The sequence below is a fragment of the Vipera berus genome (assembly GCF_964194415.1).
Source record: "Vipera berus genome assembly, chromosome: 13".
NCBI lineage: Eukaryota > Metazoa > Chordata > Lepidosauria > Squamata > Viperidae > Vipera > Vipera berus.
In genome coordinates, this window is record NC_138216.1 from 244,375 (window position 1) to 500,243 (window position 255,869).

General features: G+C 55.9%; 28 protein-coding genes and 1 long non-coding RNA gene across 75 annotated transcripts in view; 16 read left to right on the forward strand and 13 right to left on the reverse strand.

Moving 5' to 3' along the window:
* Positions 1–3,015, reverse strand: part of SRL (sarcalumenin) — a 14,797-nt gene extending 11,782 nt beyond the window's left edge. For all 8 annotated transcript variants that reach the window (XM_081338352.1, XM_081338351.1, XM_081338348.1 and 5 more), the window contains exon 1: positions 2,825–3,015. In XM_081338352.1, coding sequence (XP_081194478.1) covers positions 2,825–2,885 — 61 coding nt within the window. In that variant the 5' untranslated portion in view covers positions 2,886–3,015. The remainder of the gene's footprint in view (positions 1–2,824) is intronic.
* A 917-nt stretch (positions 3,016–3,932) lies between these two features.
* Positions 3,933–9,150, reverse strand: TFAP4 (transcription factor AP-4). Of its 2 annotated transcripts, none has more exons than XM_081337916.1 (7): positions 8,908–9,150; positions 7,248–7,413; positions 6,704–6,802; positions 6,445–6,615; positions 6,180–6,260; positions 5,511–5,672; positions 3,933–4,997 (listed from the first exon to the last, which is right to left on the reverse strand). In XM_081337916.1, exons 1-7 carry the CDS (start codon positions 8,994–8,996, stop codon positions 4,815–4,817), a joined length of 951 nt encoding a protein of 316 aa, XP_081194042.1. In that variant the 5' UTR covers positions 8,997–9,150; the 3' UTR covers positions 3,933–4,814. The 2 variants fall into 2 exon arrangements, with proteins under 2 accessions (XP_081194042.1, XP_081194041.1); XM_081337915.1 differs by having other exon boundaries at positions 6,132–6,260.
* Positions 9,151–14,794: 5,644 nt separating this feature from the next.
* On the forward strand, positions 14,795–24,420 carry GLIS2 (GLIS family zinc finger 2). 2 transcript variants are annotated; one of them, XM_081338214.1, is made up of 7 exons: positions 14,795–14,982; positions 21,077–21,307; positions 21,417–21,595; positions 22,024–22,200; positions 22,291–22,424; positions 22,815–22,933; positions 23,202–24,420. In XM_081338214.1, the coding sequence occupies exons 2-7, from the start codon at positions 21,142–21,144 to the stop codon at positions 23,999–24,001; spliced, it is 1,575 nt and encodes a 524-aa protein (XP_081194340.1). In that variant the 5' UTR covers positions 14,795–14,982; positions 21,077–21,141; the 3' UTR covers positions 24,002–24,420. The 2 variants fall into 2 exon arrangements, with proteins under 2 accessions (XP_081194340.1, XP_081194339.1); XM_081338213.1 differs by lacking the exon at positions 14,795–14,982 and adding an exon at positions 19,771–19,830.
* Positions 24,421–26,243: 1,823 nt separating this feature from the next.
* LOC308674074 (mitochondrial import inner membrane translocase subunit TIM16-like) lies at positions 26,244–55,159 on the reverse strand. 4 transcript variants are annotated; one of them, XM_081338270.1, is made up of 31 exons: positions 54,676–55,151; positions 53,303–53,396; positions 52,676–52,750; positions 50,723–50,793; positions 50,314–50,497; positions 48,906–48,982; positions 48,232–48,282; positions 46,036–46,122; positions 45,782–45,864; positions 34,164–34,218; positions 34,020–34,077; positions 33,794–33,939; positions 33,615–33,710; positions 33,139–33,282; positions 32,843–32,966; positions 32,506–32,681; positions 32,253–32,361; positions 32,043–32,129; positions 31,790–31,932; positions 31,128–31,232; positions 30,922–31,007; positions 30,698–30,839; positions 30,291–30,380; positions 29,721–29,837; positions 29,250–29,385; positions 29,073–29,164; positions 28,889–28,975; positions 27,195–27,279; positions 26,973–27,109; positions 26,751–26,816; positions 26,244–26,396 (listed from the first exon to the last, which is right to left on the reverse strand). In XM_081338270.1, the coding sequence occupies exons 1-31, from the start codon at positions 54,790–54,792 to the stop codon at positions 26,310–26,312; spliced, it is 3,207 nt and encodes a 1,068-aa protein (XP_081194396.1). In that variant the 5' UTR covers positions 54,793–55,151; the 3' UTR covers positions 26,244–26,309. The 4 variants fall into 4 exon arrangements, with proteins under 4 accessions (XP_081194396.1, XP_081194395.1, XP_081194393.1 ...); XM_081338267.1 differs by lacking the exons at positions 26,244–26,396; positions 26,751–26,816; positions 26,973–27,109; positions 27,195–27,279 and adding an exon at positions 28,067–28,598 and having other exon boundaries at positions 54,676–55,159; XM_081338268.1 differs by lacking the exons at positions 26,244–26,396; positions 26,751–26,816; positions 26,973–27,109; positions 27,195–27,279; positions 33,794–33,939 and adding an exon at positions 28,067–28,598 and having other exon boundaries at positions 33,615–33,676; positions 54,676–55,159.
* Positions 35,858–42,008, forward strand: VASN (vasorin). Its single transcript, XM_081338271.1, has 2 exons — positions 35,858–35,921; positions 39,623–42,008. The coding sequence occupies exon 2, from the start codon at positions 39,633–39,635 to the stop codon at positions 41,610–41,612; it is 1,980 nt and encodes a 659-aa protein (XP_081194397.1). The 5' UTR covers positions 35,858–35,921; positions 39,623–39,632; the 3' UTR covers positions 41,613–42,008.
* A 760-nt stretch (positions 55,160–55,919) lies between the features above and the next one.
* DNAJA3 (DnaJ heat shock protein family (Hsp40) member A3) lies at positions 55,920–63,416 on the forward strand. 3 transcript variants are annotated; one of them, XM_081337917.1, is made up of 13 exons: positions 55,920–56,236; positions 56,530–56,666; positions 57,831–57,914; positions 58,012–58,218; positions 59,019–59,171; positions 59,403–59,486; positions 60,028–60,175; positions 60,396–60,460; positions 60,556–60,684; positions 61,105–61,220; positions 61,413–61,510; positions 62,506–62,624; positions 63,147–63,416. In XM_081337917.1, exons 1-12 carry the CDS (start codon positions 56,059–56,061, stop codon positions 62,607–62,609), a joined length of 1,503 nt encoding a protein of 500 aa, XP_081194043.1. In that variant the 5' UTR covers positions 55,920–56,058; the 3' UTR covers positions 62,610–62,624; positions 63,147–63,416. The 3 variants fall into 3 exon arrangements, with proteins under 3 accessions (XP_081194043.1, XP_081194044.1, XP_081194045.1); XM_081337918.1 differs by lacking the exon at positions 62,506–62,624 and having other exon boundaries at positions 55,923–56,236; XM_081337919.1 differs by lacking the exon at positions 59,403–59,486 and having other exon boundaries at positions 55,926–56,236.
* Positions 63,417–64,125: 709 nt separating this feature from the next.
* Positions 64,126–67,285, forward strand: HMOX2 (heme oxygenase 2). 3 transcript variants are annotated; one of them, XM_081338597.1, is made up of 5 exons: positions 64,126–64,194; positions 64,524–64,678; positions 65,069–65,186; positions 65,552–66,043; positions 66,565–67,285. In XM_081338597.1, exons 2-5 carry the CDS (start codon positions 64,569–64,571, stop codon positions 66,940–66,942), a joined length of 1,098 nt encoding a protein of 365 aa, XP_081194723.1. In that variant the 5' UTR covers positions 64,126–64,194; positions 64,524–64,568; the 3' UTR covers positions 66,943–67,285. The 3 variants fall into 3 exon arrangements, with proteins under 3 accessions (XP_081194723.1, XP_081194724.1, XP_081194722.1); XM_081338598.1 differs by having other exon boundaries at positions 64,175–64,678; positions 66,565–66,685; positions 66,759–67,282; XM_081338596.1 differs by having other exon boundaries at positions 64,175–64,678; positions 66,565–67,284.
* Positions 67,286–67,487: 202 nt separating this feature from the next.
* LOC308674263 lies at positions 67,488–69,646 on the forward strand. The gene is made up of 2 exons (XR_014027841.1): positions 67,488–68,527; positions 69,224–69,646. It is a non-coding gene; the product is annotated as an uncharacterized lncRNA (long non-coding RNA).
* Positions 69,647–69,888: 242 nt separating this feature from the next.
* On the reverse strand, positions 69,889–73,780 carry CDIP1 (cell death inducing p53 target 1). Of its 2 annotated transcripts, none has more exons than XM_081338601.1 (5): positions 73,743–73,780; positions 71,517–71,602; positions 71,302–71,436; positions 70,514–70,778; positions 69,889–70,324 (listed from the first exon to the last, which is right to left on the reverse strand). In XM_081338601.1, the coding sequence occupies exons 2-5, from the start codon at positions 71,599–71,601 to the stop codon at positions 70,213–70,215; spliced, it is 597 nt and encodes a 198-aa protein (XP_081194727.1). In that variant the 5' UTR covers position 71,602; positions 73,743–73,780; the 3' UTR covers positions 69,889–70,212. The 2 variants fall into 2 exon arrangements, with proteins under 2 accessions (XP_081194727.1, XP_081194726.1); XM_081338600.1 differs by lacking the exon at positions 73,743–73,780 and adding an exon at positions 73,518–73,732.
* A 53-nt stretch (positions 73,781–73,833) lies between these two features.
* LOC308674260 (uncharacterized protein C16orf96-like) lies at positions 73,834–76,480 on the forward strand. The gene is made up of 4 exons (XM_081338599.1): positions 73,834–74,640; positions 75,266–75,370; positions 75,538–75,618; positions 76,214–76,480. Exons 1-4 carry the CDS (start codon positions 74,212–74,214, stop codon positions 76,415–76,417), a joined length of 819 nt encoding a protein of 272 aa, XP_081194725.1. The 5' UTR covers positions 73,834–74,211; the 3' UTR covers positions 76,418–76,480.
* A 44-nt stretch (positions 76,481–76,524) lies between these two features.
* Positions 76,525–81,596, forward strand: LOC308674258 (uncharacterized protein C16orf96-like). The gene is made up of 13 exons (XM_081338595.1): positions 76,525–76,982; positions 77,224–77,294; positions 77,907–78,017; positions 78,149–78,223; positions 78,787–78,951; positions 79,058–79,176; positions 79,375–79,437; positions 79,521–79,607; positions 79,878–80,037; positions 80,249–80,348; positions 80,633–80,719; positions 80,844–80,988; positions 81,159–81,596. Exons 2-13 carry the CDS (start codon positions 77,232–77,234, stop codon positions 81,175–81,177), a joined length of 1,194 nt encoding a protein of 397 aa, XP_081194721.1. The 5' UTR covers positions 76,525–76,982; positions 77,224–77,231; the 3' UTR covers positions 81,178–81,596.
* A 1,156-nt stretch (positions 81,597–82,752) lies between these two features.
* On the forward strand, positions 82,753–91,347 carry MGRN1 (mahogunin ring finger 1). Of its 5 annotated transcripts, none has more exons than XM_081337866.1 (17): positions 82,753–82,965; positions 83,341–83,459; positions 84,022–84,110; positions 84,776–84,922; positions 85,181–85,298; positions 85,678–85,744; positions 86,210–86,262; positions 86,629–86,676; positions 87,264–87,332; positions 87,613–87,772; positions 87,972–88,081; positions 88,430–88,656; positions 88,772–88,895; positions 89,488–89,533; positions 89,811–89,906; positions 90,338–90,382; positions 90,649–91,347. In XM_081337866.1, exons 1-16 carry the CDS (start codon positions 82,878–82,880, stop codon positions 90,376–90,378), a joined length of 1,602 nt encoding a protein of 533 aa, XP_081193992.1. In that variant the 5' UTR covers positions 82,753–82,877; the 3' UTR covers positions 90,379–90,382; positions 90,649–91,347. The 5 variants fall into 5 exon arrangements, with proteins under 5 accessions (XP_081193992.1, XP_081193993.1, XP_081193991.1 ...); XM_081337867.1 differs by having other exon boundaries at positions 90,371–90,382; XM_081337865.1 differs by having other exon boundaries at positions 90,338–91,347.
* Positions 91,348–92,234: 887 nt separating this feature from the next.
* Positions 92,235–98,415, reverse strand: NAA60 (N-alpha-acetyltransferase 60, NatF catalytic subunit). 3 transcript variants are annotated; one of them, XM_081337869.1, is made up of 7 exons: positions 98,325–98,415; positions 96,893–97,008; positions 96,134–96,263; positions 95,624–95,720; positions 94,977–95,211; positions 94,551–94,714; positions 92,235–94,140 (listed from the first exon to the last, which is right to left on the reverse strand). In XM_081337869.1, the coding sequence occupies exons 2-6, from the start codon at positions 97,000–97,002 to the stop codon at positions 94,558–94,560; spliced, it is 729 nt and encodes a 242-aa protein (XP_081193995.1). In that variant the 5' UTR covers positions 97,003–97,008; positions 98,325–98,415; the 3' UTR covers positions 92,235–94,140; positions 94,551–94,557. The 3 variants fall into 3 exon arrangements, with proteins under 3 accessions (XP_081193995.1, XP_081193997.1, XP_081193996.1); XM_081337871.1 differs by lacking the exon at positions 98,325–98,415 and adding an exon at positions 98,053–98,236; XM_081337870.1 differs by lacking the exon at positions 98,325–98,415 and having other exon boundaries at positions 96,893–97,353.
* Positions 98,416–100,293: 1,878 nt separating this feature from the next.
* On the reverse strand, positions 100,294–103,486 carry INTS15 (integrator complex subunit 15). 2 transcript variants are annotated; one of them, XM_081337999.1, is made up of 6 exons: positions 103,264–103,486; positions 102,959–103,180; positions 102,717–102,882; positions 101,329–101,847; positions 101,052–101,091; positions 100,294–100,961 (listed from the first exon to the last, which is right to left on the reverse strand). In XM_081337999.1, exons 1-6 carry the CDS (start codon positions 103,459–103,461, stop codon positions 100,790–100,792), a joined length of 1,317 nt encoding a protein of 438 aa, XP_081194125.1. In that variant the 5' UTR covers positions 103,462–103,486; the 3' UTR covers positions 100,294–100,789. The 2 variants fall into 2 exon arrangements, with proteins under 2 accessions (XP_081194125.1, XP_081194126.1); XM_081338000.1 differs by lacking the exon at positions 102,959–103,180.
* Positions 103,487–103,682: 196 nt separating this feature from the next.
* On the forward strand, positions 103,683–109,467 carry LOC308674100 (deoxyribonuclease-1-like). The gene is made up of 9 exons (XM_081338303.1): positions 103,683–104,449; positions 105,771–105,919; positions 106,133–106,221; positions 106,402–106,485; positions 106,898–107,013; positions 107,293–107,405; positions 107,537–107,691; positions 108,083–108,179; positions 108,597–109,467. Exons 2-9 carry the CDS (start codon positions 105,779–105,781, stop codon positions 108,648–108,650), a joined length of 849 nt encoding a protein of 282 aa, XP_081194429.1. The 5' UTR covers positions 103,683–104,449; positions 105,771–105,778; the 3' UTR covers positions 108,651–109,467.
* An 847-nt stretch (positions 109,468–110,314) lies between these two features.
* On the forward strand, positions 110,315–115,208 carry LOC308674101 (deoxyribonuclease-1-like 2). Of its 4 annotated transcripts, none has more exons than XM_081338304.1 (9): positions 110,318–110,492; positions 111,530–111,675; positions 111,909–111,997; positions 112,278–112,361; positions 112,516–112,616; positions 112,910–113,019; positions 113,534–113,688; positions 113,845–113,941; positions 114,523–115,208. In XM_081338304.1, the coding sequence occupies exons 2-9, from the start codon at positions 111,538–111,540 to the stop codon at positions 114,574–114,576; spliced, it is 828 nt and encodes a 275-aa protein (XP_081194430.1). In that variant the 5' UTR covers positions 110,318–110,492; positions 111,530–111,537; the 3' UTR covers positions 114,577–115,208. The 4 variants fall into 4 exon arrangements, with proteins under 4 accessions (XP_081194433.1, XP_081194430.1, XP_081194431.1 ...); XM_081338305.1 differs by having other exon boundaries at positions 111,534–111,675; XM_081338307.1 differs by lacking the exon at positions 113,845–113,941 and having other exon boundaries at positions 110,315–110,492.
* A 678-nt stretch (positions 115,209–115,886) lies between these two features.
* ECI1 (enoyl-CoA delta isomerase 1) lies at positions 115,887–117,913 on the reverse strand. Its single transcript, XM_081338315.1, has 6 exons — positions 117,685–117,913; positions 117,478–117,605; positions 117,258–117,404; positions 116,750–116,871; positions 116,435–116,613; positions 115,887–116,315 (listed from the first exon to the last, which is right to left on the reverse strand). Exons 1-6 carry the CDS (start codon positions 117,854–117,856, stop codon positions 116,152–116,154), a joined length of 912 nt encoding a protein of 303 aa, XP_081194441.1. The 5' UTR covers positions 117,857–117,913; the 3' UTR covers positions 115,887–116,151.
* An 18-nt stretch (positions 117,914–117,931) lies between these two features.
* Positions 117,932–130,772, forward strand: PARN (poly(A)-specific ribonuclease). Of its 8 annotated transcripts, XR_014027803.1 has the most exons (25): positions 117,933–118,058; positions 118,138–118,215; positions 118,313–118,392; positions 118,790–118,857; positions 118,938–119,019; positions 119,532–119,592; positions 119,913–120,078; positions 120,786–120,851; positions 120,955–120,993; positions 121,352–121,394; positions 121,821–121,905; positions 122,049–122,101; positions 122,670–122,747; positions 123,262–123,305; positions 123,839–123,881; positions 124,818–124,893; positions 125,304–125,414; positions 125,509–125,578; positions 125,838–125,893; positions 126,253–126,339; positions 127,103–127,177; positions 127,677–127,869; positions 128,865–129,133; positions 129,941–130,098; positions 130,236–130,772. XR_014027803.1 is itself a non-coding variant. In XM_081338309.1 (24 exons), exons 1-24 carry the CDS (start codon positions 118,040–118,042, stop codon positions 129,991–129,993), a joined length of 1,995 nt encoding a protein of 664 aa, XP_081194435.1. In that variant the 5' UTR covers positions 117,933–118,039; the 3' UTR covers positions 129,994–130,772. The 8 variants fall into 8 exon arrangements, 6 of the variants coding, with proteins under 6 accessions (XP_081194440.1, XP_081194435.1, XP_081194437.1 ...); XR_014027802.1 differs by lacking the exon at positions 128,865–129,133 and having other exon boundaries at positions 117,932–118,058; XM_081338309.1 differs by having other exon boundaries at positions 129,941–130,772.
* Positions 130,773–141,244: 10,472 nt separating this feature from the next.
* On the reverse strand, positions 141,245–151,209 carry CLCN7 (chloride voltage-gated channel 7). 4 transcript variants are annotated; one of them, XM_081338125.1, is made up of 25 exons: positions 151,073–151,209; positions 149,732–149,803; positions 149,574–149,645; positions 149,344–149,409; positions 148,705–148,837; positions 148,400–148,509; positions 148,242–148,322; positions 147,910–147,972; positions 147,561–147,644; positions 147,308–147,401; positions 147,082–147,146; positions 146,871–146,987; positions 146,490–146,544; positions 145,940–146,000; positions 145,715–145,766; positions 145,356–145,449; positions 144,914–145,083; positions 144,634–144,685; positions 144,162–144,289; positions 143,749–143,834; positions 143,403–143,535; positions 142,942–143,001; positions 142,536–142,712; positions 142,234–142,314; positions 141,245–142,072 (listed from the first exon to the last, which is right to left on the reverse strand). In XM_081338125.1, the coding sequence occupies exons 1-25, from the start codon at positions 151,169–151,171 to the stop codon at positions 141,986–141,988; spliced, it is 2,292 nt and encodes a 763-aa protein (XP_081194251.1). In that variant the 5' UTR covers positions 151,172–151,209; the 3' UTR covers positions 141,245–141,985. The 4 variants fall into 4 exon arrangements, with proteins under 4 accessions (XP_081194251.1, XP_081194250.1, XP_081194249.1 ...); XM_081338124.1 differs by having other exon boundaries at positions 144,914–145,116; XM_081338123.1 differs by having other exon boundaries at positions 145,715–145,853.
* A 299-nt stretch (positions 151,210–151,508) lies between these two features.
* Positions 151,509–156,181, reverse strand: PTX4 (pentraxin 4). Of its 2 annotated transcripts, XM_081338301.1 has the most exons (3): positions 155,942–156,181; positions 153,206–153,956; positions 151,509–152,761 (listed from the first exon to the last, which is right to left on the reverse strand). In XM_081338301.1, exons 1-3 carry the CDS (start codon positions 156,095–156,097, stop codon positions 152,121–152,123), a joined length of 1,548 nt encoding a protein of 515 aa, XP_081194427.1. In that variant the 5' UTR covers positions 156,098–156,181; the 3' UTR covers positions 151,509–152,120. The 2 variants fall into 2 exon arrangements, with proteins under 2 accessions (XP_081194427.1, XP_081194426.1); XM_081338300.1 differs by lacking the exon at positions 155,942–156,181 and having other exon boundaries at positions 153,206–154,228.
* Positions 156,182–156,617: 436 nt separating this feature from the next.
* Positions 156,618–163,494, forward strand: BFAR (bifunctional apoptosis regulator). 6 transcript variants are annotated; one of them, XR_014027765.1, is made up of 9 exons: positions 156,696–157,129; positions 159,479–159,781; positions 160,282–160,483; positions 160,959–161,128; positions 161,404–161,548; positions 161,771–161,944; positions 162,040–162,242; positions 162,651–163,119; positions 163,341–163,494. XR_014027765.1 is itself a non-coding variant. In XM_081338003.1 (8 exons), the coding sequence occupies exons 2-8, from the start codon at positions 159,534–159,536 to the stop codon at positions 162,841–162,843; spliced, it is 1,335 nt and encodes a 444-aa protein (XP_081194129.1). In that variant the 5' UTR covers positions 156,618–156,685; positions 159,479–159,533; the 3' UTR covers positions 162,844–163,328. The 6 variants fall into 6 exon arrangements, 3 of the variants coding, with proteins under 3 accessions (XP_081194129.1, XP_081194127.1, XP_081194128.1); XR_014027766.1 differs by having other exon boundaries at positions 163,368–163,494; XR_014027767.1 differs by having other exon boundaries at positions 162,651–162,949; positions 163,368–163,494.
* Positions 163,495–163,672: 178 nt separating this feature from the next.
* Positions 163,673–166,952, reverse strand: LOC308673894 (phospholipase A2-like; the record flags this gene model as incomplete). Its single annotated transcript, XM_081337940.1, has 5 exons — positions 163,673–164,238; positions 164,356–164,462; positions 165,548–165,707; positions 165,945–166,019; positions 166,817–166,952. The coding sequence occupies 5 exons, from the start codon at positions 166,950–166,952 to the stop codon at positions 164,090–164,092; spliced, it is 627 nt and encodes a 208-aa protein (XP_081194066.1). The 3' UTR covers positions 163,673–164,089.
* Positions 166,953–170,002: 3,050 nt separating this feature from the next.
* Positions 170,003–174,560, reverse strand: LOC308673841 (alpha-N-acetylgalactosaminidase-like). The gene is made up of 7 exons (XM_081337850.1): positions 173,930–174,560; positions 173,556–173,730; positions 172,996–173,173; positions 172,465–172,559; positions 171,851–172,012; positions 171,385–171,582; positions 170,003–171,167 (listed from the first exon to the last, which is right to left on the reverse strand). The coding sequence occupies exons 1-7, from the start codon at positions 174,118–174,120 to the stop codon at positions 170,907–170,909; spliced, it is 1,260 nt and encodes a 419-aa protein (XP_081193976.1). The 5' UTR covers positions 174,121–174,560; the 3' UTR covers positions 170,003–170,906.
* A 130-nt stretch (positions 174,561–174,690) lies between these two features.
* Positions 174,691–189,336, forward strand: ZC3H7A (zinc finger CCCH-type containing 7A; the record flags this gene model as incomplete). The annotated part of the gene is given in 24 exon segments (XM_081338380.1): positions 174,691–174,924; positions 174,926–175,066; positions 177,203–177,306; positions 177,761–177,800; positions 178,166–178,363; positions 178,736–178,894; positions 179,394–179,474; positions 179,552–179,587; positions 180,118–180,151; positions 180,658–180,938; positions 181,194–181,401; positions 181,676–181,740; positions 182,081–182,279; positions 182,916–183,077; positions 183,287–183,483; positions 184,062–184,159; positions 184,422–184,603; positions 184,974–185,050; positions 185,514–185,647; positions 186,393–186,498; positions 186,912–187,020; positions 187,333–187,466; positions 187,844–188,007; positions 188,391–189,336. Coding segments are annotated over 24 exon segments (3,333 nt in total). The 3' UTR covers positions 188,581–189,336.
* Positions 189,337–189,861: 525 nt separating this feature from the next.
* Positions 189,862–199,748, forward strand: TXNDC11 (thioredoxin domain containing 11). The gene is made up of 12 exons (XM_081338424.1): positions 189,862–190,076; positions 190,868–191,084; positions 191,276–191,373; positions 191,880–192,009; positions 192,955–193,048; positions 193,658–193,770; positions 194,364–194,564; positions 194,886–195,630; positions 195,866–196,017; positions 196,276–196,385; positions 196,990–197,074; positions 198,898–199,748. The coding sequence occupies exons 1-12, from the start codon at positions 189,910–189,912 to the stop codon at positions 199,483–199,485; spliced, it is 2,700 nt and encodes an 899-aa protein (XP_081194550.1). The 5' UTR covers positions 189,862–189,909; the 3' UTR covers positions 199,486–199,748.
* Positions 199,749–199,996: 248 nt separating this feature from the next.
* On the reverse strand, positions 199,997–202,379 carry SNN (stannin). The gene is made up of 2 exons (XM_081338425.1): positions 202,164–202,379; positions 199,997–201,564 (listed from the first exon to the last, which is right to left on the reverse strand). Exon 2 carries the CDS (start codon positions 201,483–201,485, stop codon positions 201,222–201,224), a length of 264 nt encoding a protein of 87 aa, XP_081194551.1. The 5' UTR covers positions 201,486–201,564; positions 202,164–202,379; the 3' UTR covers positions 199,997–201,221.
* Positions 202,380–207,495: 5,116 nt separating this feature from the next.
* LITAF (lipopolysaccharide induced TNF factor) lies at positions 207,496–213,662 on the forward strand. 2 transcript variants are annotated; one of them, XM_081338179.1, is made up of 4 exons: positions 207,496–207,625; positions 211,433–211,635; positions 211,770–211,926; positions 212,033–213,574. In XM_081338179.1, the coding sequence occupies exons 2-4, from the start codon at positions 211,437–211,439 to the stop codon at positions 212,139–212,141; spliced, it is 465 nt and encodes a 154-aa protein (XP_081194305.1). In that variant the 5' UTR covers positions 207,496–207,625; positions 211,433–211,436; the 3' UTR covers positions 212,142–213,574. The 2 variants fall into 2 exon arrangements, with proteins under 2 accessions (XP_081194305.1, XP_081194304.1); XM_081338178.1 differs by lacking the exon at positions 207,496–207,625 and adding an exon at positions 207,659–207,883 and having other exon boundaries at positions 212,033–213,662.
* Positions 213,663–213,685: 23 nt separating this feature from the next.
* LOC308674029 (multidrug resistance-associated protein 1-like) lies at positions 213,686–236,272 on the reverse strand. Of its 3 annotated transcripts, none has more exons than XM_081338176.1 (32): positions 236,130–236,272; positions 231,764–231,940; positions 231,250–231,375; positions 230,880–231,017; positions 230,265–230,390; positions 228,566–228,627; positions 228,098–228,229; positions 227,326–227,553; positions 226,782–226,959; positions 225,775–225,936; positions 225,570–225,662; positions 224,849–225,052; positions 224,610–224,756; positions 223,933–224,020; positions 223,565–223,637; positions 223,246–223,372; positions 222,739–222,915; positions 222,443–222,610; positions 222,087–222,264; positions 221,846–221,927; positions 221,162–221,273; positions 219,909–220,116; positions 218,933–219,243; positions 218,647–218,846; positions 218,435–218,561; positions 217,855–217,956; positions 216,936–217,082; positions 216,378–216,536; positions 215,832–215,998; positions 214,488–214,682; positions 214,286–214,398; positions 213,686–213,888 (listed from the first exon to the last, which is right to left on the reverse strand). In XM_081338176.1, exons 1-31 carry the CDS (start codon positions 236,178–236,180, stop codon positions 214,290–214,292), a joined length of 4,554 nt encoding a protein of 1,517 aa, XP_081194302.1. In that variant the 5' UTR covers positions 236,181–236,272; the 3' UTR covers positions 213,686–213,888; positions 214,286–214,289. The 3 variants fall into 3 exon arrangements, with proteins under 3 accessions (XP_081194302.1, XP_081194301.1, XP_081194303.1); XM_081338175.1 differs by having other exon boundaries at positions 221,162–221,300; XM_081338177.1 differs by lacking the exons at positions 214,286–214,398; positions 214,488–214,682 and having other exon boundaries at positions 221,162–221,300.
* Positions 236,273–236,692: 420 nt separating this feature from the next.
* CEP20 (centrosomal protein 20) lies at positions 236,693–238,993 on the forward strand. Its single transcript, XM_081338182.1, has 5 exons — positions 236,693–236,931; positions 237,114–237,311; positions 237,533–237,617; positions 238,017–238,156; positions 238,894–238,993. Exons 1-4 carry the CDS (start codon positions 236,904–236,906, stop codon positions 238,141–238,143), a joined length of 438 nt encoding a protein of 145 aa, XP_081194308.1. The 5' UTR covers positions 236,693–236,903; the 3' UTR covers positions 238,144–238,156; positions 238,894–238,993.
* Positions 238,994–255,869: the final 16,876 nt, after the last annotated feature.

Genomic DNA, 255,869 nt, shown 5'->3' on the forward strand with positions numbered 1-255,869 from the left:
GGGCTGAAGGGCTTATGCAAGCAACCTCCAAACTGGCCGCCTATATCAAGCACCAAAGTGTGCAGATCTGCAGATGGGAGGGAGGGCCACGGTGTGGCAAAGGAGCTGAAGGTGTGGAGCTTAGCACCAGCAGCTCCCTCACTGGGCTATAAATACCATCAGCCCTTGGAGGGGCAGTGGGGAAAGTCACTCTTGGGAGAAACCCAGAGCCAAGAAATTCACTCCTTCCCTCCCTCCCTCCCACCCCCGCCAGCCAGCTGCAAACAAATTTGCAAGCATGGCAGGCTGCAAGGAGCCCACAAGGCTTATTCTGAGGAGGGGAAAGTGAGGGAGGAGAGCCTGCCACAACAGCCTACAAGCCAGCCACAATCTGGCCTGCCCCGATCTCTCCTGGGCATTGGGCAGAGGGCCAAGGGAGCCAGGGCAGGCTCCCCTTCCTGAAATGAGGGGGGAGTCATTCCCTGAGAACTCGGGGGGGGGGAGAGATACATCTGCCCCAGAAGTCCCCAGTGATGCAGGAGAGGGGGCTGCAGCCCATGACAGCCAGCTGGCTCCTGGTGTAAGGCATCCCTAGTCAGCTCTGTTTTCTGGCCATACCATTTCCATTCAGGCCTGGGAAAGGAGATGCGGCATCTGGCTCCTGCCCCCGGGACCCCAACCTGGTGGGCTCTGCAGGGTCCTTCACTGGGGGGGTCTTGTCAGCAGGCCAAGCGGGCCTTAGGCAAGGTGTGGGTGAGGGCAACCAGCTCTGCCAACACAAAGCCAAGAGCCCATCCCAAGGGGTCCAGGCTGCCTCCCTGCTTAGCTTCAGGGGCACTCTGCCTTCAGAAATGCCTGCTGTGTAGCATGGAATTGGAGCCCCCCTTGACTTGCAGCAAAAGGTCTGCCCACTGCCCTGGGAAGGCTAAGGAAGTCAGCGACTCAGAGCTGTGGAGGGTGAGACAGCGTTATGCTGGCTCAGGCTGAGGGCCACAGCTGCCTTGCATTTGGTCAGCCTTAAGGGTGCCAGTCGCAGGACGTAACGCAGAGGAACAAGGAAGCACCAGCAGGGGCAAAGGAAATTGCATGGTGGCCAAGCAACATGGCCTGGGGGAGGGCCCTCACGCCAAGAGTGATCTTTTGACTTTTCCCCTGAGCAAGCCATTGCCCCCAGGGACCCTCCCCCAGCTGAACCCCCATGGCTGGAGAAGGAGGGGGCGCGAGGCTCCTGCTGGCCAAAGCGGCGCCGGAGCAGGATTCGCTTCAGGGACCAGCCGGGCAGCCAACCTAGCCCGTCTCAAGGGTGCCCTCTGGTGGCCAGATTGAGAAGAGCTTGAGGGCCGCACCAAAGGGCAGAGAAGCGCCCTTCCGGTTTTCCTTTGCAGCTCGGGAGAAAAAAAGAAACGCCTTTGGCCGAGGAGACAAAGGGGCCAATTCCCTGCACCCGCGTGCCTATTTTTGGTGGGTGTGCAATAGGAAGGGGTCGACCGAAGCCCCCAGTGCACTATTGTGGGAAGCGAGAAGCGCTTCCCCATCTCCCCCACCACCACCCGTGGTCCTCCCGGCTGCCCAGTTTGGAGATCTTTCGGACTTTCTTTAGGGTTCCCCGCCAGCTGAGCCCCTGGCAAGTGGCCGGGCTGAGCGAGAGCCTCTATGGAGGAGACCCAGCCTCCTCCCCCCCACCCCAGCAGACGCCAACCAGAGGAAACACAGCTGGCGAAACTGCCAAGAAAAGCAAGTCCCGTCCCCCCCCCGAAAGTGGGTCAGCGCAGCAGGGGGAAGGGAAACACTTCCTACTCCGTCTGGAGCTCCTGAAGAGAGCCAGGCGGGAAGCAACTGGTCAAGTACTTGGCCAGGCCTGGCAGCCTTTCGCCTTCACCTTCTTCTCCTCTGACCTCACTCAGAGACACAACACTTTCCTCCTAGACCTCCCCAGGTGCACCCCTGACCATGGCATTCATTCAGACCTGCTTGTCCCACTACTGGGACAAGGAGAACACAGCTAAAGCCCTGTGAGCAACCACTCAATGCATCCAAAAAATCATTTTCCAGGTCACAGAATGCCCCCCCTGCAGCGTTAGTGCTAGTCCCGCACTGCTCCTATGAGAAAATGAACACATGGGAGTTCTAGATGAAGCTCTGGGCATCAGTTGGAGCCCACCCTCGGTTACTATGTGTCCCCAAGCTCAAAACGGGTGGCAAGCCCTCTTGTTCCCAGACCCTCAGGAATGTCCTGCTGCTGGGAAGGAAGGAAAAGGGAAGGGAAGGAGGGAGAAGGAGGAAAGGAGCCCCCAGCCCTGCTTGTCCATCTGCCTTTTGTCCTGGGAATGATAAAAGATGGCCGTAAAAGGCTACAGCCAGTCCAGAGGGCCTGTGAGAAGGCAGCAGGTGAGCCAATGAGGGCAGCGGGGAAGGCGGGAGGGCTCCAGAAACTTCAGGGCTCCAGTTACACGCCTGTTTCCATACTTAGCTCCAGGAGGCAGCGCCCAGCCAGCATAACCAAATTAACTCAAGGGCACCCAAGGGGAAGGCGTCAGATGCCACCTAGTTCTGCCTGGGGCCCTCGAACAGGCAGCGGAAAACCCAGGTGGGAGGGGCAGCCCGGGGGCCCTTAAGACACAGGGGGTCCCTGGGGAAACAGGTCCCCAAGAGCTGAGGAGAGGAGGAGGGGGCTCCCAGCATGGCACTTACAGATCGCCCAGCCCAGCTGCTCTTCCTCCGGCTCCCCTCAGCCCTGCCACTGCTCTCCCCATGTGCCCCAAGGCTGCTAGCCCCATGTTGCCTGCCATGGGCCTGGCAAGTTGGCCCTCCCCGTGAGCTCTGGCCTTCGGACAGGGGACCCTACCTGCCGCCCCGAGGAGTACAACTGGTGCCAGGCAGAAACAGAAGAGCCTCAGTGCTGCCATGCTGGCTGCCAGGAGCCTTCTCCCCTTCTTCCGCACTATTTATACTGGGGCAGGATCCCGAGAAGCAGATGGCCGCTTGCCCGGAGGGCCCACGCAGGCGAGGGTGCCGGTGCTGGACTGCTGGAGGCCCCTCCCCACCCGGCCTCTTCACCAACCTCCGTCAGTCCCCACTCAGAGGCAGCTGCCGCTAAGGGGAGAGAAGAGGAGGGGCATTGCGGCAGCTGCTGCCCAGGGCTGAGCCTGGAGCCAAGGTCCCAGAGGATGGGGAGGGGGATGGGGGGGAGGGGCAGGGATCAGCTCTTGCTGTCCAGGGCCTCGGCGGCGGCAGCACCTCTCCTGTACTGGCACAGTATTCCCAGGTGACCTGCATGGCCACAGGGGAGCCGGGCAGTCCCCACAGCCTGCAAAATGCACGTGGCCTCAAAAGGGCTGCGTGTATGAAGCTGGTAGCCTTTGGAGCAAGAACAGCAAATTGGAGGGCACAAGACAAAGGGCATGGCCTTGTCACAAGAGACCCCAGCAATATGTGCCTTCAGGGGTCAACATAATGCTGGGTCTGGGTACTAGCAACCCCATGCTAGTACAGGCAGTACTCTCTGGTGGGGCTAGGCGGCGGAGACTGAGCTGCCCTAAAGATTGAAGAGGCCCCATGAAGTAGGCGGCTTCCATGCTTCTCCTTTTGGAAGTGGGGAGGAATTAATTTAGATCCCAGGCCATGTGATGCAACTATGTTCTAGGCCAGGGGGGCAAAACCCATCCTACCCCCATCCCCTTGGTCCACAAAGGGGAGGGGCAAGCACAAGCTCCCTCTGCTGGGCATCACAGAAACTGCAAGCAAGAGAAATTAAGGCAGGCACTGGGATCTAAATTCCAGAACATTGAGAAGGGGGGGTCCATGGCCCCCTCCTCATATAGTTCCACGCCTGGCCTGTGCTGATGGTCTGCAGTGCTTATAATGGACCTTATTCCTTTTCTGTTACACAGAGTTGAATCCACTCCCACAAATTTCTTGTCTGTCCCCCAACATTAGCAAGTCTAATCAAGACATATAAAAAACAAAGTACAAACTTTATTTTGTTTCTTTACAAAGGCACAAGCCTCATTTTTCCACTTTCTTAACAAAATATAATAGCATCTCAATGAACACAAAGACCTGAAACATGTAAAAAAAAAGAACAAAAAACAACCCATATAAAAAATATGAAAGAACAAAGGAACAGCTGTGGCTGGGGGAACCTACTAAAAGCAACCAGCACGAAATAGTCCTGGCCAAGACCTCTGTCCAAATTTGAGGGGGGGGGGGGGAGAGAGAGAGACAGGGAGGCACAGAATGCAACGACAGCAACCGTCACGGAGCAGAACCGCTCTTCGCGGACCCAGTCAACCGATGGAACGGATTTAAGTGCTTCCAAGAACGAGGCTGGGGGTCAATGCTCTCTCCCAGGCTCTGAAAAGGCCCCAAGCCTGAACCAGCTCCCGAGAGGGGGGGGAACCAAGAGGTGTGTGATGAGGGCCAGTGAGGCAGAAACAACCCTGAGGCCTACCAACACCAGCCTTCTCCCTGGAGCTTTTAGAGGGCCTCGGGGGTCCCTTCGCCCCTCTGAGGGCCAGGAGCAAGGCCGAAGAGGGAAAAGACCCCACAGCTGGAGGCGCCAGAGGAAATCCATCCTTTGAGCCAGGAGCCATGGACTACCAAGCCGTGTGCCGGGAGGGCCTGGCTGCTTGCAGCTTGCCAATCCCCCCCCCCGCCTCAGCTGCTTCAAACTGGACAGCCCGATGTCCAGCTCACCCCCATCCTAATGCTCCCACTTACAGTATTGGAAGGTCACAAAATAGACCCAAATGTTGTGGTATTTTGTAAAAATTTCAGCATATTTCCTGAAGTCCCCTCGCCCCCACCCTGCTCACCCTCCCGCTGCCAGGCAGAGGTCAGGGCATCCCGGCCTTGCTGTGTTCCATGGAATCATCGTCTTCCGCCTCCAGGTCAGAGGCCGTGTCCGAGTTCGAGGGGTCCAGGCTGGTCCGGGCAGGGGTCACAATGACTGCACCCCGGCGCTGCTCTTCCTCCTCCAGCAGCTGCTTTTCTTGAGTCCCCTCGATGTGCTGGATCGCCTGGGGGGAAGATGGTAGAGTAAATGCCAGCAGGCTCTTTGCCCCAGGACTGACCGGCAGTCTTCTGCTGGGCCTTTCCTGCCCTGGGATTGGCTGCCTGCTGCTTGGGGCAAGCCTTCTCAGTGGACGTGTACCTGAGTCCTGCAGAGGCCAAGAGGACAGCGTCCGTTTTCCTCCTCAGCATAGAGGGACCAATCAGGAACAAAATAGTGTGCCAAGTCTGGTCCAAACAAGGCTGCAGATTATGAACAGGACGGGCAAGGCTCTGGCCCCCGGCTGCCATCGGTAAGGAGGCCAGCTCCAAAGGGAACGTTCCCAGAGGCCCTCCTCTCCTCCAAGGGGCTCAAGTGTCTTTCTGCAGCCGGGCCAGGAGGGGTGTGTGTGTGCAACCGGAGGCGCTGTTCTTGGGGAGCACCGAAGCAGAGCTCTACAGCGAGGCTGGCAGCTACTCTTGGGTGCACTGCCAGGGCCTGTCCCATGCCCAGCCTCTCTGAAGGAGGCCGAGGCTCTCACCTGAACGATCGTGTCTAGGTTCTGCCTGGATGTAGAGATAGTGTTGATCACTGAGGAGGGGCCCATGGTTACCACAGTGACGTGATGCGAAGGCAGAGGAGGTGCAGGAACAATCACTGTTGGGTGCTGGGTGGGTGCCGGGGGGCCATGCGCAGGCAGGAGCTGGTGAGGAGAAAGACACCTGGCACACATCCTGGGCCTGAGCCAGAGACATGGGAAGGCCCTTGGACAGCTCGGGCCCTGCCGTGCCCCGGTGCATCCGAGAACCCTCCCTGACCCCAGAAGCCCTGAGCCACACCTGGAGCGCCAACGATGAAGCCCCCCCTTTCCAGGGCCAGAGGGAGGGAGGGAAGGGGCAGAAGTCTCTGTAAATGCTTCTGAACCAACAAGATGGGTGCTGTAGCCACCCTCAGCCCTTCGGTGAGACCTGCTTTTGGGCACAGCCATCTTAGCTGGGTACCCCGACTTTCTTTTCCTCACAAAGATATGCCACCCTCCCCTGTGCATCTACCAGGGACATGTGGGGCAGTGCTGCGGCTTCCTGTTGCCTACGGCCTGGAAACGGCGCAACCCTGTTTGCAAAGGGCCAGGAGAGAGACTGACTTGAGGATGCGCGCTCACCCTGACAAAGCTCTGCTGCTCAGGTGCCTCTGGGTGCTGTGGCCTCACCTGTTCCTGCTGCTGGAGCTGCACCTGTTGGGCAATCACCTTCAGTTTCTCCGGGTACAAGTGGGCCTCCAAAGAGCGTACCTATCAGCCGGCCAGAGAAAGACTTGTCACCTTCCACAATGGGCAAGGAGGCTTTGTGTGCAGAAGGGGCCTCTGGCTGTTTGCCCTGGCCCCTGGTCCCCTGCCTGCCCTCAGGGGCATTTGTTTCCTGGTGCACTGTTCAGAAAACGCCCTGTGAGCCAGCCGCCAGACCCGCAGGGCACACCTGCTCTTCCAGCATCATTCGGACCGAGCGTTCCTTGTCCAGCTGCTGCCGGAGCTCGATCATCTCCCGGCGCAGGTCCTCGGCCTTCTCGTCCTCCCAGATGTCTGGCGACCCAATGCCTTCATCCTTGTCCTCTGCTCGCCGCCGCTTTGGGGAGGATCCACTGAACTCCTGCCAAGAAGGCCCAGATTGAAGGGGTGTGTGTGCAGAGGCCATGGGGAAAAGACCCCCCCCCCGTCAAGGCTTCCCTGGCGCCCACCTGGATGAAGCGCTTGAGCTGAGCGTTCTGCTGCAGCAGCCGCGTCTTCTCCTGCTCCAGAGAAAATATGTACTCCGCCGTCTGCTGAAGGATCGCTGCCTGGCCAGAGGAGACAAGCAGAGAACCCCAGAGGGTACAGACCTGCCCCACCAAAAAGGACAAGGCTGTTCCTTGGTCAGCCCCTGCCCAACCAGCTTCCCCTGGGGAAACCCCTTCCCTGCTCTGCTCCCAGAGGCCCCAAGTATCCTCATGGCTTCCAGCAACTGGCTGTACCCCACTGTTTCCCAAGAAGCTGCCTCCTCTCCCTTCCTCCTGCTGGGTCTCCCCTTTTAGCTACAGTATTCAACCTGCGGAGGTTCCTTAGCCCATCACCACCACCCCATCTTCTTTCCTAAGCACGATGCCCCAAGGCCTTTGCTCCCCAATCCTGGTGGGTGGACCCCCACCCATCGGGGCCTGGCAGGGACTTGCTTGACCCCCTGCCAACCGCACTACTGTGGCTTTGCTGGCAGCCTCCAATCAGTGGGGAGATTTAGCTTCTCACCTTGCTGAGCTTCTCCCCGTCCGTGTGTGGGATGAGAGTTTTCAGGGACTGAAACCCCGCATTGATACTCTGCATACGCCGTCGCTCGTTGCTGTTAGCGATCTCCCTGCGTATCCGTCGCTCCTGGTCCCTCTGCGTCTCTGGGGTCAGGGGGATGTTGGCCAGGCTGCAGCAGGCGAGGCCAGGTTAGGGATGGGGCCCTCCAGATTCCCTCAGTCAGTGACCAGCCCTACTGCCCAGCAGCATGTTCCAGCCAGTTGCCCAAGCCGCATGCACTACGGCCTCTCTTGGCCACCCTGGACTAGCTCCCTCCCGGGGGGGGGGGCTCCTTAGGATCCATTGTCGCCCAGAGTCCACCCGCAGCTCCACAGCACACCACTCTATGGTGCCAAAGAAGGTTCTCTCTGAGAGCTGCTTTAGAGATGCCCTGCAATCCAGGGGGGAGCAGACCCTTCCCTCAGGGAGGCAAACAGAGCAGCTTTGCCTTGAAACAACCCAGAGGGTCTGTGAGAGAGGGGTGTGCTGATGCATGCTGTACGTCTGTTGTCACGGTGGGGCTTTCAAAGAACTTCAACAAATTGCACTGCTTAAACATCTTCCAATCCATTTTATGTCCCTGACCATTTCCAGGCTGCACTCGACCCTCCTGTAGAGCTAAAATATCTTTGTGCCAGAGACCAGCTACTTTTACAGGAGCAGCAGCAGCAACAGCATAAGTAAGACAGCATTTCCACACTAAGGAAGCCCAGAACGGGCCCAATTCTCCCTGAACTTCACCCACAATCACCCAGGCGAGAAGATGAGAGTAGGGCCCGCCTGACGCATCAGTGGATTTCTGCACAACGGGAAAGAAGGCTCAGCCACTTGGTCGTGTGATGCGTCGGGCACATCAACCCAGGCGGGCATGCCTGCACTCGGGGCCAGCCACGGACCACGGAGCACCCACCGCGCGCTTCCTCGGCCCGCGCGGAAAAGCCAGCGAGCACCGCGGGGCTCTCACTGGAAAGGGCCGCCGAACAGCAGCGGGGAAAAGCCGCTGCCTGGGACGGCTCGGATCGGGGCCCCCTCGGAGCGGCCCGACGAGGCTCCCCCGGCCTGCCCCGGCCCCGTGCACCGCCCCACACGGAGGCCGCTTTCCAGCCCAGCTGGCGGAGGGCGGACGCGCCGAGGGGGCCGCGGCGCCGAGCCCACTTTTCCCGCACCGCCGGGCGGGCTGCCGCGCACAAAGAGCGGCGCCCGGCCGGCACATGCGGCGGCTGGGGGCAGCCTTTGTGCGAGACGGCGCGGCGTGGCTGGCCGAGCCCGGCACTACATGTCCCGGCAGCCCGCGGCGGCAAGGCCCGCCCCTTCGGAGGCTGCACAGTCACGGCCAGGCCCGGCCGCCGCGCTGCCAGTAAACACGCGGCGGGCTGGGAGAGGCCCGCCGGGGCGCTCGGAGTCGCCGCGCGCGGGGCGAAGCGGGGTCTGCCGCCGCCCCCCCTTCGCCCCTTCGCCCCGCCACCCCGCCCCTGTACCCTCAGGGGCCGTCCGGGCCGGCGCGTCGCTATCCGCCGCGCTCCGGCAAACAGACCCACGTGCTCGGCCGCCGCCATCCCCGTCCCTCCCGCTCTCCGCGGCGGCGCCGGCGCTGCAGCCCGCCCGGCCCAGCCCCCGTGCTCACCTGCACAGCCCGCCGATCACCTCCTTCTCGGTCTTCCTGAAGTGCTGCAGCGGGGGCACCTTCTGCGCGGGCACCACGAAGTACTCCATGCCCGGCCGGGATCGGGGCCGGCGCGGGGCGGCGGCGAGCACGAGGGGCGGGCGGGCGGCGGCGGGCGAGCACGCGTCCGCCGGTCCCGCGGTGCGTCTCCGGCTCTGGCCCTGCGCGTGTCTGCTCAAGGCGGGAAACAGCTGGGCGAGCGCAGCGCTGCCTCCCTCCCGCCCGCCTCCCTGCCTGCCTCCCTCCCTCCCTCCGCCGGCGCCGCCTCCGCCAGCCACCGGCCCATGTAAACAAAGGGCGATTCGCCGCGGCTCCCGCGCCGCCCTCCCGCCTGCCGCACGAAGGAGCGGCGCCGGCCGCCAGTTCCGCTGAAGGACGGCCCGGCCCGGCCCGGCCCGAGCGCTGCGCTGACCGAGCGCTGGAAAATTTGTTCGGCCAAAGCAAGACTTCTTCAGGGGCACCCGGTTTGGCTCTGCAGCCGCCTGCCTCGCTTCGGGGGTCTTGGCGGCGGGGAAGGGGCGGGGAACGGCCCCCAGGTGGGGAATGCCGCCTCCGAGGGGGGCGAAGTGGCCGAGGAAGAGCGCGGCTCCTCCCGGCCAGGCTGGGCTTGCTGCCCTGCTCCCCAAAGCGGCTGCCACAACCCGGCGTCTCCGGGAGGAAGGGGCGAGAAGTGGGGTCTTTGGTGCTCCCTGACTGACTGCCGGGGGCCTGCCTGGTTCAGCCCTAAGGCTGTGGCGGAGGACAGGCAGGGGCTGCAGAGCCAGGCCAGCTGCTCCTGGGGAAGCCTTGCTTTGGCCAAATAGGGATGCTGGGAGTTGTAGTCCCACACAGCTGACTGGACATGGACCTCTGTCTTGACTGGAACTTGCAATAGGGATCAATTTCCATGCAATTTATGCAAACAACCAGCTTAAGGAGTGGGCCAGGCCAAGCACCATCAAATTTATTGTGCCGGGCAAATCAAGCACTGAAGTGGCCTCCAAGCACTGCACAAGGCCAGCCACTCGCTGGAAGGGCTGGAGAAGCTTCACTACACTCTGCCTGCCTGCTGGTGGCTGGCCCTTGATGAACCAGGCAACACCTGCCCTGGGGCCACCCTCTTTGCTGAGGGATTACCTGGGCCCCTTCTCATGGGCTTCTTTAGCCTGGCAGTCTTATGCTCTGGCCACAACATGGTGGATGGAGCAGGCCACAGGGGTGCCTACCTCTTGACTGCAACTGCACCGGAGTGCTCACCGCTCAGCCTTCCACTGCCACCTTCTCCACCCGCCCCCAGGGAAGAAGTGACCAAAGGCACCTTCTGGCCAGGCTCCCACAAAACACTAAGCCAAGGTGAATTAAGCTTCCTTCTAACTTGAATGACCCAGCACTTCGATTACATTTACACGACCAGCTAACCAAGGCAAACTATCTCAGTGCTGTGGGAAGACATAGCCCAGTCACTCCCACCATTCTGGCTGGTTTCATGCCATATGCTTTGTCAAATTAGCCAATGAGAAGCAAAGCCCAATGGTCACTATTATGGCTGCGTGCAGTTTAAGTCTTAGTGCTGGCCTTGGGGAGGGCACCCGGCCCATGCAGGCAGAGGAATGTGGTCTCGGTCACTAGAAAAGCCCATGGGGGAACTGGCTCTGCCAGCACCAACGTTGGTGCCTCTTCCTTCCTAGAGAAGATACAAGGAAGGGAAGGCTGGGCTGTGGGCCTGAAGGGGAGATGAACCTGCAGCTGGAGTACTCTTGAATTCAGTCTGAGCCTGTGTGTGACAGCAACAGCACTGGATCTAACCAGGGTGACAAGTGACCTGGTTAGTCCCTGTGGCAGAATCTGAACCCTTAGTCATAGTCAAGACCATTGCCCCAATGGGATCACACCCTGCTAGCCAAAACCAAAGAAGCCACACTCCACATGGAGAGCATGTTGAGAATCAGCCCTGAACTGCAAAAGAGGTGGGAGGGTCAGGAAGTCAAAGGGCAGCTCCTTCCATTCCTTTGAACTGAACTGACCCAGATTGAGTACAGTTTGCATTTTGCACGTTTACAGTTTCCAAGACTGAAGGTCAACACATACTTTTAATGTGTTTTAACCTATTGTAAGAGCTGTGGGCATTTGTTTAATCTTTTTTAAATTTTTGTATTTTGTCTTTTAACATGTATTGCCCTGTTCACCGCCCTGAGTCCTTCGGGAGAAGGGCGGTATATAAATAAAATTAATTAATAAATAATAAATAAATAAACAAGTCTGGCTTTCCTTTTTACATCTTCTCTTCCTCTTTGCCCCATAGAAAGGGATGCCAAAACAGGACAAACATTCTTGCCCCAATCCTGCCAACGGGCAGCTGGCAGCTGAGCTGAGTGCATCCCTGGCCTGACAGTCATCAACACAAGATGCGGTTCCTGGCTTATTTACCTGCAATCTTCCCCAGGTCTGCAGGTGACCACCGTTTTTTTAATAGCCAATCTCCCTTCTGAAAGCAGGTATGGGTCTTTTTGCCCAGGCCTTGCTTCGCTTCCTTTCTAAACTGGAGTAAAAGCAGTGCTTTTTTTGGTAAAAGAAAAAGGTGCCGGAACTCACACGTGTCATACAACCCGCCTTGCCTACCCTACAAGGTTCCATCCAAAAAAGGTGCCGGAACTCCGTTCTGAGCGTTCTATGGGAAAAAAAGCCCTGAGTAAAAGAACAGACCAAAGATGTTCTCGGTGCAACAAAGGGGGTCAAGCATGTCCACAGCTAAGGGTACCAGGGCCAAGGACTGGCTGAGGTGGCCAGCAGCATAGAACCAAGTGCCTATCATTCAGAGAGGGCAGGAGTCCAACGGGGTAGCCCAGGCACTGGACGACAGATTGCAGTGGGCCACACTGAGGTTAAGATGCCTCTGGGACAAGCGAAGGCTCCCTTACGAAAGGCAGACTGCTCAAGACATCTTGGCCCCAACTTGGTTTCCTGACTCCAGGGGTCCCTCCCAATATGCATTTGGAGGCAGACCCTTTTCTCTGGGGCCCATCCCCCAACCTTTGGCCCAGAGCATTTCAGTTCCCTACAGTAAGGAGCAATAGAAAACTTGTCTTTGTTAGAGGCAGAGTGTCCCAGAAAGAGTTGGAGGAGTAAATCACTTGTGGAAATGCGCGGTGTTCCCTCCCACCCCACCCCAGTGCTGTTGCTGAGGAAGGTCTGTCCCACAGGGGCCAGGGGCCAAAACTCTGGCTAAGAGAATACAGCACAGCCAACTAGTTTCAGAGTTTATTTGCTTTCTCCCATTTTAAACTGAACTGGATCTGAAGTTCTCTGTACGATGCACAAATCACAAACATAAAATACAAGGTGCCGGGAAGGCAGAGCAGAGAAAAAACCCAGAAGGAATCATCACAGGCACATAAGAACAATTTTAGCAACAAGAGGGAAAAGTGCAAAGGGTTCAGCTTTTTCACTTGAGTGAGCAAGCCGTCTTCTTGCAGGTGCTGAAAAAGCTGCAGTCCTGTCCCCACCCTCTTCTGGCACAGCTCAGCTGGGAAACGGGTCTTAAGAGCAATTGTTCCTAAGGCCTTCCGGAAGAGTTGTTTGATGTAGGCTGATGGCAAAGCATTAGCCATTGTTACCAGCACACCCCCAACTACTGTCCTGGTTTTTTTTTTTTTGCTTGGGATTAGCAGCTTGTGCTGGACAAAGACAGACCCATACATAAACAATGAAATAATTTAAACTGGAGGCCACCAAGTCCAACTCAGTTTTCAATGAATCAATTTCAGCTCCCCCCCCCTGCGCACACACACCTTGAAACACGATGACTCAATTGTTAGGGAATGTGCAAGGGGGTCTGGGGTGCTTTCCTCAAGCAGTTGTCTGGGGAAATTAGTTATGTTGACAATTCTTATCCAATGCCTAGCACTGGATCAGGCCCCAAAGATAGCCTGAGCATGACAGTCAGGTGACCCCTGCCAGAAACTACTTCACCAAGTTGTTGTGAAGACCAGCTAGAAGAAATATTGCACCTGATCCTAAATCTCTGTGGCAAAAGGCTGTGCATTGAAACAGAAATGGCAGGTGACAGTTGCATCGTGTGCTACTTATTGGCTTGCAGTACTGAGGGCGAGTGCCAGAGTCTGCAAAGGAAAACCACTGGAGAAGCCCAGTTCCTGGGTCGTACCCAGTCTGCCATGCTGGGGTCAGGCTTAGCAGTCCTCTAGTGGCAGGAAGGATACATGACTCACCGTGAAGCCCCCAGCAGATGCTCCAAAATGGGGAAGGTACCACAATGACGCTTCCAAGGAAGTGCTGGGCCTCCAGTTCTGCACAGGTGCCTAGTCTCTGAAGTTGGGCCGGGGGGAGGGGGCACCAGGGGGAATTGCTGCACTGTGGCATTTGGGGAACTTCTCCATCCGGACTAGAGAGCAGGCTTAGTCCTTGGGATTTCTGCCAGGCCAGGCCTCTCCCTGCCAAAGAAGAGGAAGGGCTCCCCCCCCCCGCCCCCGTGGCCAGCAGAGTCCCAGTGGCACCTGGCTTCGGCCAGGAAAGACGGTGCCCGAGGCATCCCGAGAGGCGCAGATGGGCGGCCCGGGGTGAGGAGCAGGAGGTCTAGACAGGCGGAGATCTGAGCGCTTCCTGCTCGCCAGGCCGGGTTGCCCGGTGCCGCTGAGGAGCCCCGCGGAAGGAAGGAGAGCAAACAGAGAAAGCGGTTTTCGCTGCGCCGCACCTGGACGCCTTTTCCGGAAGGGGCCGCTTGGCGACCGGGGGCCTCCGGATGATCAGTCCGGACGCCAGCCAGCCGCTGCCAGCCTTTCATAAAACGGAGGAAGAAGGGCGCCAAGGTGGCCTGCCACGAAGAACTCGGGGAACTCCCTGCCTGCGTCGCCGCATCCCAAGCCCGGCGCGAAGGGGCCGCCCCAGCTAGTCGGTGGCCCGGCATAGCCGCCACGAAGACCCTCCACCCTGGCCGGCAAGGGCGTCCCCGCTCCGCTCGGGCAGGCACGAGAAGCTCCGCCCGCCGCTCCGGACCCCGCGCTTCCTATCTGGGCAGGTGGTGCCGCCTCCACCTCCGGAAGGAACCGCCGCCGCCCGTGCTGCCGTCTGCGCCAGGGGAGCTACCGTCCGCCGGGGCCTGGCCCTGGGTTGCCGGGCGGAGTGGCCCGAAGTCAGCCGCCCAGAGGCGGCGGGCCGGGCGAGGGCAGCAGGTTCCCTCCGCAGCGGGCGGGCGGGCGGGCGGGCGGGCGAGGGATCGGATATCTGAGCATCTTCTCGACAGCGGCGCACGCAGGGAACGGCCGAGACGGCCGGCCTGCGCCCGAAGGTGAAGGGGGCAAATCCCACAGCGGACTCGGCCGTCGATCTTTTCCTTCAGGGCCTGCCCGCCCGCCCGTTCTGCCAGAAAGGCAGCGGGCCGGGCGCGACCCTTAGGAAACCGGCGAGGAGGGCGCCAAGCGCGACGGCTGCTCGACCCGGCGGCCTCGGCCCTGTGATCCTCGCCTGTCCCGGCTCTTCCCCGCCGGCGGAAGAGGAAGGCTGGCGCGCTGCCCCCCTCCCCCGCTCAGAGAGCGCGGGGGTGCCGGTCCGCCCAGCTTGGCGCGGAAAGCGGAGCGTTCTTCCGTAGATCCGCAGCCGGAGGTCGACGATCAGAACAAGGGGAAGGGGCCGGTCGCCCTCGCCGCCTCCGCCTCCCGTCCCTCCCCTCGAGCAGGCGCCGCCTCCATCCGCGCTGGACTCGCCCCCCCGCTGCCCAAAGCTGGGGGAGGGGAGCCGGAGAGACCCTCCCCTTCGCTTCTCCCGCCGCCGCCCTCGCTCGCGCGGCATCTTCTGCGCCCGCCCTCCCTGCCGAGGCGCAGATGTGGCGTTGCGGCGGTGCGCCCCATCGGTGCCGGTGGGGGTGGCCGAGGCGGAGTGGCGAGACGCCCCCCGGAGGTCGCTCCCACAGGTGAAAGCCTTCCAGGACTCCGCAAAGAGCGCAGCCCCAGCGCCGCTCCCGCGCCCCTCCGCGAAGCCACCGGGAGCGCGCACAAAGCCGCGCCGAGACGCCTCCCTCCCTTCCGACACCCGGCCAGCGCCAAGGTAAGGCGACGGGGGCGCAGGCGAGAAGTCGGTCGGGGAGGGAGGTGGCGCCTTTGGAGCCCGGGGTTGGGTTGGGAAACGATGGATCGGACCGAAATGGGGGAGGCCGTCGTGATGGCAAAACATGCCTGCCCTTTGCTGGAAGCCATTATCCCTCCGGCCGCTGCCCGCCGCCCCTCTCTGGCTCGCTTGCTTGCTTGGGAACCTCAGCTCCCGGCGTTGAGCGCGCGACGCCCCTGCCCCGGGCCTTGCCTTTGCACCCATGGCTATTCGTGGAAAGACCGGGGAGGCTGCCCGGACCGCGATCGGCGGGCTGCGCACCCTCGGCCTGAGCAAAGCCGCCCCCCCCAGCTTGAAATGATCCTTCCAGGCCAGCCTAAGGGGGAAGGAGAAACCGTAGGGCCGGGGCTCCCCCAGCCCCCACGGGAACTCAGGGAGCTCTGGGCTAGCTCTTCCTCAAGGTCCTTGGGACTGGCGATGGGGATCCCCTTTCCAGCAAGCAGGGGTCCCCCCTTCCTGGTCTCCTCCAGCTGTGGGCCGCAGATCTTCCAGCTAGAAGGGGGTTTTCAGGGCTGGCCCAGCAGGAAGGACCAAGGCCTGCAAGTGGGGGGTCTGATCAAGAGGGTGGATCTGCGGTTTGTTGGGGAGCCAGCAGGAATGTCCTGCCCCTCCCTGCTGACAGCCACCCAAGCATGCCATAGCAGCAGAGCAGTAGCCCGCCGGAGAGCAGGAAAACCTGGATGCGGCCCCTGAACTCTGTGCTGCCACCCAAAAACCTTTGGGAATGGTGAGGAGTTGCACCCCAGAAGGGAAGTTGCCAGGGAGAGCCATTGCCTGCGCTGGACACAGGGGCTGCTCTGGCTCCAAGGCCAGGCAACTTTACCAGAGTGGGAGGTGGGCTTGACCTTGCCTCCCCTTCCCCTTCCAGTCAACACCCTTCCCAGCTTTATCTGAGCAGAGGGCTACAGGGTTGACCCCCCAGGAGCCCTCACCCTTCCCAGCCTGATCGGGTGTCTCCCACAGCACTGGCATTTTCTGCACCCCCCCCTTTCTGAGGAAAATTCTGCTCATGAGACCTGTGCCTGTTGAGGGAGGCCTTCTCAGAAACTACCCCACCTGTCTCTCTGGCTCCTCACCAACCCTTCAACCTGTCTACCTTCCCTTTCCTTGGCCAGGGCTGACCTCTTGCCCACTGCCTGTGGCTGAATGGGCACTGCAGCGAGGAGCAGCAGCTTGGAGGGCAGGCGGGGCAGTAGGGATGCCCTTAGGGGGAGCTCGTCTGGCTGAGATGGGGGCAGGGGAACCTAAGGAGCCCAATAACCCTTAGGGGAACCTAAGGAGCCCAATAACCCTTTCTCATCGTGCTGGAGACCTTCAACGATGGAGACTGGTGGGGCTTGATTGTCTCCCATGCCCTTGATAGTTTTCCTGCCATTGGAGGGCCCCCTTACTTTTGACTCTGGGGGCTCTGGGTGATTCTCAGGATCTCACACTGTATGAATGCATTTCCCTAAAGATAGGGGCTGACCGTGAGCACACTTGGGGCACTGGTCAGTGCAGGATTGCCCCTCTCACCTTCTCCGAAGAGGCTGCAGGTCCACGTGTCCAGCTGCCTCCAATTTCCAGAAGGGGTAGGAGAGAGAAAAAGGCTGCCAGCGGCCTTGCCAGACTGCCAGGGCAGGAGCTGCCAAGGGCTGCCCCTCACTCAGAGTCCTCCCAGGGCTCCCCCTCACTCAAAGGCTTGGGGCACGGTGGTCTCCTTCCCCCTTTCCCCCTACCCCCTCCTTTAGGCTGACTTTGCGTCACAAATGTGTCTCCACAGACCTCTTGGGGCCTGGTAGCTGCCCAGGGGAAGTAGTCATCCAGGCTGCCATCTGCTCTTTTGCTTCCAAGGAAGCAGAGCTGCGCTCGGGTGGACAAAGTGGGGGGGGGCGAGGTGAGGGCAGATGTTTTGGCCTGCAGAACATTTGGAAATGAGAGAGGCAGCAAAGGAGCTGCTCTCACTGGAAGGGAGGTGAGCTGGCCGCTGAGCAGAGGGGCTACTGCCAACTGAGTAGATCCCTGCCCCAGGCACCGTCCATAGCGGGTTTTGGGGAGCTTGAATCTCACCTGTGGCTTCCCCAACTGGGACAGCCTTCAGCCAGCTCTGTGGGCCTCCCCACAGCCGAGACGTTGGAGCTGCGCTGCACAGATTGGGAGGGACCTGCTAGGTGCCCGGATCACAGCCAGGAGTGCGCTTTGGCCAGAGCAGGCAGGGCCCCAGTGAAGGAGCACCTGCAGCTGAGTGGGAGGAAAACTCCTAGGTGGGCCAGCTGGACAGAGCCAACTCTGACTTCCTGCTGGTGGGTGGGGGCATGTTTGGGGGACCTCTGGAGACTCCGTCGGAAGGTTCTGCCAGTGTCCTGCTCCCCCACATCCCGACTAGATGGGCTTTGGGTGTTTATTTCAACAGCTGTGGCTTCGTGCTTTTTGCTTATCTCAAGTGCTGATGTTTTAGTCCTGTTTCACGGAGAGGAAGAACAGGTAACTAGATGGAAGTTGCTGGTATTTAATTATAGGTGCCTTGCACTCTGTTTTACTGGAAAAATAAGATAAATATGAATAAATAAAAAGGAATACACCCTGGTGTACATATTTACTCCAAAGGTTTAATGAGCTATAATCCATTGATCTGCTAGGTCATCGGTAGTTCCGTTATTTTCCTGATATATATTCTGAGGGGTTGGAGAGTAGAAAAAGGCAGAACCACCTGAAGTTGAGGAGCACTAGTGACCTGTGATTTGGTTAAAATGTGCAGCTGCTGCTCCGTATAGTCCTGAGCCTGGAGCCCCTCAGCAAAGAGACCACCTGGGGGACTTCCCCACCCTGGCTGGTGCTGAAAGCCAGGCAGAGGCACCAGCTGCTGATTTTAAACTGCCCTCCCCACCAGAGAGGTGGCTGAGTAGGTGGTCTCCTTCAGGCTGGGGTGGTCCGTGTCAGGCAACAGCCCTTCACCCGCCCGTGGGGCAATCCTGAAGAAGGAGAGTCCCAGTCCTGGAGCGGACCTGCCTGCTGTGAATCAGGGGCGGCTGGAAGAAGGGCTGCCTCTGTGTTCTTGGCCGCTTCCTGACCACATCCAGTCCTTGCCTGGCTGGCGTTGATATGAGTCAGTACAGGAGGGAAGTGGTGAGGTGGGTCTGCCAGGGTTGAAGGAGCTGCGCCCAGGCATGGAGTGGGTGGGGGCAGCTCTGCCCCAAATGCCCAGGCATCCAGCCTCCCCTTGAAGCGCCAAAGCCTTAAGAGAACAGCTGGGGATGGTCTTGCCAACAGGACGGCTGTGGTCCGTCTGCCAGGCTTGGCTTGGACGCTCCTTCTCGCCCTCCCCCCAGTGTCCTGTTGGCCAACACTGGAGGGACGTTAGGTGCCTCTGCACATCTGTGGAGGGAGGCCTGCTGGCCCCTCCTGGAAGCGGCTCTCTCCAACGACGACTTCCTCTGGATTCTGGGAAGGCTTGTTCCCAGGAATGTTCTGCTCTGGGGCCAGTTTGGTTTGGCAGCTGTTGCCGCCGAGCAGGGCGGGGGAGCTGCTTCCCATCCAGTGTCCCACCCAGCTCAGCTCCTGGGAGCAGCTCAGGAATCCAGTGAGAGGCCACTGGAATATGGCGGGGCAGCGGGAGGAGGCCAGACTCCATGGAGGCAGTGGGCTGCTCCACACAGCAGGGGCAGCAGCTCCTCCTTCGTCGCTCCAGGCTCTCTGCCTGGGAAACTGTGCTCACATCCTGAGGACACTACACTAGGGCCTCCCCCAGACTGCCCGGCCCCTAGGCTGTTGCCACCGAAGCATCCTGGAGCCCTGATCCAAATGCTTGCTGTGTGGACCTGGCCCTCTGGAGGAGCAGGAGATATAAGGCCCTGGCCATGGGGTTGGTTTCTGATGCCAGCCAGGGTTGAAGCTGGCAAGAGGCTCTTCTGGCAGAAGGCTTCTGGCACTGAAGAGCGAGAGGCCTCTGGGGCAGGCTGGACTCTGCTCGGGCATTCCACCTGGGGGAGGTGCCGGGGCTGGGCAAAGGGGGCTTTCCATGTGGTGCTTGTGCTTGGCATAGGGTGGGGCCCCAAGCAGGGCCCCCGTGTTAGGTGGAGGCAGAGCAGCAGCAGTGGCTTATGTGCTGGGAAGTTGGCAAGGGCTCCCCTGAGCCACGCCTGCCCTGCTGTGGCCTGTATTTGTGTGTGTGTGTGGGGGGGTTTCTGGTCTTTCCCAGTGGCATCTTTATGTACACTGCCTTTGTCTCTCCTCTGTGCACATTCACTTGTGGGCCCTGGTGGCTGTGCAGGTAGCAATCCAGGCCCCTTCGCACCAGGTGTGGGATACGGCTGTGCCAGGGTAGGGGCTGGGTTAAGCCAGGGCTTCCTCCTGGAGAGGCCCACAGTGGGGCCTAACACCTGCATCCTTCCCTCCAGCTGCTCTGCACCCAGCCAGGCTGCACCTCCTTTATCGCTGCCCTCCCCTCTTCACTCAAATCACAGGAAGAGGAATGGGGTGTAGGTCGGTGCCAAAAGCGCCCTCCCTTCCCACTGGGCCTCAGGCTGGCCGAGTGCGGAGGGGGGGGTCTGGGGGTGTGCGTGGGGATTGCAAAGATGTTTGCCCCCCTCTCAAATACGCGGTGTTGTGATTCCCCCCCTTCCCCCGCCTCTGCATTGCAGACTCGGCGCTGGCCTCGCCGCGGTGCCTTCCTCCCTCTGCGGCCTGCCCCCCCCCACTTCCAGGGAGGGGCCTGCGCATTCCAGCATGTCTGAGCCGCAGCCTGGCCGGGCCCAGCGCCAAGGCCGGCGGGGAGGGCGAGCAGGAGCCGGCCTGCGCCATCCGGGTCGGGTGAGTTCGCAGGTGCCGCCCAGAGCCTGGCGGGGAGGGGGGCGGAGGGCGCGCACGCCAGGCCCACGGAGAGCGCCGGCCGGAGGCGCCCTCGCTGCCTGCCCGGAGGCTTTGCGGAGGAGGGAAGCACACGCCGCCCCTTCCTGCGCCAGGCCGGCCCTCGGTTGCGGCTGGGGGCGCGGGGGGCCCGGCCAGAGGAAAACCAGCAGTCGCGGCTCCGGGCGAAACCGCCCCAAGGAGCGCCTGCGAGTCAGGCAGGCGGTAGCCAAGCAGCGCGCTGCGCTCTCTGAGCACGGGCAGAGTGTCAGGAGCGGCGGGGCTCGAGAGCGGAGACCCGCGGCCCTCGGCAGGCTCGGGAAGGCCGGCCTGGGGGGCGGGGAGGAAGGCGGAGGCACGCGGTAGCAGCAGGCCCGCTTGGCTCGCCGGGAGGGCGCGGAGCGCTGCTTCAGGCCGCCGAGCTGCGGGCGGGGGGGCCGTATCGGGAGAGAGGGGCTGGTTGGGCACGGCCCCGCAGCAACGGCCCTCGAGCCCTCTGCGCGTCTGCTCCAACGCCAAAGAGCAACTGTCGCTGGGCTCCAGAGGAGCCCCCGGCAGACACCGGGTGCCCAGGCCCGCCCCTCCCCGTGAAGTGGGCGCTCCGATTTCATACAGCCCCCTTGAAAATGGGATTTAGCAAGGCTTGGGGCTCCTTCCCGAGGGTCGCCCTGTGCCCTCCTTATCGGGCCCCTGGCTGCTTTGTGCCCAGGGAGGCCTTCCTGCTGCCCTTTCCCCAGCCAGGGCCAGGAACCCCCCTCCCTTTGCAGCAAGAACAAGGAGCAGCTGTTTGTAATTGGAAGGCCTTCCTGTGGGGGAGGGGGTACTGGCACCCACGAAGTGAGAGCTTGGTGGGAAGGTAGCATGGTGGCCTTGCTTTTGCAACTGCCCCCCTCTCCTGTTGTGCCCAAAATCTCCTGGGGGCATTGGCTGGTGAGGCGGGAGGAGGGCAGGGAACAAGCAGCTAGGATTTTTCACCTGCTGGCCCCCTCGGACCTTTCCGTGTGGAGAGGAAGAGGCTGCCCAGGCGCCTTGCCCACCCTCCCCCTGCACCCCCGGAAGTAGTCAGGGGGGGCAACCTCCTGGTGGATTCTCCCTATAGCAGCTTTGGGGCAGGCAGAGCCAGAGGATCTGTTGGGGAAACAGCACAGGCTGGAACACCGGGTCCATCAGAAACAAGTGGGACATCTCTGCCTTCCCAATTCCCATGCAGGGCGGCGGGTGCCCGAGTCCAGCCCAGCTGACCAGAGCAGCCTGCTCCCTCGCTGCTGGCCCCCCATGCATTCCTTGGACGAGCCCTTGGACCTCAAGCTGAGTGTCTCCAAACTGCCGGCCGTGCGAGAGAAGCGTGACTGGGCCCCAGGCAGCACCAAGGGCCGAGCACTGTACCCGGTCTCGCAGGACAAGGGCTACCTTGCAGTGGGCCCAGGCTCCCCTCAGGATGGTGAGTGGCAGGCAGGGAAGGGGGGCTGGGCTGTTCCCTTGCTGGAGGGAAAGGGGAGGGGACGGGGTGCCCCACTTGCTGATTCTGATCTATCTTCTGCCCCTTTCAGGCCTCCAGCCACACCCCCATTGCCAAGACAAGAGAGACCATCGGTTCTCCTCGCCTCCCACGGTTGACCTGAGCCTGTCCCCTTCTCCGCCAGGCCGGGACTCCACCCCCAGCGGCAGCACATCCACCTCCCCCGACAGGCAGAGCAATGGGGAGCTGGTGAACTGCACCAGCTTGCGTGTGAGTGTCAGGCTCATGAAGCACATGTGTGTGCCAAAGCTTTTCTGAATCTCCCTGATGTGTTCCCTCTGCCTGTGGAGGTTCCTGCCCCCCCCGAGACTTTCGAGGGGGTGTCACGTGTGCAGCGTGTAATGGCCACTGGCAATGGCTCTTTTTTGTCTGACACTCCTGAGCAAGGGGGGGGGCAAGCAGAGAGACTCACCCTGGCCTGGCCACACCCAGCAGCTTTTCTGAGCAGCTGACTGCTTCCAGCTCTTGAGAACGAGGCTTTCCCAGCTTTGTCCTGGGAAGCCGGGGCAGACCCTCCTGTGTCGCCAAGCCTGGGGAGAGGGCCTCTTCTGCTGCCCTTTGCAGAACAGAAATATTCACTAGCTATGCTCAAAGGGGGGGATGGGCTGCCAGCCAACTGCCCCTCCTGCCCCTTCCAGGATCTGCAGTCCCTGCGCTATCTTGACAGCCTCCGCAGCTCCTTCCAGTTCTTCCTACCTCTGAACTCTGGAGGGTCCCTGCACCTGCCTGCCTCCGCTTTCCTGGCGCCCTCCAAGGAGAAGCGGCTCTCTCTGGATGCAGCTGTGCAGAAGCAGCTGGTGTGCCGCTGGTCGAAGGTGAGCAGGGTCTCCTTTCAAAACCACCTGTGTCAAGCCGGGTATCTGTGCTCTCCTCCAGTGACCCCAGGCCCTGCTCTCCCCCCACAGTGCAACCAGCTGTTTGATCTCCTGCAAGACCTTGTGGACCATGTCAATGACTTTCATGTGAAGCCAGAGAAGGATGCTGGCTATCGCTGCCACTGGGAGGGTTGTGCCCGCCATGGCCGGGGCTTCAATGCCAGGTAATCCTTTCCATGCTGCTGGGAGGGTGTGGGGCTGCCTTAGCCAGCCGCTGTGGGGCACAGATTCCTGGGAGCTCCTCCTGCAGGGAGGCCATGGCCATGGCCCAGCAATGGGCACGAGATGGCTGCGGAGGCTGCTCTGGTCACGCTTCCCCGTGGCCGTTTTGTTGGCCTCCCAGCCATGGCCCAAAGGCACCGAAGGCCACAACATGCCAAGCCATTCTTCTATGAGCCGACTTCGTACGGCCCTGGCAAGAAGCCCACCCTTGGTCTTTGGAGGCTACTTTGGACCAACGGGCGCTCCCAGCTGTTGAAGTGCTACGGCAGTGGAAAGAGCCAGGCCCCCAATCCCCCACCACCACCCTGTTGTGAACGGCTTTTGGTCTGCAGGTACAAAATGCTGATCCACATCCGTACGCACACCAATGAGAAGCCCCATCGCTGCCCCACCTGCAACAAGAGCTTCTCCCGGCTAGAAAACCTGAAGATCCACAACCGCTCCCACACAGGTGAGTCCGATTGAGCCCCCCCCAATAAGCTTCCCTTCAGATAGGCCCGACCCCCAGGATGTGCCCTCCCACAAGGGCCAGGCTCCAATTGCCCTGACTCTTCCTGCAGAGGGTAGTGGTATGGCTGGCCTGGGGGGGGGCGGGGTCCTGCCTTGACCTTCCCAAATCACTCCCCTCCCCGCCCCACTGGGGAGAGGGAGGAAAGTTGTGGTGGGCAGGCCAGCCATGCCCCCCTCCCTGAAGCAGCCTGCTCCCTCCTCCTCTGCAGGGGAAAAGCCCTATCTCTGCCCCTATGAAGGCTGCAGCAAGCGCTACTCCAACTCCAGCGACCGCTTCAAGCACACCCGCACCCACTACGTGGACAAACCCTATCACTGCAAGATGCCTGGGTGCCACAAACGCTACACCGACCCCAGCTCTCTCCGCAAGCATATCAAGGCCCACGGGCACTTCATCACCCGCGAGCAGCAGGAGCTGCTGAAGCTGCAGCCCCCCACTAAGCACCCCTCCCTCATGGCCGACAGGCCGTACCTCAGTGGGGCACAGATCATCGTGCCTACCCCGGCCGCCCTCTTTGGCAGCCACAGCCTGCCTCTCCCGCTCCCCCAAGCCCCCCTGGATCTCAGCACCTTAGCCTGCGGCGGGCTGGGCACGGCTGGCATCGCGGGCCTGCCCAGCCCCACGCTTGCCCCTTTGAACTTGGCCAAGAACCCTCTGCTGGCCTCCCCTTTTCCAGTGGGCAGCCTGGGGCTGCCGGTGGTGTCCTTGCTGGCCGGCACCTCTGCCAAGGCAGGTGTTGAGCGAGGGCAGGAAAGCAGGGCCCGGCCCATCAAAGGTGACTTTGGCGGCAACAGCCAGTCAGCAGGGTTGCAGCGACGCAAGGAGGCCAGTGAGAGAGTGAAACTGGCCAGGCTGCGGACAACCACGGACAGCCTCTCGCTGCTCCCCGGGGGCGTCCTGGACCTGTCCACTGGCATGAACTCCGGGGCAACCGCTGAAGCTCTGCCACCAGGCTGGGTGGTAATCCCAGCTGGCTCCGTTTTGCTGAAGGAAGCTGTGGTGAGCTAAGGAGGGAAGAGCAAGGAGGACGACTGGAAGGGGACACCAGCTTGCCCAGAGACCTTCCAGCATTCAATCCAACCAAGTGATACAAGACTCCTTGTGACGAAGACCTGCTGAGCTGCTCCTGGGAATCAGGAAAGTTCTGTTCTCTCCCCCCCTCAATTTGTTCCTCCCTGCCCACATGGCTACTGGGGCTTTTCACAAGGGGAGGGGGACATGTCTTCTGAGCAAAGCAATAAGAAGCTTCCCAGTGCAGCAGCCAGGCTTTCCGCCCTTCCCTCTCCCTGTCCTGCTTAATGCCAGGCAGGACAGACACAGGACCACCAATGCAGGAAGCAGCGCTGGTTGGTTCATTCCCAGCAAGAACTCCTCAGCCTGGCTCCCCTTTTCTCTGTCCTGCTTTAGCTCAAAAAAAAAAAAAACAACCTGGGGGAGCCCACTTGAAGGAATCTTGCCCAAAGCTGCTGCTTTCTTTTTGTCACCCCTTTGGTGGTGGCAGCCACCCTGCAGGCCTCACTGCGCCCAGTTTGCTCCCATCTGCCTTTGGGGTGCTTCCTTTGTCCCCCATTTTTTCTTTGGACCCTGGCAGCGCCACCCTGTGGCTCAGAGGCCTTTTCCTCCCCCATTTGGCTACTGTTCAGAAGCCAGTCCTGGAAGAGGCGCTATCAGCTGCCTCCCTCCTGGGCCTCTATGACAAGGCACACCATTGTGTGTGCTGCTGACAAGACCGTTCCCTGACGTGGAGGAACTGAACTCTGCAATTCCCCCTATAAGTGGTTTCTTACATTAAAGCTGTGCAGTGAGGACGGGAAGACAGCAAACCATCCCTGGATGAAGATTCAGTCTATGCTGGGTCCTGGACTGCTTCTGCCCTGTAAACCTTGCCGAAGCCTCCTCTTCTCATGGTGGGAGGGATACTCCCTCCCTTGCTTTTAGGAAAGCAGAGCACCAGGCAATCTGGCATCCTTTATGCAGATCTGAGGAAAGATGGTGTGCTATGCTTCCAGTAGGAAGCCGTGAACTTGTCAAAGACTGGCCAAGAGATAGCTGGGGTCCGGGGAGGGTACCGTAAATCAGGCCCTGCCACCAGCTGTAGTAGCTTCAAGAGCCCAGCAGAGAAGCAGCATTCGCTCTGCACTCCTCCCCACCCTCCTCCTGGAACGGCCCAGATCACCTCTTGACTGCCCTCCTTGTATTGGTGGGTCACTCCATGTTTCCATCTGCGTTCTTAGACAAGGGCATCTCGGTATCCCCCCTATATTTTCCCCCAGGGAACTCCCCTTTGAAGGGCCTGCAACAGTGCCATCTTTACACCACCCTTGTGCAGCCAGCCCCTGTAGACGATTCCTGGCACACCTTCAATGGTCTACATAGTGGCAAGGATCGAGAACCACCCGGGCAGGGGAGCTGGCCTCCCAAGCACATGCATGCCTGGTGTGGGCCCCCCCACTCACAAAGCATCCTGCTGGGCAATTTGGCTGAGAGCTGATGCGCGCACGGCACAGGCTATCAGTGTTTTCCTGTTTCAAAGTGCCTTTTGATTGTAGGTTATGTTGGGGGTGATGCCCTCCCCTTGCCTCTGTTATGTTAGTATAGTTTTAAGACAGAAAAAGATAAGCTATAACTTGACCCACCGGTCCTCCAGAAGAGAGGATGATTATGACAATAAAGTACACAAAAAACCTTGCTAAGTGCTGGTGATGTCTCCGGTTGGTCTGTGTCCAGGGACGGGAAGGGAGGTGTTCAAAGAAAAGATGGCTTAACGTACCCTCCCGCCCACTTAAGCCACGATGCCACAGCAAAACCCAAGCTATCCACATTCTGGCTCGGTGTCATGTGTGGCCTGCAGCGGCAGAGCTAGCCTCGAGCAATCGGACCAGGCAAGGTCCCTCAAGCAGTGGTCAGGCGTTCTGGGAGAGCACGGCATGCTTGGACAGCCAACCCTAATGTCCCCCTTTGAGAGGGGAATCTTTCCTGCTCTTCACTGAAATGCCGTCAGGAGGCAGGTTGGCATTATTTCAGGCATGGCCTGCCTAGTTTCTCTCACTGCAAGGAGAGCAAGCTGGGGATGTTTTTCTCTCTGGGCTTGAGGGAGCAGATGCAAATCTGCTTTGACAGCGAAGCTATATTATACAAAGAGGGCAAAGCAACCTTGCTGTCTTGTAACCTCAGCAATTGAACCAGTGTGGGAATCTGGAATCTCCCGCATCCTGGGCCGTCCTTTCTCTGAAGACAATGCGAGACCAGCTACACAAGGGCAATTTATTGGCTAGCTATAATTTAGAGGGGACGCCAGTGCAAGAGGGAGACTATGCTACGTGCCTGGCTTGTGTGGCGGGTCTTGTTTCCTCTGGGACTGGATCCTCAGCTCTTCGTCCAGCCGCTCCTTGGCTCTCACCACCTGCAGGGCAGAGGATTGGCACTCCAGAGGCACGAGTGGCAGAGCGCCCACCCACTTGCAAGCGGCAAGCAGCCACCAGAGGGCAGCAGAACCCAGGAGAAGCCTGGGCAGAGCACGGGAGGCTTTAGCAGCTCCCAGGGGCAGAGGAAACGGCAGCCGCAACCTTCCAAGGTTACCCGGGTGACACACGCAGCCCGTCCACGACAATCTGGAGGATTTAAAAGTGCTTTGCCAGAAAAAGAGGGGGGAGGAGCCGAGAGATGCCTTTGATCAAAGAGCCGAGTGGGATGCTCCAGCAGGCGGCCAGTGGGTTGTTTCCCCCCTCCGCCCAGGCAGCGAGCGGGTTGGACTCACCTTGGACTGCAGGTAAAAGGAGCCTCCCACGGATTTGTCGTTCACCTTAAATAAATGCTCGTAGTTCTAACGAAGAAAAAGAGACAACGCCGGATCAGATCCTGCGATTCGGCCCTTTGCTTCCCAGCCTCGCCGTCGCGCTGGGACCGCTGCACGAGAGCCCTCCCGGGCCGAACCCGCACCGGCTCCGGCCGCGATTCCCGGGCCAGGAAGGCAGCTCACCTTCTGGATCTCCTCCGGACTGAGCGTGGAGACATTGAGGATCTGCTGAGCTTCCTGCAGGCCGATCCCGGAGAGGCTGGAAGCGGCCCAGGACTGGGCGCCCGTCCGCCCGCGCGTCTCGGCGGCCGCTTGGCTGGCTGCTCGGGGAGAAGGCGGCTTAGGGTCTCGCCTAGGGCCCAGAGCCCGGAGAACGCGCGCCCGGCTGCCCCCGGCCCGGTTTACCTGCGAACTCCTGCCGCAGCGCGCGGGCGAAGGCGCGGCCCAGCACCTGGGCGCCCACCAGGACGATCTGCGCCAGGTACTTGGCCTGCGGAAACAGCGGCGGTCACCCACGGCCCTCGGCCGCCCCCCCCGCGCCCCCCCGCCGGCCGCTCACCATGTCCGCCGCGGCAGCGCAGCTCAGAACAGCCCGAGGCGAGCGCGGCCGGAAGGGGCGGCCCTTCGCCCCGGAAGCAGCCACTGAGGAGCGCCGAAAGGGCAGAGCGCCCCGGGAGACGGCGCACGCGAGGGCGACCCCAGCGGCAGCCTCGGATACTGCGCGGAAGGCGCCCCTCGGAGCACGGGGGCGGGGCGGGAGTCGGGCTCAGCGGCTTCTCCGCGCTTAGCGATCGCTCCGAGGCGGCCCGGCAGGCAGCCCGGAAAGCTTCGGTCCCGCTGCGCGCGGAGCATCCGTCCGGCCGCCCTTCCCGCCGAGAGACCCAGGGCGGCGGGGCCCTGAGCTGAGCCTAATTCGCCCGGGGGGGGCGCCCCTCGGCCGCGTCCGCAGGGAACCTGCCTCCAAGCGGCTCGCGAGCCTGGGCGGGGAACCGCCCAAAGAAAGGGCCTCTCTCTCCGAAGGGGGCGACCCAGAGGCTCGGAACCGCTTGCCGGGCGGCGGAACTGGGGAAGTGAAATCCGTGAATTTAGGGAAGATGCCCGCCAAGCTGTCAGAAAGCCCAGGCGTAACCCTGCCCCCCCCCAGCAGCGACAGCAGGCTGTGAGCTGCTGCCTCTTCCTCGCAGAAGGAAGCCGAAGCAGCGAGCTCTCCCGCGGGACCACCTCCTCCTGTCTGGGAAGCCGCACGGGAGAAGGAATAAAGACACGAGGCACTGGAAGAGGAGGAAGGAGGTTTTTGCATTAGGGGTACACCCATAGTCAGCTGGAAAAAAGGAACTTCCTCCCAGGAAGAAAAGGTTGGTGAGCAAAGACCTCCAGTTTCAGGATGCCAGCCTGGAATCACTTGGGCACGTGTGGGCAGTGAATGAGCCCTGAGGAAGCTTGCAGCTTGCCCTAGGTGGAACACTTCTGGGCAGCTGGCCCACCAACTTCAAAGCAGCAAGCCGAGAAGGGGCCTTGCACACTGGCGATGGAATGAAAAGGCTCCTGCCAAGGACAGACCCCAAGGGCCCCTTTTTTGGTGGGAAGCCATGGCTGTCCTCAGGAAGCGAGCGGGGCTTCACCAGGTGACTGTAAACAGGTGGTCCTTGTCCTCATCCCAGCAGGAGGGCAGCCCCTGAGCAGAAGCAGCAAGCAGGGGAGAAGCCAACTGCCCGGAGGAGCCCAGGGGAGCAGCCTGAGTCTGATGCTCCCTTCCATCCCAGGGTCTGAGGAGGCAGCACTGGTCTGTTCCAATGGCTGCAGTTAGTCCTGAGGAGTAGGAAGAGATGGGCAAGGCTGAGCAATGTCGGAACAGCTGCTTGCAGTCACATGCCAAGCTTGGCTCTCTCTCGTGGGCAGTGCAACAAAGTTCCTCCTTCCAAAGTGAAAGACCCTCCACAGTCAGAGAGCTTTGGTGCTAGCCAGCTCTTAGTGGCTCACCGCCCCGAAGTAAGGAGCCAGGTCCTTCCATTGGGTCTCTCTGGGCTTGTGGAAGCTGGCAGTGGCCAGGCTTCCCACCCACCCCGGCAAGAGTGCAACCCTGCCAGCACTGCTCTTACCCACTCCTCTTCGTCCACGCCTTCAAAGGAGTCCTGCGGGAGGGGGTCATCTCGGTTCCCCAGCTTGGCCGCTATGGCACTGAGCAGCTGAAGAGAACGGGTGTTAAGGGGGGCTTCTCCACCCCAAGGCAAAAGAGCCACCCCTTCCCCCAGTGTGAGAAGACCAAGGGGGGTAAAGACTCACCTCCTCTTTCTTCTGCTCGTCAGACTTCTCCTCCAGGTAGACGGAGGAGGGCAGGTATTTCTGGCTGGGAGCTTCCTTGGGCGCTTGGCTCACTGCGTGGGGGAAAGCAGAAGCCCCTTGTTCTCCTGCCCACTGAGCTCCTTCAGCCCTCCTGCTCAACCTCTCCTTCCCCCTTACCTGGGGCCATGTCCTTGGGCTGCAGGCTGACGGTTTGGTGCTGCTTGTTAGCGCCCTTCAGCCAGGCTGTGCCTGGCAGGGCAGGTTCCCACCACACCTGAGTGGTGGGGAAAAGGTCATCCTGGAAGAATTCTTTCTATGGGAAGGAAATGACCAGTGGCTGGTGAGAGGCTGGAGCATCTCAGTGGCAATGCTGAGCCTCTTGGACAGGAAGGGGCCTGAACTGAGTGACCAGGTATTAGATTGGGGACCTCCAATGAAGGCAGCCCTGGGCAGCTGCAGGAGATAAGGGTGAGGCCTTCCATGGACAGGTCTGGCTAAGTAAAAGACCCTGGAGGATGGGCAGTTTGCACCAAGGAAGGTCACATTCCCCATATGGGCCTTTTGGGGGGGGGGGTTGGAGCAAATAAATGGACATATAAATAAAATGGGAAACGGAGAGACATTCTGAGTTTGCAAATGATGTTCTACCTTGACCCTGGGGACCCGAAAGGCCACCGGCTCAATGGAGGTCTGTCGGAGACGCAGTGCCCGGGCAATCTCGACCTCCCGCACGTCACATGCCGTCTTGGGCAGGAAGTGAAAGCCCTGGAGAAGCCAAGGGGAGAAAGAGAGAGTTCCACAGGTTGTCCTGCAAGGAACAGCAGCTCCCCAACCACCACCCCAGAGGCCTTGCAAAAGTATCTTCTCTGCTGCTTGGATACTCTGGCCTTGGACAGCCACAAGAGGGCAGCCCCAAACCACCTAATAGGGATCAAAGGCTGGGCAGAGAAAGAGGCCTCCAGGTGGCTAGGTATGTCAACAGGGCAGCCCCAAAGTTCTTCCCCTCTGGGATGCCACTCCAGCTTCTGGCAGGGACGCCCGCCCCAACTGCCAGCTTCAGCAAAGTGCTGGGGACGGCAGCTTTTCCAAATGTCTCATGCAAGATTTTGGCCCTCGCAACATCAAAAGAAGCCAGGTTCAGTGAAGACTCCAGCCTGACAGGATTTCTCAGCATCCCAACCCTTTTTCTCCAAATCTACGTCCCAGCAGGTGCCTCACCTTGTGGGGGTCACAGGAGAGGAAGCTGTTGCACTCCAGGAAGAAGGGGGCCTCTGGGGCCACCTCATAGACGAAGACCCTTGTGTCACCCTAAGCTCCCGGAAGAGAGAAGAGGTAGAATGAAGCTCCTGCCCAAGCCCTACAAGCCCGCTTGGCCAACCGGTGCCCTGGGAAGACTCAGCCCAGCGAGGAGAAATGCAGGGGGGGGGGGTGGGGTGGAAGCTGGGTCCTTCTGCAGGGGAAATCAGGCTCCACACACCAGACGCCCAGCCTGGCCAAAGACAAAAGTTTGTTTCTGTGCCCCCTACTGCAGAGTTGGTGCAGGATGGCCTGCTGTGCCCTCCTGGACATGCCTCCCAAGGCCTTTGCCCGCTGAGCGACAGGGGCTCCCTTCCCTCTTGGCTCACCTTGCCTGTGAAGAAGGCCACACTGGTATCCATGTCATAGAAAGGGATGAGGATGGAGGGAGAGATGTCCAGGCTGATGGTGGCCAGTGGTCCAGCGGCCAGGGCCTCAGCCTGGTGCAGGGAGAGCTGGCGTTCGCTGCGGCTGAGAGAGGAAGGGTGGGTAAGAGATGAGACGGGCCATGTTCTTGCAGGCAATCGGGAGATGGCAGAGGGGGAAGCCTCACCTGTCAAAGCCGGAGACCAGCAGGTATTTGCCACCACAGACCCAGACAACACGGGCACCTCGACCCCCCTTAGGCCCTGGGCCATCCTGTCGGGGCAAGGGGGAGATGCTTCAGAAAGAGAATGTGCCACAGCTGCCCTCTTGGCCCATCCGTGATGCATGTGGGCGCTGTCCTCCAGAGGAGCCTGCCCGGACCTGGACCCTGACCTGCAAGGGCTGGGCAGCCTGCCGAGGCTCATAAACTCGCACTTTGCCATCCTTGCTGGCGGTGGCCAGGCAGCATCCATCAGGGCTCCAGGCCAGGCTGAAGATCTGAAAGGAACAACAGGTCAACCCTCAAAGTGCAACTTGCGACGTTGCGGGGCAGGCTTAGGGGGGAGGCGTGCAGGCGAATGGCAAGGCTGGCGTGGCTTCTGCAATTGCAGAGGGCATAGGGGGGATGCATAGGTGAACAGCAAGGCCAGTGCAGCTGCTGGCATTGCAGGGGACATGGGGAGGGGCGTGGCAGCTGAACGGACATGGCATGTGGCTCGGGGGCAGCCAAACTGCCTGTTAGGCGTCAGGCCAGAATGGCAATGGCCGGGCTCACCCAAGCTGTGTCCCACTTCCGTTCACCTGCCGCACCCCCCCATGCAGTTGCAGAAGCCGTGCTGGCCTTGCCATTCACCTGTGCACCCTCCAATGCCCCCTGCAATGCCGGCCTTGCTCCTCCTCCCTTTCACTGACACTGACTAAGTTGGAGACAGACTGGAGACTAACTGGAGCTGACGTCCCATTTCACTGCCAGGCTGAGGAACTTCATTGCTGGCTGTTCTGCATATTACTTCCAGAAATAACAAAGAACTTGGAGAGGCCATTGTGCTCCCTACCTGGTCAATGTGGCCGTGAAGCCCAAGTTCCTGCCTCCCCGTGCGCACATCCCAGATCCGGACACTCTTGTCATAGGAGGAGGAGGCCAGGATATCGGAGGCCAGAGGGTGGAACTTGACAGAGTAGATCTTCTCTGTGTGGCCTGGCGTGAGAAGGGGAGAGGCTGCATTCAGAGCAGCGCTAGGCTCCCCAAGCCGATCTTGCCTCGGCCAGCCACAAGGAGAATGGGGCGGAGGGACAGGGGGTCCTGACCTCTCAAAACCACTTCTGGCTCCAGCAGCTGCTTCTGCAGCCCAGTTGGCTCAACCCGCCACAGCCGAATCTTGGTGTCTTCACCAGCTGCACCAGAGAGGGAAGGAAGGAAGAGCTGAAAAGACTATCATGATGGGGTGCAGCCCTGTGGCAGGGCTCAGCCGGCCCAAAAGGCTGGGGTGCACAGCTGCAAGACCCCCTGGTCCCTACCGATGGCCAGGCGTTGCTCATCAAAGGGGTCCCAGCAGAGATCCGAGATGGGTGCCCCATTCTGGATGGTGGGCATGGGGGTGTCAGGGAGTCGCCCTGGCTGCGAGAGCTGCAGGAGACAAGGAAGAAGGCCATTTGTTAACCCTCAGCCAGTCCTCTTTATCCTTCGCAAGACAGAGGAAGACCCCGCCCCAGCAGTCTGTGGCCATCCGTGACCACTGAACCCTGCCTTGGAGTAGGGATGGTGCTTCACCTCCAAAATGGCCACCTGTCCACCTGTGGCAAGCAGTGGGATGGCGATGTGATGCCGGTTGGCACAAAAGCCATCACACTCCCCTGGTGTGGTGAGGCTCAAGCCTCGCAGGTTGGTGATGTGGGTGCTGCGAGGTAAGATGATACCCTCAATGTGCCTGAAGGCAGAACTCGGGCCTGAAGAGAAAAGCACGGGATGAGCGGCGCTGGGGAGCAGCTGCCTCATGGATCTTCCTTGCGCCCCACAGCATCCACACCCCAGCTTAGCACTCTAAGGCAGCCCGGGCATTTTTGGGTGCTGAGGGGGCCACCGGTGTCCCTGGTCCACACAGCCTTACCCAGAATATTCTGCAGGGACCGCTGGCTTGGGCTGGAGGAAAAGCTGCTGGTGGCAGAGAGAGACGGGGCAGCACTGGAGGGAGATGCCAGACAGCTGCCAGGAGAGGACAGGCTGCTGCCCACCTGGCAAAAAGCAACACTGTGCATCAGCCGGTTGCAAGCGGGCTGGAGGCCAGTATACCAAGAGCAGGAATGGGGGCAGGCCCAGACTGTCCCTGCTCAGAGGAAGCTGGGACACGTACACCCTGGAAAGTGGGCAAAGCTACCGGGTGCTCTGTCAGCCACAGCCACTCACACTGATCTCCAGATCCTTGGCTTGATCCCCTGCCTCCATGTGCGTGGAGGGTGGGTGCCGGCTGTCTTCGTCGAGGTGAGGCAGGCAGGCAGAGAGGAAGCCCGGGCTGGGCCTGTGGGCAGGATCAAGGCTCACCGTCTCCACCTGAAGCAAGAAAGAGGCAAGGTTTACCACCTGCCAGAGGAGCCAAGGCCCAGGAGGGTGCTGCTATGGGGCAAGACAACGAGCGTGGGTCAATGCTGGCCAGGACTGGAACGTCATGGACCAGAGCATTCTCTCCCTGGAGAAGGCCTCTGGGCAGGAGAGGCCATCAGTGGCCATGAGTCTTTCTTGGGGCAGGCCGGCCGCTTTGATGGCCCTCAGCTCACGAAGCCACCACCCACCCAAGCCCTTGTCGAGTCCAGGATGGCTGGGGAGGGGGTCTTTGAAAAATCTTGGGGGCCATCAAATGGGGAGAGCTCAGCCCTCCTCCTTACCTGCGTGTTGTCCCCAGCCCACCAGGCCTGAGCAGATGCCGCCGGGACATTTCCAGGACAATCTGGAAACAAGTCTTTGTGAAATTCCTGTGTGGACTGCAAGACAGGCCAGGGTTGAATAAGGCCCACCGGAGCCAGAGGCCCCACCTCCTCCCAGGTGGGCAGCTTGGCTGGTCTACCTTTCTGGGCACCAGGTAGCTGATGGGCACAATGGCTGAGTCGCTCAGCTGCAAAACCTTCATCACTTCGCAGGCTCTGACATCCAGGGCCAGCCTGGGCAGCTGGGCCACCCCTTGGGTCCGGGTCTCCAGAAAGCTCTGGTGAACTGAGCAGAGCTGAGTGAGCGGGGAGGGGGACCCCCACTCCCGGGGCCTCTGGGCAAGCAAGCTGGGGGGGGGAACTCACCTTGGGTCACGGCCAACTGGGCTGGCTGCACCTCGTAACAGAAAAGCACCTTCTCTCCCTGGAAGAGAACGGCTGCCTGAGCCACTCTTGCCTGCCCCCACATCCCCACAGGGTGAGCGGCCCCACCAGGCCAGCAGCACTCACCTTCCCTGCCAGGACAAGGAGGCCGGTACTGGGATCAAAGAGCGGGATCAGAGGCCTGCAAGGAAAGAGGCCCACTTGGAGAGACGATCCAGATGACCCCTGCTCCCTCCCCAGAGCCAGAGTCATCCAGCAAGCCCTTGCCAGGGTGCCTGTTCCGCTCTGTGCTGCCAACCTTCCCCTTTCTCACCACGAGGCAACTTCTTCCCTGCCCCCCACCTGCACCTCACTGGACTCCCTTCACAGCCCAGCCGTGCAGCCGCCTGCAGCGGCAGAGAGCCTCCAGCCTGCATCTGCCCTTAAGCAAGTGGGAGTCAGACCCTCTCTCTTCCCAGGACTGGGAGGGAAGCTGCAAGAAAAGTGCCACTTTCGTGCCCCTGCATTGGCAGGCAGCCAACGCTTCACCCAGCAGTGGCAGCTGGGAGGGAGCATGCATCTGTCTCCCCACACAGCACTGGCTTCCTCCTCACTGACAGCTTCTGGGTCATGCTCTGTGACTGGCAAGGCCCGCATCAGCGTCGTTCTCAAGGGCCCTGCCGGCACCCAGTCCTCTCCCCTTGGTCTGCAGCCCCCCTGGGGGTGGGCAGTGGGCTGGGCCCAGAGGAGGGCTGCCCATGGGAGCTCAGGTGGAGAATCTGCTCCTGCAAGGCTCAGATAGGCAAGGAGGGGTGGCCATGGCAGAACTCAGCTCAGCCCAGGGACAGGCCTGGCGGATGCCTTGCTCTCTTCTTGGCAGGGACACTCTTCCACAGGGGGGGGAGGACTAGTCTTGGCAATGTTCCCATTAGGCAGCAGCCAGAGGTGGAGGCTGTGGGCAGGGAAAGGGGCTCCTCTGGGGCAGTTGCAGCCACCTGAGAAGGGGCCCAAGCTCTCAGAAGAGCAAGCACAGCCTGGCCCCGGCCCCTCCCCAAACAGGCCCAGCAGGTCTTTCAAGCCTCCTCCTGGGGGTGACTAGCTGCCAGGGAATCCTGGCAGAGGCCTGGTGTGATGCGGCCCTGGCACAGCGGCAGGTGCAGGAGACGGGCGTCCTTTGAGATGGGTTTGTCCTGACCCACCGCCCAAACTGTGGCAGCCACAAATCTCTTCCTCCCGGAAGTGGGTCAGCAGGCACCCCCAGCTGGTCCTCGCCTGCCAGGCGATGGGTGGAAAGCCAGGCGAGCGGAGGTTCTGAGGCACCAGACTAGGGCTGGGGGGGGACCCGAGTTTTAATCCCGCTGTAGGCGCTGAGGTCAGCCAGGGGATTTTTCAGCCTGGCAGGGAAACTGCCGCAAGCTCCCTCCCTTCCGCCGCGATCCCCAGCACGGACAGGCACAGCCGCCCCGCTGGCCGGCCAGTAGGAAGACCGGGGATGTGCTCGGGGCAAGGGCAGTAATCCTGCCGGCCCAGCGCGGCTGCTTGGCCAGGGCCCGACCGCGGGTCCCCGGCAGGAGGCTGAAGCCCCGGCGACGCGCGACCCCCATCCCAGGGCAGCCGGCTCCAGCGGCGAGCAAAAATCGGGGGGGAGGGAGGGCGAGGGGGCGGTCCGCACGGCGCTGGCGGCTCCTCCCCCCGGACTCCCCAGCCAATCGGGGCCCGCCGCCCCTCCGGGCGCTGAAACCCGAGTCAGCAGAGCCGAGGCCAGCCTGGCCGGGAGGGAGGGAGGGAGGGAGAGAGTCGCCAGGCGCCACCGCTTCCCGGAGCCGGCGATGGAGCGGGCGACGCAGCAGCCCCGACGCGCCGCGCGCTAGCAGCACCCCGGCCCTGCCTCGAGGAGCCCGGTCGGTAAGTGTCTCGAGCCGCCGCCGCCGCCCGGACAGCGCCTCAGTTCGCTGGGATCGGAGCAGCTCCGTAGGGCCGCTGCGGAGGGAACGATAGGGCCAGGAAGGGCACTCGAGGTGCGCGAACGCTTCAGCCTCCTTTCCAGCCCCCGTGATTCGAGGCACTCCGCCTGAAATCACCGAGCCTCCCCTGGGATGACCCCGGACTCCTGGCCCGAGCTGGTAACCCGGGCAGACGGGGGTGGGAGGTCGCTGAAGTCGCTCCCCTTACTGGAGAACTGCTGACTTGTCTGCATCTGGCTCAGCCACGGGCAACTCTGAAGGCACGCGAAGTAGTCTTCCAGGCAGGGGCCAGTAGATGCCAGCCAGTTCAAGAGCTTCCCTAGCCCACTGGAGTGGGACTCTAGCCTCCTCTGCCCTGTTCTGGGTGCCCTCGGAGGGGGATCCCTTCCCCGCTTGGTGAATAGCCACACAAAGACCCTGAAGCAGTAGAGCACAAGCCGGCTGAGGCAGCAGCGGTCTTCCCCGCTTCTTGCCAAGGCAAACTGGTGGGATTTTGGCTCCCCCCATATAATCCTCCCTTAGCAAGAAGAAGTGAAGCTGTTGGGCGGTTCCCTCCTCCTCAACCCTGGTTTGGCCAGGTGGTCTTGCCTTCAGCCGCCCCCCTTTCACCCCGTCTCTATTGAATCGCCCCCTAGATCTCTGCTCAGGAACTTGGCTGGGCCTGAGTTTGGGGATGCCAGCCGTGGGCCCCAGAGTTTGTGTCCCTTCTGTGCCACCTCCCCGCTAGTTCTTCAGGGCAAAAAATTCAGGGCTGGGGAGGCACCTGGACCACTGCCAGACCCCCCTCTGCTCTCTCCCCTCCTCAAAGAATTGCCAAGAGATGATGCAGAATGGACTGGGCTGTGTGGAGGGGCATTGGAGAGCTGCTGGACCTCCAGTGCTGCTACTCAGGTGGAGGAAGCGGCTTGTGGCCCTGTGCCCTACGAGGATGGGTGGAGGGAGGGGATTCCCAGAAGCAATTTCAGCTTAGCAAAGGCCTTCTCTCTGTTTGAGTGTACCCAGCCCAACGGGGATCATCCCTTGAGCCCCTCCTAGGGTGGGGGTGGGGGAGCTGCTCTTTCTCAGTAGGAATAGAGCACAGGTCCTGCCTTCTAGACCAGCCAGAGGGAAGACCAGCTTCCTGTTTCTGGGAGGTGTGTGTGTGTTGTGTCAAGAATTTTAGGGAGGAGTACCCATCTCCTTGAGTGGCCTATGTTCACAGAGACTCAAGGAAGCAGTTTGCAAGCCGGGGGTCTGCACCCTTGAGAGGGTACAGTCAGCAGCTGAATCGCACTTCTGTAGTAACCCGGTTCCAAGACTGCATACTGTTGGTGTTCAACAAGGGTGCGTAATGCTGTGATTTCTCATGACTAAGCAGTCAAATTGGCCCCAGAGTAAGAGTAAGCCGGAGGACGCCCAGCTGGGAACACCCACACGCAGGGCTTGGGGGAGCAGGGGAACCTCTGGCCAACATGTAGGCTGGGCTCAGGGGCATCAGCTCATCTCTCACTTGGCCAGCTGCCTCGGCCCAGGATCCAACCAGAAAAAACAGCCCTCGCCAGCAAGCCAGCCTCTGCCATTCTGTTCGCGCAATAGAATTCTCTTTCGGAGCCCCAGGGATGGTCTTGAGGGCAGGAGGGTGTGGTGGGCAGGCAGCCTCCTATGAGCGCCTGAGCACTACTTGCTGGCTCCCTCTCTCCCCAGCACCTGAGGGGAGCTGGAGAAGCGCAGGCAGGAATGTTGTGGATGGGAAGGCAAGAGACTGCCAAGCCCTTCAGCGGAGCAGGAGGGGAGACAGTGGAGGGAAAGCTGGAAATTAATTTTGCAGGGAAGGGGGAAGTGTGCTTCTACTGAGCAGCTGACTCCTGTTTGACCCCTAGCCCCCCAAATGAGGGGGGGCAACATTTTCCACAGCCCTGGGTAGCTCAGCCCAGGCAAGTGTCTTGCCATGTGGGGTAAAGTCTGCATTTCCTTGCCATCTTGGTAGGGGCACGGATGTTGGGGCATTCCCTACAACCCACTTCCTGATCTGGCTCCTCAGGAGGGCCGGCCTGGACAATGCAGCCTTGTGAGAAGGTGCCCCAGTCCCAGTCCTGCAAAATCCAAGCCAAGCGAGGGGCGCTGCCCACCCTCACTGCCCCACAGCTGCTGCCACTGCTGCTGCCCAACCTACCCGACTTCCTTGCAACCTCCTCCTCCTCCTGGCCACCGGAATGCGGGTTAGGCAGCTCCTCCCTGGCCTAATTAGGGGTTATGCCTCTGCAAGGCGGAGGACAGCCTGCCGCCCAAAGGCCAGGGCCCTGCCCAAGCGCAGGTGGGGCACCTGCACCCTCTTCCCACAGGAGCCTCAGAAGACAGCTGCCCCCTCCGTACAGGGCCAAGTTGGGGGCTCATTTCCTGGCTCGGGCCCCCCATGGCTCTGAAGGGAGGAGGGTGCTTGGGGTGCCCAAAGCTGAGCAGCAGCCCAACTTGGCTGGAGAAGGAAGCCGAGGCAGGGTGCAGGAGCAAGACGGGGGGGGGGGGGGAGATGGGTCTGTCCCCTTGCCACCATTGTGGGCGCAGCCTCTGCCTGGCCGAGGAGGAGGAGGAGGAGGAGGAGGAGGAAGAGCAGCCCAGCCTTTGGGAGACCTGAGTCTTTCAGTTCCCAGCCAGTCCTCCTGCTCCAGGCTCCGGACAGGATCCCTCCTCCCTCCCTTCCTGCTCCTCATCTGAAGGGTCCAGGATTATGCATCAGCCCCCTCCAGAGCGTTTCCCCCTCCTCCTCCAGCTGCACATTCCAGAGTTGATCACCTGGTGAGCGACAGCGTTTCTAAGAGAGCCCCACAGCCAAACTTAATCATCTCACTTATTAAACCAGGCGACAGAGGAGCTGCCTGTGACTGCATGCTGGCTGGGGGTGGGGGGGGCACACCTGAGCCAGCTGGGATCTGTCTTGCCTTCTCCAAGCCAGGCTACCCATCCTTGCCAAGAATGCCAGGGGGAGCGCTTTGCCCTCCCCAGTACTTGGAGAGGGATGGGCAGAGCCACAATTCTGATGTCTGCATAGGAGGGACCCTCCTTTGCTGGCTTTCCATGAAATCACAATCAAAATTACATACTGCCCCCCTCCCCCCAGTCTTGAAGGCATCTGTGGAGCAGCAGCCAAGTTAGACGGGATGCCCCAAAGTGGCGGTGCATGCCAGCTAGAGGCAAATGAGGAGGGGGCTGGCAGGGCAAGAACATTTCTCAGCCCAAAAAGAAAACTCTGCCCTGGCAGTCCTGTGTCCTCCCAATAAACCAGGGTCTCTTCTGCAAATGGCCAGCCCCTTCCTCTTTGTTCTCTGGGGCCTCCCCCCCCCCCGCCAATCCCTGGAGATGACTAAATGCTGGCAAGACTCAAGGGGGGGCTCCTCTCGGAAAAAAGCTGGCTTCCATTCTGCCCTGTGCTGATCCCTGAGAAGGTGCCACCCGTCTGTCTCCATAGATGAACCACCATGTGAGGAGTGAGGGCTGTAGGGTAAAAGCCAGATTTGCCTCCCAGAAAAGTTCTGGGGTCAGGCAAATACCCAGAAGGAATTGCAGCATTAGGAGAAAAGCTTGGGCAGGGCTGGCCCACGGTGGCTTTTTCGAAACGCCCTCAAAGTCAAAAGTGACCCACCACCACTCTTGCTTTTCTGTCTGCAGCAGCTCCACCATGAGGCTGCCCCTGATCTGGGCACTGTTGCTTTTCCCAGCTGGAAGCCTTGCCCAGGGCTGCCCAGCCGACTGCCAGTGCAACCAGCCTCAGACCGTCTTCTGCATCGCCAGGAGGAGCCCTGCTGTCCCGCGGGGTTTGCCACTAGACACGGCCCAACTGTACATGTTTGAGAGCGGCCTCCGCTCACTGAATGAGGACAGCTTTGCAGGGCTGCCTGCTCTGCGGCTCTTGGACCTCTCCCAGAACCTAATATCTAGCCTGCCACGCAACGTCTTCCAGCCACTGCCAGGACTCCACAATCTCGACCTGTCTTCCAACCAGCTGCACGAGGTCACCAATGAGAGCTTCCACGGACTGCACCTGCTGGAGCGGCTCTACCTGGATTGCAACCAGCTCCAGATCATTCACCCAGCTGCCTTTGACTCGCTGGAAAACCTCCTGGAGCTGAAACTCCAGGACAACCAACTGCAGACAGTGCCACCGCTCAACCTGCCCACCCTCCTGCTGCTGGACATCAGCCGGAACAAAATCACGGCCCTCGAGTCAGGCACCTTCCACGTCCGGAGCCTCGAGTCCCTGAAGATGGCTGGCCTGGGCCTGGGCAGCGTGGACGAGGAGCTCCTGCAGAGCCTGCGCAACCTCCACGAACTGGATGTCTCGGATAACCTGCTGGCCAGGGTGCCCAGGGTCCTGAGCCAGCTGCCTGGACTAACGAAACTCAACCTGGCAGGGAACGGCCTGATCTCGCAGCTGCGGGCAGAAGACTTCCAGCAGCTCCAGCAACTCCAGGAACTGGATATCAGCAACCTCAGCCTCAACAGCCTCCCCTGGGACTTCTTTGCCTCCTTCCCCAGGCTCAGGGTGATCACAGCAGCGGAGAACCCTTTCAACTGCCTCTGCCACATGAGCTGGATCGTCAGCTGGGTGAGGCTCAGCAAAGCCTCGCTCCGGAGGCCAGAAGAGACCCGTTGCCACTTTCCCCCCAAAAATGCTGGCCGATTGCTCCGGCAGATGGAGTACGCAGACTTTGGCTGCCCGACCACCACCACCAGCACCAGCACCCTACGAGCAACGAGCCCCAAACTCACCAGCCCCCTTCCCAGCAGCAGGCCCCTTCCCCCAGAGGCCAGCCCCGCCGGCCCCACCAGCAGGGATGGCGGCCCCACGCCCTCTGCCTCCTTCACCCTGGAGGGCCAGCCGAGCCCCGAGCCCCAGCTCTGCCCACCACATACCTGCCTTAATGGGGGCCTGTGCCAGCCAGGCCCCAACCATCACCCGGAGTGCCTCTGCCCCCTGGGCTTCACTGGCTTGTACTGTGAGGAGGTCAGGGGGCAGGTGACCTCTCCACCAGAGCCCACTCAGGCCAAGCAAATAGCAATCAAGCACGTGGGGAGCACTTCCATCAAAGTGGGCCTGCAGAACTACATCCGCTCCAAGACTCAGCTCAAGGGGATCCGCCTGACCTACTGGAGCCTTTCGGGGCCAGACAAGCGGCCCATCACCCTCAGCCTGCCGGCCGCCTTGCCCGAATACACAGTGCGGGCCTTGAAGCCCAACTCCTCGTATCACATCTGTGTTGGGGCGCTGGGCGACAAGACCGCACAGGAGGAGCTCTGCGTGGAGGCCCACACGCTGCACCCGAGCCACCGACAGCACGCCCCTGTCACCCAGAGCAAAGGCCCTGACCTGCCCATAGTGGTGGCACCTTCTGTAGCAGCTGTGCTGCTCCTGCTGGGGGTGGCGGCCGCTGGCTCCTACTACGTGCGACGGCACAGGAAGGCCCAGGCTGCCCCCAGGGCCCCGAGCCCCAGTCCATTGGAGCTGGAGGGGGTGGCGATGTGTGGCGAGAAGGGGGAGCTGCTCACACAGAATCCCAAGACTGTGGCGCCCCTCAGCCTGGAGTGTGAGGTGCCTCTCATGCACCCCCATTTCACAGGCACTGCTACCCCACCGGCCCTGGGGCCTTCCTACTTTTAGGGCCACTGAAGGGCCCTGGCCCAGTGGTGGCCCTGAGTCTGGCAAAGCATCTCATTGGTGCTGAAAGTGAGGGTGTGGGTGGTTTCCTTGGTGCCAGTCTGGACAGCGCCCAGGGAGTGGCCAGAGAGTGGCACAGAAAGAGGCCTCTTCCGACAGCAAGAGGACCCCATGTGCCGGCACCCGAGTCTTCTGCCGAGGGCAGCCCCAGCCCTGCAGACCTTTGTGGGCAACTGTAAAAAAACCTACATGAAGGAGCCGAGGAGGAGGAGGAGGGTCAGAGACCAAATCCTCCAGGCACCCCCAGTGGCCCCAAGGGCTCAACACTGAACTCTTATTTGTCCCTGGTTCCTTTCCCCCTGGGCAGTCATTTTCCTCACAGACTGATATGTTTTGTGAAATCAGATGATAAATGCTTTCATACAAAAATAACAGTTTTGTACAGATTGTGCAGGCTACAAATGCTTTTGTAGAAAAATGTGATGTGAGCAAGAGAGCCTTGTTCACAGGCTGCACTTGCAAAAAAGGCACGGAATGCGAACACACAGCAGGGGGAGAATACAGAATGTGTTGGGGTGGGAGACAGAGTATGGAAGATTCCCCACCCCCGAACCTGTCCATTTTGATCCTGTCTGCCCCCTACTCCACACATCAAGGCATCTGCTTGTAATGCCAGCCCTGTTGAGCTGCAGCCCTGGGGGCCAAATGACTTCCATGGGGTCATGCCTTCCCCAAGTAGCTGGGAGGAGAGACGGAGAAGTCAGTTGCACCTCATGCCAGGCAGGCCAACTAGGCCTTGAGGGAGGTCCCCTCTGGCCCCTCCTTGGTTCTTCTGGGTAGAAGCAGTTCAGACTTAACGTCTGGATGAGACCAGGCGTTGGATTCACAGAATGCCTTAAGCCAGGCGGGGGGCACCTAACTAGGCCTGATCCAGTCTTGCACGGTTCCACTGTTGGCAGAGCAGGGCCACGGTCTGCATCCACAGGAACAGATCCATGCCCGAGTCAAGGAACCACGTTCAGCACCACCAAAAATGGGTTGAAAATTGGGCGCAGCCTCTGTGCTGCCCTTTGCTCAGCCTTGGCTAACCACACAGAGCCCGGCAGGCATAGTCAGGTGGTGCTTTGGACCCTGACAGGAAGAGAGAGAGAGAGACAGATTCCTGGGCTGACCTCTGTCCAGCAAGACAGAGCAAGAGTGAGGGGGCCACCTGGCTCCAGGCCTGGCTGAAGCCCTCCAGTGAAAATGCCCCTGGAGCAGACAAGGGCAGAGGGCCAGCCCTACCATTTCCAGAGGATGCCCACTCCTAGGGGAGGAGGAGCCACCTCTTAAAGCAGCCCCCTCACCGCACCCCAACTCCAGCTTGGCAGCAAAGTCAGCCGCAGTTCTGCTCTGGCCAAGCCTGAGTGGTGTTTACACAGCTGCCTCTGCCTGGCCGGCCTTTGGTCCAGCCAGCTTCTCTCACCTCCCAAGCCTGCGGCTGCGGCTACTGGATCAGGCAGGCAGTGCGTGGATCGCATTAGGGATCCGCCTGGAATTCAGGCAGAGCTGCAACATAGCTCTTTCCTCAAGGCTGCAGGAGACGAGGGCAGGGATGGGACACGGCACTTGGGAAAGCTGAATGTCCGGCCCAACGACCAGACCCAAACTGGCTAAATCATGCTTGCTTGTTTGGAGCTCTAGGTGACGCATGAATGCACACAGTTGGGTTCAGTTGATAAATCATTCATAAATGGCTCTTGTGCTGGGGAAACCACATTCCCCTCCCTTTATCTTCTGAAGCGCCCCCTGCTTTGACCCCCAAGAAGTCAGCCTCCTGTGCAGGGTGGCCCGACTCATAGTCTACCACCCTCCCCTGCACTCCAGGCAGATTCTCTCCAGGCGCTGCTGGGTGGTCATGTCAGAAGAGCCTCTGGAGGAGGGGAGCAGTTGAAGCCCCCCCCCTCTGCTCACCAGACAGATCTGACCTTTGGAGCCCAGAGAAAGCAGACCTCCCCCCCATGGAGCCCAGGGGGTCCTGCTGCTCCAAAGCAGCTCCCTGCAGGGGTCCTGGTCAGATCTACTGGCATGACAAGGCACCCAGCCCCATGCCAACAATAGTGGGTCAGAGGTCAGCTAATTCAGGAAAGGGGGGGTGCACCAAAGCTGGCCAGCCCTCGGGGGTCAGGGAAGCCAGAGGGCCCCCAGGAGTCATTGCCCCCCAGGGAAGCTGGAGAAGGTGAGCGGCACTGAGGAAGCTCCTCACAGGGACTAGCTGACCCACTGAATGGGCCCTTTGTCATCCTCAGCAGACTGTTCAAATTAACATCTCAGATTCCTGCAAAAAACTGCTGCTGAGCAAATATTTTCCTTATGAGCCATGTGGATTTTCCAACCGCAGCCGAGAGGAGAAATGAGGAGGGGGGGAGGCAGGCAGCAGCTCTATGGCCAAGCCAAGCCAGTCCCACCCAGGGGTCCTGGCCAGCTCCTCTGGGCTTGGAAGGCAGGGAACTCAGTTGAGTCACCCGGGGAGGGAAAAGGGCTGACTCTGCGGCCTCCAAGGAGGGGGGCAGAGCCCCTCCCCGCTGTAGGGCATGGCAACAGAGGCTTCTGCCAGCCCCTCGGTGGCCCTGCTGGGGGAGGGGATAAAAACATCCTTCCAAAGTGCTCCCTGGAAACTTTGCCAGCTGTAGCCATGGGACCAGGCCTGGCCGAAGGGAGTGCCAGCTGCTCCTTCCTTGAGGTGACTCAGAGACACCGAGAGACCCTCTGGGATGGCTGGGGCAGAGGGCCTGCTCACAGTCCACGTTGGTGATGAGCTTCCTAGAGGGGATGCCAACTGCAGCTCCCCAATCAGATGAAGCCCGGCTCCAGTTCAGCCTCCCCAGCCAGGGCCAGATCTATGAGAAGAGGCAGCCGGGGGGGGGGGGTTAGGGAGCAGCTCCACCAGACTAGTTGGGCAGCCTGGCAGGCAGGCTTTTTTGGCTGGAAACCCAGAAGGGCCTCTGGAGGCCCCAGAGACCACAGGCCGGCTGCCCCCAAGCAAGCTGACCTGGAGAGGTTCTGCAAAATCCAGGGGGCGGGGCAGGCAGGGGGGAGCCAGGGCTGCAGCAAGGCCCCACGCTTCAGTGTGGCAAAGGGAGGCTGCTCTGACATGCCCAGCAGCCTTTCCTGGCACAACCTGCACCAAGTTCCCAGGTCTCCTGAGCAACGGGGCCTGCTTCCCCCAGTGCCCCCCGCAGAGCTAATATGCCCTTCTCTGAAGCTTCCTCCATTCCCAGAGTTGCCCTGGGAACTGGACAGCAGGGCGCTGGCGCTGGCGGGCTGAGGACACAGCAGCTCCTGCCACAGAGAGGCTGGGTGGGCAGAGGGGCAGCTCCCTGCGGCTGGTTGTCCTTGGCCGGAGAGCAGCAGTCAACTGCAGCCAAGCAGCAAAGAAGTTGCCCCGAAAGCAGGCCCAGCTCAATTCCCCACTTTTTGGGGGGGGGGGCAGGACAGAAGAAGACGTCCGGTCCAACTATCCATCCGTTTCCAGAGGGGTCAGGAAGGGAGGCGCACCCCTCCCCAGCTCAGTAGCCTTGCAGAAACAGCCCCGTTGCTGCTTCCTTCCCCCACACAGCCGCCCCTCACCTTCCATTGTCAGAATCAGCCCCTGGCATCCCTCGGTTATCGGTTTGAAGGCAGCCTTGCAAAACCTGCCACAGAGGCAGCACGAAGCATTTTTGGCAGTTATTGGTGATAGCCAAAGCAAGCCGGCCCCTTGGACAGTCCAAGGAGGCCAGAGCCTACCAGGAAGCGGTGCCTCCCCCACCCAGGAGGGACTGATGTGCCCTGATAAAGCCTCTGGGAGACCCCGAAGGCCTGGGGAAAGGCAAAAGTGGGCCCCGGTGAGCTGGAAGCATCCAGAAGGTGGCCAGGAGGGACTATTTGGGGAATGGCAGTTGCAAAGTCCAGATGTTTCTCCACATATCCCAACTCTAGCCAGCTGCTTGAAGTGAGACCCCCCCAGCACCCCTCCCCATAGAAGAGCTGCATGTGCAGGTGGGGCCAGATGGCGTGGGGAGGAGCGGCAACAGCCCTGGGGCCTTCCACTGTGCCCAGCGGCCTCTGGGCCAGTCCAGCTGAATGCCTGCCTCTCCCCCCCCCTCTGGCTTCTACACCCCCTAATGCTGGGAGTTGCCGCGTCCCCTTACCTGGGAGAGGCGTCCAGCGTGAGGGAGGCCAGGGAGCTGCTCAACCGGCGGCTGTCCCAGAGGCAGACTTCCCGTTCCATCATCTGGAAGGGAGGCAAGGCTGAGGGGCTGCCTCAGAGGGACCCCAGAACCCTTGCAGGAGGTGGTGGGGAGACGTCCTCCCAGGAGGGTGCAGAGCAAGGGGGCCCAGCCTGCCAGAAAGGATTTTCCACACCCCCACCCAACCCTCCAGCAGAGGCAGAGAGACTCCCCACCTGGTTGGAGCCCACGGAGAGGAAGAAGCCTTCCGCGTTCACCCAGAGCAGCTGGGCCTCCCTGCCGCCCGCGTGCGCCAGGACAGTCTGGGGGAAGAAGATGAAGGGCTGGGGGGAGGATACCTTCCAGATTCCTACTAGGAAGGTGACCCACCCCCACCTCGAGTGGGGAGAGGCAGAGGAGACCCTTGGGATGGGACATCCCCCCAAGTAAGTCCCTTCAAATTGGTGCCTCCAACCAGTCTGAACTCAGGGAGGGCACCAGTCTGGGGCAGTTCCCCCAAAGGCTCCTGACTCCTTGGGCTGGCATTGCATTGCGGCTCTTCCAGACTGCTGGATCTTGGGCAGAATTTGTGTGAAAGGAAGTGGGCATGGGGATGCCTCCATAGTGGTCAGCTGCAACTCTTAGTTGCTGAGGGGACCTTGGTCTGATGTTCCCAGCCCAAAGAAGTAGCGTAGCCAGAGGGCAGAGAGTTGCAGGGAACACCCTTCATCTGCACAGCCCACATAAAAAGGACCTCAGCCTCTCCTCAGATAGTTGGAGGGCCAGTCAGGTTCTGCCCAGATTAAGGTCTGCTCTGCACTTGGGGGGGGAGCTGCTTTCAAGCCCATAGATTTGTGGGGTGCTCTGCTGACAACTGGGAGGTTGAGGTTTAGGGACAAACTGCACGCAGGAGGCAAGAGCAGCATTTGGGGAGCCCTGTCTAGGTGACCCAGGCAGCCACTGCTGATCTGAGCAGAGCCATTTGGGGTGCCAATGCTTGAAAAGGGCAGTGTCTTCTCTCCCAGCTGCAGGGATCACCACCCCAGCTGTGCCCTCCAACTCCCTCCTTTCCAGCCCGTTTTTCCTGGCCAAAGCCACCCTCATTTGCCGGGGGCAGATCCAGGACCTAGCCCTAGACCAGGCCATGTTGGGGGGGAGGCAGAGGCTCCAGACGCCCGCTCGGAGGATCAAAAGGCTGCTGTCAAGGTGGCACAATGCCCAGGGCCCAATACAGCCACGTCAGACCTTCCTACCCAGGAAGAACAGACAGGCAGACTCTCCCCATCTATCCCACCACCCTCAGCCACAGAGCAAAGCAGGAGGGAGGAAGCAGACATTCCGCTGCTTGGAAGAAGCAGAGCCTCTCCCCCCCCCCCGTTTCTGCCCCCTTCCGCCCCCGCTGCTCTCCTGCACTAACTGAACCATCCCCCAGGAAAGCTCTGAGACTGACAGCAGAGATGACGCAGGCAAGTCCCTCCATTTCATGGGGAAACAGGCGGGAAGTGGTAACTTCCAGACAAAAGGAAGGCAGCCACGTCAGCATGGTACGGAGAGGGGGGAGCAGCCCCCCAACCTGCCTCCCTGAAGAAGATCATCGGCTGCTCGACTCACAGCTAGACTGGAGCTCAGCGGTTTGTGACTCCCGGCCAGCAACGCCTTCTGGTCAGCCACAGCTTCCTCTGACTTCAGTCCCCTTCCCCCCCTCCTGCTGCTTGGCCAACTCAGGGGAGCCTCCTCCCTCTCAACTCCCAGCAGCCTGAAGCCCAAAGCTGGAGACCCCCCCATGCCTCTTGGCTACAGAGCCTCCGCTGACCCCTTCTTCCCCTGGAGCTCCTGCCAGAGCAGCCCTGCTCACAAAGGGTCCCTGGGCATGCAGCAGGAGGGTGGAGGGGTGCAATGACCTCCGAGAAGAGCAGAGCTCCAGCCATCTCCTCTGTTGGGGCTTCTCTGCCCCTGTGCCACTTTCCCAGATGTGCAGTGTGTGTGTGTGGGGGGGAGGATGCACCGGGAGGGGAATCTCTGACACTCCTCTGCCATGGGGTGGTGCTGTAAATAGGGTCCCTGAATGCAGGCTGGCTCATTCCTGGCTTCCCACGGCCTCCTGGAGAATTCAGAATCAGGAAGAGTCTGCCTGTAAGGCTACAAAAGGGGGGGGCAGTTTGACCTCAGGGGGTGCATGCGTGGTCCCATTTCCAAGCATTCCCATTCCCAGCTCTGGAGCCTGGGCAGCAGCACCCACACTTTCCTCTTGCAACCCGGGAGCTGAGCCCAGACCTCCAGGACATGGGTTCCCTGTGGAGCTGCCAGCTTCTCCTGAGAATTACCAGGTGGGTCTCTGTGCGTTAGGTGCGACTGGATGGCATCAGCTGTGTGGAGATTGTCCCAGGTGGGGCCTCTGCCCTCGGCACCCCCCAACCCTCCAGATACTCTACCTGGCAGGCCACTGGCTTGGCCCGTGGATCAAAGATGTGCAGCCTTTTGTCCTGCAGAACAAAAAGAGCCCAAGTGGTCATCAGCTCATTCTTCTACTCTGGGCCAACCCCAGAACCCCCTCCCAACCCTGGGCATGTTCAGTCACGTCAGAGGATGTGGGAAGGGGAGCTAATCCCTGATGCTGCTGCCAATAGGAAGGGGGGGGTGTCAGACAGCTGTGCAAGTGCCTCCTGATGCTCTGGCTTTGAGGAAGTGTCCAGTTCTGGCCTGCCCACAGAGGGGTGCTGGAATGCACTTTCTCCTTGCGACTTTGCCCCTTCTTGGTTTGGGATGGGCATGGGGCACCCCAATGACACACCACGCTCCTTCAGGGACGCAAGCATGGGGAAAGAATGTTCCTTTCCAAGCAGGTGCCCCCAGGGCCTCCCCCACCATGTAAAGGGTAAGAGAATGCAGCACAGGAACCCCTCTGAGGCTCCACTAGATGGCAGCCAAGGGCAAGTGGATCTCATCTCCAGGACCCCAACACCAAGGCATGGAGCACATCGCCCCCTGGTGTCCACCTTCAGACTGAAAAACTCAAGAGCCAGCTCCTTGGTTTGGCAGGGGGCCCTTCTGAAAAGACCCTGAGCACCCTGTGGGTCCTCAGCCTCTGCTTCCCCACAGCACTCACCCGGCAAGAAGAACCCAGGAGCGATCCGTCTGGCTTCCAGGCCAAACTCTGCACCTGGTTCAGGTGAGGCTCCAGCTCTGGAGGGAAGAACGAAACAGGCTTGGTGTCGCAGCCACATCAACCTGCAGGCAAGCAGGCAGGCAGGAGTTCCCCCAATCATTTGCCTAGAATTCCCACCATTCTTGACCCCCAAAAGCAGGGCAGGAGAGGCAGAATCCGTCCATAGCTGTGCTTGAAAGCTCACTGGCTAGTTGTCCGTTAACCTGCCTGATTTCTGGGTGCTGTCCTCTCAGACCCGCCAGGCACCTGCTTGGACCCCCCAGATCATGAGTCGGGGGCTTCCCAACTCAGACCAGTGAGGACTGCCTACCATGGCAGAGCAGCTGAGAGGCAGCCTCCCCAGCACGATGGGGGGTCTGATGCTGCGTTCCAGGGAGGGGCCTTCCCTCCAGCCTGTGTCTCTCCAAGCCACAATTATTAATCTTGAGTTAATAAGCCACAACTGGCAGGGCTTGCACAATGTGCAAAAGAGAACCCCACTTTGCATGGAGACAACTGAGCAAGCTGAAGTCCTGCTCAGCTCCTTCTGGGTTGTTCCCCGCTGACTCGGAGCTTTTCTGCCTGCTGCCCTTTCTTCTCTCTTAACCCGCAATGCTGGCTCCCTTCCCTGGGGCGGGAGCTGCTGCAAGAGCCCCTGACCCGGGTCAAGGGTGCACATGTGGAGGGCTGCAATCCCTCCAGCTGCCCCAGTCGCCTTCTCTAGAAAGCAGCAGCCCGGGCAATTCCAAAGTCCCCCCCACCCCCAGCCTACTGCTGCTAAGAGGAGCTCAACCTTTGGTGAACAAAGCCCTTCCTCTCCTTGGCCCGGAAAATACCCCCATCTCCTTCCACCTTCTGAAATCGGAGTGGCAGTGCCTGGGCAGGAAGCCGCCGCAGGGCCCATAAAGTCGCTAGGCAATGGGGTCTCTGGAGTCCTTGCGCCTGCCTGGCTTCTCCTCTTACTGCCATTGCTCCGGCCCTTCTTCCCGACCAGAGGCTCGCATGCTGCCCCTCTTTCTGGCCATCTTCCCCCAGCACCTGCCTGTGTGGGCAGTGGCCAAAGAGGCTGGCCTGTGAATCCTCCAGGAAGAGAGTCCAAAGACGCAGCCCCCATCTCAGCTCTTCTTCCACAGAAATTGGTCAGGTTCCCTGGGAGGACCGCAGCCAGGGGGAGCCTGGCCAGGCAGGCAGGGGTAGCTTTTGGTGCTTGCTTGGCACGGGCAAAGGGAACCACTCCAGACTGGCAGAGAATTGGGCAGCATGATTGAAAGCACAGGGCAGAAGGGGCTGGCCTGGGAATGGCTGCTCCGCTTTCCCTGGGGCTAACCGACGGGATCCCCGGCATCTCCCAGCCCACTTAGGATCGTACCAATAAGGATCTGCCGCTGCTCCACATCCCAAATCTTCACTGCCTTCCCAGCCGCACTGGCCAGAACACCATCCGCTGTGGGGTGGAAAAGAAGCACCTCCACCTGGCTCTCCTGCGGCCCCAGCATCACATGGGGGGAAGCGGAGAGGTCCTGGTCGGCCTCAAGGAGGCGCCACACTTTCACCTGCAGGAAAGAGACCACTGGCAGCACTCAGCTGGTGACTTGAGGCCAGGAGAAGCTCAGCATCCGCTCTCAAGACTCAGAGGATGCCGGGCTCCCTGGGGGCAGGCAGGGCTGCAGGCGAGGGGCAAAGCTCTCAGTTAACGGTGCCATCCCAGTTCTCACAGCAGCCCCTCTTGCAGGGAGAGGGACCTTGGGGGGAAGCTGGGCAATGGGGGCTGCACTTACAGCTTTGTCCGCTGATCCAGTGGCCAGCAGCTGCTGGTCAAAGGGAGAAAAGTCAAAGTCTGTCACCACATCTGGGGAGAGAGGAGAGGGAAGGGCAGCACAAGAGAGCAGGCACCTCCCTGTCAGAAGCAGGCAGCCCAAGGCTGGGCGCCCACTGCAGTCACAGCATTGCTTCTTTCCCTGAGGAACTGCTTCCCAGCACTCCAGGGACAGGATGGGACAGGGAGGATTAGAACCGGGGGGAGGGGGGGCGATACTGCTTTTCTCTTCTCGCTTCTGCAGCCAAAGGGTCATCGCAGAGCCTGCCCTTGGTTCCTGGCTGGGACTTCTGGGCTCAGGCCCCGATCGAGGGGGCCTGTGACCTCTGCAAAGGTGGCAGATGTGGTGCCATTACATCTGCCAGTGGGTTTTCTACTGCAGCGCAGAGCCGCTGGACTTGAAGAGGGGAACCTCGCGAGGGCTCTTTATTCACCCCAGGCAAAGGGGCACAGCTTCTCCCAGCTGTGGCCACTCAGTCTGGCACCAAAGCATCCACCCTGTTCCACCCAGTGGGATGAAATTGCCATTATCTGGGGGGATTGGCCGGGAGGGAGGGAGGTCTAATCCTGCTATTATTTGATTCACTCTGCCATTTTCCATTGCTGGAATCCCCTGCCCATCTGGCTCCAGGCACCCATGATCCAGCAGCTCCCCTTCCTGTCCGGGTTTCCCATGTGCAGGAGGATTCAGCCCCCTCCCCCTTGCTTTCAGATGTGGGTCTGTGTGCCAAGTAGCTAAGCCCTTTGAGACTTAGGCAGGATGCATCATCTTCTCATTTCCAAGAGTGAGCACAGCCATCCAGGAGCTTCTCCTACTTCCCCCCTCGAGTTGCAGATGACAGAGATTTTGGACTGCAGCACCACCAGTGCAAAGTGCCTCCCCCAGGAAGGAGAACAGCAGCTTCTGGCTTTGGGCTGGCCCAGCAAGGCTTCTGAGGGCAGCCCACAGTCAGGGGTTTCATCCTCTGCCTCCAAGGGACCAGGGGGCCAGCAGGCAGAAACTGCAGCTCTTGGATTACAGCCACTGTCCAGATTATGGCTTCCAGAGGGCAGGCGCTCAGCTGGGCCTGTGGTGGCAAACCTATGGCCCACGTTCCACAGGTGGCATGCAGAGCTCCTTCTGTTGGCACATGCGCCGTTGCCCCAGTTGTAGGCCTTCAGCTGGGTTTTATAAAACCTTTTTGCTTAAGGCCTACGCCACAGTGTGCAAAAAAAATGGCCCTCCTAACCATACCCAAGAACTCAGAGTTTGATGGCGATGTCCATTTTGCTCTATGAGTTCATGGTGACCTAACCCTAACCCTAAGTGGAATTTTCCTCCAATGGGATTTTTCCATGTATTTTACCAGGAAACATAGATAGGGTGGCCTAGAAAGGGACGTTCCCTCCTAACCATCCACAAGCACTCCGAGTTTGTTGGTGAAGTCCATTTTCCTGTATGAGTTCATGGTGACCTAACCCTAAGTGGAATTTTCCTCCAATGGGATTTTCCCATGTATTTTACCAGGAAACATAGACAGGGCAGGCTAGAAAGGTCAGTGCCCTCCTAACCATACCCAAGAACTCTGAGTTTGATGGCGATGTCCATTTTGCTCCCACCCCCATCTGCATACAAGCCCAGCAAGGGAGACCTAGTGCAGCAGAGGCTGGATTGCCTCTGGCTCAGAGTCTGTCAAAAGTAGGACAAGGCTGTGTGGGAAGGATCAGAGCCATGTGACACTCTTCCTTTCGGCAGCTGTGCAAGGGAGTGATTGCAACAGCAGCAGCTTTTCTTAAGCAATTGGCCAACAGAACTTCTCTCTTTCTTTATATACCAGTACTCTTTTTTCTCACCCGAGCACTAAGCTTTCCCGTTCCCTACCTAGGAGACCAGTCCATATCCCTAAAAGGCCTCCCCTCAGCTTCTCTCGCTTACCTGAATGGCAGTGCAGATGAGAGATAACTCTCCTGATCCCCTTTGGGCTCTCCAGGGGCACAGTACCCAGCATGCCTGGCAAAAGCGGAAAAAAACCCATGATGCCAGCCACCTGGGCAGTCATCAGGCACCACACCTTCCAGGCAGAAGGAAATCTGTCCCTGGTCTGCCTTCCACTGGTGAGCTGCCCAGACAGGTATCAGTGGGTGTCGATTTTGGAAACCTTGGCTTCAGGCCAGACCTGGCCCAAGGTGGTCAGTGCACAGCAGGGAGGCACCAAGTGCTGGGTAGGGGGGTTTCCTACCCAGCCCCACCCAAGTCAGGCCAGTCCTGATGGGCCTGTCTGCCGATTCTACCCCTCCAGCGTGCCAATCGACAGGAGATGTTTGACTTTACAGGTCTGGGGGCAGGGTGGCAGAAGACAAGACAAGCTCTCTGCTAGAGGGAAGAGCAGTAAGGAAAGAAAACTCCTCCCGAACAGCCAGACTGGAGCCAGCCCGAGGGGACTCACCCCTCTCTCCCCTCAGCAAAGACACATTCCCTGGGCCACACCCAGAGGATTTTCACAAACTCCTTGCCAGGTCGAAGTGCAAGCACAAAAGCGAGGCTAAGCTGTGCTTCTCTTACCTGCCAAGTGTGTGCTGAATGCGATCCAGAGGGAGTTGGCCTTGATGTGGGGATTCCCTGAAGGGCAGTTGCTTTGGAGGTCTCCAATCCAGGCCTGTTGCGCAGAGGAGTACAAGCTGGGAGGTGGGAGAAGAAGGCCTCCACAGACCCACACTGTCCCACAAGCAGGTCGAGGCAGTGGGGGACATCTGGCCCTGAGCAAAGGGCAGCTTGCTTGCCAGTGGGGATGGCCTAAAGCAGCAGAGCTGACCGGGACACAGCCAAGGATATGGAGAAGACGTTTTGGGACAGAATTGGCCAAACTGTCCAGAAAAAGGGAGCCAGGAAAGCCTTCTTGCCAAGGTGCAGAAACTTCCCTGGACTCAAGGGTCCAACTGCTGAGCCCTCCCTCTGGCTAGAACTGCGCCAGTGGGCTTCTTATGCCATCATGAGCTGTGGCTCCCCCCTTCTTTCTGACTGCCCCCATCCGAGATGGAGATTTTATTTCCCTGCCTCAGGCTGCCAAATTCAGCTCTCTCCCCTTGCCCACCATCTCCCTCAGTGTTTCCCTGAAGCACTGCTGAAGCAGCTGCCCAGGGAGACGGAGACTGGATCCGCCCGGCTGTCATGGAAGGGAAAATGGCCAGGCCCCGGGCAAGCTGTGCCCCCAGAACAAAGCGCCTGTCAAATAACAGCACAGAATTGTTGCACAAATAGCGTTTTTCGCATTTCCTCTTCAGCCGGAAGTTTGAGCAGCAAAGGCGGCTCCGCTTAGAGGCTCTTCCGAAGCTTTTTCCGCCGGCGAGACGAGGGCTAAGCCGTCCTCCCTAACCAGGGGCTGCCCGGGCGACGGGCCGATGGGATCACGGCTTCGCAACCAGGAGATGCTCGGCGCATTCCTCGCTGCTGCTGCTGCTGCTGGGCCTCCAACTTCCGGCAGCTCCCAATTCCTGGCCATAGCGAAGGCGGAAGCGCACCTGCCGGCCGGGGGTTCCACCCCCAACCCAGCCCACCCGGCCCCTTTTAGCAGGCAGCTCTTCTACAGCCGCCGTGCTCGCCCTCTGAGCAGACTAAATTTCCCCGGACGCAGCCCGGACAACTCCCCTTGTGCTCGCCCGAGGCTCGTGGGAGCCTCGGCTGCCCCGGGCCAAGACTGGGTCGGGAGGGCGCCCCGGCCTCAGCTCACTAGGCAGGAAGGAGGCGTCCGTGCGAGCGCGACTCAACCCTGCAGTCGGGCGTCCCTCTTCGGTGGGGTCGCTGGCAGAGGCCGAGGCTGAGCCGGTCGCTTCCTCGCCCCGCAGCCCGAGGCACGAAGGGCAGGGCTCCCGCTCGCGCCCCGGCAGGCGGGTACGACGGTTCACCGGGGAGGCGATCCGGCGGTAAGCACGACTCACCTCCTTGCGGGCCACTTTGGCCTCGACATGCCGGAACTTGGACACCCTGAACCGGCTCATGCTGTCGCTGCTGCCGCCCTCCAGCCTCGGATCCGATTCCGCGGAAGCCCCGCCCATGGCGGCCCCCGAGTCCTCCGAGGGGAGGGGCCGTCCACGGGGAGGCAGCTCCGCCGATCGCGACTGCCTCTTCCCGCCTTCGGCCGAGCAACGCCGCTCGGGGCTCTGCGCTCAAAAGCTGAGCGCCTTCCCTCGCTGCGCGGGACGGACAGGAACCCCGTTTCCCCGCAGGCGGCGGCGCCGGCGACCGAAAAACCAGGCAGACGTAAAACTTTATTCGTGAGCAGCTGGCCGGGCAGGGGACCATCCCGGTGAGAGCCCGAGGGGATCTCCCGTCTTCAGGCGCCACGGCCGCAAGTGGCTTCTTGCGGGACCGCGCTCCGAACTAGGCAACCGCCACGCTCCGCAGACTTCAAGACCTCCTGGGGAACCCGGCATCACGCGCTGCCGCTCCTGCTCCCCCCTGACTGCTTTTCACAGCCGCTCCCCCCTCCAGACCAGCTCTCAGCTGATTGATGACTGGGTTCTGGGACGCTTTCATTGGCTCTCAGTCGGCTATTTCAGCGGCCCCTCGGCCCCCAGAGAGACCGATGCCCGTGCGGCCCGAAGACTCCAGGGCGGCCTCTCATTGGCTGAATGATCGCGTCTGCCCGCTCTCGTCTGAAAGGGCGCCTTGGAGCCCAGGAGGGGCCCCCTAAGAAGCCTTCCTCGCCACTTTCTATGTGCCGGCCACAGGAATGGATTTCCCCCGCTAGGCTCTGTCCCCAGCCGGCCTTTCCGGTCTCCCGATGGTGCCCCTTCCCCACTGTAGCTCAGTCCAGAGCGTCGTAGCATCGCGCTCGAGAAGCGGGACTTCCACGCTCCAGCAGGGCCCGAAGGAGAGAAGCTTCCACCTGTCCGGCTCCTAGTCTCGGGCGTGCCCTCCGCTTGGACCGGCGGCGCGCTCTCTCTCTCCAACCGAGCTTAAGGCAAATGGTCTCGCTCCGGGCTCCTGCGGACACGGGCGCGCCCGGCTAAGGCCCAGCTCCGCTTCGCGGGACTTTCATGCCTGCTCGGGGAGGGCCAGGCAGGGGCTCAGAGCCCGCATCCAGACGGTCGCGACGGACACGCGCTCTTGGCCCTCGAGACGAGAAGCCCATCCCCGCGCCTAGACCGAGGGCAGGCGGTGCTAAGACCCGGGAGCAGCCCGAGCTTCGCGTCGGCGGGGTTGACCTCTAAGAAAGGTCGCCTGCGCCCTCCCCGACCACGGAACTGTGCGCTTGCGCACTCGGGCTCCCGGCTCGCCGGGCTGAGGAGCGCAGGCGCAGTGCGGCTGAGCGACCCAAAATGGCAGCCGGGTGCATCTCGCGCTGGCTGGCGGAGACGGCAACCGCTGCCGGGAGCTGCCGGACGGGCGGCGGAGAGCCGCGGCGCCTGGCGCTGGTGTTCCGTCTGGCCCGCTGGCGGAACGTAGCCCCCGTCGCCTCTCGCGTGGCTATGGCACCGCGGATGGGAAACCGCTTCGGTAAGAGGCCCGGGAACGACAAGCGCGCCTCTGAGAACCAGCAGAGCGCTGCCTCTTCCCCCTCCCTTGCCGGTCTGGCAGGGTGGTGCTCGACCCTGGAGAGAGGCCTCCGGAGGAGTCGGCCGATTATCCTTGTCCGCGCGCGGGCCTCTTTCCCGGAGAGCGGAGAAATGCAGCCGGCGGGGGGGGGATCCGATCTGCGGCGGGGTCGCCCGTCCCGGCTGCCTCTGCGCCTCCGCCGCCCTTCCCTCGAGGCCGGGAGACGCCTTGACCCTCTGTTTCGCTTCGCGCAGGAATCCGACCGCTTCCCCTCGTCTGGGCAGCCTCGATTCACAGCAGCTCCTCGACCAGCAGCAAAGAGGATTATTACCAGATACTGGGAGTGTCTCGCAGCGCCAGCCAGAAGGAGATCAAGAAGGCCTATTACCAGGCACGGCCTCTTCTCACAGGGGATGCCGGTGTCTTGCCATAAAGGGGCAAATAGTACTGGCTGGGCTGGATGCCACGCATGTAATGCCCTCACCTAGCCAGCTTGCATATGAGTCTTTTTCCTCTCCAACTTTAGAACTGGCAATGACATTGTGTCATCCACCTTCTCAATCCTGCCCCAATGCATTTGGGGTAGTAATTGCTTAAAATCTGTTTTCCTTTATATTTCTGTTCACTCCATGTACTCAAAAGCAAAGGATTGCTAAAATAAACAGCAACCTCTCATTGTGACAGATGTCATCATAAGACTAGACTACTGCTTGGGGAATCCATTCTGTAATATTAGATTATTCTAACATTCCCAGACCGATTTCTAAGTATTTCATTCTGACAGTTATACTAAAAGCAGAGTCTCAGAATCCAATCCTTATATTTGGTATCTCATGTTAATAATGAAGATTAGGTAACTACGCTCTTCTCATTGGAGAAATCCAGCATCTCCAGTAGAACTGCATCTTGCTCTGCACCTCTTTAACGGCACCTCTTTTGTTTTTCTCCTCCATTAATACATCTTTGGATTGTATTATACCCCTTTAGGGGTGTTATACTGGTGATCCCTAATAGGCGAGGACAAAAAAAACCTGAAAGCTTTGGGGAGCTTTTAAAGCAGACTAACAAAAGGATGGGAGAGAAAACCTAAGGGTAGTCACTGCTGATGGCTGCTTGGAATTCCCAATGTGAGAGGCGGTTGGTGGAGGGGGCTGACCTTGCATGTGGACATAATCCCCAGAACATTTCACTACCTCCTTGTGAGCAAACTGCTGGAATAGGAAGAGCTGTAGGTCTGATCCAGCAAGGTTGCTGTTGTGTTCTGTGGCTACTGAAGGCCACCCCGTTCCTTTAAATCCTCTTTTCTTTAATTCAGCTTTTTCAAGACCATTACTTCTCAGTATACATGATTATGATCTGTGGTACAAATGGAATAATTTTTTTCTTACCTAAAATATTATATAGGCAAAAAAACCACAGGAGACATATAAAAACTATTTTAACAGTTCAATATAGCTGATTTAAAATTTGTTGCATGAATTTTCAACACACAAACACAGGAATGGCAATCTCTTGTCTATGATTTTTACTTTTGTGTTTTTGTTTCTTTGTTTAGCTTGCCAAGAAGTATCATCCTGACACTAATAAGGATGACCCCAAAGCAAAGGAGAAGTTTTCTCAATTGGCCGAGGCCTATGAGGTAGCATGCTTACTCTCACTTTTAGGCTCCACGGCTTGGGAACCGGGGCTCCACCAATGTGGCCCCCTGGATGACTGAGCTCTTGTATCATTGGCAGGTCTTGGGAGATGAAGTAAAGCGGAAACAGTATGACACTTACGGCACAGCGGACTTTGGTTTTGGCTCTGGCTCAGCAGGTTCCGGGCAGCAGTACAGGCACGCTGGCCCAACTATTGACCCTGAGGAGCTGTTCAGGAAGATCTTTGGGGAGTTCTCGCAGTCCCCTTTTGGAGACTTTAGCACCATCTTTGACCAGCCCCAGGAGGTAAAGATGAATTGCAGCCCAGATCACTGGTGTGCAGTCCCTTGGGACTTTTACTACTCCTGTTTTAACATCTGCATAAGAAATCTGATGCAAATGATGAATCTTTAGTAAGTACTAGATATTCAGAATTAGCAGATAAATTCACTCCTCAGTGATTACTCATATTAAGGTTTTGCTGTATTTAAAGGGAGAAAAAAGGTGCATTTAACAATTACAGATTTTCCCCAAATTCATGGGCAAATTCATTGCTTTTATTCAAATTCAGTAGTTTATCCTTTTGATATTTAGATTTTAAGTGGAAACAATAATACAGAAATATATTAAGAAAGATGGGCTTCCGAGAGAAAATAGTATGAAGAAGTAGATTACAAATTTGATTTTTGGCTCATTTTGATTAGCAAATTTGATTTGTATTATGTTGGTCTTTTTTGGTTGGTTGGTTTGCTTTGATACCAAAAGTGTTGACTTCTGGTGATTGCCTGCAGTTTTCTTGGCAAGATTTTCAGAAGGAGTTTGCCCTTGCCTTCTTCCTAGGGCTGAGAAAGAAGGGCTGGCTGAAAGTCACCAGCTGTTTTTGTGCCTAAGGCAGGACTGCAACTTACAATCCCCCAGTTTCCAGCTCATAATTAAGGCACTAATTATGCACCAAATGGCCCTCTCACTGATCACGCATGGAGTTAATTTTCTGAAAGGCGCCATAGTGCTTTTTCTCAATCTCGATGGGTTTCTATGCCCCCTTTTGTTGTGTACGACATGCAGAATGTTGCCTTGGAACACGCTCTGGATTTTCTTCTCTGTAGTACATTATGGATCTGACCTTCAGCCAGGCGGCCAAGGGCGTCAACAAGGAGATCGTGGTGCAGATCAATGACACCTGCCAGCGTTGTGAGGGCAGAGGGCATGAACCGGGCACCAGAGTAGTGCACTGCTCCTACTGCAATGGAACTGGCACAGTAAGTGCAGGGCAGGGCAGGGCAGGTATGAGCAAGCTTTGGTGCAGGGTCCTAGGCATCTCCGTGCTTTAGAAGAAGAAAGCCAATTCCTTGATTCAGATGGTTATGGGGCTTGATGTGACGTGCTGACCGGGGTCCAACTTAAATCAACACATCTCCTGTTCTCCCCACAATCCACAAGGGTTTGAAGTCTTCATTAAGGCTTTACAAGCCCCTAATATTATTCCCCAGGGCTCACCTCACACGGAAACAAACACAAAACCCAGAGAGTCTAAGCCCCGAACAACCTCAAGTCCGAGGGCAAAGAAGAAATCCGTAAGTCCGCACACCAGGTCTGATGTCTAAATACAAGTCCAAGGTCCGAGCACAATACTTGAAATCAAAGTCCAAGTCCGAAATCTGAGATGCAAAATCTAATCACAGAGTCAAGGCAACGTCTGGAAGCAGGAGGAGTCATGAAGACAAAACACACCCACAGCAGAAAATGCTTTGATCCACATGCTGGGCTAAGTAGCTGCCAGCCAGTGTAGCTATTAGGAAGGGCGAGGCTGCCTCCTTGCAAATAGCCTCCCAACCTCTTGATCCCTGCCTGCTCTGGGATCCAGCAGAGGAATCAGTTGCATTCCTTCTCCACCCCACACTTCTGACTGAGTCCCTGAGCCCTCCAAATGCAGCTCTCCCTTCTTCTTCAGCCAGACACTCATCCGGTTGTCGTCCCCCCCCCCCCCGGCCCTTTCACTCCCTGCTTGGAGACTTTGGCGGGGCTCCTTGTCATCTGAGCATGTCGGGAGGCCATTGCAACACAGAAATGAAATTTCCTGACATTTCACCTTTCCTTGTGTCTTCTTTTGGATAGGAGACAATAAACACGGGTCCCTTTGTGATGCGTTCGACATGTCGGCGGTGCGGTGGGCGAGGCTCAGTTGTAACTAACCCATGTGTGATTTGTCGTGGCTCTGGCCAAACCAAGCAGAAGAAGACAGTGATGGTCCCAGTCCCAGCAGGTATGTTTGTACCCAGTGCTCCTAGGGCAGAATAACGGCTACTGTTCTGAAGTGAAACAGCCGGGATGAAACTCAGTCCTTGCAGAAATCAGAGACAGGCTGTTCCAAATAGAACACGATCCTAAAGTCTTCAGCCTCCAAATCAGAGTTGCCACGAGAGAGGAAGAGAAAGTGAAGCGCTGGGCAAAATGTAACCCTGAGTGCCTTTATTTGGCTTTAGGTGTGGAGGACGGGCAGACCGTTCGGATGCCTGTTGGAAGGAAAGAAATTTTCATTACCTTCAGGGTGCGTACTGACCTGCAGCTTTGCCATATCATGTCATGCTTAAAACTAGTTGGCCACCTGCACTTGCTGAGTCCTTGAACTATCCCTGGTTCCAGGTTCAAAAAAGCCCCGTGTTCCGGAGAGATGGTGCTGATATCCACTCTGACGTCTTCATCTCCATAGCACAAGCTGTTCTTGGCGGGACAGCGAGGTCGCCCGGCCTCTATGAGACGATCAACGTTATGGTACGTCCCTCGCCACATGTGCAGAACAAGTGAATCGGCTCATCTGTCCTGAGATTACAGACCCACGAAAACATGAAGGGGATGTTACCCTTTTGCAAAGAAAACCACGTGTATTTCCTATGGAAGGGCTCTGTCTGTGGTTTTGCATGGAAAGGATCAGATTGGTGCTTCTGTTCTGCAGCGGCTGCGGTCATTTGCTGCTCCGCTGGTATTTTCACTTTCCCTCATTTTGCTTCAGGAGAAAATGGGCATTTTCTGTGATGTTCTGTTGTGAAATCAGCCCCGCCCTCTTAGAACATTCACTCCCATGAGTGCATTCGTAACGGCGAATGGTTCTCACATTTATGAGACACAGTAAGAGTTCAGAAGCATTGAGTGAAAAACATCTGAAAAGCTTTAATCTTCTCTGTCCTTTCCTAGATCCCCCCTGGCATCCAGGCTGACCAGAAGATTTGGATGAGTGGAAAGGGGATTCCCAGGGTGAACAGCTACGGTTATGGAGACCACTACATTCATATCAAGGTCAAAGTTCCCAAGTAAGTGAGAAGGCTGGGCATTTTGGAGGCACAGGGTAGAAGAGGTAATTGGTAGCATGAAGAGGGGCCTTTGATGCAGGGGGAAGGGTCAGCCTGTTGCTTTTGCAAGATCTCCGTGCCCAGAGAGTCTGGCTTTCCTCCAGAGCCCTCCGTTGACCTGCCTTATTGCACCGTCTTTCTTCCCTCCTGCAGGAGGCTGACTGATCGCCAGCGAGCCCTGATGTTGAGCTATGCAGAAGATGAAACGGACGTAGAAGGGTCTGTGAATGGCATCGCCAGCACAACCACTGGTGAGCTGTGCAGCTGTCAGATCTTGGCTGCACCTCGGGGCTGGCAGGTCATCTTTGGTTATAGTTGAACTGCTGGCTCTGTTTGGTGGTGTAAACTATGGCCTTGGATGATGTCGACCACAGTGGAATTACAAACGTCTACTCAGACGGTGTCACCATTTTTCCTTAGGCAGGAAAAGGCTATTATTACGCGTGTTTGCCTAATGGGGTTACCCACTGTGCTTTGCTCAATTTTCTGGGCTTCCACTGTACGCTGAACTTTACTGACTTCTGAAGCTGAATTAGTGCAGTAGATGAGTTGGCAGCATGGCCGGCTGATGGCTTGGCAGTGGGAACAAATCCCCCAATTGAGAGCAGTTTTTGGCCTTCCTGTAGAGCTTTCCTTGCCCTGCGGTGACCTTCAAGATGCAATTGACTTCCATTTCATGAGCATTCTTGTCTTTCCACCGATTCAGGGCTCGTGTTGTTTGCTCACCAAGACATTCAGAGCACTTTAGCAAGTCTACAAGGGAGAGGGGGGTGCTTTGCCTTAATATGAGGATGTTCTCTGTAACATTGACGTGTGCTAGAACGCGTACCTTGTATTGAAATGAAGGACTCATGGTTTCGCAATCAGTGAATGAATAGAGAGGATAAAGGATAAGCGATAGAAATAAAGCTGTAGTGAGAAGACAGCCAAAATAGTTGCTGTGTGCAGGGAGTGTCATATAGCACAACAGGAGCAATCTAGGCGAAAGGGAAGACCCCAGAAAGTGCTACAGGGATGTTCCGCCAAAGACAAGTTTAGGTGAAAAGAGTTTGTCCCATTTCCCTGTCATTTGAACTTTGCTCAGGTCCTGGGCAAAGATGGCCTGAGAAAGGGGGAACTGGCATCTTTTCAGCTTCATCAGCACAAACACACACCTGGCCGCTCCTGAGGCTGGGAAATTGCCCTAGGTGGACAGGGATCCTTCTCACAATGTGTATTGACCAAGCTCTCTGCTATTTGTGTCTAGGTGGCAGGGGCACGACTAGATCAGGGGCAGGCGAGGAGAGGCCTGAGGCAGGGGACGGCACAGAGGGATTCCTAGCTAAACTTAAGAAAATGTTTAGCTTCTGATTAACTGCACCAGAGGTAGGAAGCCTCTTGTGATCTTGCCATGCACAGGTCTCTTGTGTTCGCCGTTTGCAGAAACAGTGGAGGGAGGGAGGATGAAACTGTAGGAAGACCTCTTGGGAGCTGACATACTCCTTGCTGATGGCTGGACAGAGACCCTATTGCCTCTGGGTCCTTTCTTGCAAACCCCCCTCCCCCCCCCAGCTGCTTCACCTTACTTCCAGGGGCTCCCAGCATTCATAGGGCAGCAGCTGCACAGAAAAACAAATATAAGGACCAGAGGAGCGGGCATTAGTAGCTGCAGTTTTCATCCCTTGGTATTATACAAAAGACTCCAGGTATCATTGCAGAAGAGCTTGTATTTAGCTAAACATTCTCAGTTCTGGCATCTGTGAGCCTCCCTAAATCATTGCAGCAGATCTGGAGCCTTAAAAGTGACTATTGGGGCTGGGGGCACCAGAGTCCTGGCTTGGCTATTGAGAGATCTAGATCTGTCCACGGTCTTTGTGAAGGTCACAGATGTCTTTCTTTTGGCTCTAGGTAAACGTTCCACTGGAAACTAGATGATGGGGCGGTAGGAGTCTGGCAGCTTTGGAACCGAAGATGGACACACGTTGAAGGTGCATTGACACATTGGTGGCTCCAGTTGAAGGAAGGAAGCCTCTCCTCTAGACGTCAGATTGCGGCGTTGTCAACTGGGGGAGTTGTGAAAGGTTGTTGGCTTTCCTGGACTTGTTTCTCTCTGAATGGAGCAGACTGTTGGGGGGTGGGTGGGCCTGAGGAGCAAAAATAAAGTGTACCTTGTGCTGAGTGCAGTCTCATCCTGAGGTTTGAACAAATTCCCCAGAGAGCTCCCAAGGTCACACTTGGCCTCACACTCCCTGGGCAATGAGGCCATGCTGCTTTGCTCCAGAATAGTCTCGGCCACGAACTGGGCAGGAGGAGTCTCTTGGAGATGAGGGCAACATAAGAGATCACCCTGATTCCGCTTCCATTATGCTTTATCCCCGCTGGAGAAAAGAGTTGCTAAAAAGCAGAAAAATAAGCGACAGGGCGCACATTTTGCCCTTAGCCTGTGGGAACATAAAGGCAGGGGCAGCTGGCAACCTCCAGGGGAGACCAGAAGGGGGGCTGGCCCAGCAGCCCCAGATTGTTGGACTCCGTGTAACCGTGGCCTTGCCCGGTAAAGGGCACCCGGGGACCGACCAGCCTGCTTCTGCCTTGCAACGCGGGGCAGTTTGGAGGGAAAGCGCTTTCCGGCGGGGGCGGCCATGCAACCGTGCAAGGAGGTGGCTGCTTCTGCTCTGTCCTGGCCGGCGCCGTTCAAGGCTCCGTTCTCTGCTTGCGGGGCAAAAGGGGCGGCCGCGGCGACGGGTTGCGCAGAGCCGGGAAGAGGACGCAGCGCCGAAGGAGACGAGCGCACCCGGCCCTGCAGGGGGCGCCGTGACGCCTCCCCGCGCGCGGCTCATGCATATTCAGCGCGCTTTGTCCGCGCGACAGAGGGGGGAGGAGCCAGCCGGGAGCCCTGCGTCCGCGGGCTGACCGGAAGAGCCGCGGCAGGAGCGGCGGCGGCGGCGGCGACTGGCAGGTAACCGTCGGGCGCGCGAGGGACGCCCGCCCGCTGCGGCCTTCTCCCACCTGCGAGGCCTCCAGGCCCGGCGGGGACACCGGGAGGACTGGGCGAGACCCCCAGGCCCCGCGCGGCTCCTCGGCCGGCGGGGAGCAGCGCCGTCTCTCTCGGGCGCCCCGAGGGTCAGGGCCGCCCTGCGCGGCTTCTCCGCATCCCGAGCCCGCTGTTCGGCCGCGGCGCTTCCCGGCGCTGGCGATGGAGGCGCCGACGGCTTCGCTCGAGCATTGCGGCGCTCTGCCCTAGCAGGATCTCCGGGAGGCTAATGGTGGTGGGCCCTTCCCGAGCAGGACGTCGGAGCTGAACCGGGACCGCAGCGCAGCGGGTTGGGCGCCATGTCGACCGAGGCTGCTGAGCTGATGGATGAGCCTGAGAGCCATTCTTACGAGGAGGAAGAGGAGGAGGAGGAGGAGGAAGAGGAGGAGGAGGGGGAGAAGAATACCAGGTAGCGTCTCCTGCTTCTTGGAGGGGCAGGTGGAGGTGGAGAGAGGCTGAGACACCCTGGCGGATGCGTCATGCGAGGGAGGATGCATCTTCCTAGGGGCAGGGGGGACAGTTTCTTGCTGGAGCACAAAGAGATGGGCCGTCTCTGGGACTGCCAATGCCAGTCTGCGGTTGGCACAGCACGGTCTCTGACGTTACCCAGGCCCTTCTCTGAGGAGTGAGCTTGCCTGGCAGGGCCTGGGGTGCCAAAGGTGGGAGACATGGCGGAGTCATTTGTGGGGCAAAGCTTGCTCTACCTCGATGCTGCAGAGTGGAGGGCCTGCCCTGCTGCCTGCAGATGATTTGAGCTTGCAGTGCCCAACCATTCTCCGCGGGACCCCTGTCTCCACAGTCCCACAGACCTCTCCGAGCTGCTGAAAGAAGGGACCAAGGAGGCCCATGACCGGGCTGAGAACACCCAATTTGTCAAAGATTTCCTGAAGGGACGCATCAAGAGGGAACTCTTCAAGGTACATCCTGCTTTATCCAGGTCCTGAGTCTCTGGTTGGGGTCAGGAGAGGAGACAAAAAGAGGTTTGGCTTCTCTGGAGTCACCCCTCCATCTCAGCAGATCTTTCTGGGTTCTTTAATGTATTTGTATCTCCTTTTTCTGGCTTACAATGCATTGGAAGTGAAACTTTCAGTCCTGGATGGGTCCAGCTGGGAGGTGTTTCTTTCACTAAAGCGAAGGGTCATTGCTGTTCTTGGCATGTTGGCCTGAGGGAGCAAGGCAGCCTCAGGCACAGCAGTCCAACAATCAGCTGCTACACAATGGCTTGGACAACAGGGTAGACTGGTAGCCACTGGCCTCTTATGGCTCCTTTGTTCTCACGCAGCTGGGCACAGCAGCCCTTTACTTCACATACTCTGCACTGGAAGAGGAGATGGAGCACAACAAGGACCAGCCCAGCTTTACCCCTCTGTATTTCCCCTTGGAGCTGCACCGGAAGGAAGCCTTGGCAAGAGACCTGGAGTACTTGTATGGGGAAGGCTGGGAGGAGAAGATCCAGTGTTCAGAAGCCACTCAGCGCTACGTGGATCGCATCCATCATGTTGGGCAGCATGAGCCGGAGCTCCTGGTGTCCCATGCTTACACCCGCTACATGGGGGACCTTTCTGGGGGTCAGGTGCTGAAGAGGGTGGCCCAGCGAGCACTGAAGCTGCCAAGCACGGGAGAAGGAATCAACTTCTATATGTTTGAAAACATTTCCAACCCCCAGCAGTTCAAGCAGTTCTACCGAGCTCGGCTCAACGCCCTGGATGTGTCCCAGGAGACCAAGGAGAGGATCGTCAAGGAGGCCAACAGGGCCTTTGAATTCAATATGCAGGTGTGCGACTGCTGGATTTCAGGGTGCCTGTTAAAGCCACCCTACTTTGAATCCATCCTTCTGGGGGCGGGCGGGCATGGGGCTGCCTCTTTTCCCAAGGCCGCCTGCCATTGCCCTCTTGAGCAGAGTCGGTCACTTCTCCCTCAGCCTTCACCAGCCAGTGGTGCCAAGTTCAGGTTTCTCTGTGGCCAAATGAGCAGCATCTTTTGTGGCATGTCAGGCTTGAGCCAGCAGGCCCCGTAAGGACCCTGGAGTCCTCCAGTTGCATCCTGCCTCCTGCTCTGACATCCCGAGGGACAGGCCTGGAGTCCTCCAGCAGCAAAGCGAGTCTTTCTGTGCCAGAGGCTGCTCTCAGGGCCCATCGCTTTCTGAAGTGCTTCCTGCTATGGGGGGGCTCTGATTTGCCATCAGGAGTGCAGTTTGGCTAGAGCCCAGAGCAGCCCACAAGGGCTGGGGCAAGATAAGCTGAGCACTCCTGGCGACTTGTTTCAGCTCAGGGAATTCTTGGTCTTTGTCTGCAGGTCTTTGAGGAGCTGGACAAGATAGGGGCTTTGTTACCAGAAGAAGCCCAAGATGGCAGCCTCCCAATGCATGACGGGAAGGGAGACATGCGCAAGTGCCCGTACTATGCCTCGAAACACGGTAGGTCCCGGGCTTCCCCCTCTTCCCTCTTTGGTTTCTTCCAGCCTCTAACGGTCCTCTTCCTCCTCCTCAGTCGGCTCCAAGGACACTGCCTGCCCCTGCCACCTCGCCTTGGCCGCCCTGAAGCAGCCCACCGTCCAGCTGGTCTTGGCAGCCTGCGTTGCGGTCACTGCTGGCATTGCAGCCTGGTACGTGATATGAGGCTGGGCACCGGCTGCCTGTTGGCTGTTGAAGAAATTGCTCCTTTTTTCCATTAACATGTGGACTTTTAATGCCGGATTTAATTGAGGAAACATTAAACCCAAATCTAGTGTACAAATGCCTGTGTGTCCAAGCAGTTAGTGGCAGAACTGATAGAAAACTTGAGCTATTGACTGGGGAGAAGGGGGGGCTGAATGGTTTGAGCTTTTTTCTTCCTCACTACATGGAGGGGGGGCACAGACAGGTAGCCTTCTCACTTGGATGCAGAAGGCTCTTCACTCCCATTAGTTGCAGGAGGGTCTCAGAAAGTGGAAATGGTTTAATTTTCATGTAACGTCTAGACTATGGTGATGCCTCTGACAAAATAAAATTGATCTTTGGTTTCTGCAGTTTGCATAATTTGGGAGGGTACTGTCAATCTCCTCTGATGGACTCCCTCATGTGAGGGCCTTCTGAAAATAAGAGGGGCAAAATGAGCCCCAGGCTAACTTCTGGTCTGCCCCAGCCCCTTGCAAAAGCCAAGCAATCCTCCCTTCTCCCTCCCTGGGTGACCAGCAGGACCCCCTTCTCTCCACCTGCAACATTCAGGCTTTGGATTATACCCCAGATACACAGCAAAAAACCGCTGAGGGTCAATCTTTTTATTTGATTACAAACATGGAAGAGCTGTGACAGGTTACTTCTCTCTAAGAACGGGATGAGGATTCCTTACTGGTTCCTAGTGCTTTAGAGAGGTCCTCAGACCCAGAGGCCAAGCCCATCTGTGCTCTGCAGCCTCAGTGGACAGCCTCTGGGCGAACAGGTGCCTGGGCACTACCACACACAGGGGCACAAGGGCTTGAGACAAGGCAGCCCAGGCTCTGGAAAAGACAGGGACTCAGACCGGCCACCTGCTATCCCATCACAAGCCTCAGGAGCGCCTGTGCACCCTTGTTCATCAGGGCCAGACAAGGGCTTTCTAGCAAAAATGGCATTTGTGCCTACGGGATTTTCCTACATTTCCATACAGTAGTTATTAGGTGTATTAAGTACCTGAAACATCAAGCAGTCACAAAAGGGAACCTGGGACAGGCACAATTTCTTGGCTCAGGGTTGGCTTGGAACAGAGGAATACCTGCAGCCTGGGGTGCTGGCTCTGGGCCTCTTGCATACCTCCAATGGGCAAACAGGATCCAAGTCCAGCTAAGATGGACGGTGCCATTGGCCCACCCAAGTTGAGAGAGATGGCCCAGACGAAACAGAAGAGAAGGGATGATGGAGTCAGCTCTCCATGCTTGCATGGGGTACCCTACACTTTGGCTGGGCCTCTTCTTTCTCCCGAATAAGGTCTCTGAGCAACTCTGCATCTGCTTCACTCTGGGAGGCACATCTCCTTCAAGCAAGGGGCTGACTGGCTTCCAGTGCTGGCCTGGCCATAATCTACAAAGCACAGGGAGCTGTGCAGAATCAAAAAACTAACAGCTTCTTCAAGAGTGCAAAAAGCAATCATACGTGTAGGAACCACCAACGTGGAGGAGGAAACCTTGGCCTGTGCAATGCTGAGGACAGGCAGGAAAGCCCACAGCCCTGGACTTCTGGGTGTGGGGCCCTGGCAAGCTAAACATGTCTCCGTAGAGAGTAGAGACAAAGAGCACAGAACAGGTGAGTAGACTGAATCTTCCGAACCACTCCAGATAAGGAGAGGATGAGGGATCGCCCACATGTGCTCCGGATAGCTGATCCTTGTGAAGGGACTGAATGGGAGTGGTTTATTGTGGATATTAGTTCCAGGAGACAAAGGGATTGGCTGGCGCCTTTTAAAGGACGCTAAGTTCACTAACATCCCTTCTAATCACTTGGAAATTGCTTATTTAAACATCTTTATGCCAACAGTCGTCAGAGGGACTAAAATGTCACCTGGTGAATGAATGTTTATCCTAAACAAAGGAAAAATTGTAAGTTTTAGAACCTAAAAAAAATTGAGATAAAAGACAAAAAGCTAAACCAGATTGTGAAATAAAGTTATAAACAAATTAAGACTCCAAACAAATTTGGAATATTGAAAGTTCTATCATAAGATTTTAGAAGTAACTATATAATATAGCTTTTGTAAGAACCAGAATTATTTTGGCTACTGCAAGTCATAACAGAGATAAGAGACCTTGTGATTTAAGTTGGAGAATAGAGGGGACTAAAATCCAGGCCCCCAAAAAACAAAAACCCCAACTTGCCTTTAGGATTGGGATTTACAGAATTATACAAAATACTGTTAACATTTGAAATATTAAAGATCTTTGAAGAATAGGGCCAGAAATCAGTATTAACAATATCTGTAACAATGTCTGTTTCTCTGTATAGACTGTCTAAAAGATGAAGAAATGACAGATGTAACAAATTTTACTTGATGAAGAAATAGTGGAATCAGAAATATTGGGTAGAAAAGTGTGGATTACAAAATAGACAAGGCACTCAAATTGGAAATAAAAACGATAGGAACAAGTGTGGATGACAAGAGCCAAGAGAAAGACCCTGATAAGGACTTTTTACTGGATAAATAAAAGAAGCTGGTTAAGGCTTAGAAAATCAAAGGGTAAATACAAAAGCAAACTAAGACAATGACTTGGATAATGACTTTCCATTGGATTTACAAAAGAAGCTATGGAAAAAAGCATCCGAATGAATTAAAGATCAAGATTGTTAGAACTGAAAGAAAGGAATAACAATTTGTTGGTTCTATCAAGGTTAAAGCAAGACTTTTTTTTATAAAACTCTGGTAATGACCTTTTGCCGACTCTGACTGAAAAGATGGGTAGAAAAAATTATTTGTAACTTTGTAGGGGGCAACATGAAATCTGCTTTTTGTGAGGAAAACCGGAAGTCACTTCTTTACATATTTCCTTTTCTTTCCTTTTTTCTATTTATCTTTCTCCTTACTTTGCATTTCTATACTATCTTTTTCTGACTTTAATTGTATTTACTTTTACTATGACATTTAAATTCTTCAATTAAGAAAATAATTTTTTTTAAAAAGCTAAGAGCACCCACGGACTTTGCTTCTTCTCCCTCTGCCTGCTGGAGATCAGTGCCCAGGGCATCGCTGTGGGTGAGGCCGGCCTTCTTCCACCGAAGGAGTACCTTGCCTTGGAGGAGAGCCGCCCGTCTGACCCAGCTTCCCGTCTCACCCCAAGAGCCAGCCCAGCAGATCCCCGGCAGCCTTAGGGGGCGGCCGCAGCCCCCGAGCCTCTCTGGGCGAAGGGTGAAGGGGAGCAGAGAAGCACAAAAGCAGATGGGAAAGGTAAATCGGGGGGCGGCAGCCGCAGCAGAGCTCTCCAGCTGAGCAGGCCCTGCTAGCCCATGCGCTTGTGGGTGTAGATGTAGGCCTTGCAGTTGGGGCAGCTATGGGTCACATCCTTAAATTCATCAATCAGGCAGGGGATGAAGCAGCAGCCCAGGTTGCACCTGGAAGGGAGAAGGGAAACCGTGAGGGGCAGCAGGGGCTTCTTGCCAGGGTCAGGGAAACGGAGCCCTGGATGCCCCCTCCCTCAGGAATGGCTTGCAGGGATGGGCACACTCTCCCCCCCCACACACTTTCCCCCCCTCCCCGAGCCTGCTTCAAGCTCAGATTTCACAACCGCCGCCGCCACTTACCCGATAAAGCTGCAGAAAAAGCCCAGCAGAAAGTTCATGAGGCCGATTTCATAGGTGATCTTGGTGGTGATGGCCTGCTGGCAATGCGGGCACACTGTTGGGACAGGGGCAGCCTGGAATATCTCGCCCTGCAGGACCGTCACGGTGGTTGCGGTGCCCGATGGCACTAGCATGGTTGCCGTTTGCCCTCCAGCAGGGGCACAGGGGCCAGTGGGAGAATAGTAGCCCATAGGGGCGTGTGGCCCTGGGGGCACATAGTAGCCACCTAGACAGGAAGGGAAGAAGGGACTTGTTTAAGGCCCGGGCGGCCCAGAGGGAGACTGCCTTCCTAACAGGCCAGGGCAGAGAGTCTAGAGATCAGCCTGTCCCAATTCCTCCTCCCTGGCTGCACTCAGAGCTTCCAGAGTTGCCAAGGCAGAGCAACTGCCCAGTGGACCACAGTCTGGCCAGCTGCCATCCTACAGAAGGCCTTGTGACCGATGGCCACTTGAGGGCAGGACAGAGCCCAGGGCCCCAAGTGGAGAACCCCCCGCAGCCCCTTGCCTGATTCCTGTTTAACTGCTTTTTGGTGCACATCATATTGCTTTGATTGGAGATTTATATACTGCCTTGATATTACTCGGCAGGATAAGGTCCTGTTATGACAACAGGACATTTTCTTCTGCCACACTTGGTTTATGCGCTAGTCCAGCCACTGCTGACCGGGAGCAGCTTTTAGGCTGGCGCACACCTTCCCCCCAGGGGCTTGAAACGAAACCCTCCCTGTCTCCCATTCAAGTGCCCCTTACCAGGAGGGAAGCAGGGCATCGAGCTCTCCGCTGGCATAGAAGGGGGGATGAAGCCTGGCTGGGGGGAAGACATTGCTTCATAGGGCGGAGGGCCAACATCGGAAGGGGGCTGCACCACGGCTGGAGAGCTCCTACCTGAAAAGATTTGGAAGAAGAGAGTGTCACGTGGAGAGAATGGTGAACAGGTGGATAATGGGTCACAAACAGAGCCTCACCTGCGGGGAAGAGGAACCCATCCTTCTCTTCCAGGAGGGGTGCTGATGGCCCCCCAGGGTAGGGTGGAGGAGGGTCACTGGACATGCTGAAAGAAAGAAAGATGCAGAGTTGTGAGATGGGTGGTGGGCAGGCTAGGAAAGATATGAGAAAAAGAGCAGAGCTCAGCCAGGAGAAAGGGGGGGCAACTTTTCTCACAGAATTCTTGGCAAAAAAGATCCCCACAAATGGCCCAACATCCTGCTGGCCTGGCCTGAAGAGCTTTGCCCTAAAAAAGACCCACAGCCAGTTGGAAGGGGATGCTCGGCTCAGCTCTCCAGAAGGACCTAGTTGAGGGACTTTCCCAAAGGCTGCCCCTTCCAGGGCATCTCTGCTAGCAGCTGAGCATCACGGGGACTCCTGGCCATTATGCAAATTCATCCTGCTGCAGCCACCGGCCACAGTCCCTGCAGGTGGAGCTGGTCGCCAGCCACCTCCTTGACAAGGGAGCGGGGCATCAGCCAAGACCACGAGTACATTTCCAGCCCCAAAAGAAACATTTTGAGTCTGACCCAGTATCCATCCTGGGGGGAACACCAAAGGATACTGTGAGACTGCAGGGGGAGTAGATAGAGCAACAGCTCTGGTCTCTCTTTAGGACATCTGTTCAAAGGTGGCTGGTTTTGTGCCAGAAAAGACCCTTTCCTGGATGGGGAACTGGGGCACGCAGGGCTGGTGCACAGAAAGTGAAGGAGAGGCAGCCAGCTGCCTTGGGGAAGTTTCTTCCTTTGGAGGTCACTTTAGACAACAGCTTTCACCCCTGTGTGGGCACAGACCCCCTGCCCTCCAAGGGACAGCTCCTGTCCTGCACTAAGCACCACCCGGCTCTCAAGATTGCAGGAAGCTTACTGCAGGCAAGCAAGTCAGCCAAAAGAAAGGCCAGTTACAGCAATAAAAAACATTCCTCTCCAGCCAAAACCACAGCAGCAAATCCACCTAAGCCAGCAGCCCCAAAGTCACTACAAAATCTCCCCCAGATGCTCCTTCTCTGCAATAGACCCCGCAGTCCCATGGGGAGCAGCACACGGGCAGCAGGCTGGGCGGAGGAGGGGGGGGAGGAGCAGAGCCACCCGGACAGGGGCCCGTTGATAACGGGCGGAAGGCCGGCACGGCCTCAGTCCCGGTGGCAGACCCTGTGAGGTGTTCTCACGAGTGAATCGTTAAAGGAGCTTCCAAGCAAAAAGCATCACGCAGAGATGCAATCATATTAGCTTTATTCATGATAGATCAAAGAGAAAGAAATATTTGGCATGAAAGCATTCATGCCTGCATGTGAGAGAGAAATAAAATAGAAGAAAACAAGCTAGCATTACATGACTAAAATAGAGGTTAGGAGTAGAGATAGAACTGGAGAATAGAACTAGAACTAGAAGGAGAATTAGAACAAAGAACAGCCCCTCGTGCAGAGGTATTTATGGGGGGTCTTGGTCCCTCCCTGACCATAAAACTCTCTCACCAATGGGGCTGTCGGGTCCGAGACCCTTGGCTCATCAGTGGAAGCAAAGAAGCCTCTTTGCCTCCATCTGATGACCTTTTTGGGGAACTGCCAATGGCTGGCACTAAGCATCTAACAGACCCGGCCCCACCTTCCCAACAGTCAGCGCTCCCTGGCCCAGCACGAGGGCCGCTGCGGGGCCACCCGGCCGGCCGAAGGCCTCCCTCACCCAGCCCGGCTCCGACCGGCCTCCCTGCTTCAGCCGGCAGCCCTCGCCCTCCCGGCGGCAGCGCGCCTCGGTCCCTCTGCCCGCCAGCAAGACGGCCGGAGCTGCTGGGCGGGCAGCGACGGAGGCCCGGGAGGGGCGCAGCAGCAGCGGGGCGCCGGGGCTCCCTTCGCCCGCTTCCTCACAGCCCTTCCCGGGCCAGAGCGGGGCCTCCTTCGGGCGAGCAACCCGAGGGCACGGCCGCCCCCCCGCCTCCCTCCCCCCGCGGGCTGCGGCTCCCTTCGGAGGGCGACCGGGCGGCACCTGCAGCGGCCCCGAGGCTCCCGGGTCACAGCGGCGCTGGGAAGCCGGCGGCTCCGGAGCAGAAGACGCGGCGCGGCCGGGCAGAGCGACGGCCTCGACCGGCGGGCCTGGCGGAGAAGCGAAGAGTAGTCCGGGAGACCACAACACCCAGCATGCCGCGCGCGAGGAGCCGCTCGGACGCCCAGAAGGCCCTGACGCCTCGCTCCCCCCCCCCGGCGCCCTCACCTGCCGAGCGGGACCGGCCTGCCGCTTCGGAGCCCGGCGGGGCGGGGCGGGGCTTCGGCGCGGGCGGGACCAATGCAGATTGAGGAAGCGCCGCCCCCCCGCGCGCCGGAATGGCTCCCAGCGGGCCTAGACGCGTGTCGGCAAGGTTGTCTGAACCCGGCGGGGCTGGTGCGGTTGTTCGGGTGCCGGGAAACCCGCGATCCCGGTGCAAGGGAGGGCGAGCGGTACGGAAGAGACGCTCTGGGACCGGGCTAGGAGGCCGAGGGGAGTGGGCGCCCCGCGTGGTGGCCGGCGTGGGGGTGGTGCCGGGGCCAGCCTTGCTTCGGGGCCCCTGGCCTCGGCTCCCGGCTCGCCCGCCTCCGCCCCCCCGCCGCGTTCCGGGTCTCCTAGCAACCGGGAGAAACTTTCCCGCGAGCAGAACGCCGCCGCCCGCCGCTGATGCCGCGCGTCTGCCCAGGGCAGCGGGACCATGAGCCACAACCTCTCCTTCGTGGAGCTGATCAACCTGGCCATCGGGACGCCGGAGCTGGGCAATGTCAACTTCAACGCCCTGCATCTGTTCCTGCACAGCCTGGTGGAGCACCTGCACCTGCAGGAAGTGAGGAAGGAGGTGTCGGCGGACGAGCTGGAGTTCATCAAGCCGCCCGCCAGCTCCGCAGCCTCCGCAGCCACCTCAGCCACCGAGGCCCTCCCTGTGGCACAGAAGTCCAGTTCCATCTTCCACCAGATGCATGAGAGGATCACCGTCATTGAGAAGCAGCTCCAGTTCCTGAACGAGAGCCCTGACACGGCAGAGCTGCTGGTCCGCAGCCAGGGCCTGGGCCAGCCTGCCCTGGACATGTGGCAGATGATGCAGCTGAAGAAGAAGATGGAGCTGAACGAGGAGGGCATGACCAAGGTAACCCCACGTGGCCCTGCCCTTCGCAAGCAGGTGGCCGGGCCCCAAACCGTACCCGGTCCAGGCTCCCAGTCAACGCCTCAGCCGGCCATCCTTACCTGGAATTCCCGAGAGCCCTGCAGCCCATCCGGCAAGCAGGGAATTCTTTGCTGGGTGAATGGAGGAGAGGCTTTGAGCCACCAGAAATAGGGGACACCTTTGTGTGGCACCTTTGTGACTGAGGACAGCTTCCCCCTTTTCTGCAAGTTCCCCACTGCTTCCCAGTGCCCCACAATCACTTCCACCGTCTCTTTCTTTTGCCATCTGAGTTACAAAAGTTGCATAAATACTCACCAAGGAAGAGTTTTTCTCTGGGCAAAATGCTAAATTCCTAATTCCCCACCTTTCTCCTGATCAAGCAACTGTAGGCTGCTCAGACATAATTAGGGATCTGAAGTTACTTATCTGGTTGTGGAGCTTCGGAGCCACGAAGGTTCTGAGAATGAAGGAGTGGCTACCTGCGGGGGCCCCCCCCCAGCCATTTCCCTAGATTGCAACAACTGTATGAAAGGCCTTCAGTGCAGAGTTTCCAGCGGCCACTCCTTGGTCCTTGGCCCTGTGTGACACCTCCTGTCTTTCCATTCAGGCCATGAATATGCTGCAGGACCTGCTGAATAGCATTTGCTCGCTGAAAATCGCCACGGAGGGCTTTCAGCAAGAACTGGGGCAGCTGAAAGAAGACGTTGCCCAGGTGAGTGGTCCTGAGGGACAGAGACCCCTGGCCTGGGTCCAGAAGGCTGCTTTTGGTGGTCAGGCCTTTCTCTGTAGAGGAACAAGCCTTCGACCAAAGGCTCTGATGGAAAAGGAAGCCTCCCCACCCAGGAGGTGTAGCTCTGATCCTGGTTTTACTGTGAACAGATCAATGGAGAAGAAATGAAAAAGCGGCTCCTGTCCCTGGACAAACAGGCCAGGATGATGGAAGAAATGAAGGAACAACTGGTGAGAGAATCCTGAACCCTTGTGCCCTGGCCACTCCCTTAGTCCCCCCCTCCATTAACCCCTTACCCTGCCTCTCTTGCCTCTCCGTTTGCCCCTTGCAGCCACCCCTGTTGAGCCTGTTGGCAGAGGGAGCGGGGCAAGGCCTTTAGATGGGCAGACAGAGCATCAGGGAGTGCAGAAATGGGGGTGAGACGATGTGGTGGAACTTCAAGGACACACACACACACACACACACTTCTTCAAAGACGAGCTGGGCCTCAAGAGCACTTAGGTGGTTACTCTGCACACCAAGAATGACAGACTGGCACTTCCACAGGGGGCACCTGAAACTTAAAAAAAATACATACACAACGCCTTTAATGTATAGGCCTTTCTGTCCAGCTTTGGGCATCATTCTCCCCTCCTTAGCGCTTGTCCCTTTCTCCCCTCCCACCCCCTGGGCCGGAGCTCTTGGGCTTTGCAGACAACCTATGGGAGGCTCCAGTTTTGGACCAGCCCGTTTAAAAAAAACCTCTTCTGCTTCTGAAAGCAAACGTTTACCTCAGCTCCCCTCTCCCCAATGGGCTCAACCTTCTTCTCCCCTCTGTGGACACAGGGCCTCGTGAAAGAAAGGGTCAGCCTATCTGCAAGTGCTTCGGCTGTGGTGTCCTGGAGTGCCCTTTGCGAGACGCTCACCGGCAAAGTGAGTATGACTGAATTGCATCCTCCCACTGAAGGCCCAGATGAGGCACCTGGCATCTCTCTGTGCCAGCATAGTTCCGTTGGCATGATGGGAGCAAACCCACCAACACACAGGTGAGTCAGATTCACGTCCTTGGACAAATTGGATCCTCTTGACTCACCTGGGCAGGCAAAGTGCAGCAAGAATGGGGTGGGTCTGGAGGCCAGGACCTCCCTTGCCCGGGTGAGGAAAGTGGCGGGGGGCCAGTCCCTGCAGCAGCTTCTCCCCACCATGCTGATGCCCTACAACTGAGCAGCAGAAGTGCCCCTTTTGGAGGAAACTCCTGACTGCAAGGCATAGCTGCTCTCCTGCCCCACTCTGGCATTTCAGACCTTTGAGGAAGAGGAAAGGGGCCGAGTGGAAGAGGAAAGGGGCCGAGAGGAAGAGGAAAGGGGCCGAGAGGAAGAAGAAAGGGGCCGAGTGGAAGAGGAAAGGGGCCGAGAGGAAGAGGAAAGGGGCCGAGAGGAAAAGGAAAGGGGCCGAGAGGAAAAAGAAAGGGGCCGAGAAGAAGTGGAAAGGGGCCGAGAAAAGACCTCCCGGGAGATCCTGGCCGTTCTGAGCCAACTGCCCGAGAAGCACGAAGCTCTGCAGAAGCACATCACTCAGCTGGAGGCCCAGTTGAAGTACCCAGCAGGACCTGCAGGTGAGGCTGACAAGGGGATAGCAGTGTCCATGGTGTGCCCAGGTGCTGTTTCCTGGGGGGAATTGGGATGATCTCCAGCTGGGAGCGCTGTCTCCTGCCCTTCTACCTGCCTTGAGATCCAGAGGCCAAGGGTCAGGTGGGCTCTGGCTCTTGCTTAATGAAGCTTGGGGGCTCCAGCCTCAACCCCCCAGACTAAACCTGAGCAATCTGGCACAAGTCCTTTTCTTCCCTCTATTTCTAGCTTTTGAAATGTCCCCTGAGCTGAAGTCGCTGCTGGAACAGATGGAGATATTGCAAACTCAGAGCCAGCAGGTGCCCTGGGGAGGGTAGCCTGGCAAGGGATGGGCACGGGGGGGGGGGGTGGCTGCATGAATGTATTTCCATAAACCTGCAAAGCCGAGAGAGAGAGAGAGAGAGAGAGAGAGAGAGAGAGAGAGAGAGAGAGAGAGAGAGAGAGAGAGATCATCAGTTGGTGGGGGGCATAGGATTTGCAGGACAATAGAAATTTAGGCACAAAGCGTTAAGGGGCCAAATTGCCCTATGGTCTGGACATGCTCAACAGCCCACTGCCACTGAGGAGAGGGGGCATCTCATCCGAGATGGCAGTCCAGTGGGGAAGAGGTTCTGGGTGGAATCCCCCTTTGGCCTGAGCAGCAAGCAGACTCCAAAGCGCTTTCAGAAGCCTGCCTGTTGAAGGCCCACGGCCAGGCCAGCCAAGGCCTTGATGCGCCTGCCTGCAAAGGGCTCGGCAGTCTCTCGCTGAATGAAAGAAAAGCCCAATGCAAATCAGGCCTGGGTTTGCTCAGGCGCTGCAGAGCATCTGCCCGGGCCTCTTCAGGGAAGGTGCTGGTCACACAGGGCTGGACTCAGGCTATATTGCTGGCCACGCCAGGAAGCAGATGGAGACGCTGGCTTCTTCCTCAGGGAAAGGAATCTCTGCAAGGGACTCTGGAGCAGATGGAAAAGCTGAAGGAACAGTATGAAAAACTGCAGCAGTGGGTGGAGAAGTTAGCCAGGAGCAGCACGGAGATGCAGGTACGGAGCTGTACTGCCACTCAGTCAGCGGCCACAGCTTGTGGCTGGCGGAGAAGCAAGGAAGCAGCCCAGGCAGTTTGAGCATGAGTTAAAAAACTGAGTCTGCAGCAGAGTTTTTACTCCCTCTACAGATCATACGCAACATGTTGCATCAGTTGGATGTCAAGAAAGCCGATAAGGACTCAATCCAAGAGGAAATGAATGTGGTGAGTCTCTGGGAACTGGAGGAGAGGATCTTTTCCCCCACCCCAATCAAGTCTCTGGTATGGAAAAGAAACTGGGCTGGATGAAGCCTCTGGTTGCTTCTTTCCTACCTGAAGTCCCCTCAGTCTCAGACAGAAGAGAAATCTCAGAGATTTCGACATATCTGCTCCAGCATCACTACAGATTAAGTGAAGTCATGTCACTATTCGTGTGAAGGAAATGCCTTTCTTAAGAAAAGATGCCACTTTTTCCAGATAGAGGCAGTCACGGGGCTTCTGTGCCTTTAAGGGGCAGACATTCAACTGATCTAGCTTCCTTTTGGGCCTGCATGTGGTGAGCAGCAGCTCAGGGAGTTGATTCCCTGCCTCAAATTCAGGCATTCAAACCACAGGAGCCCTTCTGGAAGCAAAGGGCACTTTCTCTCCCTCCCTCATCTGGGCAGTGGCTGTCAGGAAAACTGGTTCCAAGATCTACCCACATTGAGGAAATCCTGGCCTGGTGATCTCCCCTGCCCCCCTCTGTCAGCTCCTGGGGTGCAGGGAGGACTTGCTTTGTCTGCCCCCAGAAAGCTGATAAGAGTGCACTGAAGGCAATGGTGAACCACGGGCAGCTGCAGGTGGCCACCAGCCAACTCAGCGAGATGATGCAGGATCTGTTGCAAAAGATGTCTCTGCAGGACAAGGACTGGCAGAAGGCGCTCGAGAAACTCTTTGTGGACATGGACTGCAAGGTGACCCCTCCCTGCCCAGCACCCTCCTGGGGGACCTTGGCTGCTGCAGAGCAGACCCCTCCTGTTGAGCAAGCGGGCCCACTCAGTCTCCCTTGCTGCCCCACAGCTGGACCGCTTGGCCCTGGATCCCGTGAGCCGGCAGCTGGAGGAGGTGTGGAAGTTCATCAAGAAGTACCTGAGTGAGGGGCCCCGCTTTGACGCTGACAGCGCAGCTGGCTTCAAGAAGTGAGGAGGGGATGGCAGACCCTATCTCTGTGTGTGTGTGTGTGTGTGTGTGTGTGTGTGCGCGTGCGTTGCACAGCCTGCCAGAGGTGCCTCGTCTTCTGTGGGTCTCTTCACCCCTGCAGTGATAGAGGGAGACATGGTGGAGCTGGGAATGCAGCCCCAGCCCCGGGGCAACAGCTGTTGATTTGTGCTTTGCAGGCAGCTCTTTGAGAGAGTGAAATGCATCTCCTGTGACCGGCCAGTGACCATGATGACCGGGCCGTGAGTATCCCCAGGGCCTTTCTGGGTTGGGCAGCAGATGGAGGAGCAATAAACTACTGTATTCACCCTGTGCTTCTTCACAGGCACATGATCACTGTCCGGAAAGCCACACTGAAGCCTCGTCCAGTCAGTGCCAGTGGCTATGAATACCTGTTCCACCAGCAGAAAAGGTCAGTGACTCGGCTGGAGACAGTGGGGAGGGCGGGCTCTTTGGACCAGCTGGATGGGAACTCTGGGAGCAGCTCTTTTCACACGCCCAAAGGCAGCACCTCCCTGCTGGATAGGAGGCTTTGCATTCCCAGCCATCGGAGATGTCTCCATTCACCCCAGCGCTGCATTCCCTTTGTTGCTTGCCTCTCAAGTGGTGCTTGTGTCTCTGGGACCAAGAGGGCAGCCCGCCCACTTGCTGCTGGTGCTGAGCGGGGCCTCTGACTCCCCAGGGATCAGGATCCAAGCGAACTGAGTGGCAACCCCGCTTTGCAGACCTGCTGGCAATGCCAAGCCCAGCAGCAAGCCTGCGCCCTCAAGCACCTATCTCGGGCCCAAGACTTCGCCACCCTCTACCCCTATGGGGACCCTAATGCCATCACCTACGACAACGTGAGCCATCCTGTGTGGGAGGGAGAGAGGAAGGGAGGGAGGGAGAAGTCCTCTCCTGAGGGATTTGCTGGGCCCATCCAGGGGAGAAAAGGGCGGGAGAAGCCTCTGGAGATGGAGGTTCCTTCTCAGCAGCAGTCCAAGAGGAACTGACCCAGCTGCTCTCTGTGGCTCACAGGTGGCTCCTTCTCTTTCTGTGCATTTCTTGTCTTAGACAGAGGTAGACATTCTGGGCGTGAACGGGGTCCTCTACAAAGGCCGAGTGAGCTCACATGCAGCAGAGCGGACATTTGCCCTGCAGAAGGAATTTGCAGGTGGGTGAATTGGCTGCCTTGCATGCCAGGGAGGGCTATCACCTGTTCCCAGCCTGGCACCTCCAGATTCTTCAGAGGGCCTGGTGGGGGCAGGCATGCCTGTCCTCCTAGTGGAAACCAAGTGGCTGGAAATCCCCTCCCCAGCCACAGGAGAACCCAGTGGGGTATTCTGGCTTGCTCTCCTCATTCCCCAGTCGCTCCTCACTTTGAGCACCACATTCTACATGGCGAGAGTCTTGGGCACTCTCCTCACAGCCTGGATGTTGTGCTTCTTCCCCACACAGCTCTGAAGATTCCCCGGCCTCCGACGGGGGTGCGAATGGAGAGAGTTCGTTCTGCCTTTGCAGACATCAGTGCAGTGCCCTACCCCTGTGAGTTGGCCTCTTTTCTGACAGGGTTCAAGTTGTTCTAAATATGAGCGGGGGCCAGTGTAGCATGGGGGAAAATGTCTCTTGGGAAGGAATCCTGATTCTGTCTGGTTTCTCTCTTTTCCAGCCTCTGTCCTCCGTCGAGTGGGGTCTGCAATAGCCAACAGCAACCAGCGACCGCAGGAGCTTAGCTGTGACCCTGTGCACAGAACAGCTATTGGCGCGACCCTCGACGAAAGCCACATTCAGAACGAACGGGAGGTTCCGGGCCTGTAAGCTCAACTCTCCACAAGCCCCACCTCATTTCCTCTCTCTTCTTAAATACCTGCCAGATGGGACAGGAAGTGGTAGAGGCGAAGGTGTCTTGTGGGGTTCCCTTCCCTCTCAGCTGGGTTATCTGGGCCAGGCCCTTCAGCCAATCTCCATTATGGTGTCTTCCTAGGGGCAACCGTAGCTTTTAGCAGACTACTTCCCTGAAGATTTTGGTCATCCCTGTCAGACTGCTGATACTGTAACAGAAGAGGCTGCTTCCCACCCATCTGAAACAGAAGCCACAAACTTGCCTGGCTTTCAAAGGGGAGCGGCTGTGTCCACAACTACCATCATGCCCGACTCACGTCAGATGTGCAGCAGATCATGGGCTAAGATTGGTGCTTCTCTCCATGGTGAACCAGGATTCCCGAACAAAACATTCGTTATGATGACAGTGAACACAAGTATTCCAGGGGCCAAGATCTGCCAGAGATTCCTGTTTGGGCCCTGGAATCTTCAGAAACCTGACCAATGTGTTTCTCCTTCCCTCTCCATATGGGATCTCGGAGATATTCCTGATACTGTCTCTGTCTCAGCCATGACACAGGAAACCATTCATCTAGGGAGAAAATGATTCTATAAATATTCTTTTTCTACATGCTGTGAACTGCTGCCTCTGTTCTGCAAGCAGGCAACAAAGGGGCTTGGTTATTCTTCCTCCAGCCTCAGCAGTTCCCTTTGGTGGGTGGTTAGCAAGAGAGGGAAAGGCCCCCCAGTGCCAGAAGGGGTAACTGGCGATGGTCATTGGATGTCTTGGTAAAAAGCAGATCAGTCCAGGCTGGTGGGCAGTTGAAAAAGAAGAAATTACCCTATTGGTGCTTGAAGCCTAAATGTTGTCAACTGGAGGCGTGGGGGTTTCTGCATAAGGACAGGTCCCTTCCCCAATAAGGGTGAGCCTGGGAGTGTTTCCCTGCAACAGTCTATCACCCTCCAAACCCAAAGGCCCTTGGGGGCAGAGAACTGCCTCCTCCCTTTCCCATGTGGGGTGGTGGCTGGGGGGGGGTGCAAAGCCAAAGGAGGCTCCCGAGGGGCAGGCAGGCGGCCTCCATCCTTGCCCTCTTCCTCTAGGGCCCACTTCAGCTGATGAAAGCCAGGGGTGCTTGAAGGCACCAGAGCCCTTTCTGGGAGTGACTCCCAGAGGGCCGCTGCAGAAGCTGCCAGGCTCATCCCGGTTGAGGGAGGCGACAGGGCGCCCCCCCCTCCACGGCCTCCTGGGGAGAGGTGGCCTGGTGGGCAGCTGTGCTGCTGCTGCTCCAGCCCGGCTCCCGTGCTGCGTTTCCGGCCACCTCTGGCTTTCCTGGGGGGGGCGGGGGGTCGCCGTGGCCGGAGGTTGAGGCGGAGGGCCGGTGAGAAGCCTCAGTTTGGGGGCGGAGGAGAGGCCGGGGATTTTCTGGCCTGGGCTTTCCACCGCGGGCCGACGAAGGGCATGGAAGCGGGGCGCCCACGGTCTTCAGGACCCTGGATAGAGGCCGCGCTGTGGAGTCGGGCAGCCCCGTAAAGGCGGGATTCAACTCCCATCGTGCTTTGCCAGAGCGCGGCTTCTGTCCTAGTCCATTGCCGCAGTTCTATCTGAACTTTCCTAGCTCTCAGGGCTTCGCCGGCTTGATTGACGGCCGTAGTTCCCGCCCTTTCTCCTTAGTGCCGCCCGAGCTGACGGGAGCTTTATGTTTTCCCAGAGGAGCGCGCTGCCTGCTGGGAAGCGTAGTCCACGGATAGGCGAGCGGGCTAACGATTACCGGGCCGGCGGGGAGCGATGACTCGCTTTCCCGTGGCGCTCTGCGCGGCAGCGGCCTGCAGGCCTGCCTGACGGCGACACAACGGGGCGACCGCCGCCAGCTCCTGCCCTGCCATGGGCTCCCTGCTCAGCCGCCGCATCGCCGGCGTGGAGGACATCGACATCCAGGCCAACTCGGCCTACCGCTATCCGCCCAAGTCCGGTGAGTCCCGGCGGGGGCTTCTTTGCACGGGCGCCGGCCGGGCTTCCTGGGCCCCGGTGGCCTCCCGGGCAACGGCGCTGCGGGGCGGGACAGAGCTTCCGTGGCGTGGGGCAGTCTATCTGAGCCCGAGCACCGGGTTGCAATCGCGGCCGCGGAGGGAAAGGAACGCGGGGCTCCCCGCCGAGCGAGCTGGAAGGGCCTCGGAGGCCCCGCGGGAGGCAGGGCCGCATTCAGACGGCAGCCGCCGGTGGGCCGGGTTCCCCGCGGCTGCAGGACCGGGGGGAGCCGGGTCTGGGCTGCGGGGAAGCGGGGAGGTCGGCCCTGGAAGGTTTTCTTTCTTTCTCTCCCTCCCTCCTTCCTCCCTCTGGACATCAGGCAACTACTTTGCTAGCCACTTCTTCATGGGCGGCGAGAAGTTCGACATGCCACACCCCGAGGGCTACCTTTTTGGGGAGAACACGGACCTCAACTTTCTGGGCAACCGCCCCGTCCAGGTCAGCGCAGGCAGCCGCGGGAACTTTTCTCTTCAGGACCTGGGGTTTTTTCCGGGATCCAAATGAACTGGGGGAAGGTATATCTAGGGGATAAATTAATATTTATATATTAATTTTACGTACGTGTTTCAAAAAATAGTTCTTGTTTAAGATTTGCACTCCATTAAAAAAATAAAACTGAATGTGGGAAATATTGAATTTCAGTTGATGCTTTTTTCTAGATTATGAATCTAAATGGAGTACTGTTTCTGTAGTTAATGGTATAGTAAACTCACAGTGTGCTGGAACATATCTCAACGAGTTGGCGTCACACCAACTAGACTAGAGAGTCCAGCCAGGAGTGAATCTAGCATATAATGCTAATTGAGCTTCAAAGTCTTGGACTGACAGGGATGTACCTGTTACATGGATGCATCCCCAGGGAAGCCAAACCATCTCAAACGTAGTCCTTTTGTGTCTGGGGGTGGGGGTAGGGAATTCTCCCATCCCCTTTGTTTGGACCACATCGTGCTACCTGTCTGCCTTTCACCCTGCCTCACAGACTCTTGGTTTGTCTTTCCAGTTTCCCTATGTGACCCCAGCCCCTCATGAGCCAGTAAAGACCCTTCGGAGCCTGGTGAACATCCGTAAAGACTCCCTGCGTCTGGTCAGGTACTTCAAGCCAAACTGTGGTGGTTGGAAATTCTTCTGGCTCCTGGGATTGACAGGTTTTATGATCCAATTCCTGCCAGGGCTGCCTATTGGGTTGTTTTTCCTTTTGCATCGGAATTCCCTTGCCACGTTTTTCATTCTTTGCCAGTGACTGGCAGGCTCTTGTGGCCAGAATCGATTTGGTTTGAGCTGTGGCATTCCAAATGCTCCTTGTGCTGCCCAGCCTTTGAGGCTCTTCCTGTCTGAAGGCCTCTCGTAAATGGTCAGGCATATGGAAGTTGCACCAGTTAGTTGGGAAGGAAGCGACCAAGAGACCCAAGTAGAGCCTGGCAGAGAAATTAAGAGATGAAAGATGAGATGGGCATATATGCTGATCAGGGACTCTGTCCCCAGCTATTTAAGAAAAAAAAACACCTTTTTGTCTAGTCTTGTTACTATTTTATATTTACAAAAACGAGTAACAAGTATTAAAGAACTCTTTGAAGGCACCTTAGCAGAAATTGCCAACAGTGTAATTGCAGGGCAGTTACTGCGACAGTATTTGGAAAAGGCTGAGAAATGTAAGGAGGTTGAGAGATTTCAGCTGCCGAATCAACCTTTTGCCCATCCAGGAGATGCAATGGGTGGATTTTATTCCTCTGCTGACTTAACTCTCCTTGGTGCAGGTACAAAGAAGATGTTGACAGCCCCACAGAGGAGAATGGAAAGCAGAAGGCTTTATACAGTCTTGAATTCACCTTTGATGCAGATGCCCGGGTGGCCATCACCATCTACTGTCAAGCAACAGAGGAGCTGATTGGTGGCATGGCTGTGTGAGTACAGGGACTGTGGGGTTGGGCAATGAATGAACCTCTTGGATTAACTTTGTCCTAAGTCTGGCTTCTTTTGGTGGTGCTTCTGGAAATGTGAATGTTGCTCAGTTGTGTGCAGCTGACAAGTGGCAGCTCCAAGACTCATTTGCAGAGATGGTTGGGTGGGGTGAAATTAGGAGGGGTTGGTGCCTGTGGGCCCAGGTAGAGCTAAGCGCTGCTTCCTGGGGTGGCACCTCTGACCTTGTTCCTCACCTGCAGCTACAGCACAAAGAACCCTTCTCTGCAATCGGAGACGGTGCACTACAAGCGAGGGGTGAGCCAGCAGTTCTCCCTGCCGTCCTTCAAGATTGACTTCTCCGACTGGAAGGATGAAGAGGTGACTCTCCCCGCCTTCTAGCTACTTCCCGAATAGATGAGAGTCAGGGCAGTTTATGATTTGGAGAGGTTTGGCTTACTTGGTCTTTCTTCAGGGCTTTGGATGCAAAGCCATTGGGTTCATGTGGCACCAGAGCCAACCTGCCTGGCTCTGGGAAATGAGTCCAGTTGTTGGACCCACAGGGAGGAGCCGAGAGGGCAGGAAGGCAGTGTCGGCCTGGCTTCGATTGCATCTGCCACGGCTCCATTGCTCTGCCGAGAAGTGATTTTGCCCCCCACCACAAAGCAGAAGAATGAGCCAGCATGTACTCGGATGCCTCTCAGATAAATGTTCTCCTGTGCTCTCAGTCTGTGGCTAATATCTTGGCCTTTTCTTCCAGCTGAACTTTGATCTTGACCGGGGAATTTTTCCAGTGGTCATCCAAGCCACGGTAGACGAAGGCGATGGTATGAGGCAGATTTGTGCCTGTAGTTGGGCAGCACCCCTTGGGGCTATGTCAGATGGGGGGGAGGGGGTTGAAAAGGAAGGCCAAAGAGGCTTGGACGGCCACTTGTTGAGTGGTCCGAACTCTACTAAAACTGGCAAGAGTGCCTTTCAGTCATTTGGGATGTTTGGAAAGAAGAGCCTTCCCGTTCTGCCAGCCTCCTGCTGTCCTGCAGAGAGGCATCCCAGCATTAGCTGCTCCCTTCGATCCTTGGGATTGTCCACTTGTGCCCCCATCTCAAGAAGGGAATCCCTTGCTGCCGCTGCCCCCCCACCCCCATCTTGGCTGGGAGAGCCCAAGTGGTCTCCAGCAGAGGTTTCACCCAGCAAAAGGTGCCCGACTGTCTCCTCCTGGCTTGGAGGCATAGAGTTGGCCCAGCTGCTGGACTCCTAGCTGGATTCTCACAGGCCTTATAATTGCCTCCTAGTTGTTGTGGAAGTGACTGGCCATGCCCACATCCTCCTGGCAGCCTTTGAGAAGGTAAGAAGTTCTCTTGCAGGATTCTGGATTCCTTCCCCTGTTGACTAATGGTGGCCTTGTCCCGAGCTTCGATGTGTACCTTTAAAGTGCAGCCTGGTATCTGGAGAGTTGGTGGTCTGCATTCTAGTGGCTGAAGGTGTAAACTGGGTTGGATTGCTTCTTAACATTCCAGGTGGTGTTTTGACTGTTGTGTTTTTCTGCTACAGCTGGAAACATTTGCATCTCCTGAGCTTTGGGTCTTGTTGCAATTTCAGGAATTTCTGCAGCAACCTGAGAAATTGGGTTGGGGGTTTCCGTTGCAAGCAACTTGGGCTACTTATATTCTCTTCCAGCAGGGCTAATCTGTCTCCCTCTCTTGCTCACTAGCACGTTGATGGCAGCTTCTCTGTAAAGCCCTTGAAACAGAAGCAGATTGTAAGTCTTTTCCTGCAATCCTGGGGGGGTGGGGTGAGGGGGTAGTGGCAGTGGGCTGCTCCATGGGAGCCCTTCCTCACGCTCACTTACTCCCTGGTTTTGGCAGGGCAGCAGTGGGCACTGGGGATTCTGGCCTCATAACTGGGCGGCAGGGAATTGCCCAGACTGCCCCCCTCACCACCACACCAGTACTAGCCAGCATGCTGCTCCAGAGCCTCTGAGCTGGGCCTGGCAGCAGGGAGGAGGGGCGGGACCCACAGCTCCCTCTCCACTTGGTCTGGGGGTCAGGAATGTTTGGGGCCCTGCCTTAGAGGGGGTTAATTTTAGGCCTGGACTACAGCACCCTTTGCTGCTGGGGCTGACCTTGGGCCCCTTCTCGTTCCAGGTTCAAAGGCGGCTTCGAACATTCTTTTTGACCCAGATCTTGTGGGGCTATTTAGAAATGTTTTTTTAGTGGGTTTTAGTCATTTTTCCTATGCAAACAAGAATTTGGAACCTGCTTGGAATGGGCAGGGACATGTCTACCAGTAGTCAGTGCTTCAGTGTCTGCTTGTCCTTTCCTCTCCCCCCCTCTGCCCCCCCCCCAGGTGGACCGGGTGAGTTACCTACTGCAGGAGATCTACGGCATTGAGAACAAGAACAACCAAGAGACCAAGGTAGGGAAGGGAACCCTAACCCTCCCCACCCCGGGCAGTTGTCAGCCAGGAAAATGCTAGATTAGTTGTCCCAGGTTTCTCAGTCTGCCCAGAGGACCCCTGTAGGGCTGGGATGGGGCACTCCGGCTTCTCTCTCTCCTGGTGAGTGGAGGCTCTGGATGGCTCGAGGGGTCCCTGCATCAAATTAGCTGTGTCCATCGGAGGGGCCGACCTCTTGGGAGATGTGGATGTAGTAAGCTGAGAAGGCTCCCAATTAACCCCCCACTACGTCCCCTGACAGCCCTGCGACGATGAGAACAGCGACAACAGCAATGAATGTGTGGTGTGTCTCTCGGACCTCCGGGACACTCTCATCCTGCCCTGCAGGCACCTCTGTCTGTGCAACTCCTGCGCCGACACCCTGCGCTACCAGGCCAACAACTGTCCCATCTGCCGTTTGCGTATGTGGGGGGAAAGGGGCCCATGGAAGAGGTCGCCCCTCCTTTGGGCGTTCCCCTCACAAACTCCCCAGAAAGGCCGAAGGGCGGGTCCCCTTTCAGGTGTGCAGCAGAGGCTGCCAGAAGGGCGGGAGTCCTCCAGAGCTCTGACCCTTTGCCTCCCGATGCCTCAGCCAGAGGACGTCTCTATCTTCTCCCACAGCCTTCCGTGCGCTGCTGCAGATCCGGGCAGTGAGGAAGAAGCCGGGCGCCTTGTCGCCACTCTCCTTCAGCCCCGTCTTGGCCCAGACTCTGGATCGGGAGGAGCAGTCGGTGAGCCAGAGCCTCGGCAGGGCCCTCCCCCCCCCGCCCAGGCTCCGCACTTCCCCCAACTTCCCTTGGTCAGCAGGGAGGCTCTGTTCCTTGTCTGGCCAAAGACTGAGGACGTCAGAAGCCGCTCCCCACCAAGGGACGCCTCTTTGCAAGGACGTTTAGGGTGCCAAGATTTTTTTTTTTAAATTTTGCTCTGTTTCACTCCCTGTCTGAGTTTTCCTTGATGATTCTGGGTGGGATTTGCGTTACAAATTCAGGCCTTGGCAATTTCTTGTGTGGTTGCGAGAGCAGAGCTAGCCGGGTGCTGGTCCCCGTTCACCAATTGGACTGTCCCGCTTGCTTTACCAGTGCTCGGACAACATCCCCCCAGGGTACGAGCCCATTTCCCTGCTGGAAGCCCTGAACGGCCTGCGCTCCGTCTCGCCCTCCATCCCCTCGGCTCCCCTCTATGACGAGATCAGCTACTCCGGAGTGCTGGACGGCCTCCCTCCCTCCAGCAGGCCCCTGGTGGGGCTGGACCGAGGAGGCCTGGAGAGCAGCCACTCAAAGAGCAAACGCAGCAAGTCTCCAGACAGGTGAGCGGGCCGAGGGCTGGCCTGGCCCAGCTGCTCCCACAGGTCCCTCCTGCTTCCCTTCCCGAGGGGCAGCTGTTGCCTTTCCCTGATGGCTGCTACAACCTCCCCTTTGCAGTGCTCTCCGGTCCCCCTCCTCACCAATCCATGAAGAGGACGAGGAGAAATTCTCAGAAGAGCTGGCCCTGGAGCCGCCTGTGGCTGGGACGGGGCACATCCTGTGTGAAGACAGCTCCCCTGAGGTGAACATCCCTGTTTTAGAAGGGAGCGGTCCTTGGAACGGTCAGCCCAGCACCATGGTTTGTGGGAGGACGAGGGCCATGTTGAGGAGCAGCCAGGTGTGTCTTGGAAGCAGGCCAGAGGGCACCGTATCTCGTGGCTGAGCTCTGCCCCCCCCCCCCCGGGGCCCCCAGGGCTTCCCTGGTGCAGGGCCGGGCCTTCTTGGTTTGCTCCTGAACAGGGGGAGACCGTGGGCACAAGCCGATGGGCCATGGGGTCAAAAAGGATTTGCTTTCTTCGGGAGTCTTATCACTTTGGACGGGGATCACCCTGATTCCCAGGAGATCTTCTCTAAGTCTGCAGCCCAAGTCCTGGCAGAAATTGAGGGGCAGATGATAGTTTTCTCTGGGCTTGGAGTCCTCCCAAGGGCTGCAGGAGGCCCTCCTAACAGGTGCTGGAAGACACTGCTGGAGTTTTTGCCTTGTGCCTCGGAAGTGTTTCCTTTGGGAGGGTGGACACAGGCACACAACGTAAAACGAAATATTGGCACAGTAGAGCTCCCTACATGTGACGAGAGATGCAGAGTTAAGCTTGCCCTGTTCTCGTCTCCTCCAGAGCCTGGCAGCTGAAGAAGCTAAGGCAGTTGCTGCCCTGCCACAAGGTGAGCCTGCCAGGGACTCAGGAGGGTAAGCAGTCTTGGGGAAGGGTGCTTGCTTTGTGCCAGGGCTGCTGGGGGATAGGTAGTTCCCTCTTGTGGAGCTGAGCCCAAAGGCCCTGGTAGAGAAGAGTGATGGGACAAAAGACGGGACGGACGCAGGGACGCATGCTGTGTGCAAAAGACCCCGGGCCAAAGGGAGGCTGCTGGGCAGCCAGAGGGAGTGGATTGGGGCCTGCCTCAGTTTTTTCCAGTCCCAATAGGCTTCCTCTGCTGCCCCCAGGTAGCCAGGATTTTGTCCAGGAGAGTAGCAAATCTTGTGAGGCCAAGGTCCTCCGGAAAATGGAAAGTGAGCTGCCTGCTGATGTCTACCTGCCAGGTAAGGGCCCGCAGAGCATGTAAGGAGTCCACCCTGGGTCTTGCAGCTGGCAGGAAAGAGCCCAGCTTCTTTGCACCTTCCTTTTCCTGCTTTCCTTGCTTCTGTAACTTCCTGGGGGCTCACTGGGGAGGGCTGGGTCTGCCCACTTGGCCCTTCTAGCCTTCCTCCACAAGGAAGATCGAGCCTCTGCAGGCGCCCTGCAGATCAATACAACAGGCCCAGCTGTTTGTTCTGGGTCCGAAGAGGGCGAGAAGCAGTGGCTCACGACGTGGCCTGGTCAGTGTCTGTTTGTGGGCAGGGTGGGGCAGATGGGAACCGTTCCCTCTTGGAGCACCATGTTTGGCCAGACAAGGGGCGTCATCTATTCTGAGTCTTTTTTCTAACATCTCCCTCCTTTCTGTCTGCCCTCTGGCCCTGCCCCGCCTGGGCAGCCCTTGGCCCGGATGCCTGCTCTGTTGGGATAGAGGAGTAAGCCGGTAGGTCTTCACTTTCCTTGCCGCGCGTCTGCAGAGGCTGGGCTGGGAAAGGGCAGCCACAACTGGGTGGGTGCTCATTCTCGACTGCAGGAAGCCTCGAGTTTGGTTGGCCCCTTCTGCCCACCGCCATCCAGGGAGGATGAAACGGGCCCGGCTTTTCCAGCAGCTTTGCAGTACCCAAACAGCTTCTCTCAGCAGTTTGGCTCCCTGCAGCCCCAGGAGCATCAGGGCAACCACACTGCCGAGCTGCCTGTTCCCTTCTCCAGGGTCTTCTGACGTCACCGGTGCCCTCCCAAACCACAGGAGCAGCAGTTCCGGGCAGCCCTTCCTTTTCCTTCAGCCTCACCTTTGTGTTGAAAGTGGGCCGAACCTGTCCTAAGTTCCTGGCCGAAGAATCAAACTCCAAGCATTGAGACCGCCCACCTGCAAGAAGCCTGCCCCTCTTTTCCCTCCCTCCTGCCCAGAAGGGACACAGCTCCAGACACAGCAAGATGGACACATTTTTCTTCTCCTTTGGGCCGGCCTCAGGCCAGCACCCTCTCTCTTTCCTGGATATGTCTATGGACATGCATGACCCCTTCCCGGTCTAGTACCGTGGACTGTCCTCTCCCAGTGGGGACCCTTTTCAAGCCTCTGCTCTCTTGCTTAGCCGTTCTTGGATGCAGTCAGCCACTTGGGGCCTCTGCAAAAGCAGCTGGGGTGAAGTGGCTCCCCACATCCAGGGCTGTTCTTCCCATATCCCTGCCAGATGCAGCACCTGCCACCTGCTGATTGTAACCATGGTTCTGGGACTTTCTCCCCCTCCAGGTCGGCCCTCATGACTTGTGCAGGTCATCCCTTACTCTGCTGCCAGCCACTCTCCCCTGCCCCCCCCCACCTCCCAGCGAGTCTCTTCTAGTGCCTGTCTTCTTTCCACACCTAGAAGGTGTGTTCCTATATTTATAGTAATAAACCTTTTGCTGTCACTTTCTGGTGATGCTCATCATTTGGAGCAAAGGAATGGAGGTGTTGTCTTATCACTTGTTTGAGATAATCCAGAGCAGGAAACCAAAAGGGACCGTGGACACTTCCACATCCAAGGCCTTCCTGGAAGCGGAAGTAAGAGGTTTTGGCAACTGAACTGGTTGCCAAGGCTGTTCCGTAAGCAGAAGGCAACACCATTAGCATTATGGGCAAAAATGGTATTTTCCTTTATTAACCATCTCTTAATGGACAAAACTCAGATTTACAAAAAGCTGGACTTCCTGTTCTGTAGAAAGTGGAGAAGCTGCTCAGAGACCACAAGTCTTACTTAGCCATTCCCTGCCTTGCCCTTCATCTTCTGCATACTGGCACGTGGGTGACTGCAGGTGTGTTGAGTGAAAATGTCAGACTTCAACCACTTCCACACCTGAGACGTCCCTCTGGCAGACAGCAAGGCTAAAACTGGCTTCACTGAGTGCTGGGGAGGACTACCTACTCCATCCCCTAAATCCTGCCCTCTAGAGCAGCACGCTGCAGATATGATCCAAATTTTCCCCTCAGTACCATTCAATTCACACCCTTGGCAAAACTCAGTGCTCTCCTTCAACAGCCAAAATTTTAACCCTAATTTCACTGCTTCTATTTCTGAGGGTTCAGCTGCTGGGGAGATTTGCAAGAGCCTTTCCAGTTGCATCTCCTGGAATCAACAGCCCACTATTTAAAGACAGACTTCAACTCCCTGTGATTATTTCTGAAAGAATTACCAGCTGGATATAGTTCGGTGCAAAAATGGAAGAAAAGCTCCACAAAGTTCCACCTCTGCTGCCCAGGTGACTTGCTGCTCCCAAAGCATCTCCACCAGGTTTAAAGACAACACTGGAGAATCACAAACAAAACAAACCCCTTTAATCCAAGACATTTAAAATGACTGGCTGACGTGCTGTTCAATAAATAAGGAGACCGGCCAATGCAAACACCTTTAGGGGAAGGAAGGGGAGAATCTGCTTGCACAACAGGCAGGCATACGGGAAAGTTGGAGATGTGCTATTCAGAAATCATAAACCAAAACATTGATGACACTGCACTGTCGGCATTTTCAAGCAAATGCACAAAACCTTTCAGGAAGATGCTACGCTGTGCCTGGCACTGAGATGGTTCTTCCACTTGGAGGACCAGATGCCACAGGCCTCTGGCACAAACCTCGACAACACTGCTGGCATCACGGTGTGGCCTCACCAACTGAGCAAATTCTGAAGGGTGTTCATGACATCATGATGGCCCTTTCCTAACCTTTTACCGCAGGTGGTGCCATTAAGAAGATGAAGGGGTCCCCGGAGAAGGGCAAGCTCCACCTGAAGCACGTAGGCCAATTCACCTTTGGCAGTACAACCAGCCCCTGTACTGGGAGCAAAGAGCAGCGGCTTCATGCTGCTCCAAGCTCTGCAGGGCACAGCGCTGCTCCATGCAGCTAGCCAGAGGCAAAGCTTGCCAGCCATAAGCAAGACCGGAGAGGCCTGCAAGTGCCGTTCCCCCCCACCCTGGGTTTCTTTTCCTAATTCAGTCTCCCCTGCTCCCGCCCCCCCACACATGATCTGCCTAACCCCCACCCCCACCCTGGCTCCAAAGAAGGGCTCCTCTGAGAAGTGCCAGCTGAAGAGCCAAGGTGAGGAAACTCATTTGATATTGGAGCACCTAGAAACGCAACCGCCCAGGGCAGGCGAGGGAGCTTCCCGGGCTCTTCCCACCACAGACACAAGACGGGGATTCCTCTGTAGCACTCAAGAAGGGAGCCTGCTGCTTGCTCAGGTGTGCAGGAGGTGGGACCAGGAGCACGCGCCCTCCAGAAGGAAGCTTGCTTGCACCGGATCAATTGCGTTACGTAAACTGCCCGTGCTTGGAGGTGATGCTACTTATCTATGCTGCAGGTACAGGAGGGGGAGGTTCCCCCACACCTTTCAGAAAGGCTCAGCACTCTGCTGGCCCTGGAGACAGCTGGAGCTCACGGATGAGTGGGGGAGCAGCCATGCTTTCCCACGGCTACCGAGGAGCCAGAAGAGTCCTGCAAGGCTGAACACCTGGTCCTTTGTCCCAAGAGCTTACACAGGGAGGGGACTCGCTTGTGCAAAACGCAGCTGGCCCCACAGAGGCCCCAATGGGCTGAAAGAGCTTAAGATGGCACGCTCCTTTTGCGAGCTCTGCTCAAACCTCCTGCTTCCGCTGGGGAGGAGCCCCACTGCAGTTGCCCACTGGGGCCCAAGGCAGAGGGAGGGAGGGAGGGAGAGCAGGGCAGCAGCTTGGGCCCTGACATGGGGGCATTTCCCCATTCCCAGCTCCTCCCCAACTTCCAGTCCACACTTGAAGGCCAAGTTTAGACTAGCGGAAAGCAAGAGATACAGGGTGCGTATGTCCTTCAGCACACATACATTTTAGCATGAAAGAGCCATAGGCTTCCCTGGGCATCAACTGCTCAGCCAAGGGAGGCGTTCCTGCAAGCGAGATGCCGAGCAATGACCACCCGGGAGGCCCCAGCTGCCAACAGTCCCCTCAGTTCTAAGGCGCCCCTCGTGCCAAGCATTTCCCCACTGCAGAGAGGTTGGTTGGGGGCAGAGCAGCCAGGCTGTTGCCTTGCAGTGCTGGGGCAGCAGAACTGCCCATTTTCCTTCTGCTCAGGCTGAAGAGGGGACAGTAGGAACAGCAGGAGGAGGAGGAATTCTGCCAAGTCCACACACGGTTGAGGGTTGGAGTGGCTGGAGCCATGAGAGCTGTGCAACCGCAGGGATGCCGAGAAGGACTCCCTAGAAGAGAACCACGATTTAGGCCCATCAGTGAGCAAGCATAAATAAACTCCACAGGAGCTGAGAAGTGCCTCCTGCTTGTTCCAATCTGGGAGTCTTTTATGACACAGATTGTTGATAAATTAGCTAGCAAAGGTCATGGAGGGCAAGCCTTCCAAGAATACAGCCAAACTGTTGGCCTGAGCCAGGCAGGAACTATTTTCCAGATCTATTGTCATGAATACAAACCTCTCTAGTTCCTCACCCCATTTCAATGTATTACTAAAAGCAAATTATTTTTCTCTTATGAAGGGCTAACAAGGCCATGCTTTTGGAAAAGAGAAACATGGCAGTGATGATCATTAGCCTTGCATGTCCTGATCCACCAAGACCACAAAACCAGGTGGGGGGGGGGCTGGGTCACTGCCTACCTTTGGGTCACATGGTCCGGCTATATTCAATGCCGCTCTTAGCTGAAATGCCCGACCACGGCAATAGGCTGCAGAGGATGTTCTGGGCTTGGCGATAAATCCGCTGGGGAATTGTGCAGGGGCTCAGATTGGCCAAAGTTGAGCCGATGTGCTGAAGATAGTCAGTGCCCTGCTGTTAAGGAACTCACCAGACCAGGAGAGCAGCTAAAAGTCAGAAGCAGCAGCCCAGAGGGGATCATGTGGGCCAGCAATTGCCCACGAGTGCCATGGCAGTGTTGCAACCCAAATTTGACAATTTTGCTCTAAGTATCATGTGCCTGTAAAAAAATGACCCTCAGACTTTGGCTTCTCCTCACCTGGACCTCGGAGAACATTTTTCAAAACTCAGACTGGCTGAGGGGCAGCCAGATCATTAGCAAAGGATATAAAATTGTCCACGGCGGGTGTCCCCCATTGATGTAGAGGACGTAAGTAAAGCCATCTTTGAGGACCCCTCTGATGGAATAATAGTAGGGCAAGTAATGATGCTGCTTAAAGTCTCTGTTTTCGTAGAAATGTATTGCCGTATTGTTGGTGGTCAGGACGTGCAGGTAAATGGCCTTGCAGTGATCCTGAGCAGTGGTCGAAATGTGATCTTTCAGGCTTTCCAACAGAAGAGAACCTGCCACCAGACCAGCAGCCATATTAGAAAGGACCAACCCTCCTTCTCCACTGCCATTATATTGGCACAGGGTTTAAACTGATCGATTCATGGATAACTGGCTCTTTATCTGGAGCAGGAATTGCTGAATATTCCTTCTCCGCTTCCAGGCCATCCTATTTCCATCCTGACAACCTTTAGGTCACACCAGGAATGCACATAGGACAGGGTCTTGCCAGGACAGTGGACACACCATTCAATTACAGAGTAAGTACAGTAAGTACTGTACAGTGAGTACAGTTAAGATCTGCATTTTAAAAAGTACCATGTGCATAATAATACAGCTCTTACTCTCCTGACACACATATGTAGCCAGTTTTTTCTATACCATTTAAATAATTGTAAACAATACAAATATTAAAAATACAGTTACCTATGCCATGTTTTCGAAATTCTTTCACCACTCCTAAGCTTAAAATGTAAGCAACTTGAGTATCAATTGGAAAACCAGATGCTAAAATATCACCATCCTAGAGAAAAACTCAAGAGAAAAACACAGTGAGGATACAGATGTACCAAGCCTTTTTTTTCAGTCCTGCTCATTGCTTGTTGAACGTCTGGGAATGGTTGGAACAGGAAGGCAGGAAAGGAAGAATTGGGGCCCACTGGCAAATTTCCCCTTATGCTCAAAGGGTTAAAAAAAGAGGAAAGGAAACAGGATGTTCCAAACATTAAGAGGATAAAGTTAAAAGGGCAGACCATGAGGTCCGCCCAAGTCTCTGTTACTGATGCAAGCTGGACCCTTTAAAGCTTCACAATAAAACCCTGAAGATTAGTGAGTTACACCATCATGGAAAGCACAAGAATGATTTGGATGGGAGAGCAGGATGTGCAAAGGCCTAAGAGAAGCAAAGACTGTGCAGGACAGAGCCTCACAACTTACCTCTTTGTGCACTTTGGCTCGGCTCTTGATCTCAGCAACTATCATGCCCACAATGATGCCACGGTAAGTTGCGGCCAGAGAAAAAAACTTCTGGTTGGAGGTGATGTCCTGATACCATGAGTCAGGGTATCTATGGAAAAACAGCAGAGTAATGAAAGGAAGAAACCAACAAATTTCACATATACAGGGATACCTATCTCAAACCACAAGCATCCCAATGAAAAGAAAATGTTGGTCATTAAACAGAGTAGAGACAATCTTTGCACTAATTAATTCCCATCAAAATATTTTTGTTTACTAGGAAAATTTCTGAGAAATCTATAGAATTCATTTTACTATTTAAAATTTTTAAAATACTAAATTTTAGTAGCATTTACTAAATATATCATGCAGATTACAATTTTATCAGAAAATGCAAGATGTTTCCAATCCGGTCTTTTAGGAACTGCACAATTCTGCACGCAGTTTCACTGGCACTCTCTAGCAAACCTTCAAAAACATGTGGGTTTCCTCCCCAGTGGTGCCCAATTCTGTGTTCATGACAGGTCCCAGCAAGACAATAAGATCTAGATAGGGACAGACTGAATGGCCTTATTGCTGGATAGGGAATTAAATGAGATGATATTTTCACAAAAACATTATCACCTCCAAATTGTCAATGTTAAGTGGAAACCTAGTTCTATGCTCCCTTTTACACAATTCAAGGACAGATTTCATTCTGGCCCAGCAAGTAGCTGCAGGCAGACAAATGCAACGTACTCAATGGGGAACCAATCACTACAGAGCTGTTTGACTGTGTCTATGTCATCATGACACAAAAGGCGAAGGTATATCTCGCTGAGTGCAGCTGGAGGCACCTCCTCTGTCATTCACACCTGCAAGGAAAAGAGATGCAGTTGGTGGGGTTGAGGGTTTTGTTGCTAGGGTCCTGTTCATCAGCCCTAGCCCAAATCAAGATGTTCTAATACTGCAGGAGTCCAGTCTCCAAAGCCACAAACCTGCTGTTATCTGCTCAAGCAATTTATCCACTGCTTCTTTTGAGCTACAATCCGTTTCCACAGGAAATTACTGATAAATATTAATACAGCAAGGTCTAATAGGCTAAGTAGGCATGGCTAAAACAATGCTTAACAAAATGTTGTAGTAAGACTAAAGTGACTGACCAAATATAAAAGAGCAACACTGCATGCATATTACATGAGATGGTACACTAACACTTCCTTCTTGAATGAAAATGCTAAAAAGCCACGTTACATGATAAAATTAAAACCCAGCCAGGAAGCTAGATGATTAGAGGTATGTTGCTATTGCATAAAGCACTATAAATAACCATGTACACCTACAGCAATACAGACACTTGTCTGTCAGGATTGAGGGAAATTAAAAATACATGAGTTCAGAAATACATTGCGGTCAGTTGTACAGATACACGGAAAGGAAAACAGCAACACTGCTCATCTTTACTCTCTCCAGAACATCTCTAGTTATTCAAAGCATGAACGTTTTACCGTTGATGTATTTAAATGTAAATTTCTATTGCCCGCATAACACAACTGAACCCCCGCTTTCTTATAAAATCAGCCAAGTCCCCCATACCCCCGGGGGTCAGGCAACAAAACTGCCATTAAGCCGGTATTTCCCAACAAGCTTTACAGAAGGGGCCTCTCCTGAAAAGCGCACCGGGCGGGCCACGCTCAAAGACGCCGATGGGCGCTCTCAATAAATCCAACGGCCCCAAAGCCCTTTTATCCCGCTTGCTCTCGGCGTCTTGGCTTCTTTGCCCTTTGTCCCCGAGGCGGAAGCCTCGGCCTCCGCCTTCCCTCGGCCGCCCCGGGACCTTCCGCGGTTCTTCTTTCTTCTCCTCGCCTATCCCGGCCGGGAGCTCGCTCCACCTTCGGGGCAGAGGGGGTCCTCCTGACCTCGGAAAACCCCTGGCCGGCGAAGAGGGGCAGCCAAGGAGCCACGGAGAAGCCCCGTCCCTCCCGGGAACGGCCTTGCACGGCAGCCGGGACCCCTCGAAGGCCGGCGCCTGCGGGGCGCCTGCGGGGCGGAAGGCCGTGAGCGGAGCGACCGCGGCCCTCGCCCCGTCCCCGGCCAGAGCCTCCCGCCGCGGCTCCGGCCCTCCGGGCACCCGCCGAGAAGCGCCGCGGCCCCCCGTGGCCCAGGCGCCCGCCGGGACGGCGCTCCTCACCTGAGAAGGGGCGGCGGCTGCCCCGGCTCCTCGCTCAGCGCATCCCGGACCAGACGCGGCCAGGCGGCGGACCCTGCAATAAGGCGCCGCCCCATTGGCCGCCGCAAAGGGACACCTGACTCGCGTGACCCGAGGAGGCGGGCAGGCGCAGGCGCAGTCCCTCCGCCGTGAGCGACGCTCCGCCCGGGCGAGCCTCCCCAGCCGCAAGCAGTCTACCGCTAGACGTCCCTGGGGTCTCCGCCTCGGACTCGCCTTCGATGTCCTCCTTGCTGCAACCCAACCGGATGGTCCCAGCACGCGGGTCGGGCTTTTCCTCTCTGAGGGAGTTGAAAGCCGTCTTCATCAGGTCGATGGCTTGCTCTAACCTCCAGGTTGAATGGCCGGGGCAATCTTCCTCATCCTCGCTGAGATGGAAGTATCCGAGCTGGATAGCCGGCAGGTCTCTGACCGGCAGGGGGGTTCTCCCTTCGCGGTGGATCCTTCCTTCCCTGCTCCAGTATCAGACATAGTCTTGCAAAGTCCCCCGGCAAGGGTCTTCCTTCTGAGTTGACTGTTACTGCAGATCCTGTCTAATGTCAGGGCCCGCTTCAAAACCTCATCCCGAGAAAGTAGATCTCATGGAAGCCGTTTCTTCCAAAAGGATCTTTTATTAGGAGAAGCTGATAGCAGACATACTAGACAGGATATGAGGGTTTCCCGCTTAAAGCGATAGTGTCCCAAGCAAAACCCCACCCCATAGTTCACACGGTCAGTTCAAACGACCCGATCCCTAGGTGTTAAGGCTCCTCTTGGGAAACGGGAGATAACATCTGCCTGCCTCTGGTTCTCACTGCAATGTTTTGGCAGCTCTTGAGAGCAGAGATAAGCCAGTTGCCAGAGATAGCATTCCTCTCCATTTGCTGACATCCAAGGATGGAAAAGTTCAGAGAAATAAGGCAGGAAAGCAGTGTCACAATGTAACGATAGAGGAAACCAAGGCAATAACCCCCGAGTGCACCCCCTCCCACCTAGGAGTATGGCAGAACCCAGAAGGAAAGATGGACGATCAGGTCAGGATGAAAGGGAAAGAGGAATAGGGAATCTATGAATATGGGGTCTGACACCCAGGAGGGCAGTTCAGCCCCGCTCATCGGCAGAGAAATCCCGGAGCTCTTAGTCCGATGGCTCTAAACAGAAGCCAAGGAATAAATCAGTCTGACCTTCCAACTGGCACCGATATGCAGCCTATCAATTTTCATCTCCAACTGCAAATAAATCAGTAAATGCGGCAGGCCTCGGTGGCATCAGAAGCGACCCTCAGAATTACCACAAAATAGGCCACTGGAATAAACATCATCTTTAAACTTCGTTGCATCTCAAGAGAGAAATAAGTTTCATCACTTTGGAACCTCTGTCCTAACTACACGTCCAAATTATTCATGGATGGGACCAGAAGGCTGCTTCCCATAAGCGATTTGGACAAAATGCCTACTCTTCTCTGCTGCAAAGCCAATTCCTTCCATTTTGATTAAGAAATATATGAGCCATGCATGCATATTTCAAAGAATGAAAGAGCATTGCTAAGTCAAGAAGCAATCTGGCCTTTAAAACAAGTTATTAACAAATTTGTGATTTCTGTGCAACTTTTAAGGGTCCAACAAACAGTAATATTGACGTCTCAAGTTCAGTGATAAATCAGGGCCCAGAATGCACCTCCTCCTCCTTATAACCAAGAAATCCATTAGACTGGAAAGGCATCTCTTGATATCAGACACTAAAGGGGTGTGTGTGTGTGTGTGTGTGTGTGTGTGTGTGTGTGTGTGTTTCTTTGCTACAGAATGTACACTCTTCAAAGTGGGCCACAGCTTATCATAAAATATTCCTAATTATAAGTTGTCAGCTAAGTAAAAAGATGTTTGCAGTGAACATTTTCTCTAATCAAATCTGGATTTACTATCCAACTCCTATAGAAAATGCTAGAGACCACAGGTTTTGAAGCAGAAATGTTTAAAAATGCGCTCAGGTTTTTCACATAAAAATTCATCAAAACAGCTTACAAAATGTTATCTAGCTATCATTTTGCCAATTTTACATAACTATCCACCCATTTTGTTTTGGGTGGACAGGAAAAAAGTTACCAAAACGTTTCTTGGCAAAACAAACCCCACAATTTTGCCTTCCTCTACAGTTAGAAATGATACCAAGGCAACAGTAGGAAGGAAAAGGCTCTTGCCCATTCAGAAGCTGGAATTGTACATCTTATGGCCAATCCATTACACGTAAATTGGGTTTAATTCCCCTTGTTAAGTGGCCAGCACCATCGGTTCTCTCCTCCAAGAAAAGACAATCTCTTTCTCCAAGACCTGTTTCTTTAATAAATATAGAAATCCACCCCATGCCCACCTCCCAAAATAACGGGCTCTCTTTCTAAGGCTTCCACAAGGCATGGAAAAGAGGAAGTGTTGGACCAAGCGGGAGCCAAGCCTTCAGCGAATGGGCCGGTATGGAAATGCCACGCCTGGCATGAAGGCCTGAGCAGTGTGAGCGGCATGGGCAGGGTATCCAAGTGGAGGTGTATGGATGGGGGGATAAAATCCTGGCGGCAGAGCAGCGTGGGCTGGAGGTTGGACTGGACCCGAAATCACCAGCTGGAGCAAGCTGCGGAGGAAGAAGAGACATGCCTCAGTGTGGGATGGGATAGCATCGTCCCCCTGCCCCGCTTCTGTCAAGTATGGCACGCTTCCTTACTTGTTATGCGGCAGCCCAGAGCACACTGTCCTTAGATTCTCTGAAAGCAGAGGACAGAGTAATCAGAATAAGGGACATTACCAAGGTAAAACCAACACGGTCCATCTGCTGCATTACCACTGCCCCACCAGAGGCTGCCCCAGGCAGCCTGACCGAAGGCTTCAGGAGCAGAGGGGAAATCAGAAGCAGATCAGGGAAGGGAGATGCTCCACTCTGCCCTCCTTGTTCCTCCGCCTGAGAGCAAGGCCTTGGGCCGATCCTTCACATGAATACCTACCCCTTGTCCAAAGCAGCACTCCGGAGGCCATGGCCACCTGCAAGACCTGGGCCAGCCGGTCCAGCGCCAGCTCGATCTCCTTGGCCGCGTGGAGAGGGTTCAGCTTGTCAGAGAGAAGGCGCACGTCCTCCACCAGGGAAGCCATCTGCTCCCCAGTCACCAGCCCCAGGCGTCCATACAGGTTCTTCTCGGTCAAGTGGCCCTGAAGCAGCATCAGCACCTGGAGGATGCTGAGTTGCAGCCTGGAGTACAGCAGGTGGCAGTCCCCGTCAAGGCTGTCCAGCAAGTCCATTTTCCCACCGAGGGCCCCACTGGAAAGAGGCGGCTTCCGTCTCTTATAAGCCAACGGGGCTTTCACACACCAGCAGATAAGGCCACAGAGTGGAGTGAGCTCCAGAAAGCCAGGAGGGGGGCTTGTTACAATTGGTGTGTTCAGAAAGGTGATCAAGATCAATCGGGGATCTTCGAAGATCCAGGAGACGACCATCTCCAGCAAATCAGGGGAAGGGATAAGATCATCTGGAAAAGGGGGTAAAATGTTGGCGGGGAGGTAAGCTGATCCACATGTGACTCGGCTAACATGTAGGAACTCTTGGGTGGAAAATAGATTTAGATTTTTTTTATCTTACCTTTAAGTAATTCAAGATGGAGAACATAACCAATACTCGTATTTTCCACACGACCACAACCCTGTGACCTGGATTGGGCTGAGAGACAGTGACTGGTCCAAAGCCACCCAGCCAGCTTTCACGCCCCGAGGGAGGCCTAGAACTTCCATCTCCTGGTTTCTAGGCCAGTATCTGAACTGCTACACCAAAGTGGATCTCGTTTGTTCTAGAATGGTTTAAGTTTACATATTCTAGAACTGGGGTGCCAGCATCCCCTTACTTCCAGATGTTGCCTCTGCCATTGTTCTGTCACGGCCTTTCAACAATGCCCATATTTGTTTCACTACAACTGGTGAGAACCTCTGAGTATCATTTCCCTGTGAAACACCCAAGGCAGCTAATAAGGCAGGAAAGTTAACAAAGACTGAATCTGTGTTAGTGAAGCAAAAAGAACATAAACACTCATACAAGTGGCATTTGATAGACCAGAAGAGCCGACTGCTCAGCCACTACAATGAAACTACCCGGAGAGTGGGGACACACCAGCACACATTGAAGAAACCAGGATCCTTGGAAGAAGCCCTGGGGCCACGGGTGAGGTGGTTGACCCCTGGCCCTGCCCAGGAATCTGCCAGCATTTGTACACACACATCAAAATGTCCCAGCCAGGTGCACGCATTGCGACCGGCTGGAAATCTCAGAGGAAGGACCGTGCAGCGCATACAGGATGGCTGGACCTGGGCAAGCAGCCCCCGTGGTCCCTCCAGCAGAGGAAGGTACCTGAGGACAGGTCGTAGAGCATGACCACGGCTGTGATGAACTGGCAGCAGAATCGAGGGCTGGCGCTGAAGATGTGCCGGAGGGTCTGGACGGAGCCGGGCCCCAGGCTGCAGTAGTCGTCCACCAGGGCCCGGGCCAGCCTCACACAGTAGACGGCCGGGGTGCGCTGCAAGAGAGGGGCCAGGCCCGGGTCAGGGTGGGCGGCAGCGATGCCCCCCCCCGCCCATCTCCCGGGGCCGCACCTGCAGCCAGGAGGCCACGCACTCGAGCACGGGCACCCGGCCGACGGCCACGGCCACGGAGACCAGCTTGCCCAGCAGCGCCATGCGGCTGTCGTCCGCCTTGTTGCCCTGCGGGGCGAAGAGCGCTGAGAAGACCACCTGCCGCACCGCCTCCTGGCTCTGCTCCTGGAAGTAGCCGCAGAGGGTCTCCAGCAGCTGCAGCTCCTGCACCGCCGTCAGCCTCTGCGGGCACAGCGGGGCGTCAGGCGCCGGCCGGGCCCCGTCGGCCCCCTCGCGCCCATCCCGCCCGCCCGCCCGCCGCCCACCTTGGGCTGCGCCCCGCCGCGCTCCTGCAGCGCCTGGAAGACGAACTCCTCCAGCAGCTCCACCGGGCCCGCGTCCCCGGCCGGCAGCGCCGCCGCGCTCTGCAGCTGCCCGCTGACCAGCACGTCCAGGTGGTAGAGCGCCTCTTTGGCGGCGCTCAGCGCGTCCCGGCGGAGCAGCGCGTGGCGCACCTCGCTCATGGCCGACCTCGCCGCCCGCCCGCCCGCCTACCTGCCTGCCGACGGCGGCCGGCCCGGGCCAAAAAGGGCGGAGCTCCGCGGCGCCCCCTGCCGGCAGCGCCGCCCGCCGCGCGCACGTGGCCCGCCTCGCTCCGCAGCTCGGTCCCTGAGCGGGTGCCGCGGAGCGGGCGGTGCCGGTCCGCCCGCCGGGAATCCGGGGAGCCCCGAGCGAGCCCGGCGCCTCCGAGGTCCCGGCGATGCCTCGGCCTTCGTGTCCCCGCCATTCAGCGGAGCCGGCCCTGCCGGGCCCCTTGGGGTGCTGCCAGCTGGCCGGCTCGGCCCGGGAGCTGAGAAGCCGGCAGATGCGCTTCAAGGCCCCGATAAGGGTCGCCCCGATAAGGGCCTTGGTGCGGCGCTGCGGCTGCGAGGAGAGAGAGTGGTGGGCGAGGTGGTCCAGCCCAGGGGGCAGGAGAGGCCAGGAGTTGCCCCTTCGAAGGGCTCCCCCCCCCGTTCCTCGGTCGTCCGCTGGCAGAAACCGCCCCTCGGGCAGCCTCGGCACCTGCTCGCTCCGGGCTGCTTCTTCAGCCTGGCGCTTTTCCACGGGTGCAGGCCCCGTTTTGGATTAATGAACGCCAGTCCACGTGATCAGACTCAGCTAGCCCATCGAAGTGGAGGGTGTTCGTGCCCGCTTTGTGTCCTGCCACCTTTGCTCTGGTCTTCCGTGTGGGCATTTGGCATCAGTCTTAAAGTGGTTGGCATGCAAGCAACGGCCTGGGTGCTGCTTGTAGAACACGTCCATATCACTTGGGCCGTTGTCCCACATTTTCTCTGCTATTGGTGCAATGCCCGTCTGCTGCGAGACTATCGCTGCTGACGTGGTCAAGAAGGGACACGCTCAATGCCAGCGCCTGCTGAGATAAGGAACAAACAGCTGCCAAGGCCAGGGGTCCAACCTATTTAAGGGAGCTGGGAAATCAACTACCCCACTAGCGGGACTGGACCTGTGCAGGTAAGGAGCAGCTCTGTCTCTCCTGGAACAGATTTCAAAGCCCCGCTTTGGCTAACCCAGAGCATAAGGGGACCCCAGCACTGACTCCTTGGCTGGACAGAGGGACCTGGATGATGTTCACTCTAGACATCACCCTAGACCTGTGGTGGCGAACCTATGGCACGGGTGCCATAGGTGGCACGTCAAGCCCTCTGTGGGCACGCGTGCTGTTGCCCAAGGCCTAGGCCTTCAGCTGGGCTTTATAAAACCTTTTTCGCTTTAGGCCTCTGCTGCCATGTGCAAAAAAAAAAAAGGTTCAATCAATCAATTTCAACCTTGGGGGGGGAGTTCTCACAAAGTTGGAATTGATTGAACTTTTTAGTCCCACCCAGTCTGCCGTTACCACTGCAGCCATGCCCACCCAATGGGCCACACCCACCCAAAGGGCCATGCCCACCTGGCACCCGATGATACATAAGTGGGTTTTGGGTTGCAGTTTGGGCACTCGGTCTCTAAAAGGCTCGCCATCGCTGCCCTAGACCCACCTAGAGAGCTAGCTGGGGGCAGTGGTGAAGTTGCTGGCCTAAGAACCAGGACAGGGTGAGTTTGGCCTTCAGTGCCTCTCAGATTGGTCCTTTGGTCCCCAGTTCTTGGCATGCCTCTCTGTGCCTTCACCTGGCTGCCTCTCTACCTGCCTGCCTGGAAAACCGGCCCTAACAACTGGACGCAGCAGTGCTGCCTTCAGAAATTCTAAGCCGCATATTGCACAAGATGGCATCTGTCCAAAATCTTCCTGGGCAGAAATTTTCCTTTCTCAGCTTCCTTTTAGCTCATTCACGGCCTGGCTGAGATGCTCGTAAACGCCAAGCCCTGGGGTATCCAGCTCTGCCAGCTAACCAAGTGAAAGCCTTCCAAATTCTCTTCCGACTTGCCCCAGGGATGGTGAAGCACCCTCCCCTGCCCCATATGTAAGCTCCCAAAGTCCAGTGGAGTGCCACCTTCTGCAATTTGCAGCAATTCTGTGGCATTTATGGAGACTTGAAGTTATTGAGCTTGGCAAATGCCCCTGTTGTAAGTTTACAAGCGAATCAAGCAAATTCCCCTTGCATTTGACTGGTGGCTGAGTGCACCTGCTGCAGGAGGTTCATGTCACTACGAGCATTGTGCTAGCCCAACTTTCCTTTCCACCCTGTTTGCATAATGTCCTGTCAACACACCAGGAATGCTTCTTGGTTGCCCTGGAGGGGAACGGCAGAGAGTGCAAGGCACAGCATAAGAGAAGGCACAGCTGCTTCCTGGTGGCGCCATTATGGCACCCTCCTTGCTCCCTTCTCTTCTACAGGACGAGGCATGAAGACCCTCTTGCTGGCACTCCTTGGGGTGGCTTCACTCCTGCAGCTCACCCTCTCCCTGAGAATCGGCGCTTTCAACATCCGGGCCTTTGGGGACAAAAAGCTCTCCAATCAGACCATCTCCAGCTTCATTGTCAGAGTGAGTCGCCCTGGCTGCACTGGGGAGACTCCCATCTGGCAGCCTGGCCCACTGCCCTCTCATGCCCATTCATGGCCCAGGTGCAGCATTCCTTGGGCTGCAGCCCCAGCTGCCTTGGAGCTTGGCCAGATCTCTCTCTCTCACCCTGCTGACCCAGGGCTGCCTGCCCTCAGTTGCTGCAGACAGACAGGTTCCTCTGCTTTGTCCCTCCAGATACTGACCGCCTACGATCTTGCCTTGATCCAGGAAGTCCGAGACGCTGACCTGAGTGCAGTCAAGAAGCTGATGCACCTAGTCAATTGGTGGGTTTCACGACAAAATGTGGAGCCCCTGCACAAGCAGAGGGAAGGAGGGCAAAGCCTTGGGGACACTTTTTCCCGGTGGGTGGATTTTTTCCTGGGGGGGGTGCCTTGAGGAACTACAGAGTTCAGCAGGCCTGGTGGAGATGAGTCCTACACACCTTCATGGTCTTTCCTCCCCAGGGCATCGCCAAATGCCTTCGGCTACCTGGTCAGCAAGCCTCTGGGGCACAACAGCTATAAGGAGCAGTACCTCTTCATTTACAGGTGAGGCCTCAGGTAAGGCCAGGTGGAAACAGATCATCTGGGCAGTTGTCAAAGAAATCCTTAAAAGCTGCATCTCCCATCAATCAGTTTCTGGATCTCAGCAAGTCTCCTTTTGCTCACTATTCTGTGCATTAGTCACACACAAACACACACCATGCTTTGAAGTCCTTTACTGTTGTTGCTTTGTTTTGTATAAAGTAATTATTTTTCTGCTTTGTTCTTAATGGCCTTGGGCATCCTTGGTGGAGGGATGGGAGATAAAAATAAATGCCCTCCATCTTGCCTTCCCTGCTCTCCTCTGCTCTGCTCCCTCCCTGCCCTTCCCCATCTGCCCCTCCAGCTTCCGAGGGGGGGGGAGGACAAGGGTCGCTGGAGTGGGAGAAACCGGTGGCTGCTGATTCTCTTGGCCCAGGCAGGACAGGGTCTCTCCGGTGGAGAGCTACTATTACAAGGACGGCTGTGAGCCCTGCAGCAACAACACCTTCAGCAGGAAACCCTTCGTTGTCAAATTTGCCGTCCCTCAAGCAGGTGAGCAGCCCTGTGGTCTTGCTGGGCTTCTCGGGCAGCCTGCAGGCGTGGCAAGGCAGGCTGTGGCCCGCTGGCCTCTTGCTGCAGTTCAGTGCAGCAAGGAGTAAAGGCCGGTGCAGGACACCCCTCCCCGAAAAGGCAGGCCAAGCAACGTCTGGGGGAGGGGCCGTCCAACCCAGAAGTCCACAGGAAGCACCTGGGAGAGGGAGGCATGGAGGCTTGGGTGGGGGTATGTCTCTTCTGCACGCCATCTTTCCTTCCCCCCCCCTCCCCCCTCAGAAGTGAAAGAGCTGGTCCTGGTGCCCCTGCACGCAGCTCCTGAAGCTGCAGTGGCCGAGATTGATGCTCTCTACGACGTCTACCAGGATGTGAAAGGCAGGTGGGGGGCCACGGTAAGCGCCTCTCCTGGAGGGGCTCTAGGGCCCTTCTTCCTTCAACACAAAGGTGGGGGGCTGCGAACTGGTGGAAGAGTTGCCATCCACCCCGGTGCTGGGCAGGCACATCCTACTCTTTCCCCTGGCAGGATGCCCTCCTCCTGGGAGACTTCAATGCCGGCTGCAAGTACGTCCGGCTGGAGGACTGGCCCTCCATCCGCCTGCGCTCCGTCAAGGACTTTCAGTGGCTCATCCCGGACACGGCAGATACCACGGTGACCAACACCGCCTGTGCCTATGACAGGTGGGGGCAGGAAGTAGCAGAGCGGGAGATGGCATGCGCCCTTTCCTTACCGTCTCCTGCGCAGACAGCTGCTGCGTTCAGTGCTTGCCAGCCAGCCATGCTGGGGCTGACTAGTCTTATCACCAGCCAGCCCTAATCAGAGACCTCCCCGGGAAGGCCAGGAGCAGCCGCAGAGCACCTACCTGCCAGGCCCAGGTCCTAGGAGGAATGCACTCTTATTTGGGAGGTGCCCAGCAAGGGCCTCCTGCCCCATCAGCTGGCACGGTTCCGTTTTAAAACCATCTCCCCTCGCTTCGTCTGTGATTAGCAACCCCACCTCCAGTTCCCTTCCCAAAGCTTTCTGCTCTTCCGGTCACCCTTGCGCTCTTTCTCTAACCGTGTCTGGCTGCAGGATTGTGGCAGTGGGTTCAAAGCTGAGAGAGAGCATCTTGCCTGCAACAGCCAAGGTGGACAACTTCCAGAAGACCCTGAAGTTGAGCTCCAAGGATGTGAGAGTTTTTTCACAGCCTCTGGGGGAGAGGAGAGAGGAGGGGTGAAACTTCTGGCAGAGGTCAGGAGAGGTGATCTGAACCCGAGAGCTGCCTCCATCCTTGGAACATCCCCCTCCCCCGGCCTCTCTTGACCCTTTCCAGGAGAAAAACTACTTTGTGAGTTGAAGCAGTTTGAGACCAGGGGACGAAAGCTGCATTTTGGATGTGACTCTGAGCTCTGCCATAGTCTCCCTCATTACAACAGACGGCTGGGGTTTCCAAGGTTGTCAGCTTCACCCCAAGTCTTGTTTTGGAGACAAATTATGGAAACTTTGCTTTGTGGCCTGCTGCCCTTTCGGACCACTCTTCGCACAGCAGTGCTGAGACTGTTCCAGAAACTTGACCCCTGCTCTGACGTGTTTTTGCCCTTGGCAGGCCTTGGCTGTAAGTGACCATTTTCCAGTGGAGGTGACCCTGAAATCCAGCTGAGCCCCCCTGGCCCAGGAAGACCACATCCAGCCTGCAGCCCTACCCAACTAGTTCAGAGATGCTGCTCGGATGGCCTCGGAGCCCAGCATGACCCTTCAGAGACCCAGGCGACAGGCAAAACCTCAGCAGGTTCTCTTTCTGACACAACAGAATCTTAAATAATAAAAAGATTAGCTGCCTTCAAATGCTTTTATGGATTTGATGAGCAACAGCAAGATGCCAAACTGGAAACATTTACAGAAGGCAGATGAGCACCCAGAGAACATGAATGGCTCCCAGCTGCGAGGAAGGTGCCTCTGCCTGGCCACCCACCTTCCAGAGAGTGCCCAGGCCCTTCTGGGCCCAGGAACTGTGCAGTGAGAAGCTATGTAGCCTGTTGCCCACCCTGGCCTGGCTGCTGGTCATTGGGACCTCCACCCAGCCTCCTGAAGGGTGCCAGGAGGTTACCTTCATCCTGGATGCCCTTCCACTCCCTGAGCTGAGGGGCTGCCCCCCAATTGCGGTCTTGGCTGCTCATCAAGAGTCCTCGCCCCTGACAAGCCCTGGAGGAAGCTGAGCCCAGGTCCTTAGCCTGACTCCAGGGCTGCTGTGGGCCAGTCATCGGGGCCAAGACCGGAGGTGCCACCCACACCGGCTCCAGAGATTGGAAACCAAGGGCTCTTTCCCAAGGCCAGTCGCATCCCGTAGAGCAGCCAGTTGTACAAGGCGCAGCAGCCACAGCAGTTGTGAAAGACGGCTGGCCACTTCCAGTTGCTCTCACCGGTCAGCTCTTCCATTCCCCTCACCCGGCCAGCATCCACCCTGCTTCTGGGTTTGTCCACCTGTCAGGCAAATGGACATCTTAGAGACAAAGGCTAGACGCACACATCGGGTGAGAGAGACCATAGTTTGCTCTGGACACCACAACTGAGTTACTGTAATCTAAGGAGCACCCACCATGACTGGGTTCATGTGCGACACCAAGCCCAAAGCAGCGACATCATGTGTGAACGCAAAGGGTCTGTCTGGGTAGACATCTCTAAGCAGGCCCTGCTGAGCTCCCAGGGGTTACCTGGGTTCCCTCAGGCACAATTTGAGCATTTTGGAACTGGGGGCGGCCATCTTGGTCCACAAACAACTCCATTGCTCTGTTTTGAATCAGGGCCCTTATCCCTGCCTGGGAAGAGCAAGCGGGCTCTACCTCTCCTATCCCGAATGGGCATGACTCCACTGACCTCAAGGATGGATCCACAGGATGGTCTCCCTCCCAGGCTGCTGTTAGGTTGCTTCACATCCCACCCCAGCCAGCTTCTTGCACGGCACACTCAGCCCTCGGCAATCTTCCTGCTCAGCACGTTTTCCACGCTCCATTTTAAAACTGGGAGAACATTTCAACCCAATTTTAAAATCCGTGTGACAGTTCTATAATTGAGAAGTCACTGGGCAAGCCCAGGATAGACTCAGTGCTTTGGGCAAGAGGCAATGAGTCTCCAGCTAGAATCGAATTGGTAAATTCTCGGCAAACCTCTATGCTTAGCAAGTTCAACCTGTTGACCATCCAAGAGTTGAGCAATGGTTTTGTGTGGGAAGGAAGGAAGAGCAAGCCCTGCGCAACAGCTCCTGCGGCTTTGATGAGCCAAGAGCTGCCGAGGCTTCACTTCCCAGGGTGGAGTCAGCCACGCTCGGAGCATCCTCTCTGCCCCCACCAAGGCAGGGCCCTTGCATCACTGCAGCCAAGTAGCGGGAGGGGGGGACATCTCCCCTTAATACCTGGTGCAGTTTCAAACTGAGGGAGAACCGGATACGCCACGGCTGGGAGAGAGTCTAGAGGCTCTTCCAAGGCACCTTTGGACTGAGTTCAAGGTAGGCGCCTCCTTGCATCTCCCTGGCTCTGCCCCTGGGGGAGGGAGTGGCCGTTCCTCATTTCTCGCTCCCTTTTCTTTGGGGGTTCCTTCAAGGAAATGAACCGCTGATAGGATTGGCACAAAACCTGGGGATAGCCAGCAGCTGGGATGGCTCTGATGAAGAATAAGCTCTCTCACAGAAGGGGGAAAGTAACCCTCTGGCCATCCTAGTTCCTTGCTCAGCCCTAAGGTGCTCTGCACCAGAGGCCCTCCGTTGTAGGGAGGCAGCCCGAAGTCCAAGCTGCAGACCGGTGGCAAGGAAGGAGCCCAGCAGCAAAGCAAGGCAGTGCTAGCAGGAAGGGCTCAGCTAGCTGCTTTCCCCAGGTGTCGTGGGTGAGGGGGGAGCAGAGCTGGGGAAAGGAAGACGGAGGCAGTGCAGCAGGGTGGTCAACTTGAGCACGCATCCTTCATTATGTTACTGAACTGGTTTCTTTGGCATTTATTGTGGGCAGTAAATACATTAAGTCAGATGAGGACATCAGGCCCTAATTCAGTGAAACCTGCTGGGCTTTTTTGGTCTTCCCTGCTGAATCTCTAAAGAGGCCAGAGATGTCATCTGCCATCAGATGGGCAGGGGAGCCGTAGTCCAGGGCTGCAAAGCCGAGCCCCACCCAGGGAATGTCTCAGGCTCTCCATTTGGGGAGGAACTGGGATGAGCTGCACACGGTCAGACGAACAAGATTCCCAGTCTGCGTCCTCGGGAAATTCAGGAAGATCCGGGCTGACTGCAAGAGCCCCAGGCAGCCCAGAATGGCTTCCCTCTCGAGTTGCCCTAAGGGGAGCTTTGGAGTGGCTCTTCAGGTGATCTGCTGCTCTGCATGTCGTGGGTTGCACTGGGAACACACCTTGACTATGAGAGCGGACAGAGCAACGGAGTGCCATCTGTGCCCTGTCAGTGCAGCCCCACCACAGGTTGGGAAAGCTGATCAAGAAGTCAAATTGCAGGTAGCCACTCTCCGCCTCGCCCACACCCCTCCTCCTTCCTCCCTCCTTCAGGCAGCAGCATGAAGCTAGTGGCCATCCTGCCTGGGCTGGCCTTGATGCTCCAGACAGCAGTGGCCCTGCAAATCTCTGCCTTCAACATTCGGAGTTTTGGAGACACCAAACTGTCGGACCTGAGTGTTTCCAAAATTATTGTGAAGGTGAGGGCAGGTTAATTGTCCACCACTCGTACATTAGGGGTCAGATGGCAGGCCAGCTCAGAAGGTGACTTGTCAAATGGAGCAGTGGTGCTGAAAAGTATGGTGGGAAGAAGGGCCTTGCCAGAGGTCCGCCTCTGGGGGCTGCTGGCTGACACCTGGCTAGGAGGCCCTTCTGCCCACCTTCCCATGCCAGCACCTGCTGTTCACACCCAAGCTCTGCTCACCCATTTCAGATCGTGTCCCGGTACGACCTTGTCCTAGTGCAAGAGGTGAGGGATGCTGATCTCAGTGCAGTCCAGGAACTGCTGGAGCGACTCAACAGGTAATGAAGCGGGTTGGGATCAGCAGGACAAGGAGTGAGGTTCATGGCTGGTTTTCTCCCTTGCCAACTGTACTCAGGAGTGAAGTGGTGCCCACCTGGTTTACACAGCAAGGACTGAACAGGAGGAACTCTGGGCAGGTTGTGATCCCTGCCCGGCTTGGAAAAAATACCCCAAGTGCTGAAAGGGTCAGCCTGGAATGGGGGGGGGGTAGGGGGTTGCTTGATTGACCTGTTCAAATCACAACCCTGGGGTTGGCGCGTCCCGGTTCTTCTCTTGCAGGGCCTCCAAGCACTCTTACGACTACGCGATCAGCGAGTCACTGGGCCGGGAGAACTACAAAGAGATGTATCTCTTCCTGTACAGGTAGGACTTGCAGGTACCCTTCTCAGAAAACGAGATGGGCGAGTCAAGGATAATTTAATTCGGGATGCAGACAAAGCTTCTGATAATGTTTCTCACTGTGGGAGCTGGCCCCTTCCCCACTCCTCTCCTTTCACTGCCTCGGCTTCCCTTCCAGGACGCAGAGCTTCTCTATTGTGAACCAGTACCAGTACCCCAACCCTGACGGCACCTTCAGCAGGCCTCCGTTCATCGTGAAGTTTGCTGCTTCTGGCTCCAGTGAGTGAAGCCAAAGGCTGGACCAGCTTCACACCAGATTAAGAGCGGTCCTTTCCTGCAGTCCAAGCCAGGGAACAAATAGGATTAAGGAAGGAATGCTCTGGGAAAGCAGGCAGAAAGCCAAGGGTCCAAGACAACAGCCCAGAAAACAGATCCACAAGGCAGCACCGTTCCTGTTCCTTCCCTTAAGGCTTTGGAGCACGGATTCTGCCCATCACCCGCTGATCCTGTTCTCTCCTGGGGACAATCGTGGAACCTGTGCCATTTGGGGCACTGACTTGGTTCTTTTGCAGAGAACGAGCTGGTGCTGGTGCCCCTTCATACCCCCCCAAATGAGGCTGTGGCAGAAATCGATGCTCTCTACGACGTCTACCTGAAGATCATTGACAAGTGGCAGACGGATGTAAGTAGCTGGGCTCCACAGGGTGAGAAGAGACCCTGCCACTTGCTGTGTGCATTACATGCGGAGAGGCCTCAGAACCCACGTCGTTCTGCTGCCACAGCAGCAAATGCAGAGGACTGCCCTGCCGCAGCAGCAGAACGACGTGGGCACTGGTAGAAGGCAAGGCTTCAAAAAACAAGCCATCATTCAGGACACCTTTTGGCCCGTGCAGGGGCTTCTGATGGATCCACTCAACTGCTTTCTCCAAACTGGCCTCCTCCAGAAGTGCAGGGAGTCACAGTCGCAATCTGGAGGATGGCAGGAGGAAGGAGGTTGAGTGCCAACGTTGCAGTCTTAACAAAAGTAGCATCAGCCTTTAATGTCCCAACTGGACAGCTGGGAGAGGGCAGGATGAGAGTTAACCAGGGCAGCCAGCTGGCCATCCACAGAGGCAGGGAGAGCCCCGACCTGGGCAATCCAGGAAACACACAAGAAGTCAACCTCTGCACCTTTCCCACGACCTGTTGCTTGGCAGAACATCATGTTCCTGGGGGATTTTAATGCCGATTGCAGCTATGTGACGAAGAAAGACTGGAGCTCCATCCGTCTGCGCACCAGCGAGGTCTTCAAGTGGCTCATCTCAGATGACATGGACACCACTGTGGGCAACTCCGACTGTGCCTATGACAGGTGAGGGGGGCAGCGGCCCTTCACAAATGCCGAGGGCAACAGGACAACCAGCATCAGAACCCAATTGTCCATGGACTTTTCCCCCCTCCTGCCCTCTGGCTCCCAGAGACCCCCAAGGAAAGCTCTCCTTCACTGGCATCGTATTTGTGCTTTTAGGATTGTTGTGAGTGGCTCGAAACTGAGGAAGTGGATTGTGCCCAAGTCCGCTAAAGTGTTTGACTTCCAGAGGGCTTTCAAGCTGAGCCAAGAAGAGGTAAATGGTCACCCTAGAAACACAATTCTTTAACTCTAGTGTTTCAACCTAAGAACCAGAAAGATGCCAAATCTACAACTAAGGATTATTAATTAAAAATGCTGCCTACCTCCTGGGTATTTCAGATCCCAGGCAGAGGAGAATGGTCACCACAAAATGATGCCAGTGATTTGAAGTCTGTAATCACGCTTATCCTGGTGTCCATCTCTTGGGTGGGTGAGGGTGACGAAGGCTCTTTTTGTACTTCTACCTGATGTGGCCCCCTCAAATCAGGGATGCGGAATCAGCCCTTGGGTGTAGCTCCATGCCCTGCATCACACAAGCAGCCCCTCTAGCGATTTCAGTTCTGCTCCATGCCTCTTTCGTGCTTGTCACAACCACCTCAGGGCTGCCTCCAGGGGCAGCTTGGCCTCTCAGAGCCAGGCGCATCAGATCTCCCAGCAGCTGGGCAGCCAAGCTCCTCATGCTGAGCGTGTGTGTGTGTTGTGTGTGTTGGCCAGCCCGCTGCCCCAGAGCCCCAATCAGCCTCCTTATGCTGTCCAAGGGCTGCCCTGACCTCTCCTGCTTTTTCCTTATTGCAGGCTCTGGCTGTCAGTGACCATTTCCCAGTGGAAGCGGAGCTGACATCCCCCTGAAGTGCTCTATGGCCAGGCTGGCCGCCTTACCAGGGTGAGCCGAGAGGGGGTACGGTGCATCATGCCACAGCCCCAACCACCCTGCAGGAGCCAATGCCACACATCCTGCCTTGCAAGTCACCTATGGATTTCCAGCGACTTGGGTTCCTTCTGGGCCTCGTGTTGTCTGGGATCCTGAAGGAAGGGCTTCTTCCAGGTTTCCGAGTTGGAAATGCGCTTGGATGTCCTGCATAACTGCTTCAGCCTGAGCAGCAGCCACTGCCTCCAACAAAAGCCCATCTTTCCAGCTCTTTTTCTGCTGGGTCTCCCTCGCCTCCTTCTACTTCCCAGCCCGCTAAGCCAGAGGCAAGCAGAGGACGCTAGAAAGACCAGGATGCCCGCTTCGCAGGTCAGGTCTCCCACCAGCCAACTGGACAGGCCTTGTCCTTTCACACAACAGGAGGGGGTCCAAATGGGGAAGGCTGCGGTGTTAACAGGCTGGAGATATACAGCATAAATCCTTACTTGGCTACAAAAGTTATTTGAGAGCTCTTGAGAGCGTAACACTCAGCTTAACCTACCTTGTGTAATGATGGGTTGTGCAACTATGCCTACAGCTTTTGGACAAACACCGTGATAATAAAGAATACTGACTCAGCAAAACAGTTGAGTTCTGCTTTTTTTAACAGGCAGAGCCATCCATTCAGAAAACAGCAGAACTCAAGGAATTTCTGCTCAGGGTGCAGAGTACAAACAAACAAACAGCCACCTGGTGAACTTTAAAAGCCATTCAAGCCGCTTGGGGAAGGCAAACTCTACTCCCCAGTTCCCCTAACTGATGAGAACAATCCCCATGCAAAGAAAGCAGCTTGAGCAGCTATTTAGAACATGTAAGATCGCCTCCAAAGGAGAAATTGCTTTAGATGCACCCACAGAGAATCAATCCCTAGATATGAATTCCCCACAGGCTGGGGGAAAAAAGAGACCAGTCAAATAGAAAATTGCACACAAAAAATTGGGGAAGCTTCTGGCAGTGGCCATCCATATCGTTCTACTCTCACAACCAGAAGCCCCTGGGTGCCTTGCTCCCCACCACCACCACCCCAGGACCACCTCACAGCAGCTCCAATTCTCTGAACCAGTGAGGCTGCTGCTGTAGAGAAGGGGGGCCACCAGCGTGCAAAAGGCCAAGCTAGAAAAGGCAATGCAGTCAAAGCCCACATAGACAGCGGGGTGGCCAGAGCAGCCACGGTAGGCTTGCTTGCTTGGCAAAGATGGCTTAAAGAGGAACAGATCCAGACACATTCCCACCAGCAACGAGGTAAACAGTCTCTAGTGTAAGGATTTATTGGCAACTGGCATTCCGCCTGTTTCTTAGAAAGACAAAAAGCTAAATACCCCATGGTAGCTTAGCTGCCTCCCCGCAACCATTTTTAACCTGTCCCGTCATCAGCTAAGCCCTGCAGTCCAAACTCCAGCGACAAACTATGCAAAAGCCAGACACCACACATTCAGTCTTCCGAGGCCAGAATGGGGCAACGGTGAAGCTGCCATGGAGACAGCCCTCAGGCTCTGACAAGCAGAAAGGCTCACCCCTCAGGCCTTCTGTTTCAACATCTCCATGTACTTCTGGAGAGACTTCTGAATAGCATCCCTGGAAATAAAGCGCACAAAGTCCTGGATGTCAGCCTCGCGATGCATCAGCAGGTGGTCAAGTGCTTGCTTCCGTAGGGCGGACTTGGTCAGCTGTCGGGCGTGATCTAGGCACAAGGACAGGAAGAGTAATGAACAGGAGGGCTCCGAGGCAATTAGGTTCTCCCTAGGCACAAGCAAGGAGTGGGGTGGCCTAGAGTCCTGACTTCGAGCCTGGGTCTCCCACCTGGAACGGCTAGCCACTGAGCCATGACTTCTGCAGCTCTGGCTTGGATCTTCTCTTCAGGCACCAACTCATCCACAAGACCAATTTTGAGGGCTTCTTGTGGAGAATGCAGGAGTCCCAGCTGGAGAGAGTGCTCGGCGGCCCTATGACCAACAGTTTTCAGCAAAGTGTCCCTGAACCTGAGTGCAAAAGAGACATTCATACAGAAAGTGTCCTCCAGCTACTGGAGCCAAGCCAAAGCTGGTTTGGCTTAAAAAGAGGCTGACAAGAGCTGGGAAAGATCCTACTGTTTGCACAGCCTCCTCCATCCCTCACCAAAAAGGGGCGACAATTCCCAATCTTGTCTCATTCAGACCAATGGTATACTTCGGGTTGTCAGCCATGATCCGGTAATCACACGACAAGGCAACGAGGCAGCCTCCAGCGGGGCTGGAACCCTACAAGGAACAGAGTTGCATTGGCCCACAAGCGGCCGTGGCGGGGGTCCCTGCCAGGCGTGCCTCCCTGCTTCACCATTGCTCGGTGCCCGTTTCCAGCCTCCTAAGGGCCGAGAGCCTAAGAGGAAGGCAGGCTTCAAGGGAAAAGGAGAGCTCAGCGGACTATTGCAGGCAGCTGCAAACGGACCAGCAAGGAAAAACCTCTTCCTGGGGGGGGGAGCGGAACTGCTGCCATTCACGGCTGGTCAGGGGCGCAGCGCCCGCCCAGATCAAAGCAAAGCAGCGGCCTTTCCCATTTTCGGGAGGGGGGAAGCGGAGGGGCCCCTTCGCAGGCGAGCAGGGCCGCCCCGGGTCTGGGCTCTTCCTGCAGCCCAGGCGCGGCTTACGTTGACGGCGGCCACGGTGGCCAGGCGGCTGCCGTAGAGGAGGATCCAGAGCTGCTGCACGGCCTTCCAGAACTCGCTCAGGCGCTCCTCGCTGCGCCCGCACATCTCCGTCACGTCCAGCCCGGCCGAGAAGATCCCGGGGACGGCCTGCGGGGAAAGGCGCGCGCGTCTCTCTCGGCCGGCCGGAGGCCGCCGCCCGCCCCGGACCGGACCGACCTACCGAGGTGACGACGAGGCCGCGGCAGGCCCGGCGGTCCTCCAGCTTCTGTAGCGCCAGGCAGAGCTCGGTCAGCAGCGCCAGGCTCAGCCCGTTCACCGGCGGCTGCTGCAGCCGCACCACCGCCACGCCTGCGGGGAAGGGCGCGTCAGAGCCCGCCGCAGGCCCGCCGCCCCGCTCCGCCGCCGCCGCCGCCGCCGCGCTACCCACCCGCGCGCTCGTCCAGCTCCACCAGCACCGGGCTGGCCCCGCTCATCGCGCGCCTCGGCCCCGCAGGGAAGGCCAGGCGAGTCAGCCAAAGGGCCCCGCCGGGACCGGCCGCCCGGCCCACCAGCCGCCCCGCCAGGCTCCCCGCCGCCGCCGCCGCCATCGCCGCCGCCATCTTGCTCGGGAGGGAGGGGCCGCGCCCCCGGACGCCCCCGCCGAAGGACGGGCGCTCCTGAGCATGCGCGGGCCGCGACGCCCTCCGGCCACGTGCCCGTGACGCGTCTGCGCGCCGGGTCGCCGCGTTTGTTTCCGGAAGTGCTGGCGCGGCCGGCGGGGGTGCGACCCGGCGCCCGGCGGGATGGAGATCACCCGCGGCAGTGAGTGGCGGCGGCGGCGGCGGGCGCGGGGGGAGGGCGGCGGCGGCGGGGCCCCGGCTGACCCCCGCTCTGTCCGCAGATTTCAAGAGCGCGCTGGGCAGCGTCTGCCAGGCCGTGGAGGACGCCGATTTCCTGGCCATCGACGGAGAGTTTTCAGGTACCGCGGCCGACCCCCCCCCAACCCCCCCCGTCTTCCCCCGGGTCACGAGCCACGCTCGCCCCGGCCGAGGCCTCAGGTCTTGCTCCGCTTGCAGGCATCAGCGACGGCCCTTCCGTGAGCGCCCTGACCAACGGCTTCGACACGCCCGAGGAGCGGTACCAGAAGCTGCGGAAGGTGAAGGGGCGGTGGGCTGGGGGAGCCTCGCTCGAGCCCCTCCGTTGCTCCCGCGGGGAATGTGCGCTGCGCCCCCCCCCCCGCCCAGCTGGACTCAAGTCGCCCTACTCCCTTCGGAAGAGGCGCTGCTTGCCGCTTTCCCCCTTGAATAATCCCGCGTTTGGGCTGCTGCCAGTAAGGTGGCTCTGAATCCTTCCACGCCTATTTTCTGGAAGCTGCTCGATTTGGCTTTAGTAGTTGAAGCACCAGAAGTTTCACCAGCCCTGAAAATCAGAAGGAAACTAGAGCAGCCGCCTCTGGCCCTCAGCAAAACATTCCAGAGTTTGGATAATCCTCCAGTTTCTCTGAATGAATAACTGGTTGCTTAGAATTCATGTTCATTTCTTTTTCCACCCAGCATTCCATGGATTTCTTGCTGTTCCAGTTTGGCCTATGCACTTTTAAATATGATCACGCAGAATCTAAGTATGTCTTCTTGCTTTTTAAAATTAAGTGTGGTAGCATGCATAACTTGTAAACTGATTTTCAACCGTATTTTCTTTTAGGTATATCATGAAATCATTTAACTTCTATATTTTCCCCAAACCTTTCAACAGAACATCACCAGATGTCAAGTTTGTTTGTCAGGTATATATGTATTCGCCCCCCCCCCCCACTTCCCTGGTTCCAATCCAAAGCAAAATCTTCCACTACCAAGTCAATCTTACATAAATATAGTGCTGCAAGCTGCATAATGTTTTATTTATTGTTAGGAAGCTAGATTATAAGTTATTAAAATATGGTTTTTTTTAAAATCAGAAGGATCTTGTCAATTTAAGAAAAAGTTTCATAAGCTTGAAGTAGCTGCAGAGGAAAGGTTTTTTTCGCTTTGCATTCTCAGTACTTCAGTGTCACCCACAGATGGGGTTTCTAGCCTGATGTTGGAGAAAAGGTAAATTGCTTGGAAGCTTCCTTGTGCCTTGCACCAAGACGAGCAATTTGAATTGTATCTGGGAGATTGTAAATGTATTGCTTTGTCAAATGAATAAAATATATATAACCTACCACAAATTGGCACTTTTAGTAGTGAAAATTAATTTCATTAGACTGAAATCACTTGTAGAATTATCCATAAATCTGATTTCCTGTTTTTCTTCCAGAGCTCAAGTATAGATTTTTTAGCAAACCAGGGATTTGATTTTAATAAAGTTTTTCGAAATGGTAAGTCTTTTAAAAGTATTTTAAAATAACTTTGCATTTCTATAGATGTAGCTTCAACTTCTTTCTTTCCAGTAGCGTGCAACTGATCATTGAGGAAGAACATCATATTTTATAGTAGTTTATGGTTAAAGTTTAATTCCCATCACTGAGAATTCTATCCCACCAAGAGAATTAAAAGTTCTATTCCAATGCATCTGGAGGAAACTAGGATAGGAAAGGATGACTAGATGCCCAGCTGTTTAAATTGGAAGAGTTTTAAACTGAGAACTTCATCTGAGTCCCTCTCACCCACTCATCCCCAACTTCCCCCTGTTTTTAAGGTATCCCTTACTTAAATCAAGAAGAGGAAAGACAGTTACAGGAACAATATGAGGAGAAGCGCTCTCAAGCCAATGGACTAGGGGGTTTGGCCTATATGTCACCTGGTGCTGCCAAGCGTCCATCGGCTGTTCCTGAGGATCAGAAGAAATTCATTGAGAAAGTTGTGTAAGTGAATATGCAGACTCTACTTGGAGAGGGACTCAGAACAAGGCTGGTAATTGTTGCGTTTAGGTTTTCAATTATTTCCTGGGCTGGACAAAGTTTTGCCAGGAAGAGGATCCTCCCGTTGCCATCTGCCAGACTGGAAATGGATTTGCAGCTTATCTCAGGCAGGGGGGAGGCTGGTGGAGGCTGACCACCTCAATACATTTCTCTGGAGCACTTTCAGCCATAAAGGCCCTGCTCTGGGGTTTGGGCTCCTGCATGATCAGGGTGTGGGGGTTTTAACTAGGGACAGGGCCTTCACACATGTACCCACAAGGCCCTTCAGGAGGAGATTGTTATGAAACCTATCCATCTGCATTTGCCTGCTTAGTATCCCTTGATTCTTTGTTTTTGCTGATGCTACATTTGTGGGGATTTGGTTATGTTGGTTCCTTGCTTGTTTTACCCACTCACCCCATTTACTTTGAATTTCTGAAAGTACTGATTTTAAATCAGTGCTTTCAGAAATTCAAAGTAAATGGGGTGAGTGGGTAATTTGTGATAATGTGCACAGTGAGGATCCAGTTAATAGTAAAACTTGTCAGCTCTCCCATTTTGGGGAACATGAGCCATCACGCACTAGCAGGGGGATGATGGTTCTGCCTTCCCCATTGTGGGAGGAGGCCAGCCAGAAAGAAGATGCCTCCTGCTTCTCTCCCTCTTTTCAGAGAAAGGATAGAAGATCTCCTGCAGAATGAAGAAAACACCACCGTGCAGCTGGAACCGTGCACCGGGTTCGTTCCTCTGGGTCTCGGGCAGAGTTTTGAGTAGATGAGGCTGGTTGGGCAGCAAAGAGGGGAAATTGCAACCTTAATGTCTTTTTCTTCTTTTCTGTAGATTTCAGAGGAAGCTAATCTATCAGACGCTGAGCTGGAAGTGAGTGGTGCCCCTGCACTCCTTGCTACAAGGAGAAGTAGCTGAAGCAACCTTCTCTGCATCTGGGGAGCCACAGCTGGGAGTGCTGTATTCTTAGAGGGCGGCGGGGGTGGTGGTGCCACCATCTCCTGGGTGGGTGTTGATGCTGACCTCCTGGCCAGAGCCAAAGAGCCAGGCCGCCAAGTCTGCTTTCCCTTCGGGCATTTTTTTCTTTATTCACCAAGCATGGAGTTCACATTAATATTTCTGTTTCTGATGTTATTGCCAAATGTGGCATTTTCTTGATTATTTTCTTTTCTGCAAACCTAAGGAGGATTAAGGATTATTATTAATCCTTTTTTTTCCAATTTCACCATAGGTATCCAAAAGGCATCCATGTTGAAACTGTGGAAACAGAAAAGGTGACTGCATTTCTGCATTTTCCATTTCACACCTTGGCAGGACAGTGGGATTCTCCAGGCATCTGTAGGAGAGTTTCAGTGGGCAGGTGGCAGCTGCTCCTTTGCTGGTCTGATCTGGGGCAAAGCCCTTACGAAAGAGAGACCTCCAGGGGGATGGCTCATGTATTCGCCTGCCGCTTCTGAACCTTAGAGCTGAGAAGCAGTATTTTAAAATAGCTTTGCCTGGCCTGCTGCCCTCCAGATATGCTGGGGTGGGAACTTGCAGGATTCTCAGGCAGGATGTCGAGTTAGACTGGGAAAAGCATGTGAGAAAATTGGATTCATTCTCCCTCCTCCCCCACCCAGGGATTTGACGTGTAGCGCTGTGTAAGAGCGCTCGGTCATTGTGCTCTTGCTTGTGCCTGCATTAACCTTTGTGGCTCTTAGAAGGAGCGATACATGATCATCAGCAAAGTGGACGAAGAGGAGCGCAAGAGAAGAGAGCAGGAGAAGCAAGCAAGAGAGCAGGCAGGTGCCCCCAGTGCCTCTGTCGGGACAGGGATGGGCTTGCTGGGCTGCGGACAGTCTCTCAGCTCCAGGGGGAGAGGCTGATTCATAGGAATGCTGGGCTGAACCAGGCAAGGGACTCACCCTGGGCTTTTCACTTGCAGGAAGAGCTGAAGGATGCAGTGGGGTTTTCCCGAGTCATTCATGCCCTTGCAAATTCTGTACGTTTATTGCTTTCTGGTGTGTGTATGTGTAAAATGAAACCAAGTGTCTCTGTAATAGAAAAGGTCCCAGGCCTTGAGGTGGGACATAAGGCAGGGCCTTGGAAAGGGGCGAGGGGGGCTGGGATTAAAAGAGTGACAAGGGCATGAATCTCCAGGGCAGCTGCCCCACCTATGGCAAGGAACACTTTCCCATCTCCACTTTCCCATGCCCATCTCCAAGGGGGTTATGGGGAACTGTGCCCTAGGCACGGAGTGGCCATCCAAGGCGGCTCTCTGGCAGTGCTTGGTTTGTGCTGTGGACCCGTTTATTTAGGTAGCCACCTGGGTGATTTAATGGATCATCCAAAGTATTTTTTAATTCTGTGGCTTTTTTCTGTTACTTGTTTTCTTTAAATCACTTTAAGGCTTTTCTTTTTTGTAAAGTGCCTTGAAATCATTAGGAAAAGTATGCATGCCATCGGCAGCTGAAGTTAGCCAGGAACATACTCAAAGCCAGGGTACCGTGGTGGGGTGGACGACATGCTCTGCCTCTGCCTGAGCGTTGGGCTGGGTTGCTTCTCCACAGGGCAAGCTCGTGGTCGGACATAACATGTTGCTGGACGTCATGCACACCATCCACCAGTTCTACTGCTTTCTCCCCGAGGTTGGTGGTTTCTTCCTTGCACTGAAATCTGCTTTTCCTCGAAATGCCCTTTGCAGGAAGGTCACCTCTTCCCCCCTCCGTTCAGCAGAGGCTCACCTGCCTGGGGCACACGTGGACTGGTGGCTCTGGATGGAAGGTGGAGACCAGCACCCATCCTGGGTCTTGTGAGACTGACGCTCTGCCTCCCAAAGGGACCGACTAGATTAGTCCAGGATGCGAACAGCTCCCAATATGTTCCTCCCAGGAGTTGGTAGTCAAAGGGAGACTGCTTTCCTCTGTGACATTCCCTCTGCCTTTCCTTGGAAACTTGCTAGATTTCTTAACTTCCAAAACTTATCTCATTAGTTCTGTTAAGCTGCAACCATCTGTAGTATTAAAAAAACCCCAAAACCATGTTTTTGATGGACATTTGAGTGTAATGTCCAACCTTTTCTTTGGCATTGTAAGCTTTGCTTTTGATGCAGTTTACATCATCTCTTTTGGTCTCAACAATCTGGCTCTTTTTAAATTTCAGGACTTCAGTGAGTTCAAAGAACTAGCAGCATGCGTCTTCCCAAGGTGAGTGCTTCTGTTTGCTACTGGGTAAGAACATAAGCCAGCTCAGTTCAGCAGTCTGTTCTGTAAGGGGGCCCCCAACCATCCAAAGAACCCCCCTCTGCCCATCAAGGCTAAGAGCTGTGGATGCCCACAAGCAGCTGGAATCTCAGTTAAAGTATTGCTGTAATACCAGTAGTAACAGCACTTAGACTTATATACCGCTTCACAGTGCTTTACAGCCCTCTCTAAGCAGTTTACAGAGTCAGCCTATTTGCCCCCAACAATCTGTCTGGGTCCTCATTTTACTGACTTTGGAAGGCTGGAATGCTGAGTCAACCTTGAGCCGGTGAGAATCAAACTCCTGGCAGCCGGCAGTCAGCAAAAGTAGCCTGTAGTGCTGCATTCTAACCACTGTGCCACCACCGTAATCCTCCTCTTGTGGAACATTCGAATTTAGGAATCGCCTGCTGATTCTTTCGTGTAGCCATCTTATTTCAGGCCTGCCACCCCTTATAAGTTTTCCAGAATTTATAACTCTAAAATCTGTTTTACAGACTATTGGACACTAAATTGATGGCAAGCACTCAACCATTCAAGGTAGGACATTTGCATTTTTTGATAGCATCTGTTAAAATAGTATTGTAATTTGCAAAGTTAATGAAGTGAAACAGACAGATAAAATAAGACTGTTTTGCAACAAGGATAACATGCCATTTATGCATCCAGTGAACTGCCTTTTCCAGGTCACAGAATGCTGTCCTCAAGAGGGAGGTATCGATGCTTGCCAGAAGGCAAAACTGCTAACTGCACAAACAAAAGCTAACCTTTGCCTAAATGCCTGGCTGTTTGGAGGGAGGGAGGGGGAGGGGGGGATGAGAGTGCCCTGGGAGAAGTCCTGAGTGTCACTTCCTGCCTTTAGCAGGAGCTCTTGGTGCCCCCTGACGTCGTCAGTCCTACCTGTTGCTCGCTGGGAGCAGGGGCTTCTGGCTGCCGGGGACCTTTACTTGTCTTTGCTCAGTAGAGCGAAGGCAAGAATAATACCAGTGAGCTTGCCTTGGAAGCGTTTTACGTAGCGCTCACCAGTGGATGTATATTTTGGTTAATTCCAAATATTTAAGACATTGCTGAAGACATTAGAAGGGATTTAATCTTTTTCTTGCTTTCTTGTTATCAGTTGGTATTGATAATCATGGCCCAAACTGCATTAGTGGACTGTGGCACAGTTTAAAACCTCTGAGATGGTGTTGGTTTTAAAACTCAAACTCTGTTTTGATTTCTAAAAGACTTTGCAACCACTGTGGTCTTTCCAAGGAGGCCAAGGCTTTGGGAAGTGTGCGTGTATCGTGTGTGTGTATGTGTGAGAGAGAGAGGGACAGAGACAGGAAGAGGGTATGAGCACTTGTATGGTCTTCATACCTGTCTGCTGACATCAGCTTGGAATCAGAGATGCTTTGTGCTCTCTTCTCTTCTCTTCTCTTCTCTTCTCTTCTCTTCTCTTCTCTTCTCTTCTCTTCTCTTCTCTTCTCTTCTCAGGAAATCATTAAGAACACCTCCCTGGCAGAGTTGGAAAAGCGTTTGAAGGAGACGCCCTTCAGCCCTCCTAGAGTTGGTAAGGAATCAAAGAGCAGTTGAAATCTGGCTTTGAGTGGATGTGGCCAACGAGCACGTCAGGGTGTGCTTTTGCTTTTGCTCTGGTGAGGATTCTCTCTAGCTAACATTTCTATTCAATTTTGATGGGGAATTTAGATCGGGGCTTCAGAAACACAAAACTAGTGGCACTATTGAACTAGGAGCTGGATGAAAAAGGCTACCGTTTCATCAGAGGCAGAGCTTTCCGTGTGAAATCGTTTCCGTTTCTTAAGAATGGAACATGTCAAAATAGAGACATTTTTGGGTCTGCTGGGATGGGGTCTCTGGGAGGAAACTGGGCACCTCAAGCAGTTTCTGCACCTGTCTGGGCTAAAGTGCTCCTCCTCCCATCCAGGTGACTTTGAGTAAAAGCATCCTTTCCTTCCCCAGAAAGCGCCAAGGGGTTTCCCAGCTACAACACGGCTTCAGAGCAGCTTCACGAAGCTGGTTATGATGCCTACATCACGGGCCTCTGCTTCATATCCATGGCAAACTTCTTAGGTACTCTGACCTCCTCCCACTTGCGCGGCAGCCTCTCTCTCCCTTTCTGCTCAGCTCCTCGTGATGGTTTTTTGTCATATCCTTTGCTCATCAGGTTCATTTCTCAGCCCTCCTGCAAATCACGTTTCTGCCAGTTCAAAACTGATAGAGCCTTTTTTCAACAAGTAAGTAACAACCATCTGTTTGCTAGTTGTTTGCTAGAGATTTTCTTGCCCCGTCGTTTAGTGCAAGCTGCCGCCCTAGGCTGAGACCACCAGAGCCCAGGGCCAGCAAGCACCTTGATCTTGCCGCGTAGTTTAGAGGTGCTTTTTTGCTAGCTTTTCATGGAGCTAGTTAAGCAGAGAGGAAGAAACCTTTTTGTTTTGTTTTGTTTTTATAAGAGCCCAGTATAATATCCAAGTGACTCTCTTACTTTTGCTTCAGATTATTCCTGATGAGGGTGGTGGACATTCCATATCTTAATTTGGAAGGACCAGATTGTAAGTGTTTCCCCCCCATCTTTAAGACACGTCAAAATAGCGGGATGGTTCACACCTTTTTCATTTTGCAGCAGCCCAGGAGAAACATTTCTCCCTTTAGTGGGGACTGAGTTGCAGGAAAAGGAGGAACTGACTGAAGGTTGGGTAAAATGTGCATGAGCCGATTCAAGACTGTCTCTGGATTTAAATCTGCCTTCCCCAGAGTGATGTTTCTGTACAGTTAGCCCAGTGGGGAAAATCTCACCTTGATCTTAGCTACTTGCCTTTGGCTCCTGGGCGCATCAGCGGGGCATGCATCAGAGCTTACCAAAAATATAAATCACTTCCGGAGTTCATATCGGTTTCTTCTGGTTTTGTAGTACAGCCAAAACGTGATCACGTCCTTTATGTTACCTTTCCCAAAGAGTGGAAAACAAGTGATCTGTACCAGCTTTTTAGTGCTTTCGGTAAGTAGACCTGCTGTTCCAGTGACAAATTCTTATAAAAGAGCAGCTGAATGTGGCAGAGGGGCCAAAATGGAAGGCTAAAAGCAAAGGGTCCTGGCCTTGGTGGCTGGAGAGTAGGTGGGGCTGGGGTTTCTGGAGCCTTTTTGGGCAGGACAACTCAGCAAAGCCCCCACCCCTCCCTTGATGCATCCCTGTGCTGGGAGGGGTCGCTCCTCCCTCCAGCCTTCCCTGCTTCAGGGGCATCAGCCTTTTCTCTTCAGGCTGAGAGCTGCCGCTGTCCACCATGATTTGTTTTCACTGTGCTTGAACGGATCTTGCGAGACCACCTGCTGCCGTTGTCAACCTCCCATCGCCCAGTTCGCTGCCACAGAGTCGGCCTCCTCAGGGTTCTGTCGGTTAAGCAATGCCGGCTGGCGACCCCCAGGGGGAGAGCCTTCTCTGTGGGCGCGCCGACCCTCTGGAATGAGTTGCTTCTGGAGCTGCGGATGGCCCCTGACCTTTGGTCCTTCCGCCGTGACCTGAAGATATGGATGTCCCAACAATCGGGCCTGGACTGACTATAGTTTTAAATTTGGTTTTATTGGTTTCATTGTTATGTATTTATTACATTTATGGTTTAATTCTTTTTTAAATTTTGTATTTTATGTTTTTTTAACTTTTTATTGTTGTGAGCCGCCCTGAGTCCTTAGGGAGAAGGGCGGCATATAAATTTAATAAATTCAATTCAATCAGAACAGAGTTTACGTTCCCCTTCCAATCTTAGGAAACATTCACGTGTGTTGGATTGACGACACATCAGCCTTTGTGTCCTTGAGTCAGCCTGAACAAGTACAGATTGGTGAGTACCTTAAAACCTTGAAAAGTAGGGTTCACAACTGGTTATTTTTACAAAACATCTGCTAATAGTCTGAATGTTTTTAGCTCTTCCTCCACTAGGAGGAAGGGAGGGGGAGAGAGAAAGAGGACTTTCTTTCTTGGATCTACCTTGAAGGCTGCGGACAAATTGTTTTTTAAAAAAACCCTAGAGGTGTCTCTGACATGAGGGTGACATAGCTGTACAGCTCCCCCCCTCCCCAGAACAATTTCTACCAGAAGCCTACCTTGAGCTTTCTGGTGTTTTTCCTAGGAACAGGATATTGGCTTCCTTCACCGGCATCGTGGTTATGTTCTGAATGTAGCCTGAACGCCCCACCCCACCCCCGAAAAGGGCTCCTCTGCCCTCTCCCTGGAAGAGGAGGGGGCGTCCCTCCCTTCAACTTCTTGGCCTGGGAAGAGTGGAGGCCGTCCTGGAGGGGTTAGGGTCTTCTGAGTGATTTTGTATTGATCTGTTTCCACAGCCGTTAATACCAGCAAGTATGCTGAAAGTTACCGCATCCAGACCTATGCAGAATATATTGAAAAGAAGCAGGAGGAGAAGAGGCAGGCGAAGAGGAAATGGGCAGAAGACAGTTGGAAGGAGATGGAAGTGAAGCGGTTAAAGACGCAGGCCAGCCCCTTCGCACTCCAGAACCGCTATTACAGTATTTGCAGGTGAGGCACGTTGGGGCACCAGGCGGGTTTCGTGGGCAAGAGAATGACTCAGTTTGGTAACCCCCACGGCCAGAAACCAACCCAGCCAGTTCGGCTGGGGAAGCACGAAGCCCAGTTGCCTCCTGGGACTTTTCACTCTGGGAAAAGAAGTCTGAGCCAGAACTGAGGTGCCAGCCTCCCCACTTTCTTTCTAGATTGGAGAGGCCGGAGGAGTCTGGTCCTCCAGATGTCGGGGCAGCGCAGATGCCCCACAAGGGAACTAATAGGGCCACCCCTATCCCGCTAACAAAATATGAGTTTAAAAATGCAGGTGAAGAAGCAGTTCTCAGTACACTGCTCTGCCATTTCAAGGGCCAAACAGAAATTTGAAGAATTAATATATTGAACTGGCAAAAGAATGAGGGTGACGATTGGGGCTTAGCGAGAAAATAACTGCTGAGACGGCAGACCTGCCGCTTCCAAGGGGACACAAACATCTGCTTGTATGACTGGGGCTAGCGCAGATGGCCAGTCAAGCTTGAAGAAGAGCCCGTGTGGGTGTCATGGCTCCGATCAATGAGACAGTTCAAACATAATTCAGGCATTGTTTATCTAAAAAGTCTTAATAAGAAAATAAAACATCGGCACTCATGGAGGGATGCCAGAATCCGAAATCTCCTCCCCTAAGCCCATCGTATCATACGCAGTTCCCACAATTATTTACACGTCATGAATCCCATTGTCCAATTAGTTTCACTTCCCTTTCTGTGCGGGGCTATTTCTTATCTTCTCAAAATAGCCGTTCGACGTTTCCCTCCCTCCTGTGATTCAAAGCGAAGCAGTTTAAACAAAAGGCTGCCCCTTATATTGTCAGTGCAAAGCTGTTATGTGACACAAACCAGGATTCAGCCGGCTAGTAATCAGGGTGTCAGGAGAACAGGTTGGTCCTTCTGAGAAGAGCTGGAGATGGCCTTAGGAAAGACAGCAGAGCAGGATTGTGTCCCTCCTTCCTCCAGGATGCTCCCTGGGGACATTTACAGACCTTTGGATGACTACACGGTCTCCCTTCCGGGCTTCTCCCATTACCCCAGTGTTTCAACCCCCAGCTCCGTGGGGAAGAGAAGCATGAGCCCCATCCAAGAGGAGAGCACCACAGATGACCTGGAGGAGGCCACGGTGCAAGAGGTGGACCTGGTCCACCATGACCTCTTCCAGGAGCCCCCCGAAGAAGAGAAGAAGCAAGCCAAGAAGCTCAAGAAGGGCAAAAGGGAGCAAGCGTTGGATGGTAGGTGGTTTCCACCGGGTGCTTGATCTGACAGCTGTGGGCAGCCTTGGCCTGTTTGCCGACTGGCAGGCCTGGAGTGAGGGAAAACCACTGGGCACAACAGTTTGTGATTTGCCACGTAATCTGAGAACTTTGAATGATAAAAACATGGCAGAGGAGATCGTTGCATCCCAGTTGTCATCTTTATTTTGCCCAGCATTGGGCTACTCAAAGCACAGCAAATGGAGCTGCTGAGGCCGCTCAGATTCAACCCATCCTCCCACCCAGACAGTCCCAGCACCCCTCTCACCGATCAACCCAGGAGGATGAGTCTCCTTGGGGGTGGCACAGGGCTGAATTCCCAAGGGAGCTGTGCCCTCTCAGAGGAGTGGAGGGGGCTGCCTTGTTCGCAAGGAGGTGCCTCCAACAGAGAAGGCACAACAGAAATCCTCCCCTAGTCAGCAGCAATGCCCGCCGTGGACTTTGTTGCCCAGATGCAGGCTGTGCAACGCTTATTGCCTGAAATTTGAGAAGCTGCCATGAAAACCTCCTGTGGCCCTCCTGGAAGTTCTTCCAAAGTTCAGGACAGGAAGATTTGTGTTGCTACCTTCCGGGTGGAATGGGGGAAACCCCAAAGCCCAGATTGGTCTGCACTCCTCCTGACTCCCTTGCAATCGGAAATGGCTGCCTTGATCAAAGGGGCTGAGAAAACGGGCAAGATGGTTGCTAGCATGGGATTCATCCCAGCCAGCATGCACAGGGACTTTGGCCTGAGTGGGTTGGGTTTTGTGTTCGTTCAGTTGTGTGGTTGTGTTGTGCTTCTTTTAGAGGGGCTCAAGTCCACCCCCACCAGGCTCTTTGATGTGCCGGACACGTGGTAGCTGCCAGGAGCACCAGTCAATGTGGCCTTCCATTCCAAGGAACCGGCGGCACAGTCCTCCCAAGCCACCCTGAAGGAAGAAAGGATGCTGATGCACAAATAAGAGGCAGGAAACTTCTTGGAAATCTGTTTTATTTTTTAATCTCTACTGAACAATCACGGTCACTGTTTTTATGTGTGTGCATGTACGTACATGTCTGTTTTCTTGATTACGTGAAAGCCTTTTGCCGTCACTTGTGTTAGATCAAAATGCCAAACCCCCGGGGCTGGACCATCCATTCATGTCACGTGGCTGAGAAACTTCACAGAGTCTGTGTGCAGCTTGCTGCGCTGGTGCCCCTCGATCCGCAAATCCTCTCCTCTTCAGACATTCAGGCACATCAACGGCCAGTCGGGCGCCTGGTGCTTTCAACCATTTCTTCCCTGCCATTTTCTGCAGTAACAAAAGTGCATCCTATTCCCCCACCACCCACCCCCAAATTAAAGGGAAACTGTCCTTTCGCTTTGGGAAAGAAAGCATGTCTCAGTCTCCCGTGCTGAGTTTGAGAACTGGCCTCCTGCACTTGGAGGGGAGGGAAGCTTCTCGGGCACCTTTTCCCTTGATTTATGACTTGCATTCTATACTTAAAACCAGCAGCTTCACCAGCTTTTGTTAGTCTGAAAAATCAATCTGCTTTGGTAGATTTCATAAAGTTGGTTTGATATTTAACATTTTTGTATCGTGGAATGAAAAATGTTATTTCCATAAAGTGAAAAATTAAAGAATCTTTTTCTTAAGAATCTGTGTTTATGTTTCTAAGGCTGGGCCCTTTTTTCCGGTGGCCTTATAATCCTCCACCTGGAGTGGCTTCTGTTTGCCTGATGAGCACCTAGCCCGCTGCAGCAAAGGCCACCCCACTGACGCTGCTCCTCCTGTGGAAGGCCGATCATTAAAGGGAGGGCCAGGCATCCCTCTGCAGAAAAAGCCAGCCAGTCTGGCTCCTGGTGGAGGAAATGCAGTTGTTGCTGGTGCCGTGGCAGCTGGCACGGCCACAGAAGGCCATTTTCCTTTGGGAAGGGTAGTATCCCCACGAGAAACTCTCTGCAGTTTCTCCCTCAAGTTCCCACTTTCCGTTGCTGCTGGCAGAATGAGAACTGGGAGCCAGCAGGCCATTCCTTTTCGATGGCGCAAAACCTACTCCTCACCTCTCTTCTAGCAGCCACCGGAAAGCTGCGGGCACTGCTCTGCATCCCTGTCCAGACAGGAGGGAAACCTGGGCAGGGTCGGTTCTCTGCCCTATATCACCATGGGTCAAGGGGACAGTTCCTTCTGCTCTGAAGTTGTTCTCAAGCTGCTTTTGCCAGGAATCTCCTTTTCAACCTATTTAAGCTGTGTTGGAACTTTAATGAAACAGGCAGGAATTGATGTTAATTGTGGACTTACTCTTGCAGAGTCCCAGATTGCCAGTGTGACCTTAGGGGTGCAAGGAGCGTACAAACTGTTTGATTAGTGTAAAACTGAAATTTTGCAGAAATTGATAGCCCCTGCCAATTGATGCCCAGTCCTCAGCCTTCACGCCTCTGACAAATGATGGAAATATTTGCTTTTTGGCAGCCCCCTTTAGCAATGAATTCTGGGAGGGAGGAAGGGCCAGGAAGTTGTCCAAGGCAAATTCTGAAGTCTGCCTGGTCCTTGAGTAGGAAGTTTTCCTGATTCAGCAGCTGCCCCTGAATGGAGGTGAGCAGTGCCTATCCCCCAAAGGGCGAGCGCAGCTGTTTCACAGAGGCACCAGCTGGGGAAGAGAGAAAAACCGCCTTGGGAAGGGGAGTGTCGCAGCCTGGGTAGGCTTGCTGACCGGCCTCCCTTCTGCGTCCTGGCAAGGGGCTTCTGGAGTATGACGTGCCCTGGCATCTTAGGCTGGCGAGATGGGTTATTTGACTTCCCTCTGGCCAGACTGAACTGCAGGCCACACACACTGGTGAATGTCTCCTTCAGTCCTGAATGTTTCTGACGTTCCCAGTTGCTGGAGTGCAGAGTGAGAAGCAGCCCCTTTGCAGCTCTGGGGAAGTGTAACTCTTATCCCGGAGGAGAAGTTTCAGGAAATGCCTCCAACGCCTGGGAGACCTGGAAAGGGAGTGCCTTTCACTACTTCTATCTCCCCTGCTCCGACCCCCAAAGTATCATCAGGATCCCAGACAGACACTCCCAGGATTTTTTTTTAAACCCATTTATATCCCGCCCTTCTCCGAAGACTCAGGGCGGCTTACAATCTAAAGCACAAACCAATGTGCTTAGCAATAGCCTTCATTCTATGTATATGCCTGCTTATTAGGGCTTTCGCCCCCCCCAGCGGCATTATTACAAAGTCAGCTTATTGCCCCCAAACAATCTGCAATTTGCAATTCAAACAACCAGGGGGTCACACGCTTGCCATTTACCATCCCAGCAGTGCCCCCCAGGTGAAAAAAAGGCAACGTCCACACACTCCTTGACCCCAGCTTTGAGATATGGCAAGAGCAATAAGGATTTTTAGGGGCATTATGGTAGCATGGAAAACACAGCTGCCCCCAAAAGCCCCTCATTTTCCCTGCGCAAAGAGCAACTGGTGAAAGGCTCCCACGTGCTCCCCCCCAGCTGACTTTCCAGTAGTTCCACTTAAGGCAAGGGCTGGCAACCTTGGCTCTTTTATGACTCGTGGACTTCAACTCCCAGAATTCCTGAGCCAGCCACGCTGAGGGGGAAAGGGAGAGGGTTCCAAGCTGAGCCATGCTGGCTCAGGAATTCTGGGAGTTGCAGTCCACGAGTCACAAATGAGCCAAGGTTGCCTAGCCCCGAGCTAAGGGAAGGGTCAGCCCTGTGCAGACGATGCACGCATGACCTCTCCAGCCCCCCATGACATGCAGACACGCCTCACTCGGACATGCCTTCTGATGCCCATTCAAACAAGGACTGAGGAGATCCCCACCAGCTTCTCTCCTCCCCACAAGGGGGCTCTCAGTCCCCGTTTCTGCTGCTACTCACAAAGCCCAGTTTACCGATCTTACCATCACCCCCCACCCCCCTCTGATTTCCATAGGACAGTCTCCACTTTGGCTGGGACCTTGAACACGTGGAGTCCCCCTCCATCTGCATAGGGACTGGGCTGCCCCTTCCTCACACACACCCTGCTCCCCCCATTTTCTCTAAGGTCCACGTCCCCCTCCAGGTGGCAATGGCCATGGGGAACAGTGAAGCTCCCACCGCCGCCGCTTGTTCCGTGCAGGAGCAAAGGAGGGCGCCCTTCCATCAGCGCCCGAGAGGAGAAACTTGGGGTTCCTTTGCAGAAGAAGGTGAACCCAGAAGCGGGACTTTGTGGGCCAGTTGGGTACCAAGCAAGCTCATCTCGCCCCCAAAACCCCGACTCTGGATTCACAGCCTCCCACAGGGAATTCTTTCTACAACATTCCCAGATCCACCAGAGACAAAATGCCCCCCCCCCGGCAAGCCACTTCCCCTAGAAGAGCCGGTTGGCCCTACTTCGCTCCCACCCAAGGCGCGTCCTTTCTGGGCGCCCCAGCCGGGCGGGCGTCAGTCCCGGTTCTTCCCAGCTGGGACCCCGCCAGCTCCTCCCGCCTGGGGCCGCCCTCCCTCCAGACCTGGTAACTGCAGGGAAAGGCGCAATCTCTCGGCCCTTTCTCCCTTTCTCTACCAGGGGAACCGGGACAGAAACGGCGCTTCAAGAGCTCAAGCAAAGCAACGGAATTAAACGAATTGAGTAAAACGTCCGGAGCAGCAGCGCTGAAGGCGGGTGGGCAACGCAGCCCCTCGGGCGTTTGGACTGCAACTCCCAGAATTCCCAGCCTGGGAGGGGGCGGAGCCTCCCCGGGGCTGCGAAGCCTCGCTGAAGAGCCCCTCCCCCCGTCCCGGCAGCGCCTCGGACTTTCCTCGCCTCCGCCCAGCGGGAGCCACCAGAGGGACCCTCGCCCGCCCGCGCAACTCCCGGCCACACGAGCAACCCCAGACGCGCGCGGCTTCCTCGGGCGGCCACGTGCTGGAGGGCGGCGGCGGCAGCAGACCCTGTCGGGGCACCTGTCCGGGCGCACGGCGGCACTTACCGCTGCTCCGCCGCCAGGCTCGGACGGCGCTCCTCGCCCGCGGGGCAGCGACTGCCTGGCAGGGGTGTGGCCGCGGGGAGGCTGGCCGGGCAACTCCCCCTGCCCGACGGCGCCCGCGAGAGAAGGAAGACAGCCCCTTGAGGACTAGCTGCTTGGCAAGGAAGGCCTGTTCCTCCGCCGCGTGGGGGCGCGATACAGACTGCCGCCCGTCCACTTTCCCGCGTGGGATGTCCACCGACCTCCCGATGTCTGCAAGCGCGGGATGCTTCCCCCTGGAGGAGGAGGAGAGTCTGGCAGCACGGTGGGGCCGGAGCACCCCAAGAAGAGGACATCGGGTGACCCCCTGACACGCGTGGGCAGAACGGAAGGCTCCGGGATCCTCGTCCTTCTTGAAGGAGCGTTGCACAAGAAATAAGTCCCCTCCTCTCTGGAAGGCTCGCGCAGCGAGGAAAGCTCCGTGTCTGCCTGCACGTGGAAACTGCCACGGCCGCTGCCGGACCGCCCTAAAAATGAGCCCCTCCCATTCGTCCTCTCGCTCCCGCCGGGGTAGCCGAGGGGTAACTGGAACTCGCGAGGCACGGACGGGGTTCGAACCCGTGATCTTCGGTTTACGAGACCGACGCCTTACCACTTGGCCACCGCGCCTGCGTTGAACGGGTCGCTTAGCTCCCATCTAGGCTGGCGGTGCTCCCGAGACCCGCGCGCGCACGTCCCCGCCCTGCCTGCGAGAGACGCCCCGCCCCGAAGCGGGCTTCGGAGTAAGGGCAGGGCGGGCGTCGCGGCGCCAAGCTGCGCAGACGCACGAAAGCAGGCGTCTTCGTGCGCATGCGTTCCCGCGGGGGACAGCCTTTGCTCCTCGCTCGTGGCCGGCCGGGAAGCGATCTCGCCCGGTGGAGCCCGCCGGAAGCCCGGGAGCCAGCTCCGGCTCAGGAGGCCCCGCCGCCGCTCGCCCGGAAGGCACCCCCGGACTCGGCTGTCAAGCAAACGGTTTAATGGCCCGCGACGAGCCCTCCCCTTGGCGGGCGCCGCGTGCCGCTTCTCCGGGGCTCCCCGAGGCGGGCCACCCGCGGCACGCGGCCGCCGCTCATGTCCAGGATGCGGTGCGGGAGCGCCCAGCACCCGGTCCGGAGAGCGTCCCCGCGGCGCTCCGGGTCCATGCAGACGTAGCAGAAGGGGCGGGGCGGCGGCGGCCCCCGTCCCTTCCCCGCGCCCGTCTTCACGCGGAGGCTCAGCCCGGCCCTCTGCCGCGGGCGCAGCGCCACCTCCAGCCGCTTCTCCAGGTGCAGGTTGAGCTTCTCCTTGGTCAGGTCCAGCCGGAGGAAGAGGCTGGCCCGCGTGATGGGCGCGTCCCCCTGCCTGCCCGCCGCCTGGACGCCGAGAGAGAGGGCGAGGGCATCGCCGCGTGGTGCTCGTTCCCTGCCCTTCCGAGAGGTGCGCGTTTCCTTGAACTCTGCCGCTGCTTTTCCGTCCGCCTGGCCTCTGCTCTTGGCTCTGGCCTGGCTTTCGCCGGCAGCGGCTCCCCTCGGGCTGGGAGAAGACGGGGCAGCCCTGGCGGGAAATCTCCGCGCGCTCCTGGCCCGCCCAGCTGCGGTTCTTTCTCCCTCTGCCTGGCCTGCCTCCTGTGGGATAGCCGAGTAGCGCATCGTTCCTTCCAGCTCTGCCGGTCGGTCCCCATCTCTCACCCCCTTCTCGGGGGCCAGTGGGAGAGCCGAGTAATGCAACGTTCCTTCCAATTCTCCCTGATGTTCCCCATCTTTTTTGCTTCCAGTCCCTGCTCCCGTCTGGGTGGTGGACGTGTAGCGCATCGTTCCTTCCAGCTCTGCCGGTCGGTCCCCATCTCTCGCCCCCTTCTCGGGGGCCAGTGGGAGAGCCGAGTAATGCAACGTTCCTTCCAATTCTCCCTGATGTTCCCCATCTTTTTTGCTTCCAATCCCTGCTCCCGTCTGGGTGGTGGACGTGTAGCGCATCGTTCCTTCCAGCTCTGCCGGTCGGCCCCCATCTCTTTCGCTTCCTGTTGCTGCTCCTTTCTTGGGAGTCCCGGGGAGAGCCCTGTAACGCATTGTTCCTTCCAAATCTCCCTGCTCGCCCCCATCTTTTTTGCTTTCCCCCTTCTCGGGGGACAGTGTGTGGAGGGGCCTGTAATGCACCGTTCCTTCCAGCTCTGCCTGTGGATTCTCATCTTTTTTGCTTCCAGTTCCTGCTCTTTTCTCAGGGGTGGACGTGTAGCGCATCGTTCCTTCCAGCTCTGCCGGTCGGCCCCCATCTCTTTCGCTTTCCCCCTTCTCAGGGGAGAGTGGGACAGCCCTGTAAGGCATCATTCCTTCCAGCTCGTCCCCATCTTTTTCATTTCCTGCTCCCTTCTTGGTGGTTGGTGGAAGACCACTGTAATGCAGTGCGCCTTCCTGACGGTCCCCATCTTCCTTGCTTCCTGCCTCTTTTCCATCTGCCTTTGCTCCTTTCTTAAGGGGAGCTGGGACATCTGTAGAGCACGGTCGGTCTTTCAACTCCTCCTGTAAGTTTGCAGCTTTCAGAGTCCTGATTCCACCGTCCGTTGTTTTCTCCCCCAGAGCTGCTTGCTTGATGCTGGTGCTGTCTTTATCAACTGCTCCCTGACTCTCAGAAGAAGGCACGGCAAGAGCCACTTTCTTAGGAGGGATCCCTTCACCTGGTACTTCTGCTTCAACACGTTCCTGGGTGTGGACATCTCTGAGAAGCACTGCCATTGACCAGAGAGGCAGGCCTTTGGCCCTTTTGGAGGGCATGCTGGGAGCCAAAGAACTCTGTTTAAAGAGGTCTGTGAACTGCACATCTTGAGGTTCTTTTGCAGGAGCCAGGGGGATGACACGTGGGGCCTGGGGCTTTGGAAGCAAGAGAATTTGCTTTGACGCAGCCCCCCCGGGGGGTGAGGCCCCCTTCCCGGGGGTCTTCAGGACCAGTATGGGAGCAGGGGGCTTCTGCGGAACTTCTTTCACTGGGCCACTGGGACACTGCGTTGCCTCTGAAAGGGCCGGGGTGGCCTTTTCCGTGGGTCTGGAATGCGGCTTTGGGATTCCCCAGGTGAAGACCATGTATTTGTGGCTGATGTTGAAGTCAATGATGCAAAGCGCTTCTTTGGCAACGAAGGCCAGCGAGAGGTCTTTGGGCCTTGAGATTTTGTTGCCAAAACGGATCGGCTTTGGCAGAGGCTTTACGGAAAGGATACTGAAGGTGCAGAGGGAGTTCTCGACCATTTCAGGGAAGGCTCCCTTTTGAATTTCCACCATTTTCACTGTTAAATGGAAGAGCAGCTTCCGGAGTTTTTCTGGCTCCATTGAGAAAAGAACGTAATTTCTTTGGCTTCTCTGGGAATCTCTTGTTTGAAGGCCTAGCTTCTTCTCTGGAGCAGGGAAGCCGGCTTTTCTAATTTCTTCTGGGTTTGCTTTGTGAAAAATGTAGTACCCGTTGGCTCTTGGAGATTCCTGAAAAGATTTCATGTAGACAGCCAGAGCGTTCCTGGGCAGGAGGGGAGGCCGTGCTGGAGCTTCAGCGTTCAGTAAAATGTTCTGCATTGGTTTTTTAAGATCCCCACGGAAGGATTTTTTTTTCAGAGATTGAAACAGGTTCACAGAGTTGATGACCACAGTGGGAACCCCACACCGTCTCTGAACCATTTTCTTCTTGATGTGAAAGTCCAAGACGTTTTTACTTTTCTCATCCATTGCTTTTAGGACAGTTGGAGCTTCCTCTGAATCGGGAGGCTTGCTGCCCGCAGGGCCTGCGGTAGCCTTCGGCTGAGCGGCCTCTTCCTCTTTTTGAGAAGATGGCTGGGTGGCAGATTTCTCCCTTGTTTTGGCAAGTTCCTCTTTCTGCTCTTTCACCCTGAAGTCAAGACACTGGATGGCCATTTGATCCAGCAAGGGGAGAGGCGAAGGTTTCTCCCCCGCTTCCTCTTTATCCCCAATCCTCAGCCCGGGAAGGGAGGTGGTGGCCGTGGGTGCCGGCAGGGGTCCCATGCGGATTTCAAGAGATTTCTCCATCAAAATGACACGATCCTCCTTCTCAAAAGTGGAGTTCTGGACAAAGCTTATTTGTGCAAAAGACATCTGTGGGACTCCCTTAATTTCAGGATGACTTTCCGGAAGCAGCGGTGTGCTTTTTATTTCAGGAAGTCTTTCCGGGAATAAAGGGAAAAATGATGGCCCACGTTGTTTTCTTTTCTTCAGAAAATAAAGATCATCTGATTCTGAGGAAGAAGAATCGGAGCTGCTGGTTTCGGAAGTGTCCGAGGAATCTGGTGTTGCCCAGGAAGCTTCTGTAGCCACATGACAGTGCAAGTTCAAGTGTTTTAGGAGCGGCAAGCAGGAGGAGGAGGAGGAGGAGGAGGAGGAGTGCTTTGGCCGAATCATGGTGGTCCTTAATAAAGGAGGTGGACACGGCTGATACTTTTGGTGTAAGTTCTCATCTTGACACACGCTTCGTGGAGTTTGATGTGGATAGTAGGGGTGTCTGTGCACCTGACAAGGCAGGTCGTAACTGTAGAAATAAAGAAAAATCAGAACTTTCCTACACTGCTAGATGAGAAAAAAGTGTTTTCACTTCCAGATGTGCCCATTCCTACCCTGATGGGAAAACTTCCACCTTAGAAAATTCTTTGGACCTTAACTAGTCTGAAGAACTGTTGCGATTGTTTTATGATGCCCAGAGTGGGGAAGCTGCCTGACCAGCGACGCCTGGAGCCCAGCCCCAGCCAGGTCCTCACAGCTCTGCGTGGCCCCCCCCAGAGGAGCTTCTCTGCCATTACTGAGAGGGCAGACAGTGCAGTTGCAGAGAGTCTCCCACAAGGACAGCGAGATTTCACCTACCTTTCAAAATCAGATGTTGGTTGCCTCCCGCAAATGCTGCTAGAGTCTATAACCGAAAAAAGGATATATTTGGAATTTATTTTTACTTCAATCAACTTATAGAAAATGTTTTTAAAATATCCATAAAGCTGCCTTGACTAACTGCTACTCAAAAGAAAAACCCGCCAAGCGATCATCTTTAATGATGGAGAAAGAAGAGAATCGATGCTCCCTTTGGAGCAGTCTTGAACCTGAGTTACACGACTGCAGGAATGCAAGATTGGGCAAAAGGCCGGCTAAGTCAGGAAAATGAGAAGCTCTGCTGAGGCTGGGAAAAACCAGGGCACGGAACCTGGTATTTTTTTTGGGGGGGGGCAGTCCCATGGGCCATCAGCTCCCATCCACAGCACAAACAGCCACCGATCCCTGGTGGACCTAAAGGTAATGCCACAAGCCCACCTCTACTCCAGGGGAAGATGAAGTTGGAATAAACATACGTTTTGCTTGTGTGGCTGAAAAGTCGTCTTCTCTCTCTCCTTCGTACGCTGCTTCAGGCTGTAATGGGGGAAAAAGGTTACTGGGTTTCAAACTTTCTCGTGGAGGTGGTGCATTCTGGCTTCCCAAAGGCTTAAAGCATGAGACAAAAACCACAGCAAAATTAATAAAGCGTGCAAGTTGACCCCTTCTGATTTGGGGTACCATCGGCAGCTTTCCTGCTTCAGCAGAGAGATCCTCTGCGGCTCAGGGGCTTCTGGCCCAGGCAGCCTTTTCGTCCAGGTGCCTTTAGCATGGCACCGGGTGCCCAGGTTGCTTCTGTTGCCTGTCAGCTGCTGTCTGGCGGCTCTGGGGAGGGCTTGGCTGAGTTGGCACCTGCACTCGGGATGCTCCCTACAATTGTCTCTTTGGGTCCCATCATGGCCTTCCAGGCCTCCTCTGGGCAAATGGGGGGGGGGGGAAGAGTCGATTCTGGCTTTGAATTTCCTTCCCCTCCACAGACACACGTAACATACTTTCTAAGTGGAGATGGTTTATGTGGTTTGGATTCCTGTTAACAAATGTAGTTTTATTGTAAGCCAGGCCAATTTGTCCTTGTGTGGGACAGTCTATTTCAGGAAAACCAGGATGCTTTGGGTCACCTCGGGCGCATCTAAGCCAGTGACCTGGATAAGCCCTCTCTCTGAAACACAGCTGGTCCCAAGTAGATCCACAGATGAAATTAAGGGCAATGTAATTGGTGTGACCTATTTTAATACCATCCTTCCAATGTTTGAAGGACACATTCTGTACCGCTGAAAGATGGCCCCTCCATGTTCAGAGGCAGCCTACTCCACTGGCTTCCGGAGCCTCTTGCCAGCAATTGCTGACAGGAACCCAGAGATGGTGGGTGTCTGCTTTGACCCTGCAAGGCTGGTCCCACATTCTCAGCTCCGCTCAACTCACGTCGCCCTTCCAAAGCTCAAGTGAGAGCTTCCAGTTACGGTGGCTGATCTCTCTGCTTCCCCTTTATGTTTGCAAAGCCAGGCTCTCCATCTGCAACTACAGGGTGGCCCTTAGCGCCATGTTCAGCAGTGGGGAAAAGCGGCTCAGGGGTGCTTATGGTCAGCCGAGCCCTGGGCTGGTGGGTGTGCACAAGCTGCCCAGGACCACACCAGGGACTGCAATGTACTTAAGTAAGGCCCTCTCTTTACCAAGGGAGGAGAGCTGGACTGTGCAGCTGCGTGGCTCTCTGTTGCGATAGGCCGCCTACGCTGGGCTTGCCACCTGGCCAGGCAGGAGGAGGTCCAGATTTCGAAGCCCAGCCAGAGCAGCAGCAGGACTGCCCAGGCCAGGGGAAACCCCCAAGTCGTTTCTGAGATCCAGCAGAAGCCTCGTGAGCACAACATGTGCTGGAACGGGGACAGCAGGCTTCCCTCCGGGCACGGCCCAGCAGGGCCCTCTTTTCCATCTGCTTCCCGAGCAGTCCGGCTCCGGAGGGGGGGTCCCCCACTGAGGTCCTTCTGCAGCATCAGGGAACCGAGCACCAAGGCTGCATACGCAGACCTCATGGCCCCCCCGGGAAGCTGCGTCCTCTCTCCATCTCTATAGCTGTGGGGTGGCCAGTGCGCCAGACAGGGGCCAAGGCTCCTGCCTGATGGATCACAATAGGTCCCCTCTGGGAGCGGTTGCTAAGAGACCTGGCTTTGGTGCTGGGAACCTGCTGCTTGGCAGTGGGAATGGATGAAGGTTCACACACCCTCCTTGCCACCAACTTCCACACCAGACTCCATTTTTGTTCTGGCTCAATTTCTCTCGTGCCCCAACCCCTCTTCAGTCCATGGTTGGCACAGCCAGGGCAATAAGAACCAATATCAGAAGGGAGAAAGACCTAATTCATTTTTATTTCAGCACAAAAAAGGGACTTTTGAGGTACAGCTGCGCATGCTGTAGAAGACAGCAAACATCCAAGGCCTCGCAGGGCAGAAAAATGAATAAAATCAAAGCCTTGGGAAAAGGGCTGCTGGTCAGCCCAATGGACCAAGCCTGCCTCCTCCAACCAAATGGTCTCCGGACACCTTGGGGAGGGAGGCTGTTCCGGGGACAGAAGTGAACACGAGGGGACACCAAGTGCCTACAGTGCCGTCTGCACCCTTCAAGGGCGGAAACCGCTAGTCTCAAAGCTATGAGCACGAGGGTGCAGGCCAGCCTCGCTCAGTCTCTTTCCACCACAGAGGGGAAAGCTGGAGAAGAGCAAGCCTGGGTGAGGCCCCACCCTGGGCCAAGCGCTTGGGGCGGTTCCTGCCTGACGAGGGACTTGGAAGGCACAGTCGGTGAGTGATGGGCTAAGGAAAGCAGGCTGAGAACCTGTGAATGTGTGAAAGACACACGGAAGCCACACCAAGCCCAGGTTGCTGCAAGTCTGCCTGCTGTTGCCGCTCTCTGGGGAGCCCAGAGCATCCCCCACCCTGCACAGAGCAGTGAGAAGGGTCGTGGGGAAGAGGGGGCAGCCAGGGGCGCAGCTTGAAGCGGGAGCCCCCGATGGGGCCTCTCTGCCGGCCGCCCTGCAAGAGAAGAGCCGGAGGGCTCCAGTGCACCGCTCGAGTCCTGAGCAGCCCAGCAAAGTCACGTCTTGGCCAGAAGCATCTCCTCAATGCCCTTCTTCCCCAGTCGATAGCGGGCCAGGTCCTTCCGGGTGACCAGCCCCACCACCTGCAAGTCAAGAGGGGCACACGTGCTCAGGCTGGGCAAGCAGCCCCCCCCCCATCTCAGGGCAAGGTGATGGGCCCAGCAACTGGAGGAGCAGCTCCCTGCAAGAGACACCCCTCCCCCTGCTCCTTCCCACACCCAAAGGACCAGAGCTGGGGGCCTACCTGGTTCTGATTGTCCACGACCACCAGGTGGCGCAAGCCCAGCGCTCGGAAGAGCTTGAAGACCCTTGGGAGGGAGGCCTCCTGCAACCAGAACCCAGGCCGGTCAGGTGGAGGGAAGTCGGCGTGGAGGCCAGCAGAGTCCATCCAACTCCTTCCCTCCAGCGGCCTGTGGCCACCCAGAGGTGGGCCCTCTCCCCTGCAGCCAGACGGGCCCAGAAGCGAGATGCCCCTCCAGCCCCCTGCCACGCGTGGCCATAGCCTGCCCACTGGGAAAGCCCACGCTGCGCTCCAGGCCCCTTCACCTGTGGCACGGCGTATGGCGAGGGGTTCATGAACTCGCTCAGGTCCATCATGCACTCGCGCTCGTCCTGGGAGACGTGGATGGACTGGATGGGGGGGAAGCGGGGGTAGGCATCCCGGAAGTCCTTCAGCTTCAGCCGACGCTGCCGCAGAGACAGGCTGGCCCGTTCCACAAAGACCTGCAGGAAAACGGGAAGCATTCCTGGGGGCAGCCCACTTGGCCCAGGCCGGAGGGAGCAGACTGCTTCCCCTCCTAATCCTGGCCCTGAGCTCCCCTGAAGGCCTGGCTCGGGCGGCTGGTCAGGAAGGCCCTTCTCTGCCACAGCATCTGCGCTTCCCAAGCCCCGCCAGCTCCCGCTGCACCCATCAGCCAGACCCCCCCGCTGCCCCGATCTGGCGCACACCTACCTTGTGCTTCAGGAGCACAATCAGCTGAGAGCGCAGGATCAGGCCTCGCAGCCCCATCGTCTGCAACAAGAGAGGCTTTCCTGGTCACTGCAGAAATTGGGGTTGTTCCCACCCCGACAATGGGGAGGTCTGGAGAGAAGGGAGGCCCATCCTGGCCCAACCCTCTGCAGATGCTGGATGCCATGTGGTGCTGAGGGTTCCCTCACACACTCCACACACCCACACCCCTGCACTTTTTATCCCAAGTGCTGATTTGGGTTAAAATATCCGAGAAGGCCTTGAGGAGACGAATCCCCAAATCTGGGAATAAAAGGTATCCAAACCGTCCTGCCATCAGCAAGCCCCACCTGTCACGGCAGGAACAGCCCCCTGGGGTTTCAGAGAGGGCCCCAACCCCAGCATCGCCCCCAGAAGCTCCTCTGCCCAATTGGGGTGCCAGCCCATGCCCGCCACTTGCCCACCTGGTCGCTGCCAGGGGTGCTCTCGACTACGGGGAAGCCGTTGTGATTGGAAGCCGTGTCGCTGAGGATATCCACGATGGTCCCCACTTTCTCGCTCTGCCGCAGGCAAGTGACTGGGGTGCTCATCACCTGTCTGTAGGGAGGAAAGCCCAGACTCAGACTTGACCCAAGGGGAGCCATTGGGGTCCAAGTAGGAAAGGCTCTCGGCCAGAGGACTGTTTTTCCCACCGGGAACCCTGGGAAGTGGCCCTCACCCATCACAGGGATGGGAGGGGCCTCCCTCCACCACACTGACCTCTCCAGCCAGACCTCAGGGAGCCCAGCGAGTGCCGGCTGGTCAACTTACGTGGCAGTGAACGAGTGTGAAGTGACTGGTGCCTCCCAGTGTAAGAAGGGGACGCTCTGGAGCTGGATGTGCATATCATACAAGCCCTGGAATGGGGGGGGAGGGGAAGAAGACCTTGAGGCCACGAAGGGCAGTGGGTTGGGGGCCACAAACAGAACGAGCCCCCGGGTGTTTCTGGCCGACATTCTCCAAGCTTTCCAAAATAATTCTTTTTGGGGAATTGACAGTCCTGCCAGGCAGACGCTGGAAAGTCTGTGCCGACAGTCGGGAGGGGAAACTGAGTCACAGAAGGTCCCATCTGGCTGAGTCATGCCAATGTGGCCTGGAGGTTGGCGCCATGGGATTCCCTGGGATAAAATGCTTCTGGGTCTCTTGACCTCCCGCCAGAGCTCTTCAGGGATGCAGCCCCTCACCTCTGCAAAGAAGTCCCCCACGATCTTGGCCGTCATCAGGACCAGCATGATGGGGAACCCATAGGTGACGTTGCCCGTGGCCTCCATCATGATCACAGTCAAGCTCAGCGTCATCCTCACGATCCCTCCTGGAAAAGAGCCCCCGCTGGCACTTCTCCTTCCTCCCCCAGGCCCTGCTGCCTCGTCAGGCATGATGGGCATTTTGGCCACCAGGAGCCCAAACAGCCAGGAAGGTCCCGACTTGTCCAGAGCTATTTTCCCACCCAACTGGACCCAGCTCTTGATCCCACCAGAGCGACAGAAGGCCCAGACTGAGGCCCCCCCCTCATTCTGGCTCTGCTCCTCCCAAAGGAGCCAAACTTAACACCCCCACCCGCACATGCACATCTGAACTGGGCTCTGCGCAAGCAGAGCTGGGCCCCTCCCTCCCCTGTGGAGGCCTTGGAAAGGGGCCCACCGCTTCTGCACTCACCCAGCTGTGCTGCTGCTCCCATCAGTGCGTACTTCCCTGGGTCAGCCCTGATCTGGAAGCCAGAGAAAAAGCAGGCAGTGGAGCAGATGGGCGTCTCCTTTACCCCATGAGCCCCCACAGTGCAGACGGAGGGAACTGACCCCAGGATCAAAGCAGCCCAGACACACATCCTGGGCTCCAGCCAGCCCCTGCAATGAAGCTGGCCTTTCTGACCCCCACCCCCAAGACCCAGAGTCTCAGGATTCTCCCAGGCCTGTGTGGAAAAGATCCCCAGGCTTACCAAACTGTTGGGAATGTAGGACAAGGAAATGCCAAAGAGGCGTCCCCAGGCAGCACCGATCAGCAGGGAAGGGATGAAGACGCCCGCAGACACCGTCAACCCATAGGTCCAGCAGGCCAGGAAGAAATACACCAGGGTGAACAAGCCCAAAGTCATGGGGTCATAAGTGCCTAGGGGGAAACAGAAGGCCCTCACTCCTCTCCCTTCCAAGAGAAGTGGGGGGGGGGTGAGCTGGGCCCCGGTAAAACCCTGATGACTGCTCAATTGCAGAAGACTGAGAAGGCCACGCTTAGCAGCTGGTTCTGCTTAGCGGCCATCGTGGCTGGCAAATTGTGCCTCAGGGTTGACGCAACCCAAGGCATCAAGGCAGCTCCTCATGCCCTAGTTAAGACGATCCCTGCTCAGCCCTGTCCACCTCTGTGTTGCGGCAGAGGCGGCTGACCTGGAGGGTCGTGGAAGAGACGGACCACGCTCTTCTCGGGGGTGTTGAAGAAGGCAGCGGCCATCGAGTTGTACTGCCCATCAGGGCAGAAGAGCTGGTGAAAAGGGGAGGAAGAGAAGAAGCTTGTTACTCTCGTAACGGGGAAAAGCAGAAGCATGAAATTCTAGTGGAGCCTCAAAACTGAAGAGGACGCTTTGAACGCATGGCCAGTCTGGCAACTCCTCTCCCCCGCCCGCCCCTCTGCGTTTAAAACTCCAATCCTGCTTGCTGAGCTGTTTGCCCATCTGTTGACCCTAAGCCTGGGGCCCTTCAGCAACAACTCCATCCAGCGCAACACACACACCCCCGCAAGCCCCTACCTGCAGGGGGTAGGCCATGCTGTTGTCCTGGAGAGGCTGGCAGTCTGTGGAGCTGTAGATGAGGACAAAGGCAATCGCTGCCGTCACGGCCCCCACCAGCACGGACTCGACCACCTGCAGGCACGGGTGGTGGATGTACCTGGGGAACCCGGGGAGAAAGGCAGGTAAACCGGAGGCTGGATGGGAGAGACCAGAATCAGAGGCTGAGCCCTGCCAAGGTCTCACCTGATCCGGAACATCGTCAGCCAGTAGTTCAGAGCATTGAACGTGGCACCAAGGATCCCCCCTGCAGTAGGAACGAGACGGAGGCAGGTCAGAAAGGGCCCCGGCATGGGCCCCAGAGCTCTGCCTCTAGGGCGCAACGCACCCCTGCAGGATCTGGAGAGCCCAGAGTCCCCCCCACCTCTCCTGCTTTCATCATCCCAGCTTGGCCCACGTTACGTCTACAGGCCTCAGCCATGCAGGCTTGCGGAGGACGGCTTGCTCGTGAGCAGCAGGGGAGGAGAGGCCAGAGCTGAAAAAGCACCCCTAACAAATGGCCCCCATATTTGCTGGAGGAGGACAGGAAGGTCTGGAGGAACATTGTCCATAGGGTCGCGATGGGTCGGACACGACTTCGCAACTAACAACAACAAATTTGCTGGAGACTTCACAGGCTGTCAAGGAGGGCACAGCCGCATCGCCAGTGGGGGCTCTTCCCCAAAAGGCCGGTGGACAAGTGAGGCCAGCCGCGGAATCAGCCAAGTCAGTTCTCCAGGCCAAAAGGGCTGCTTACCCAACACACCAATGAAGATGAAGATGGGGATTTCTTGGAACGTGTACCCCATTTTCTGAAACAAGGAACAGAAAGATATGAATGCCAGGAACGCTGGAGAGAGCCTGTGGCCAAGGACCCAGCAACTGCCTGGCACTGCCCCTCTACCCCCAGCAGCAGACCCGCCGCCCACCATCCGCCTACCTGAGGGGCAGCAGCAGCCAAAGCAGCTCGAGGGCTCCACCACTTGCTCCGTTTCACAAACTCACAACACCAACCCACAACCCCCCGGCAGTGCCCAGGCTTCTCTCCCCCCAGAACAAAGGGAGGCCAGATAGCTCCGGCTGGGCCTGGAGTCTTGCTGGGAAAGGCCAGCTGGGAAGGACGGGATGTTGGCCCTACCTCGGAATCGAACCTGCCAAAGTTGATGAGGCCGGGACTGGAGAGGTCCAACGGGTTGCCCTTGTAGACGCTGAGAATGGAGTTCAGGGTGAAGGTGGAGATCATGGAGGCAAAGAACTGCGGGGGGAGAGAGGAGAGGAGGCGGGCAGCAGTGAGGCCCTCGGGGGAGCTGGGCCCCTGGGCCCAGCCCCTTCCCCTCCTCGGCACTTACAATCCGCCAGGTCAGGAACTGGTTCCAGAAGGAAGCGCCTTCTTCCAAGCTGAAGAGGACCCCACCTGTCAAGGAGGGGAGGGGGCACAGGTGAGCAGGCACCCGTTCCCCAGGGCAGGGCCCCTGTGGCCCTCACTCTGCCCAGCTCCTCTCTTCCTAGGCATCCGGAGAGGGGCCCCGTCTTTGCCAAATGGAGGCTTGGGGAGGGAGAAGAAAAGCTCTTTACCAACAGGGGCCCCAAAGGCCGCTGAGACACCGGCAGCAGCTCCGGCCGAGACAAAATCCCGCTTCTCCGTGTCCCTCCGGAAATACTCAAAGATCTGCAGGCCAACAAAGGGAGGAGTTTGTGTGCAGGTAGGAGACGCCTGGCCTCTCCCGCCCAATGAAGCTCCCAGGCGGCCCCCCCAAGGCCGGCTTCTTCAGCCCAGACCTAGCAGCTCCCACACCACACCCAGATCTTGGGGGGCGAAGCTACTGACCCTGAAGTCCCTCTTCAAGGAAGTTGAGCGCCCCTGAGAAACGCCAGCTGCAATGACAGCCCCCGAGTGGATCATCGGCCCTTCCTGGAGTGGAACGCAGAGGGGTTAGAGAGGCTTTTGGACAAGGGGGAGCCCTGGGAGAGGAATGCTCTCTCTCCAGTTGGGAACACCCATCCTCACTCACTGCTCCACCCGAACCAGCAGCCTGGCATCCATCACGCTCCTCTTAGCCATTTCCCCCTCCCTCGTGGGACTGTCTGCATCAAAGGCAGGCATCCGGTCATCCAGGGTTGCTGGGGGGAAGCGGCAAGAGGACTCTTTCCCAGCACCCCCTGGCATCCTCCTTTACCTTCCCCACTGCCAGGCCTCCAACCACGGAGAGGATCACGCCACAGACTTTAACCATCAGGGTCTGCAAGGGGAGCACACAGGATGCCGTGGGTCAGGGCGGCGCTCTCTCCTTCCCGTGTTAGGCAGCCACAGGGCCGAGCAGGTCCAGACTCGACAAGAGCCCAACCCCAACCCTTGCCAGAAGGGATGGTCCTCCCTGACTCGCTGCGGCTTGGCTGCCAAAGCCCCCAACTTGGAACGCCACATGACAACTCTTCCTCATCAAAGCAGAGTCAGTCGGTTTGTGTTCTTGCGGAGAACTACAACACAACAAAACTCTATGCTCCTGACCTTCAGCCGAACCACGTGGGGGATCTTGACTCCATTCAGGTAGCACTTGATCTGTGGAATTCCACTGCCGGCGGCCACGGGCTGCAGAGACAAAGCACTCGGTCACGGCGGCCCGGCTGCCACCACAGAAGGTGTATGCAAGCCGAGCGAGGCCTCACCTCCAGAAATGCGACAATGATGGAACCAGCCATCACAAAGCCTGCGTTCACAGTGGCCCAGAGGAGCAGAGAGAAGGAGAGGCGTCCCGTCTCAGTGAATTTGTCAATATCTGGGCAAAAATAAGCTTAAAGGAAAAGCAGACAGATGCCGATTGGGGTGAGTTTTTTTTTTAGTTTGGCATCCATGTTTATAGACCTGGGGGGAGGTATGGAGGGGGAGGAGAAGGAAAATGTCTTGGAAGAGGAGGAATTCCCCCACAGCTAGACCCCCCCCCCACTTGCCCCCTTGCACCCCTCAAGGATACTGCCCTTCACCAGTTTGTACTTGAGTCCAGCTAAGGTCTCCACCATGATGTCGATGAAGCAGGCAACCAGCCCGGTCAGGATGCCGATCATGGCACAGATGAACCAGCGCTGAATTTCCACTGTCTGGAATGCCTGTATAGTTGGGGGGGGGCAGTGATCAGAGTCCAGCCCCCGCTTCTCAGACAGTCTTTGATGTTTGCTGCACAGCGGTCCAGAAGGCAGCGTGGCCACTGACAAAATAAGGTTCTAGATCTGACGTTACCTTTACCTGCAAGCCATTAACGTGGGCAAGCCCAGGTCTCCCTCCTTTTTCTATGCGGGTGGGCTTCTCCCTCCCCCACTTTCAAGGCTCAGCCCAGCCCTCCGCACCCTCCCTCATTCCTGGCAGAGCTGATTAGGACTGGGGACCCAGAATTCAAAGCTAACTTTCGCTGCCAGAAGTCCCTTTCCAGTCTCGGCCACAGGAGCAGCTGGGAAGCCAGGGAGGATCGCCCCGAAAGAAGGGGGAGAGGATCCCAGAGCTGGGGCTGCAGCAGGGAGAGCGTCCACTGGTTTCCCCTTGAGGTTCTTCAGATGCGCAGATCCAAGGAACGTAGCCGATGGTTTGCCCAAGGGATGCCCAGGAGAGGCGGGCTCACCGTGTGGTTAATTCTCTTCTCCTCTTCCAAGAAGAGCTGGTTCTCACAGTTGTCATAGTCCAAGCTCTGCAGGGGGCCAAAAGGTAGAGAACCCCTTCAGGAGAAGTGGACACCCCCAGCCCAGCTACAAAGCACCAGCTTTGCCTCCGGCTCACTGGAAGAACGGCTCCCTTTCCAGGGTGACCGCAACCCCGCCCCAGGCCCTTCCCGGGAAGAACAGGGGCACTCACTTCGTACTTGAGGGAGAGAAGCTTGTCGTTGTGTGGAATCTCGCTGGGGAGGCACCGAGGGGCCTCCGTTTCCTGCAAGGACCCAGAATTCAAATCAATCAAGACTCTGGATTTAGCCACATTCTGTTGCCCCCCCTCCCACCAGAAGGCTTGCTCACCGTGCTCTCGTGGTCCCCGAGATCCACGTTGCTGAGGCGCCCAAATCGCAAGGAAGACAAAGAAGGGCTCAGCTGCAGAGGCAAAACACATCTGTCTTGCTTGAGCTGCCCAGCTCCTTTCAGGGTGAAAGGATCCAGGGCAAACACGCTTTATCCCTGGGAAACCCAACAGCTCTGCAGGCAGCAGGGCTGTTTTATCAACAGCATGTGGGCTGCACGAACAATTATTACATTTCCCTTTTCAGCCCTGAGTGTGTGACCCAGCAGGGAATGAAAAGCCTCGTTCTGCTGCACTGGGGGAAGGGTGGGGGGGGGGGAAAGAGGAAGGAAGAGCAGAAAAGTCACGGGAAACGGATTCACAAAGCCACTGCAGGCCTGTTGCCTGTGCCCAATCAGACTGCGCTTGGGGCATTGGAATCCCGGCCATTCCCGGGGAGCCTTTGTGCCCCTCTCTGCACTCTTGGATGAGGGGTTTGTTTCTGGAGAGGCCTCAAAGGGTGACTGACACAGACAACCTTTTGCCTGTCAGCTTTGTGGCAATCTGTGGTAGTTTCCAATAAGTAGCCTGCTTTGGCTATGACCAAAGGATGCAGGACAGGCAGATTGAAATGTTTTCAATTTAGAGCAATATTTTAGGTAATAGAGGGACTGTTTCGTGTAAACTGTTGTACATTGGTAGTGTCAACATGCTGAAAAACAGCCAGAGCTAGCCAGCTTTCGGAAACTGCCCATGGATCGCCACAAGCTGATGGGCAAAGGATTGTCTGTGCCACTTGGGGCCCCTCCAGAAACAAACCCCTCATCCCAGAGAGTACAAAGAGTGGTACAAAGGCTCCCCAGGAATGGCCGGGATTCCAATGCCCCAAGCGTTGCCTGACTGGGCACAGGAAACAGGTCTGGGAGGGATTCCAGGAGCGCCACTGGATCGCCAGCGGGCATCACGACAGGACCACGGCAGCCTCTCCCAGGCCCTCGCTCCCAGAGGCTGTTTGGCGCACTTCTCAGGCCGCTTCCCTCTTCTGGCTGAAGAATGTCCCTGCCACCAGTTTTGGATGCCAGGGCTTGGAGGACGGCTGTCCCTTTAGCTATGGGCAAGAGGCTAGTCTTTGCTGAGCCCAGGGACCCCGGGCCAAGGTTGCTTGGAAGCCCAGGCGTGCGCCATTCACTGTAGGGGTGGGAAAGGCATTCTACACATGCTCAGAAATCTTATGAAACGCTCCTGAAGGCTCAGATCCCCCAGCCCCGCTTGTCCCGGGGTCAGGAGCCCGGCTGGCCGCGCCTTAGGCTTCTCCCCGCCCAGCGCTAGACTTCTCCTGGCCACGGAGGCTCCGCCAGCCTCACCTGCCCGCTCGAGCCGTTCAGCAGCGGCGTGGTCTCGCCCCGGCCCTCGGCCTCTCCCTCCCGGCCAGACCACGACACCCGGGTCGCCACGTTCGCCATCGCCGCTCCGCAGGCCGGTCGACTCCCGAGCGAGCGAGCGAGCGGCGATCATGTGACCTTCCGCAGCTGGCGAGGCACGTGATCCGCCCGCCTCGCCCGCCCCGGAGCATCACGGGGGATGGAGTCCCGGTGCCGCTGGCATCCACCTTGCCCTGCCTCGCGCCCCTCTGCTCGGGATGCTCGTTCCTCGCTGGACCCGCCGCCGTTCCTGAGCCAGCGCCCGGCCGGGCCGCCACCGGGGCGCCCTCCGCCGCTCCGCGCTTACAGCTGGGGGCGCAGCGCCCTTGCCGGGGAGCCCGAGCCAGGCGGGGAGAGCGCACTGGCGGCGGGCTAACTCGGGGGCAGGGCGCTGCTTGCTCACGGCCACGCCGGACCGGGGTCTTCCGGGCCCGGAGGAGCCACTTCCCCTTTCCTTTCCCTCCGGGGCCGGGTGGGGGCCTCCCGGCGTCCTCGCCGCAGCTTTTGCCGGGGAGGGGCGGCGATCGCCCGGGTTCCGTCTGCTCGCTCGCCCGCCCGGCGCACTTCTAAATGGACGGGGAGGACGGCGATGCCCCTTTCCCGAGGGTGCTTTTTACGGGGCGACAAGATGAGGAATGAGCATTTTGGAAGGATCCGATGGAGGCTCCAGCAGCCGGCAACTCCCTGGCGGGGCAGTTTCCAAAGCTGGCCCTCCTCCTCCTCCCGCGAGCTCCCCGGCTGCAGCGCCCCTCAGACGGAGCGCTGGCGGGGCTGCTCCCTGTTCTCCAGCATTCAGTCTGGCCTTTTCCTTATTGAAAAAATAGGGAAATGCAGTTTTTAAGCTCCATCACACTGAATATTTTTTATTTATCTGATGGAAAGAGTGGGATGTCCCAGGTCTTGAATAAATATTTATTGCTGAAGTCAAAACCCGTTTTCCACCATGAAATGAATTGGTTCTCTCCAATGCATGTCACAGGCAGTGCTTGTGTCACAGGCAGTGCTCAAGGCAGGGGCAGTCTACCTTTCGCACAGAACCGCTGAGCGTGGAGACGTTGGCCAAGGTTAGCACCGTCCCGTGGGGCAGGCCTTCTCCGAGGGCAATGCTGGAGACCTCCCCAGGCAGCAGCACTCGGCCCCACATGGCAAAGCCCGCCAGGAGCCCCACAAATGATTCAGAGGATTCGAACCCTCCGCCAAGCGTGTCTTGCTCCTGGCCAAGAAGCAGCGACCCATGGGGCGGAATCTCATAGTCCTTCTGGAAGTTGGAGCCCAGGGAGGCCAGACGTCGGTCCAGGTAGAACCAGTAGCGCCCCTGGAGGGAGGACCAGATGACGCAGACATGGTGCCACCTGCAGTCCAAGACGGCCCCCACTGGCAGTTCCCGGAAAGCGGGGTCACCAATCACAAAATGGATGGAGTTTCGGGGAGCAGCATCCCTGCCGTGGAGCACCAGCTTGTTGTCATTCTCCTCTGTGGCATAAGACAGGATAGTGCCTAGGTAACGGGCGCTGGTCCTCACCCAGCTGCAGAGGCTCAGTTCCAGCAAGCTGGTCTGCAGGCCAGGCTGGAAGGCTGCGAAGTTCTCGGTGGAAGCGTTGGGGAAGACCAGCATGGCGTCCACGTTGCACCCTGCAGGGAAGAAAGAGCGATGGGGCGGCACAGCCGGTTGCAGCTCTGGGTCACCACAGCTTGGGGCTCCAGTTTGGAATTTTATTTCAGGTGGTGACAGTTACATTGAACATTTCCAATCTAAAGCGTGCATGTCACTCGGGGCCCGGACAATGTTTAAAATACCTACAGCAGATAAAATACAAAAAGCAAAGTACAATGCCAAAGCACCTCCAGGTTAGAAGCAGGCAGAAGCAGCAGCACCTTCTAAGTCCACACAAGTGTCTCCCAAACAGGAAAGTTCCACCTGTGGAAACAACTTGGCCTCCTGAGGCAGAGGGCTGAAGGGTGGCATTTGGCCAGATAAGCCGCCAGCACATTTTAAGGCCGAGAAGGGCCGCTGCATCAAAGCTTAAGGAGTCTCGCAGCATTCATGCATCAGCACACCCTCCCCTCTATACCTACTTGTCCCTGGTTTCCGAGGCCTTCCTGGAGGCTTCTCCTTTGCAGGGGCTTTGGCTGGGCCAGGAGACGGTTGTTCCAGGATCTGCTGCTCAGGTGAAGAGGCTGGACCTGGATCCACCTGAAGCGGGGAAGCCTCCTGGCTCAGAAGGGAGCCACTCTGCAGTGCTGCTGGGCTCTTGGCCAGGGCCTCCAGGTGGCCCCCCTGCTGGCGATGCCTGGCACGCAGCTTCTTGGAGGTGGGGCTCTGCCCTCCAGCCACCTGGGCTGCAGTCCAAGGACTGGGCAGCGCCTCCCTCTGCTTAAGACTCTCCAGCCTCCGCTTGATGCTGCCCAGCTTGCTTCCCTGGCTCCGGAGGGCATCTTGCAGGCTCTCCAAGGCCTTCTGCAGGCTCTGCTGCTGGACAGCCATGTGCCAGAGGTCCTGCCGGTGGCTCTTGAATTCCTGGCTAAGGTTGGACAGGCGGCTCTCCTGCTGCGGCCTCAGCTGCTGTTGCAGCGTCTCCTGCCAGGCCTCTTCCAGGGCTCGGATCCTCAGCACTTGTTTCTTGCCACTCCTTTCCAGCTTCTTCACCCAAGCCTGTAAGCGATGCAGCTCCTCCTGGCTGGAGGCCCGGGACCCGTTGGCCACCAGCTCCAGGCTCTCCTGCTTCTGCAGCAGCTGGTCCATCTTGGTGTGCAGATTGTGAGAAAGGTTGTAGTTCTCTGCCATCTCCTGAAGGCGCGCCAGGGTGACCTCCTGAAACCATCGGAACTGGGAAACAGGAGTCTGGTCAGGCCCCTCGAAGCCCAGGGCAGAGGGGAGGCCCAGGACAATAGCATCGGGAAATGGGTGGGGGCAAGAAAAGTGGGATCCGCTCCTTCCCAGGGCAGGCACAGGCATGACAGCACCGAGAGCCTCAGGGCCCTTCATTTGGTGTTCCTGGCTTCTCTGTGACAAACGCCCACCAGAGAGCAAGGGGGCAAAAGCCCAGGACTGAAGGCTCCTTTTCCTGCCTGACTTTGCAGCCTCACTCTAGGGCACCCCACAGCATTAGAAATCTGCATTTCTGAATGTGTCCAGAGATGGGACTAAGAATATGGCTTCAAGTGCTGCTCAAGATGCCCTCTGAGAGCAAAGCAAAAGGACCAAGTCAGGTTCCCAAAACAAGAACAAAATGGTGTGTGTGTGTGTGTGTGTGTGTGTGTGTGTGCGCATGTGTGTGTTCCCCTTCCAATACATTCCATTGGTGTTGAACTAATATAGAAAGTTTCTATGAAGCCTTTAGACATTTCACTGCATAAGGACACCGGCCAGCGGCCAGATATTTGGACCAAAATACATCATATTTTTCCACCAGCTTCGTTGGAGCTACTGAGTAATCTCATCTATATTTAGGAAGTTGTATTTTTACAATAACAAGTACAATTATTTATAGCACTAACTGAAAATGGTTGATGAGTGTAACGATCAATGTGCTAATTTTGCTATTTCGGGTGGCAAATATTTCATTGTTTTGAAGTTTTGAGATGTCCTGAGATCGTTTTCTTGTCTTCTCCTGAAATGGTCGGGCTATTTGTGGCAAACTGTATTAGTTCATGTGCCCCGGCTACTCTTCTTCAGCCAGCTCTTCTAAATGTGGACCACCATTCCTCTTACCCCCAACTATCACGACAAGTGGAGACTCTGGCTGTGCTTGATGGGATTTGCAGTACAAGACTCTGGAGGCCCAGGCTGGCAAGAAAGCCCAAACCCAGGAGACTTTCACAAAATAACCTTATCTTTAAATCCATCCAAAAATGCAGAAATACAATTTGCTGGGCCAGTATCTGCGGCTAATCTTAGCCTAAAATGGCCTCTGGCAAAACCTGAAAGGCTTATATATCACACCACCAGTTGTTGTCACTAACTTTTGCAGCGAAACATGACCTGGGTCTGAGCAAGGGAGGGAGGGAGCTGGAGCCACAATGGCGTGTGAGCTTTCGAGCATCCCCCAGCAGTCTCCCAGGCTGCAGGAACCCAAAGGAACTGTAATAAGAAGGAGGATTGGCAACTCCCCCCCCCCCCGCCTCCCTCCCATTATTGCCTGTTGGGACCTATAAAATTGGGAGCTTATCTGAGCTGCAGTTCCTTCTTTATTTTCCCTGAAACGGTTCCATCACTTTATTTATTCTTGCAGATTATAGCCGGATGTCAAGCAGACATCGCCAGGCTCCCTTTTCCCCTCCGGGTACCCCCCCATCCAGTTGGATCTGGCTGGAAACAGCCCCCCCCCCAGCTGGCGGTTGTTGGGGTTCAAGAACAGAAGCAGCCTCCTTAAGGAACTCAACGTGCTTGGATCGCTTACTTGTTGCCATTTAAGAAAAGGAGAATAGCAGAATAAGTACCACATAATAAGCTCGGGTCAAAGCTGGCAGCCTAGTTCAACATGCCCCCTTTTCCTGCTCCCGAGTCCATCATTCTGGCCCGATTAGCGAACTAGCCGAAAACGCCCCCTGGAAAAAGTGACCCTTAACGCACAAACGGGAGCTTCGAAGGGGAGAGCAGGAATCCCCAGGAGGAGGCGCCGCCGCGTTTCAGGAGGAGGCCAGCCGTGGAGACCGGGCACCGCGTCCTCCCCCGGGGGAAAGGGGATGCGGCTGCCCGGCCCGTCCGCACTTCTGGGGTCAGAAGCAGAATACACGGGTCGGGGCGGGAAAAGGACCGGCGCCCGCTCCGACCGCGGACAGGGAAGGGAAGGAGGGAGCGGAGCGGCTCACCTGCGCTTCCAGGCGCCGGAGCTTCTCGAAGAGGGGCCGCCGCAGCTCAGCTGCCCCCGGGGGCTGCAGCAGGGCGCCCCGCAGACAGGCGGCCGCCAGGACCAGGGCCACGGGCACCAACCCCGCCGCCGCCCGCATCCCGAAGCCGCTGCGCATCCCAGAGAGACGAGCTTGGCTGGCACGATCGCCTGGCCGTGCCCGGAATAGACCAGGCCCGCCGGGACCCCGGAGCCCCCTTTCGCTGCGCCGCGGGAGGGAGGGGGGAGGGAGGGGCAGAGGGAGCGCGATCCCAGCCCGCGGGGACAGGACGGGAGGCCACGCGGTGCTGCGACGCGCCGAGGGCTGTTGGGGGCGGGCAGGAGACAGGCGGAACGAGTCGGTTCGGACGGGGCGGGGGACACCCCATCCCAGGAAAGACCCCCGGGCCGCAGGAGGCAGCTGTCCGCAGGGAGGAAAGCGGCGGAAAGACTCCTCTCCGTGGCGCAAGCGCCAGACGCCGCCCCGAAAGACGCCCCTGGTGGGCAGCCGCGGCCCTTCTGAGGCTGGACTACCTCGCAGGGCTGTTAGCAGCTCTTCCTCGCCCGCCCCTCGCCCCGCCGCACAGGAATGAGCGGCAGGGGGCACTGTGGCGGGTCCGCGTTCGGCAGAGCGCCCCCTTTCGCGCAGGCGCGCTCCCGGTTCAGACGGCACGGCGGCACGCATGCGCGGCCGGAAGTGGCTGTCAGAGGGGCTCCGCGGCCCCCGGTGAGTGAGCGGCGCCCCGGGGTTTCGTCGCCCTCCTGGCGGCGGCTGGTGGTGGGGCAGCGGCCGTTCTCGGTGTTCTCGACGCCAATTTGCCCCGGCCCCGTGGCTTCGCGTCGCTGCGCCCCTCCCTCCCCCACCGCTGGCATCCCCAGGTAGACTGCCCCTGCCTCCGGAGGCTCCCTCCGGACTGCCCCCCCTTCTTCCCGCAACGCCGGGTGCCCAGCAGCCCGGATCGCCCCGGGCCGCCTGCCAGGGGGGTCCTGCGGTGCGGAAGGGCTTTCCCGCCTTGCGGGCGGGAGCAGCTGCCCTCAGGCCGAGCGGCGGGTCCGAGTGGTCATCGTCCCGGGCGGAGGGGGCTGCAAGCCGGGGGAGGTGTAGACTGCCTCTGAAGCGGGAGGCTCCTTCAATGAATACCTAGATGGTGGTTCTTGTTCCCGCTGCAGAGTAAGTAAAAAACGCTTTATGAAGCCCTAGAGTGCCTGCCCGCTTCCTCCACGGCCGCTGCTCCGGCAAAGCCTTCCATGCTTGTGTGTGTGTGTGTGTGTGTTACAATGCTCCAGCATAAACAAAATAGAATTTTCTCTCTGCCTCGACAACAAACGAGGGCAATTCTTTCCCACTTCCCTCCTGAAATGCTGCAGGACCCGAATATTCTCTCCTGTTCCAGGTGAGCCAGGGTGGGTGAGAAAGGAGCTTTGCTTTAATTCTGCTTTGTAGGAAAAAGAGTCAAACCCAGCTTCTCTTTGAGGTCAGTTTCTCTGTTCGAAAGGAATTCTGTTCTCAATAGTCTGCTTTGCTAAGGTGAGGATAAATAACTGATTGCAGATTGAGAGGAGCTACTTTCAGAGGCTGATTTGCACTGAAGTAGCAACACAGAGTAGCACTTCAGTAAGAAAAACAGCCACGTGTTTAATGATGGTCAGAATTGGGGATTTATTACAAAGCAATTCCACCTTTTCTTTACACGCTCAGGGTATTAGCAATATCCTCACTTTGTTTTTTTTATCTTGTTGGTTTAAATCAAACCACCTGTTTGACCCACTTAAAAATCTAGATGTGCGTAAGACACAGTACTATGGGGACATTGTTTATTTATTTATTTATTTATTTTATTGGATTTATATACCGCCCTTCTCCTGAAAGACTCGGGGCGGTGTACAGGGCAGTTAAAACACAATATACAAAGTTAAAATTAAATTAAATTAAATTAAATTAGCCCCAACAAATAAATCACATTCTAAAAATTTAAAATTCCAATCCCTCAGTCCAGGACGGCAAGCTCAAATAACCAAGTTTTCAGGTCGTGGCGAAAGGAGCGAAGGTCGGGAGCCATCTGGAGCTCAACAGGGAGCTGGTTCCAGAGGACAGGCGCGCCCACAGAGAATGCTCTCCCCCTGGGGGCCGCCAGTCGGCATTCCTTGACCGAGGGCACCCTGAGGAGGCCCTCTCTGTGGGAGCGCACAGGATGATGGGAAGTTAACACCGGCAGAAGGTGCTCCCGTAAATAATCCAGACCCATGCCATTTAGGGCTTTATAGGTCATCACCAGCACCATGAATCTCACCCGGAGGACAACTGGAAGCCAATGCAGCTTGCGGAGCAGAGGTGTTATATGGGAGTATCGGGAGACCCCCATCACCACTTGCGCGGCTGCATTCTGCACCAGTTGGAGCCTCCGAGTGGACCTCAAGGGCAGCTCCATGTAGAGAGCATTGCAGTAGTCAATCCGAGAGGTCACGAGCGCATGAGTGACTGTACGTAGGGCATCTCGGTCCAAATAGGGCCACAACTGGCGCACCAGGCGAACCTGGGCAAAAGCCCCCCTGGTCACAGCTCCTATATATGATCTTCTAAACTGAGCTGTGAATCAAGGAGGACACCCAAGTTGTGAGCCCTATCTACGGGGCGGGGGGTAACACCTTACCCCCCATAGTTAAAGATGGAATAAACTGGGTAACCCGAGATGCCGGTATGTACAGCCACTCGGTCTTGTCAGGATTAAGACGAAGCCTGTTCCTCCCCATCCAGACCCTCACCGCCTCCAGGCACCGGGACATCACAGCGAGGGCATCACTGGGTTGATTTGGGGTGGAAATAAAAAGTTGGGTATCATCAGCATACTGATGATACCCTACCCCAAAACCACAAATGATCTCACCCAGCGGCTTCATATAGATGTTGAACAGGAGGGGTGAGAGGACCGACCCCGAGGGACTCCACAAACGAGAGGCCTCAAGGCCGACCTCTGCCCCCCTGCCAACACCAACTGCGAACGACCCAGGAGGTAGGAGGAGAACCACCGTAAAACAGTGCCACCCACTCCCAACCCCCTGAGGTGCCGCAGTAAGGTACCATGGTCGATGGTATCAAAAGCCGCTGAGAGGTCTAATAGGACTAGGACAGAGGAACAACCCCTGTCCCGAGCCCGCCAGAGATCATTCACCAGCATGACCAATGCTGTCTCCGTGCTGTACCCGGGCCTAAAACCCGATTAGTAGGGGTCCAGATAATCCACTTCCTCCAGGAACAGTGTTATAATGTTGTTCATGTGTTATAATGCTTATGTTGCATAGTTAATTGATATTTTTCCATTTCTACTTAGAAGGAAGACAAAACTGGTAATAGTCAAAATGTAAAATGAATCAAAATTGCCACAAATGATGGTCCTTATTAACTTGAGCCTTTATAATCTAGAAAGCATTTCAGGAGCTGCTAAGAATTTTTGCATGAGACAAACAATTCCTGTCTCTGAGACGTGTAGAAACTAAAGGGGCCTCTTTTGCCATCTTCCAGTTGCCCTCGGGGCTGGAGAATGTGAGGCCGCTGCCGTCTCTTGTCAGCCACAGACATGGAGGAGGAGGGCCTTCCTTTGCCAGCAGAGAGGCTGGATGCTCCAGGGATCAGCCGGCGGGTCTCCGTCAGCGAGTTCTCCTGCCACTGCTGCTATGACATTCTCATCAACCCCACCACCTTGAACTGCGGGCACAGCTTCTGCCGGCACTGCCTGGCATTATGGTGGACGTCTTCCAAGAAGAACGAGTGTCCGGAGTGCCGGGAAAAATGGGAAGGGTTCCCAAAGGTCAACATCCTCCTCAGGTGACCATTGCCTGCCAGCTTCGCCCACCCCAGTTGCCAGGCTGAGAACCAAGCAGTGGTCCCAAGACGTCCAGAGGCGAGCGCCTGGGGGGAGGCGAGCTGCCCTGGGGCTCGTTTCTCTGCCCTGGCCAGGAGCCTTGGTGCCTCCCCAACTGCGCCTTGGGGCACATCAGGAGGGAGTGACTGAATGCTTTCCTTTGGCCTAGTTACCTCTGCTCCTCTTAGCAGGGTGCGGCCTTGGTAAGAAGCAAGCCTGACGTTGCATTGCTTCCTCCAAAAGCAGACGGGTCTTCCTTCCCCAGCCGACTGCAAGGTGGGCAGAGCCAAACAAAGATTACTGGGAGAACCAGCAAGTGATTCCTGTTGAAGGATTTGGGCAGGCCTGAGTCAGGGGATGCTCTAGACGTGTCTCTCACTGCAAGTTAGAAAAGGCTTTTCCAGAAATTAACAAGCTGGCTCGTGACCAGCAAAGTCGGCTCAAGGAGTTTTTTCCCTTCCAGGAATGCTGTTGAAAAGTTGTTCCCGGCTGCCATTGAGCAGCGCAAAGACGACATCTTGCAAAACCACGAGGCAACGCAAAGTCTGGCTGCTTTTCAGAAGTATGGGAGCGACCAGCTCACGGCAGCCCCCAGTGCCGGGAGGGTGAACCCGCCCGGAGGAGGCTTTTTCTCCGGTGTCCTGACCGCGTTGACCTGCGTGGCGGTACGGCTCCCCGAGGACATTTTTCACAAGCACTGCCACGACGGGGGCGAGGGGAGGCTTTGCAGGGCACCATTTCAGCAGTGCAGCCGAGCAGGCTCTGCAAGGGGGGCTGAGCTTCTGGTGCGGTTCTCTGACTGCCTGCATGGAAACCAGGGAGTGGGCTTGGCTGCCCGCCCAGTTTCTAAGAGCTATGCCCCCGTTGCTGCCACTTTCTCTTTGGCGCTCAGGAAGCGAGGCTGAAGGGCAGTGGCTGTGGTTGGCTGGCCTCTTGTGCCGCCTTATCCCAGAGAACTGGCCACATGTGGCTTATTGAAAACAGTGTTCCTAAGACATTAAGCTATAATTTAAAGTTGCTTGCCGCAAGCATGGATGGCTTGTCTAGATCAGACTTTGAACATGATGCTTATTGTAGTTGCTTTAAGCACCCACAGCCCCTCCCCGGCCCAGCCTCAGATGCTCTCGATTGGTCTCTTAGGTGGTTTTGCTGGGCTACCACTGGAGCAGCCGGGAGTCAGAGGACGGCCTGTTGGTCCACAAGCCTGTCGCCAAATGGACGGCAGAGGAGGTGGCCCACTGGCTTGGGCAGCTGGGGCCTTGGACGTCCCTCTACAAGGAGAGGTTCCTGCAGGAGAGGGTGAATGGACGGTGAGTCAGAATGTTTGGGCAGAGGGAAGATGGGAGGATTTGAACACAAAGCCTTGCCTGTCATTCTCCGGGGACGTGCAAATGGGGACAAACGTATGATGTTCATGGCCTGCTTGGGAGTCGTAGGCGATTGGCTGCTGCCTGGCCAAGGATTTCAGCTCCCTTTAGAGTTTCATTTTGCTCTGGGTGAAAATGTCTATGACTTCTTAAAAGTCTCCATGGAGACTTTGGGGCTTTGCAGTGCTGGAGCCGGGCCTGAATGGTTCATCTTGCAGGCTGCTTCTGACACTGACCGATGAAGAACTCAGACAGGCTCCTTACCAGGTGGAGAACAGCAGCCACAGAAAAGCCATCACAATGGAACTCGAGCGGGTGAAGATGCGGGGGCTGAAGCCGCCACAGAACCTCTGGGAGTACAAAGTGAGTCAAGTGGAGCCGCTCAGACCGTTCTGATCCAGAGGATGAAAACCCAAGGCCAGCGGCCCTGGCCTCTTCACCCTCCTGGCTGATGGGGCCTAGAGGGGGTCTTCTCCCACATCTCACGTCCCAGGCCTAGCAAGCAGCATCGTGCCTGGGGGAGCCCGGCCGGTGGCGGAGCAAAGCCCCTGGCCATTTTGTCCACAAATATCCCTGGCCTTGCAGGCGGTGCAGCCTGGAAAATCGCTGTTCCTGCTCTACGCCTTGAAGAGCTCCCCTCGGCTCACCCTGCTCTACTTGTACCTGTCGGATTACAGCAACACCTTCCTGCCCTTCATCCACACCGTCTGCCCGGTGCCGGAGGACAAGGAGCTTGCAGACGTTATTGCAAAACTGCACGTAAGTGTGGAGTCCCGGGCAGTTTGGCCTTTGACCCTGGCAAGAAGCAAGGGGTGTCTGCGCCTCCAGCTGTTGCTCGTCTTCTGTCTCTGCAGGACCACAAGGACCCGGTGTGGAAACAGTGGCGGGAATTCCTGGTGAAGTTTGCTTTTCTGCCCTATCAGCTGCTTGCCGAGTTTGCTTGGGACTGGCTGGAGGTCCATTATTGGACCTCCCGCTTCATCATCGTGAATGCCATGCTGCTCTCCGTGCTGGAGCTGCTCTCCTTCTGGCGGCTCTGGTCGAGGCGGGAGCTGAAGTGAGTCCCTTGCCTCCCTCCTGGGTGGGGTGTGTGTGTCTTCTTAAGGACAGACTTAAATTATTGGCCACAGTTACATTGGTCCATCTCAAAGAAAGACTTTCCTAGTTTTTTCCTGCTCTAGCACAGAGGCAGCTGGCTCAGAGGGACCTACTTGAAAACTGTCCATCTTTAGGCTCTGCCCTTCGCAAAAAGTCCCCCCCCGGGGCTCGGTGTTCATGCCGTTCGTTTCCTTTCAAGCTCATCCCCACCCTCCTTTCCGTCTCGGGATAGCCCGGTATGTCTGGTCTGGCCACTACTGCAAGGACAAGCAGGGCCTGTAAAAGACCCGGGACATCGTCGGGGTGAATCTAAAAGCTGCCAAGCCCAGATGTTAACCGTTCTCTCTCTTCCCCTCCTTCTTTTCAGGAGAATTCCCTACCGGATGTGGAGCCACTTCTGGAAAATGTCAACCCAGGGATTCCTGATGGCCATTTTCTGGCCAGTCATTCCCCAGTTTGCCTGCAATTGCCTCTTTTACTGGGCTTTGTACTTCAACCCGATCATTAATATTGACCTTGTAGTGAAGGAAGTCCGTCGGCTGGAAACCCAAGTGCTGTGAGGGCTCTGGCCTTGGGACGGCCGGACCCTCCATCGTCTGGGGCAGGATGCCGAGGGATCAGCTCCGTCCTTCTGCACTTCTAAATCAGCTGATACTTCCTCCATGGGTAACTGGACAGTCTAGTTTTGCAGCTCTTTGCGTGCCCCACTTTCTTTTCAGGAGCAAGAGGCACTTTCTCCTTGGAGCAGAGAAGATGAAATGTTTGCGTAATCCAAACTCTTACTTTGAGCCGACTGAAGCAGGGTTGCAAACTCTTTGGGAAAGGATACCTTGCGTGTAAGTAGGTGAATTGGTTTATCTGTGTGTCTAAATTTCCTCTGTGTTGCTTTGTGTTAAATCTCTGGTGAAACTAAAACGATCTTTATGTTAAATGTGATGTCCCTATGAATGAAATTTGACTCTGCATTTGTATTAACATGATCTTTAAATTTGCATAGAACATTTTTACAAATTAAATAATATTTTCTAAAAGCAGCAATATTTGTCTTTTCACCCAGTATTCCCTCCTTCCCTTTCTTGTTTAGATTGTGAGGTAGGCGGGACTGAACAATGGCTGGTCTCATGGCTGCCTGGTGACCATCAATGTCCAGGCTGCGATGACGGGAGTTGAACCTTGCTATGCTCATTAAACCAGCTCTGCTCTATGCCCTCCCTGGCCGCCCTGGGTGCTCTTTCTTTCTGTACAGTAATGGAATGTGGGAATGACCAGGGGAGGCGGAAGAAGGTCAGAAAGCCCCTCCCAAGCTTCTTGGGCTGTGAAGGAGATGGGGAGAGATTTGGACTTTCAGACTTGCAAGATTCTGTTAATGTAAAGCTTTACAATAAAGTAGAAACGGTCCATCTGGTTGTCTTTCCTTTCTGGTCTACCCCCTGTGGCTGACACCAATCTTGTAAGTCCTAAAATTTCTCTCCTATCTCCTTCTCCGTTACAACCACAAAACTAGGAAAGGGCTCTTCTAACCCTCTTGCTCCCCCCACTTTCCTGCTGAGGGCTAAGTTGCCTTTTCTCTGACCATCCCTGGCTGCCTCTGCCCAGTCTCATTCCCACACGCCATTACTCGCTAGTGCAAAATTTTGCATCCCAAAGGAGTTGGGCTTGCGCTGGGTGACATCCTGGAAGTGAGACCTCAGCGCTGCCTGCAGACTCTCCCAGTGCAGCAGGACGAGGCCGGGCCCTCCGAGGGGGAGTAGCCGTTCAGGTCCTGAATCGGAAGGCGGACAAGCAGAGAAGCCATGCAAGGGAGCGTCAGTCGTCTGGGCAGGTGGGGCCCTTCTCTCCACACTGGGTGTCTGGCCAGAACAAATAGGTCACGTTGTAGGGGGCTTTTGCCAGGCACTTGGCTGCGCTGTGGTCGCACTCACAAGCCATCTTTTGGCACTTGTCTTCGATGTCGTCTGCAAAAGGAAAGAGACCAACAAGCACTGAAGCCACAGGAGGAGTTGCCACACGAAGCTTTCCAAGTGGGCTGGAAGGGTGGAGGCTCCGGCCTGTCCTGCCAAGAAGCAACTCACCACACTTGGCTTTGCCGTCCTGGCACTCCCAGGGGTACCACCACGTCTTGGGGGTGCAGCTGTCCTCCTCGGCTCTTCCATAGCAACAGTCATGCTTAAAGCAGCACCTGGCAGAACCAGAGGAGACCCGCTGAGCCAAGCTCAGGTGAACCCCCTCCCCCAACCCCTCTCAGCCTGTTTGGGGGGGGGCACTGTGCTTCCTGCAAAAGGTCACGGTGCTTACTCAGGTGGGTGATCATTTTTATACCTATAATGTAGATAGATGGTGTGGGTAAAGAATTAATTATTGCTCTTTTGGACAGTTGGAGCTCCGGGCCTCCAGGAGAGCTGCTCCTTCCTCATGTTGCGTCCTCTCACCTGAAGCAGCTTCTGTGCAGAAAGCCCAGGAGGGCTGTTTCCCCAATGGCCCAGTGCTATCACTTTCGACTTCATTTTAGTTTCCCCCAATAATCCTGAATAATTTATAGTTGAGCTGGATTTGGAGGCATCCCGTTCAAGGGCCAGTCCCGGGAGTCCATTAGGGCAGCTGGCCAGGAGGAGTGCCCAGAGGCCATCCAAAGCCCCTAGTTCTACGCGAGGTGATGGTGCTGTGGCAGCTTAATTTGATGTGACATCGGTGCCCAGCTTGCCTCTACCCCTGCCTTTAAAAATGAAGCTGGGCAGCTGGCCCACATCAGCCAGGATGTGGGGTAAAATATGAACAAAGGAAAACATGTTTCCTGGCCAAAATGGCTGGACTTGACCTTCGCAACTGAAGCAAAGGTCTCATTCTGCCAAACTAGTGGAAGCAAAAGAACATGCGTTTCCAAGTGCTTAAAATACACTACAGCTAAATATGACTCTTTGGGGCAGCTTCTATTCTGAGTTTACAGCGATGGCAGGATGTGGTGTAAGGAGGGTGGCTTGGCATCGCCTGGGCCTTCTCAGGATGGTGTGCCTTCCACGTTTGCACTTTCAGATGCAGGCGTGAGCTCAGCCACTTCCCAGAATCCCTCCAGCTGTGCCCATCCAGGATATCTTAAAAGCAAAGGCATCTGGCAGTTTCTCTTTTTAATCCAGCTTCCCAGGAAGGAAACCCCCAGTTCCTCTGCCTCAGGATTCCAAGCCTAGGAAGCAGACGGGAGGGAGGTTGCTTGGTGCCCAGCGGGAGCTCTCGCCGGCCATGGGGCAAGAGGCCGACGGGAGCACTTACCAGTCGACTTGGTCCTTGGGCCAGCCACGGCCTCCCCAGCCGCAGTAACATCCGTAGCGAATGTAGGCCAGGGGAGTTCGCCCCGTGGTGCACTGGATCATCCCGGCCAACTGGAGGATTCCTCTGCGGGGCCGAGAAGGGGCTTTGCCCAAAGGGCATCCTGACATGCAGGAGGAAAAAAAGCAGCATCAGGAGGGCAGCTTTGGGGCAGGGGGGGCGGTCTTGCCTGTCCTCTGCTGTCATTCCCATCTGATTCTGCTCCTGGTTAAGTGGGGTGGGGGGGGACAATTCCAATAAATCTGCCTAGCGGCCCCCAGCAACCCACTTGAAAGGCAAGGGAAGAAGATGCACACACGAGAGCCTCTCGTTCATGGAGGTGCCCCAAAGCAGGACCCACCCAAAGCTCTGATCCCCAAGGAGCCCCACCTCCGGTAGCAGCAGCAGCAGCAGAGGTCCCAAGAGACGCCCAGGGCTGTTTTAAAGGTGGGTTGCTGGGGTTCAAACACCCCCAGCTTCCTGGGGCACTAACAGAAACCCTCTGCCATCAGCCTTCACGCTGTAACAGCCTCTTCCCATCTCCCTCTTTGCTTTACATTTACGGCATCAGGTAAACAGCACAAAAAGGGGAGCCACCTCCCTGGGAAGGCCGGGTGCAGCCTGCAAGGGGGCCAGGGGTGATGGGAGAAAAGATCCTGTCGATTTATATTAGGATAAAGTAGAAATAGATCCTCTGGTGGTGTTTCCTGTCTGGTCTACCTCACAGGCTGACACCAATCTTGCAAATCCATAGGAACCCCAATACCTCAAATGACACCTGCCCATCACAGAGAGGAGTCCAAGGCAATTCCCCCAACATGCCCCTTGAAAAGCGGCAGGGTCCCTTTCTCTGGGATCTCCGTTTGGGCAGGTCGTCACACCCTTAAGCTGTGCCTGGAAATGCCCCCCCCAATTATGTGAAGGGTGCTCCCAGTTTCTTTGCTCCACTAAGTAGCATCCAGCGAGATCAGTGCAGGGAAAGGGAACTCGGCGCCCTCCAGACTCCCCTTAACCTGGTTACCGAATTAACCCACGCTCTGAATTCATCCCACGAACGCGTTCATACAAGCCCAAGGTCCCTCGCCAGCGGCCCCGGGGAGGGCACCCCGCGAGGAAAGAGGGCTCGCCGCCAACTCACCGCTCCGCACCAGCCCCAGCAGCAGCAGCAGCAGCAGCGGCGGCGGCGGCGGCGGCGGCGGCGGCGGCGGCGGCGGCGGCGGGGCCATCAGCGACAATCCGGGGAGACGACCGGTCCCGCGCTCTGCCCGTCCGTCCAGTTCAGGCGCCGCCGCGGGAACCTCTGCTTCTCCCCGGCCGGCCGGGCGTTGCGCTTCTGCCGCCGCCGCCGCCGCCTCCCGCCGGTCTCCATCCCCTTCTCCGCCCACGCGCCCGCCCCGCACGCGCCACACAGCTCGGGCCCTCCGGAGCTCCTGCCGGCGTCGCCGCGAGACTGTTCGCGGGCGTCCCTGCGCAACTGCCGGGCCCGCCGCGCGCGCGAGAGAGGGGCGAGCGTGGCAAGCCGGAGCGAGGGGCGGGGGAGCCCCCAGCCCCACCTGAAGGGCCCCGCGAGCGCTCGCCCCCGACTCTCCTCCCCCGCCCGCCCGCCCAGAGCTGGGATTCCCGGGCTCCCGGTGGTGGGGAGCGAGAAAGTCGCCTGCCCTGGCTTGGGGGTCCCGCGCCTCGCGGTGGGGTTCAGCTAATGGCCGGCCGGGCCTTTCCGTGGGAGCCGAAGGGCGGGCAGGATTGGGTTCCCTTGGAAAGCTCTCTCCCCACCCCCCACGCCCGTCTAAAAATGAAAGAGCTCAAGGACAGCCAGAGTGCGGTGAATGAGGGAGAAAGGCCACCTGTCTCCCTGACCAGGTGCCCTTGTCTCTAATTAAGACTCAGTTTGTTCTAGATAACACGGGTGGTGAGCATTGTGGGTGTTCCTGGCACAAGCACTCCCTGGCATTCTTGTCACTCACTCTGGCTTTCAAAGTGATTGTGGCTGAAGACGCCCAGCAGCACAAGCAGCCTGAGGGCCCGGCAGCCCCTCTTCCTGCTTTCTCTGGGTAAAAGAAAGTGGTGTGTGTGTGTGCAAATCACCTGCTGCAAAATGAATTCCACACTCCCAGCACCCAGTCCCGCATGGCCTTGGACTTCCTGCACCTGGTCTCCCCAAAGGTCACCTGCCCCTTGGCTGGACCCTTCCTGCTGTGGCAGGGCTTATAAATCCCAGGCTCAGCTTCTCTCTTCAGAAAGGGGGAGTTGAGCCCATTCTTTGGGGTCACCTTATCGTGTCTGACCAGCAGCACCAAAGCAGGATGGACTGGTTGGACAATCAGGTGGGGCTGGCTCGCCCCCCCCCCACGTCTTCCTTCCTCCAGCCTGCCCTTGGCACGCCCCCCCAGGCCCTCTAGGATCCCGCTGCTTTCCTGCTCCCTAGGAGGAGGCCTTCTTCCAGCCAGCTAAAGTTCTCTCTCACCCTTTTAACTTGCTATTTAACCTAATGGTGGATGATGCGCTTTGTCTCATGGCCTCTTTGCAAAGAAAGACAAGAAATTACGATGACAGCCCCTTTCATGGGGGGGCACTGTGTCCCCCCCCTTGCAATGGAAGTCAGGCTCCAGGCACACCACCAAGACTGCTACAGGAGACAACCTGAGCACCAACAGGCACACTGAAACTTTCTCAAGCTTTTTTTTCTCCTCCTGTATTTCCCAGAAGTGGCACCATGAACATCCAGCTAATTGCAGCTGTGGGCAGGTGACTTGCACTGAAAACAGACCGACTTGCACAAGATGCCAGTGCAGCGTCTGCTGCCTGCACGCAAGGAAAGTTGGCCGTGACTTGGTTCCAGGATTTTCGCCACCACCTCGTTTCCGCAGACAGCCCTGGGGCTGGTTACTCTCTTGCCCTCCTTTTCACCTGGCTCTGAAGGAGACCCAGTAAACAGAATCTGTTTTACAATATTTGTCCAGCTGGCATCACAACAAGGCACTTTAGCAGCAGGAGTCAGGAAATCAGCAGGTTCTGTTACTGCATTCCAGACACTATTAATTGTGTTCCCACAGCTGCAGAAACCAGCATGAGTGCAAACAGTGTGTGTGTGAATTATCCCTCTTCCTGTGCAGAAGCCCCAAAAGTCACCCTGGTCCCAGGACCGCTCCCGTTAATCTGAGCCTGAGGTGATATTCCTCATAGCTGTTTCTTGCTGAGATGTTGCCATCTGGGATTCAAGGACCTTGCAAAAATCCTGAGTGTCTAAACAGCATGGTGAAAGCTTAGAGATGCATCACCCTGCCGGCTGACACTCCAGTTGCAATCCAGTAAAATCCCTTTCCACATGTCCTAGCTGAAACAGGATGTACGGTGGCTTCTTTCAATGTGCGCCCTCTGGGTCTCAGCTGGGAGTCACTGACACAGCTCGTAATGTTGTAATCCCCTCCGCCAAATCATGTGCAAGTGCATTGATTTTAATTTATTTTAAAGAGTCACATGTCTGATCATCTTAAAAACAGAACTCTGGACAGCTCCAACAATAAAACCCCCAAACCATAAAATCGTAAAACATAACCCAAACCTGCCGCCACCTTCATCCCCTAGGGATGCCCCAGTGCCTGGGTGAAAAGCGCATCTTGATTGCCCTCTGGAAGGCTGGGGGGGGGAAGGGGGAGCCGCCACAGGTATCACTGATGAACAGGAAGCCCTGCACTCACTAACAACAGATCTCCCAGTTTGATTACAAAAACTGGTGCGAGTTTCATTGTAACAGTCACATGCATAAATCCAATTAACAAATAATTTAAACCGGATACATTTTGCAATTATATATTTGGTTATCATTAGTATATTAGTCATCATTTCCAAACTGATTTTGGGTGTCTCATTTAAATATAACCACAAAATTAATAACTCGGTTCACCAGAAGACAACCTATAATTTCCTACACCATTTGGACTTTCGCCATTTAGCCAGCAGACATTAATCAAAAGGCTAATCATACTCTTGACTACTTTATGTACCAATCCTTCTGATACTGTATGCAAAAGGTGGTTTTTCATTTTGACTTCCTTCCCTGTGGAAACGCAGTTTGCCGTAAAGAATTCTGGGACACGTCAAATTCCCATAAAACTGCGATGCTCCTCAGAAGATGCTCATGCCAGTCATGTGGCAATGTGTCTTTCACTGATGCTCAGGGTTGCTACTCTTGATCTTCCACATTTTGATGGGCAACTGCAAAATGGCGCATTAAGACTCCAAATTGGCAGCTTCTGAAGACTGAAGTGGTAGCCACAAACATGGACATTGGAGGAGGGAGATCTTCAGGGTTATTTATTACTATGGCATTTCTCCACATAAATAAGAGATACATTCTAAAACTCAAAATTTTGAAAAATAATACACACGTACCCTATCAGGATTCAGAACAGAGGACTGCAATCTTCCCAGACCAAGGGGTTGCTCTCGCAGCCCTCTGAGGGAAAAAGAGCAGGGGGGGGGCATGGAAAGTCTCTCCAGGAAGTCCATCACATTTGAGAGCCTTTCAAGCGGGGTTAGGCCGGTGCCCAAACTGGCTGCTGCCTCTGCTTTACTCGCCTTGCACGCCATGGTTGCTTTTTGGACCCCTTTGCTGGTTCTGCTGGCCGCCTCCCTCCGAATCTCCAAGCGGAAGCTGGATGTGGGCTTTCAGAGAAGATTTCTGTGGGGGGGGGAAGAGATTTGGGGCTGAGTGAAGGAAAACCGGCCAATCGGAGAAGTCTCCCCTCCTTTCTGAACTAGACCAGCATCAGCAACCTGCACATCCTGCCCCCGCACACAGACTTAATTGGTTCCTCGGCTTCCCCTCGTTTGGCCCAGCAGATGCTGGGTGCACCAGCATAGGAGACACATTGGAGAGCAGGTGAGCAGCCCCATCCCCCCTCTGCCTCTCCTGGTTTTTGGAAGGCCACAAATACTGGATTACTGGAGCAACTGACATGAAAACCATTTAATTCCAGGGAAGATGAGCAGTTTCTGGATCCAACCCCGTTGAGAGGGGATGCAGCCGGCATCCAAGCAGGTCCCTCCCTCGTGACAGTCACCAAGTCCCAGCCAGGAGCACTGGCTACAGACGAGCTTTGGTGCAGGCCTGCAGTTGCAGTGAGCTCTCCGTCCTTTGCGCTTTGTGACATGGGCAAGGGCTCTGCCTCAGAAAGTAGGTCTTCAGAGATTGAGAAGCAGCAGCCGCAGGACAGATAGGAAGTGGGGGGCTCACTTTACCTTCAGCTTCACTGCAAGGAGGAAGCAGCCAGTCCTTTCCAGATATGTACCCTGGGCTCCCTCGCCCTCCGCAATGAAAGGATTAGCACAGCGGGTTCAGGAAGAGTAGCAGCACTCCAGTGGGCGTCACCTTGGCACTGATGGTGTCATTTGGGGCGTAAACACCCATTGACAGCTTGCCCAGCACATCATAGAGCCTATAGCCTGCTCTGCAGCCTGAGATTCCCAGAAGGCTCGGGGTTGTGGCAAATGACCGTGGGGCCCCATCAGTTCTGTTGTTCAGGACTGCGACCGCATACTGGCCATTGACCAGGGGCCTCTTCCATACTTCAAAGTTCTGCTTCTGTTTGAGAGACAAGCCAGGGCACAGAGCAGTGACCAGCCTTGCTCAGGGCACAGATACATTTTTTTTCTTTCACCCAACTTGCTCAAAGACTCACAACAGCTCCCTGCACCCAGAGAAAGGCTGCCACCCAGTGGCAGAAGTGCCAGGGCAAGGGAGCCGTTTTCCCAGGCACAAGACAGCTCTGCTCTGGTGAAGAGATTTCCCCCACACACACCCTGGCAAGGAGTCTTCCTTGAACTCCCCTCAGGTCCTGGTTAATGTAGATCAGGAGCGGATTCTGCAGCATGTCTTTGGCCTCCTCTGAGATGTTCCTCAGGTTGCAGGAGATGAAGAAGGGGGCTGCCAGGATCGCCCATAGCGCCGCCTGCACCTTCGACTGCTCGTGGCTCAGCCCAAAGTCACTGACAATCAGCTGGAAGGAGACAGGATGCCAGGCAGCCGGGAAGAGAAATCAAAGGAAGTCCCCCTTTGGGATCCCGCACACCCCGGAAGCAGAGCTGTTTCAGAACTGTAGAGTTGGGCACTGAAAGCAGAATTTCTAGTTGTGCATTTCACAGCCCACCTCTGCACATTTTCCCTTCACCTTTCCTGCCAATTGACCTTCAGGGTCCCCGAGGAATGGCCATCAAATCTCAAACTCTTACCCGGGCTCAGGTTAGAGGTAAGGAAGAGGGTCTCACCATGTCGGGGTCATTCCACCTTCCAGGCCCTGAGGCTGGCTGCAGGATATCCTGATTGTCTCCGTACCATTCGATGATGTGGAAGAGGCTGTCCCAAGTATCTTCAATATCAGCGTAATTTCTCCATGAGTTACAAATCTGGCCCAGTAAGGTGTAATTCACCTTAATTAAAACAAGCAGATTTATGGTTCTGAAATGAAAGACAGGACTACTACGAATTGGAGAGAAGCAATTATAACTACTGCTATCCTCAAAACTGCTTAGTACATCAGAGGAAAACTAAATGGGGTTTATGACTGGAATACAGATTTGATTTTGATTTGATTTGCCATTTTATGCTTTCAGGAAGAATAGGAGGAAGTGACCTCAAACAGCCACTGGAAAGAGGCTTATCCAAAACCTGGGAGAGGTACTGACTCCTACTCCTCTGCCCCCCTGGCTGTCATCCTTGCCACTCGCTTTTGTCTCCTTAACAAACCACAGCCCAGTTTCATCCTAGGTTTACAAGGTGTATTTCCTTCTTTCCACGGACTTCAAAGAAACATGCCTGTGAAAGTGGTCTGCTGCAGAAAGGCCCTTTGCTGGAAAAAGTGGGAGTCGGGGCCTGAGATTACCTTTGGCGGAAGACCCCCTTCGTAAGCTGGCCAACTGCAAGACAAGGCGATGGGCCTCCCAGTTTGGTTCAGTGCTCGGCTCATTTTGGGGTAGCCTGAAAAACGCCCAGAGAGTGTGGCAAGAGACCGTCAGTTGCACAGGCAGAGGCGGCTTAAGTTACTTCAGCCACCTCCCCCCACCGGGGGGTCCCCAGAAGCCATCAGCCTCCATTCCTTGCACGGCAGGGAGCTGTCTTGGAAGCCACTTTGAGAACCCCAACTCGACTGGCCTCCCTCAAAAGATGTGTTCTGATTTTCATGCTCTGGTGCCTGAAGGGGAAACCCCCCACCCAATGTTCCCAACAAATTGCAATGTTGCCATAATGAGCAGCAACAACCTCGTGCAAACTCTGCCCCTCCCTGGCGGGTGGAGGCAGGCATGAAGTGTTGGCAGCATCAGGAATGAGCTGGTTTGCTCTTTTCCACCTGACCCCCAGACCCCCCCTCCCTCGTCTGCTCCCCCAGCCACTCTTCTGCCACGGGACAGCTGACCTGTGGCCTTGAGGGAGGAGTTGGAGAAGCAGCCGTCCAGCTTTAGCATGTCGACACCCCACTCTGCAAAGGTGTTTGCATCCGTTTCCACAGTATCCAGGGTGGTGCCCGGATAACCCGCACAGGTGGCATTGCCCAAGTCACTGTAGATGCCAAATTTCAAGCCTTTGGAATGAACCTGGAGGAGGAGGGGGGGAAAAGGGGGCTGAGGATGCCCAGTGCATAAGGGAGGAGGATCTGAGGGGCCCAACTGGCAGCCGGAGCTGAGCCGGGTTGCTGCATTGTGAGACCCTTCCTGGATACGGCTCTTAAGGCCTGGCCTAGGCTCCGTTTTCAGATGGATGCAATACAGCATGTCCGACTGTGCTGGGTTAAAGAGGTCAAGTGGTTCTATTTATGTGCAGCCTTGCTTGATCACTAATGAATCATAAAACACAGGTGCTTGATGTTCCATACTGGGGCTTAAAATTAGACTTCAAGGTAGCCAACCCGTAAGAGATGTTTTCTTATCCACTGGAAAGCTTTTGGCCATTTTAGGGCAGGCCCTCCCCTGCACTCACATAGTCAGCCAGAGCCTTCATCCCGCTGGGGAACCTCCGGGGGTCTGCCTGGAGCCTCCCGAGGGCATCCCGCTTGCCAGCTGCCCAGCAGTCATCCAGGGTGACGTACTCGTAGCCCAGTTTCTTCCACCCGTCTGCGGCCAGCCGGTCAGCCATGGCCTTGATCAGCTTCTCGCTGTTGGCAAAGGAAAGGCAGCCTTGGTCTCCCAGGAAGCTTCCTTCATCCCAGGAGGCGGGGGCAGGTGGAGCGGATCGTGGGAATCTCTTCCCTGCGCAAAACCCATCTAAGCCCTCGCGATTTCTGAAAAGGTGTTCCGACGGTCTCCGGCACCAGCTTCACCAGCATGCAAGCTGCGACCCTCGCGCTCCCGCACCTGATGCAGTTCTCGGGGTCCTTCGCGCAGTCCGTGTTGCACTTGAAGCGCACCCAGGGCTCCCACCCCATCGGGGGCGTCCTCAGCAGCCCGTTGTCCAGCGGGGAGACGCGACGGGCCAGGCCGAGCAAGATCCCCAACGAGAAGAGCAGCAGCGGCCGAGTAAGCGAGTCAAAGGCGCGGCCGGGCATTTTACAACTCTACTTCGGGTCTTTGGCAGCGACACGAGTCTTCCCCTGAGGTCGTCAGAACAGGCGCCAAACCTCCTGCCGCGTTCCGCGCCGGTCCCCCGGAGCAGAATCTGGCTCGCAGCCGAGACCCCCGCCCAGCTGGCGGGCTTCCCCAGAAGGTGCATTGCGTCAAAGGGAGCCCCTCTGTGACGTCGCGACTTCGAACCCCGCCTCCACTTAGCACCGCCCACGGGGGGATACTTCTCGCTTGGCGGAAAGCCGCGCGCAGGCGCACATCTCCATCCCCTAGCGGAGGGGCAAGTCAGTGAGCGGACCAGGTGTTCGGACACCCCCCCCCTCCGCAAGCAGGGCATTCCACGCCTCCCTCTCTCGTTAGCGTCCGGATTGCAAACGGCTCTGCCTATAGGGCGGGGGGGGCAATTTCGGACAAGCACTGTCCCTCTTTAGCCACCCTCCTTCCTGAGTTGAAGGATATCCCGTTTGCCCTTTAAAGGGGGAGCTCAGATAGTGCGGGACCGTAGGATCGAAATGATTGACCTATCACAAGCGTCCATCCATGCAAAGTAACCAATGGGCAGGGAGCAGCGTTTTCTTCCGACCAATGAGAACGAGAGGGAGAGCAATCTCGGCCCGGCCCTTTGCCCGAGTCGTCCGTGGCCCCTCCCCCGAAGCGACTGCCCGCTTCGACCACCGTTTCGCGTGGTGGCGCCTCCAGGGGGCCTCCGGTCCAGAGGGGGCGCTCTAGCTCCCGTGGCCAGAGGCCCAGGCCGGAAGGGGACGCCGGCGAGGCGGAAGCAGCGGAGGGGGGGAGAGAGGCGGAGGGCCTGGCTGGCCGCGACGCTCCTCGAAAGCTGCCGACGCCGATTCCTCCGCCGACGCGACGCGGCCCCGGCCTGAGGGAGCCGGAGAGGCCGCAGCCAGAGCAGACGCGGGCGCGACAACGGAGGTGAGCTCGCTCTGGGCCGCCCAGCTCCCCCGCGCCGGGCAAGGGCCCCGCGCTCCCCCGGGAGGGGAACGGCCGCTTCCCCCGCGCCGACCCCGGCCGAGAGGCGGCCGGCCTGCTGGGCTTCCGGGCGGAGGGGCAGGCGCCCTTCTGGAAGCGGGGACGGGCCCGGTCCGACAGCGCCTCTGCTCCCCCTCCTGCCGGGCCGCGGAGGCCCTGGCCTGTGCCCGTCGCTGGAGGCTCCCCTGGGCCGCGTCGCCCCCTCGGCAGCTGGCGAAAAGTAGCCTCCCCTGGCTGACTCCCCACCCCCCGCCGGCCCGGGGCTTGCCCGCCCCCCCCGGGAGGAGCTTCCGGCACAACTTCCCGGGACCGTCGTCGCATTTGCTTCTTGTGATCCGCCTTCCGGTTTGGGAGCGATTCTGGCATGTGGCTTCGTGCAGTTCGAGTTTCGTCCCTCGTTCTGTTAGAGTCTTTTTCACGTTTGAATGGGGAGCTTGTGCTACAGGTGGGCTGGGAGGGGGAAAGGGGGTCCTGGTTTGTTCCCGGCTGCCCTGGAGAGCTTGTGGGCAGGAAAGCAACTTATAAATGGGATGTGTGGAATAAAATCATATTTGCAGATTATTCAGATTATCTACAGGATCGAGACCATCTTAAGGCACTTGGGATGATTTATAATAATTTCTTATTGTAAATCTTCAAATGGTGATTTTCTGGTGTGGTTCCTTTCAGAGGCTTGGAGCCCCAACCGGTAATTCTTTGGCAGAGAGATCGGTAGAAAGATTAGTTGAACCAAACCTAAGTTGTTAAGTGAGTTTTACCCCATTTTGCGACCTTTCTTGCCACATTTGTTAAGTGAATCGCTGCAGTTGTTAAGTAACACGGTTGTTTTATGTGAACCCGGCTTCCCCATTGACTTTGCTTGTCTGAAGGTTGCAAAAGGGGATCACACGACCCCAAGAGGCTGCAACTGTCATAGTGTTTCTTATGTATGCCCTGTGAACCGCCCTGAGTCCCACCAAGGAGAAGGGCGGTATATAAATCAAATAAACTATAACTATAACTATAACTAATATGAGTCAGTTGACAAGCAGCTGGATCACAGGACCATGGGGTTGCTGCAATAGTCATAAGTGTGAGAAAGTCATAAGTCACGTTTTTCAGTGCTGTTGTAACTTTGAACAGTCACTAAATGAACTGTTGTAACTCGAGGACTGCCTGTATAGTAGCCTTTTTTCTTTGGTTTGGCTTTCCTTTCCATTTTTGGTGTTACTGTTCTCTGTTAAAATGGATTACATGTTAAAACGGACTCTTGATTAATGGTGAGTCTCTTAATCATATTGTAGAATAGATTTTCTTAAAATATGTTGACCAGTTGTCTGGAATATTTCAGAAATATTTGAAATTGTTAGCTTCAGTAAACTCAAATAAAAAGTCCTGCACTGTTTGAAGTATTTTGTTTTGCTCTAGATGGTGAGGCTTGTCTTGATAAATTTCTTTAAAATATGGCTGTATTTATTTGCATTTACTTCTGTTGTGTAATAGTTTAGGATTTATGTTGCAATATTTGGAATGAGCTAAAACAGCCAAAATTTTTATAACATCTTAATGTGCACCATGTTTTTTGTGAAATAGACTTGATTTTCTCAGATAAATGAAAGGGTTTATTGCAGTTCGCTGGATTGGTTTAAAATATATTGCAACAACCTTGCTGGGTGGATATCTTGGGGGATTGTAGTCCCAAGTATTGGGAAAAGAATTTAGTAAAGGTGTGTTGTAGCTTTCCCCCCTTTGGAATTAGAAATATGGTTTTTTTAAAAAAAAATGAGATTCTGCAGGTTATTATATTTATTTGTATAGATCCCAGTTTCAGAGGGTATGATAGAACACAGGCAATATTGCCTAATTTATTTTCTTGGTCTAAATTAACAAAGCTAATTAACATATGGATCACTTCAGGTGAAAACAACTAAAGATTTTTTATCAAAATAATTAATATAAACAAACTTCTTTTGTAAACATGGATTTTATTTTATTAGAGTTGATGTTCAATAATTTAGGACTGATATTGGAATTGAGTATTTCCGTAACTACTCACAAATTGTTTTGCAAGCCACCAACAGGCTGTGACTTTTGTTTCAGAAGCTGTGTACTGAAGACGAGCGTGCTCAGGATAACATGTCCAGTGTTCCAGTGGACAGAAGCATCAGGCTGCAGGACATTAAGAAAGGGCTGCAGTTTATACAGTAAGAACTTTGATAACTGGACAGCTGTGTCTGAGAACTGCTGAACCTCTGCTTAAAACATGACAACATTTTTTCTTCTTATATACCTTGTGCTAAGTTTATATTAATTATTAGCTAGCTTTGCTGTTACAAAATAAAACCTGGGCAAAAAATTCTCTTGATGCACCGTTTCTCATATGTTGTGTTGCATAGTACTCTTTAATTCGCATTTGATTGCATCTTTATTTTGGAATATCTACTATATATGGAACTGCACATTCCGCCCTGTTAGCAATATTATATACTCCAATCATATTTCCTCCTTGGTGTTTTTGGAGATAGTCTGGATTGCAAAGTTCATTCATGTGGCAAGTGTATAGTGGGGGTAGAAGCCAAGATCGAGAATTTCAGTGGCAAGTGTCGGGTGTGCGAGATCCTTGAAGGTGATCTGATACTTTATCTTTGTGGTTTCTAGGTCTACTCTACCATACCCTGGGTCTCAAGAACAATATGAGGTAAGTGGCCTTCCTTTCTGAACTTCTTTACCTGAGGCATTGTGGTCTCAGCAGTGGGTAGAAACTTCTAGAATCTTGGCTGTTGTAGGATGTGATGATTTCTCTTACCTTACTGACCATGTCAGCATTGTCTAATTAGTGATTGGTTGTTAGTAGTGGTTGTGTGGAGGTAGCAGAAGGGCTATAGGTTTCAGGACTTCCTTGCTGTTTTTGTTAGATGGAACATTACTCCAGACTGATATAAAGCTTTGCTATGAGATGCACCTCTTTGCCCCTCTGTCTGGAGCCACTCCAGAACAAGTTACTGACAATAGCAAAGAGCTGCAGAACTGCCTGCGTGACTTACCCGAGGATTTATGTTTCAGATCTTCATACGAGAACTTGTTAAAAACCTGTTTAATGAAGGAAACGATGCATACCGAGAAGGTGATTGGGAAGGGTCACTGAACCATTATTCTGAGGCTTTGAACATAGCCGATTATGCCAATTCTGAAGGAATCCACATTTCTGATGAAATATTAGAGAAACTGCATGTTAATCGTATAGCCTGTTACTCCAAGAAGGTAGGTGCTTCCTAAAAATGCTCATGGCTTATCAAGAACTAGGTTTCCATTCTGTAACACTGGTGGGTGTGGTGGAATCAGCATTTTGTCATCCCAGGCAGTTAACAGTTATAGTAGTAAAAACAAACACTATATGATTCTTAACACAGATATAGCAAAATAGAACAGTTTCATCACCATAAAATGGCAGTAATAATAGCAGTCTTGGCAATGAGCATTCTAAGATCATAAGAGCTTAAAAAGTACCTGGCCTGAGCTCCCTGATGTACATTTTGTGTTTGCGTGTGTGCCATGTACTGTCTTGGAATATGCTTGCAGCCTGAGATTCAATTCACAAAATGGTTGACACTGTTCTGTCCTTCATTCTTACAGGGGTCGTATGATAGAGTTCTAGAAGAATGTGGGATAGTTTTAAAGTTGAATGAAAATAATTTCAGAGCCCTTTACCGGAAATCCAAAGCTTTAAAAGAACTGGGAAGATACAAAGAGGCTTACGATGCTGTGGCAAAATGCTCCCTCGCAGTGCCCCAGGTGCGCATGTCCTTTCAGCTAGTCGGGGAGGGGGGGCATTAATAGGGTTTACCTGCATGTGGTTTCAAAACAACAGAGAATAGAAAATTCCTCTAAAATAAAAAGGTGCTGGAGAAGCTTGATTGTCCCTATCTTCCCTTGGCTGGGGAGGGAGTGAATACATGTGCAATTACTAGGTATTGCTGTATTATTTTATTGGAACGTTGCATGTGGCCTAGAATTGTAGCTGACTGAGGTGATAAATGAACCTCAAGGATGCATAAATGTACATCATTACTTTGCCTGGACACTCTGCAAGGATGGTTAATGTAGATTTACCAGCATCCCCCTCCAGTGGCCTCCAGGTGCCTCTTGGTGCACAGTCCCGTCTCAGAGTAGCTCCCTGCAGGACCCAGATCAGGTGCAGGTGGCATCGATGTACCTGATGCCGTTGTGTGAAATTTCTAACAAATCTTTTGTGAATAATTTGCATTAGATCCTCTTTTTATTTAATTTCTAGGATGAAAATGTAATAAAATTAACTCAAGAGCTTGCTCAGAAGCTTGGATTGAAAATAAGGAAAGCCTACGTTAGGGCAAAAGTAAGTGCAAATAGTTGTGTACTTCTGAAGTTTTCGCCTAATGCGTCTGTTACTTACAAGGATCTGCTTCCTTGCAGCCTTCCCCCAACTCTGTTTCTGGAGAAGTAGCAAAGGTAAGGTTTTGTTCTGCTTTCTTTTTAAATCCTGTTAGTGAAGTAAAAATGTGGCATGGTTAAAAGAAACATAGCTTTCTCAATTTTTAAATATTCCATTTGGAACCTCTGTCTGCTAGAGGTTGGTTTAATTTAAATATTTAGAATAACTAGCTCTTACGTTTGAATGGTCTGTGTGCTGTTCTCGCTTAGGATTTTTAGCCAATATTCCCCTTTCATAACTGAAAATAAAAGTAAGATTTGCTTTTGAAAGGAGGAGGCCAGCCTGATGATTTCAAGCTTCCCACGTGAACAGCACTGGAGTCCTGCTTCAGTGGCCACTTTGCCAAAAGCAATTGGCAGTTTATTGAACGTATATATGCCACCTGACTCCCAGCAAATTTAGTGGTTAATTAAAAGGATATCTGGTATCAAAATTGCAGGAGCATCTTGTCTTTTACTTAGCCGGGTCTGACACATTTTATAAAGCAGCTGGCTTAAGTTTTTTGCTGTTTATACCTCTGGATGACAAATCTTTTGCTTGCTTTCAGAGCTCAAATTCTTCTGTAGAAGACATTGAATCAGGTGAGGCCTCCTGGACTTAACGGGAGGACGGGTAAACAACCGCATCACTTTGTGTGGGTCAGCTGGAGGTGGCTCTGTCCATTCTTGCTGGTTTGAATTTCTGTGGGACGGAGATACATTTCTCCCCTCCCAAAGTCTAAGTTGGGTTCCCTTGGCTTCTAAGTGGGCAAGAGAGAGTCAGGGATGAATGGTATCCAAGAACTGGAACAGCTGAAGGTCCCTCTGTGAGATTTTGTCTGCAGCCTTCTCCTTGCCATTCAACACATGCTGCTTAAGAATCTCTGCTTATTTATTTCTTCGTAAATGTAAGGGGTAATGTTTGCTTATGTGCCAGACAGTCACACGTCTCTGGATCTGTTGCACGAGCCTTGCCTCTCTTCTGGGGAAAGCATCCATTGGTACTTTTTTATCAGTGGGGGCTGAGAGAGGATGTGGCAGCCTCCGAGCTCCTTGTCCTTTGAGAATCTCTGCTAAGAGCTCTCTTCCCGAACCAATATCTCTTTCAGATTTTTCCAGTTGGACGGAAAAGATTCTTTCTTCCTCCTCCACTTCCTCTTCCCCTTCCAGTTTTGCTCCTGAATTGCCAAGTGACCTGCCTCCGTTAGCAGCTGTGTCCCGCATGGCTCTGCCGGCGGAGAAGACTGCTCTCTCCGCCCCTCCGCTGGCCAACGGAGGGCCCTTCTCTATCCCGGACGGCTGCTTGGACTGCGAGGATGGGGATGACATTATTGGAGATGAGCTGGATGAGTTGCTTGATTCAGTGTCTGATCCTGGGGATGGTGGAATGGTCAGTCCCCTCGCTTTGTAGAGTAGGGCTGAGGGGGAGGGGCTGCCTCCTCCTCCAGTGCTCCCCAGGGTCTTCTGTGCGGCCCCTTCCTTTGGGAAGGGGGAGGTTGGAGCTGCATTTCTGCACAGCCCGAGTTCTCATCTGTCCTGCGGCTTTCTCATGAAGCCGAATCAGTCTCGGAGGGAGTGAAATTTTGGCAGGGACCTGGGCAGAATTGACTCGTGTTGTAGGCTGTGGTCTTTTTCTCTTCCTTAGCCAAGTGCCGTCGTCCGAGGAGCCATGCCAACCGCCACCATGGCTCCCAGCATCCCATTCTCTGCCCCTCTGCTTGGGACGTTGTCAGTTGGGGCTCGATTTGTTCCTGCTGCCTCTCTTTCTGAAATGTATTCCCAGCCCCTGGTTTCTGCCCTGGACAACTTTTGTTCCTCTTTAAATAGCTTCTCAATCAGCGACTCTAAGAAAGGTAAGGTCAGTCTTAAGCAGAGCCGAAAAGGAGACGTGCTCCTGTCCAGGGTTGCAGCCCTCTGTTGAGACGTGGGCCTCAGGAAGGCAGCGCCACATCGGGGAGTCAGAAGTCCCGACTTTCCCACCTGAAATCAGAGGTGGTCTTTAAAGGGGACTGGATTCTCACAGAAAAATGCCCATCCTTGTCCTCTGAGTGAGACCATTGCCCATTTTGCTTTGTGTGCATAACTAATATGTGCCAGACTAACATGTGGTGTTCTTAATTCCAATAGATATACCCAATTCTCTTTCTAGAGATGTCAACACAGCATTAAGCAGTAATTCTCCTCTTCGGCTTGTAAGTATCTTTCGCAAACACTTTGCGGTTCTAATACAGTTTAGTGCAAATTTTAGATGGGTTTGTTTTGGTCATGTCTTTTTTTATTGGAATCGTAATCTCGGTACATTTTAAAACAAGCTAGGAGACATTTTAAAACATTTGAGGCCTGGATTCAAATCTCTGTCAGGCCCCAGGATGGCCTTGGGGTCAGCCGCAAGGTGGTGGTAATGATAAGGAGCAGAGGAAAAGATCCCTAAAGAATTCCCTGGGTTCCTGGAAAAGAGTGCAGGGCAAAAATGGATTCCACGGCTGTAGTGAGACGGTTTTCCAGCAACAACGCACCTGTTTCCTCCAACAGATGAATGGTCCCACATGTTTGTTTGGGTCTGAGACCTACATGGGGATTGCAAGTCCAGCTCGCAGTGACTATTCTGGCGTGTTCAGCAGCACACCTGCCAACGTGCCTGTGCCGACGGCAGCCTCTTTGGTGGCAAGAAACCCCCTGGAAGGCACCCATGAGCTCAGGCAGGCCTGCCAGGCTTGTTTTATCAAGAAGGGTGAGGAGCTGGGAGGGGGCCTCTGGGGCAACCTGGGCTTTGATGGGGGGGAAGGCAGCGCCCCACATTTTAGCCTTTCAGCCTTTTCTGAGAAGGGCCGTTATCCTTTCTGCCCCTCTTCCCTTTCTGCTTTAGCTTGAGCTCTTAACCGCTCCTTCTTTTGCTTCCTGAAAGCCTCCCTAAAATACAGGCTGACTGGACAAGAGGATGTTTTGGTCAGCATATGCAGCTGTGTGTACGACATTTGCTTTCTACGCATGAAACCTGCCTTTTTAGGTTTTATAACTCGGTCATATAACCTGGTTTTTCCCCTTTGTTTGATTTTCAGTATATATAACTAGTAGAGATTACCCTGCCCGCCTTTCCCATATGTTAGTTTCAGAGCATTTAAAGAGCAAGAATGTAGAATGTAAAAATTTACTGCTTCTGAAAACAAAAGAGAACAAGAGAACAGCCTGCATCAATGGAGATCACACTTCATATGGACCTCGTTGTGCTCAGCTCGGCTTCTACCTGTCGAGCCCTGATAATGTTAGCTTCCAAATTGCCCCATTCCAGCATTTAGAAGCTAGAGAGAATCAAATGGGCTGGGGAAAAATGGGTCAAGCTTTGTAACCTCTCTGCTGTTTCCCTTAGATCCCAAATCATTGGAGCACACTTACCATCTGAACTTAGAGCACATATGTAAGAAGGACATCCTGATTGGTAGAATAAAGAACTCTGAAGATAAATCCTGGAAAAAAATAAGGCCAAGACCCACAAAAACCCAGTATGTGGGACCATATTATATATGTAAAGGTAAGGGTGCCCTTTCTTGGATGCTTGTTTGGGAGCCCCCTTTCCCCAGAGGTCTGGGGCGGGGAGCAGGATTTCCTTATTGACTTTGAAAGGAGGTTCCCTGGGGGGCCCGTGGTTTCCCCATTTCACACAGGGGAGACCCAACTAGGACCAGCCAGAGGCTCCACCAGCCTCCTCTCTGCCTCACTTGCTGTCTGATGGTGCTGCAGATGTGGCCGCGGGAGAGGAATGCAGATATTCTGGCCACTGCACTTTTGCCTATTGTCAAGAGGAGATTGACGTGTGGACCCTGGAGCGGAAAGGGGCCTTCAGCCGTGAAGTCCTCTTTGAAGGCAGCGGAGAGATCAGCTTGACAGTTTCCCGGCTTCTTCAGGAGCATCACGGACTCTTCATGTTTCTGTGCGAGGTGCATTTCTTCTTAGGCCACACGAGGGAATTTTACCATAGAGCCCCCTGTCGCTTTAGGGAACGGCCTCATTAAGGGTGGGCCGATGGTTCTGGCTTAGGCTGCCAGTGTCTCCTCTTCCTGGGTTGTTGTTTTGTCATTAGCCTTTTAGCCCCATCAGACCAATTTGCCCTGGCAGCAACGTGGCCTCCACAAGGACCTCGTGTAGGCTTCTGGGAATGGAAAGCATAGTTGTCAGCTATCTGCTCCTCATAAATTCTAGTTGTTTTTCTTCTGATTTACCAAACCAGCTACTCAAATAAGCCTAAGAAAAGGAAAGCTGCACTTTGCTTCCCACCTCCCACCAGCAGCAGCGCAAAAGGCCAAGGAGGCTCGTCTTTTAGCTGCCTTTTCTGTTTCAGCATCTCTTGGGCTGCAGAGCCAGCTTGCTCCTCTCTCCAGGACTGTTATTTCATCCCCAGAGTTACTCCTTCTTCCCAGTTTTCTGGTCTTGACTGTCGTTGGGTTGTCCCTTGCAAGCAGAATTTGTCAGGAGTGGATTGCCTGTTTTGTTGAAGTGCCTTGGTTTTGCATTCCAGAAATGTTTTGAGCATAAACCCAGAATAATCAGCAAGAGGAATAAGGATAACTCCTCTTCCTGCTCTCACCCTGCTATGCACGACTTTGAGGAGAACAAGTATGTCCCTTTTCTGCCTTGTAGTTCAAACGATAAAATGTGCAGCTTTGTTTCTGGTGTGCACGTGTGCCCCTTCTCCAAGGCTCCCATTGTGTCTCTTTCCCCATTGAGAATGTGAGTGTGCAGGAGAGGATGGCTGTAGTAAGAAAAAGAGTGCAAGTGTGTTTCTTAAGTTCCTAATTAAAATGGCTTACATGATTTTCAAGGACTTTCTTTACTTACCCTTGACCTTTCTCTAAAACTCCCCAACCACGCAACCTAGGTGCCTTGTCCACATTTTGCGAGAAACGACCGTGAAGTATTCTAAGATTCGACCCTTTCACCCTCAAGGTCAGCTAGACCTGTGCAGGCATGAAGCTCGCTATGGCTGTTCACGGGATGATGAGTGTTTCTACGCTCACAGTCTTGTCGAGCTCCAAGTGTGGATGATGCAGAGTAAGACAGGTGAGACTCTGCTTTTAAAAAGCTCTCGGCCCTCTGGGAATTAGGCAGATAGTTCCTCATCCAGCCATCCACATGCTGTAAAACACTTTTCTAAAATGTGATTGCTGTTTAAGCAGAAATGTTTTAAGAGCCCAATCTTTTCTTCTGTTTTTGGTGTTCTTAGGCAATAATACTTTGTGCAGTACTATGAAAGCAGAAAATAATTTGTGTGTAAACTGATGTGCAATCTTTTGCTTGTCTTATCTGAAAGTAAGCATTGCTCGTATGCCTGGGCAAGATCATCCCACTCGAAGCTATTTAGAAACACTGCATCACAATTTCGAACTGTCTGTAAAGTAGTCTTCCTCCTTGGCTCTTTCCCTTCTTGCAGGTATTACTCATGAGGCTATTGTTCAAGAATCAAAAAAATATTGGCAGAATCTGGACTCTGTTGCACACGGAGCACAGGTATTTCTCTTAGACTGCCTCACAAAGGGATCAAAATACTGTACTGACTTGCAAAACAAAAGAAAAAATCCTCTCCTAAAAGTTGCTTTAGGTTCAATTCCTGTAGATGTTGTAGTCTCTCTTGCCTCTCAGAGAAGAGTATACTTAAAGAGAAATACCAAAAGCTAACAAGCCCTCTAAAAGCTTAAAGTGATGTCTTCACTGTATCGGTCCCTTCGTTGCTCGCTGGGGAAGATATTCCACAGGTGCTGCCACAGAGCGCTGTCCATGATTGCCCCCCCCTGCTCCTGCAGTTGCTTTCACTTGGGGGGAAAAAGTTTCTGAACCAAATCTTAAGTTTCAGATAGAGCCACCTATGGGAAAGTGGCCTCTATGGCTTTGTCCTTTCTTCATGGGTAGTTAATGGCCCAAAGAATCATTTTGATCAATCTAAAATGCCTTGTGTTCTGTTGTGTCTCTCAAGATTCTCAGCAACCAGGTGAAGCACGGTTCCCTGAATTTGAAAATGAAGTTTGTCTGTGCTCAGTGTTGGAGACATGGCCAAGTTAATGAGCCAGACAAAAACAGAAAATACTGCAGTGCAAAAGCCAGGCACCCGTAAGTCTTTTCCGCTTTTCAAAGGCGCTGGGGGGCAGCGAGTGGGTTTACCTGAGTTATATAGTTTCCTGTTCAAGTAGCTACTCTCCTTTTCTCCACCACTGGTCCGATCAGGTTGCCTGTCTGCCCCTGACTTGGCTGACAGCAGAGCTTCAAGCTGTGAGACCAAGCCATGGGTCTTTCCTTCTGCTGTCTAATCTCAAAAGCTGCTGTGCTAGGCCCGAATAAAGTCTCCAGCTCTACACAGGGCTTCAGAGCCACTAAAGAGTTATAAAAGGTGCAAAGCTTTTGAGTTCTCTGCAGCTCTTCAGCAGCCTGCATCGGTGCTTCTCAACTTTGGCAACTTCTTCAAGCATTGCTGGCAGGGGAATTCTGGGAGTTGCAATCTACACATCTTACAGTTGCCAAGGTTGAGAAATGCTGAGCTTTCACCTGAAAGTGGGGCGCCGTTAAAAGCCCCAGAATCTGCAGTTAAGATGGACTCAGGGAGGAGACTTTAGGTAGGCACGCTTGTCCCAGGATGATGCCCAGGTGCTGCCAGGCCCTCCTGGAGGGAGGCAGTAAATAGTTGTTGGACACCAACTTGCAACTGGGTGATACCTGTTTTGGAGGGGATTGTCAGTGGTGTCCTCAGAGTTTTTTCCAGAGCCACAAGCTGAGACATTTCCATTTGTGGGAGTTCCATTTTGTTTTGAGGCAGCCATCTTGAGGCAGTGATGTAGCTGAGTGGGCCTTTCCTGTACAGGTGGACCAAAGATCGCCGTGTCATGCTGGTGATGTCAAATGAGCGCAAGAAGTGGAATACAATTCGCCCCCTTCCCACAAAGAAGCAAGTGCCTTTGCAGTTTGATGTGAGCATGTCTCTATAACTTGCTTTTTTTTCTTTTCCTAATTTGTTCTTCATTAGAGAAGCAACTTTGCATGTTTTCCAACCATTTGAATATTAACAAAAATCCTAGAGTAAGAAAATAAGGATAAAATTTACCTTAAGGGAATGGAGGTAATTTATTTGCCTCTCATTTTTCTCTGAAGGTGGTTGCAAGGGATACTCTGCAGCCCTTGAGTCAGGTGGACTGAGAGAGTGGCCCAGATTTATTCACAGGGGTCCCTGCCAAGCCCTCTGTGCCATCAAAATCACTGGCAGGCCAAACTTTGGTTCCTTTGTCTCCTCCTCCTCCTCCCATCCAAGCCCTTGATTGCCCAAAGCTCTTCCTCTTTCCCCTCACTCCCAGGTAGAACTGACTTGTCCCTGTCCTTTGTCTAGCTGTGCAATCACATTGCATCAGGCAAGAAGTGTTTGTATGTTGGGAACTGCTCCTTTGCTCACAGTCAGGAAGAGAGAGAAATGTGGACCTACATGAAAGAGAATGGCAGTAAGTAAACCATTGCTGAAAGCAGGAAGCAAATTCACAGGCTCTTCCTAGTAGATGGGTCTCTCTGTCCTCTCTTTCTGGGGATGATCTGGTTAACATTGGGCTTCCGGTAGTCTAGTTCCTAGAGGGAAGCATTACCTTAAAGATCTGAGAGAATAACTCCAGGTTTCTGTGACAGAATTAAGGTGCGTTAATAAGAGTCCTTGAGTTCATTCCATTAGTAATAACTGGCTTCTTAGTTAAAGCCCACTCAGAGAGTTTCCTTGCTCAGATGTCACTTGCTGTGGACTTACATGAGCTCCTTTCCTTCAGTTCAAGACATGGAGCAGCTGTATGAAATGTGGCTGAAGAGTCAAAAGCCAGAAAAAGGAGAGGATCCAGTCCCTCAAGCACACAGAGAAAATGGGAAACAAATTCATATGCCAACCGACTATGCTGAAGTCACAGTAAGTCACAGAGACGGAGCAATTAGCCTGGATTCGGCCTTCTTGCTATGCAATGCATGCTTGATGATTGTGTGGCCTTTTGGCAGAGTGAGAGTGAGCTTTCTGAGGGGCTGAAGTGCAAGAGGTCAGGATGTCCAGAATCTCCTGTTCTGGGTGCAACCTAAGCATGCCTGAAGCCAGCCCTGGAGGCTAGTAGAAGCGCCCTCCGCCTTACATGCTTATGTGGCTTTGCGGGAGGAGCCAGCAGGTACACCGAGGCCCTCTCAGCCCCTCTGAACACATTTCATTTCTGGAAAGCTGCAAGTTTGGCTCTGTGCAAATTACTTAGATTTACACGTGTGGCTGCCCTACAGTTTTCCTTTGGGTTGTATCAACAGGTGGACTTCCATTGCTGGATGTGTGGCAAAAACTGCAACAGTGAGAAACAGTGGCAAGGCCATATTTCTTCTGAAAAACATAAAGAGAAAGTTTTCCACACCGAAGATGACCAAAATCGCTGGCAGCATCGCTTTCCAACTGGGTGTTTCAGCATTTGTGATAGGTAGGCTCCTTCTGAAAATCTGGGATCTGCTTATTACATCAACAAAAAGGCGGCAGTGATGGGTTATGATTCCCAGTTTAGCAGAGTTAGAGTAAAACTGTTAATCCATTTCACTGTCCGTACATGCCAAAAAGTCTCTACTTTGCCTTTTCAGTAGCGAGCAGAACTGGTGTTAAGTTTGGCAGCAAGGCCAAACCACAATAAATAAGCCGCCCCTCCCCTCCCCCCTCTTTCACTGCCCGCTTAGAGAGGCTCAGCGAGGTTGGAAGCTGGCATGGATGGCAAAAGGCCTTGCCTCGTGTCTGGGGTTGTGTCTGACCGTGGGTGCCGTGCACTGAGGCTGTATTCGAAGAAGGGGTGACTCGCTTGTTTCTGTTGTGCAGATTTATCGCTGGGGCATGTCTCGAGGGAAATAACTGTAAATTTGCACATGGACCGGCTGAACTCCGTGAATGGGAGGAGCGGAGACACGTCTTAAGGATGAAGTTCAACAAAGCCCAGAAGGACCACTTGATTGCTCCCAACGATAATGACTTTGGAAAATATAGTTTTTTGTTTAAAGATTTAAACTGATATGATAACGATGCATTGTGTTGCCAGATGGAAGCATAAAATCAGAATTTGACAATAATCAAAAGCATGTGACAGAAGCTGCAGATTTTCTGCTTTTATTGGCCCGTATTGTTCCTCCTGAAGAACAAAATGTAGTAGATGTGTTAGGGGGAGTAAGTTGGCGGGTCTGTCTGTGCTCTCATGAAACAGAACGGTGAAGTTATAATAAAAACCACAGCCTGAAGTCTTACGTGCTTATTCGCCTTCTGTTGGACAGAAGAAAGTTGGAAAATGGCCAGAGGAGGGTGTTGTAATGGCAAGGGAGCCCCCTCCGGCTGGCCTTTCAGCTGAAACCTTTTAAGGTAAGCTTCTTAAAAACAGAGGGTTTGAGCTCAGAAGAAAATGATGGATGAAATTCTTCAGATGTTTTAACGGAGAAGATTTCTTTAAAAACGTTTGCTATTTATCTCTATGTAGGTTGCTTAATAAAAGGATTTTCTTATTAAAAAGATTTTAAGCAAAATAACCATTTAACGACTATATGTCGAATGGGGTATTTTTCTCTATTTGTATGTTTCAATATAACTTACCAAAAAGGATCTTGGAAGAGAGATGCGTATTACTTTTTTGAGAATCAAGTAGTTAAAAACTTTGTTTCTTGGTCTTTACTGTTAAATGATGACTTTGAAAGATTCAGGTTGTATGTCAGTATTGTGTATTGTATGGACCAATATTGCCTGTAATAAAAAATTTTACATAAAGACTTTCCTAAACCCATCTCCGTCTCCTAAAAGGATCGTTGATAAGGAAACCCACCTGAAGGGAGACCCAGAGGTCGGCACCTGCCTGCCAGCCGGGAGGGGGGCCCACCTGGCCGGGCGTCGCTGGGGAGATGGGGGCGCTGCCCCTTCCGGCGGCCCGCGCAGGCGCCTTCCTATTGGCCGAGAGGAGCCGGCCCACCCGTATAAAACGCGGCCGGCCGGGGGGGGGCGGGGTCGGGGCGCTCCGCTCTCGTGGCGGCCTGGCGCCAGGCCTCCCCGCTGCCTTCCGGGGTATCCGGACGGCCCCCCTCCCCACGTTCCGCCCGGCCTGGGGGGGCGCCGAGGAGGCGGGCGCCCCTACCGCGGTAGACTTCTCCCGGGGCGGAGGCTCGTCGCGGGCCATGGCAGCGGAGGGCGGGCCCGAGCAGGAGGAGGAGGAGGCCGGGCGTCGCACGCCCCCGCCCCGTCGCGCCGTCATCGGGCGGGCCGGGAGACGTGGCGGCGCCCCGTTCGGCTTCCCGGCGTGGGCCCGACCCGCAGGCGCGCTCGGCCCCGCCTCGGGCAGGCAGGCCTGGCCGCCGGGGAGGGGATGTCGCCGGCCAGCGAAGGCCCCGCCGCCGCCGCCCCGCCGCCCCCCGCGCAGGAGAGCAGCGGAGCGCCCGCCGCCCCCCGCATGGCCCGGCGGCCCGAGGTGCTGTGCGGCGCCGCCCTGGTGCTGGGCTGCGCCTGCCTGCTGGCGCTGCGGGCCTCGTGCAGGTGAGCCGAGGGAGCCCTGCGGGGGTCTCGGGGCGGGGGCCCGGGAGGCGAGGGACACGCGCGGAGACGACGCCCGCCGGGCCCTTCGGGGAGGTGGCCGGGAAAGGCTGCGGGGCCCCCGCCACGTCGCGCCTCTTCCTTCCTGGGCCGGTGGAGGCGCCGCGTGGGGCCTCGGGGCGAGCCGTCTTTTCCCGAGTGGGGAAGGCTGGGAGGAAGGAAGCGCTGCCTGGCCCGGGAGAGCCGTTTGGATGCGGCTAACGGGACTGGGGGGGGGGGCGTGAAGGCGACCCTCTAGCGCAGCTGCCTTTGGAAATAACCCTGCGGGATCCTCTGGGCCTGCCCCTCCGTTTTCTTCACCCTGTCTGCCCTCCGCGTTAAACACGTGCTTGAAAACTCTCTCTTGGCATTTTGGGAACGGAGGGGGAGAAAGGTCAGAGAGCCAGGGAAAGCTGCTGGTGGCTTGCCTCACCCTCCTACCCTCCCGCCTTTCCCAGGCCGGAGACCGGGATGGAGCGTTTCTTCTGCAGCCTTTGGAAGCTCCCTTCTCACAGGCCGGGGTGGAGAGTGAGGTGGGCGAAGGAGGCACCGGTTTCCCTGGTTCGGGGCCCCTACGGCTCCCTGATGGTGGGGCTGGCCTCGCTCCGGTGTTCAGTCCCCTGGCTTTTCGGGGGCCGAGCGTGGGTTTCTGTGGGCTGAGCTCAAAGGACTTTTCCTGCAAACGGGCCGTGAGCTGAAGAGCTGTCAGTGTTCTGCTGATCTTGGTTTCTGAGCCCCCTTCTCCCCTCCCACAGCCGTGCAAAAGATGTGACAAGGCCTGCCAAGCCTCCTGTCAGCTTCTTCCCTTCGACGTCACCAGTCCACGATCTCTTTCTTGGGCAGCTGGACCAAGCGGAGGACATCCGTCGCAGTTCGGAGATCTCGCTGGTTTTTTTTTATGCCCCATGGTGTGGCCAGTCAGCCGCCGTGCGGGAAGAGATCGAGCAAGTGGCAAAGAGCCTGGCAGATCAGGTAAAGGAGGGTGGCTGTGGTCAGTGCAACACCAGGCCTCGGAGGGGTCACCAATTTTGGTCCGCTGCAGATCCTTTAAGGCACGGCCTGCAGCTCAGGATCTCACCGATTGCTGTGTGTGTGTCTCAAAAATGCTTTCTGAATCAGCCAAGCCTTTTGCGCTTGCCTGTTTTATGTTCTTCCCCCCATAGGTGTTGTTTATAGCCATCAACTGCTGGTGGAACCAAGGGAAATGCCGAAAGCAGAAGCATTTTTTCTACTTTCCTGTGATATACTTGTACCATCAGAGGTGAGAGCTTCTGTGAAATGGATATCGGAGCTGTAATGGGAGGAAAAACGACTGACCATCGCGTAATCCCAGAGGCCTGAGCGAAAGGAGGAGGTGGGACTTGAGGGTAGCTCCAGCGAGGCTCTTTCCAATTCTGGTTTCACTTGCTGCGTCCTTTGGCTGTTGCCAGCCTTTTCTTCACTGCTGTTTGGGCCTTTCCAGACGCTCAGGCGGCTCTTTGGGGCCAGGCAGGGAGTTTCTGCAGGCTGAGAAGGCCATCGGGTTGACACTGAGCTCCTCTCCTCTCTGGGATGCCCAGCAACCTCTTGCCCAGCCAGGAGTTGGCTGCATCTTCAAACTGAAGAAACTGTATTAATTAATATTAATTTATATTAAATTCTTCCTTGGCAGACCCTCCTGGCCTTTAATGTTGAGGTTCTGCCTTTGCCAGCTCCAGCCATTCTCGGCGTAGGAATTTGATTTGTATTGGCAGATTCTGACACGGTTTTTGTTTTCTTCAATGGCAGCTTTGGGCCCATCGAATACAAAGGGCCGATGAATGCTGTTTACATTGAGAAATTTGTCCGCCGAGTGATGACTCCCCTCCTTTACATCTCATCTCAGTCCAGACTGCAACGGTTCCTCTCCAGTTACGAGGTAACTTACTCTGCTCTGGGGGTGACAGTGCCAGGCCTCTAATGTTGGGCCTCGCTGCTTTCAAAGGCAGTCCTGCCATCCTTCACTGCAAATAGCACAGCCGTTTCTTTTGAGGCTCCTGAAAATAGCAACTGGCTGGCATCTTCCCTAATTGGCCGAGTCCATTTCACAATGTTGGGAAAGAGGGCCATGGGTCCGGGGGAGCACGATAACATTCTGAAATCTCTGCATCCCTCCCAAAGTCAGAAACCCCCGTGAACTAAGGGAATCATTGGAGGAAATTATTACCTCTGCATTTTCAGAGCAGAGGCTTTAAACCCAAGGATGTATTTCTGCTTAAGGGATGGGGGAGGGGGGGTTGGGCACGTCACAGCTGGCAGCGTCTCAGAAGCAGCCCATCTCTGTGCAGTGAAGCGAAGGATTTCTTTGCAGGCAGTGCCTGCCTTCCCCCCCTCCTGCTCTCCCCAGTTTTGAAATTGTGTTCTTGTGCTTCTCCAGATGGACCAAGTAGACCAAGTAAGGGAGAGGAACAGGAAACAAATATCACCTGGCGTTCCAGTTACTGCTTATATTTTTGGTGTCTGCCTGCCTAAGCTGAGTTTGTGGTCTGATTGTGGTTTGCGGCTTTTCTCTGTTGCTCCCAGTCACCAGAGGGAGCCAGCTGGAAAGACACAGGCCTCTGAGCAGACGGGCTGGCTTTTCTGCCAGCTCTTTTTAGCTGCTTCCCTCCCCAAAATTTGCCCAAGTCAGGTTTTCATTTTCCCAGCTCTTGCAGCATTTGGGCAGTTGCTGGATCTTGCGCCCGGTGCAATTCCTTTTCGTAAATTGGGTGTTTGTAGTCTGCCTCCCCTTGCCCACTCTGGCCGGCAGCAGAGAGTCCGGCCATCTGCCTGCAAAGGGACTTGCCACGTTCATATTGTCCTGCCTTTCCTGTGCCTGTTGCAGCCCGGCGTCTTGGGCTACTTTGAGTTCAACGCTTCTCCCCAGCCCCCCGGCTACCTGACCTTCTTTGCTTCAGCACTGCACTCCTTAAATAAAGGTGAGTGACGGGGCTCCCCTTTTGGCTTGTGGTCTTCCTGGCTTTTCACTTTCAGAGGAGTCGGGGTAGGAATGGTTTTTATGGCGTCTGTGCTGCACCAGTTCAGGTTGTGGCGTGCTGCGTCCGCAGGGGGCAGGCGCTGCTTTCGAGAAGATGCCATTTTTTGGCCTCCATGGCAACAGAAGCAGCCTAGGTGACAAGGAGTGCAGCTAGATGCTCACTGGGGGGGCTGTTCTGCAGGGACTCCTAATTAACTCTGTTTGAACCTGAGGACAGGCAGCTCTTGTGGCCACTTCCTGCCTGGCCAAAGAAGGGAATGGTGGAGCTGACAGAGAATCTGCCTGTCCCGATTTGTCCAAGGACTGCAGGGCTCTTGGCTGCTCCCAGGCAACCCACAGCCTCTGATGCCCCAGGGGCCCCAGGTGGAAGTCAGAGGCTGGGAAGCCCCCGTGCTCTTCAGTTGGCTGGAGGCCTCTGCACCAGTCGCAGATCTGGGTAGTAGTCAGAGAAGGTGGACAAGCAGCCCTGCCTGCTGAGCGGGCTCCTGGGGAAAGCCAGCTGTGGCGCAGTTGTTGTTTTCTTTATGGGATCCCTGATGTATTCTGACAGATCACCTGGGAACCATTCACTTTGGGGTGATCACGGATAGGCTGCTTGCCAAGGAAATTGCGCTGACCGACTCAGGCACCATCTACTTGCATAGACACGTCAACGCATCCCTTGTGAGTAATGCCATCCCAGTTTGCAGCCTGGGAGCCAGCAGAGCCTCATCTTCCCCCAAGAACAGCCCAGCAGCTGTTTCTGGGCTCAACAGCAGATTTGCTGGGCAGAGGAATCATCTGTAAAGAAACAAAACTGTTCCTCTGAAGGGGGTCCAGGCAGGAGCAGCTTTTGAACAAAAAATTAAAGGTAAAGAAAGGCATCTCATTGCTGGAGGGTATGGAGTGGCAGACGTTGTTTCAATCAGCCCATAATCCCGTTCTGCTCAGCAGTTCCCAGGCTCAGAGCTGTGCCGGCTGCCCTTCCCTGTGACCTCCTGTGCCGGGTGGAATTTCTTGGGTGATCCTGCTTGCCGGTGGGCTCTGCTCCTATGAGCTATGCTGCCAGTTCCTTCTGTCGGGCACAGGAAACCTTCCTTCCCGGATCAGCTTCTTTGGAACCCTTGCAGGGGTTTCGTGCACAGTCCTGGGGTGCAAGAGCTGGGTGGGTAGGAGCATCTGCTGAGGGTGGTCTGCATCCCGTCAGATGATTGGTCCAGCTGCTCGTTCAGTGACTTGCTTGCATTACCTGAGAACCAACTCTCCTCTCCTTTCAGCTCTATCCCCATGAAACCCTGAATTTCACTGCTGAAAACGTTTGGAAGTGGGCCCTGGAGAACCGGGAGACCTTCCTCAACTGGCTGAGACCTCATGGGGGGAAGAGCCTCCTGCTGTACAATGAGCTGAAGAAGGGGCCGGCCCTTTTTCTCTTCCTGCCCTTTGACCCCCTGGCCGAGAGCCACCCTCTCCTGGATGAGGTGAGTGAGAGGGATGGCCTGGCATTGCCCGCAGGCCACTGGCTGTGCTGGACTGGCCCTTGGTGGCACAGCTGCCCCTTCTTGGTCCTGTGCTGGCCCCAAGCAGTGTCACCCGCGGAGAATCTGCAGTTCAGAAATTTGGGGTCCAAGCCATTTTTTGGCCAGTCATCCCAGAACAAGCCCAAGGGAGGAGAGGAGGCTTGGGATGGCTGCTGGTCAGCCTAGGCCAGGAAGAAGCCGCCTCTGCTCCCAGAGCTGCCTCTTGAGGCCGTGGGGTTCCCTGGTAGGAGCAGAGTCACGGTTTCCTCTTCTGTTGTCTAGATCTCCCAACTGGCCTTGGAGTACAAGAGCTGCAAGCGAGACCACCCCCAGTTCCTGCAGGGAGGGGGCTCCTCGGTGGCTGCGGGCCTCCACCTCCCCACAGCTGAAAGCGGCTCCAGCCCCCCTTGCTGCAACACAGTGTTGCTGCCCGCCCAGTGGCACAGCCTCTCCCGGACCCACAACGTCTGTGAGCTGTGCATCAATCAGACGGGTGGGGTGCAGCCCAGCCCCCTGGTGCGCCTTCACTGCAGCTTCATGGCCATCAAGGCAGCCGTGGACTCCTTCTACCTCAAGGAACGGACCTTCTTCCACGTCGTGTCCAGGACCGTTTCCTGGTGCAACGACTTCCTCAGCTTCTACAGCCCTTTCAGCTCCTACACTGCCTGCTGCAGGACAGTGAACAGGGACCTGCTGGACCTGGTCAGGGCCGAAGGGGCCTCTTTCCACCCGCTGGAAGTCTCCTCCGCTTCCCATGGAAAGAGCCGGAAGGAGGACGCCTCCGAGTCTCTTCCTCTCGTCGAGGAGCAGGCCGGCCTCTCTGGCTCTGCCATGGCCGGTCTCAGCTGCAGGACCAACAAGACCCTCAACCTCTACCTGCTGGACTCCAACCTCTTCTGGATGTACGCGGAGAGACTGGGGGCTGCTGGTTCTCCCCTGGTGAAGGAATTTGCTGCCATCGTGGACCTGAAGGAAGAGGTGCATTACGTCCTGGGCCAGAGACCGGCCCTCTTGAGAGCCAGCCTTGGTACGGCCTGCTGCCGCCCCTCCGTGGGCTCCATCTTCGCGGCAGGGGCGGGAGGAGGACGGCAGCCGAGAAACTTTGCCCAGGGAATGCTGCAGTTTCTCTTCAGCGCCTTCCCTCCTTTCCCGCAAACCTTTTATGCCGTGCTTGATCCCAAGGAGATCCGGAGCAGATCTTGCTTCCTTGACCCGCCGGGAGGACTGGGACGTCCCCCTGATCTCCTGCCTCCTCCTTGCAGAAACCTTCATCCGAAACTACACGATCCTGTACAGCCCCTTGAAAAGGCATCTAGTTGGTGACCCCCGGCCCAGCCAGGCCCACCCGCAGCAGCACCTGGTTCAGGAAATCACCACCAGCACTTTCCACGAGCTGATCCTGAGGAGCCCAAAGGTGATGCTGGCGCGGTGCCCAGAGCTCCTTCTGGGGGCTGCTTTGCACCCCAGCTCCCCCCTCCCACCGCCAGGACCTTCCAGTTCAGGGATTTGCACTTGGGGAAGAGTTTGGCCAAAGCACTTGGGAGGAGCTGTCCCTGAGACGGTCTCCGCTCTCCCATGAAAGGAGGGGCTTCCTTCCCAGGCTGGGGAACATGGGGTCTCCTTCCACTGCTGCCTGTGTCACCTCCTGACCTGCCTTCCCTCCCCCCCCCAGGCTGTCCTGCTGCTCTATTATGCCCCCTGGTGCGGCTTCTGCGCATCTCTCAGCCACATCTTCATCCAGCTGGCTCGGATTCTGCCCCCACCACGCTTCATGGTGGCCAGGTAGGCAGGCGTCGCCTTCGTGCTCCTGGAATCCGAGGGGATCGTTTCCTGGTGCCAAAGAGGGAAAGGCGGCTACCTCACCCCCTCTGCCTTGGGGCTCTTGGTGCCATTTAGAGGGAGCTGGAACCTCTGAGGGGGCCAGTGGGTCTGGGCACCTGCCTGACTTTCCTGTCTACAGCCGGGACCCCTCCTGCCTATTCCTGGCCAAGTCCCTGCTAGGAAAGTGAGGAAAACTGGGGCACAAAGGATCTCCCTCTGAAAAGTCTCCTGGGGCCCCTCCGTCCCCTTTCCTCTCCTGCCCTTCTACAGAGAGAAGGGGGAAGCCATCAGGTGTGACCCCTAATTGGTAGGTGCTCTCTAAAGGTTGTTTCTCCTGTTGCTTTGCTCATTTTTGCCAGGTGTGATTTGCATACTGCAGGAAAAATCCCAATTGTTTAAATCCAAATGAAGCCATTTTGCTTTTTTGTCTGTCAGATATTTTGAGCAGAGCTTGCTGATGCTTGACTTAGCTGCACCGGTTCTGCCCAAAGGTTTGCACCCCCAGCCAGTTGCTGTTCCCTGGAAACGAGGGTGCCGAAGCCTGCATACTTCTCTGTTTTAACAGGATTGACGTTTCTCAGAATGATCTCCCCTGGGAATTCATGACGGACCACCTACCCAACATCCTGTTTTTTCCTCATGACCGGCAAGTAGCACATTTTGCATCTGGATTGTGAGGTTTTCATAGGATATACGTATAATATGGGAAGGAAACTTAGTATGTTAGATTGAGTAAAAGCCTTGATTATCAGAGAGAAAAATGTATTGCAATTGTACAAGCAGATAACAGAAGATAAAACAGCAAGCAGATTCCCAGGCTTTTTGAAAATTCATGAAAACTCTCTAGTTCACAACCTAGTCTTGTAAATTATTAGCATAAAATACTGCTTTTTTTAGAAAGCAGAATTTCAGTGCAACAAGAAACCAATTTGTATCTGAAAGGGCTGCCTGCTTAAAAGCAATATTTTTGTTGCTGTTGCCTCTGAATTAATTCCTGGTAACTGTCTGGAAGGGACGCGGTGGCTCAGTGGGTTAGGACCCTGAGCTTGTCGATCAGAAGGTCGGAAGTTTGGTGGGTTGAATCCCGAGTGCCATGTAACAGAGCGAGCACCTGTTACTCGTCCCAGCTTCTGCCAACCTAGCAGTTCGAAAGCACGTAAAAATGCAAGTAGAAGAATAGGGACCGCTACGGTGGGAAGGTAACAGCGTTCCGTGCACCTTTGGCGTCTAGTCATGCCAGCCACATGACCACGGAGACGTCCTCGGACAAGCGCTGGCTCTTCGGCTTTGAAACGGAGATGAGCACTGGCCCTTAGAGTTGGAAACGACTAGCACGCATGTGCGGGGGAACTTTTACCTTTACCTTTAACTGCCTGGATGAGCAGTTTTCTTGGCAAGGCTGACCATTGCCTGCTTCCTAGGGTTGAGAGAGGAACTGGCCCAAGTCACCTAGCTAGGAAGAATCAGAACTCGTAGTCCCGTTTCTAGCCCGGCGTCTTAACCAATCTGGCTGCCAAAGCCACACGGCCATCCCTGGGACACCCCACAGGTGCCATTGTGCATAGAAAGTCGGCCAGAGCTGCTTTCTCCAGCCAGGCAACGCGGTGATTAAGTGGATGACAGGTTGCCCGAGGTGAAACCCAAAGTGCGGACTTCCTGCTCACTGTCTTCCCACCCTGGGCTTTGTGATTAAACACCGGCATTTTAAGGGGTGGTTGCAGAGAGCACAGGAGAGCAAAACTGGGGGCCAGAGGCTGCTTCTGCCCCCACCCCTTACAGTCACCTGAAATGCTGGGGGCTGGGAACACTGACAAGTTCAGCCACAATTAATTTAATTGTTGCTTGTGGCAAACGCCGCTCGCCTGGCATTTCACCTGTTGCAAAGTTGTGAGGAGCGCTGGCCCAGCAGGATTGTGGCTTGGACCTGCAAATTGAAGGGATCCAGGACTTGCCAGCTGGGATCTTGGCCTGATGTTGGGCAGGATGAATAAACAGCTGCTGCTCTGGTGGTTTTCTCAGGATTCCACAGCTGCTGCCGTCACCACCCAGAGCCCACATTTCCTGCCCTTCTGCTCCTGGAATAGAAACCGGCAGAGCAGCTCCCTCCCATCTTCAAATCCTCAGGTGGATTCTTGGGAGTCCTACAATGGCCTCAGAGATCAGCACCAGAAGCCAGACTCGCCCCAAGCTGGGGATCCCATCCACACTGCCCTCCTAGCTTAGCACATTCAAAGCCAAGGGAGGGACGTGCCGGGGGGGGGGGGTTGCGCCGCTTTCTCAACCCAGGCACTCATCAGCAGAAGGTTATCCAGAAGAGATCGGACAAGCATTTGTCTGAAAGGGTACAGCGTTTCCTGCTTGATCGTGGGATTGCACCAGAAGACCTCCAAGGTCCCTTCCAACTCACTCCATTATTCCACCCTTGACCCTTGGTGCCAGCCAGGCTCACCCCTCTCTTTGCTCTCCTAGGAAGGACCAGACTTCCAAGTTTCCCATGACTTCCCTGGTTAGTGTGCCCAACCTCCTGAAATTCATCCTCCGCCACTCCAGCCCCCCCTTCCTGGCTGCGGGTTGGGGGCCCGGACTCTGGCAAGAGACCGACCTCCAGCAGGCACACATCGCCCATCTGGAAAAGGAGATCAGGCTGCTGAAGGCTGAGATCCGGGCCCTCCACCAGGCCCAGGGGCAGCTGTCCGAAACCCGGAGCGAGAGCCAGCGGCTGCAGCGAGAAACCCACGTCCTGAAGCAGCAGCAGAGCCACCGGGAGCAGCTGTGCAGCCAGAGGAGCTGGCAGCTGGAAGACCTGGCCGAGAAGCTGCGGAAGCTGGCCGAAGCCTCAGAGACCCTCCTGACCGAGAACGCCTTCCTGAAAGTCCTGCTCGCCATTGCAGAGAAGCATCGGGCAGCAGAATCGGGCCTGGGACACAGCCTCCCCCCCGAGGACGCCGCAAGCCTCCCCCCCTCTGGGCAGGACCCCTTTCCCCAGGTGGAAAAGGAGGGGGCTGGCCCGCTGGACTCCAGGGCCCCCGCAGAGCACAGCAAGGAGAACTGGACGGAGTAGCTCTGCTGAGCCTGGAATGACAAGCCAGACAAATCTGGAGCAGAGAGACCTTTATGCAAACTTTATTGAAATGTTGTTAGCCTCCCTTCTTTTGCTGGACTAGAAAAATGAGAGTATTTTTTTAATGAGTCATGGACCCCAAGTGGCAGGTCTCGGGATCTGTGAAATTGTCAAATTGCAGGGATTGTTCTTTGCACTTTAAAATTGCACTAATTTGTTAGCTTTTGTATCAATTTAACCTAAATTAAACAATTTGGAGGGTGCCCAAATGAGGCTTCTCTTTTCCCACCCACAAACAAGGTAAGATTACTCCATAAGTGTTTTTCCTTCCTCTGCTCAAAATTGGTACCAGATTTACACAAAATGTTCAACCTGGTTACCTTCAGGATTTCTTTTTAGAGAACTTCCAGGAGTGTTAATTACACATTTAAGGAGTGGGGAGAGCAAGGGCTTCCACCCCATCGTGTCCCCTTACTCTGTGCCTGGCACAGTGGCTCTGCCTCTTCTGGCTGAAGAAGCCTCCGACTTGCTCTGGGAGAATGAAATAGGTAGTGTGTGTTGGGGGGAATTTCATAAGAAGCTTTCAGTGGCAAGCAATACTTAGGCGGTTGGGGGTAACAGGATGGGGTCACCAAAATGCTAGCCATGAACAAAGGAGGGGGAGCTACAGGCAAAGGCTGTGCAAAATGCCCCCCCAGGGGTCTCCAGCTTTTTTATTTACTGCATTTTGGCAGCTGGTCAGAGGGGCCAAAATGGGGGATTCTTCCCCTTGCAGTGTGTTGCTTAGGCCAGAGAGAGAGAGGAAGGGGGGCCCTTGTTCTGTGAAGCATCAGGGTCTCCCTCGGGCCATAAAAGCACAAATGGAAATGGTCGAAGATACTGGGAGGAGGGCAGTGCTCTCCCCTGGGTGCTTGGCTGGGTACTCAAAGAACCCCCTTGAAGAGGCCGGGTTTAGCTACAAAAATACACTCACTGGGAACAAGTGCTAAGCTTCCCCCACCCCACAACCGAGAGTGGAACTCGGTGCATCCACAGGAAAGGGCTTTCTACCCTTTTGCTGCACACACCCCAATCCCGGCCTCCCAGCAGCCTTCTGACTGCACCCCAAAAGAAAAGCAGTCATCACTGGCCACGGGGGGGGGGGCTGTTCCCCCAAGAACACCTTCACCTCGGGGAGAGTAGGCTCCCTTCATTTGATTATAATTCCCATCCAGGCAGCATTAGCAGGTCCTCATAGAAGTAGGTCCCGTCTGCACATTTGGGCCCCTATTAAAGCACACGAACGAAACAGCTTTGCAGCTACAGCTGCCAATACAAGCACTGATCATCTGTCCTAGAACACAAGACACAAGTCCAACATCCCCCCCCCCCACCCCGGGTTGGTTTTGGAGAAATCCCTGTAGGGGTCATGCAGCATCGCCTAAATCTAAGCATGGCTCACGCCCAGCGTGTTGCTTCTTCCCAGTTCCTGGAAAAGTGACACCGGCTTCCTCACACATTCCGCAGCTGCTCACATTATGTCAGGGCTCAGTGGGCAATTCAAGTAGCAGGTTGAATGGGACTCACGCTGCGTCCCCACCTTGTGCCAGAGAGGGAGAGGCATGTCATGGAGCAAGGAGGGTCGTCTTCCCCACGCATGCATGGCTGCGAGTGGCCAAGCGTTCGGCAGAGTGGTGGGTGCAGCCCTGCGTGGTCCTTCACAGTCCCCGTGGGATTTGCAGCCTGTGGAAATCCCGCTAGCCGTGTGCCTTGGGGCCACCAGGGCTCAGCTTGGCCTTACTCTCTGTGCAAGGTCCCCGTGCAGAATACTGGACCAGGAGGAAGGGCTCCTTGGATTCGCCTTCGCCCACGATGCTCTCCTCATCCTCCGACTGGCTGATCCTCTGGAGGCGCAGGTAGCACCAGCAGCCCAGAATCAGGGCGCCCAGGGCTGCGATGGCGATGAGGATGACGATGACCGTCACCACCCCCGTGGTGGGGCTGTGGTCCATGATGGACATGGTGACCGGCTGCAAAGGCGCCTCGGCCCTCTCCTGGCTGGCAGCTGGTCCCTCGCCAGAGGAGGGGGGGGCTCAGTGCCTGCAGAGGCAGAGACCGGTTAAGCCACGAAGGGCCGCAGGGCCCCCTCAAGGACAGCCCCGCACCCGGGGGCTCCAACGACCCCACCCCCAACGCAGCCCCCAGAGGACGGCTCGCCCCCTCCCCTTGGAAGGCGGGGGGGGGGGCGGCGGGGCAGGACGGGGAAGACTCCGGCGGGCCCTGGAAGGCGGGGCGGCGGCGGGCATCTCGGTCCCCGGCGGAGGGCGGAGCGCACGTGCGCTCGCAGGCCCGGGCAACCCCCCCGCCCCGCCTGTCTCGGCCAGCCCCCCCGAGCCCGGGAGCAGCTGCGCCGGCCCGGCCGAGCCGAGTGCGTCACGGCGCTCCGGGGCAAAGGCGCGCGCTCGCCGCAGCCGAACAAAGGATCCCGCGGCGCGCCCGCCCGTGCGGCTGCCGGGCGAAGCGGCGACCGGTCGCCGATGGGGCAGAGGGCCCGGCCCGACCCGGCCTCCGCGGGCGCCCCGGGCGGGCGCAGCCGAGAGGCGGGCTGGGCGCAGCAGCCGCCCTTTGTTCGCCCAGCGCGGGGACGGGACGACCGCCCTGCCGCCCCCCGTCCGCCCTTCCCGCCCCCCGCGGCTCACCAGGGAGGGCGCGCTTCCGCCCGGGGAGGCGTCGAGCTGGAGCCGCGGTCCGCCGCTCTCCTCCTCCTCCTCCCGGCCCGGCCCCTCGCGCGCCGCGGCCCCCGCGCAGCCAGCATGCCGGAGCCGCGGAGAGCCCGCACTGCCGTCCGCCGCCTCGGCGCCGCCTAACGAGCAGCGTCGGCGGCCAATGGGCGCGGGCGCCGGAGCCCGCTTGGCAACAGCTGACGGCGGGGGCGGGGCGGGGGCGGCGCGGCCGGCGGGCGGGCGGGCGGGGGGCGTCCCGGGACGGCGCCGCCGCTCTCTCTCCCTGCAGCCGCCCCGAGCCGACGGCTGTGGCTTTGGCGCTTTGAGGCTTTTCCGGTGCCTCTTCCTTCGGTGGATCCTTTTTGTGGATCTCCCGCGCGTGGTTCCACCAGCATCCACGGTCTCTCCAGGATCTTCTTGATCTGGCGAAGTCCAGAGCTTCCTGCACATCCTCAGCTGCCTCCAATGAGAAGAAAGCCTGAGGACCGCAGGCAGCCCCCCACCCAGCCCCTGGGGAAGGGGCAGGGGCTTCCACAGGCCCAGAGCCAGCTCGGAGGCCGAGGTCCTCCCTCCTCCCTTCCTCCCTGGGTTTCACTTTTCAAGGGTTTTGAAATAATTTGAACCAGGCAAGAAAACCGGCTGGCTGTGGCACCTCTCCTTCCTCTGCTGCAGAAACCGGAGCTTCTCCGGAGGTCCCACGGACGAAGGCAAAGGCTCCTTCTGGTATTCCGAGCTAACCTCGAGCAGGAGGGACGCAAGAAGCCCAGCCTGCCTCGGCTCCCCTTGGAATTCTCCTGACCAAGCTTCCCGTGCCGGAAAGAACCTCAGAGCTGGGAGGTGCAGTCAGAGCTGACCATCATGCTAGTCGACCCCCTTTCCAAGATGATGGCCGCTGGGCCCAACCGTCCAGCTTCATAGCTATGACTCCGCTTCTTACCTTTCCCTGCTCAACCGTTTGTCTTCCTGGCTACGACAGTCTCTGCCCGGTGAGGCTCTGTTGAACATTGGAGAAAGGTTGCTTCCTTGTTCTACTGGTTTGCACCAGGTGACCTCAGAAGACTCACTGGCTCTGGTAAAGGCTGCGAATTGCATTAGTGAGGGACCAAGACAAACCCAAAGGCGGAGAGAGACCATAAAGAACTCACCAACCTCACATGTATTTAGCTAGAGGTGATCAAGGCACCTTCTGGGGTGTACTTATTAGCGGCTTGTTTGGAGAGAGCCGTTAACTGGTCCCTGCTTGACTTAGAATGTTAATGTTGACAGTTTCTCTTTAGAGTGATTTAACATAGCTAATTTTAAACAGGAACTGTATTTTAATTTCTCTGCCTTGTGACCAAGAGAGATTTGACTGCTTTTAGTAGCTTTATATTTAGAAAATGCCTGATGAGGAACCGAGTCTGCAGTGCAGAAAGAGGATTTGTCTCAAAGGTTTCAGGAGAATATTCTTAATCAGCAAGCACTGACATTTATCTCTCTCTGATTCACTGGGCACCCCAAGTGTGTCAGGGCTGCCATGGTCAACAGAGCAAGTCAGTGATTAGACTTTCATCCCCGTCTGCTTTCCCAGAGCAGATCTGAGCAGGTTTACTGCCCAAGATTAGGAAGTCACAAGGCAAAGAAGCGTCTGCCCAGAATTCAACACCCCGGAATTGTGCCCCCTTCGGAAGTTATTCCAAAGGTTCAAATCCTGGGTCTCCTCCACCCCCTTTCGGAGTGGACAGCTGACTCCCTCCTTGCAGATTCTGCTCCCTTCTCCAGGCTTAAAGCATTTCCACCCTTTACAGCAACTGCCAGAACTCCAGTCGATGCCCCTGAAGTCTGCAAAAAGGGGTGGGGGGGTGGGCTCAGGCCTTGGATGCCTCTGACAAGGCCACAGAGAGAACATTGCTCCAGGAGGTGCCAGTGGGAGGGTGACTTGGTGCTGCCCTTGGTCCTTATCCCTGGCAAGGAGGGGAGTCGGCTTCTGCTTTGGGAAGGAAGGGGAGACATCTTGGGTTTTGCTTCAACAGGATACCTCATCCATCTTTCTTGTTTCTAAGAAACAGAGAGGAGAGCCTCAGCTGACTGACTGTTCTCCCTGCTTCCTTCGAATAAGGACTGTAGGTGGTCATTCTAAAACTGGTCAAGTAAATCCTCTAAATCTGGAAAGACGTTATTGCAAACTCTACACTGATGGAACTGCCGTTATGTAATCTTGGGTTTTGCCCACGGCGGGACTGGTTGTTAACAAAAGTGGCCTTCTGCCCAGGGAAGCCGTGCTCAGTAGCTTCCCTTCCATATATGTACCTCCATTAAGGCCTTTTGATGCTGTTTTGAAGGAACATGCAGCTTGTGCCACAACTCTGCTTCCCACGGGAAGAGGAGCCATCGCTGCTCACCCAACTTTTACACCGGCAAGTTCCAGGAGCAGCACTTTGCCCTGCCTGCACGCTCAGAGCTTCTCCAAACCCACCTAAGAAAGAGATCTGCACGAGAGTCCCCTAGAGCCACTCCGTTTTGAGACTCATTGCCTGGATGGCCTTCTTTGGGGTGCCCAATCAAAGACTGTGGGGTTTTTGCCAACGTCTCCTCAATCTTCCTTAAAGGATTGGATTATTTGCTTCTATAGGAAGATTTTTAAAAATGCTTTTCTGTTAATGTTGGATTGTATTGTACTGTTATACTACGCTATTTTTGTGTGTACTGCTACTATGGAAGAAGTTCAGTGTGGCATATTATTTCAAACAAACAAAAGATAAAAAAATAAAGACTAAAACTGTCCGTGTCTCCACTCTCAGCAGAGAACACCAGGCAGCCATGGAGAGAAAGGGAGTCATGCAAAATCTGGTTTTGCACATTACAGCCTCAGATAAATGATGAACTTGGACACACTTGCTCACATAGACACAGGCTTCATTGGAGACGCTTCCTGGCCTCTTTGCTTTTTCACATAATGGAAGCTTAAATTATTTATCTTTTCTCTCCAGCAGAACAGGCTGGGAAGAACTCCCTCTCTGCAACCAACTTCTTGGCACAGCTGGGAAGGCAACATGACTGGGGGGGGGCGGCAGTCTTCCTTTGGGAGGGGGGGCAAGGAAGCTTCATGGCCGTTCGAGCGAGAGAGCCCTCAACTTCCTTCCTGTGATTTCATGTGCAGGAAACTGCAGGCAGAGTATTTTTAGAGATGGCTGACATTTCACGATGCTCACAGAGAGACCAAAGGTATTTTATCTGCAGGAAATGCAATGGACAGCAAGAAGACCCCACAGGTTCTTAGCAAATATATGCTCTTTAGCAAACAGGAAGAGAATATCAGAAGCCAAGGAAGTCAATTTCACTGACTGGAGTGAATTTCAAGCACCCCAAGGGAAGATCTGGGAATAAAAGCCACCACTTCTGCCATGCTTTTGATCAAGCTCCTGCCAAGCATTTACCTGAGTGCTTATGTCAACTGGGGGCAGCTCTCCTGGACTAATCCCCTGAGCCCCCAGGGCCCTTGGGTGGCAGAGCTCAGTGCTTGATGGGGGGGGGGCTATCCTCTTGCCCCATGTGCGTTTCTGCAGCATCATTAGGGGAAGCGCTCCCTGACTCAGAATGGAGGCCTCAGCATCACCGCTTTCTACTGGGTCTTGTCAGGATGGAAAAGGATTGAGTGGCAACTTCAGAGAGCTGCAGGAGCACAGGTGGATTGATGGGCTACTCCAAAAGATTGCGGCTGTCCTGGAAGACGGGCCCAGCTGGCTTTTAAGCCCACATCATAGCAGCCCTTCCAGCCTCTGCTGGAGAAGCAAAGGCCATCTGGCCGCCATCTGGAGTAGAATTAAGCAAAGACAGTGGCAGAAGGACCGCGTCCTCCTTGTGTTCAATGGAAGATGGACTAAATGTTCTTTAGATGTCCCACCGAGCACCAAGCGTTTGGGGAGCAGTTCCTTGTTTCCGGCTTCAGAGAGGAGGGGCTTGAGGATTCTTCCCAGTTCAGCATAGTCTCTGGGAGTGCAACCTGCAGAAGGGGAGGTGGGGATGACCCACACTCACCTTCCCCAGCCTTCTTCCAAGAGGGAGCCTGTGAAACAGCTTGTGATGGGGGGGGGGGCAGGGTTGGCTCCAGGCTCCTAGCTCCAGCTAGGAAAAAACGGGTCAGTTGTCAGGAAAGGAAGGAAGGAGGAATGCAGGCGCTTTAATTAGCAGGATAATCTTTTTATGGAAGTCTGAGCTCAGCAAAGCAGAGGGGGTGAGAGGAGAAGAGGGTGGGGGGGAGTATAAATGGAAGGACTGTGTGAGGAACAAAGTGGGGGTGGGGAAATGAAGGCAGAGGAATGCAGGCGGCAAGGAGCCCTTAATTGTGGGGCACCATCCAGCTTGCCCCATTTTAAGCCACACAATTACAATGAGATGCTCTTACTCCCCCGCACCCTCCCGTAGGGTGACATATTTCAGGAGACACGGCGCATTCAGAAATCTGCTGGTCCTCAGGAGGCTGCAGGTCACTTGCATGGCTGTGCAATCCTGCCCGTGAAGAGACCCTCCCCGTTTGCCCAGTTGAGCCTCGGTTGTTGATGGCTGCCAAAGCAGAGAGGCCCACCGTGTGTCTCCAACACATCTCCAGGAGGAACCAAAGGAAGCCAGCAACCCCCCCCCCCCCAGACGGCCTATTCAGGTCAGGCCAGGTCAAAACAGCTGAGCACGTCTGCACGTATCCCAAGCAGAGGAGGACGTGTTTGGCTCCGAAAGGCACCCTAAGCAAAGCAATGGCTCCACTCCTGGCCCCTTGGTCATGCCAGGGTCTGGCACACCCTGGCACCAAGACTCCCTTTCCTGTAGCAACAGGAGGCCAAGGCTGCTGAGCTTTGTGGCCATGGGTGAAGAGGCCTGGGAGCCTTCCTGAGCAAAGGCTGCAGGCAAAGCGTTGATTGTGCCAGGCCAGAGATCCGCCTGTCCCTCCAAGGGATCAGGCCCAGGTCAGAAATAAGAAGGCTGCCACCTGTGGGCATCTCCTTCGGCCAAGCCCTGGTTTATCTCACAATGGGGGGTGACATTGCCGAGAAGGGCGGCGGGAGGCAGAATGGCCGACCCAAACAGCCACTGCTCTGCCCCTCCCCCACCCCGACCCAGCGCGCCCCTCCCTCTCGGCAACGCAGCCCGGTCCCCAAGCGGACGCCCTCGGCGGGCTGCTCGGGCGGCGGAGGAACCGTCGGGCCCGCTCAGGGCTGCGGGAACACTTCGAGAAGCGCCGCGCGGGTCAGGAGGGCTCCGCGGCTCGGCGCTCCGGCAAAGCGGGCTCTTTCTCGGCTTCCCGCCCGGGACGGCGCCCCGCCAAGCCCGCCCTGCGCCCTCGGCCGGGGCGGGCCTTGAAGAGCGGGTGGGGCGCCGGAGCGGAGGGACGGGACGGGACGTGGTCGGGCGAAGCGGAAGAGCCCGACGGCGAGCAGGTGAGGCGCGTGCCTGGCGACCGGCAGGTAAGGCGGCTCTCTCGCTCGCCCTCCCGCCCTCTTCCCGGGCCGCGAGCGCTGCTCGTCCTCGATGGCTTTCCTCGGGCCGACTTTTGCCTGCCGGCTGGTCCGAGCCCCACCGCGGTCGGGGTGCTGCCTCCGCCGCAGCGCCCCGAAGCAGCCCCGAAGCAGCCCCGCGCGGAAGGGCGGCGGCCGCAGGGCCGGTCCGGAGCGGAGACGGCGGGCTGCTTCTGCGGGCTCTAGGCTCTCCTTTCCGGGGGGCCGGTGAGCAGTCGCGGGGCGCCGCGGCGCTTCGGCTCCTCCTGCGGGGGGGGGAGCAGGGGGAAGGGAGACTGGGTCCGCTGCTCCCCCGCCCGCTTCCCGGCTCAGGAGCCCAAGCGGGGCCCTGGGGGAACGGGGCGGCGGGGCGGCGGGGCTGCAGGGCCGGGGCGCCTGGCCGGGGACCCGTCCGCCCTCCTGCTCCGCTGGGCCCCTTGACGGGGCTGGCTGGCGGCTCGGGGTTGGCTGAGGTCGCCGCTCCGGCTGCAGGAAACAAATTGTATTTTTGCCCTGCGGAAATCACCCGGATCTTGCCTGGGTGCAGCGCGAACAAACCCTTCGGCCTCGTCCCCTCCCTCTAGTTACACGCGAGTCAGCGCTCGCCACTTCTGGCTCTACGCCTGGGCAAAAGTCGGGCTCTGCTCAGTGGAGAATTGGGGCTGATAGTTTGGGGGGGGGGTAGGCCTTAAAACTTGCTTTAGCCGAACTTCCTGCTAAAACCAAATAGCTGAAACATTTTGTGTAAAAATCAATTCAAGACAACTCATCACAAACCATTACAGCCATAAAAACGATCTTGGCATGGGCTGCAGTTGGATCCAAATCCAAAATGTACCGTGTAGATGATGGGAGTTGTAGTCCAATTCATTTGGAAGGTGCTTTTTGGAGGAAGGCACAAAACGACATATAGAACCCCTAAAAGTCAGTGGTAATAGAGGGTCGTGTTCCCCCAACTGGCCACAGGAAAGGAAGCATGCATCACCTGGAATGGGGGGGGGCTGGTTTGCAAAAGGAGGCCGAGGGATCACCTCCCTCCACCCAGGGAGCCCCTGCTGGGCTTCTGTGGGGAGAAAGAGGAAGCTGCTCTGGGCAGGCAGCAGGCAAAGGCAGCCTCTTGGCCCAGCTGTGACACACACACACACACACACACACACACACACACACAGACAGACACACACACGGTCTTTCCACGCTTGGGCCTTGCGCTTTTGGGGGCTGAGTGATGAAGACAATGGAGGATCAATGCGGCAGGAGAGAGGGCAGGGAGCCATGCAGATTGAAGGCCACATTAAATGTTCCAGGGGCTTGGTTAGAATCACAGAGTGCAAGGACTGAAGGATATTAAAGATCATCTAGTCCAGCCCCCTGGCCCATAAGGAGAAGAGAAAAAGGCCTTTTCACACTTTCAGTTGGACCATCAGTTGGGAGGTCTGACCTCTGTCCCAGATATCCCGGGCTTTCCTTTTGAAGTAGTTTCTTCTGAGCCAGCATCGGGTTTCCTGGAGAGGCCCTGAAACTTTCCACTCACTCCCTTCTGCTGGGTTTGCTTATTTATTTAGTCATCACATTTATATAGCTGCCTGTCTCACCAGAAGTGACTCTGTTGGCAGCGTTTCATTGTCACCCCGGCATCCTGAAAATGGCTGCACAGGTGAGACTCCTTGGCAAATCACAGGCCCGTTCTGCCGGGTATGGTATCTCCCTGGTAAAGAAGCCAACAAGCCAAAGGCAGTTTCTCATTTTTTTTTAATCCCATTTATATCCCGCCCTTCTCCGAAGACTCAGGGCGGCTTACAATCTAAGCACAAATCAATGTGCTTAGTGGGTTCCTGTCCTCCCTTTCCAGGCTGCGTTGCTACGCCCCCCCCCGCCAGTCCTTGCACTCAGCCACTTTCCCATAAGCTCGGATGGGACAAGCGGTCATGGTGGGGGATCATTACTCACACGGGAGGTGAAGGTGCTCACACTGCAGGGCAGCGTTGTGACCCAAGGCAGATGAGCTGCTTTGCCCACAGGCGGGCAAAGGGGCTGGCATAGCTGTGGCTCCTGCTGACCTCACAAAGGCTAGCAGTGCTCCTCCCCCAGCTTCTCAGGGGCTGGGGGGTCTCCAGAGCCACTCTGGGACCTCATCAGGTGGGTGTGTTGTTGCTTCCCCTTGAGGAATTCTGCCAGCAACTGGCTTAGCTATGGTGGAAATGCCACCCACTTCCTCCTGGGTCCTGGCTGCTCCCCTTGCAAAGAGCGGGAGCCCTGCCCTTCCCTCCCCTCCCTCCCTGCAACTTCCTTCTCTCTGCCAGTCCTCTTTGCTGGGGAAGGGAGAGGCTTTAAGTCCCCCAGAAGAGAAAGAGGTGGGGGGGGGCGGGCCGAGGAGGCCATGGCTGCAGGCAACTGCACTGTCAGTGGGAGCAGGGAGGGGCAGTGGCTTTCCTTCCTTCATTCGTGGAAGTGTTGAAAATTAGGCTGAAAGTTGTGCAACCAGAAACATTGCAGAATAGCAGCCTGGGGAGAGGCAGTTCCTGGCTTTGTCGAAGGTGGGGGCTTGGTAGTGAGTTCACAGCTGTAGGGAGGTGGAGCTTGAAGCCCTGCCGTCTTCTTGGCAGTGTGACGGAAGTCATAAAAAGAGGCAGTCAGAAAACAGCTTTTCCTAAGGAGCCTTGGAAAGCAGAGAGGCTAGGGCTGCCTGGCCAAAGGTCCGGTTTGGTAGGTCTTGACCATTTGTCCCTCGGCCCCTGCCTGGCTCTCTGACGCCTGTGAAGCCTGCGAAGCCCTGCACGAGGGGGGCAGCCAAGGTCAGTCACCAAGAGGAAGGCAGTGCAGTTGGGGGGCTGCCCCTTGCTGAGAGCAGGCTGCTTGGACCGGGCATGTTTGCACACTCTTCGCAAACTCCTCCTGGAGCCCCTTCCAGGGCTGGTGGGGTCTGAGCCCGCAAGGGCATTGCTCTGAGCTTGCCCCCATCCTGCCAGGGAAGGAAGTCAAGCAAGGAGTCTCCTGTTACCCACCCCTAGCTATTTGGGTTTTGTTATCGCTGTTCAGACATTACAGAATCCATTTCCCCAAATGTGGTTTTGAAACGTTTGAGACCAAGATGGTGTGTTTGTGTGTGTCTCTGTGTGTATCTTTCTCTGAAGCTCTTCCTCTCTTCTGAGTCATTAGAAAAACCCCCAAGGAGCACTAGTGGGGTCCTAGTCTGAGTGACACGCACCTGGTGACCTCACCTGGTTTCACCAGCCTTCTCCTGAGATCTCGGGTTAAGGGCCCACTCTTAGCCAGGCTTAGAAACTGGCAGTGCAGAGATTCCAGGAAAGCCAACTGATTGTTGTAGGTTGTGAAAACAGACTCTTAAAGCCTGTCCCAATTCCCCGCTCTCTCCCATCTGGTACTAAAGGAGCTCAAGGTGGAGTTACCTTGAGTGTCTTTCTCACACACCCCTTCCCCGCATCTCTTGGCTGTGTAATCTTAACAGCTGACTCACAGCCTCCCCAAGGACCTGATCTGTGAGTATTGCTAGGGGGGGGAGGGGGAGAGGTTTAATTCCAGGAACAGCCCTGCAGGAGGAAACTTCCGTTTTCTGGGCAAGCAGGCAAAGAGCCCCAGAGAGGAAGTGGGCCAGAGGGAGATGTCCGAGAGTGGAGCTCCTCTAGGCAACTGCCAGCTCCTTTCCCCTTTCGGGCAGCACTGTTGGTCCAAGAGCAGATGCCAGCTCCTCTTCCTGGCAGGGCTGCTTCTCCAAGGAGCTGGCCAAGTCCCTCAGCTTCCTTTTGGCCTCTCTCCTAGAAACATGGCTGCTCCTTTCTCAGCTCCTCCTCCGTCTTACGAAGAATCAATCAGCACCAGTAATCCAGCTCCGTGTCCCTACCCTCCTGCAGGGGGAATTCCTGTGAAGGGGGCACCGGCCCCTTGCCCAGTCCAGGCCCAGCCTCCATTCCCACCCCAGTCCTATGGCATGCAACCCCAGCCGGCTCCAGCGATACCTCCAGGTGAGTCCCAGCCTGGGGTGGGGACACCTTCCCCCAGGACGAGGTCCGGCTGCAGCTGGGCTGGTCCTGGGAGCTGCTCTCGGGGTGTCTGTGATGGGCACCTCAGAACCTCCGGCCTCTCCCTCTCTCGCCAGTGCCCATCCACACCGTTTACATCCCGGGCCCGCTGATTTTTCTTGAGCACCCCATGCAGATCCACTGTCCTTCCTGCAACCAGATGATTGTGACCCGGATCTCATACCAGCCTGGAGCTCTGGCCTGGCTCTCCTGTGGGGGCCTCGCCCTGGTGGGGTAAGTTGGTCCCAGCCTGCCCAGGGCAGCTCCTCCTCCCTTGTGCAGCTGGAATGAACCGGCCGTGCTCTGCTTGCACCCGCTGCAGCTTTGCTGTCTCTCGCAGGTGCTGGCTGGGCTGCTGCCTGATCCCCTTCTGCGTGGATGCCATGCAGGACGTCCAACACTTCTGCCCCTGCTGCAACGCCTTCCTGGGGGTCCACAAGCGCCTCTGAGCGGATCAGGGCCCCGATGCCGGGAAGTGCAAGGTCCCCTTTTGTATGCTCAAGTCCTGGGCCATGCCTTGCGGGGCCCGTCCAGTGCCTCTTCAAGACTCACCCTTTGGAACTGTGCCGACCACTTCTGGAGTCTTTCTCCCAAACTTCGGCCTGCTGTGACCTGCACCGCTGCCTGGGGGAAGAGTGGGTCCCGGCTTCTTGCGAAGGAGCGAAAGACCCACACGGAGGCTGCTGCTCCTGCTGCCCCTCGGTGCCAGGCCTCCTCTGCAGGGGGAGTTTGCGGCACAACGTACGAAGGCTGAAAGGAGGCAACTTCCAGTATTTGACCCAAGCTCTTCAGGGCTCTAGCTGTCTCCCATCTTTTCCATTGTGGCACATGCCCGCTAACAGAGCCGCCGAGGTGGGCAGCAGAAGCGTTTGCTGTGATGGCAGAGCGGGATGTTCCCCCGATCTGAGGGTTCCCCGTTTGGGGAGCCTCATCCCTCTCCCCCAGCTCTCAACGGGGAAAGAGAGGCCCTGTGCCTTGAAAAGCAGAGCCGGTGCTGCTGGCACAGGGCACCACGGCCGAGGCTCAGCTGTGTACTTGGGCATTCAAGGGGCTTTCTGCCCCCAGGAAGAAGGGACTTTTGTCCTGCGGATTGGGGGGGGGACAGGGGCCAGAGTAGCTGGAGAGGGAGGTGAATCTCTAGAGCCCTTTGAAGTTGTTGGCTTTGCAAGTCCAACTTTATTCTGATTTGCTTCTGAACTTAATTCTTTTTCAGCCTTCAAAATAAAACTGTCTTTCAAAAAGAGCTGGAGGCCATCCTAGTTTTTCCAAAGGGAGCGATCCGGCCCAGCCCTCCTTTTTCCTGTGGGAAAAATGCCAGGGTGACCGCCAGGAGGGGCAGGGGTCTCTGCTGGGAGCCTGGCCCAGCACTCGGGGCATCTGTGGGGCCAGGGCCCTTCAGGGAGGGACTGGGGCCAGGCAGCCTTCCTCAGCAGCGACAGAGGTGCCCCTAGATGGGGGAGCCTGCAGACAACCAGGGCTGGGCTGATCTGCGTTGGGGAAAAGGTGGTCCATCCTGGCAGGGCAGGCCCACGGTCGTCCCTCGGGGCCAGCCAACGTGGCCTCTGAGGCACGTGGCCTTCCTTGGGTGGCGGCAAGGCCAGCTGTGGTGGCAGCCGCACTTCTTGGCCATTGTCCGTCCATCAAGAGGGGCACTGCCAAGACGAGGCTGCAACCTGCAGCATCCAGAGCCCACGCAACAGGTGTTATGGAAATTGTGATCCAATCCACGATTCGCAACACAAAGCCCATCTGCCTTCCTCTCTCAGCTTGAAGCGAGGAAGGGCTTCGCAGGCCTGGAGAGTTGTGGTTGTTGAAAGTTTAAAGCATTTTCCAGCTGGGTGGGCCTCCAGTTCTGGCGCACAACTTTGCCTGCAAACAAACTGCTGGAAATGTGCCCCCCCCGACCACCAAGCTGCTTGAGAAGGAACAGAAAGGGCCACTCTCCAACCAAAAAGAATTTACTACAAAAGTACCAAAGAAAGTTTCAGTCTGCTCAATTTTAGAGAAATTTATTTACAAAAATTAAATAATTATCTTCTATGAAAAGAGATGTCTGGGCTGTTTTCCCTTAAAAAAAGTTCCACATTATTCAAATGGATGGTTCTGAACTCCCGAGCTGGCGAAGGACTTTCCTTCACTTAAAATGTGACAAGGCAACACCAGGAGAGATGAGCAGCGCCTGGAGCTGAACCAGCCCTAAGGAGGAAATAACAATTTTGCTTTTTCACATTATAACAGTATCTAACCTGCTGCAACTCTTGAATGAAGCTGTTAAAAAACTGAAAGGCTGCTTCTGAAAATCTCACAGCTTCTCTGATCCATTCTCCCATCACCAGAATAAAAGAAAATACAGATAAATCCGGCAAGATGGTCCTTCAAATCAGGGGAGCCCTTTCTGCGCGCCAAGCAGCCGTGCCCCTCCCCTTCGAAGGAGGAGGAGGGAGAGGGAGCAGCTGCTTTACTGTCCAGGGGCCACTCTTTGTGTAAAATGGGGCCGACATCTCGGCTCCTGGCAGATGTTGCCAGCCTGCCTGTGTTTCTCCCTGGCCGTGTGTGTGTGTGTGTGTGTGTGTGAGAAGAAGGCCGGCTTCACCTGGTCAAACCAAGCCGGCATCTTCGGCCATGTCGTAGAAGAGGCCTCTGCTCTCAATGAGGTCAGCAGGAGCTCCGCACTCCACGATTCTGCCTTTCTCAAGGACGATCACCCTAAAAGGACAACAGCCCTGTCCATCACCTGGTGCTGCTCTTCCCTTCCCTCCACAAGGGCCGCCCCGGGCCAATCCGTGGAGCCTTACCTTGTGTAGTCCATGATGGTGTTCAAGCGATGTGCGATTGTCATGACAGTGCAACCCTCAAACTGTGTCCGTATGGTCGACTGGATCAGGCTGTCCGTCTCGAGGTCTACCGCTGCAGTGGCTTCGTCCAAAACCAGGATTTTGGATTTGCGCAGCAGGGCCCGAGCGAGGCACACCAGCTGCCGCTGACCCACGCTGGGAGACAGAGAAGGCCACATTAGAGGCCAAAGGACCCACCTGCCGGGTGCTCCGCCCTTTTAGACACAACAAGGGTTTTGTAAACAGAGGCCGAGTGCGTCCTTCTGCCTCTCTCCCAGTCGCAGGTCGAGATATGGTGCTGTCTCTGTGTGTGTGTGTGTGTGTGTGTGTGTATGTGTTCAGAAAATGGCTTCTGTTTATCTCAAAAGTGGCTTTTCACAGCTGCTCCTAAAAGGGTGGGGATGTTTGCCTGGATCTGCTGCACTCAGATCATTTCAGCTGTAAGGCACAGCTCAAGTTGGCATTTTCCAGGCAGTAGCAAAAATTGCCCCAGATTACAGCTCATGTCAGAAATCAATTTCCTTGAATACTTAAGACATTCACTGCATCCTCCATTTACAAAAAGGCTGCAGCCAGAAATGGGCAACTCCATTTCTCTCTGTCCCCCTTTTGGCAATTAAATTTCAGAATGGGACCAAAAAAAACCAGAAAAAGATCCACTGGAAAAAAGGAGCATCAAAGAAAAAAGAACTAAATATCTTAAGAAAAAAAAGTAAAGCATTCTCTGTTATCCTACCAGAAGTATTAAATTGGTACAATATATAAAGGTTATCTTTTATCAGTTTGGTGTGAGATCCTCCATAACAACACGATGAAGAGAACACAACTATCTCTAACGACTCTTGAGTCAGCCTGTCCTTGAGTTGAAACTCAAGTGGGTGGAGGACTGCGCGCCTTCCCTCCTCTCAGGAAAGAGACTCAACCAGGTAAACACCAGGCACTGTTTTCCTCCTGGCGCCGTGTCAAGACAAGGCTGCTTTGGAAGGCTAAGCTTCTCGCCAGCAGGCAAGGCCACCTGCTTCTTCCTAGCTTCTCAAACAGCCAGAATCTCACCTGATTCTTCAGCCTGTAAATCAGTCCTGGGTGGAGGGCTGGGCACACAGCCAGAGACCAGCTAAAACGAGCAATGCGAGCAGATCCTTTCTTGGCACTGCCAGTTTAACGAACGGCTGGCAGAGCCAGAGTTTGGAGGCAAACAAACTTTGCCAAGCTCAGCACCGTGCTCTTAAACACATGCCTAACACACCCGCGTCCTTGTGCGTGGAAAAATCCCTGGGGGCTTTGGAGCCTTGTTGCTCAGCTTACCTGAGGTTTTCTCCACCTTCTGAACACTCGTGGAGGAGCTTATCAGGAAGGGAGGAGACGAAGGCTTTCAGGTGAGCAAGTTCCAATGACATCCAGACGTCGTCATCAGAATACTGGTCAAAAGGGTCAAGATTCATGCGCAAGGAGCCAGAAAACAGGATGGGATCCTAGGTAGGCGAGAGAGGACAGCAGAGTTTTGCAGCAGCAGAGAACCCTCCCACCCCAGAAATGGTTCTGGAGGACATCGTGGAGTACAGACTGTGTTCCAGGGGTCATCGCTCCTTCAAAGCTCCTCAGCTGTTTCATGGGGCAGCTCCTCCCCTCTTTCTAAAACTGCCCCAAGCTTAAAATCTTCAAAGTGGTCTGACGCTGCAAAAGCACCACTAAGGGACAGCTGGATTTTGCATTTTCCACCGGCTCAAATCAAGTCTTTGCTTGGATGCATTCACTGCTCCTAACTGATTCCATTAAATGGGACTCCAATTTGGGGAGGGGGGGGAAGGGACCTTGCAGAGAAGGTCAGGTCCCATGGCAGCAACTCCCAACCTGGGGGATGATGGTGATCTTGAAGCGAAGGTCGTGGAGTCCGATTTTGGCAATGTTAACCCCGTCAATGAGGATCTCTCCTTCTGCTGCCTCTTTGATCCGAAACAAGCCAAGCATCAGGGAGGACTTCCCGGCCCCGGTCCTTCCGACGATGCCCACCTGTCGGGGCCAGAGAGCAGTCAGAATGGCTGCAGCAGAAGCAGCTACAAAGGCTGGAGCTGGGGCAGAAACGGGGCCCAGCCTTCCCTCTGGGGCCAGCCCTTCCCAAGATGAATTAGGCACATTTTTGGATATCGTAGGATGTGTGGGCAGCACGGGACGGACCATCCCAACCCCTGCAGGCAGAGACAATTCTCCTTATGGATCTTGAGGGGGTCTTGCCACATAGGAGCCCCTCGGAGGGGGGCATGCTATCTATGCTGCTTCCCATGGTCCAGGTGAGTGCGGAAGGAGCTCCTGCCTTCACCAGCTTCTCTGCTGCCCTCTCGCCCGCACGTGCCAGGAGGCGCCTTCTCCCCCACCTTCCATACTGCAGAGACACAGCTGCCTGGGACTCACTTTCTCCCCACCGTGCACCACGATGGAGACGTCCCGCAGCACGGGGTCCATGTCACTCCGGTAGCGAAGGCTGTAGCCCCGGAACTCCACCCGCCCTTTCTGAGGCCAGCCAGGCCAGGCAGCAGCTCGCTCAGAGGTCCACTCGGCCTGAAAGAGGGAGCAATCAGGCTCTCATGCGCCCCAGCCATTCTGCGGTCCAGGGGCTTTCCCAAGACCACCCACTGGCTCAAACCACGGTCCCAATCCCCCTACCCAACACTCGGCCTCTCACCACCCACTGGATATTTTTCTGGAGGATGCAAATGAAATGACAGGGGTTTCCCAACAAATGGACCAAGGCACAGTGCTGCCTCTCTTGGCCACCAGAGCGTGCTGCTGCTCTGCAAGTTGCATGCAGGGGAGACTTGGGATGCGGCTCCTTTACTCCTGCGTGGACGTGGCCCAGGCTCATGCTGAGTGACAAAGCCACGGGGGAGTCTGAGGTTTTATTTTGAGAGACTTTGAAAGAGAGGATTCCGCCAACTGCAGATGGTTCCTAAGCATCAGCCAAATGGAACCTTCCTCTTTAGGGGCAGTCTATCTGAAGGAACCATCTACCAGGAAGTGAGGATGGGAAAGGGTGCAGGTCTTTCTTAGTTGGGGACCACAGAGTGAGTGGGGGGGGGCACAGAATCTGTTCCTGGCCTAAGACTGAGGGGGTCGTGGACCGCTCATCTGGCCTTCAGCTTCGCTGGAGTTGCAATGATGGAGGCTGAAGTCCAGCCCAGCATTTGAGCAGCTCCGTGAGGCTGCATTTGCCCCCTACCCCTTTGCAGCTGCTCCTGGGAGAATGAGGAACGCCAACACTGGCATGTCCCAGGGGGGCCCTTCAGCTTTCTGTGCCCAAAGAACACAATCCCGGCTGTGAGCAGAGACTTGCCTCTTTTTCCTTCTCCGAGTATTCCTTGACTCTTTCCACAGCTACAATGTTGGTCTCCATCTCGGATGACATACGGACCAGCCAGTTTAAGTAAGTGGTGATCTGCAAAAGAAGGGCGCCGCTGCTGGTGAACCCCTCAACCCAAGAGGAGTCTGATCACCCGAAGGGCAGAAGCAGGCAGCACCTTCGGGGAGGCGCGAGAAGCTCCATCTTTGAGCCAGCCGCCAGCAGGGGTTCGTGGACAAGGGCCAGAATTTAAGGTGAACGCAGCCCCGCGAGATTGCAGGGAAGGGCTCCTGGCCCAAGGCAGACCTCCAGACCAGACGATGGCCGGACTGGTTCTCAGGGGCCAGAAGAGCTAGGCTGCTCCTGGGGGCAGGGGCTCCCTCCTCCTGGTCAGCCAATCCTAGGAGGACCCCCCATCACTTGTGCGAGAGGCACCTATCTGTGCGATTATATTTGTAACATTCCCCCCTTTTCCAGAATCTCTCCCAAAGCAGGATGCATTCTCCCACCCGAGGAGGTTCGGCTCACGAAAAGGCAGGGCTGGAGCCAGCCAGCCACCCCACAGCCATCCCACCTGCAGCGAGTAGGAGATGGAGAGGCCCACCAGCCCCGGACTCAGGCCGTGGCGAGCGATGACGGCAAACAGGGCTGCGAAGAGTACGATGCAGTTGCCCACCGACTCCAGCCGGACGGCCAGCCACCTGCACGGGCCAGAGAAGGCGGGGTCAAAGCCTGGCAGAGAACATCGTGTCCACCGCTTTCCAGTCCTGCCCGCATCAGGATTACCGGTTGGCCACGATGCTTGGGTAGTAGGCCTTCTGGTTTTCGTCCACTTTCAGGTCACTCTGCCCGATGAACCGTTGCTGCTCGCCAAAGGCGCGGATGACGCTGACACCCAGGAGCGTCTCGTTGAAGTGCGAGTAGACTGGAGAGCGGCTGACCGACTCCAGGCGCTTCAGCTGGCGCGAGGTGGCAACGTAGAACCGCTGGGGACGCACAAACAGGTCCGGCGGTCAGAAGGCACCCCGGAAGCAGGAAAGGAGCCCCAGGAAGGGCCAGGAGCAGCCCCTACCTGCACGAAGAAGTAGATGAGTCCCAGGGGAGGGATGACCACGGCGGCAACTGGCGTGGCCAGCAGGATGATGACACAGGCGCCCAGAACGTTGAAGAGTGAGCCCATGAACATCTTGATGATCTGCGGCAGGGTGGAGTCGATGATATCCATCTCCTTGGAAAAGCGGTTGACCAGGTTCCCGCTGGGCGTCTGCTCGAAGAAGCTCACAGGGCACCGCAGGATGTTGTGCAGCAGGTCGAGGTGGAGGCGTCGGGAAGCAAAGATCCCCCCCACAGAAACCACCATGGAGTAGCCAAACACAGCCACGCCTGTGGGAAGCGAGAGGCCAAAGCACCCATGAAGGTCAACCCGACCTAACAATGAGATCTGGGTCATCAGGGGCCCAAGAGCATTCTGGAAAGTTCCCATGGCTGCACGTTGTCGCCCATCCCAACAAAAGAGGCTGCCCTGCCCGTCTGGCCTGCAGAGGATGCCTTTAAGAGCGCCAGCCTCTTGCCCCAGCATTGCCGACGTGCCTCAGACCTGCTTCCCAACCATAGAAATACCCCATGCAGGGCGAAAGGCACATATCAGCTTTGGGCACCCAGCCCTGTGCCAGCTGTGAGGATGCTGCACCGCCAGCCCCAGATCAGGGCCCACAGAAATTACTCGCTGGACAGGCTGCAAGGAGCCTGGAGCAGAGAAGACGAGGCAAGCGCCTGGCACGTAGCAGCCTCCCCTCAATTCTGCCCCCGTCCCGTCCATCTCATCGTGCTCCACAACAGACCTTCCCTTTCGAAAGATGATACAGATCTGGAAGTCTCGTGAGTTCTGTGCCAGCAAAATACAGGTTTCCCACCTGGGGGGAGGGGAGCCCCTCCCTCCCTCCCTCCCGGGGATGTGCCCAGAGGAGCTGCAGGCCAGGAGGGAACCAAACCCCAGGGCCACATTGGAGCCCTGTCAGACAGGCCAGGGATCGGGGGGGAGGGGCAACCTTGAGAGATTCCCAGGGCACCATACACCCCCAGGCGCAGTCTGGTGTGCTGCTGCGTCCCGTTGAGGACGGGGTCGTCGGTCCACAGGCTGAGCCAGTAGTTGGACGCCAGGGAGGCCACGTGATTGCAGAGGAAGAGGAAGATGCTCAGGAAGGAGATGCCCAGCCCGATGGCCTTCATGTACTCCCCGTAGACGGTCGTCTTCACCTGCGACACACGAGTGGCCATCACAGGGAGGACCCCTGGCTCCACCAGGACCCTTCCAGCCCCCAAGCCTGGGAATCTGCTGCCCCAACAAGTGGCTCCCCTCTTCTCTGGTCGCAGAAGGCTTGGAGGGAGGGGTTCACTGCTGCTCCACCCCCCCCTGTAATTCCCACTGTCGTCCTCGGTCCATCCAGGCTCCCTCCTGGACGGCCAGCACAAGAGGCGGTTGCCGCTCTCACCGCCTCCCCTCCTTCTGGGTCCCCCAAAAGATCCTGACTCAACCAAGGAGGCGACGCCTGGCCCACACTCTGTGGCGGCTGATCGGAGGACAAAGGCAGTGGTGCCCCTGGCGGCAGCCATGTCTGCGACGAGTGCCAATGTCCCTGACCGGGGAGGGGGGGCTCGAGACGGGGCCGGGCAGGGCGAGGGCAGGCGCGAGTTGCTGCTCCGGCTGGCCACTTCACAATCTCCCAGTGAGGAAAGGCAAACAAACGCGACCTTGGCAGGGAGGAATTAAGGCCTGAACTTGACACTGGAACCTGGCCTGGGGCCAGCTGTCCGAATTCCAGCCGGGAGCCTTTTCCAGAGAGAAAACAGCCCATTCAACCCCCAGCAATTCACTGTTTACACCCAGCCAGCTGCGTTCAACTGTGAAGCGCTTCTGATCAGCAGGTAGCCAACAGCGCCAAGTTATTGTTGACATAAATACTGATGGAAAAACTTTATCCCTGAATAAAGGAATGCATTTAATCCCTGAACTGAATCGCCCAATAAAGGGCCGGCCAGGGATGGCAGCAAGGCCCCTGGACCGCTCTCGGACACATTAGCTAAACCTTGGAAGGGCCTCTCTGCCCCGGTTTATGGCAGGGCCGTCTTGAGTCTCCTTCTCTGGGGGCGGAAGGCAGTTCCCCGTTCACCAGGGCCAGCCCTCACTGTTCCCACCAAGGGGCTTTTCAAGGGGAACAGCTCCTCTTTTGTGGCCTTCTGCCGCTGCTGCTAAATGGGAACAAACAGCGAAAGACAGAGCAGGCGGTAGCTGGGTCCTTACCTTCCCCGTCTGGGCAGTGTCCGCTTCAGTTAGTTTCCAGGCGTTCTTTCCATCCGACGCCTTCTGGCTCTGGGCCAGGCTGTTCTGCACCAGGGGCGTCTCTGTCTCACTGCTGTAGGTTGAGGAGTTGCTGAGCTGCCTGGAAGGTCCACATGCCGCTCTTGAACCCAGACCGGCTTCCACAGGTCCCCCCCTCCCCCAGCCTGCAAAGACCCCCCATCATGCAGGCATCACTTTGGCTCCAATCCAAGAGTCTGCTTGCAAAGGCCTGGGACAGTGGCGGGGGCCTCTGGGGCTGGGTGCTCTGCCCCTCCAAGAGCAGAGGCCACTGAGAAGCCACCCCTGCCCACGGAAGGGGGCTTCCCCCAAAGGCTTCCCTGCATCTCTGGCAGCAGGGAGGGCAGGAAAAACCAGGCCAAAGATCCAGGCCGATCAGGCATCTCCTCCCTGTGCTGGAGCAGAGTCTGCCTCCAGGACACAGAACACCCCCTGCCCTCCCTGTGGGAGCCCCCACAGCCAGCAACTGAACAGGGGCCCCAGCTGGAGGTGAGGCACCTGCTGAGGCCAGGAGAGGAGGGGAGCAGCAGATGCGGGGGGGGGGGATTGTTCCTGGCTTAGGTGGAACTCAAAGTCTCTGGGAGCAAAGGAAGCAGACATGCCCCAGTGGCCGCCTGCTTTGCCCACCTCTTCACTTGGACCGAGTTTTCGCTGGCAAGGACCCCGTTCTCCAGCAGCTTCTCTTCCTTTGTGACCAGACCAGGTGTTTCTGCAGGAATTAGAGAACAGCAACATCTGCCGAGATCTTTCCAACCTTAGAAACCCAAAGAGGGCAAAAGGTGCTAACGGAGGGCGGGGGGGGGGGAAGACCACCAATACAATAGTGGGACAGTGGCTACATCTACATCCGCCAGTGCCCCTTCCTTGCCTTCGCCAGCCAGGTTGTGATCCGCCCCGGCGTATGTGCGCAGGAACTCTGCAAAGGCCCGGTCTTGCTTCAGCAGCTCTTGGTACGACCCCATCTCTGATATTTTCCCTTTGGACAGCACGATGATGGTGTCCATCAGTGGCAGGTAGCTGACCCCGTGGGTCACCAGAATCCGAGTCTGGGGCAGGAAGGAAGAAGCAAAACCAGGGAGGTCAAAGGGTCTGCTGTACCCATCGAAGGCAGAAAATGCAATTTAATATCCAAGAGACGGCGAAAAGGTCGGTGTCGACCTCCCCACTGCCCTCGAGTTCCCAGAGGGTGCAAAAAGATGAGGCACAAGCTTTCTGAACACCTACTTTGTTTTTCAGGAGGCCCTTTGGCCCGAGGACTTTGTCGAAAATGTGCTTCCCGACATGGGCATCCACGGCCGACAAGGGGTCATCCAGCAGGTAAACGTCAGCGTCGGCATAGACGGCCCGGGCCAGGCTGACTCTCTGCTTCTGCCCACCCGACAGGTTTACCCCCTGAGGAAGAGAGAGCAGCTTTTTCAGGGCCAGGCGGGAGCCACAGAAGAGGACGTGTGGAAGAAATGGCACCACACAGAGATTTTAGGCTTTGTGTGAGCACCCACGAGTGGTGCCCCGTCAAGTACCTTCTCTCCAATCTCCGTCTGGTCTCCTGAAGGGAACAACTCCAGGTCGGGCAGCAACGCGCAGGCCTCAACCACCCGCCGGTAGTGCCTCCCGTTCAGCTCCCGCCCAAACAGGATGTTCTCCTGCAAGGTCGCGTTCTGGATCCAGGCTTGCTGAGGGACGAAAGCCACGGAGCCCTGCCGAGAGGAGAAATCCCCCCTTAAATTTCCCTTCCAGGCAGCCCACAGCTGGCCCGATGCTGCTGCCCCGAAATCCCACATCTTCCACCAGGGGAGAGCAGCTGCAGCCCCACGGAAAGCCCCTGCAGGAGAACTCTGCTTGCCCACCCCTCCTCCAGAATTCCCTTTGGCCGCCGCGAGGGAGGGAGCCACTCCAGTCAAGGCAGGAGGGGGCCAACGGGCTGCCGATGGGCCACGTGTCAGAGTTGCCCCTCCCTCTGCCGGAGCATCAGACAGCGCCCCCAAGCTCTTCTGCCTGCCTGGGGGCACCCCACCGATCCCACGCACCCTAAGAGAGACGTGTCCGTCCTGCTTCTCCATTTCTCCCAGAAGAGCCGACAGGAGGGAAGATTTGCCACACCCCACCTGGCCCACCACAGCCACCAGAGAAGGGTCCGGGATGGCAAAGCTGATGCTGGAAGAAAGGAGCGGCCAGTTCAGCTTCGACCCCCGGAAGGCCAGGGCAGCCTTGACCGCTGGGGCAAAAGGGGGAGCTCAGAAAGGGCAGACACTTCCAGGGCCCCCGAGAGGCCCATCTCTGGGAGAGCAGCCGGAGAGCCAAAAGCCAAAAAGGGGGGCGGGCAGGGGGTGCAATCCGGAGCCTTACTTGCTCAGCACGGGGGGCTCTGTTCGTGACCAGCTGAAGGAGGCGCTCTTCACGCTGACGCTGTTACTGCCCGCTAGTGGGTTACAAAAGGAAAGGGGCCCTTGAGCGGGATGGAGATGGCCGAGGGTGGCAGCTGCCAGAGGTGGGGACCCCCCCAGCCCTGCCCAAGGGGTGCTTTTCTGGGCTTCCCTGCCCACCTTCCACCTCCAGACTCTACAAGGCCAACCTAGCTGAACATCACAAACTGGGAACTTTGGTGACGGTGCAGATGTTGAAGTTTCCAATGAGCAATGCTGAATTTAAAGGGGGGGGATCTGGCAGCTGCTCTGGATCCCGAGTGACCCCTTTGCTGATAATGCCAAACTCACCATTCTTGAGGGTGCCCCGGACGACACTGTCAGGATCCAGCTCTTCGTGGGACAGGAAGACCCGGAGACGCTTCAGGGACACGCTAGCCTGGATGGTCGATCCCATGATGGTGAGAGCAGACAAATGTCCCTGCCCCCCCTCCATCCAATCCTTCCCCCTTCCCACAAAGTGCCTAAACTCAAGTGCGAAATTCAGTGCTTGCTGTGCCCCAGGAGATCTGAGAGTTTGCCCTCTGCTCTGCCTGCTTGGAAGCAGGAGGCCGGTCTGCCCAATGAAGGCCCCACCCCATTCCCAGCGGCCCCTGAAGCTCAGCCTTACAGAAGGCCAACTGCAAGCCAACCCTTCAGTGTCTCTTTTCCTCCCCCATCAGGCACAACCCAATAGATAGGTATATCCTGAGCCCTGAAATTCTGAGGCCAACAAGGAAGGGGCGCAGTGGGCTGCCCACCCCAGAAAGGCCGAGTCCTAGAATTGCAGAGTTGGGAGGGATTTGGAGATTTTAATGCCCCCCTGCTCAGTGCAGGGCTCACTCACTAGAGACCTCCAACCAAGGAGGAAGCCTGTTCTGCTGGTTGACATTCGTTTCCCCCCCCCCCCAGGAAGCTCCTGCCCCCGCTGAGTCTCAAGCCCTGGTTGGCCCCCACCCTCACAGATGGCAGAGCCCAAAGACTCTCACTTGCACAATGCTGCTGACGACCATTGGAAGGATGTTGAGGGGGAACCGCAGGATGTTGAACAGTGCCAGAGACACAAATGCTTTCTGGGCATCCAGGATGTTCTTTTCCGAAGTGGACACATAAACAGCGAAGGTGGACAAAGCAACCTAGGAATAAGCAGGCCAGGGGGAGTCACGTACAGAGGGAGATGCACCTGACGGGAGCTGGGAAGCTGCTAAAGAATCCTGGAAACACTCACCAGGAACGGGGCGCACACCCAGGTGAAGGTGCCCATGGCCGCCAGGTATGCAGATTTCTTGAGGACCTTCAGCTCATCCTGCCGGATCTCCAGGACTTTCCGCTTGAAGGCCAGCTCCCAGGCGTAAAGCTTCAGCACTTTGATCCCGCTGAGGATTTCGTTCATCAGCTTGATCCGGCTGTCCTTGCTCTTCATGTGAGCTACCTGGAACCAGTGGTGGCCATGGAGGTCTGTCAGGACACGCCTCACAGTGGCCCAAATCCTGGTTTGACTGCAGCTGTGCAGCTCTGGGCTGGACCACTGAGAAGCCTGGACCACGATCTTTGGGCCGTGCTGGATTCCGATCCCCATAACCTTGGTGCAGTTAACTGGGATTCTGGGAGCCAATTTTCAATCAGCTCAGTCGGGGGATGGCTGCATTCCATTGGCGTTTGGCGATTTGGCTGTTCTTGCATTTAAAAGGGCAGCTTTGAGTGATCTAAGCCAGCATTTCTCAACTTCAGCAACTTTAATGGAAGTGTACTTCAACTGCTGGCTGGGGAATTCCAGCCATCTTAACATTGCCAAGGTTGAGGAACACTGACCTAGACAGATCAAAACCTAAGGGGAAACAGGCAATGCTACCTCTTGGCCAAGGACTGTGGCCAAGTTGGGGAGAGACGGCCACACCTTCAGTGCAGTGAGGCAGAGTCCACTCGACAGTTATGGCAGGGCCCCCCACCTGGTAGGTCTTGGTCTTCACTGCTATCACAGCATTCACGGGCACCAGAAGCAGCATGATTGCCACACCAGCCAACACGGAGGGACCTAAATTCTGAAGAGACCATCAGAGGATCATCAGGCCTCACAAACCAGAAGGGCCTTGTGGGATGCCCCTCCCAGACCTCGGGGAGCTCCTTCCACAGGGACCTGGGGGCTCTTCGTACCTGCCAGAGCAAATAGAGAGCGAGCATCACTTGAAAGGGGGCCGACCACACCATGTTGATGTACGTCGCCAGGTCCATGAAGCGCTGAGCATCCACTGACATCAGATTGACGATCTCCCCCACCGTAGAGGTCTTCCGTGCTGAATTGGTGATGACCAGGGCCTTGGCAGCAGAGACAGCAGACAAGGGTGTATGTGTGTGGGGGTAGGCTTAAGCATCAAGGCAGTTCCCCACAACAAGAATGAGAACTCGGAAGCCTAATGTGGATTTTGAGTTGGAGGCCCTATTAGCCAAAACAAGCCTTAGGAAGGCATCTTATAATCCCTGTGAGGGCTACACTAAATTCCCTTTGCTCTTTTGGGGGGGGGAATTGGGGCAAGTGTGACATTTCATCCTAATTAAATTTTGCTACATTTTCAACAGAGTTAACATTAACCATGAGTTGTGGCTTGGATATGATTAAATTCCCTCAGCTTCATCTCAGGGCCAGCCTAGAGGAGACGGGGAGAGGGCAGACAGAGCCGGGGGTCTCTCTTTGGGGAGGTCACAACCCAGTTATGTGCCAATCGGGCCCACTGTGAGCATCGGAGAAAGAGTCTGATGCCCACAGAGCCTTTAAGAGACAGTCATCAAACACTTCTGCAGCTAATGAGTTGCCAGCTCAGCTCCCAGTGATTTGGGCAAGCCACGACTATGAAATGCCCCCCCCCGTCCTCCAAACAACCCCTCCTCCCTGTTTCAGGAAAGACGTCTTTTAAAATAGCTGCAAATAGAAGAGGGAGGAAAGCCCCCGCCTTGCGCTTCCTCCTTCCTGCACTTGGTCGCTTGAGCATTCCCGTCTCGGCAGGCAAGTGGCTGCCCCTTTACTTCTGGGGCGGCAATCGCACAAGGGACGGTTGTTGCAGGCTGCAGCTCCCCATCCCCTCGTCTGGCCAAGGACCAAGGCGGCCCCACCCCAAGCAGAAGGCAACCGGGCCGCAGGGCGTGTGTCCCTATCGTCCCCACACCTTTCGGTAGATGGCCCCGATGACGGCGGTCTTGAGCCTCATGCCCGTCACAAAGCAGATGTGGAAGTACTGGTGCAGGACCAGCGTCTGCAGGCAGGCGGCGACGAAGAGGAGGGCGGTGTAGAGGAGGCCCTGCCAGATGGGGGCGCTTTTGTCATTGACAAAATTAATGAGCAGCCTAGGAAGGAGAAGGCGGAGGGGTTGGAGGAAGGAACCACAGGCCGGGACTTGCCGGCCCAGAACTCCTCCTCTCCCCCCCAAGCTGGGAGACTGCTGGGCGCTGAGAACCTCTTGAGACGAAAACAAACACACCTGCAAGGTTCAAAGCAGCAAAGGAAGCACAACAGAAAACAGCTTCCAATTCACGACATCAAAGGCCAGAGAAGTCTGTAACACTGGGGGGAGGGGATTCAATGGCTGGAATCCCAGGCTCAGCCTTGTCACCCAGGAGGAGCCCCGGCAAGGGAACGATGAAGCAGTCAAGCCGTGGACCAACTGACAAGCGACCAAGAGGTGAAGGGCAGGGCGGGGGTCCAGCACTCACTTCAAGAGTTCGGGTCCTGTGAACATCATGAGGTCATGGAAGGCCTTGAAGAGGAAGCTCATCAGGAAATAGGGGCCGAAGGTCTTGTAGAGCACCCGGAAGAGCGAGGGATCCCTGCTCCTGGTGGGGGGCCCGAGGATCAGGGCCTCTGCCTCTTCCGCCACGTCCGAGCTGGAACCGCTCCCTCTGGCCGGCTTCTTGGGCGAGTAGAGAATGGGGCTCGGAAGCCTGCGGGGGCAGAAGGATGCGGGCGTGGAGGCTTCTTCGGGATCATTACCCAAACACCCACTCGTGTCATCCTCAGCCTCCAAAAGTGGTCCTCGGGGTGGATTTAGGATCCAGATCCCTCCAGCACCACCACACTTCTGGAGCAGAGCCAGCACATCACAGCCAGGCTGATCAGAGCAAGAACTCTCAGAAAGGCCAGCCGGGACGGGAGCTGCATCTCAAGGCACCCCGAAAGCGTCGGCTGGGAAAAGCAGCCACAAGTTTGTTTGTGCTGTGGAAGGATGAGGGACCCCCTTGCCCCCAGTTAGCATTGGGAGACCTGGAGAGCTGTCGGTCATCACCAACTTTATTTAAAGGACCCAAACCAAATGACGGGCAGAGGCAGGATTCATTCCCGCCTCCCACGTTTGCCTTCTCCGTGAAAGGAGTAAGGTAACAAACCAACAATGCTTTTGTGAACATTTGACTAGCATCGCACAAAAGGGGTCCCTCCCGAAGCCCCAGCATTTTCAAACCAGCGCCAAGCACTGTGAGCAACACGCACCTCCTGGCCCGGGCATACTCCCGGGCCCAGTTGGCAACCAAGCCGGGCACCACCTCCTCCGAGGAGTCTTCCTTGTTTAGAGACCATAAATCTTTGGCTTCCAGAGGCTGCCGGTACCCGTGAATCATCAGCCTGAGGGGAAGAGGAAGTTCTGCCGTCAGAGTCACACAGAAGGGCTGCAACCCCCCCCCCCCACTGGGCTGGGTGCTCTGACCACCAGCAGCAAGGGCACCCATTCAGAGAAACCGCATCAGGGCACCCCGAGACTCCCCACGGATCCAGAGGGCCACTTTGCCTTCCAAGGGACTAGTCGGCTCAGCCAGGTTTCTCCGGCCTGGTGCCCTTCAGGTAAGTGGGACCTACCCACAGAATCTCCAGCCAATGAGGAGGTGTAGTCCCCTCTCAGCCCCTGCCATGACTGAAGAATCAAGAAGCATCTCATGTCTATAGAAACAACTGTTTCCTTACCCTGAGATCCACCAAAACGTGATCCTGGAGAGGAAGGAAGCCCCGGACTCCGGGCAAGGATTCTGCGGGGGGGGGGGGGGAGAGAGAAAGGATTCAGCTGGTTATCGAGTCACCGGCTCTCTAATGGCCTTCAGACAGCTGACGGGGTGCTTTTGCAAGCACGAAGCAGGGCAGCCGTGTCCACATCCCCAGCTCAGTCTCTCAGAGCCCATTTAAAGCAGAATCAGATTCAGGGTTCAACCCCTTCCCTCCAGATGCGAAGGAGACTCGGGGTGGGGTGGGGGCACTGCAAGAGACCACACACTTTCCTCATTCAGACCAGCCTTCTGCACCCTGGTAGGACTACAACTCTCTGAAGCCCCTGCCATGCTAATCCTGCTTCAGGCAGTCCTTAAAAATGCCCCTTTGCAAAAATAGTTTCTCCACCCGCTGCGGAGAATTCCCCAGAATCCCCTTCCTTGACCTGCTCAGCAGCAAACCAAGCTTTGTGAGTCTCTCTGCAAATCTCTGGTATGGGAGCTGATCCAGTCAACTGCTTGAGCGGGAGGTGGGGGAACATAAAAAATGGGAAAGGGGATTTTTTCTGCCCCTGCTGCAGAGACGTGGCTAACTCTTTAACTGCTTGAAGGAGTCAACAAGATCAAAAAACGTAACTGGTTCATGAAGCAGAAAGCTGGTTATCCCAAGAAGGGAACGTGCCCTCAGAGACCCTGGGACAAATTCTGCCCACGATTTGTTTATTGTCAAGGTATGATCCCAGTGGGGCCACGTTCAGCCAGTTATCCATCTCCCTTCTGGTTTTGCAGCTGCAGTTGGAGCCCAGCACAGCAAAGGCAGAATTCAGGGCCGAATAGCCACCAGCTGCATCACACTCTAAAAATAGTCCACAACTGGGAGCAGAATTAGGGGTTCAAGTCCACAATCTGAGAGATTATGCAAGGAGGTTGGCCAGACCCTCCTGCCTTTGTAGGCATTCCTCAAGAGAGGCATCCACTCTCTCCAAATACTTCACAATGGGAGGAAGAGATCACTTTTGCACAGAAAAGTCACTAAAAGTCTTGGTGGAGCAGTGGGCTAATGCCTCCTTAAGTAACACCAGCTGCCTGCAATTAGTGCAGGTTCGCATCCCACCAGGCTCAAGGTTGACTCAAGGTTGACTCAGCCTTCCATCCTTCCGAGGTAGGTAAAATGAGGACCCAGATTGTTGGGGGCAATAAGCTGACTTTGTAATAATGCCGCTTGGGGTGTGTGTGAAAGCCCTAATAAGCAGGCATATACATAGAATGAAGGCTACTGCTAAGCTTGTAAGCCGCCCTGAGTCTTCGGAGAAGGGCGGGATATAAATGGAATTAAAATAAATAAATAAATAAATAAACAACCCTAAAATCCTTGACTCTTCCCCAAAATCGTCTCTCTAATTTGGGAGCCTCATTCATACTCAATACAAAACTTTGACTGTGTGCACAAATGAAAAGGAACAGAACAATCTTTTAAAAAACAAGTCACTAACACAAACCACAGTCAACAATGGTAGTGCAGGCTGGAAATTCAAGCAACTGAGGTTGGACAAGCGATCGTGAATAGCTAAAAGTTGTTTATGTGCAATTGAGCAAAAGATTAAAAGGAGTTTAGTTAAGCAAACACATTACTTAAACACCCAAGTATGACTCACTTGGTCGATTGCTGCGCTAACACTTACCGGGCCACAAACGTTTTCGGAAAATAAAGGTGGACGTTCCGGGAAACAGGACAGAATAAACTGAATTAGCACCAAAGCGAAGTAGATGCAGAAAGTGGAATAGCGAAAGACGTCAATTTCCGCATCCTGGGAATCAAAATGCCACTTAGTGAAGTTCATGAAATTGCCCTGATTTGGGAATATCAGCGCCTTTTTTCCTAATAAGAGGGCTCACCGTTGTCCAAGAGGAAATTCCGGTTGGACCTGCCCTGGGACTGAATTAACGGAGGAAACTCACTGCTACGAGATGCAAATTGTGCTTGCCTCACCACACTGAGCGTTTCAATTGGAGAAGCCCCAAGGGAAAGTCTTCGAAAGATCACCGAGGAAGGACCCCCCCCCGAGCTCTGCCCTCAACCCCGGCCACAGGGTGGGCAGAGGGGTCTTTCTTCCCAGAGGACAGGTCAGCTCAAAGCAAGGCTTGGGTTGGCCTCCAATGACACCCCAAGAGGTCAATTCAGGGCCTCTAAAGCCACAAGACCATCGGGCGTTCGACACCCCGTTAACTGCAGGCCCCCTCGTTCATCTGTCCCTCCAGCTCCCCAAGGAATCTGCCCACAAGAAGCTGGCGCTCACCGGGCACAAGACGTGCATCGTTTTGGATCTGAACACGATGACCGCACACAGCAATGCAATCAGCCAGAAAAGCAGCATCACTCCTGAGGACTGGACTCCTTTGATCCTCTCGTACTGTATCAAAAACGTGGCAAGCAGCTACAGATAGGGAAGTCAAAAGGATAGACTGTTACTGCCAATGGAGGCTCGCAGAGCCAGAGCTCTCCCGGGATCACAGCTGCTCACTCCGCCCTGGAACAGGCGAGACCCAAGGTTTGCAAGGCGGGATCTGCTTCGCAGTCGCCACTGGCCACACTAGCGGTTGTAAGAGAGAAAGTCTGATGGATAAAAAAATGCACAAAGACCAATAATCCAAGTAACTCTCGCTTACCATTGTTATGCCCAAAATGGTGGGGCTAATTAGAAAAACTGGAGCTCGTACTACGTGATGATTCCTTTCCCAGAAAGAGTAGAAAAGGTCTGTCCAGCAGACCAGCCACAGGACGAGGCCCAAGGTCTGCAAGACAAGAGAGGCGTTTTTCAAGGGACAGACTATTTATCTGCTGAAATCCCCAAGCAAGGATGCAGAGGCCAACAGAATTGCAGGCAAACCGAGTCTAAAAAACTGAGAAAGGAAAAACCTGCATTAAAATCCACCCTTCCCACATTCCCCTGGGCAACACAGTCTCACGGGAGAGGCCCCTCTTTGCAGGCTTCCATGGGCTGAGGAAGGATGTGTGAGTGAGCCACCCTCACTCCCCTGAAGCCCCACCTCCTCCAGAAACACCCCCCCCCCGCCACCAGCACTAGAGAAGAAGAAGAAGCCGGTGGGCCAAGCCACAGGGCTGGGAGGGGGTGGTGGTCTGGCTTTCCAGCTGCAAAGGGCTGGCCCAGCCCCGACTCACTGTTTTGGCTTTATTGAGGTGAGACATTTGGATGTAGCCCCGATCATGGCAGCGGAGGTAGGCGAAGTAGATGGGGAAGCCCACCCAGAGGTAAAGGCAGGGGGTCCAGGCAAGGACCGTGTTCTGGAAGCAGGGTGTGAAGTCCGGGCGCTCCGTGTGCCACGTCAGGTTCCAGTCCTGTGCAGAAGTGGAGAGATCGGGTGGGGAAGGGAGGTGAGGCCAGGCTGGCTCACCGATTTCCCTTTTTCATCTGGAGGACTTGGCTCGCTTTGCCTAGATTTGGGGGAGGGGGTTAGCCGGGATGCAAATCAATTCAGCCCCACCGTCAAGGAGAAACTCATGCGGCAGCCTTGTTCCAGAAGCCCAAACCTTTTTTGGGGGGGGTCCTGCCTGGAGGGTCACTCAGGATCTCTCCCACCTAGCTTCACTTCTGAAGAAATACCGGCTCACCCAATGCCCGGGCAATTCCACAGGTGCATCCTGCAGGGCCAGGCTGCGCCCCCCCCAGGAGGGGAGGGAAAAAGCTTGGTGTGCAGGGGTGGGGGTGGAGGACGCCTCCTTGTTGCCTCCGTTCAAAAGCATCACCTGCATTTTTAACACTCCCACTTCTTCCTTTTCTTTTCAGCAATCCCAAAAATGCGGTAAGAAGATTAGCTCAGCTTTCTCTTGGTGGCCTCTCCAGATCCCCAGCAGAGAGATTAACGGCTATTTTTAATTGGGAAAGGAGGGTGGCAATGGGGGAGCTACTATAGTGGCAAAAGTTCCCACCAACTTAGGAATCAGCCAAGGGAAGGGGGAGGCCTGTCAAGGGGGCCTTATGAAAGCCCCCCCCAACTAAAAAATGTTTCTAAGCCAAAACATGGCTGTTCTGAGCATCATGTCTGGCTGGGGGCCTTTCACACGATTTGGAATCGCCCACCAACCAAGTCAAGCGACGGGGAAGGGGCCGAAGTCAGACTCTTTGGGAAAAAGCCCTGAGCCATCCTGGGGACCTTGCGTGACTCTTCATCCCAAAACTGAGGCTGGTGGGGATGATGACCAAAATGTCTTTAAAGGAGAGAGATTTTAAAGATAGGTCGAAACACAGAAGTGCAGAGCAGGAATGCCAAGGAACCTCGGCCCAACCCGGGGTCTGCACACAGTGCGAAGGGAGGAAATGCTTGCAAAATGCTTGGAGAAATCGACCATAACAAGGAGAAAGTGCGTTGTCACACTGGCCGGCTTTTCGGGGATGACCTGAGGTGACTCGCTTAACTTTCCAGCCGCCAAATTTAGCAAAGCATTTTGCACCCAGCTGCTCCTCGCCCTGCCCGGCTCCTGCTTCAAAGTTAAGGCAAAGATGAGTCAGGAGGCAGTGGGGCCACTCCCTCCGCCCACCCAGCCACAAACACCCACGGACACTCCAGCAGCTTTCATGCCCCAACCTGACCACAACAAACCCACAGCACAACAAGTTTCTCCCCCCCCCCCCCCCCGTGGCAAAGCCAGGACTGACAGCACCTTTTAAGCACCAGCAGCTCCACCCGCTCTTCCTGCAGGCCCTCTCCCACTGAATTAGTGGAGGGCAGCTCCAAAGCCACACAAGAGAAGCAAACAAAACAAATTCTGCTGCTTGCAGAGCTCTCCGGGTTTCAAATGGGCAATCCCTAAAAATATTACAAATCATCAGATCTACTGACCATGTATGCCAATTCAGTTTCGTTTTGCAAAAGCCTCTTAACTAAAGCCCCAAGCAAGCAGTGGCCATTCATGGGCTGTTTGGCCTGAATCCGTTTTGCTTGTTGTTGTTAGCTGCGAACTCGTGTCCGACCCATCGCGACCCTATGGACAGTGTTCCTCCAGGCCTTCCTGTCCTCTACCGTTTTGCTTAAAATGTACTAAACAAAAGTGGTGCTGCTGGAATTCAACTCTGGTTAGTCAGAGCTACAATTTACTGAAATACCGTATTTTGCAGACAAAACAAGTCTAAGTGTGAAAAACAGGCAGGAACGTCTGGCAAAACTTTTCAAGTAGCATGAGATTAATGGAAATCATTTTCTCATATTGACAATGTGCGATTTTGTGCCGTTTAATAAAGCACATGCCCACAAGTTGAGGACAGTCAACGTTTCTGAATCACTGATTATTTGATAACCAAGATCCTGTTTCTCTACCTCTCACTTTTAATACTGGGAGTTCAACTGCCACTATGAAAGTCAACCAATTGCCCACCCTCCCAAGATTTCTCAGAATTTGGGACTCAGAATGTGGCTATTACTCACTTTTTACACTGCAAAGCCAAGATTCTGCAATTGTTGGCAGACTTCAGAAGCATGAAAGTATTTGCTTGGATGCTTTAAAAATGAAACCGTTTTCCCAAGCAAGTCAGAAGGCAGGGAGCTCAATCATTAGGTGAGGCCAAGCAAAACAAAACACTTGAAAACCTGTTCTGTCCAGAAATCAGCACCATATAACAGCTCCCGTTTCCACAAGGGTCCAACCTACAATGAGCCTGGCTGGAGCCATCTTTCCCCCGTTCTAGGCTGCCGCATGCAGAGAAGGGAAGGGGGGCGGCCTCACAGATTCTTTGCTATACAATCTTCAACAGCCCACGAAAGAGAAACCTGTTCTGTACCCCTTCCCACAACCCGTAAATGGCTTTTTTCTGAACAGTGGAAAATGGGCGCAGAGGGGGGTAGGATTTTCTCTCCCGCAGCCTGGCTCTCCATTCAAAGTCCCAGGAAAGCAACTTTGACCAAGAAGGATCCTTCCGCAATGAGATGGGGATCTGGGACCAGAGGAATAACTGAGCCCTCAGGCAAGCAGAACTTCCAAACAATGTTTCCCATCGGAAAACCTCAGTCTGAAACCTTTTCACTTCCATCTCTCAGGCCATTTGGTCACGTCTTGGACCAAGCCTGGCCCAGGCAGACCTTTTTAAGGTGGTGGCTGGTTTGGGAGCAGCAGCGACCTTTTTGTTCCCATTAGCTCTCTTGCCATAAACAAAGAGTGGGCACAATTCCCTGGCAACCATCTACTCTCTTGCTTCAAGCAAAGGGAATCCTTGCAGGTCGAGGCATGCAGGACTGTGAATGCCAGCTGCTTTCTGAGCTGTTGCAGAGGCCTGGCTAGATGTGCTACATTCAATGCCCGCAGCAGCGGCTAACCATATGGGGGTGGGGAAACTGGGCATTGGGAAAACCGTCAGGGTGGCTGGAAAGACGCAACAGGTCTGCTGGAGGGGGAAATATGCAGCGGTGCATTCTCCGAAGGTGAAAACCCAGCAGCTAGACACCCAAACTTATATTGATTGCACGGCTGCCTGCAAACCAAGGAGTTGCTAACAGTCCTGACCAGCTTAAAGGCCGACATGGTGGGAAGGCAAGGAAGGCCCTGGGACGAGAGCAGCAGCCCTGGGGGGAGGCCTCACAGGAGGATCCAGGCTTGATGCCCGCATCCAGGAAGCAGCAGGGAGAGACCACCTTTCGCCCCAGACTCAGGGTGCCAGGCTCTATCTTCATCACAAGCGCCATCCTGGGTCCCTTTCCAGACCTGAACAGGACACCAAGGCTGCAGGGGGTGGGTGGGAAGCAGGCTGGGTCTGCCCACTCCTCAAACTGGTCGGGTGGGGGTGGGAAACTGGTGAGCAAGTCTCAGATCCGGCCCCAGCCTCTGGCCCTGTCCTTGCAGGGTCTTCCCCATTTGCACCGGGATACCAGCCGGTGCTTCGTCCTTCCAGAGACGGCCCTGGCCACACACACGCACCCCAGCGATCCCAGCCGAAACAGGCCCGCTCCTTGGGAGGACCGGGCTCCCCGCGAAGCAGCCCGGCCAAAGAGAAAGAGGCCGCCTTGGGAAGCGCTCTCCCTCCCACCCAAAACAGCCCTGGTAACCCGAGCGGTGCCCGAAAGCGGCTTTTCCGGCCGCGGCTCTCCTGGGGCCCGCCCGTTACACGAGCGCCTCTGCGGGGGAGGAAGGGCGCGCTCAGCTCGCCCGGGCGACCTCTCGGGAGGCGCCCAGCCGCGCCACGGGCTAAGCGCGCCGAAGGGAGTCCCTGCCGGCCGACAGCGCCCACCCGCCCCGCTCGCGGAGGCCAGCCCGGGCTCTGCGCGCGCCTCGCAGGATGCGCGGGGCGGCGGCCTCCCCCGCGCGCGCCCTCCCCAGGAAGCGGCCCCGAGGGGCTCCGGGCGGAGCGAGGCGGCCCCGCGCGCCCGGAGCCCACGAGTGCCGGCTGCAGCGCGACTCCCGCCGGCGGCCGAGCGGAAGCCCGCCCGGCTCCGGTGGCTCGCAGCCCGGCCCGCGTTGGCCCCGCTCGAGGCAGCGCATCCCGGCGCGGAGAGCGCGCCCGCCCGCCCGCCGCGTGGCCCGGCCCGCCCGCGACTCTTACCCAGAAGGGCGCGGAGCCGGCGGGGCCGTCGCAGAGCCAGGGGGCGCCCATGGAGGCGGGGGCCGGGCGGCAGGGGCGGCGAGGCGGCCGCGCGGGTTGCTCCCGGCCAGCTCCGAGCCGCTCGCAGCGCGGCGGACGGTCGGCGGAGGGCGGGAAGGGGGCGGCGCGGCGGCGCCGGGGGCGGGCGCTGATTGGGCGCGGCGGCCGCGGAGAGGCGGGAGGGATGCCCGGCACGTCGGCGGGGGGCGCGGGACGCCCCGCTCGCCCCGCCGCGTCTCTTCCCGGGGCTTCCCCGGGCGAGCCTCCTCGCCCGCCGCCCCGCTCTGCCGCCCCGCTGCCCTGGGACCCCCGCCCGCCCGGGAGCGCCCGCGGACCCCGGCGGGGGAGGCGCTGCGCGGGCGCCCCCTTTCCTGCGGGGACGGCCCGGAGGGGCCCGTGGGAAGCCGCTTCGCCTGCCGAGGGAGCGCCCGGCACCGGTCCGCCGGATGCGCTCGCCCCGCCCCGCCCCTCCCGCCGCCCGAGCAGCCCCCGGCCGCGGTTGCCATACGGGCAGCGCCGCGCGTGTGCACGAAGAGCCCGGGCAGCGCCGCCAGAGGGCGCCCTCCAGCGAGCCCGCGCACGCTGACTCAGCGTTCCCCCCTCCGCCGCCGCTGCTGAGTCAGCCCGCGCTGCGATTGGCCGGGTGCGGGCCAATGGGGGCGAAGGGCGGGCTTCGGTCGCTCCGGGCGTCGCCGTCCCGGTCTCTCGCGGGTTTCCGGCCCCGCCCCTCCCAAGATGGCGACCGTCGCCGAGCTGAAAGCGGGTAACGGCGGCGCGGCGGTTTGTCGTCCCGTCGGCGGGGCGGGGCGGGGCGGCGCGTCCGGAGCCCTCCTGGCCGGGGTCGCTGGGAGGGAGGGAGGGAGGGAGGGAGGGAGGGAGGGAGGGAGGGGGGCGGTCGGCGCTGGGGCCGCCCTGTTGATGGGCGCCCGCTCTGTCTCGGCGCAGCCCTGAAGGAGGCGCTGGCGCGGCGCGGGGCGCTGGAGCAGGTGCGGGCCCGCGTTCGGGCCGAGGTCTTCGCCGCGCTGGACGACCCGGGCGAGCCGCGCCCCGCCGCCCCCCGCGAGACCCTCCTGCTGAACGAGCTCATCCGCGAGTACCTGCGCTTCCACCGGCACAACGCCAGCGCCTCCGTCTTCCTGGCCGGTGAGGCCGATTCCCCGGCGGGCCGGATGGGGGCCCGGGGGAGCGGAGGTCCGGGAGGCCGTCCGCTCGGAAGCCCGAGCCGCCTTCGCCGAGAGGGGCTCCGGGAAGAGCCTGGCGGGCGGGAACCCCCCCCCCCGTCCTTCTCCGGCTGGGGAACCCCCGGCGTCCCCCCTTCCTCCGCCCGGGCAGCTGAGCCGCCCCCCCCCCCTTGTGTGCTGCAGAGTCCGGCCAGCCCGAAGTCCCCCTGGACCGGGAGTTCCTCGCCAAGGAGCTGCGCGTGGTTGAGGACCCCAGCAGCAGATCCGTGTAAGGCGACCGGCTCTCCCGAGATTTCTCTCCCTCGTCCCAACGTTGGCCGCCACCCAGTCTAAATCCCAAAGCATTTGCAGGCGGGCGGTGGCCATTTTTGTGCTCTTGGATAAAAGTAACCCTTTTCCCATCTGCACGGCGGTATTTCTGAAGTTTGTTGATGCAAGTGCCCGGTGGGCGGTTGCAGAGGATGATAAACCCATCCTAATGTCATTCTTGTGCAATGAACTCAGCCCGATTGATCGGTGACTCTATCTTGTGCCTTTATTTCCCCTCCTGGGGTCCCTCTCTGCAGACCCCACTGAAGTAGGCACCTACAAAGGAACCCCTTCACAGAGTCTCCACTCCGGCTCACTCCGTTTTAAGCATTGGGTTCCTTTTCTTTCTCTCTAACAGGCCACTTTTGTATGGAATTCTCACTCAGTTGTTGCAAGGCAATGAAGAGAAGCCCCACACACACACGTTCCCCAGAGCCCCCTCATTGGCACCTTCAAAGTGGACTACCAGCAAGCCATCTAATTAAAGCAGCCAAATGGGTACAGCACCCACAGATATGTGAAAAATATTATAATAATAATATAATAATAATGATAATAATAATGACAATGCTAATAATAGCTAACATCTGTGCTGCCTGACTCCCAGTGACTTTGGGCAGCTCACAAGTTACAGAAAAAAATCAATCAACAATGGGTCTTCCTTTTGCCTACTATAGAAGAATGGGTGTTTAAAGTATCGAATCTTGCAGAAATGTCTAAGATTTCTGCTTATTTGAAGGATCATTCACAAGAAAGATATATTTCAGTGTGGAGGAGATGGATAGATTATATTCAGAATAAATATGGGACTAAAAAGTTCCATTTAGCTTATGAGTAGATTTTAGAGGGATATTGTTATTAATTTTAGTGTTAGTACTTTGTATGTATCTATGTTAAAGGGGAGTTAAAGCACATTATGAATTTGGTTAATTTTATATTATGGATAATTTTTAGTTAGAATATGATTATTATATCTATAACCCTGTATTTAGCTCTGGGAAGTGGGGGGGAAGGGGGGTGGTTTGGGGTGGGTGGGTTTTGGGGATATGTATTGTAAAATCTTTTTTTGTAAAACTCTTTAATAAAAAAAACAATGGGTCTTCCTCACAAAAGATCTGGGTGAAGAGCCAAGTCTTCTTCAAGGCTCTTTTATACAGCACTTGTTTTTCTTTGAGTGACATATTGCAGTTTGTGCTTGGATAGTAATGTGTTAACGGCTTTATCTTAAATTTCAGAAACTCTTGCAGACTCGGAACATGGTGTGAGGCTTTTGAAGATACATCCGGTTGACAAGGCATTCATAAATAAATTAACTGCATTTTTTATGAGTAGCAGCTGTTTTATTACTGTGGTAATCTGTTTGGACCGATAAAAATGGTTGATTCAGAAGGGCAACAATCATTTATACATTCAATGTTTCTTTCAGATCGCCCCACAGAAGATCTGTGTAATAGGTAAAAGTTGAGTCAATGGCACTTAAGTAATCTGGGCATTGAACAGCACAGTAAAATAACAATGCACAGTAAACCTTCAAACAGGCTGTGCTAGTTCCTCCTTTTAGAGGAAGGCACAAATCAGCTTTGTAAGGGAGGGGGAAACCCCTCAGTCTGCCTTGGCAATCAGCAATGTAAGACTTCTTTTGAGAAGCATGTGACAGTCAAGGCCAAACTGATTTCCCAGGCATTAATCTGTTGCAACTCAACTAACAGATCTGGCACGCTCACAATGCAAGGAAGGCGAATCTGCAGCTATCCTGGGATAGTAAACACAGCCAGCAGCTGGCTTTTCCTTTCTGGCCATGAGGTAGTGGTCACTGCCTGTCCAGAACTGCCTCCAGGACAGGACAGAGCGGCTTGGCCTTGTGATCTGCTACTTCAGCTGGAGGAGAGTCTCCTTTGATAGCTTCAAGTTTCCAGCTTATTCCTGATGTAATCAGAGTCTGGTCGACTTCTGCGATGCATGTTGGTTTCTTTAGTATGTTTCCCTTCAAGACGAGGAGGAGCCCCCACTGCAGTTTCTGTCCACCAAGCGGCCTGCTTAGCTTCTGCAAGGTGTCCTGAAGCCGCCCTTCTTTCCACGTTCCAGCTCGGCCTCTCCTGCCCATAAATCATCCCCTGCTGGGGATTCTTGCTTGTCAGCCAGCCCCGTAAAGGCCGGGAAAGGGTTTCCACTCCTTTTTAAGCTGTTGCCATTGAGAGGTGCAGATATTTATAAAACAGCTTCACAACTCTTCCAACGGGGTCGGCTGCCCATCTTCCGAAAGGCGTGTGATGTGAGCCCACAGATCCTCAAAAGTAGCGCCCGTGCGAGGTGGAGGCTGCTGCCAATCCTCTGGATCCCTCGATTTTCCCTGCAGGGTCTATCTCAGACTTTGGCTGATCAAGAGAACTTGCTCATCACTGCCAAGCTTGAATGGTTGGATACCGTAGGACCCGAACTCAGCCCAGTGGGGCCCGCTGCCTGACAACATCTGGCTTGGCTTGTGGGACACAGAGAAACCAGGTTCACACATGGGGCAGTCAGGCATTTGGACCCCTCTAGGATAATCCCTACCAGCTGTGCACCACCTTTCTTTGTGAAGGGTGGGCAAGAGGCAAGCTGCCCACTGGGCAAAGTCTGATGTCCTGTAAAAGCTGAGTGGCTGCTCCCCTGACAGAGCCCAAAGCTTGGGAGGGGCACGAGTTGCACAGCTGGAGGGCATCAGGCCGGGCTTGGCAGGCAAGGGGCCCTGAGTGGGTCTTGGCCACAGAGCAGTAAGTGGGCCGCCCGGCCTCCCACCTCCTGCCTCCCCCTCCTTTCCTGCTTGGGAAGGTGGCCTCGTGAGCGTCCCCCAGCTTGGCCTTTCCTGCCTGCCTTGGGCTCCATATTTAGGCTGCTGCTGTCGTGCTGCACATCTGCAGAGGCATGTTTGCATCTGGAATGTGGACAGGAATTGCTGGAGGATCCTGGTGTTCCCTATTTGGGATGTCTGAGAAGCCTGGGCCAGACAGCATGCGGGGCTGGAGCTGCACAGGGAGGGAGGGAAGGGCCTGAGATGTTAGGGGGCTCGGGGAAGGTCAACCTCCTCCAGTGGGACCTCTTGCCTCCTCCTCCTCTGCTGGGCCGAGGGGACCCACTCCGCCCCTTCTCCCCAGTGCCCCTGGGCTTTTTAAGAGCTGCTTTTTGCCATTTAAGGACAGGGAGGCATTGGGGAGATTTGCAGAGCTTCCCAGGAAGGGAGCACCAGGCAGGGTTTCTGCAGAAACAGCCGGGCATGAGCTGGGAAAAAGCGAGCCCTTCCATTCCCCAGAGACGGGACAGCCCAAAACAGCCCAAGGTCCCCAAATGTTACATAAACAGGCCAGGGACACCACACAGCGCCTTCCTCCTTGGGAACGGCCACCCCCAGAGAGAGGGGCCTCTGGCTTGAGCTCTGCATCAAAGCCGGGGCCAGATAAGAGCTGCTGATGGCTGGGGAGAAATGGGGGAGCTGCCTCTTATCTGCCCCCCCACACACACACACGCATGTCCCCTTTGCTGGCCCTCCAGCCCATGAGAAATCCGGAAGAGCTAAGCAGTTGCTCATATCTCTGGAGCAGATGAAAGAAAGCTCCATTTTGGGAAATAGTGTTGCAATGGGAAGGCAGATAATTTCTGAGCCATCCCATAATGCCATGACAAGAATTATTAGGGGAGAAAAGGAGAGGGAGAGAATGCCTCTTAGCTGGGGGTGAACTCTGCCTGCAAAGCCATCGCTTGAGCCCCCTCCCTCTCCTCACCCCCCTTGCACAAGTCTTCATATCTGAGCCCCGGAGATTCTGCTGGGGGGGGGAGGAATCTGTGGCCCCTCCCCTGAGCCCATCATCTCTATATAGAGGGGCCAGACCGCATCAGGCTCGGTCTGCCCAGCTGCTAGCAAGCACCCATCCGGACGCGCCTGCATCCTTGGCTTTCCTCCTGGACTTCTGTAAGTACCCTGGCTGGCCGAGGACCCTTCTGCCAAGAGCTGCCCCCCTGCAGGCTAATTGCCCCTCTTGGGGAAGGCAGTGAAGCAGGCGCTCCCCCCTGGGGCACAGGCGAGCTGGTGGGCTGGGAGGGAGGGCTTGGAACAGCCTTGCTGGGATGGCCGCCTGAGCACCCAGGAGGCAGAGGCTTGGGGAGAGGGGCCAGTGCAGGAGCTGTGCATCGCAGCGTTTGAGGTGGAGGGGACCCCAAGGATCAGCTAGTCCAACTTTCTGCAGGAGCACCTATTCCACTCTCCTGGGAAGTGGGTCGTCTTAGTAATTCCGGAGATGGATACCCCCATAGGTGGACCCCTTCTGCTGCAGTTCGGATCTCACTGCCAGAAAGCATGGAAATGAGGTGAAAAGGCAAAGCAGAGCTAAAACCTCTAAGAAGCCGATGCCGCTTTCAGCACCAGAATAAATTTGCCCTGAAGACAATCCCAAATAGGACCGATCCACTGATGAAATGACCCAAGATCATTTCTTTCAAACGTTTTTTTATTGCTGGTATATACTATAACAGACTCACTTTTAAGGCATCTTTTCAACTTGCCTCCGTGAATTCCTGAATGTGATTACTTGCTGGCACTTAAAATACTTTTTCTGGCCTCCCTGCGGTCGGTCGCTGTTCCCCCCAATAACCTCAGGGTCCATCCTGGGGTGGAAGAGCTGGGCCAGCTGCTCACCCGCTCAGGGCTGAGAGGTTTGGGGCCACTTGCGGCAACATCCTGATTTTAAAAAGAAGCGAGGGGAGCTGGCTTGGTGCTGCCTCAATAGCTTTGTTACCCAGCTTGGCCTTATATTTTCCTGGAAAAGACACGGATGCCTTAAGAGGAGACTCAACTGCTGTGAGTAAAGGGAGAAATCAGCAGAGGGCAACACAAGCGCCTTCTTTCGGTCCCCAGCCCCGAGGTTCAGTGCCTGCTGTAAACCACTCAAAACAAGGGTCTTCTTACCGGCAAACCTGGATGTCAGCTGAGCTCAGCGCTGAGAACCAGCAGTAGCCCTGCAGGCTTTTGAACCAAAATCTGTCCGTATTTAGAAGTTCCCTAAATCATTTGTTTTGACAGCCCATCCTTGACTGTGTCCCCGTCTCCTTTTCCTGTGAAACAAAGAGAGCCTCCCATGCAGGTGAAAGAAGAAAGTCTCTCTCAAGGAGCCCAGGGGAGGCTGCCCGCCAAGGCAGGCTTTGTAGGAGGGTCTCGATTGCAGGCTGCTAAATTCCCACCCTAGAAGCCGCAGGCAGCCTTCAGCCCAGAGGTGGCTGGTGCGGACAGCTCCTGCCGGCCTCTCTCCTCTGCAGGGATTGTGGTGGATCTGGCCTTCCTCGCAGAGCCGTTGGATGTAAACGGCAACTTCTTTTAATTATTGTCTTTGGAAAGGATTCTGTTATGCCCTAAAAGGTATTTGTTTTGAACTTGTTATCATTAGGGTATTTTTTTTCTGTCTCCTTTTTTTTTTTTTTGGCTGGATCTGCTCATAATGAGAAGAACGTGGCCATATATGGTAGCCTGCCTGCATTTGTGCAAGCAGAGAGCTTTGCAAACGGCCAGCCTCTCTGCCTTCGGAGGCTTGGATCCTTTTGAAGCTCTACACGAGGTCAAGGGAGCTCCTCTGCCTTCTCCCCAAAGCGCCCCTTTATTCTGTAAATGAGAGGAAGCTAAGGATTTTTTAAAAAAAGCAAATGAGCAGAGAGTCCCAGGTGAATGAAACGGCGCTTGGAACCGGTCCTTTCTGCCCCTTAAAGATTCTGGGAAGTTCTCAAACATCTGCACTCTGGCTTAAAAGGGGAAGGATTGGGAAATGGAGCAGAAAGCCCCAAACCTCTCTGCCTTCATCGTGTTGATGAATTCCTGTCTCTTGAGCTTAGCAGCCCATCGGCAGATGCAGGCAACAATATTTATCTTGTCTGCAAATGTTTAGATCCTGCCTTCCACTCGGCAGTGCGGGACCTCCAAGGCAGCTGAGAAATGCCAATTCCAAACACAGCAATAAAAAACAATATAACTCAACTGATGCAGTCAAAACAACCTCAGTGAGGGAAATGCTTCATCAGCTCAGCAAAGGAGGAAGCAATGTGTGGAGACAAGGCCTGAGGCATGCCAAAGCTGGGCCAACCCCGAGAAGGCCACGTTTGCAGTTCTGCTGGACATTGGTGGCTGAGCAGGGCCTTCTCCGTGGACTCAGCTGACCTGTGATTATGTGCTAAAATATCTTGACCAAAGGCCAGCCAGTCTTGTCAAACAAGCGACAAGAGTTTGTAGCCCTAATCCATTGGTAGCGCAGGGAAAAAGAGGCCCTCTGTGCAATCTGTGAAAATTTTCCAGGCTGTTTTCCTGGAGAAAAGTTTGAGTTGCCACCAGCCACCAGCAAATAGGGCAGGGAGGCTTGTTTGGGTGAGAAGCCAGCAGTGGGACTGCTGAGGCAGCAGATCTTTGACTCCAGATGCTGGGAGTTGGCAGAAGGCGGTCTGTTTTTTCTTGTTTAGCCAGGAATAAATTAATTAAAGTTTCTCTTGAAAAGACGAGATATTGATCATTACCTGATGCCTATCCTGGACGTCATTGCTAAAAGGTGTCCTGAAGGTATTTTTCACTGCAAAAAGTGTGAACTTTAATATAGCTTGATGTAAGAATTAAAACAAAATCCCAAAGGTAGTGATGCTTTTCTAAGTGGTGGGTCTGCTTGGAAGGCCCCCTCCCCTAGCTGCCGGGAGGGTTGTCTTGTCCAATCAGCAGCAATTCTTGCAACCATCCTGTTTATCAAAGCAGTATCCTGATCTCTCTGCCAGATGTCCCTCCCCCCCCTCTTTTATCCCAGGGTTTGCTTAAAACGTGGCCCTGGGTGATGGCTGGCTGAGTCCTGCATCCTTGTGGAAGGAGTAGCTTTAGAAACAGGGCTATGTGTGGCGTTCTTTGGTGCCAGCATTCTGTTGATGGCTTAATGTGATGCACAAACTGTAAGCTGTATGTTATTCTGCCAGCCGTGGTTCAAAAGGGCGACAAGTGAGCGCACAGCCTTCATTCCAATCCAGAGGGAGATATTGTGCCAACTCAGGGCTTCATGGGCAACAGAGTGGCACTCAAGTAACTGGTGTTCTCTCCCCCCAGGTGCCCTTTGAGCCAAAATGGCACAGAAGAGCCAACTAAGCGACGATGAGAAATTCCTCTTTGTGGACAAGAACCTCCTCAGCAGCACGGTGGCCCAGGCCGACTGGTCAGCCAAGAAGCTGGTCTGGGTCCCTTCGGAGAAGCATGGCTTCGAAGCCGCAAGCATCAAGGACGAGAAGGGGGACGAGGTGCTGGTGGAGCTGGCCGAGAATGGGAAGAAAGCGACTTTCAGCAAGGACGACATCCAGAAGATGAACCCACCCAAGTTCTCCAAGGTGGAGGACATGGCCGAGCTCACCTGCCTCAATGAAGCCTCCGTGCTGCACAACCTCCGGGAGAGATACTTCTCAGGCCTCATTTACGTGAGTCTCCCGGCTGGAGAAGGCAGAGATTTGGCTCTGGGCTGCTAGGTGCAGATTGGGGAAGCACACCCGGCTGAGCCTTCTCTTGTTAACAATTCGCCTGTACTGATTTCCACCCCCAGCCCCCCCCAGCCCCTTTTGAGGTGTTGTGGCTGAATGCAGGGGAAGGGAGAGGGCGGAAGGGCTGTGTGAGATTGTGCAGGGAGAGAAAGGTTTATGTCCTTGTAAATCTGTGAGCCACAAACACATATCCACAAGTGGGACATCGTAAAAGCTCCTTCCCCACATTTATGGGCCTTGGGCAGGCCTTGCCAGGAAGTCTGTTCTTCCCACTCATCATGACGATGGGTGAGGCTCCGGGAGTTCCCTGGCAGAGTTTCGAAAGGCAGCCCTGGGCAAGAGGCTGAATGCAGGGCTGCCCGTTGGCAGAGGCAGACCCGGGGAGCCAAGATGGCAAAGAGGAGAAAGTGCCCCCCCCAACCGTGGCAAGTCCTCAGGGCTTCTCCTTCACCTGTGGCCCCAAATAGGGAGGCCCTCTGCCTGGCCGGACTCCCTGGGAAGCTTCCCATGAGCTCCCCCAGGTGCCCAAAGGCACCCCAAGATCCAGCCAGCAGTTCCCTGCTGGAAAGCCCGGCTCAGCCCCCTCAAGAGGCCCACTGCCGGAGCAGCCGGGACCCTGACTTCCCTGGGCCGGCTGAGCGACACTCTGGGCACCACCTGGGGTGAAACCTTTTGGACCTTTCCTAACATGGCCAAGAAGAGGAGATATCAGGCTGCAGATTTCGCCTCCAAGCCTGGCTGGATTGGAAGGGCAGCCCGGATGTATCTTTGCAATTGTGGACTTGGGAGCTTTAATAACAAATGGGGGGGTTGGGGGGGGAGGAACAGGCAGCCGAAAACACCCTTATAGATGCTGCTTCGGATGCCTTGGCCCCAGATCTTGAGCAGAGGCATCGGGGGAGGGGACGACTGACACCACCCTTGAAAATGGGGTGTTAGTGTGCAAAGGGCCGGACGGATCCAGAAGCACCCCACTTTCCCAGCCCTTCTCTTTCTGAACGTTCCCATCTAGAGGGAACTTTGAATCTGAGGCATTCCCCTCTTTCTCCTATGAGGCCAGTGAATAGGAGGGGTACGAGGTGGGGGGGCTGCAGAGAAGGTGCCCAAGACTTGAGCAGGTCGGGGAGGGGTTTCTAGCTACGGCTATCAAGGCTGTGATGGAGCCTCCCTGTTCAGAAGCAGTCCATCCCTGGATGCCAGACCCTGGGAAGGAGAGCTCCCTCTGACATGTCGGCTTCCTTCCTCCCCCAGTCAAGTGCCAGAGTTCCCTGCAAAGAGACAGCCTCCTCCCAAGGTTTCAGGCGCCAGAGATATGGTGGTCCCAGGCGAGGAGGCAAAGTCTGAGTGGTCGGGGGGGGATTTCCTTGCAGACGTACTCAGGTCTCTTCTGTGTGGTCGTCAACCCCTACAAGCAGCTGCCCATCTACTCGGAGAAGATCGTGGACATGTACAAGGGGAAGAAGCGACACGAGATGCCTCCCCACATCTACGCCATTGCTGATACCGCCTACCGCAGCATGTTGCAGGGTAAGGCTGCATGCCCTTCCAATGGGCACTGGCCGACTGTTTCTGCCACCTGGGGGCTCTGTCTGGCTGGTGGCCCTTCTTGGGTCCTCCATCACGGAGCAGGGGTGCCAGAGCATTCCGCGCGGGACTTTGGCACCGGCGTTTGCCATCCTCCACCAGCTTGTGACTCAAAAAGGAAAAGCTCTCCTTCCACCCACCCGTGCCAGGGCATGTGGCCAGAGAGAAATCCAGAGCATAGTTTGGCAAATAGGGGCATGGAGAAGGAAGGGCAGGCAGGAAGGAAGAGGATGCCACGCCATCCTTCACCAGGGAGATGGAATTTCTTCTCCTGGAACCTTTGCCCAAATCAAACATTCTGCTACTGGCTCGAGTGGCACGCTTGTGCCAATGTTTGGACTTAGGCAGCAGGTTGCCTGGAATTGGACCCCTAAATCACCTCCCCCCTTTGCAAAAGGGCTTCTGGCTGGCTGGACAGGAGTTAGACTCGTGTGTGGCTTTGTGGTGGAGGCTGCTGTGTGACACAGAGAGGATGCGGCCATCGCACAATGGCTTGTGGTTTCTGTTCTAACCAGCCAGTGAGCCATACTGAGAGCGGGGCTGGAGGGCCCCTGTCCCTGGGCAGACGCGATAGCTGGCATCTGTGGTTTCCCCTTCCAGGTGCTCCTTCTGACAAACGCAGCTCCCTGTTGGGCATCGTGGCTGGAGAGTATGTCGGCTCCGGCAGGCCCAGATCATTTAGCAGCACCTTTGCTGGCTGATGTGAAGAGATGCATGGAGTAATCTAGTACTTAAATCCACTGGCAGGAGAAGAGCTTGGCTCTGCAGGGAAAGCTTCTGTGGGGGAGGGTACGGGTGCCTTATATCATTCTAAAGTGTCAAAGGACCAAGGTGCTTTTGTTGAGAGTTGCCACGTTTGTGAGCTCAGGAACAGCTCCCTTCAGATCTGAGGTGGGCTGTGGTGGGAGGTCCAAATGCTCCGAATTACTTTGTCCTGGCTTCCAGTCTAAGGTCAGAAGGGTCTCCATCAACGCTTTTGCCCAAAGTCTGACCTGTTTGTCCGGGAGCATCTGAGGGCTCTTTCTGCCAGACCTCCCATTAGAGGAGCAGCATGGGGAGAAGCCTCCGCTCTTGGGGGGGGGGGCTTCTGGTGTGGATGGGGAGCGAAGGAATCATCGGGAGGGTTCCTACCAGGCACCGCTGCCTTGTTCGGGCTTGTGAGAATCTGCTGCAGGTTAGTCTGCTTTGCAGCACTGCCAGAGTCTTCCGTTAGAGCTCCCTGCCTGATCAGATGCCAAAAGGGCAGCCAACCTATAAGTTAAGATCCTTTACCAGCCAATGCGTGCTTTGCTCAAGCAGGTCCAGAAAATGTCTTCCTGCTGATTTACCAGCAAATAATACTGTTCGGCTCCTGCCCTATTTGTCGGTTCTCCACTTATGGGCTTCCAGTTGCTGCTATAAATCAATTGCATTGATTAAAAGTTTATCTTTGGAAATAACAGGGAGAGAGAGGAAGGAAGGAGAGTATGGTACGGAGAGCTGGTTGTTCCTGGCAGCCTCGGGCAGGCTAAAGAGCCGTTGAGGAACCTTTGCCTGACTCAGCCATAGGGCAGCTCCAGGAGCCGAGGCAAAGGAAGGGGGTCAGTTGCCCATCACAGCTGAGTGGCCTCTCCGGCTTTTCTGCAGCTCCCTCTCCTTGCCCCCCCCTCCTCGGCTCCTCTCCAGACCCACCTGGGGAGGGAGGAGCCCTGGGGCCACTAGCTGGCCATCCGAGCCGAGGAAGCTGCCGAGGCTCCTTCCCAGCTTCTCCTCGCTCTCCCTTTCTCCTTTTATGGCCAAGCTGCTCTTGGCAGGAAAGCCACAAGCCACAAGCACTGCCGAAGCGGAACAAGCCGCTCTCTGGGATGGGAGCAGAGGCCCCCTCCTCCCGGGGGAAGAAGTGCTGATGGGGGTCTCAGTTCCGCAGGCACAGGGGTCGGCCTCTCTTTGCAGGAGGCCCAAGAGGGAGGGAGTGCTAAAGTAGGAACCCCCAAATTCCAGTTGCTTCCAGCCTACACGACCTTCAGCTAAGTGAAAGGGAAGCTCCACAAATAAAACTAAAAGATATGTTTCTTGCAGTCACTGACCAGGGGTGTCAAGAATGTCCTAAAATGCTTTGATTGACAATCTGGAAATTAAAAAAGGGGCCCACAGCCTTTTCTGTGGCTTGCCATTGGGATGGATTTGGGGAAAGTTGGAGCAGCAAAAATGTGAATTCCTCTAAGGGTTTGCATGGAAAAAACTGGAATTGCCAAACTGCCTCCTTCCCCTGCACCAGCTGTGTGGTTCTTTCACGATGGCAGATCAGTTGGAATTCCTGGGCTTCCTGCTCCAATTTCACCTCTGGCTTTTGGGCTGTAGCGTCTCCCATGGATGCTCTGCTTAGGCGCACTGGTGCTCCAGGAGGCGGCTGAGGCTAGGAAGTAGAGACACCGATGCCTTCCTGTCCCGGGGCTGCTCTGCCGCCTTCCTCGGCCTTTGCCAGCTGCCTCCAATGCCACCTTTTCTCTGGCTTTTCCCCTGCGGACTTTGGAGCCCCTGAAGCTCTGCCTGGAATGCACCTCAGTGGCCCACAGAGGACAGCTTGGGACTCTTTGTCGGGATCTCATCTGTAAACAGAACTGTTTGCATCTCCAGTCCCATTTCCTCAATTCTTTCCCTCTGGACATAAAAGCAGGAGACTGCCCACCCAGTCTGGAAAATGGGATAAAAATAAATACAGCGGTGATGGGTCATGGGGACGAGGGGCGCCAGTCCTGGTCTGTCTGTGCCAGATGGGAAGAGTCTCCCAGTGCCTGGCACGCTGAGTGTCCCAGTTCATCCCCAGCGCTGCCAATGTCAAAAAGGAGCGGGCGCCTGGTGGTGGACGGTGCCCTCCCTGGGCGAGACCAAGCTGGGCTCTGGGGGCCGGGATCTCATGGCTGTCTCTTCTGTCCACAGACCGGGAGGATCAGTCCATCCTCTGCACGTAAGTAGAGCGGAAGAGTCGGCATGCTCCCTGGTCGGCTTCCAGTGCCCCTGCAGCTCCATTTCTCGTGGCCTTTTAAGGACTTCTAAGCACGCCCTGGGCATCCTGCTGATGAGTTGGAGGGTGCCCAGCTGGCAGGGGGGATGGAGGGTGTGCAGGGCGGGGGCCATTCTAAGTTGGGTAAGGACTGCTTTAGATCCCATCACAGCAGCCGCCCCCCCCACCTGCTGTGGAGAACAACTGGGCAGCCTCCAGGTGTTGTCCTCATGGCAATGCCAGCAGGCCAAGGCAACCTTCCCTCGCCCAGCCCCAGCCCAGCCCTGCTCTCCATCGGATCCCTTCTCCCCAGAGTGAAACACCTTGGGAGACAAAGCCCCTTTGTTTTCGGGAACATCTGCACTGGGCTTAGGTAACAGCTGGCCTTGGAAGGGGCAGATCTGATACAGCAGCTCCTGCCCAGGTGCGAAGAAAGCTCCCAGGAGCCTGTGATGGCAGGGAGTGATGGGGGCTGTAGTCCAGCACATCCAGGAGAGGCATGCTTGGAAAGATGGTGGCTTGTTCCTGCCATTGGGGAAAAGAAATGCAACAGGAGGAGGATGGACAGAAAGCAAAAAGTTCAAAGGATTTTGGATGGGGGTATGAAAGCCCAAAGGCCAGCTCTTCTTTTCCCAACAGTGTGCAGGGAGGGGTGGGTTGGAATTTTGGGGAAATCTTTCTCCATCATTGGCCTCCCACTGACGTGTTTGTTCTGGAGCTCTTCCCAGAACACTTAATTTTTATCTATACAAATCACGGCCCTCTTTGGGCTTCTGAGCAGGGAAGCACAGCCGGGGATCGGCCTCCTGCAGCCAAAGGGGCCCTTCGCAGATGCTGGTCCAGCTCCACCCAGAGCCCAGGAGAAGCATCTGCCCTCTGGCCTTGGCAGGGAAGGGAAGCTCACCCCATCCTTTGAAGGGGTCGAGAAAGACCGGCTGGCACAGACCGACAGCCCATCAACCCAGCCTCAGGACCCAAGTGCCGAGTGGCAAAGAGAAGGACTTCCTCTGGCCCCGTGAGCTTCCTGCAAAGCTCAGGATGCTCTAGGTTGGGCTGGGGGACAAAGGGCAGTCTTGGAGGGCCCCCACTCCACCCACAAGCAGATCTGCAACACTTGCACACAAAGCAAAGCTCCTCAAAATCTCCACTGCTGCCTGGGCATCTTTGGCAGGGGGGGGAGAATCAGAGGGGGGTCATCTGGAAGAACAAGGAGTCCCACAGGAAGCAGCCCCAGGCCTTTTAAGGCTTCCCTCCACCCAGGCCTGTCCTGACTCACCCCATCCATCATGGGGGAGAAAAGGCGCCTCCAAATTAGGAAGAAGAATCGCCAAGGCGGTGTGAGTGGGAGGCCTCGGCTGTTTAGCCAAACCTCTCCTGGAGGTCCCTCCCCCCCCCCCAGCCTTAGCAAGGGGCTGGATCCTCCACCCAGGAGCTCCTCTGGCCCTCAGGCCAAGCCAGCCCCTTCCTTGACCTGAGCCACTCGGCCTTCCTCAACTGGAGACTTGATGTTTCCGTTACCGACTCATAACCTGCCCCCCAAAAGATCCCAAAGCATTCTCTTAAGACCGATGCGCTCCACTTCCAGAATGGTGCCACAGAAGGCAGAGAGGGAGAGGTGTCAGCCTCTTTGGGGGCCTCTCTGTTCCTGCCCAGAGTGCCAGGCGTAGGTGGGCAGCCAGAAGAGGGACGAGCCCCCCAGCTTCAGTCCTTCTGCCGCCATTCTGGTCCACATGGAGCATAATGAGGGGCTGGCAAGGGGCATCTCGGGTGGCGGCTTCGTGCAGGGAGTCCTTCCCTCCTTGGGAGAGTTTTCCGCTGGGCAGGGGCTGTCAGGCTGCCGACCACCCGGTGAGCTAAAAGTGCCCACTAGCCCCTCCAGGGAGGGCTGAGCAAGGCTCCCCTAACGGGCAAGGTGGGAACATGCGTGGGGGCACCTGAGTGGCCAGCAGCCCCCTGGGAGACGTGAGCGGAAGGCCACCTCAGCGGCCGGCCTCCTTGGGAGAGCAGAGGGCCCCGGGGGGATTCCCGAAGTGGCCGGGCGGCTGAGAGGAGCTGCGCTTGGGTTGCAGCCTCAGGGCCCCTGAAGCTCCCTTGCTTTCCCCCCCCTCCCACAGCTTTCAGGTGGGGAGGGGGTTGGCTCCGCAGGAGCCCCCACTGCTTTGTGAAGGGCAGGGGGCCTAACAGTCTTTTTCCTCCTCCTTCCCCCCCAGGGGAGAATCGGGCGCAGGCAAGACAGAAAACACCAAGAAAGTGATTCAGTATTTGGCCGTGGTCGCCTCCTCACATAAGGGTAAAAAAGACACCAGCATCACGGTGAGCAGCCCGACACCCCCTCGTCAGACTAGGGGGCAGCAATGGGTGAGGGGGGGCTCCTTTCTCTGGGGACACAATCTGGCACCTTTTCAGAGCAATTGTCAGCAACAGCAGGAAGAAGATGACAACTTGGGGGGGGAAAGTATTTTTTTTCTGACTTGGTAGATAACACCGCCGGCTTCCCCAACCTAACATCCTCTGCGTGATTTGGACTCAACTCAGACCAAACTGGCTCAGCCACAGGCAGGCAGGAACGATGGGAGTTGTAGTCCATCACTTCTGGAGGCTGCCAGTGGGGCAAGGCATGTCGGATGGTGCCTGCTTAGCCGAAGACAGGCACCGAGGTGCCCATTGCCAGCTCAGTGGACACATTCTGGGAGGGAGCACGGACTCTAGAGCTTGGGACAGATCTACCCCCCCCCCCCGGGTCCTCTGCTTTTTGCGGAGATGCCTTGCCTAGCTGGAGAGAGAGGTGCCCAGGGCAATAGTGGTGGAAGCACTTTGTAAAAAGAAGCCGTTCCGGGAGGGGACATGGCCAAGACTGACGCCTGTTTTATGCCATGTTGTTTGACTGCAGCAAGGGCCGAGTTTTGCTTACGTGAGTAACCCGGATTCAGCGTGTGTGTCAAGGCCTGTAGATCTGCATGGTGTTCTTGCACTCCCTCCCCAAAGAGGGTCTCGGGGGCCAGAGCGCCCCACGGCTAACCCGAACCCATCTGGTTGCCCGCCTGGATCCCGCCTGTGCATGCTGTTTCTTGGGAGCAAGCGAGTCCCTCCTCCAGCTGCTCCCAGGCAAACAGGATGGGGACTCTCCACTCCAGGGTTCTTCCTGGAAGAGCATCCTCTAATTTGCACACCAGAATGCTTCGTTTTTGGACTGGCCTGTGGGGGGGGGAAGGGCAGCCCCAGTGGGCTGACCCAGAGAGGGTGTGTGGGTCGGGGGGCTTATGGAAGCCAGTCTTACTCCCCAGATGATCACCGTGTGCCAGTAGAGTGATTTGATCCGGTCTTCTTGGCTTGCCGTGTGCATCTTCCCCCTCGCCTGCCATCCTGCCCCTGGGGTGGGGTGGGGAATTCCTGGGCTTCTGCATGCTGTGCAACTAGCTGAGCCCGCCTGCCTTTTTGCTAGGGAGAGGGTGGAGCCACTGACACTTGTGGGGGTACAGAGGGGGCTACTTGTGGGGGAGAAGCTGGGATGGGGAGTGTAACTAAGTGGGAGGATTTTGTCTTCTTTGGAAGCTCTGTCCAATTTCAGGAACATTTTCCTATCTAGAGTCTGGGGTATCAGGAAGGAACAGCCCTGCTCCCCCCCCCCGCCCCCATTATGGAGCAGAGACCTTTGGAGGGCAAAGATTCTGGCTATCCAGCATCTTCTACAGCTGATGAAAAGGCTTTTCATGACACTCAACTGTCAAAATTCATCAGCCTCTGTCTTTGCTTTGAGACAGGGGTGGGGAAGCCCCCTCCTCCTCCCAGCTTCAACTTTGAAGAGAGGCTAAGAAAAGAGGCCGCTCTTTAGCATGGCTTGGAGGTGTGACTTCATTGGTGTGTACCTGCCTGGGTGTTCCTTTTTCTGCATGCAAAAGTCACCTTATTTTTAAATATAAATCATGCGTTGTCATAGCCAGTATTTAACCGAATTAATAGATGCCGTGTAATCTGCTTCAGGCTGCATTAGAAGGAAGGTTGTGTGCAACCGTTCCTTCAGCCCCCTTGCCTAATTTCTGTTTTCGTTTCCTTGCCAAATGAATGCTTCAGCAGCAATTGCAAAACAAAATACTCTGATTTGCTTTGGCCTAATAAATGTGCTGAAAAAAAGGCAGGGGTTATGGCTGATTGCCTCCGTGGTTGAAGATGATCCAGAATGCGGCAATCAGTTGTCTTGACCAGTTTTACGCAGAAAAAAAAGGACCAAGTCCTACAAAGGGTGCAACCAGAGGCCAAAATGAGCCACAGGGAATCTCCGTGTAGGTAAAATGCGCAAGTGCAGATTGAGAACTATGGCCCTCTTGGTGCATTTTATCCACATGGAGCTGGTTTCTCTGGGGGCAACTTGAATTACACCCCACCCCTTTTCGATTCACTCCTACCTCTGCCTGCCATGGACTGATGGCCAAATCCTTGAATCAATTTTAGGGCGAGTTGGAAAAGCAACTGCTCCAGGCCAACCCCATTCTAGAAGCTTTTGGGAATGCCAAAACTGTGAAGAACGATAACTCCTCCCGATTTGTAAGTTGACAAGTTCTTCAATGGGGAAAGGCAGGAGGGGAAGGGAGGGGGGTGGCTGGCTGAACCACATAAGTGCATGAAAACAGGCACATGGAGAATAGGAGTTCTTCTTCCCAGGAAAGGAAAGGAAAGGAAAGGAAAGGAAAGGAAAGGAAAGGAAAGGAAAGGAAAGGAAAGGAAAGGAAAGGAAAGGAAAGGAAAGGAAAGGAAAGGAAAGGAAAGGGTTGTAAATAGAGAGGGAGACTATATGACCCCCCCCTTCCCATATGGACGTCAAAACTTCTCGGAAGCCCCCTGCACCCCACCCAGCTGTGTCGTCTCCTTTCTCCAACAGGGCAAATTCATCCGCATCAACTTTGACGTGACGGGATACATTGTGGGAGCAAATATTGAAACCTGTATCCTTTCTCATGATCCCCCCTCTTTTGCTTCAGGCAGTGGCCTTGTTTTACCTGACCGTGGGTAAGCTAGTGAGTGTTTATTTTAAAAAAAGGTTTTGCTTGCTGAACCTTCATGGACAGATTTGCTGGAAAAGTCTCGCGCTATTCGGCAGGCCCGAGAGGAAAGGACCTTCCACATCTTTTATTACTTACTTGCCGGGGCCAACGAGCAAATGAAGAGTAAGCCGCCTCTTTCAGGGAAGGTGCCTGACAGGGAGGGGCGCTTCAGAGCAGCTCCTGGTGGGGGGGGGGGAATCAGGTCCTCCCTTCCCAAAGGGGGTTGGCACTGAAGCCAAGAGGACATTTCTGCTCTCGGAAAAGGCCAGGGGCCCTTGCAGCAGGAAGCCTTGTGCCCAAAGCCAGAAGCTCTGCTCTCCACATGGGCTCCCCACTGAAGGAGACTCCATTGGGGGGGGGAGTGGGAATTCCCCCTCAGTCCCTTGGTTAGGAACGGGGATGCCCCAGTGGACCATTCAGGGCCAGGATGGCCAGGGCGGAGGACAGTTGGGGAGGGAGCGATGTGGCCAAGAGGCCCCAGGAGTTTGGACCCAGAGCCGAGGGGGGCTCACTGAGGTTTTGCTCTCTCCGCCTTGCAGAGGAACTTCTGCTGGAAGGGTTCAGCAACTACACATTCCTCTCCAATGGCTACGTGCCCATTCCTTCTCAGCAGGACAACGAAATGTTCGACGAGACCCTGGAAGCCATGGCTATTATGGGATTCACAGAAGAAGAGCAAATTGGTAAGAGAAGCAAACTTTGCTGGGACCTCTGACTCTGGGTGTGGATATTTAGAATACAACTGGGGGAGTGGGGGGATGGCACCTCATCATCTCCGATACGGGTCTTTCCAAAAGAAAACCTAGCAGCCTTGGGTGAGGCTGGTGAGGGGTGTCCTCAAATCTGCATTTTTCTGAACCTTGGCACACGGCGAGCCTGTACAGGTGTGCTGTCGACCTGATCCTAGCCCTCTCTGAGCTCAGCAAAACCTCTGGTGGGATAGTTACCGGGAAGAAGGCCTCTGTAATCGAGAGGGAGAATCCACCCACCTCCCCAGAGACGTCCTTTGAATTTCTCTCCTTCCTAACCTCACAGCAATGCTGAAAGTCGTCTCATCGGTTCTCCAGCTTGGCAATATTGTCTTCAAGAA

Coding starts and splice junctions, on each gene's coding strand:
- CEP20 (XM_081338182.1), top strand. CDS start 236,904: ATGGCGACCGTCGCCGAGCTGAAAGCGG. Junction 237,312..237,532: donor CGCCTCCGTCTTCCTGGCCG/GTGAGGCCGATT, acceptor TGTGTGCTGCAG/AGTCCGGCCAGCCCGAAGTC. Junction 237,618..238,016: donor GACCCCAGCAGCAGATCCGT/GTAAGGCGACCG, acceptor TCTCTCTAACAG/GCCACTTTTGTATGGAATTC.
- LOC308674258 (XM_081338595.1), top strand. CDS start 77,232: ATGTCCCCTGAGCTGAAGTCGCTGCTGGAACAGATGGAGATATTGCAA. Junction 79,177..79,374: donor AGCGCAGCTGGCTTCAAGAA/GTGAGGAGGGGA, acceptor TGTGCTTTGCAG/GCAGCTCTTTGAGAGAGTGA. Junction 79,608..79,877: donor CTGTTCCACCAGCAGAAAAG/GTCAGTGACTCG, acceptor CTGACTCCCCAG/GGATCAGGATCCAAGCGAAC.
- CDIP1 (XM_081338601.1), bottom strand. CDS start 71,601: ATGTCCAGTGACCCTCCTCCACCCTACCCTGGGGGGCCATCAGCACCC. Junction 71,437..71,516: donor TGGGTTCCTCTTCCCCGCAG/GTGAGGCTCTGT, acceptor AAATCTTTTCAG/GTAGGAGCTCTCCAGCCGTG. Junction 70,779..71,301: donor GATGCCCTGCTTCCCTCCTG/GTAAGGGGCACT, acceptor CTTCCTGTCTAG/GTGGCTACTATGTGCCCCCA.
- PTX4 (XM_081338300.1), bottom strand. CDS start 154,115: ATGAAGGGCCCTGAGGCTCTCGGTGCTGTCATGCCTGTGCCTGCCCTG. Junction 152,762..153,205: donor GCCTCGGAAACCAGGGACAA/GTAGGTATAGAG, acceptor TCTTCCCTGCAG/GGTGCAACGTGGACGCCATG.
- LOC308674260 (XM_081338599.1), top strand. CDS start 74,212: ATGAGCCACAACCTCTCCTTCGTGGAGCTGATCAACCTGGCCATCGGG. Junction 74,641..75,265: donor ACGAGGAGGGCATGACCAAG/GTAACCCCACGT, acceptor CTTTCCATTCAG/GCCATGAATATGCTGCAGGA. Junction 75,371..75,537: donor TGAAAGAAGACGTTGCCCAG/GTGAGTGGTCCT, acceptor TACTGTGAACAG/ATCAATGGAGAAGAAATGAA.
- GLIS2 (XM_081338214.1), top strand. CDS start 21,142: ATGCATTCCTTGGACGAGCCCTTGGACCTCAAGCTGAGTGTCTCCAAA. Junction 21,308..21,416: donor CCCAGGCTCCCCTCAGGATG/GTGAGTGGCAGG, acceptor TGCCCCTTTCAG/GCCTCCAGCCACACCCCCAT. Junction 22,934..23,201: donor CCACAACCGCTCCCACACAG/GTGAGTCCGATT, acceptor CCTCCTCTGCAG/GGGAAAAGCCCTATCTCTGC.
- TXNDC11 (XM_081338424.1), top strand. CDS start 189,910: ATGTCGCCGGCCAGCGAAGGCCCCGCCGCCGCCGCCCCGCCGCCCCCC. Junction 190,077..190,867: donor GCGCTGCGGGCCTCGTGCAG/GTGAGCCGAGGG, acceptor CCCCTCCCACAG/CCGTGCAAAAGATGTGACAA. Junction 192,010..192,954: donor GGTTCCTCTCCAGTTACGAG/GTAACTTACTCT, acceptor TGCCTGTTGCAG/CCCGGCGTCTTGGGCTACTT.
- MGRN1 (XM_081337864.1), top strand. CDS start 82,878: ATGGGCTCCCTGCTCAGCCGCCGCATCGCCGGCGTGGAGGACATCGAC. Junction 82,966..83,340: donor CCGCTATCCGCCCAAGTCCG/GTGAGTCCCGGC, acceptor TCTGGACATCAG/GCAACTACTTTGCTAGCCAC. Junction 88,896..89,487: donor GTGAAGACAGCTCCCCTGAG/GTGAACATCCCT, acceptor CGTCTCCTCCAG/AGCCTGGCAGCTGAAGAAGC.
- BFAR (XM_081338003.1), top strand. CDS start 159,534: ATGGAGGAGGAGGGCCTTCCTTTGCCAGCAGAGAGGCTGGATGCTCCA. Junction 161,549..161,770: donor AGAACCTCTGGGAGTACAAA/GTGAGTCAAGTG, acceptor CTGGCCTTGCAG/GCGGTGCAGCCTGGAAAATC. Junction 162,243..162,650: donor TGGTCGAGGCGGGAGCTGAA/GTGAGTCCCTTG, acceptor CCTTCTTTTCAG/GAGAATTCCCTACCGGATGT.
- VASN (XM_081338271.1), top strand. CDS start 39,633: ATGAGGCTGCCCCTGATCTGGGCACTGTTGCTTTTCCCAGCTGGAAGC.
- INTS15 (XM_081337999.1), bottom strand. CDS start 103,461: ATGAGCGAGGTGCGCCACGCGCTGCTCCGCCGGGACGCGCTGAGCGCC. Junction 103,181..103,263: donor GCGGCGGGGCGCAGCCCAAG/GTGGGCGGCGGG, acceptor CTGTGCCCGCAG/AGGCTGACGGCGGTGCAGGA. Junction 101,092..101,328: donor AGTGCTGCTTTGGACAAGGG/GTAGGTATTCAT, acceptor CTCTGCTTTCAG/AGAATCTAAGGACAGTGTGC.
- TFAP4 (XM_081337915.1), bottom strand. CDS start 8,996: ATGGAGTACTTCGTGGTGCCCGCGCAGAAGGTGCCCCCGCTGCAGCAC. Junction 6,803..7,247: donor ACGGGGAGAAGCTCAGCAAG/GTGAGAAGCTAA, acceptor TCCTCTGGCCAG/GCAGCGATCCTTCAGCAGAC. Junction 6,616..6,703: donor AGCTCAAGCGCTTCATCCAG/GTGGGCGCCAGG, acceptor CCTTCTTGGCAG/GAGTTCAGTGGATCCTCCCC.
- SNN (XM_081338425.1), bottom strand. CDS start 201,485: ATGTCCATCATGGACCACAGCCCCACCACGGGGGTGGTGACGGTCATC.
- HMOX2 (XM_081338597.1), top strand. CDS start 64,569: ATGTCGACCGAGGCTGCTGAGCTGATGGATGAGCCTGAGAGCCATTCT. Junction 64,679..65,068: donor GAGGGGGAGAAGAATACCAG/GTAGCGTCTCCT, acceptor CTGTCTCCACAG/TCCCACAGACCTCTCCGAGC. Junction 66,044..66,564: donor CCTTTGAATTCAATATGCAG/GTGTGCGACTGC, acceptor CTTTGTCTGCAG/GTCTTTGAGGAGCTGGACAA.
- LOC308674074 (XM_081338270.1), bottom strand. CDS start 54,792: ATGGGCGGGGCTTCCGCGGAATCGGATCCGAGGCTGGAGGGCGGCAGC. Junction 50,794..52,675: donor TCATCTGCACTGCCATTCAG/GTAAGCGAGAGA, acceptor CTCTCTCCCCAG/ATGTGGTGACAGACTTTGAC. Junction 27,110..27,194: donor GCTGCGGCAGGAGTTCGCAG/GTAAACCGGGCC, acceptor CTCCCCGAGCAG/CCAGCCAAGCGGCCGCCGAG.
- ECI1 (XM_081338315.1), bottom strand. CDS start 117,856: ATGGCGGCGGCGATGGCGGCGGCGGCGGCGGGGAGCCTGGCGGGGCGG. Junction 116,614..116,749: donor GGAATTGTCGCCCCTTTTTG/GTGAGGGATGGA, acceptor TTTTGCACTCAG/GTTCAGGGACACTTTGCTGA. Junction 116,316..116,434: donor TCAGTGGCTAGCCGTTCCAG/GTGGGAGACCCA, acceptor CCTTGTGCCTAG/ATCACGCCCGACAGCTGACC.
- CLCN7 (XM_081338122.1), bottom strand. CDS start 151,171: ATGGCGAACGTGGCGACCCGGGTGTCGTGGTCTGGCCGGGAGGGAGAG. Junction 147,645..147,909: donor GAGGCCTGGCAGTGGGGAAG/GTAAAGGAGGAT, acceptor GTTCCACTCCAG/GAAGGGCCGATGATCCACTC. Junction 145,450..145,714: donor GCATGGCCTACCCCCTGCAG/GTAGGGGCTTGC, acceptor CCTTTTCACCAG/CTCTTCTGCCCTGATGGGCA.
- DNAJA3 (XM_081337917.1), top strand. CDS start 56,059: ATGGCAGCCGGGTGCATCTCGCGCTGGCTGGCGGAGACGGCAACCGCT. Junction 58,219..59,018: donor TCTTTGACCAGCCCCAGGAG/GTAAAGATGAAT, acceptor TCTTCTCTGTAG/TACATTATGGATCTGACCTT. Junction 59,172..59,402: donor ACTGCAATGGAACTGGCACA/GTAAGTGCAGGG, acceptor ATTATTCCCCAG/GGCTCACCTCACACGGAAAC.
- LOC308674101 (XM_081338304.1), top strand. CDS start 111,538: ATGAAGCTAGTGGCCATCCTGCCTGGGCTGGCCTTGATGCTCCAGACA. Junction 112,362..112,515: donor ATGTATCTCTTCCTGTACAG/GTAGGACTTGCA, acceptor CTTCCCTTCCAG/GACGCAGAGCTTCTCTATTG. Junction 113,689..113,844: donor TCCGACTGTGCCTATGACAG/GTGAGGGGGGCA, acceptor TTGTGCTTTTAG/GATTGTTGTGAGTGGCTCGA.
- LITAF (XM_081338178.1), top strand. CDS start 207,690: ATGGCTTTCCTCGGGCCGACTTTTGCCTGCCGGCTGGTCCGAGCCCCA. Junction 207,884..211,432: donor CTCTCCTTTCCGGGGGGCCG/GTGAGCAGTCGC, acceptor CCTCTCTCCTAG/AAACATGGCTGCTCCTTTCT. Junction 211,636..211,769: donor GGCTCCAGCGATACCTCCAG/GTGAGTCCCAGC, acceptor CTCTCTCGCCAG/TGCCCATCCACACCGTTTAC.
- PARN (XM_081338309.1), top strand. Junction 123,882..124,817: donor CAAGCACTCAACCATTCAAG/GTAGGACATTTG, acceptor TTCTCTTCTCAG/GAAATCATTAAGAACACCTC. Junction 125,415..125,508: donor ATCCATGGCAAACTTCTTAG/GTACTCTGACCT, acceptor TTTGCTCATCAG/GTTCATTTCTCAGCCCTCCT.
- LOC308674029 (XM_081338175.1), bottom strand. CDS start 236,180: ATGGGCGCCCCCTGGCTCTGCGACGGCCCCGCCGGCTCCGCGCCCTTC. Junction 231,018..231,249: donor CCATTTTGGGCATAACAATG/GTAAGCGAGAGT, acceptor CCCTATCTGTAG/CTGCTTGCCACGTTTTTGAT. Junction 228,230..228,565: donor ACGTTTTGGTGGATCTCAGG/GTAAGGAAACAG, acceptor TCTTCCCCTCAG/GCTGATGATTCACGGGTACC.
- NAA60 (XM_081337869.1), bottom strand. CDS start 97,002: ATGACAGAGGAGGTGCCTCCAGCTGCACTCAGCGAGATATACCTTCGC. Junction 96,264..96,892: donor AGTGATTGGTTCCCCATTGA/GTACGTTGCATT, acceptor GTTTTTCCATAG/ATACCCTGACTCATGGTATC. Junction 94,715..94,976: donor CACCCGCCGTGGACAATTTT/ATATCCTTTGCT, acceptor ACAGCAGGGCAC/TGACTATCTTCAGCACATCG.
- LOC308673841 (XM_081337850.1), bottom strand. CDS start 174,120: ATGCCCGGCCGCGCCTTTGACTCGCTTACTCGGCCGCTGCTGCTCTTC. Junction 171,583..171,850: donor GGTGGAATGACCCCGACATG/GTGAGACCCTCT, acceptor GTCTCCTTCCAG/CTGATTGTCAGTGACTTTGG. Junction 171,168..171,384: donor AAGGAAGACTCCTTGCCAGG/GTGTGTGTGGGG, acceptor TCTCTCAAACAG/AAGCAGAACTTTGAAGTATG.
- LOC308674100 (XM_081338303.1), top strand. CDS start 105,779: ATGAAGACCCTCTTGCTGGCACTCCTTGGGGTGGCTTCACTCCTGCAG. Junction 107,406..107,536: donor AAGGCAGGTGGGGGGCCACG/GTAAGCGCCTCT, acceptor TTCCCCTGGCAG/GATGCCCTCCTCCTGGGAGA. Junction 107,692..108,082: donor ACCGCCTGTGCCTATGACAG/GTGGGGGCAGGA, acceptor GTCTGGCTGCAG/GATTGTGGCAGTGGGTTCAA.